The 252,074-nt window shown below is 47.7% G+C and overlaps 3 protein-coding genes across 7 annotated transcripts; 1 reads left to right on the top strand and 2 right to left on the bottom strand.

Moving 5' to 3' along the window:
• Positions 1-8,851: 8,851 nt before the first annotated feature.
• DSCAML1 (DS cell adhesion molecule like 1) lies at positions 8,852-180,822 on the top strand. Of its 2 annotated transcripts, XM_081171578.1 has the most exons (33): positions 8,856-9,055; positions 19,400-19,717; positions 22,600-22,746; positions 121,910-122,056; positions 123,697-123,975; positions 125,484-125,759; positions 127,489-127,785; positions 130,164-130,436; positions 134,513-134,791; positions 137,972-138,091; positions 138,411-138,587; positions 149,751-149,950; positions 150,255-150,351; positions 151,230-151,358; positions 152,802-152,969; positions 154,132-154,202; positions 157,207-157,447; positions 159,267-159,413; positions 160,450-160,605; positions 165,346-165,485; positions 167,087-167,240; positions 167,342-167,459; positions 167,547-167,710; positions 168,100-168,198; positions 170,825-171,013; positions 172,624-172,911; positions 173,012-173,167; positions 173,774-173,804; positions 174,153-174,271; positions 175,184-175,336; positions 178,698-178,892; positions 179,376-179,687; positions 180,258-180,822. In XM_081171578.1, exons 1-33 carry the CDS (start codon positions 9,004-9,006, stop codon positions 180,737-180,739), a joined length of 6,174 nt encoding a protein of 2,057 aa, XP_081027704.1. In that variant the 5' UTR covers positions 8,856-9,003; the 3' UTR covers positions 180,740-180,822. The 2 variants fall into 2 exon arrangements, with proteins under 2 accessions (XP_081027705.1, XP_081027704.1); XM_081171579.1 differs by lacking the exons at positions 134,513-134,791; positions 137,972-138,091; positions 138,411-138,587; ... (20 more) ...; positions 179,376-179,687; positions 180,258-180,822 and having other exon boundaries at positions 8,852-9,055; positions 127,489-127,778; positions 130,164-130,293.
• A 483-nt stretch (positions 180,823-181,305) lies between these two features.
• On the bottom strand, positions 181,306-187,094 carry LOC308574239 (uncharacterized protein). Its single transcript, XM_081171896.1, has 4 exons — positions 186,464-187,094; positions 185,556-185,666; positions 184,710-184,761; positions 181,306-182,477 (listed from the first exon to the last, which is right to left on the bottom strand). Exons 1-4 carry the CDS (start codon positions 186,515-186,517, stop codon positions 182,356-182,358), a joined length of 339 nt encoding a protein of 112 aa, XP_081028022.1. The 5' UTR covers positions 186,518-187,094; the 3' UTR covers positions 181,306-182,355.
• A 131-nt stretch (positions 187,095-187,225) lies between these two features.
• Positions 187,226-226,063, bottom strand: CEP164 (centrosomal protein 164). 4 transcript variants are annotated; one of them, XM_081171582.1, is made up of 31 exons: positions 225,933-226,063; positions 225,475-225,586; positions 225,169-225,280; positions 223,958-224,171; positions 220,936-222,495; positions 218,613-218,771; positions 218,371-218,478; positions 217,576-217,653; positions 216,475-216,549; positions 215,446-215,547; positions 213,330-213,409; positions 210,424-210,564; positions 208,916-209,131; positions 207,648-207,779; positions 206,341-206,557; positions 205,037-205,114; positions 204,343-204,474; positions 203,060-203,182; positions 202,711-202,854; positions 201,541-201,624; positions 199,712-199,780; positions 198,805-198,983; positions 197,662-197,791; positions 195,916-195,977; positions 195,481-195,688; positions 194,578-194,682; positions 193,286-193,400; positions 191,733-192,086; positions 190,571-190,637; positions 189,612-189,719; positions 187,226-188,682 (listed from the first exon to the last, which is right to left on the bottom strand). In XM_081171582.1, the coding sequence occupies exons 2-31, from the start codon at positions 225,560-225,562 to the stop codon at positions 188,583-188,585; spliced, it is 5,340 nt and encodes a 1,779-aa protein (XP_081027708.1). In that variant the 5' UTR covers positions 225,563-225,586; positions 225,933-226,063; the 3' UTR covers positions 187,226-188,582. The 4 variants fall into 4 exon arrangements, with proteins under 4 accessions (XP_081027708.1, XP_081027710.1, XP_081027711.1 ...); XM_081171584.1 differs by having other exon boundaries at positions 190,571-190,633; XM_081171585.1 differs by lacking the exon at positions 220,936-222,495.
• Between the last annotated feature and the right edge of the window lie 26,011 nt (positions 226,064-252,074).

Below are 252,074 nucleotides of genomic sequence, written 5' to 3'. Positions count from 1 at the left end.
GACTGTTGTCCACAAAAAGTTTTTGCCAATAAATCTGCTAGCTTAAATCCTGCTGCTGCTTTCACCTTGAGATGAAATGCAAGTTCTCAGTCTGTGATTTCTTTCAAGTTGCCATGGGCAACTTTAATATTTCACGGCAAATCTTTTCTGCTCCATAAGGGGGTTGGGGACAGGGGTGCCAACTTGAATAAAATATTGGGTGTGTGTGTGTCAGATAAGCCCTGCATAATCAATCACAAGACCCACCCACCCCATTTTAATGGCAATGCCTATCAACTTTGGGGGGGGCCCCGGGCCCCTCAAATATTTTGAGGGAGACCGAAGGGAGCTCGACCCCTAGGACCCCTCGACCTCTAGGTTCGCTCCTATGACTGGGGAAGTCAAGCCTCTTGGACATACAGAGTCTCCTCTATTGTACTATCTTTGGTACCAGAATTCAACACATTTGATACGCTGGGATTCATTGTTTTTGGCTGCCCCTGCGTCCCCACCCCCACAATCCCCAGAAGGCCTGGGCTGGGCAGAGTTTTATTCTGAGGTCATCACAGCTCTCTGCTTATAAACCCCCACTCCCAATGAATGTCTTATAAATGGTCACTACTAAATCTGTCCAATTCAGTATTGGATCAAAAGTTAAATTCAAATTTGGAAAATCGATTAGGGACCCCGTCTCCTTTGGTAGGAAAAGCCCTCTGATGAGTTATCAATGTCTGCACTTATTCATTCACTCTTAGATTCTATGAACCAATCCCTCAAGGTGATTTACAACAAAAATAACAACTACCGTCAACCAGGCAACCAGGCAAGTCCTTAAAAAACAGTTAATGAAAATAGTTTATAAACAATTATTAACATTTCAGGAATAGAAAAAGGATTCACACTCCCTCCTACTTTCCAGCAAAGCCTGAAAGACACCCAGGAATGAATCCAGCCTCTAAACTGAGAAAAGGAGGATGCCACAACCAAAAAGGCCATGATGATGAGAACATCAGAAGAGAATTCTTGCATCAGACCATCTACAGTACTTGGTCCTGCATCCTATTTCCCACAGTGGCATATGGGAAGATCACAAGCAAGACATGAGCATCACAGCGTTTTCTTGATTCTATTCCCAAAGCAACTGCAATGCAGATACATGCACCCTCTGATACTGGAGGTAGTATATAGCCATCCTGGACAGTAGACTTTGATAGCCCTGTCTTTCATAAATTTGTCTAATTCCCTTTTAAAGTGATGTTGGTGGCCATTACTATATACTGTATTGTGACAGTGAATTCCATAGTTTAACAATGCACTGAAAGAAGAACTACTTGCAGTGCATAGTTCTATCAATTTATCCAGTTTCCATTATGTTCTTCTTTGAAAACCAAGCTCTTCAAGTGCCTCATTTTGGCTCAGAAGCTTCTGGCATTAGTATATAAAACAACAATACAGGTCCCTTTTCCACTGTCTATAGCACCTTTGTTTCCCCCTTTGGCTTCTTTGACTGGCTATCATATCTGTTGGAAGTAGGGATGCAACACAGCTTGCAGTAAAGAGTTTGCATAGGGTTAAGACAGATAAGAGTAAACCACCTCCAGATCCCTCAACTGTCTCTATCCTTTGATCTTAAGACTGATATTCTCAAGTTGCATCCTCTCTAACTTCTGCTTCCCCTTCCTCACTTCTCTCGGACCTCAAGCTGCAAGGTCATCTTGGAATTATCTCTTCAGGGAACAAAGGGGAAAACATGGCCATCTTTGTTTTCTTCATCTTAGGTTAGTTTGGAACTAAAAATGTTATATTATCCAAGTTGCGTACTGCTTATAATAAACAATTTATTTTCCATCAACAGATTTCATGTGTTGATTGCAAAAGGAAATCCTACTTTCTAAGCAGATCCACAACTCTGCGCATCATTGTCAAAAATATCCTACTGCACCTTCACAGTCTAGAACTATCCTGCCCCCATTTTCATCTTCACCCCTTATGGATGGTTTCTTCCAAACTGGATACTCCCCAGCTCATTGGCTTTCCCCTAGGAGACAGTTTAAAAGCCTCCCTGTCACATTTTTGGTATTGAACACCAGCAGTCTGGTTCTATTTCAGTTCAAGTGGATCTTCTATTCAGTATGTCCCTAAACATTCTCCAGTGCCTAACCAATCAAACTCCTCCTCTTGACACTACCATTCTCATCTGCACATTAAGACCCTTCAGCTCCACCTGTTTAGCTGATCCAGATTGTGGAAGAGGTAGCTTTTCTGAAAAAAAACAGCTTGAACATGATGGATTCAAATTTCCTACCTAGCAACCTAAATTTTGTTTCCAAGGCTGCATAACTGCATTTCCCTATGTTGTTGGCACCAAAACTGCCAAGACTCCTCCCCAGCGCTACCCAGATGAAGTGTGAGATCTGCTTTCCTTGCACTAGACAGGCAACCTGCCACATACATCTTCCATCCTGGATTAGCAGTCTGATATCTGACAATAAAAATGGTTCCTTCCATCTCAGCTTCTGATAAATTCACTTTAGTTAAATAAACTAAAGGGCAATATCTCAAAAATGCATGACCCAACAAAGGTATTATGCTATTATTGATTTTGGGAAATGCATTTGAGTTAAACCACACAGTTGTGTGCAACTCTAAAGTTTTGACGAAAGGCTATTGGACCACTTTCACTGGATAGTTGCTAAACCTGTATGAAAATTGGTGAGAATTCTATCCAGCCCTGTAATCTTCTTACAGAGCGGACCTCTGATCTGGACAATATAATTCCCTAACACAACTGTGCTGCATGTAGTGAGATGCTCCTGTTCCTGTAGCAAAAGGGGAAAAAAGAAGGAGGGGGGGAGCTGAGAGGGCTGACAGCCCATACGGGCAGCCTAGGCATATAGTGAGGAAGGGCCAAGAAGGGCGCAGCTTCATTGGAGGCCAGTTTTACTGCATTTCACCAAGTCCCATTGTGAGAAGTCTGAGATGTTTGTGTGAATATAATCAAGGCAATTTGGTGGCCCAAATTCTGTTTTGCTTTTGTTTATTTTAAGGTTTAGGGAAGCTTTTTGATCAAAAGACTTCGACCAGGTTTTGACTTGTGAGGAGATATTTGGTGTGGACCCTTTGCAAGCTAGGTGGGTTCTAATCCATGCCCATGGACTGCAGTGTCCCTGTATCCACTGAGCTCCCAGGAACAATGCTGATGACTTGCCAAATGCCCTACATGTGGTATCTGTGGGCTCCATTACACAAATCATCTAATGACAGTGGAGCTCCCTATGTTTCACTTTCACACAGATCCTGAGGTCTTCTGTTCTGAAGAAACTTCCTGAGGAAGTGACCCACTCAGGTTTAGGATTGCTGGGGCAGCCACACTAAAGCTATTTGGTGAAGAGGGTGTGAAGAAGAAACAAGAAAGCAGAACTTGGGATATATTCTGATGACTTACCAATAGCAGGAGCACTGAATGCTAAATGTATCTGAAGAGACTCGCTTGGCAGGGACAACAAGGCTGAGCTGGAATGGAGCCACGCATGTGATTCTCCCTTCCTTTGTTTTGGTCCCTGAAAGGTTTATCCATCAATAGCAAAGTGTTCGCCAAAAAGCTGTACTCCTTGGTAATAAATTTTCCTTTCACCCTCCGTAAAAAATAGTGTTTCAGTCCTCCTTGTACCCCAAAATGTTCTTTTTTTATTGCAAACTGACAAGACCTGAGGTGGATGCTCTTCTTTTGGTTGGCTGAGGGGATCCCTGCAGTTCTTGAGCCACAAAGGAGTTTCACACATTGCCTGATAGATGATGGAACCCCTCCATGTTGCCTCCGTTTATAAAAGTTTGTGATTTATCCACATCAATAATATTGGGGTAGTTCCCCCTTGAGCAGAGGCAATGGAGAAGAGAAATCACAGATACTGAACACAGAGATCAACAGAGGGTAAGAATCTACAGGTTTTTTGAGGGAGCAACCTATAGGGGCAACCCAACTAGATGGGCAGGGTATAAATAATAAAATTATTATTATTATTATTATTATTATTATTATTATTATTATTATTAGTTAATAAGGTGTTCTGGGCAGCCATCAGGGGAAAGTTGTGCTGTTTATTACTTTGCAAGTTAAAAAGACTTTTCCATACTCCTTTTACCATCACTTCCCACATGGCAAAGAATACAACAACCTACATAGCACTGGGGAATTCTGATACCCCAAGAACAGAAGTGCAACCCTGAGCAGAATGCACAGGGTTATGCGCAACACAACAGCAAAACAGGCGATTTGTCCTGAGAGTGTTGTCTTGGCTTTATTTTGGACCAGGCTGGGTGTCCCTGGCATTGCAAGGTGTTCTAGGCTTTTCAGTCAAGGCAAGCAGAACTCAATAGCCAGCAGGTGCGCGGCTGTACAGCTGAGCCTCAACAACCGCTTCCTGTGCGTAGATATTTGTCCTGGTTACTCTGAAATGCTTGAAGGGGACCATTGAAAAGTATCAGATACATAAAAACGAACATGGTGTGTGCAAAGCAGGCCCTGCCTGGGGCTGAGAGGGAGCCTGCCAGGCCGAACTCTCCCGCCCTCGGAAGAGAGACTATAGACGGCGCCGCGGTGCTCGGAATGAAGCGCGGTCCTTTTCTTCGATGGGGCTTCCTCGCAAGGTAAACGAGCGAGCCGGCGCCCGATGGAGCCCCTTCGCCAGGCCCTCAGGACCCCGCTCCGGAAGCGCCACGAGGGAATGTTGCGGCGGCGGGAAACTGTGGCGGGACGGAGCCCAGGAAGCCGAAGGCAACTGAGCCGCAGGCCGAGGCTGCCGCTCGCCAAGAGGCCTGGCCTTGAGGGACGCTGAGGCGGCGGATAGACATACTTGGAATCTCCCACACCGGTAGGAGGAGCCCCGCCGGGCTGTGGAAGTGGGCACTGGGCCCCGGTGTGTGGGGCGACTCTTAGCCGGCGAGGCCTTCAGAGCCTAAGCCAAAAGCCAGGACAAAGGGGCCTCATCCGGCCTGCTCAGCGCCCTGTTCTCACAGTGGCCTGTCAGACGCCTCTGAGAAGCCCGTCACTCGTGGGTGGGGTGTAGTCCCAAACCCCACGGACCCCAGGTAGGGAGGAAGGGAAGCAGGAGTCTCGGACGGGAGCCACTCATTCATTCATTCCCCCCCCCCTTTAACCACAGGAGAGCGTGTCGCCGCCGCCGCCGCCCATCGGATGGGCGCGTGTGTGCACCAGGTAGCGATGAGAAACGTTGGGCAGGGAATTGCGCTGGGGGACTTCAGGTTTCCGGCTAGCGCCTTTCAGGTAAGGCTTTTAAAAAGGTAAGGCGGAGCTCTAAACTCTAGGGAAGGAGGCGCCTTCCTTTCTTGCCTGGGGCGATCGACAGCAACCCTTGAAACCGCGGTGACATTCGCGGGCCCCCTTGGCTGAACTGGCTAGGGTCGATGGCGTCGGGCGACATCCGGAATATAGGAAACTGCCTTGAACTGAGTCAGAATCATTGGGTCAGCTAGCTCAGTATTGTCTACACAGACTGGCAGCACCTCTGCGAGGTAATGGGGTGGACCAGGGTAATATAGCGCCCTGAGCAAGAACAAAATTTGGCACCTCCCCCTCCAAGTAGTTGTTATTTTCACAATACTGTAATTCATTTTGATACAGCTGCTTTTTAATAGATCTTCTCAGAAGATACCTATTATTATTATTATTATTATTATTATTATTATTATTATTATTATTATTATGTGCCCCTGGAGATGCTGCTGGGGCTTCCATGTACTAGCCAGATACTCCACCACTGAGCTACTTCTCTTCCTAAGGGCCACGAGCTCCCCTGCTCTGCCTTAAAAGGAGAGCAAGCATTGAGCAGCAAGGCAGAGTGAAACTGAGGAGGGAGGCAGGAAGGAGCCTTTTGGACTGCCTGGCTCTGTGTCTTTCTTATGGCATGATCTTTGGCATCACTCTGCCTCAGTTTCCTGCTGGGCAAGAGGAATAGTGATTCCTTGTCCTGGAGAATGTAATAGGCAGAAGAGAAAGCACTAGCCAAGGTCAAAGGATACTTTACAGCCCTCTGACCTCTGGGCCTTATTAAAGATCTAGATGACTTTTTGCTTTTAGAACAGGCTCTTTGCCTAGGCTGAAGTGAGGGCCACTGATGGGGAAATGCTGAATATAGGCAGACTCTGTTGTGGCTTGAAGATGGGGCTCAGCTCAGAGGCTGCTTTGCACACCAGATGCATAGGTTGCAGGGCTGAACCAGGAATTCTGGTGCTGCTGGGTGTTCTTGTGTCCTTGGAGCAAGTGTCTGCCCAGCCCTAAGAAAGAGCAAGCATTTGCAGAATATGTACTTTGGTCTTAGTCAGCGGACAGGCTTGTAAGGCTTGCTTGGACAGTCCCATCCTAGAACATTGTACTGTGGCTAGAAATGTTTGACCTGAAATACATCTCTAGGGCCAAGTGCCTTTGATTCACTAACTGGTAACACCCAATTAGTGAGTTTGAGGCAGCTCCGTGTGCAGCTTGCCAGGATGCAAGGCATGAAGGCTGGATGTGTCTCAATGGGTTGGTGGGCAGGGAGAAAAGAAACAGCCCATCCAAAGGTTAAGTCGATTTAGAGTGGCAAGACACTATTAGAAAAATTGTGATGATTGGTCAGGAAAGGATGTGTGGCCATCATGGTGCTGTGAAGAGTGTACTTAATGGCAGAGCAATTCTTGATGCACCAACACATCTCCAGTGTAAGATAAGCTATATTCTAGCTGTTCCTGGCCGGAGGGTGGGATGGAGACAGTATAAATCTTTATTTTTTGCCACTCCTATAGGGTGAATTTAAGATACATTTGCATTTTCAGGTGGTGTACACCAAGACTGTGTACACATTACCAGCTTAAAATGCAGCTAGGTTATTTTCCCCCCATTTTGGGTCGAAGCTGGTTTTGGAAAAAGCACTTCAAAGTGCCGCATGTCATAGAAAACTACAGGAAAAATGCAGGATGGACAGGGACCATGTCTAATGTGTGGACACCACTTCCAAAAGCAGTGGTTGGAGCACACCAGATGCAGAGTGAACAGGAATATGTACACAACCCTGGTTCTGTGGGTAAGACAAGTGAATGAAGAGAGTTAGGATGCAGGGCAACTTCCTCTCCCTGCCCTCTACATGTCCATTCTCTCCATCACCCTCTTGACATATCTCCTTTTTTGCCCTCTACATCAGAACAACAACAACCAGCAGGGGTTTCCCCTCAGTTGAGGTAAGCAGATATGGTGGGTTAAACCATTTATGCTGGCTCATGCCCAACTCACCAAGAGATGGGAATATATGCTACATCCTGACCTCTCCCAACTGGAATATCTGGGGGTTGGGATTGCACTGTTAACTCTTGGATGAGAGGTTCTGCTTCTGTGGCTGGTGCCAGGATACGCTTTAAGGATGTTAAGCTGCAGCTATGCATGTACAACAGCACATACAATGGGGGCCACTTCAAACATGGGGACCCATTTCTTTAGTTTTTGTAAAAGCATACAATAGTGGGGCTATTGTGATCATAGCTGTCAACCTTCCCTTTTTTTGCGGGAAATTCCCTTATTCCAGCGCCGTTTCCCACTGCTTCCCGCTGCTATCCTGGATTGTTAGATATCCTGTAGACTGTCCCCGGGACAGATGAGGCTGCTGATCCCTTATTTTCAAATCTGAAAGTTGACAGCTATGGTTGTGACCCACCTTAGATCAGGCAACATCCTAGCAGTGGCTCCTGACCCACCAGTTGAAGAAGTAGTGGCCTCCAAGGGCACTTTCAATTCTGTGATTCCAGAATTCATATATTTAAGAACAGGGGTAAGGCAGACTTCAGACTTGATTATATGTGTGTGTGCGTGCGCGTGCGTGCGTGCGTGCGTGCGCTGAAACAAAGAAAGCTTGGGGGAGAACCAGTATACTAGTGCATACATACATATACACACACTCTTACTAGTATACTGGTTCTCCCCCAAGCTTTCTTTGTTTCAGCAATATTATTATTGTGTTTTATAAAGCCTTTTTGTTGTTGCTTTTGTTAGCCAGTTGGTAGTCAGAAACCCCTTGGATCTAGATCTACCTTCAGCCCACCCCTGTGTTAGAATGTACACAGCATTGCAACAGATGTCTCTCACAACCATCCAGGCTCTGATCTAGCTCAGGTTTGGCACAGGGAGGTCTGCCTGATGAATCGGAGGTAGCTCCTCAGCCCTGTAGGCTTGTGAGCACTGCAGGAGCTGCAGAGTTGCTGGGGGAATCCTTGGGTGTAACTGAATTGCCCCTGTGGGGTGGGGAAGTGCCTTCCAGTGCCCCTCTCCTGGAGCAAAGAGAAGAGAGCTGAGGTGCACCCAGTAGGCAGCTCTTTGCCAGCGATGCAAACCCCTTTCCCCGTGCATATTCGCTTGGAGCAATTCCAAGCCCTAGGTCAGCCTGTCCACAGGATAGGAGCCTTTGAGCCAGTCCGGACAGAGGCTGGGCGCCGGGATGACCTCTTGCCACTGCCCGCTGGAAGCGGAAACTGCCTGGCGTGGTAGCGCCGACTTGGTGGCTTAGGAGAGTCCAGGTGAGAAGGACTGTTGGGTTCGCCTCGGCTCGGGCTGCCCTCCTCCGGGCATTCCTCGGGGTGGTCTCCGGAAGGGCGCGGGAGAGCGGGCGGGCAAGCAGCGCGCGCCCAGCCCCGGGAAGGCACCTGCCCGCGAGCGCACCTGCCCCTGCCTGGCCGGAGGTTAGCGCTCGAGGAGAGCGAGGGAGGCGTCCCCTTCCCTCTCGCCTCCCCCCGCGGCCTGTGTGGGCGGGGATGTGGGAGCCCGCCCCGCTCCTCCCTTCCTGCGCGCTCGCTCCTCGCTGGCTCGCCGGCTGACAGTAGCAGCAGCTGGGCGCAGCGCTAGGCGGGCAGGCGAGCGAGCAGGAGGGCAGGCGAGCGCGGAGCATCCGACGACGGGGGAAGCTGGCGAGGGCCGGCCAGGGACACGGGCAGCGGCAGAGGCAGGGCGCCCGCCCGCCCGCGGCACCGGCCCCCCTGGATGGCATGTGGCTGGTCACTTCTTGCCTCCTGCTGCTCAACTCCTGGACCAGCCCAGGTAGGCGAGGGCGGCGGCGCCCCGTCGGGTCGGGAACTTTTCTAGCCGAGCCGCTCCGGAATGCCCGGCGGCTCCCCAACGCCACTTGCGCCCGGCTCCAGGGAGCTCTTCCTCCCGGTCAGCCCCTCGCACTTTCTGACTCTTTCGCGGTGGAAGCGCCCTTCGGCTTCGGGGAAGAGGGTGCTTCCTGAACTGCCAGCGACGGAGGGGGCACCCTACACTGGCGCCCCCCCCTCCCGTCGCCGGTGCTTGGGCTAGTTCAGACTTGCACTTTGGTCTGCTTTTGACCAGTGTGTAGGTCGTCTTTCCCCAAAGGTGGTTGGTGGGCGTTGTGGAAAACGATCCTAATGTGATCCAGAACTCTAGGGTTTTTTGGTTTTTTTTGCACGGGGAGTTCTCAGATTTGTCAGGGCTGCTATGCTGCTAGCTGTGTCCCCCCCATCTTGAGGTGGGGATGGCCTATATTTCGCTTTGCTTTGTGTGTCTCCCCCCCCCACATTCCCCCAAATATATATGTGTGTGTGTAGGGCACCTCTTCTGCCAGGCTCTCCCAGAAGAAGCATCAACCCTGGGGAATGTTGGTGTTGTCTGCTTTTGGGTTTCTGTTCTGGTGAATGTGAATTTTGGGTTAGCAGGGGCTGTGCCCGGGAGCCTGGCACAGGCTGGGCAGGCAGAGAGCAAGTCTGGATCCCTGAGCTGGCAATTATTGCCATTAACTCTTTGTAGCCTCTGAAATTCATTCATCAGGGAAATTAAAAATAACGCACCCCCGCCTCTCCTCAGCCCATCTCTGCAGAAATGTATTTAATTACGTGAATGTTGAATAGATACCAAGGCAGCATCTCCCTGTGTGTTCGAGCAAGAATTCCAAAGCTTAAAGCTGCCAGCGATACTTTTAGAGCTTTGTTCTTCTGTCCCCAGTTGTCAAAGTCAACGTTGAGCCATATTCTAATCCCATAAGATAGTTCAAACCCTGATATGCCTTTAAAATAACAGCCTCCCCTCTAGGAGTGCTTTACTAAATCTAGCCCAGCAGTTGGAAAGGAATCAGATTTGGAAAAGGGGGGATATGAGCCAATTCAGTTGTCAGGGCAATGCAATTCTTTAAGAAGCAAGGTTCTGTTTGGAACTGGAAGCTGGGGTTTGGGGGTCTTCTGTACAGAAATTGGGCCCCGACTAATGAAGCCATTGTAACCAGAAGGCAATTGGATGTTGCATCGGATGAAATTACAACCCGGTTTAGTGTAATCGATCTGTGTTGCATAAAAGGATGGGCAATTTGCAGCTTCTGCCATCTGTTTGGTGCACAATCCACAAGAACAATCATGCAAGCGCTGCAATTTGGGGGGTGCCTGCCTGCCTGCCTTCCCTTTCACAGGTTCCACTGTGAGATTTTATCCTGTCATGCCTTGTGAGCAAAGCAAAGTGTCTCTCCTTCTTTTGGCTCCAATCAGACAGACTGTTAAGAGAGCAACATACAGAAATTGGGTGGTTGCTGTAGAATGAATACCTATTTGTTTGTTTTAGCACATTATAAATGTTTTGTTTGTTTTGGGCAGAATAGTTATGTGAATGCCAGTTATTAATCATAAAGTAACTTTTTAATTAAAGCTAGGGCTAGTCTGTTTTTGGGGGGAGCATCCCCCCAGATCTCTCTGTGTTGAGGTTCTGCTTGTCTCTGTCATCCATGCCAGCATCTAATTTGCCTGCATTTGCATTTTGACTGTGCAAAAGGAAGAGGGGGGAAAACACACACAATGTGTGCTATATTCCCTTTGATTTTTTCACAGGCAAAATAATAATTGTTTGTACTAGATTGATTGATTAGTTTCATTCCCAGTGGTTTGGGAAAGTGTCTTTGGTGGTAGCAGCTGTTCAGTCTTTGAGAAGACCAAATTGAGTCTTCCTCAACAGAATCTCGCACAGCCTCATCCCCTTTTGGGAAGCCATGATTTTTTTTTTTAATGGACCCCTAACTGCTTCTTTGTTAGAAAGTGTTAAAATGGAGCAGTTCCAGAAAGTGAATAACAATACAATAGGTTACATTATATTAGGGTGAGAAATGATATTGCTTAATGCATGAAAAGCCTTTTGGATACTTAATATATTTGGGCATCTAAGCACAACAGTTTAATGGGCTTCTGTTGTAGAAAAGGGCTCTGTTATAACAAAAAAGCAAATAAACATTTGATCCAAGGGAACACTAAAGTTTGAGGAAAAAACCGTCAATGGGTTGGAGCCCATTTCCCAGATTTATATACAGGCGGCTAACAAGTGTATGTGGGTATCTCACTGGGCAGAGAGCTCAGTGTCACTGCTTTTACGACTTGGGAGCAGAGGAGAGGGATGTGAGCAACTCTGCTTGCTTTGCAGACATGTCCAGTGTCATGGCTGGGTATCCATGGCTTGGCGCAGGGTGGTGGTGGTGGGAGGGGATGCTTGCAATTCTGTTTCCACCCCACCTCTGCCTGCTGCATCCTATTTATGTGGAGCTTTTCTCATATTAAAATCAGGCAGCTATTTAGTTCCCATTTGCACCACTTCTGTTCCCTCCCTTGTGCCTCCCCCTCATTGTGCTTTGTTTGTCTTAGAAATTAAACATGGGATCCTCATTAAGCTGTAGAGAAAGGGCTGGTTTGACATGTTCCAGGTTCTGCTAAATAGCAGCGGCATTGGAAGCTAACGGATGAGGGCAGGGGAAGTTGCCCACCCCTGCATGACTGCTAAGCCTTGAGGACCCATTGCCTGGGGTCCTCCAAACCCCAAGTTGGCTGCCAAGCAGCATACCTTTAAAATCTAGGGGGTGCTGCCCCCATTATCTATCTCGGCTGGAGCTTTTGGCGCTCTTGAGAGCAAGCTGGGCACAACTTGGCTCCAGGCTTGGTGATGGAATTTAGTGACACGTAGCCATCTCTCCCCCCCTCCGGTGTTAACTGCACCAGTGAGAGTGGGCAGAATTTCATATTTGTTTCGTAAGCACCCTCCATACCCTTCTCTTGTCATTATTTCCCCCCTGCTAGGCTGGCATTGGAGGGGCTGCCTGAGCCCCCCTGTCTCATTCCCAGCAGCGGAGGAGCTCTGTGAGAGAGGAAGAGCTGAGGCGTCTCTCACATTCTGTGGCTCAGATCCTCCCAACATGGCGGCCCACACGTTCTGCAATGTGCCAGGAGGTGTGATTTCTTCCCTTCTCCAAACAGCATGGACTAACCACCTGCCACTCTATACCAGAGAAGGAGGCAATTGGGAAGCCAGTTTTCCATATTAGGAAAAGCAGTTTGAAAGGCCTCTTCAATTTCAGTTCCTTGAGAAATCGGAAAGGAGCAAAATTATTTATTGTATCTGAATGGAAGTGGGGAAAAAATCTGCTGGATTTCAGCTTTTTCTTCCATCTGTGTTTGTTGTTTGTATTTCCTCATCCTCAGTAAGCCTTCAATTTGTGGCAAATCATGCAAAGAGGTTTTCCCTTAAAATGTAGCTAAATATTTTTCCTTTAAAAAAAATGATATGGTGGCCTTTGCCAATGTGCTGAATAGCATTGCTTGGCTGTAATGTCCCCACCAGCTCACTTTTAGCTTACCCTTGATGGAGGTGTGTGAGTGTGTGCATTTGAACCCTGTGTGCATTATCTTGAAGTGCCTGGTAGACATGTTGGTTGGGTGAGATGAACAGAACTCTGGAGAGAGGCTTCTGAAAGCTCCTGCCTTCTCTAGACTTGCAGAATAATAGAGCTGGGTCAGAGCTTCTCCCAGCAAGGGAAGTTGTGGTGGCAATTAGTAATTTGTGTATTCAAAATGGTGCAAACAGCTTATTGCCCATTGCCTAAAATGGAATGGAGCTGAGAGAAGCTGAAACAAAACTCACACTGGGTGCCAGAAATTGGTGCACTGCCCTCCTATGGCTGATCAGCCCAATTTCAAGCAGTGCATAGCCTCTCCTTGTATGTTTTATATTTTATTTTTTCAACTTGTATTTTAAAAAATTCCAGAGTCATTAACATAACAAATCTTTAAAACACAAAAACACCCACTCCACAGATTCACCACATTATCCTTGTAAATTTAATGTGGTGATTGGTGAGTTTTCCAATATATATATGTCTGTCTGTGTCTGTGTGTGTTTAGCAAGGGGTGTGGGATCTTAGCATGAGACATCGGTGGCAGGGAGGGGAGATCTCATTGGGGCGAGGCATGCATTGGATGTATGACTATGCAGATAGTGTTCTGGGTGTGGCAAAGGAGATGCTTGGGCTTCTGCATACTGTAATTGCTTCAATTGCACCACAGTCTCTTCCCTGCTGCCTCTTGATTTCCAGTGTTTAGCTGTCTCTGTCCCAGTCAAGACTTCCAGAAGGATGCCAGCTCCTCATTCCCACACAGGGAACTGTTAACCTGGATGCTCTTGATCAGGGGTCAGCAAAGTTTTTGTGGCTTGGGCTGGTTCATGGTCCTGCAGATGCTGTGGTGGGCCGGAGTGCAGGCGCACGCACAAATGCTCAAACGCTATTTCCGGCACTCCTTCCGGTGCGGAGGAGGCATGCACAGCTTCCCATTGGCTGCAGGAGCTTCCTGCAGCCAACGGGATGCCTGCCAGTGTCACGGAAGGCGTTCCCTGCTTTGCTGCACACTGGTTTAGTGTGGCACACGGGAGATGACTGAGCGGGTGACAGGGGCCCATGGGCCGGTTTTAAACGGCCCCCATGGGCCGCTTGTGGCCCATGGGCCTTAGGTTGCCAACCCTTGCTCTTGATGGATGTAGAGTCTTCAACACAGAGCGCTTTGACGCATGCTGTCCTCTGGAGCAAGAGGCAAGGAAGTACTCTGTCAAAAAGTGGGCCATGAGGCAATGCCCTCCAATATCTTAACCAAAGGGTTGAGGCAGTGGTTGGCTTGCGTGATTTTGGGTGAAATCCTTCCCTTCTCCTCACGGTTCAGATTCTGATAATGAGCCATTGGGAGTGATAGCTAAAAGGGGTAAGGGTTGAAGGCTCCCAGAGGGAGGTTGATCCCTTAGAATTGGTTGTTTGCCTTGTCATCTCGGCACTGGTGTCCCTGACACACTCACCTATTCTGACAGCTGCTAAGGTTGTTGTTTTTTTAAATTAAGAAGCAAGTTATTTAAATTCTTCCTAAGCTCTACGCTTACAGCAGATAGATTGCATCCAAGGAGAGAATAAGTCTCCTAACATAGTCCAAGGGTGGCTGGTGTAATAGCTGGTTGTGTTTGAAGCCATATAAGGGGGAGATAAGGTGGCCTTGGCCTTGCAGTATTCAGAAGTCCAGTTTACCCCCCCTTTATTTAAAAAAAGAGGGCATAAACAAGCTATGAGGAAGCAAAGGTTGCTGGCAGCTTCTTGCACCTCTTGTCAAAAAGCTGTTTGTGGCTCATTGTTAACTTAGCTTCTAGGTGGGAATGGCAAGGCAGGTTTGGGGGTTCTCCTGCTTCTTCTTGCTCTCCTTTTCCCACTGAACATGTTGTCCAAGTCCATCTTGTGCATTAACTCCACCATTCAGTCCCTTCACCATTCAGTGTGCTTTCAGAGAATGCTACTTGGGTGTGGGGGAGCAAGGCGCGATGGAGGAGGAATTGCTGCCTGGAAAAGACAGCTTACCCTAGAGATGCTCTGCACATTTTGCTGTTGACTTGTTACCCCCTACCCATGAACAGTACCTGTGCACAGTAAGAGCCTGTGATCAGTAGGGCGGGCAACAAGGATGGAGCAGCTTTCTAAGCTCATGGTGAGGTTGAAATTTCTGTACCTGCAAACCACTGCATCCTTTGAAGTCTGATGGAGTGGACATCTGCCCCACTTTTGCAGCCACCATTGCTGATTCCTACTCAACTCTTGGTGGCATCTGTATCTTTTACCTCTTGTTTTTGAGGATTGCAGCTCCATTTGGCAGAGACCTGTCAGGAGCCTGTGACTTAGGTGAGGCCCTATTGACTGCGGTATTCCCTGCTGAATTCATCTGACTGGTAAAATATAAAATCTCCACTAAAGGCTGCTAACTGGTGGGCTGTAAAAAAATAAAATAAAATAGCCCACTTCCCCTCACATCTCTTCAGTAGGTTTAAGCCATCGTAAATGTCTTTTGACCCTTGAAAAGAAGAGCAATGTTCTTGTCATGCAAGATCATTTTTCCTTGTGGTCTCACCTGTGGACCAAAGGCTGGGCCAGTGTAGCATCTCAGTCTATGATATTTAGAGGGTGTGGTAACATGTGGAAGGGTGAGAAGATGACTGCTTGGAAGGGGGTCAGAAACATCTCTGTGCTTTGCCTCCAAGACGTGTGCTGGAAGCAGACAACTTCTTTGACAGAAAGGGACCTTCACCTTTCTTTGCCAGGTTCCTTCTAGCAGTGCAGCACTTGAAGAAGTCCAGTGAGGAAGATGAGTAAATATTATGGTAGAATGATGACAAAATGAATCTCTTTCCCCGGACAAAGCCGAAGTATTAATATTTCAATACCTCTAGGTTGCAATTTCCTACAATTTAAGAAGATTGCTCTGTGAGAACTTGAAATGTGTTTTCTTCAGCGCTGGGAACACAGACTGTGCATCTTCGCTTTGGTGTTGCTGTTCTGTTGCCATCCCATCCTCCCTTCTGTACCAGTGCCGAAGGTTGGGTCTAAATTAATGCCTTTGATATGTAGGTTACGGCCAAGGATTGTGACCAGATGCCAGAAGTGATTTCTGTTTTAAAAATATTGCAAGGCTATTTCTATGTTTTTAATCTCTCCTGGTGATTTGGAGGCAGTTTTATGAAACATGGAATTAGGATGGTGCTCACCGTTAAATGGTAAAGGAGATTAGATGGATTTAACTCTATGCGTCTGTCTCATAACTACTACCAATCCCATAACTTCCATTTTCTATTAAAAATCCATTCCGCCCCTTTTGACCTGCAAAAGCTTTACTAGTAATTTGAATTCCTCTCCTTATTTATGAGGATTTCCTCCCCTCTTTTTCCCCACCCCCATATCTGTGCAACTAACCTTAACATGGTGAGTAGGGTGGTGGACTCACTGCAGAGAAAATGGTTATCTCCCAAGGGGTTGCTGCTCATGGGAGCACTGAATGCAGTGGCGAGAGAATGGGGGCCCTCCTACTGGACCTGAGTGGGCTTTGCTAGCAGCTGCATGAACATGGCTGCCTCCTCTAAGGGCCCCATTTTGACCCTTAAAGCCATGCTTGCAGTGAGCCCAGATTTCTGTAAGCCAGGACCAGGGCTGTGTCTGTTCTTCCCAGTTCTGTGACCCGAATACATTATGCAAATATTTGCTTGGCTGGCATAATTCTGTTTCTGGCAGGAGGTACGCAGAGCTTGTGTATTTATTTATTTGTTATGAAGATTTATATCCTGCCTTTCTATAATATATCCATAGTGGCTTATTAGCAGGGCTGAAATACAAACACAATAGTAAAACAACAAGATGAAATGCTGTATCAAGTAACAAAGCTTCAGAGCTTTGATTGCTGAAAGTCCAGCTCTTCCCGCCTCCTCTGTTCAAGCTTATCTGCTAGAAATGCCTCTCTACTCTCTTACCAAAAATCTGCAATTCTTAGGATGCTGAATTTTATGTCTTGCACCAAATCCCACTTTTGCACAACTGGGATTCTTTTTAACAAAAGAGAAATGCTGGACTAGGTGGATCGAGAAGAAGGTGCTTATTTTGGTCTTAGGAAAGAGGGCAAACATTGTTAGCCATTGAAAGGATAATGAGTATTCACTCTACCTGTGTAAAACTCACACATGTTGGCGGGCCAAGGAAATTCTTGTAAGGGAAAAAGCAAGAGAAAAGGGAAAAAGAAAGCAAACCAGGGATGGAGTTCCCTCAGGGTTGAAGCAGAGCTGGGGACACCCTGGAGTGGAGAGGGACTGCCAGACAGTGTTCACATAATGATGGACTGGATGGTTGTTTTCTGGCACTCACCTAATTAAATTTGCTGTTATGTAGTTGTGATGAACCTGAGTTGATGGTGATGAGAGACACAGGAACTCAATGTCTTAGGTATGGTGGTGGCAGTAACTGGGAGCTGGCTTGTGCCTCTTCCCTATTGGCAAGGGCCTATGATGAGTGTGTGTCGTCTGCCTGGAGTTTTAGAGAAGGGGATCCTTGTGTTTGGGTTTTGTCCTGGGGAGGCTTGGGATGATTCTAGCAGAAGCATTGTTTGGGCCATAACAAAGTGCCTCCTGTGGGCTGGTAAATAGCGGGAAATGGTGTGGCGCATCTTGTCCCCCCAGAAATCTTCTCTTGCAGCAGAGTGCCTCCCCACCCCAGCAATTTTGTCAGGCAGATGTTTGTATCCAGAGCAAGGAGCTTATTCTGAGAGAGGGGCGGGTGTGTGAAGAGCCTTTCCATCGCCTCCTGTGGCTCCATTCAGACAGTTTTTGCTGTCTTGCAGCTCTGTTAACTGCTTCCTTGTTTCTAAGAGATGCACATTAATGTGCCTGTACTGTGAAGTAATTAAAACATTCTAGATATTATTTTTCTAATGCCAGCCCAAGAAAGCTGCGTGGTATTTGGACCCATGGTATTAGAAGAGGAGACGGCTTCTGAATATTCACCATCATGATGAAAACAAAAATATTTTTTCCCATCTTGCTTAGTGTTTACGGTCTCATCCCTGCTTTGTGTTGAGATGTGAATTGCTGTGCCCAATAAGGCTTTAATAGCCTTTCCTCAAATGAGCAGTTGGGATGGAGGCATCCTCCCTGGAGGGGCTGGTGGTGGTAAAGTGGTCTGCTAAGAATATTAATAGATGAGCCATTTTTTGCCATTCGCTGCCCTTTGTCTCCCTCCTGCACCCCCCCCCCAAGCCAAAAAAAAAAAAAAAAAATACTGGGGAAAAATTGAGGTTGTGGAAGGTCCCTTGTGACTTTGTCCAAAACGATAGTGCTTTTTCCTTCTTTGCATGGTTGTAGGCGCAGCTGGGAAGGTGGCTGGGCTCTGAGCCCGAGGAGGAGCTGCTAATTCCCTGGCACAGATTGCTCCGTCCTCAATCTTTGTCCTTCCACCTACTTAAAAGTAGCACAGCTAAAAAAAGGAGTCAAATCTGAATGGCTTTGGGGACCTCCAGCTGATTCTCAGGAAATATCTGGCCCCATCCAAGCACATTGCAGCCTCCAGCATGTATATATGTGTTGGTGTAGGTGGGTGTGCTTGTGCCCCTTGCAGAGAAGACAAAAGTGCTTCTTTCCCCCAAGTAGGGTGCTCTTGCCCATATCTGAGATTTAGGCACATGGCCCCGTACCCCGTGAATGGAACAGTAAATGGTAGAAGTGACACCAGAGCAACTGACTAAGCCTTCCTTGTTGGGGTGGTGGTGGTTTCAAGAGGCTTCCTGCTGGACACTGGAGGGCAGCACAGAGGCCTGGCAGATCTTGAAAAAGACACTGGAGGGAGATGTGGGTGTAATTGGCTGAACTGGCTTAACCCAGATCCTTATTCCTGTGCATGATATTCCTGTGCAAGAGTGGGGTGGGGAGAGCCTTGTCCCTCAACTCCTTCCATTATCTCTTCCCAAGCTACCCTCCACCTGAGCAGCTGTAGATGTTTCCCTCCTTTGATAGCTATTGTACCCTTGAGCAGTGATTCTTCTGAAAATCTTCATCAGTCTTCTCTCTCCCCTCGCCCTGGTATATGTGCTAAGTTACACATGTTCTCAACCACATGACAAATTGGATAAATGGGAAGCTCAGTTCTACCACTCATGGTTATGTGAGATTCATTAAATTGTTTGCTGAAATGTTTAGGGTTTTTTTTTTTGTTTTTTTAATGGGTTTATTCATTCTGTAAGAGGGCTGATGGAAAACATATAAGCTCACAGGGATCTGGAGTATGTACTTCATGAAGTCCTGGCTGCCCAGTCAGTTCTTGAGTTTTGAACATTTGGCAGATACTTCCTCTGAAGGCATTTCAGAAGCTGCTGTCCTTGTGGTTTGAGGGATGCCTGCTGAAGCTTCTGATTCTGTGGTTCTTGTCAATAATTGGGGCTGTAAATCCTGCCCCCAGAGGGCAGACCTCCTGGCATAGCCAAACAGCCTCATTCTGATGTGGCCTTGAGGGTCTGTTTGGCACTTGTAAGCCAGGACCTTGTGAATTTGCACTGGGCTCTGAAACGGAAGTTTAGCAGGCCTCTGCTGGCCTTGCCTCTGGAGAAGGTGTCTCAGCAAGTATTCCTAGAAAAGAGCCACTGTCTCATTTCCTTGGTGCTGTGGGTGAGCTAAGGTAGTGGAAGTATCCAGTGGCAATGACTGGGCTGGCTTTTGGGATTTGCATGAGGGCTCTCCTGGCACCACTCCTGATAATGCTTGATCTCCCATTTTCTTTCTTCTCCTCTGCAGCGCATACAGAAGATGTTGGAACCAGCCTCTACTTTGTGAACGACTCCATTCAGCAGGTGACCTTCTCCAGCACTGTGGGGGTGGTAATCCCCTGTCCAGCAGCAGGGTCCCCCAGTGCCACCCTTCGCTGGTACCTCGCCACTGGGGATGACATCTATGATGTCCCACACATCCGTCACGTCCATGCCAATGGGACGCTGCAGCTCTACCCTTTCTCGCCATCTGCCTTCAATAGCTTTATCCACGACAACGACTATTTCTGTACTGCAGAGAATTCTGCGGGGAAAATCAGGAGCCCAAATATCCGGGTTAAAGCAGGTATTGGCTGACTGGCTGCTCTGGGTCTTGTCTTCAGTATGGTTGACTTCAATTGTAGCGGAGGGAGGATGGTGGCAGTCTTTGGGCCTGTGCCCAGTTACATTTTTAGCAGAGCATAGACAGGTGTGGCTGTGTTTGGTCCCAGACAATCAGGAATATTTTCTAGGAGAGGTCAATGAGTGTCTGTTGGATGAGTGTCTGAATGCTGACTTTTGAATTTCAGAGAACTCTTTGTTATGCTGGCTTCTTTAGACACTTTGAATGAAACCTTTTGGTGAGGTCTGAGCTGGGCCAAACTCCTGTCACCTGTATAGGAAATGTTCCTTTGCAGCCATCCTACTTGCTTTGTGAGCTGCAGCCTAAACAGGCTGATGGCTAATTAAGCAGAGGAAAATGATGAGCAAAGTAGCAGAGCTCTTCTGGTCAATGATTGTCAGAGACTGGGTGGGCTGAGTACCCCCAGTGGTTCCATTAGGTAACCTATTAAGCACTGGACTAGCAAAGTGCATACTACCCCAGGGACCAAAGGAGCTTTCTTCCTTCATTGCCTTGCAGCAGTGTAGACTGACATTAAATATCCAGAAGTGAATTATTTACCCGAATTACAGCATTGGTTATAATATTGGGGAGGTGCAGGGCGAGAAGAATGTAAGGACAGAACTTAAGGGCACGGGTTGCACTTGGCCAGAGGAGCATTCAGAATTCTCTTTATGCATTGGTTACCTCCCTGCTTGTGGCTCACACCTGTGAGTGCTGAAGGAGCAATGTGGGAGGGAGGATACAAGTTGGACCTTTTTATGGCAGATGCTTACTTCTTCCCTAAACCAGTAAGGACTCTCTTCTGGTTGACATTTTACCTTTGTGACTCTGAAGAAATGGGACTGGTAGTTTTTCCTTCCAAATCCACAGCTGGAAATAGGCCCTCCCAGGTGTGGAGGTGGGTGGGCAGGCTGTTGTTTCTGCTATGGGTACTTTCCCCCCAGAGTGCCCTTGTGGGCTGTTGCCGGGCCTGGGCAACACCACCTCTTTCTCCTGCAGTTGTCTGTGGTGCCCTTGGTTTAAACGGCATGTTTAGGACGACAAGCGTTGATCAGCAGTTTCTTTTTGGTGGCTTCAGCATTGTAATGTATGACTTTCTAAAAGACTGATTTGGATTCTGAATATCTTAAAGGGCCTTGTTGGGGAAATCCACCTGTTTCTGAATGCCAAATATCAATTTGCATTCCAACACATATTTCCCAATGGGAAGGGAAGGGTTGAATCCTTGAACCCTTAACTCCTCTAACATTTGTTACCAGTTACATCTTCTGGCTAACTTGAGGGTCAAATATCCCTCTTTCCCTGTGGCATATTATACAATTACGTGAGGTATGAAGAGAAAAGCTTTTCTCTCTTTCTCATATAGTACTGGAACCTGAGGGGATCCATTGAAGCTGAACAGAGGACAGGCGCAAGAGGAACCACTTCTTCACACAATGCGTCGTTAAAACTATGGTTTTTGCTGCCACAAGCTGTAGAGATGGCCACCAACTTTGGAACACATAAGTCTTCAAAAGGGGATTAGATATATTTGTACAGCATAAATCTCTCAAGTAACGGTATCTATATGCTACCTGCAGTATTGGAAGCCGTGTGCCTCTGAATGCCAGTTTCTGGGGCACAGCATCAGCAGGAGGCTGTGACGTTTATGGCCTCCTTGTAGCCTTCATTTCACCTGGGTCAAAGACCCAGTTTGGCACCCCCCCATGCACATTTGTGCAAACACATACACACAGGCTGGGAGCCTCAATGGTGACCCTCTGGAGGCTTCACCTGGGGCAAAACCCCCATCTAGCCCCCTCCTCCCAGGTACATCTCTGCTTTGGAGCATTTTCTGGCTGTAGTGAGAAGCAGGATGCTGGACTAGATAGGCCCCCTTTGGTCTGATCCAGCTTCTGCCGGACACTTCTTATGTTTTTCATACATTGTATGTAGGCTGCCTTTGAAGGTTGTCTAGAAACTTCAGAATACAGCTGCAAGATTGCCCACGAGCTGTAGTAGGAACAGGTCTCACACTAGTACTTCACTGGCTCTCAGCCTGTTTCTGGACCCTATTCAGAGTGTTGTTTTCCATCTTTTAAACCTCTTGATAACTTGGGACCAGGATCCCTGAAGGATCAACTGTTTCCCCATGTACCAGTCTGCACACCAAGGACTTTGCAGGAGGCCTTTTTCTGGTCCTCCTGCTGAGTGAGGTGCAGCAGGTGGTTCCTGAGGAAAGGAGACAGCAGCACAGAGAGTCTTGCCTTCACCTTACTTTGTTATCGTTTTGGCTCCTGGTCTTATTTCCCCAGGCCTTTTAATCTCTTCTAGATTCAAATTGTTGTTTTTTTTATCCCCCCCCCATTGTCTTATGCTGATTTAATATGTTTTGTGGCTGATAGTTATTATTTTATGTGTTTTGAATTTTTACTCCTGTTGCAACTTGGCTGTAGGGCATTATATACTTAAAATAAATTTTAACTGCTGGTGTTCGTTCTTCGACCAGCTGACAGGATAATTTATTTTCTGCACTGTGATACTTTGTGCCATTGTTTTACTGAGGTTCTTGTTTGTTTTCCTGGGTTTATTGTGTGTTGGGCTAGGTGGAGGTTTGTTGGCTCTGGAAAAACAGCTGGTAATACATCCTGCCCCAATGCACAATGCAGGCCAAAGTCTCTGGGCGCTTCTTGGAGGAGTGCTCCCAATTGAAAGCCACGTGCGAACCTGGTGTCATGTGCGCTGTAGGATGGATGACTGTGCAGGGTTGTGAACAAAGGGGATGAAATTCTGCTTGAAGTGCAGCAATGGCTTCTGGTTTCCACTCTGTCCCAATCACCACCTCCCTGTTTCTTTCTCCCCAGTTTTCAGGGAACCTTACACAGTCCGGGTGGAGGATCAAAGGTCAATGCGTGGAAACGTGGCTGTTTTCAAGTGCCTCATCCCTTCTTCGGTGCAAGAATATGTCAGTGTTGTGTCCTGGGAGAAAGACACGGTTTCTATCATCCCAGGTAAGACAGGAGGCATTGCTGCCCCTCACCTCCTGGTCCTGCTGCTTCCTTTCTTCTATCACATGATATCTGTTGTCATTCTATCTCTAGTGATCCCTGGCCAAGGGGCACAATGGATGCTGGCTGAGGATTGTCAGCCCTTTTGCCAAGTCCCAATGCCAATGGGGCCACAAGAGTGGTCCCCCCCATGTTTTTTAGGAATAGGGCCCCAGGGTGGATTCCCTCCTTCCCAGAGCTGGGCTGCCTCTGCATTTAGTCAGCTCTGTAAGGCCCCTTAGAGCTTGGATCTGGGGGCTATGGTGGTGGACTAGCTGGTGCCACGCTCATGCAGAGAGATGAGGGGAATGTGAGGAGGTGATAGTCTTGCTCAGACCACCAAGAAGAGAGTGGCTGCTTATCCAGGCCAGCATCCTGTTCTCAGAGTAGACAACCAGATGCCTCTGGGAGGAGGCCTGCAGGCAGGACCCAAATGCAGCAGCTTGAGCTCCTCTCCCTGCCTGAGCTTCCCAGCAACTGGTCTTATTATACTGAGACATGCATTGGCTGATGCCTTCCTCCCTTCAAGATAGTGCCCTTGAGCCAAACAGGAGCCACACAGAACCAAAGATTGTGTTTAGCCTGGAAGTGCCTTAGAATGAAATCCATCAAATGGTTGGGGATGTTACTTTGAATTGTTCTTGGAAGTAAACACTCAAATCAAAGAATCTGACTTGTGTCTTGCAAGACTTTAATTGGTCTTTAAAGGCTATCTGGAGAGAACATTTGACCAGCCTGCCTCAAAGCCCTACTTCTGCAGAGACTGCCAGGGTTTGGGCAGACCCAGAAGAAGGAGGGGGGGGGTGCACCAAGGATTGCGAAGGGAGATCCTCCTCCCCCTCTTTGACCTTTTCAGTGCACACTCTGTATTATTAGAAGGAAAAGAAAACTGATTTTATAAATTGCTCATTGATTTGAGAGCAGTGCTTGCCTGAGGCAGCGTCTGCTTTGGTCTGTTGGATAATTCTCCTGCGCAGCTTCTGTGTTGGCTCCCGAAAGCTGGGATGAGCTTTCTGGGGAGCACACACCATGTGGTGATATGCTGTTATTTTGGTTGCATTTCTGGAGTTGAGGTTCCATATTAGAAGACTAACCCAATCAGAGAACAGGCATAGAAACTGTGCCCTGATTTCCAGAGGGCAGAACATGTAATGACTACAAAAACTAACTGGGAGAGAGAGAAACTATTGATTTGTTCTCATGGAAGAACCACCTAGCCATAGTTCAAAGCCTTAGAAATGCAGTGAGATTCACCAGCAAGTTCTCATCTTATACCTTGTGTTGCATCTTCCCTTTGAGAAGGCTGCCATTTGAGTAGAGGGACTTAAGGACAGTGGGTAGGAGAGGGCAGCTGAAATGCTCTTCTCTGTTGCTGTGTTTCATGACTGCTTTGTGTCCATTTGTTCCCTTATTATATAAGGACTGTTCTTTCTGGATGATGTAGCTACAGACATTGAGGTGCTATCTGATGCTGCCTCTAAGTTTCTTTAGTGTGAAACCATCTTGTGAAGCTGCTTTCTCGACTCTCCTGCTAGATCTTCCTGAGCTGAAGTGGTTAAGGCTGCTGTTGTGAGCCTTGAGTACTGGTGACTCAGAGGAGCCTGAAAGACCTGGGGGAATGGGCTGCTGCACCCTAGCAGACCTGAGACTATGATAGGGCCATACAGGCTATCCAGAGAGCCCTGCCTTTGTAAGCCAGTAGTGTTTGGCCAACCCTGCAAAGACTTGGCAAGGGCTTTGCCCCAAGGCCTGTTCATTGCTGCTGGATGTTTGTCCTTGCAAGGGTCAAGAAATGCCTCTGGTCTCAAAGCTGCCTTGCAGAAGCCTACGGTGGAAGCTGGGAGTATTGGATGTGATGCCCGAGACCTCAACACTTTTTTGTTGTTGGAGACCTAAACTGTGGGTGTTTCCATGGGCAGGCAGTGTACTCAGGTTTTTCCTGTTCTTGGGGAGTGAACAGGCCTCCTTGCAGAGAGAGAAGCCTGTTTTCTTTCCTCTGCTCAGTAAACTTGAGCAGTTGCTAGCAATCTCCTTATCCCTGGGTGGGCTGTGCTTCTCACAGTTGTTGGGGTCCTCAATGTTCCAAGCAGCAGTGGGATTGCAAGAGGGGCTTGTGGTAGAAGGGGTGACATCATACTGTAGTGTCTGCTATTGGGTTGCTCTGAAACCTCTTTGGAAGCAGAAACATACAGTGGCTGCTCCCCTATGTATGTTTGCATTTTTCTGCATGAGAAACACCTAATTCAGGTTTATTTGAATGCTGTCTTTCCAATCCCTTACTCCTTCTTAAGACTTTTACAAGATGCAGGAGTAGTGGACTTCACCACACACACACACACACACACACACACACACACTCACACTCATCCCCATCCTTGTGTTTACCATCTAACTCGATGTAGAATTATGGAGAATTTGAAAGTTTGCACACAATTTTGTGACATTTTGTTTGGCCAAATAAAGGTATTGCCCTAATGTGTCTATTTGAAGATAAAACCACTCATATCCAGTAAGACCTGTAAACAGTTGGAGCAGTTAGTATGAAGTTTCCAGAACATGGAGTGTGAATGTACTCATTCCATGATAATATGCATTCATTGCTAGGTGCAGACACATTTTGGGGAAGCTGTACCCAAGACATTGTCTCCATGCCATCCTTGTTCCACACTATTAGCTGTCTTAAGCGCATTCTGCAGGATTGGTTTTAATCCATTTTGTGTTGAGAGCATTTGATGCACACTACTATGTAAACTCGGCCACACAATACAAATAGTAATTCCTGTTTTTAGCAACTTTATTACGTGAATGTATGCACAATTGCAAAGCCCTATGTATAAGACGGCTCTGTGAAAAAAAGAGCCTTGTGCATTCCTACATGTGTACATAGGCATGATCTAGTTTGGTTGTTTGGGATTCATTTCTGTTCTTGTGGCCAAAAGAAGTAGACTCGGTTGTTGCAGGAGGTTCAAATAAGTGTGCATTTGGTTCTTGCCTAATTACTTGTAGCTGGAGAAGACTATGTGAGTCCAGGAGGTGATTAATGCCTCCTTGTAAATAGCAGTCACTTCAGCCTTGAAGGAGGAAGTTGTTTGGTCTCGCCTTAAAAAACCCTCTCTGGACCCGGAAGACTGCAATGTTTATCACCTACTCACAAATATCCACTTTTGGGCAAAGTGCTTGAGTGGGTAGTAGAAGGCTTACTTGTATGCTGCTTGGATCACTTTTCGTTCCTAGTGGTTTACCAAACTTCTTAATGTATACAATGGATACACATCCATTTCAGTTTCGTTTCAGGATTGACGTCAATGCCAAAACCCTGATGGATGATCTTTGTAAGGAGAGAAACAGGGAAAGTGTGACCTTGTGAATTCTCCATGGTGTCTCAGCACCTTTTGATACCATGTGGAAGGCATGGTGATACAGTGTTTCTGCTCCTACCTGCACTGTAGGTTCTATAAATTAGTGATGGAGGATTCCTGCTTGAAACCATGACCCTTGTATCATGAGGGTTCTGCAGGGATCCACCTTATCCTACACACTCCTCAACATCTGTGTGAAGCCTCTGTGCTTCAAGTATTTGGAATGCAGTGCTTTCAGTATGTTGATGGCCCTCAACTCTGTTCCTTCTTGTTGGGTGAAGGCTATGAATATACCAAACCAGTGCCTAGGTACAGTAGTGAGCTGGATGAGGGGTAAGAAACTGAAGCCGGGATCTTTTGATAAAGGGCAGTATATAAATCAATTAAATAATCATCATAAGCTGGATGCTGATATGATAGAGGCACTGTGAATAGTTGGTTCTCAGGCTGGGGAGATCCATGGTTGCCTTCTTTTGAACAAAGTTACATTGGCCATGAAAAAACAAGTGCACAGTTTGAGGGTACTCATAGAATCAATGTTGTCATCACTAGAGACCTAGGTGGCCTTGGTGACACGGAGTGCTTTGGTTGGTCCACTAACTGTGAACACATCTGATCCATGCTCTGGAAACCTTCTGGAAGGAACACTGCAATTTGTTATATGGGGCTGCCATTGAAGATGACACAGCAGCTTCAACTGTTGCAGAATGTGGCTGAATGCAGAAGGTGGTACTATCTGACTTATATACATTACATTAATTTGAAAGAAGCTCCCTGGCTTCCTTTTAGCTTCCGAGCCTAATTCAAGGTGGTGTGCTTACTATTAAGGTCCTAAATGGCTTTCAATGCAAAGACGCGAAGCAGTGGTTCTTCCCCTATCAGCCTGTCTGTGTCTTGGGAACTTCCGCCAAAGCTCTCTTTTAGGGACCTCCTTGCTCTGAGATCTGGAACTCAGCAACAAAAGAAAAGGCCTTTCTTGCCGTGGGCTCCCAGCTGCAGAACATCCTCTCTAGAGAGGCTCACCTGGCACCAACATTGCTACCTTTTCAGTGCCAGTCAAAAATGTTTATTTCTTCCTGGGCATTTTAATCGGCTCTGAATTAATTTTATGGATTGTATTTATTGCTTTACGGTTGTACTGTTATATTTATTGATTGCACATTGCCCTTGTACATTCAATCAAAAAGAATGAAGGGCAGTATAAGTACGTTTAAAACAAATAAATGCTTGGCTCTGTTCCCAGGAACTTGTGTGATGAAACAGTGTTTAGGGCAACCTGGGACTGACAATGAGGGCCTCCAGAGGTTGTTGGACTCCAACTCCCTGGCCAACAGGGCCAATGGTCAGGGGTGGTGGGAGTTGCAGTCCAGCAACATCTGGAGGATCCCCACACCTACTATAGAGACTCCTGGTGGCCCAGGCTGTCCCTGGCCACTATGAAGACTGGTTCTTGCCTCTGGGTTTCTTGGTTGCACCTGCTCAAGTTTCCTTGGGTCACCTTTGGGCCTCTGTAAGGTTTTTGTAAGGAACCTATCACGGCATGAATGGAAACTAGAACAAACCTGCCAAATAGTGAATCATGCACCAGGTGTGATGTTCAGGTGTGGGTGGGAAGCAGGCTGTCTGTCAGAAGAGGAGCCCTTTGTCTTTCAAGGCAGTACATGGTCTGTTTTAATGAAGTTCAGTGGCCAAGTTCAGCTTTCCATTCCAAGTTCAGCTTTGGAATGTGATTTGCTGTGAGACAATGTGCTTCCCCAGTTGCCTCTGCAGGGAGTGTGGGTGGCTGTTGTTCTTTAGCTCCCCAGAAGTACGTATATTGTGGAGAACCCACCGAGGACCTGTCTTTAATAGCCCATCATTGCACAGTGGCAGCTGCCTGCTTTGCATTGGTTCCAGGCTGCTGCAGCTGCAACGGTCTCTCCCCCACCCCAGCATTTGTTAAATTGCTGGCTGCATTATTTGGTTAACTTGGTAACATTGAAATTTACCCTGAAATCAAATATAAATTCTCTTATAGAAGGTTATCCTATACATAAATCACCATTAGCCTGCCTCGTTTTTGTTTAATGCCTGCCTAACTGTGCTGCTGTCTAAAAATGTGTGTTTAGTCAAGTCAAGGGTTGCAGAGAAATTATAGGTTTTTCAAAAAGCCATTTGCTTTGTAGGTCCTCACATCAAAATCAATCTTGCCGTTAGTTCTCCCTCCCCCTACAAATATAAGGTCCCACTCCCTCAGTTCTGGCATTTAATGAAGGGTCATGTTAATTCTGAATTAAGCCAGTGGCACTTACAGAATGGTGGGCCTTTGGTGAGGCTGTCCTGCGCTTTAAGGTTATGGTATTGAACTTTGTGGCTGGCTATGGATCTTGATCTGTTGTGGTTTAAAAATCCGTTATTTATATTAGGGTCAGCTCTCCACCTTGAGTGGGATGTATTCAACTGAATTTTTTTATCTTCCTGTTTCAGAAGCCCCAAGGGAATGTGGTTCCGTTTCTGTGAAATATGCCATCTTCAGCTTGCAAAAAAGGGGGATCTTTTGAGCTGAGGCTCTGTCCCTTTGCCAGGCAGTGCTTTGGCTAAGTGTGGTTGAGTCAGGAGGTTCCTGATCCTCAGTTTTGAAAGGGAAGGCTGTGGATCTTTCATTGTCGTGGGCCTCAATATGCCCAGATGTCAGTGGACAGCTTGAAAAATACACTCTTTGTTCCAACCCCCTGTGAGAGTGTCAGAATTGGGCTTGCTTTGGTACTGAAGGTCAGGAGCGTGAAGTTTAGCCGCATGCTGGATTGTGCTCCCTGCCACCATTGATCACCAATTTGAGGACATCGCAGGGCAATGAGTTTGCAAAGGAGAAGAGCCTGCACACTGTTTCCCTCCATCGCTGCCATGAGAATGGTTAGGTAGAAAGCATAGAATAATGAAATAAGTAAATGGTCCGTCACTGACTTGTTATGAACAGAGAGCAGGTTGTTTGGGCCTGGAACAACAATGTGCTTTGGAGTCAGATATGGATAAAAGGTCAATTGTGTGACTCTGAAAACTTCTTCATGTGAGGAAAGCAGAATAAAAGCCTCAGCGAAAGTGAGGAGCTTTTATTGGAAATTGGTTGAGGTGGGCTTTTCCAGAATCCTTGCTCAGACATGGTTGGAGCATTTGACCTGTCAGAGCTTTTTTCTCCTTCTTGTACCCCAGTGTGGAGTTCCCCCCTCCCTCCCTCTTCTCTTTTAATTATAAACCTCACTATAATAAATAGTATAGGAGTGCCTGTCTGCTCTCCTCCTATGAGGTGAAAGATTGATCCAGTTAATTTGGCTCATCTTCGTGTGTTTGGTGGAGGGGTAAGGTTAACCCATAATTTCACAAAGAAAAATCCTTTTTCTGCATGAGCTCTTCTTGCACTCTCTTTTCTGTCTCTGCCATGTGCTAACATTTAGTCTTTAATAATCTGGAAGCAAATGAAATTGTATATTTTAAAAAATCATTTTATTTTCTCTGCAAATATAATGAGTGCCTGGAGACTCAGCGTGAGGCTACCCAAAATTAAAGCTACCAGGAATATTTATGGTTGTTGCGCTCCCATTCATATTCAGCTGCCTGCGCTGAGCCTTTGCATCGCGGCTTGGCTGCCAGCCCCAGCCAGGTGGTGTCAACAGGCCCCCAAACAATGCCTACGCACAGCCTAGCGGGCAGAGCTGAAAGCTGATCCAAGGCACGGCCTCGCCTGGGCACAGATAATTCTGCTTTGTCCTTCCTCAATGAGCATTCTCTTTAGAGGGCAGTGATCTCCTGCTACCACAAAAGGCTGGGGTGCTGACACCACAATGGGGGCTGAAAGATGATTCTTGTTTGCATGTCTTCAGGGAGGGGGCAGGCAGCAATCTGTGGCAGAACATTTCCAGCTGCTGGCTTTATAACTCTTTGCCTGCCTGCCTGCCTGCCGAACAGGACTAGTTGGGCTTAATGAAATCATTTTCTGTGGCGAGCTGCTGCCTGAGGTTTGCAATGTCAGGATGAGGAGCAGCAAATTTGCATGCCTTCCCAGGTTGCTCCCAAGAGTGCCTGTGATGTTTTGCATTTGCAAGAGAGGAGAGCAAGTGAGAACGGGCACCAGCCTTTTCATGCAGGAGAAGGCCATCAAGGGCTTCTAGCCATGATAATTCTGTTTTACCTCCACTGCCATTGCAGGGAATTGCAAGTATGGAGAATGCCATTTGTGTACTCAGGTCCCCATAGGAATCTCATTGTCCACCCTGAAAACAGGATACTGGACTACATAGGCCTTTAGTCTGATCCAGCTGCATAGCTTGTCTTAAGTTCTTAAGTTCAGTGTGATGCAGGCGTGGAGGTGGGCCGGGGTGAAGGAGGAGGAAACACCAACGAAGGTGTTTTCTCCTCTAGCTGTTGGGGATCCTGAGGTTTCAACTGCAGATTTTTGCTGCCCAGAGAGCTTTGGTTATGGTGTGGACAGAAATGCCATAAATATGTAAATTAACATTCTTAGGCAGTTTACAAAGGCTGTGTTGAAGGCAACTGCAGCTTCCTCTTGGGAGCTGCTAGCTGAAAGCAGGTGCATTGGGAAATGTAAACAGCTGAGAAAGTGAAAAGGGCTTCCAGCCTCACTTGCCAGCAGCAGGTAAACTGCCCACCCATCTCTGGGTGTCTTGCACAAGCAAAGAACCTATATTCATTGCTTGCTAGGTGGGGGAAAGTTTGCACATAAAGGCTTCCTTCTAGAATGTTCTCTTTGGTGACATTGGCACTAGTGGTGTCCCATTTCCACCTGGACAAACAGTGGTTGCCAATTGCAGCTGTCCTAGTGAGCATTTGCTGCAGGTTTGCCTGGCTTTTCTCCTCTGCCTCTTCACAAAGCGACTGTTGTGCTCTGGTGTAAAAGGGAGAGACCACTGCAGGGAACAATACCTGTGACTCTTTCCCAAAAACTTACAATATAACCATATTGCTTTTGAGAAGACATCAGATAGACTCCCTCCTGTGACTCAAGTATCACCATCAAGATCATCACATTATCCTTGACCATTGGCCATTTACATCTGAAGAGCCACAGGTTTCCCAGGCCTGGTCTAGGCCAAAGCTTATTCGCTTGGAGAAGAGGAAAGATCCTACCCAATAATGACTGGAAGCAGTTTTGGGGTGCCAGGACTTAAAGCCTCATGGAGAGCATGTTTATGGAATCAGAGACCTGTAGGATGCAGGACACAGCATGTCCTGCAAGGTGACCCAGACTAGTCTCCCTTCCTAGTTTTTGCTAGGATCTTCTGTGAGCTGGCCCAGGTTACTCTGCAGAAGGGACTTGTTTCAAATGTTTGCCACGAGCATGCAAGCTGCACTTTTTGAATGAGGTCAGTCTTTTGGAAGACTGGAGGCAACCTGCAGCTTTTGATTTAGCTTCCCTTCCCGCCAAACCTTGCAAGTCTTGACATGTATGTTAAAAAAAGCTCTTCTGGTCCTTGGTGTGAGAGCGTGGTGAATGTGATGTGCAATGTGAATGATCTGCTCCCTTTGTTTGAATATATTCAGCACATCTCTTTGGGAATTCCTGCTTGTGTTTGATGCATTAAAGGAATCTCTTTGGGGGTCTTGCATGGGAGCTGTTTCCGTACCAGGTAAATATTCCCTGGTATTGCGCTGATTGGTTGATTCGTCACTCCACCTGCTTCCTACAAAACCCACCCCTCCTGAGGCATCTTACCTCCTGCCAAGTTCCCTCCCAGCCCCCTGAGAAATTGTGCTCAGGCCAGTTACGGCAGCGGGAAGGAGCTGAAGGTGTTGTCGTCGTTCTCACCAAATGGGGTGAGATTCTGTCTGAAATAATCCCATCCTTCCCCGGAGTCTTGGTGTGAATTTTATCTAATCACCATGGCAACAGATAAAAAAAGGTGTGAGCACCACATCTCCCTCTCTCTCTGCTGTGATAATTCAGATTTAGATATTCAGATCAGATGGAAGATGGAGATTTCAAATGGAAGAGGAACAACAGAATGTTGACTGCTGTTCTGGGCCCTGGTGTGTGATGATCCTGCCCTTTTGGAGGATGGGATGCACACATACTTCCTGCTGGTGTGTTTGAAATATAATTAATTTGTCAAATGTGCCCTGATAATCCAGTTTCATTTTTGATGCAAACATGAAATGTAACCTAAAATAAAATGCATGTTAACATTCTCGGGGAGGGATTGCTTACTACTTCTAGATGCTAGACAGCAGCCAACCTTTCTTGAAAGGTCTGGAAGGGTTTAAGAGAACCTGTTTGGAGCAGGTGTTATGAAGTAAGAGGTGGTTGTTGCTGGCCAGTATCTTCTGCTCCTTCCTGCCGGCTAATCCATCTTGCTCCTTTTCCTTGGCCACCCATTCTTGTCCTTTGTAGAGAGAGCCGTCCCCCATTAGTACTTCCTGCTCCCAGAGTTTTAATTGGCAATTAACTCCTGTTAGCTTTCCTATGGCAGGGCCAGGCAATACAAGTCCACTCCACGTGTAAAGGGCTCCTTTTGCTTCTGGGATTTCTGTATTTATTAGTTTTAATGTTGATTCTCACTCTGGGCTCAACATGGTTCCCTGCAGATGCTACTATGTTGGCTATCACTGGTTTGGTGGTTAGAATGTTGGGCGTTAACCATGGAGGCCTGGCTCAAATCTTTGCTTGTCTACAAAGCTTACTGAGATACTCTGCTCTCTGCAAGGTTGTTGTGAGGAGAAAAGGGGAAGCGTGTTTGCTGCCATAAGCTGCTTGGTGGAAGTATGAAATAAGGAATAAAATGAATGTCTGGTAACAGTACATTGTTAGAACAGTAGCTTATTTTCCTGCATTTAAATAAAAGAAGAAGTAGTGCAGTACATATTTATATTCACAAAAGAATCATACATATTCATGATTGCAATGAAACAAAAGAAGTATAGGGTTGAATAGTATCCTGATGCTTGTTAACCCAAAACATCACAACTGAAACCCGTCTTTTACAAATACGTTTGAAAGCTGTTTGTTACTCATTCTTCTGTAGTATATTAATTTAGATAGTATTGCTGTATTTCAAGTTATTTTAATACCAGTACAAAACCCAAGGGTCAGTATTATTCTTATAATTTGGGGCTATAAGAAGGTTAGCTATAAGAAGGTTAACTACCAATTCCAAGTCCACATCAATAATTTATTTCTTTAGCTAGCCTAATAACAATATATTTGGATCTAATGGTAAAAAGATATCCAGTCATTACTCTGATTAGATTCTGAATTATACTCCAGAAAGTCCAGATCATAGAGTATTCTCAAAATATATGTTGAAAAATATGTCTGTACTATTGTGTAAATGTGGTTCAGTCTGTATGGTGTTAAATGCCATTGAGGGCTCGTCTATACTTCTGTTTGTGCCACGATTTCTAGGCACAGGTCATTGATTTGTAGCATGGATCCAAGCAGGTTTTTTTTTGTCCCATCACCTTCCTTGGGAAAACCTGCTGTTTACTGCTGAACTGGAAGAAATGTTAATCGAGTTTTCTGCGGATTGACGTGTTCGTTCTGATTCAGTGGTAAGCAAGCGGGTTTTCCTGGGGAACACAGCAGGACAAAACAACAACAACAACAACAACAACAACAACAACAACAACAACAACAACAACAACAACAACAACAACAACACAACCACTCAGACCCATGGCTACAAATCATGGACCTCTGCCTAGAAATTGCCACACAAACGAAAGTGTGGATGAGCCTTGATACTGAATTTTAAAGACTTTTTTTTGAGAAAAGTCTGCTGTTACTAAATTCAATAGAATTTTAGTTCAATTCCATTGCCTTGGTCTGATTCCTGTCTAAATGTTTTGTCATTTCCCCTATATACCCAACATACAGTATATACTGTTTCCCTATCAGAGTTTGGCTATCTTTAGACCTAAACAATTCGCTCACGTTTATTTCTTCCCTCAGCCCTTCCATAGTTCTTAAACAGTGTCAATATTGTCCCTCTGTCCTGGAAGTATTGGAATAACAGGGGTCTTACCCCTCCCCTAGCTTCTGTTGTTGCTTCCTCAGATGATGCTATATTTTGTCCATTCATTCTGTTAGCATTGGAGCTGTGGTTTCAAACTGCGTCTTGTGTAATCCCTGAAAGGCTACTCAATTTCTGCTGTTTGTTGTATTTATTTGCTAGGAGACTCCAGGCGACCTTCAGTATGATTTAAAACACATAGTTTAAAAGTTCAACAAAACATTATTCAAGAACAATAATGCTTGAAAAGCCAAGAAGCCTATCTTTGCCTAAAATGTGAGTGGTTCCACCATAGAAAAGACAATCTGGGGCTCCTGCCATCTCTCTCTCCTGGCATTTTAACCTGAATATCATCTGTTCTTTTGTGCCCAATGCTGCTGAGAGGCCCTGTCAGGTCAATTGGACATATTTCCTGTGGTGAGCTGCAGATGAAGAAGATGATGACAGTCCTCCAGAGGGACCACAGGAGGCCTCCTTCTCCAAGCCAGAAACCAGGCCAGTGTATGTAGAGAGGAGAGGAGATGGACTATCCTGGAATGATGGGAGTTGCCTTGTAGTCCATGTCCAAAAGAGTCCATGCTTACAAGGGTGAGGTATCTGAAGAAGTGTGCATGCACACGAAAGCTCATACCAAGAACTAACTTAGTTGGTCTTTAAGGTGCTACTGGAAGGAATTTTTTTATTTAAGGGTGAGGTGAGGCACTTGCTGGTAACTAGTGTGCAGCTTGGAATAAATGGTGCATGGATTCTCTTTTCATTCACCATTTGCTAGGAGTTTGTCCTCCTGTGGCAGTTACAGGGATCAGTGACTTTTCTTGAGAGGCTGAGGTTTTCAGCCAACGGATTATTGGCTGCTGAGAGAGTAGCTCCAAACTGGAGCATCTGCTTTGCATGCAGAAGGTCCCAGGTTCAATCCCTGGTAAGGCTAGGACTGGCCCCTGTCTAACATCCTGCAGAGCTGTAGACAATATGAGCTAGATGGACCTGAAGGTCTGACATAGGTATAAGGCAGCTTCCTGTGACTGAATGCCTTTGAACAAACTCCATGCTATATGTCAGCCAGAGAGAGGGGCTGGGTGTGTGCATGTGTGAAGCGTTGCCATTTGCGAGGGACAGCAGCCAACCAGATAAGCTTAGTGCTCTCTCCTGCCCTCACCAATCCGAGCATTTAAAGGCCAATTGCTGGGCTCCCTTAATTCCTGTGTGTGTAAATCTTTCAGGGGCTGGAGAGTGATGGCGAGGGAAGTGACATGCTGAGCCAGGAACAGGTGGCCATAGATTAGTGGAACTGTAGGGAGCTGAAGCAAAAGCCAAGCAGCCGGTAAATCTCCTGTCTGCCACCTTCTGCCTGTCTTGCAGGGGAGACGAAATGTTTCAAGCCCCCTTCAGGAGTAGTTCCTAAATCTGCCTAGCAGGCTTCAGCTGATGGCATCAACTCTCAGCGAAAGCCTGCCAGGTTCCATATGGGGTGGGGGGAAGGTCTGTGCCTTTAAAGGCTGTGCGGAAAGGCGGATTTGAGCATATGTATCCTCTTGGGATGACAGGAGAAACTGCAGCGGCCCAAATGCGCTATGTCTGTGCACTGTGTATAGACGCAGAGGAACGTTGCGCTCAGTGGCATTTGGCCACTCTCAGGTAGGAACTTTGGGGGACAACCAATGAGTGAGGTCCCATTTGTTCTTCCTTCCTTCCTTCCTTCCTTCCTTCCTTCCTTCCTTCCTTCCTTCCTTGCAGGGTAGTATGCAGCATATGTGGGCATGGGAGGTAAACAGGGGCCTTTGCTCTGGAGCCTCATGCCAGGCTCTTGCTGGAGGAGCTTTTCTACCTCCAACAGTAGCTGTATGGCTTCTGCTCTCTTCCTAAGTCTGCAATGCTAATTGCAACCATTCCTGACAGCAACCAAATAAACAGCAGCACATGCAGCAGCACATGCATTATACAGGGCGTTTCTGTGTCCAGGGATGCTTTCCCCCTGTGTTAGATGGACAAAGAAGACTTGAGCTTGTGATGGGACAAGGCAGGTGTTTCGGGACTTTGAGGCAGTTGCTGGATGGATGCTCATTCCTCCCCACCCTGGTTGTTAGTGAGCATGACATGGGTGGCAGCAGAAGCACAGTGATGCCAGCCTCCTTCCCTCCCCCCAGAACAGGCAGTGCTTTATTCCCAAGCCTCTGCTTTCAAATTCTCTTTCATTTTGCATGAGAGACAGATGTGAAAGGCTGCAGGCCTTTTAGTCCCCAAAGAGAGAGGCTGGTTGTTCACATCCTCATCTCTGCACATTTGGGGACAATGGTCGCCCTTTCTCTGTCTGTCTCATGAAATGCACCCTCTTCCTCGAGTAAGAAGGGACTCTCTCCTGGGCAGGAAGCTGACCCAGGATGCCTGTGTAGGTTTCTGTCCTGGTGTGAGGGTGCAGGAATCAGATGATGGGACTAAGGGATGCTTCCCACGGTAAGAGTTCAATGAGCCCTTGTTGCAGACCCATGTTAGGTACCTGCTAAAGCTGCAACATTCAAGGGCAGATGTCCTTTTGTGGATGCTACAGAAACATATTCCTTGCCACCTTGACACATTTGTAAAGGGCTTCTGAGGTGGGGTATGCGTGTGGCAGATGTATGCGAAAGCCCCTTCAGCATCACCACACAGTCAGCTGGCCCCAGGTTCCTACTTAAAAATCCAGTTTGTGGCTTTGACACCATAGCCAAAAGAACCTATTGTGCTCCAAGCCTTGATAGTTTAGTTTTCAAGTTTGCCCATCTTGAGAGACTCTCCACTTAATTTTCTTTCCCAGAGGGGATGGCTTCATTCTTGCTTTTCAATTGTAAGCTGAAATCATAGACTCAAAAGACTTGGAGAGAGAGGTGTAGTAAGCCACCTAGTCCAGGCACGTCCAACAGGTAGATCGTGATCTACCGGTAGATCACTGGATGTCTGTGGTAGATCACTGGTAGATCACAGGCTCCCCCCCCCAAGAAGCTCAACAACTTTGGCTCCCCTAAAAGAAGCTCAACATTTTTGCCCTGCACTCCTCAAAAACGGGGCTTTCCTCCTCCCTAAAAAAGCTGAACAACTTTGACCTGTACTCCAAAAAAGGGGGTAGATCACTGCCAGTTTTTAACTCCGTGAGTAGATTGCAGTCTCTTTGGAGTTGGCCACCCCTGATAGTCCAATATCCTGTCTCATGCAGGAAATGTAGGACTTCTTCAATTTCCACAGGTAGCTGTGCAGTAGCTTCTGCTTGAAGAACTCTAGGGAAGGAGCGCCTTCCCATCAGGGTGACTTGCTTCATTTCTGAACAACTTTTGGCAACAGTGCATTAAGTGTTCGACTGAGAAAGGACCCTCTTGTAATTTAAGCCCCTCAAATCTGGTCCCGCTCTCTGGAGCAGCAGAGAGCAGCTGTTTGATCTGGCTTGTAGTGAACTCATTGGAATTCTCAGCCCGTTGATGTTCTGGGGTGCCTGGTAATGTGTGGTGCTTCCACACTAGGCCTTGAGTGTGGAATTGTCATTCTTCGTCCACTCTTTATGGGGCACCCTCATGATACTGTCATTTTGAACTTTCCCATTGTTTTCTTCCATCTTTTCCCAGACTTCAGAAAGTCTGACATTTTTCTGAGAAAAGGACAAGTTGCACAAATCTCTACAGGTGTAGATGCCCTTAGTACTATTCTGCCAATATTTTAAACAGGTCGGGCTTTGATCTGGTCAGAGATGTATCAGGTGATAAACCTATCACAGCTCTGCCCGCTTCCCCAGTAACCTTTACAATGGGTTTTATTTTATCACCCCATTCAATTATTTTTTTTAGTCAATAAGCTGATTAGTGCTCAAATGCTTTTGCAGCTATAATGTGTTTCTGACCCAATTTAAAGTGCTGGTATTAACCTTTATTGCACTAAATGACTTGGGACCAGGCTACTAGATATATTGCCTTCTCCTGACACTTAAGATTTTACTCTTCCTCACAAGCCCTGTCCTGAGTGCCAAATGAAATGAGGCTGAAGTGGTTCCTAGAAGGCCTTTGGGCTGGTGGCACCCCAGTTTTATTGATTGTGTATATCTGCCAGAACCAAGTTTTATACTGCTTTTATGGTTTTGTATTGCATTTTTCACCTTTTCATTTTTGTGAACTGTCCAGACTATGTTCTCGGGCGGCCATACAACTATAGAAAATGAGTAAAGCTGAAGTCCTAAACCCACTTACTTGGGAGTGAGGCCCATTGAACTCAGTAGGACTTAATTAAATAACTTTTATTGGGTTTTATAAACCAGGAACATAGGAATAATAAATGCTATGAATAAATAGACCAAGTCTTCTCATGTCTTTTGTACATCACAATAATAGCATAAGAAATAGGCAGCAATATCTACAGCATATGGCTAATTGTTAATGGCCAGTGTACAAGTTCTTGGTTCATGGCGTGGTTTAAATAAAAACAGTAACAATAACGAAGGGGAAACAGGATAGAAAAGAGTTAGCAGATAACATTCAACATTGCATAGTTAAACGCCTAATCAGCAGCCCTTGTGGTTGTGTTTAGATTGAGTATGAATAATAGTCATTTTCCCTCTTATGTTACCCATGATGAATGTGGGAGGGGGGGTTCATAGTGAATATAATAATTTATGTTTAAATTTAAATTTAGATCAACCAGATTGAGCCAAATGATGGGGTTGTGGTTGTGCATTTTCAGGAATCTTGGCAATGTTATAAAATTAAACCACACCAGGGTAAAGCCATATTTCTTGATCTGTCTGCATGTCAACCATATAGTTTATTTGTTAATCTCTCAAGGAGAGCTGTTTCTGAAACTGTTTTGCACCAGTTGTCTATCTTTGTGCCAGAAAGGTATTTCCAGTATCTTAGGTTATGTTGCGTTTTGCTGCTTGTAATAAATGGCTTATTAATTCTTTATTATGTATTTTCAGATTTTTGCCTTGAAATATATTTAATAAAGCTAATTCTGGTTTGACTTCCTTCCAATTGTTATTATATTCATTTCTTGAAGTATCAAATTCCGGAAAGGCTGGATTTTTCTACATTCCGACCACATCGAATCATAGAATGGGAAGGGACTCCATGTGGAAATTTCAACTAGGTATGAGGGGGTCCCTCCAGCAATGTGGTGCAAGGATGGATCATTGTCAACTTTCTGGGGGTTAAGTACCACCTGTACAGTAGAGCTTACTGCTGAGTTGATACGGTTATGACTGTAAGTCAGTAACTCCCCCCCTGAAAAGTAATTAAAACAGCAGAATTCCACTTAAGTGAAAGAGTGTTAATAGTGTCATAAAACTAGGCCAATCAATTAAAAAAAAATATCTTTCCAGTCACTGCCATTAGCCACCTTGCTAAAATTATAGGGACCAGAAAGTTGTTTCCCCCAAGATTGTCATTTTAAAATTTATTTATTTATAGCATTTGTTCTCAGCTTTAGGCAACCAGTGTACAATAAATTAAAACAAGACAATTCCTGTCTGCAGGGTTACAGTCTAAAAAATGTGGCATGCAAAGGGAAAGGGACAGGAAGGGAAAGAAGGTAGGAGAATCAAACTCTGACGTTGATTCTTAAGCAGTTGTTGTCATAATGACCAGTTTGCAGTTTAGTGGCAGGCCTGATGGAGCAGTCGCACTGTTTCCTTTAAGTTCCATTTTGCTTTTTTAGTATCAAAGAAATACAGAATTGTTGAGTTAATAAATATATTTTAAAATACAATCAGAAAATGTTTTCTGCTTTATAAAAAGATTGTTATTTTATTATTTTATTTATTAAATTTATATACTGCCCTAAAAACGAATAAACAGGGTGATAAAATGGTGCCCACTGCAAAGGCTATAGCAGGCATAGGCAAACCTGGCCCTCCAGATGTTTTGGGACTATAACTCTCATCATCCCTGACCACTGGTCCTGTTAGCTAGGGATGATGGGAGTTGTAGTCCCAAAACATCTGGAGGGCTGACTTTGCCTATGCCTGGGCTATAGTGGATGTGTGCTTAGGTGGTTGCTCAGGTGAATTGGACAGCAGCTAGAGTGCACGGAGCATATTGAGGCACACCCCTAGGAAGAACTCAGTACTCTCAGTAGTGTGGACAGTCAATCGTAATACAGTAAGCTCTCAGCTTGTGTGTGGGTTGTGTTCTGTGGATTTTACCTATAGCCAAAACGACGTATAGCCAAAACACGTTGGGTTCCATGGCAGGTGGGATTGCCAAAGTCCTTTTCCCCAGACACATGTAAATCTGAATGTGCACAAATTAAATGTGCGTATGTTGCGGGCTTACTGGACTGCTTTGTAGCTTCCAGCTGAAGAGCACTGCTTGGGTAGCAGCCATGGAGAGCATCACTCTTCCTTTGGCAGACATTTTTCTTGAGGAGGAGTGTGAGGAAGGAAACTGAGGTCACAGGCAGGAAGTGCCTACTGTTCCCTGCTGGTCTTCAACTCTTGAGACAACTAGCATTGGGGGCCAATGGTTGGCAGGCTTTTGGAGGCCAATGCTGAATGTGTTCTTTCTCAGCTAGATTGAGGCTGAGAAGGGCTTTGTTTTGGGAGCTATGTTCTCTAGAAGTATGTTCTTTGTGCAGTAGACTTTGGTCAATAAAGGCCATGAAATTAAAATAACTGAGCTGTCCTGTGACTTCAGTTCCAAAACACTTGCCTGCTGATCTTGGATTGGGGCCTCTGCCTGTCCTTTGATATCCTTATGGGGAGCCTCTTCTGCCTGGGAAGCAACTGCTTGTTTGTGGAGCTCTCTCAAAACCTCCTCATTGCCCCTTACATTTCACTTCTGCTTTTGATACTCCCACTTCCAAACATAAAAATTCTCATCTTTTAATTGCAGCCTAAATAATAGCTTGTTTTGTGTGTGTTTTTTGAGCTCCGGCTCTATGAGGCCTGAAGAACAAGGCATCATCAGGCTGCAGGTTTTCTAACTTATAATTATTGCTTCTTTTGTCATTCTGATGAATCTGGGAGAAGGCCCTTCTTTTAGTGTAGGATTTCTTCTCTGCTGCTTTGTTTTGTAGACAACTGAGGACATAGGATGGACTGTTCAGATGCTGTGCTTGTGTGCATTTACAGAGGAGTGCTGTATGAAAGCAAAATCCAGAAAATCTTCCCAAGACCTTTTTACTTTTGGGAGCTGCGTCATCATGTGTTATGGAGGAGTGCTTGTGAAAGGTGTGAATTGCTGCCCATGGCGGTGCTCTACTTCTGCAAGCAGTACCATGCTGCCAAAGCTGAGTCGCAGAAGGCGCAGCAGCTTCCATGCACAGGGCTGACTTGTCCCTATGCTGCATCTTCTGTGAGTATGCCTTGCCGACATGGCACTGCTGGGACAAGTAGGGCACTGCTGTGAGCAGTGATTCTCAGGCTTCAAAGCTGCTTGTTACGTATGAATCAGCTGTGGGATGCAGCAGTTCCATGTAACAAGCTCCCAGTTTGAATGAAAGTCCAGCTCTGCTTTTGAAGAAGTAAATTATGCCCCATTATTAACCTTTCTATTCTTCAATCAAAAGTTTCAGGCAAGAACAAAGTTAGAGATTTGCACTGATATTTATTTTTGGGTAAAGACGTTAAAATCACCATTATTTGCACAAGTGCTGAATTGTCCATAATAGCTCATCTGTGCTCTTCTCCAAAGTGGAAAGGAAATACCTTCCTGTGTAAAGCTCACATTGTAAATCCACAGCAAAAATCAAACATATATGCCCATATATGAAATCTGAAATGTGGGTGTCTTTTGTCTACCTTTAATACTTTTTTCACAACTGCTCCCATCCCTACAACTGTGCTGCACAAGAGGGGCTTTGTGGCTTACAGAGGATTAAATCCTGGATTTGCCCGTGGCCTGGCTGCCCGAGGCCCCAGAGTAGAACCTCCAGGGTGTTGGAGGGTGCCTCTCCAAGACCCTATGTAGCACCCAGGTGGCAAGGCTGGGAGGGGAGACGACTGTTCCCTTCTTGTTTTGAAATGGCAGTGGCTCCCTTAAGAGGGAGCTCTTCATTTGAATCTCATCTGCATTTCATTTGAAGCAGCTCCATGCTGGGCTCCAGCCTTGTTATGTTTCCTCTTGAGCAATCCCTTCTCTCTGCAGCTGCCCTTCAGTACTCCGCTCTGGAAATGCAGTAGCTTCCTCGCCACTGAATCGTCTCTCTGTGTGGCAGAGAAACAAACAGCTGCATCCATCATAAACAGTGGAGCAGAACTTTCCTGGCTAAATCACTGTGCTCTTTAGCACTTGGGTTCTGGGCAAATTCAGGCGTCTCCCAGTCAACCTTGCCTCCATTGCCCAGCCCTCAAATGGCCGTTTGGCCTTGCAGATTAAATCTGGTCCCAACTGCTGTCCTTAAATGAACACAGCTTCAGGCACCATGCCCTTGACACCATTGCCAACAAGGTGCACAGTTCTGCTCATTCTGCCATGGCTGCACTGGCTAAATTTTCAGAACCAGGTATGAGCACCCACTGTGGGGTGAGCAATGCTGTTTGAAAAGCTGATCTGAAGGGGCTGTGCAGCTGCTGCTGCCCCTTGTCATCTCTCGACAAGTATCTCATTGGTTGGCCTTTGGGGCGAAAGAGTTAATCCTGCTGCTGCTGCTACTACAGCAGGGCTGTGGACTTCAGAGTTGTTAACACTTGTGCCTCTTATTCCCCTGTCCCTTCCATGAAAATGATCCTGACAACACTTTGAGTGTGTAGGAGGTGCAGCAGCAGTAGTAGCAGCAGCTGGGCTAATCCAAAGTGCTTGTGGCACAGTTCTTTTCTATGGGAGGGGGGAAGTGGATGACTTCGGGAAGTGCCAGCCAGGTCTGGTGGAATTTCCATCCATTCACGTAAGCTCCTGCCATTCTCATGTGTAGGAAGGTGAAATAAATTCAGGGGAAAGTTTGTTCATGGGGCAGCAGCACATTAAAAGGTGCTTAGCCAGCTGCTTGGTGCTTGACTCCTGGTGATCCTTGGTAGCTCTGCTTGTTTCATAATTTTCCTACTCTCTGTGGGCTTGGCTGGCAGTAGGGCTGGTAGTGCCACCTGCTATTAGATGCTGCTGCTGAAGAAGGAAAGGAGAGAACATGTGGACTGGCCTCATGGCTGAGGCATGGCAGCATCGCACCTAGGCTTCTGGGGTGCTTACGGTTCTGCTGAGAGTCCGTTTGCTGGGAGGCCTTGGCCAAACCTCCCCTTTATGAAATGGACTCTAGTCCCTGCAAGCTTTTATCTTAATTTGTTAACATTTTTAAGGTGCCACAAGACCCTTCGAACACAGTTTAGCCTCCAAACGAAAGTCTTGTTCGCCTGGACCATGAAAACCCTGCTGCCCCCTGAGCATAGGATTTTCACCAGGTGAAAGCCATAGATGGCAGCGCTTTTGTTTTGAGCTTTGGTAATACGCTGCAGAAATTGTGCTCTTGCTTCCTTGTGGAGAACTGCATTTTGTGTGCAAGGCATGAAACCTTTTGCAACACTTCCAAATGGATCGGCACCTTGAAATTCTGGGGTATTTGCTGTATGGCTTTATATAGCTTGTTTCCCTCCCTAGCTCTTTAAAGCTTTTCATGCAAAATCTGGTTGTTGTGAAGGTGTTTATCCTGAAAGCACAATGCAGTTTAGGGTTTGGGTTTTGTTGGCTGATAGCCTGCAGGTACAAGGTGACGTGGCGGGGTGACTGTTCTCTTTTTCTCTTACTGGCACCTAACACTTTGTGCTGGTGCTTGCGTTACATCCCAGCAGAGTGACCCTCTTTTCAGACTGGTGCTTATGCAGGGTGGGGGTGGGGAGAGCTTCTCTCTGAAATGTAGATTTCAGTTGCAGTTAGGAGGCATGTTCTGCTGCAGGCTTTGAAAATTGGTGACACCAGCAGAATCGCTGGCTGCGTGTTGTCATTGAATGTCCATTGGATGAGTGTGTTCTGCACTGTGTGTTTAGCCAGGGGTGTATGCCGGAGCCCAGAGGCATGTGTGACATCTGCCCCTTTCCCTTTTTGGCTCCTTCCGCCAATTGTTCTCTCTCTGCCTTTGTATTGCCAACCTAGTTTCAGCATCACTCCCTTAGCAGCTGTCCATTTTCTCCATGTATGAGAAAACTTTGGCGGCAAAGCCTCACCAAAGCTGATCTCATATTCTCCTGGTTCTTGGTGTGGGCTGGATCATGTGTGTGCATGTGTTTGTGATTTGAATGTGCTTCTAGGTGAAAACCTTAAAAGCGAGAAAGGGTATCTCCTTCTGAATTGGTGGTTCCAATTCAATTCTTATGTCTGAAGAAGAACCGAATGGGGGAATGAGACAGCTGCTCATATAAAATGGAGGGAGGAGCGTGTGATTGTGCTTCTGTGCTGCATCTAGGAGCTATCACTGTAAGTGAAGCAAGTCTTTAGTTCTCGGTGCTTCAGAGTAATATTTCATAAACATCAACTTCTGCCCCTTCCTTCTCTGGATGCAAATCTTCCATTTATCTCCTCTCGCTGCTAACCTAACTCCATGTGCTTTTTGAAGGAGGGGTTGAGTGGTTTGCTCAATCTCCAGTTCTGTCCTAGCTCTTTCAGATTCACTGAAAGCTAACAGAACTTGTAGACTTTGGTGCAAGTTGGACCCCACCTTCCTTGGAATATTGATCATTGCCCTCTCCTCCTCCTGATGCTTCCCCTCTCTAGCTCCACACAGGTGGAGCAGCAAGTGCTTTCTAACATCATCTGGGAGAGAATGCAGTACCAACATTCACTGCAGGCTTGTTTGCCTCTTTGTATGCCTAAGGAGGAGCTGTACAAATAAGCAAGGGGGGGGGTAATGGTGGCATCAGCAACATCCGCACCATATGGGTAGGCGGTGGTGCCCTTGGCCCGGCAGATCTGCGTGTCAGAGGCAGGAACCAGGATGTAGGGAGTGGAGATGGAAATACAGCTGTCATAGCTGGGTGTGTGTTAGTTTCTGTGCAGGAGCAGTTGGGTGTGGTTCCTTCCAGGGCTCAAAGCTTGCTTTGGATAACTGGGGCTTGTTCTTGTAGTCCTGTTGCTCCTTTGCTATGTTTCAGCCTCCTCAAACCCCATTCTCCCCTATGAGCCATCTCGTGCCTGTTCTTTAATGCAGTTTTTGTTGTCAGGTACCTCCTGCCTGGGTGAAGGGATGGCTCTTCTTCTTTAATTAATATTTTATTATAATAAATGGGTGGGGGGAATAGTTCTAATGGGAACCAGCTGGTTTTCTACTGGGATTGCATGGGGAAGTACCCTGATATTTGGCCTGTCTTCAGATTTAGATCATGGTAGATTCTGCAGGCCCAGTCCATGCTGGTGGTGGCTGTTGCAGCTAAGGCAGAGAGAGGAAGCTGCATTTAGCAGGGGTTACAGATGCATCCCCTTGGGCCTCCAAGCTTGAGTTGGAAGAAGGGGCTCAGTTCTCCAAGCCACGTCCTGTTCACTTAGGAAGCTGGTAGTTCAGTTCCTACTGTGCAGCTCATCTATTCTCTTACAATTTAATGTGAATTACTGTCTTTAGGATAGGGGTGTGTGGAGAAAAGAAGCTGGCTGTTCAGAAGGTTCCCCATCTGACATATTGCAGCCCTTTGCTAAGGAGGAGAGCGTTGAGTGCACTTTGCATATGACAGTCTGGAGTGTGTTTGACCTTTGTTTACCTTGTAAGACAGTTAGCCTCCCTTGGCAGAAATTAACTTCCTTCCTCTGGCCGAGTCTTGCAGTTTTGACTTTGTTCCAGCCTCCTCACAAGGCCTTGCGTGATAATGCGCTGCAACCACAGGTGATGCCAGAGAGAGAGAATGCTCACTGCCTTTGCTTCAGTGCACATTGAGGCCTCTGTGTCCCCCTCCCCTGCCCTGTAATGAGAGCAGTTCTAGTAATGAGCCTCAGAACAATCTCTGGGATCATTTTCTGCAAGGTGCTGGGCCTCTGCCTCTATCCCTTTGTTTGCTGACACTGGTGCCATTCCATAAGAGCAAGGTTTATTGCTGACTTCTCAGATAAAGCCACTCTCCCTCTCTAAGGTGCTCAGCTGTTGTCCTCCTAGGTCAAACTGGATGCTTCTTGCATGTTGTTCACCAGCATACCTGGAACATTCTTGAAAGAAATGGCCTTGGCATAGATGGATTCACAGCGTATTCCCTGGGTCAGACCCATGATGGCTGCAACATGGCCCACTCAGGAGCCTGGAGTGGCATTGACTGGTCTCCTGTGAAAATGTACAACCAACTCACTTGTGTTGGGCTAGTGGTGGATTTCCTTAAAGCTGCTTTCAGGTGGGGGAGGGAACTCAAGAGGTCTGTTCCAGAGTCTTTGGGCCTTGCACAGAGACCCACTCTTCCAGTCCAGGTGACAATGGATCACTTCTGAACCAATGTAAACAAGACACATTGGTTTCCCCATTAGATTCCAGTCTTCACACATTTGAGCTTGTTTTCTGATGCTTGGATCCAAACTGTCAAGCCCATTTTCTCTAGGAAAAGCCCTTTTCCCCTTAGTGTTGATAGAGTCCCACAGAATTTCATTGTAGTGCATGGATCTAGCCTAAATCTAGCAAAAACAACAAGCAGTCTTGCAGCACCTTAAAGACTAGAAAAATTATTATGGCATAAGATTTCATGAACTAGATTCTGTTTCACCAGATACATTTGATAGAGTAGCCCACAAAAGCTTCAGCTGAAATAAAACCATCAGACTTTAAAGTGCCACAAGACTCCTCCTTGTTTTTGCTGCAAGAGAGTGGGTGAGACGGCTGCCACCCCTTCAGAAATTGTTGTTGATCCTGCAGAGAAGGAATCATGACACTAATGCACTGATCTGCCCCACTGTGATGCAGGCAGCGAAATCCTCTGGCTGGGCCTTCATTATCCTATAATTAGCCAGCTTCTTCTCCTGAGTGAGGCCCTTGTGAACAGTGTCTGTGAGCAGTTGGGTGGGTGGGGGGCTTGACTTGCTCTGGGGTCCTTACTCACAGAGGGTGTAGCGGGAAGTCCATCCATAGCGCTTCTAGTTGGTATATCCCCCAAAACTTGGGGAGCTGCATCATTTGGATGCTACATGGCTGATTTCAGTGATTTGCAGCACTGGCTGGGTTTTTGGGTAGCAGTTGAAACCAAGAACCTGTGAAACCTAGTTTAAAACTTTTAAAAACAGTTTTATTTCTGATTTGCAACAGAATAAAAAAATAAAACAAAAGAATCAGGAACTCAATCAAGTACATCAAGCAGAGTCACTAAGGATAAATTATGACACATTACTGAATATGTTTTTCTTTTGTTGATGGCCACATATTTTTAAATCTAAGACTGTCTTTCTATAACTGACCATGGGTAAATGGCGAGTGACTCATTGGAAGAGATAACAACAGGCCTCTATTGACTGCTTGATTCTCTTAAGAACTGATATGAAAGATTGCTACTAAGCAAGACAAGGCATACACCAGAAGAGGAGAGAATTCTTAGGAAACCACTCATTTGGAATTGCCCCCACCATGTATGGTGAACTTATCTCTTGCACATGGTTCTGTCCAGGAGTCAATCTCTTCCTCTGCATATGATCCCAGTCTATCCTGACAGGGATCAGGGTTATGGCTTGGCTGTTTCAGCCACCATGCCAGGAGACTTGGGTGGAGCTTGGCCCAGTGACAGAAGACACAAACTTTTGTTTGTGCTTTGTTAACTGATGTATGAATCCCAGTGAGCTATTGACATCTTTAGTTCCTGCTGTTCTCTTCATAAGGGAAAGGGGCCTTCCTTCTTCCTGTAGGGAAGAGCCCCAGGGCCTATGTAGCTGAACAAATGACAGAGCATTCGTAATACTGAAGTCCAGAAATCTTGGGCTTAAAATGCTGTTGATTTTAATGGAATGTCTTGTTTCTGAACACTTTCACTTGGAAGTATATTCCACAAAAGGAATCCCACTTTCCTAGTACATGTTTTTTATTTTCTCACATTTTACAAGTTTATATGGTGATTTGTTAAACCCTGAGAAACATGAGGATAGTGTGAATTTACGAAGATGCTTCCTTCTCACCAGGATGGTCTCCAACTGGCACCTCTCTTCAGGATCCCTCCAGTTGCCTAAGATGTCAGAGGTTGACCTGGGGATATTAGGCATGTAACACAGGTGCCCTCCCACTGAACTCCAGGAGTTGCTGGTGCTCGTCTCTGTGGTTCACCCTGTTACTTCTATACTTTTAGTTTGTGGGCAGGTATAGAAGAAAAGCTGAATATGATGGTGAAGTTGTCATTGCCCAAGACCTTTTTATATTTTGAGTGTTCAACTTACACTTGTCACCCGGTGTGAGGAATGGCAACAGGTAATGAAATGATCTTTGCAACCTGCTTCTGGTGGCCTGTGACTTGGCTTTCACTCAGGAAAGCAGGTTTCTAAATGCATACTGTAATGCCTGAAGCTCCATGCACCTTGAGAATCTTCTCTTCTTGGCTTAAAGATAAAGATATTAACAAATGTAAGGGAGTAATGAGTGGAGATGCAAAACACAGCTTTTGTTTCAGTTTTCTGTGATGCAAATGGATAAAGGAATAAAGGAGGAGAGGAGAAAATAATCGGATTCCCATTAACCTTCATAGCCAACCAGCTGTGAGCTGGCTCAGAAAATAGGGGCTAGATTGCAATGTGTTTCCGAGCTCTGCTTGCCTTGTTGTGCTTATGACAAGGCCATAAGGGGATAAGGTGAGCATCCTGAAATGAATGCTTTGCTTCCTGCATGCATGCTAGCAATGGGATAGGGACGTGTCTCTTGTACAAAAAGGGACCTTGTCAGAACCTTCAGTGTAAGGGAAGGTGACTCTTTCTTAAACTGAGACTGAGAAATGCCCAGGCTTCACTCCACATTTGCATGAAGGCAGGGAAAAGGAGTAGAATTGGACAGTCTGGGAGATGTCCCTGATGGACCCCTGCCTAGGAGGAGGGGTTGTTAGTGCCAGCATCTGATTCCACTGAAGTTTTTGACTCATTCATTGGGGGAAAGAAGGCAGGTTTGGGAGACCCACCATCCCTACCATCACCCCTTTGAATGGAAGCTCTTCCCTCTCCACCCCTAGATCTAGAGCAGTGATGGCCAAACTTGGCCCTCCAGCTGTTTTGGGACTACAACTCCCATCACCCCTAGCTAACAGGACCAGTGGTCAGGGATGATGGAAATTGTAGTCCCAAAACAGCTGGAGGGCCAAGTGTGGCCATCACTGATCTAGCGGATAAGAGGACAAGAGGCACATGCCAATTAGGTGAGCTCCACAGCTGTGTGCATTGTGCTTTCTCAGAACTTGGTCTTTTTTTTTTTTTTTTAATGCTTTTTATTAAATTTTCTTCATCACACACATCCAAGAATAAACACAGCCAGTACACATTAAAAAGAGATTAATTAAGAATAAAGAGTTAGAAAAGTAAGAAAAAAGAAAAAAAAAAGGAAAAAGTGTACATACAAACAATTTGCTAAAAACGACTTCCTTCCCTCCTGATTTCGGATTTCTACCTTTAATGATTTCCTCAAACAGCTGGTGTAGATTTTTAGTTTATGACATTGGAAGATTTAGGTCAAACCTACTGTAGTTGGTAAGTTAGTAAGGTTACCTTCAATATATACCATAAATTTATTCCAGTCTTCTTTTAACTTTGTATTTTTTTGATTTCTAATTCTTTGTGTCATTTTTGCCATTTCTATAAAACCATAAAGTTTCAGTTGCCAGTCTTTCACCGTTGGTAACGTTGGACTTTTCCAATTTTGGGCAATTAGCATTCTAGCCGCGGCCGTTGCATATTGGAAGAGGGTTTTATCTTTTTCTGGTATTTCTTTTCCCACCATCCCTAGTAGAAAGGCCTCTGGTTTTTTGGGAAATGTGAATCTAAATATTTTCTTCAATTCATCATATATCTGATTCCAGAATTTTTTTATTCTCTCACACGTCCACCACATATGTATGAAGTTCCCTTCATTTGTTTTGCATTTCCAGCAGGCCTTGCTACCGGTCTTATACATCCTATTTAGTTTTTCTGGGGTTAAATACCATCTGTATATCATTTTTTCTAAGTTTTCTCTGATTGCCGCACTTGCTGTAAATTTTATACCCTCGTTCCATAATTTTAACCATTTCTCATGTTCTATATTGTGCCCCAAGTCTCTTGCCCACTTTACTGTAACTTCTTTAATTTCTACATCTTTTGTATCATGTTCTAGTAAAATATTATACAATTTAGATAGTAACTTAGATTTACTTTCAATTATTTCGATTTGGAATTTTGATTTCTTTTCGCTCATTCCTACTTTCTTGTCTTCCGTCCATCTTGCATTAATTTGATGGTAATGTAGCCAGCCCTTCAACTTTTCTTTTAACTCCTCGTATGGTCTTAATTTCCAGCCTTCCTGGGAACTTGTCAGTAAATCTTCATATGTTAAACTTTGTTCGTCCAAGTTAGTTTTCTTAATTGATAGAATATCTGTTGGGGACAGCCACCAGGGTGTTTTGGGTTCAAGCAGTTTTCTATTTTTTTCCCAAACTTCGTATATCGGACCTCTGATAATGTGGTTCGAAAAACTCTTATGTACCTTCCCTTTACTTGACCAAAGGTAGGCATGCCAGCCAAACCTGTTTTCCACCCCTTCGAGTTCCAGTAGATCCTTGTTTTCCAGAGTTATCCAATCTTTCACCCAGCATAAGCAGGCCGCTTCATAGTACAATCTTAGGTTGGGTATCGCCAGTCCTCCTCTCTCTTTTCGGTCCGTGAGTAGTTTGTATCTAATCCTTGGCCTCCTTCCCTGCCATATAAACCTTGAGAGGACTTTCTGCCAGTCTTTGAATATTTTAGTCCCTCTAATGACCGGGATATTTTGGAAAAGGAACAACATCTTAGGTAAGATATTCATTTTTATTGCCTCCATCCTGCCGAGCCACGAGAGGTTTACTCTATTCCAAACATCCAAATCTTTTTTAACTTTATTCCAAGTTGTTGTATAATTATCTTCAATTAAGTTTATATTTTTGGGCGTAAGCCAAATACCTAAATATTTTATTTTCTTGGTTATTTCAATTCCATGTTGTCTCTCTAGATTTTCTTTTATCTCATTTCTCAAGTTCTTTGTTAATATCTTGGTCTTTGATCTGTTCAATTTAAATCCTGCTAGTCTGCCGTACTCTTCTAATATTTCTAACGCCTTCTCGATGCTCCTTTCCGGTTCCTCTAAAGATAACATCAAGTCATCTGCGTAGGCTTTTAGTTTAAACTCCCTTGATCCTATTCTGATTCCTCGGATGTCAGATGTTGATCTTATTATATTTGCCAGGACTTCTAATACTATAATGAATAAAAGCGGGGAGAGGGGGCAGCCCTGCCTGGTTCCTTTTTCAATTTGGAATGTATCTGTGAGAGTGTTATTTATCACCAGTTTGGCCGTTTGTTTTGAGTATATTGCCTGTATTCCTTTCAGAAATTCTCCCTCTATTCCCGCTTCTTCCATGGTTTTTAGTAAAAACGTCCAAGAGACATTATCAAACGCTTTTTCTGCGTCTATAAAGATCAAAGCCGCTGGTATGTCATTGTTAATTTCCAGATATTCAATTAAGTTTATGGTGTGTCTCACATTGTCTCTCAGGAATCTATTCGGTAAGAAGCCTGCTTGGTCTTTGTTTATTAGATGTATCAGGCATTTTTTTAATCTGTTTGCCATAATGTCGGCATATATTTTATAGTCGTTGTTCAATAAAGATATTGGCCTGTAGTTTTTAATATGCGTTTTATCCGTATCGGGTTTTGGGATTAATGTTATAAAAGCTTCCCTCCACGTCCCAGGTATTTTTCCTCCCCTTAAGATATTGTTCAAGGTATCACATAAAGTCGGTGATAATTGACTTTCTAGGACTTTATAATATTTAGCCGAGAGACCATCCGGGCCAGGAGCTTTCCCTATTTTCATCTTTTTTATAGCGTTCTGGACCTCTTCTATACTTATGGGTTTATTTAGTTGGAGTCTTTCTTCCTCTGTAATCATCTTCCCTTTATGTCTCTTCAAATATCTATCTATCTGTGTTGTATCTTCTTCCCCTTTCTTATATAATTCCTCATAGAACTCGAGAAACTTCTTTCGTATTCTTATTGGGTCTACTATCATATCTTCCTCTACCTTTATTTTGTTTATCGTATTCTGCTTCTGTCTTTTTCTCAGTTGCCAGGCCAAAAATTTCCCTATTTTATTCGCTGACTCAAAGTATCTTTGCTTCATTTGCTTAATTTTCCATTCTATTTCTTGATTCGTCAGCATCGAAAATTGTGTTTGTAAGATTTTTATTGTTCGAATACTTTGTTCGTCCTTCGGGTGATCTATTAATTTTTTCTCATGCTCTCTTAGTTGCTTAAGTATTTCTTCCTTCTTCTGCTGTCTTATCTTCCTCTTATAGTTATTTTGCTGAATAAATAAGCCTCTTACTACCGCCTTACTGGCGTCCCATACAATTTCTATGTTTGTTCCTGTGTTCAGATTCAAATCAAAGTATTCTTTTAGGGTAGTTTTGGCCTTTTCGATGATCTCCTCATTTTCTAATAGATATTCGTTTAATCTCCATCTAAAGCTTCCCTGTATTGCACCTTTAATCTCTAAAGTTATCATATTATGATCTGATAGCGTTCTTGGGTGGATTTCACAACTTGTTGCTCTTAGGGTAAGTGTTCTCGAGGTCCAAATTTGATCTATTCTGCCCCAACTTTTATGCACTTCTGAAAAAAAGGTGAACTGTTTTTCTGTTGGGTGTAGATGTCTCCATATGTCTATTAGGTCTAGGTTTTCTTCCAGGTCTTGGAACGATTTCGGTAGCTTTCCTTGATTTCGTTTTCTATTTTCGGTTTGTCTGTCAATTTCTGGGGTCGGCACCGCGTTAAGGTCTCCTAGTAGTATCGTCTTATTGTCATCTAAATCTGTTAGGACTTGTTCCAATTTCTTAAAAAACTCAGGTCTGTTTGTATTTGGAGCATATATATTAATTACATTGATCCTTTCTCCCTGGAAGTTGATTTGAACCCCTAGTATCCTCCCCTCCTCATCTTTGTATATCAATTTTGGTTCCCATTTTTCCTTCACATATATTACTACTCCTTTTTTTTCCTCTTCCGTAGAGTTTATAAATTCCATACCCAGATACTTGTTTGCTAAGACATGTTTATGCTTTTTAGCTACATGAGTTTCTTGGATACAGATTACATCCATTTTTTCCTTTTTCAACACATTCGCAATTTTATTCCTTTTAGTTTTTTCGTTCAAACCATTTACATTCCAAGACACGATTTTTAGGTTCTTTGTCATTTTTATCTGTTAGTAAGTCAGTAAATTCCCAGTCGAGGTTTCACCGGTTTAGATTCGGTTGGGTTCTTCTTCTATTTGCTCTTCGATTTCTTCCTCCTCCCCTTCCTCCCCCTCCTCCCCCTCTTCCTCTTCCTCTCCACCCTCTGCTCCTCCTTCCCTCTCTGGTCCCCCCCTCAAACTCATCTCCCCTCTTTCCTCCCTCCCTCCCTCTCTCTCTCCACGTCGTTCTCCCACCCCTCCAAGATCTTTTTCGTATCTACGTAGGAATTTACTGACTTCTTGATTTTCAGTTATCTTAAATCTTTTCGCTTTGTAAAAAAAGGAGATCCCTTCTGGGAATTCCCATCTGTGTTGTATACCATTTTTCCTTAAGATACCAACTATTTGTTTATAGCCTTCTCTTTTTCGGAGAAGTCTAACTGGAATTTCTTTAAAAATAATAATTGGTTTTCCGTCAATTACCAATTTCCTCTGGTAACTTTCTCTCAGAATCATGTTTCTCATTTCTGTCGATTTGAAGACCACTAGACAGTCCCCTGGAGTTTTTCTCAATCTATTTTGTTTAGGTCTTATTTTTATTCTGAAAGCATTTTCTATCGTTTGCGCGACCTCTTCTTCTTTCATTGCAAGCCACTTCGCAAGTTCTTTAATTATTTTCCCCTTTACGTCTTCCTCCCTTTCTTCCCCTATTCCTCTAAATTTTAAATTTAACTGCTTTTGTTTCATTTCCATCAAGGCTAAATTATCTAGGACCTGGTCTTGAGTTTTACTCAGTTCCCCAAAGTTTTCTTTAGCTTTTTCAGCTTCTTTCCTCTGATCTCTCAAATCTTTCTGCACTTTTTTGTTTATCTCTTCTAGAGATTTTGTTCTGACTGTAAGATCTTTTATCTTATTTGAGAGTTCTCCTGTGACAGCTTCAATCTTTTTATCAAAGGATTCCTGCATTTCTTCTAACTTTTTTTCTATGCGTGTTTCATTTTGTCTGAATTCCTCTTTTATTTTCAACCATAATGCATCTAGGTCCTTTATTTCCTCTTGCCTTGAGATTCTCCTATCCATTGGTGTTCCCCCCGACTTCTTCCCGTCCCTCCCCGACATCTGCCTGTTTCTTTTCCCTCCTCTCACAATAAATTAACTTAAAGGTTTTTGTTATTTTCCCTACAAAATAATACACAATCTTAGATATTTTGGTTGTCACCAGGAGAGGGGGGTTTGAGACCTACCCCCTAATTCAATCAACGTGCTCTTCCTGTGTTCTCAAACTTATCTCTCCTCCCTCTCTATGTAATATCCCCGTTGTCTTTTAAGTCAATATGCCGCTATCCCTTCTGTCTTTACACTCAGAACACAATTGCCCCCTTACTCCGTATTGAGAACTCAGTATTGAAAACTTTCCCCTTTGATTTATGAGTCTCTACATTTATCTAATATCGGAACTGCACAGAAAATAAAAAAAGGGGAAAAAATGGTATAAGGACAGTAAGAGAGTAATAAAAAATAGTAGAGTCCAGTTGGAGCAGGTAGCACATAGGCTTCTCTTTGATTCTCCACTACTTATTTAGCTTAGTCCATTCCCGCATAGATGCAGGCTTCTGTCCTGTTAGTGACACCCCACGTGCGGCCAGAAATCAGTAGGCCAGTAACATCGATGAGGCAGAGGATGCAGGAATGTAGAGAAGAGAAAAAAGTGGGGGGGAAGGGCGGCGGGGAGGCAGCCAGGCAAACGCGGGGGCCACGATCCAAAGGGTTTCGGAGTTGTTCACCAAAGTCTAAACAGGCTCCTCTCGGGGGTCGGGAAGGCTCGGGCCTGAAGGGCTAAAGATCGGCCTCCAGTTTCAAAAGGAGAGCGCAAAAGTCTCAAAAGGAGGACGCAAGCATCGGGGGAGAAGCCGGCTCGCAAAATCAGTTCGGTAATGAAGACGAGACAGGGGAAATCCCTCAGAGTCGTCCCTCAAAGAAAACCAGTTACAAGCGGGTCCCGCCGAGCGCCAACCAGCCGTGTCTCTGCCCTCCAGAGCAGGCTGCCTCGTCCCACGCAGCCGGGCTTTCGCGCTATATCCTTTTTATTGTCCAAACAAAATGGCAACAGACCGAGAAAAATAAATTGACAGAAAGCTGGAAAGCCGAGCGAGGACCACAGGGAAGGTAGGTGCAGAGGGTCAGGGTCGTTCTTAGCCGTCGCGGGGGGGTTGGTGGAGGGGGGGTGGAAAATTTGCCTCACCGGCACTCTAGGCTGATTTGCTCTTTCTTCCCCTCACCGTTCGCCTTCTCCGCTTCTCCGCTTCCGATGTCCCTCCGCTTATTCCTCCCTTCTCTCCTCCGCTTTCAACTTCTTATTGAGGCTCTCCAGTAATCGCTTTTCTGGTACAAAGTTTCTAGTATTTCGTTTCGTTATAAACTTTTTCCGCTGGGTTGCTTTTGCCCCACGAAATCACCAGCGGGGACTTCCCTTCTCTTTGTTCTACAGCGGGGAAAGTTAGTTACTTTGTCTCACTCTTCCAATTAACAAACCAGCGCCATCTTGACTCCGAGACACAGTCAGGCACCTTAGAATTAATCCGTACACATCAGTCACACTTTGGAGCCTATTCTTCAATTTTTACATCCCAGCAGTTGTTTAACAGCCCCAAAGGTGGCAATTCTAAAAGATTTCGGAGATTTGTCGCCGCTTTTCAGCGGGAGCTCGAGACATCGCTGCGCGGGGTCGCAGGCTTACCAAGTTGCGTCTCTCGGTCCCTCTGCTCTTGAACCCTCCAAAAGTGGGGAAAATTCCAAGAAGCTTCAGACCTTTTCGACGCTGCAGGTAGCATTTCCCTCCAGGGGGCCCCCCTGGAGATTTTGGGGTCGCAGTGCCTTTGCGTTGCCCCTCAAATCCCCCGTGCAGTTCGGAGAAGTCAGTCAGCAACTTCTCCGCGCTCCCATACTGCTGGCGATCCAAACCGGAAGTCTGAAATATCCTTGATCGAGCATTGTCACTGGAGTCTCAAGTGCCTTCAGTGTCCAGGGGTGGTGTTTACTAGCTTTGGAGGGTTCACCAGCCACAGCTGTTCTTGACAGGGATAGTTTGGCGACTGTGGCCCATTGCATAGGTAACCTGTAGACTTGGTTACTGTAATGTGCTTTATGAGGGGCTGTCCTTGAATATGCTCTGTAAGCTGCAGCTAATGCAAAATGCTGCTGCATGGTTACTCTCTGGGGCAACCTACTGACAACATGTGACTCCTTTTTTGAAAGTGTTGTGCTGGGTGTCAATTTGCTACCCAATTAGTTTCAAGGTTTTACTACTACTTGTGTATAAAGTCCTGTAGGGTTCTGGACCCAGGGTATCTGAGAAGCTGCCTCTCCACCTATATCCACTTATATTTGTTAGTGAAGATCTGTTGATGGTGCAGTAAAGTACTTTATGACTCAAGCACATGTTTTTAGTTTTCCGGCACCAGTTTTGTGTACTTCAGAGTTTGGGACTCTCGTTGGAATACCTGCAAAACATGTTGTGATTCTGTGACCTCGGGCACACAATCTTTTTTTCCAGTAGGGCTCTCCCTTCTTTGCACCAGCCCAGAGCGTGGAGGGAGGCTTGGCAGGGGCTGAATGTGCTGTCTTGAAGGACATGTTAAGCCATAGTGCACAAATGTTTGTGGCCTTCCTTTCATCCTTTCTTTTGGAAGGTGCGGGTATGAGCTAACGCAGCTACCTTTTGAAATTTATAGCTTTTAATTAATTCAAAATTGCAACATAGCTTTTTATGATAAGTGGAGGCATTTCAGCAAGTCAGGGAATGAGCCTTCGCAGTGATCCACGCCAAATCTTGCAGGACTTAAGTATCAGTGCAATAAACAAATAAAGCTGGAAGGCATAAGAAGGAAGCAGCCCAAGACACCTAAGTATTGTCTAGAACTGAGGCAGAACTGATTTTTCCAGGACCCATTTCCCACTTCCAAAATCTGTAACTGTAAGACCCATTACTTCTGCACAAGCCCCACACATAACCTTCCATGGCTTTTTAGAAAATTCATTTCTGCTGTGCATATTGACAATAATTTCTTTTCTCTGCTTTAACTACCACAAGCACTAGTAAATTTCAGTGCTAGACTGTCTTGCTTCATTAAGGTCTTTCATTGCACTTCTGGCGTCCTCATACTTGTAAGCCTGGTGATCTTAACTTGGCTTTTGATGACTTCTGAGCCCAGCTTGTTTTTGAACCATTCAGAGGGCTCAGATGCTCATAGTGTGTGCCACTCCACAAGCTAAATACAATGAGATCTCTTGGGCCAAAATCCTGCTCAGTGTAGTGCAACCAGATCCTCACTGACCAGGGGCAGCCCATCCTATTTTGCTGCCTGAGGAGAAATGGGAAAGTGTTACCCCATGCCTTCCTGCCCCACCTTGCTGCCCCTGCTGAGGCCTCGCTTACTGGGGGCATGGCTGTGGCTTTCAGGTTCCAGAGATATGTTGCGAGAGCCCCACAATATCTTGTGGTGCTCTCTCACCATCTTGTGAAATGGTTCGAGGAAGAGAGGCTGCACATTGACAAATGAGACAGGAGCTGCCATGGAATGTGCTGTTGGTTTCCAGCTGCCACTCAACTCTCCCTGGCTGGCTTTGAGATGTACTGAACGTGTGGCAGAGGTGAACTTTGTGGCTCGCTTCCAGATCTGTAATACATGTTTATCTATGTTCCGCCACAAGGGTATTTCCTGGGTGATTTTAACCCACTGACCTGCTGCTCCCCCAAGGGGACAGCATAAACTAAGAGAAAGCAAGTGGATTATTTGATGTCTGCCATAAAGCAGCTGTAAATTGCTGTCAAGGGAGGGGAAATGAATATGGGGATTTATCGCTGATGGTTTTGAGGAGCAAAGAGCAAGTGCACCTTGTGGATTCCTTGCAGTCCTTAGAGTGCAGGCCTCTAGCCTCTATCCCTATAGATGTTGCTGAACTACAACTTTAATCAGTCCCAGCTAGCATGGCCAATGGTCAGGGATGGGTAGTTGTAGTACTGCAACATGAGAAAGTGTTATGTGAGCCTTCCCACTTCTCTATGGCTCCCTCTGTGTGAGTCTTGTAGGGTGAGCTTAGGACCACGCCAAATTTTCTGTTAAATGCATTTTCACATGTTTGTGTTTTAGTAGTACTGTAGCTGTGAAACCCTGATCTGGATTACACCATGGAGGAGGGGTAAAGACGTTTCCGTGCACTGAAATTCTGACAAGGGCAACTTTCCTCAACCTGCAGTTTTCTGCAGCAGACATTTTCAGGGAATTCTTGGGATTGTAGTGCAAGAGGAAAACATCCCCTCTACTTATGCAGTGATTTGGATCAGAGGCTAACCCTCCAGGGGCTGCATGCTGATTGGCTGGATGTTGCTGTTTTCGGAGGCCTGTTCCATTTGTACTTTGTGTGTCCTTCATGAACAGCTTTGCATGTCCTCCTTATGTTTCCTTCTGTTTGGAGAGACAGAACTCTTGGAACCCCTGAGTGTTAAAGGGCGACCATACCTACCCATCCAGCATGTTCCTTCTGATAGGCTTCCTTTATTCCTAAATAGTTTTCTGCTGGTGGTGAGTGAAACATGCTTTTGAAGATTCTTCTGCCATTGGAGGGAGGTGCCAGAGTCAGTGGGTGTTTCCTCTGGCCTATTAGCAGTGCTCTAGCGGTTTGCTGTCTTTGTCTAGGGGCCCCCAGTTAGCCTTGGGTGAGCAGCACTGGAGAGCAGGGGAAAGGCACTGGAGGTGCTGGGCACACTGGCTGCCTAAGTTACCTGAATGTAAAAATGGGTCAGTGGGGGAATACTAGACTGTGTGTGTACCCAGGATGAAAATATTGGAATCAGCCTGCCAGCGCTGTAAAGTAAAGTTTCTTAGCTTGCAACACGCTGTGCATTGGGTCTCTCCGGCTTGGACTGATTAAGCTTGCTTGATCTTTTAAGTGATTTGGGGAGGAGGGGGCAAAGGGGGCCGTTTCTTGTGTGTAATGGCTCCGTCCTGGCAAGAGCTTTGGACCCACATAGCTCCTCTGGAAAGGGGCTCCTTATGGCGTGAAAAGCCCATCTGAAGAGAAGCCGAGTGTGGGGTCGGTCTTGGAATGTGCTTTTAGCATCAATATTTAGAAACTGAATATGTAAATAATGGATCACCTGTGTTTGTTGGAGCTGCCGCCCAGTCACCAGTGGTGACACAGAGACCTTCTTTGGTTGGGATTTTGCCATCCTACTACTATAAGGAGGGAACGTGATGCTCTCCTGCTGCTCAAAGTCCTAGGTTTGCTGCCTTGCTTTAGAAATGGGGTAGGGATGCGGGAGATGTTTTGTGCAGCCCAGCATGAGCAGATGGAAAAAGGCTGAAGTCTCTTCAGCACAGACTTCAGCTGTGGTGCCAGTGGAGTGGAGGTCTATCTGCAAAGGCATAGCCAGGCTGGAATTGGCTAGCTGTTTATTCTCATAAACAAGTTCCTGCATTAACACTGAATATCCTTGTAGTGGCTGGGAGCACTGTGGTTTGTGGGAACTGACCTTTTCCCTTTCTTGGCCAGAAACAAATAATGCCCCCAGCCGATGTAAGGACTTGGTTTGGCCATGGAGTCCCTCTGGACCTTTTCCTAACATCCATGTGCAGGGAAAGACAAGATGGGGAAACCAACAAACCTTTCTGCAGAGCTGTACCTTTTATTATTAATTATTATTTTACGTGTCCTTCACCCTAAGGTCCCAGGGCAGGTCACAACAATTTAAAAAGAATGTTTAAAACAAATTAAAGTAACAAGAACGGGGGTGGTGGGTCCTAAATATTCATCTCAGGTGTAAAAGGTCAGGGAAAAGAGCCATGTTCTGCATTTTAGCCAAAATATAAAATGCATAGGTATAGGATAGGGGATACCTGGCTTAGCGGTAGGACGTGTGGAGAAGACTTTGGATTTGTAGTCGATCACAAACAAAATATTAGTCAGCAGGGATGTGGCTGCAAGATGCCATTTTAGGCTGCGTTAATAGAACCATAATTTCCAAGTCACGGGAATAGTTCTGCTTTATTATGCATTAGTCAGACCTCACCTGGAGTCCTGTGTCCAGTTCTGGGTATTGTACTTTAAGAAGAATGTATTGCAGACAAATTAGAAATGAGTTCAGAGGAGAGCAATGAAGATGGTAGGGAAAAGGAGTCCTGCAAAAGGAACTTGCTTTATTCATTTATTTATAGCCCCGCCCTTTACCAGATGGTTCCTGGGCAGGTTACTAAAACCTAAAAAATAAATTAAGTACAATGTACATTTAAAATCATAAAAAATAAAAACCTCAAAAACAGCCAATGCCAGAATGAGGAAGGTTGAAGGAACTGAGCATATTTAGCCTGGAGGAAAAAGACGGGGTGGGAAATGAGAAAATCCTTCATATCTCTGAAGGACAAAGACTTGATCAGAGGACTTAAATCTTAGGAGAATAGATTTCAGTTAAGAATGAAGCAGGAAATCTCTCTGGTAAGAGCAATTGGACAAAAGGACCAAATTAATGGTGATATTTATGATTGTCCCTCACTGGAGGCCTTCAACCATCTATTGAGGATGCTCTTGCTATGGAGTTGGATGAGGTGGCATATTGTATGATTCAGTGAATTTTGCTCTGCTTAACATCTTAGAATGGAAGTGACCCCCCCAAGGGTCATCTAGTCCAACTAGATGAGGTGGCATATTGTATGATTCAGTGAATTTTGCTCTGCTTAACATCTTAGAATGGAAGTGACCCCCCCAAGGGTCATCTAGTCCAACCCCCTGCAATTCAGGAATCTCAACTAAAGCATCCATGACATGTAGCCAGCCAACTTCTGCTTAAAAACCTTCAATGAAGGAGAGTCCATAATCTCCCGAGGGAGCCTGTTCCCTGTTGAACAGCTCTTAATCTTGACCTCTTCTAGTTTCAAAGGGATGGTGGTTTGTGGGATGGAGTGGATGGGAGGTAAAATGTAATGTAACCAGTGGGGTTTCTATGCCTATCTTGGAACATGGTAGGAAACGTTGCACGCCCACCACACTTGTGTGTGTGTGTGTGTGTGTGTGTGTGTGAGAGAGAGAGAGAGAGGGGGGGGGATGTGCCTAGCTTCTGTTTGCACTGTTTACAATCCCTGCTGTGCCTGGCAATCTCTTCTTGTTGCTGCTCCTGCTCCTGCATTTTCTTGGGCTATCTGGGATAGCAGGCAGGTTATTTAGAGGGATGATGGGTCTGCTGCAGGGTTTGCTTATCAGCACCATCTTTTTTGCATCTCTCCCCGCCATCCCCAAGAATTGAGCAATTGTGTGATCATGCATGGTAAGCAGCATCTGCTTTCCAGTGAGCGTTGTCTGCATTTTCTGTGGTTCACACGACAGAGGCTCCAGTCCATTGAATTTGCAGGCTTGTGCGGCTGTAAGCAAGACATGCTATCCCCAAAACCCACATGCTCAACCCCACATAATAGCAAATGGCAGAAGAGGCTCTATCCCAGTTGCAAGCAGAAGTTCAGGAAACTGCACCCTTTTAAATGGCACATTCTTTACGCTGCTGGCATTGGGCAAGTCAGGGTAGAGGATGGAAACTGAGTGGGCTGAAGCTTGTGTGGGCTTCAAATTGTCACAGGTTTAAAATAAAACTTGGCCTGTCTCCATATGGGTTCTCACAGCTGTTTGTGTGTGTCCCTTTAACCACACAGGACAAATTCTAATCCTGTGGTGGCAATGTAGCCTTCAAAATATTAGCTGCAAGCTTTTGGGTAACACTGACCTCTTCTGCAGGCTCTGGACTTCAGAGTAACAAGGATCATGAAATACCAAAGATGTTTCAGCTTCAGGCTGTGAGACCAATAGTGACCAGCGGTCCTGACAACTCTTTGTTGTGCAGCGCAAAGAGGAAAGGTTCTTGAGTTGCCAGTTATTTGGTCTTAGAATGCCTGACAGTAGGGCATTGCGGGGCTTCATCTTCATCATCTTCTAATGACCTGAAATCAGGCTGGAGGGTTGGATGAGTGATATTGGCTTGGATCCCTGCTGCTGGCCAGTTGGCTGGATAGCCTCATGCTGGATCTTTTGCACTCATTTCACTTCTAAGATTTCTCTCTAGGCTTGGCTGGCTGTCACAGGCAGGGATGAAGTCTAAGCCAGTCTCTGATCTGCAAGGCTCTCCCAGCCCTCTCTCGGTTCTCTGTGGCTCAGCTGCCCCTTCGCCAGCTCAGTCTGGCCTCCGCTTTCCCCCCTAAGCGAGTGGTTTCCTCTGCAGCTGCATCTTCAAAGCTTTGCACTTGTACTACATAAAGAACTTTCATGCTTTTTGCTGAGAAAAAAAGACGGAGAGACTGAGTGTGCATGTGTGGTGGGGAGCGCAAGCTGAAATCCTGAACGGAAAGGAGGGGGACACGAGTAGCTCCCGCAGTTTCATCTGAGTGGCTGTATAAAGCAGCCTCCCAGCTTGGCAAGTAAGATACAGTCAGAAGGTTTAAAGCGGTGACCTTAGCAAATGTATTAGACGGGAGGAGAGAGCCTTTTTGTTCCTCTCTGTTAGGGTGTCAGGGCAGTCGTGGCTTTTAAACCGCATTACATGGGCTTGTCAGCCAAGATGAAATGTTATTAAGATTAAATGCTACATGGAGAACAGTTGGGGACTTCCCGCTGTTGTATTTCAGCCTGGCGGAGGATTGCAGTCTGCTGCATGCTCCTGGGCAGAGCCTGTCAGTGCTGGAAAGATGGATGTCCATCACCTGGAGCAGCAGCAGCAGCAGTACCACCACCACCAGAGGCTTCCAGCTCCTCTGTGCATGCATGGGCTGCGTCGGGGGCTGGCTTGTTCCCCATAGCCTGATGATGTGCTGCTTCTTGACCCTTTTCTGGCTCTGAAAATTCACAGTTTCTTTTGTTCTTTCTGAAATGCCCTTTGTACATGTACCTGTTAGGGAACGAATCTGCTCCTCACAGGCTGCAGCAAATACGTCTGTTGGTTTATGGGTTCTTTATTTGAATTTGAATTCTTGGGTCTTTACTGACTGACTTGTGGCCCCCAACATTCTTGGAGGGTTTCATCAGCTCAGACTCTGGAGTTCAAGTGTCAAGGGACTAACGGTCTGCCCCTGGATGGCACAGGTGAGAAAGCAGAATTTTGCAGGTATTTGGCAGCAAGGAGTTCTTTGTCACTGTCAGCAGCCTGTCAGGCTTTCTGTGAGTTGTCATCCTCCCCCATGGGGTATGTTCTGAGGGGGGCTTTTCCTCTGTTGTTGTTGCATCATCAAAACACTTCTGTGCAAGTGTATGTGTGCACGCATGCACATTCACATTGTAACCTGATGGGGCCTCTGGCCCACCTGTAGAAGATTCACTATTGGTATGGAAATAGCACACGGGCAACCCTGGGGCCCTGTGTCCCTCATCATGGTCACAATTAGCCGCCACATTCTTAACTTTGTGAGTCTTGCTTGTGCTGCAGGTGTTACTTCTATCCACCCCACCCATCTCCTCCTCCCTTTGACTTGTCCCAGATTTTGGTTACCTATTCCTCCCTGTCTTGTCTTTGGACCAGAATGTTTTCAACAGAGCTGGACTGGCCAATAATGCCTCGGTCACTTGTTGTTGTTTTGCCCAGTATTGTGTTGGATTTCTCTGCAGGGAATCCAGTTCTTGGCTCTTTTACCTATTGTCACACCCTCCCTGTGTGTTTGAGAAGGGTGGGGGACCAAGACTAAGCTTCCCTTCACCCCACCTGTAGTGATGGGGGAGCTCTTCTTTTCCACAGATCATCTTGAGCATCAGTCCTTGGCTGTGAGACGGCACAGGAAGCATGTTACAGGAAGGCCCACAGACATGCTGGGAAGGGTAATTGAAAATGAGCAAATTGGCTGCACAGAACATTGAAGGAGCCTGCCGAGCGCCTGGCCCCCTGTTATTAGCAAGACGAAGCCCACATTTAGGGCCGCCAGCCACTCCTTAGTCTAACAGGCAGCACATCAATAAATATTAATAGGCTCCAGGCTGTGCCAAAGGCCCCCTTTCTAAATTGGGCTGGGGCTTCATTTGTTTTAGGTGTGTTTCGTTTCTCTGCTTTTCTGCCCGACTGTAGGGTTAGCTAACTGGGATCCTGCTGGCTGCATAGTGGCCAAAAGAGCCCTGAGCAGCTTGCATTCATGGAAGGAACATCAGCAAATGAATATCACTCCTGTCAGTGACCTAGTTGCTCCATGGGATGCAAAGATGATCCACAAAAGGGACACCATCACATGCTAGAACCCTCTCCTGCAATGCAGAGCTTATTCAGCCCCTTAGTTTCTAGTGGAGCTCTTGACAATGAAGCAGGTAGGGAGGCTGTTAGAACACAGGTGTTGGAAAACTCAGTGTGAATCTGAACAGGTACACATACAAGCTCATTACCAAGCCTACAGGGTGGAGGAGACAGCTACAAAAAAAGGAAGAAATTTTATCTGCTACCATTGCTTGTATGGAGTGCCGTCTAGTAGACCCCAAGTAGTTCAGGGCCTGATAGCAGCTTGGCTAACTGTATAATGTGGAGGTACCTGTGGAGGCAGCCTTGGAATCGCACAATGACATATTTGCTAAGCACTTCGAGGCTAAAGCTGTTTGTATCCACCTCGACTTGGACATTATGCTTTTTGCAGATCATTAACGTGTCCAGAGCAACATCTAGTCACATTTTCTGGGAAGATTTTCAGTTGCTGTGGTCTGAGTACATGGGCAAGGTGCTTAGGGGAGTGTGGCTTACAGTGTGGCTGCTCAAAGTTTGCCCATACCAGGTAGTCCACAAAATGTAGGGATGGCCTTCAACTTGAATGACTTTTAAATTGAGTTAGACAAATTAATGGAGGAAAATGCTATCAAAGGTTACTAGCTATGATAGTGGTTTATTGCCTTCACAGTTGGAGGCAGTAAGGCTCTGAATACAATTTGTTGGGAATCACAAGCAGAGAGATCACTGTTGTGCTCTCAGATCCTGGTTTCCTGGGAACATCTTGGTGGCCACTGTGAGAACAGGATGCTGGACTAGATAGGCCTTTGGTCTGATTCAGCATCCAGGTTCTTCTTATGTTCTTAGCCATGGCCTACATAACATGTAGCAAGATTGGGTTGACTGATTATCTCCAGAGATAGTACCTCATTATGAGAGATAGAAGAGGCCCTAGCCACTTTGGAGGAAGTGGTTGTGAAGCTACTCCCAAAGAAGACTTTCCTGGGCCTCAAGGATTTCAATAACTATTTGGCAGAAGGACAAGGTGCTTGACTGGGTGGTTGCTGCGCAGCGCCAGGCTCTCTGCTGAACCTGGTTATCTGGTTCTGACATAAAAATGGCTTTGACCACCCTTATGGAGACGAACTGGTGAAGTGGATAATTAATGAGCCCGTGACTGGCTAGATGGGTTTTGCAATAGATGGAAGTTTGTTATTTTTAACGATTTGCTGTGTTTTAGCTGCTCTTCTAATTGTCTTGGAATATTGTTGTGTTTGCTTTAATTGTGTTGTGGGATTGCCTCACCCGATATATGCCCACCCAACTGCTTCGATCTGTGGAACTGTCATTGTTACAGAAGTCCATAATACTTATTCTGCACTTGTAAAAAAACGATAATTTAGTTTGGCAGTACCTGCACTTTGAAACTCCTTGCCTATTGACATCAGGCATGTACCTTCACCGTACTCTTTCTGGTGCCTGCTTAGAACATTTTTGTTTAGGCCAGAGCAATCCAATATACTGCCTGGGCATGCAGCCCTCCAGGCCTTTTCTGGCACCCCTTGGCAACATTTGACACCTCCACACTTGCACAGCTCTTTTCAAAGCCTGGCACCTCACTTATCTGGATTTGGGAAGACAGAGCAAAGGGCATCAAATTTTGGCCTTGTGTTCTCCTCCCATTCAGGCGACAAGATGGTATGAAGCCCAAAAGTTCTGTGTCGAAGTACCACCAGCCATGCTATCCTTCTGGGATGGACTGCTTGGTGGTTTGGGGCACAGAGTTTCAGTAGTTTCTGGTCCTCCTTGAGATACTACTTGGAGGTTTAGGAGGGGGTGGTGTCATCAATATCCAGGGCCAGGGAAATTATAGCAATAGGCCCTCCATATAGGCTCGGGTAAGTGAATGAAGTGATAATGAGGCTTTTATATTTACTATTGTTTGTAATAAATAGCTCAATTTCAAAAAAGTACAGAGAGCAAGTCACTCTCTTAGGAGAGTACCTGTTTGCTTATCTTATCTAATCAGCTGAATCATGCCGGAATTCCAGCTTTATAATAAGGCTGGGCAAACCTCTCTTTTGATCTGTAACCTTTTTTCAGTTACTGAGGGTTCATCCACACTCAGCTTTGCTCCACATTTCTAGGCACACGTCCCAGCCTTCCAGGTCAGTGTGAGTGTCGTCCCCGGTCCCCCCCCCCTTTCCCAGTGAAAATCCACTCTTTACTGCTGTCTGGACAATCTGTAGAAAACTTGGGTTGCCATTTGTTCCGATTCAGCAGATCAGGTTTTCCTGGGGAAAGTGGTGGTGGTGGGGAAAAAGCACTCAGACACGGCATGGGAGAGTGAGGACTTGTGCCTACAAAGCATGGGGCAAAAAGTAAGTGTGGGTAAGCTCTCGGTTTTAATATTTCAAACTGCTGCCTTGAATTGCAAGGGACTAAATATCCAAAATCAATGCACACAGAGAGAGTGAGGAAAATAACCAAGTGCAAGCTGGATACACTTCCTTTGGTGGATTTTCTTACTTCAGACTAGAAGTTTAAATCAGCATAGGCAAACTCGACCCTCAAGATGTTTTTTGCCTACAACTCCCATGATCCCTAGCTAGCAGGACCAGTGGTCAGGGATGATGGGAATTGTAGTCCCGAAACATCTGGAGGGCCGAGTTTGCCTGTGCCTGGTTTAAATGCATCTCAGGGATCCAGCTACCTGAAGGAAGAATCTTCTTCCATATCAACCTGCTGCAGATGCCCTTCTGATCCTCTTCCAAGGGTCTCCTTTGGATGCTGCTCCCTGTCTAAATGGAGGTCTGTGGTGATGGGAGAGACAAAGGGTAGTCTTTTCTGTTTTGGCCTGTCTTTCATTCTTTCCCCAAAGAGGTCTACCTGACAGGTTATTTCATTTTGCAGCCAAAAGAAGAGCTTTCTATTTCCCCAGACTTTTACTATCTGAGTAGTTTTACTATCAGATCTCTTTTTACAGCTGATTTTAGTTCACTGTGCTTTGTTGGTTTGTGGTTTTGTAAACTACATTGACAATTCTAAATTGAAGAGCATTGTGCACAGTTGATTGATTGATAAATAGACAGAAACTGGCCCCTTCCTGCTCTATTCCTGTGGCATTATGGCCAGCAGAAGGGACTCCAAGGAGCCCCCTGCCAATCCAGTGGCCACAGAGCAAAGCAATTGCTATACCATTGCATACATGGCCCATTTCTTCTTTTTGGAGAGTTGACTCTGCTAATAGCCCTTGAGGTGTGCCTGGTAAGACCATTTGAAGCTCCCGGCCAGGTGATCTGCACCTTCTGCTTAAATGCAGAATTGCTGAGGTTGGCAAATTCTTGCTTTTGAATTCTTTGCAAAGGACCAGTGATGTGTGTGTGTGCGAAAGAGAGAGGGGAGGGGGCTGGATGCTGATGTGAGCCCTGAGAAGTCATGTTACTTTGATCTCCATGGCAAAACGCAAGAGAAAAGAGGGGGCAGAGCCAGGCTGACCTTGCACCAAGCAAGTGCCGTTCCCTGTAGTTACAAGGCCTGCTAATCCCCCCTGTTGAACTGGTGAGCTTGTAGCTGTAGCTTCAGCTTGTAAGGATGAATATAAAGGCATGGCTGTTAGCTGCCTTATTAAAGGCATGGCGGGCCTGAGTCAATAGGCATGCTTCCCCGGGGCTTAGTGCTGGGATTGTGAAAGCTTCTTCCGACACACTTCCTGCCTGGATTGAATGTAAATCCTCCTGCCCCTTCCCCCCCCCATGAAAAAAAGCTAGAGAATACTCTGCTTTGATGTGGAGACCCACCTAGTCTGGAGTTCTGGGAGGTTTGCCCCACCATGTTCTCTAAAGGAGCCTATAGAATGGCTTTGCAAGGGGGGACATGAGCAGAGGCTACATGATGTGCCCCATTTTGTCCTGGTCCTCCACATCACACGAAGAACTCAAACTTACAGCTCCAGTATTGCCAAAGTCTTTAATGTGTAGGTGATAGGGAAAGTTACAGGTTACAGAGCTGAGCATGTATATATGAGAGGTAAAATGCATGGCTAAGCACGAGCTAAGACCTGGATCCAACAAGTAATGCCCCCCTCCCCCACTTTTGAAGTGATGGTTGGGCACTGAAATCCCAGGACTGGACAAGTACCTGTAAATGGGCACTCTTCCTAGTGGGTTGGCTAGATAAAGTTTGTTTGCACCTGCCCTGGCATCTCTGTGTCTGTGGTGTCAGAGGATGAATCCACGCCAGATCAGCATCAAAATTACACTCAGAAGGGGGAAGCCTCCTGCATGACAAGGTAAGGCAGCGGATACAGCTCCTCCTTGGAATGCAGTGAACTAGGTGTCTTGGAGGGGAGAAGGATGAAGTGCTCTCTGGCTAGCCCACTTGAGCTTTCTCTGCAATCTAACTCCTCCCTGGGATAAGACACCTCCTGTGACTCAGAGGACCCTTAACCCTCTGGTGGCCTCACCAGGATCTTCAAGCACCAGCTCCCCAACATCTCCCAACACCTCCAGATCCAACCATGCCCTCCATGACATCTTCATGGGACTCATGACACACTCTGGTCTACTTTATAGTAGCCAGGACTTCCGTGGGTGCCCTGGTCTTGTAGATGCCACTCTGTTTGTGGGACTTGGCATGTCATTGTGGTCTCTAGTGTCCAGACTGGCTATAAACCAAACAACACAGTTCTGGAAGCCTGCCTTTTTTGACGAATTAGGGCCCAAATAAGAGTATAAATGCTGTCCTGGAAAGGAATCTGGGCTTTTTGGCCTTCAGGACCTTTCTTGGGACTTTTTGCTTTTACTGGGAAGTCCACAGTGACTTTTACTTTAGGAGAACTTCTCTTCCCAATCCTCAAATGATAGTGAGTCATCCATGGCAGGCTTATCTCCAGATTGGTCACGTGATGGCCAAAAGATAATAATTTGTCATGTGATTGCTTGCAGTGACCCTGGAAGTTGCAGATGCTTTTCTGCCTCCCCCAAACATTGACAATAATTTAATTCATCTCCAAGCCAAAGAGGGGGATTGGCTTAAGGTAGTCGTTGTCAGGCAGATCCAGGTGAGGTTTGACAGCTTGTTCCCTTCCCCACTCTACCCCAACAAGGTCAAAGCTTGTCATGATGTGGGGTGGGGAGGCAGAAAGGCAGTGCCTGACTAGCTGCATGAATGAATGAATGAATGGCAGATGCCACCATTTTAGCACATGTTCAGTACATTGCTTGTAACCAAACTGACATCTGGAATTATGTTTGTGCTTCCTTGAAATTAAATTACTGGCAGCAAGTGATTGATCAGTGTATTGATTGATTGGAATGGATTAGCTCGACGTGACGTGAAGATGGCTAGGAAGAATCTTGAGCATAATCTCTCTGTAATCACTTTGCGTTGCCACACGAGCCGTCTCCTCCAAGCGGTTTCCCTCCATCTGTGGAACTAGGAAGAGGAGACCTCATTGATTTTGTCCCTGCCAAAGACCTTGCAGCTTTTATGCACTTCCCTTCCAGGGACGCGGACTTATAAAAAATATTGGGGGGGCCCGGGAAAGCTCATGAATAATAAATAAGCTCATGAATATGCAAATAAAGTGGCACCGCCTCCTCGTGAGCGAATAGGGGAGAGTGTGCTGCGCCTATTATTCAGCTCCGAAGGAAATTGGGTGGAGCTTTTGCTCGGGAGGTAGGGAGGGCAGGAGGCATGCAGCCCGACCCTGTACATTTTGGGCTGGGGGAGCGGCGGTGATGGCGCTCTGCTGGAGGGGCGCCGGAGATTATTGGGGGGGGCGGAGTCCCCCCAAACGAATTTTTGAGGGGGCTCGGGCCCCCTCAAGCCCCATGGAGTCGGCGCCTATGTTCCCTTCTCTTCTCCCTGCATGCCCCATGCCACTTGGAAATTGAAACAGAGGTGTCTCTATTTCATTGCTTCACTTCCCATGTCAGAATCCGTTGGCCAGGATCTGTGTTTCTTTAAACCTCTCTTTGCTTCCTACAAGCATAGATGCTATTGCCGCTTGGCACTAGAGATAAGGTTCACTCATTAGGCATGGAGGAGTAGGGTAAGACCACAGCTATAGCAGCAACAGCAGCTGTTGGGGAGACCATATTCCTGGACCCTGTTCTTACTTGATTCGAGTGACCTTCAACAAAGGGAAATGAATTCCCAGAGGCACCTTTGCAGGCTTCTGTACATTGGTTCATTCAGCCAGCACTGTTGTCACAGCTGTTCTAATTGGCTGTATATGCATGTGTGTGCATGCTCCAACACAATGGTTGCGGGGCTGGGTGCTTCTGAACAGAGTCATCATGGAGGGCTGTGTGTGCTTCACACATGTTCTGCGCTTGCCTCCATGGCTCTCTGGGCAAAAGGAACACCACAGTAGCCCTTTCCTAATGCTTGCAGCTTTGCAGACTTTGTGAAATAGAGAAGTAGGTAGCTGAGATGCAGGCAACCTATTATTTGCTAAATTGGCTTTGTATGAGCTAACCCAGGGGTCAGCAAATTTACCGTTCCTCGGGCCGGTATCTCCAGCGCCGATCGCATGGCGGGCCGGAGGGCAGGGGAGCACGTTCCCATATGGGTACGCATATGCTATTTCTGGCGCACTTCTGGGTCGGAGGAGCACCGGAAATAGCTTGTGCACATGTGCACGGGCCTCCTCTGACCTGGATGTGCACTGGAAATAATGCATGTGCATGTGCACAAGCTATTTCCGGTGCTCCTCCGGCCTGGAAGTGTGCAGCTGCGCAGTGCAGCACTGGTAAGAGCGGGCGGTAGTGGTCGCCGTGGGCCAGATAAACGAGTCCCTTGGGCCTTATCTGGCCCGCGGGCCTTAGTTTGGCGACCCCTGAGCTAATCCTTCGTCAAGGCTACACTTGCTGTCATTTCATAAAGAGGTTTGTTTTTAGAGTGGTGATTCTAGAGAAGGTGTGCATGTGTGTTGTAGGGGAGTAGGGAAGAACCTAAGAATAGTTCTGCTGGATCAGGCCAGTGGCTCATCTAGTCCAGCTTCCTGTTCTCATGGTGGCCAACCAGATCCCCTTAAGAAACCTGCAAGCAGGAACTGAGTGCAACAGTGTTCTCCACTCCTGTGGTTTCCAGCAACTGGTGTTCAGAAGCATACTGCCTCCAACACTGGAGGAAGAATGTAGCCACCATGGTTTGTAGCTGTTGATAGTCTTATCCTCCATAAATTTGTCTTTTTTCAAACCATTCATTGGGGGCCACTGCTATCTGTTGTGTGAAGAAGGTCTTCTTTTATCTGCCCTGAATCTTCCAACATTTGCCTTCATTAGATACCCCCAGGTTCTAGTGTTGTGATAGAGGGAGGAAAACTGCAGCGTCAGACTAAAGGCCTACTAGTCCAGCAACCTCACTGGGCAACCATACATTTATGGGAAGTCCACAAGCAGGACCTAGTGCAGCAGCAGACTTCCCACTTGTGATTCCCAGCGATGCATAGTTAAACTTTGCGATTGGTGTTCAGTAGGGTTTTTCTTTATAGTAGGCCCACTGACTCAAGAATAAAATTGCCTCTGCTGGTGCTGAGGGCACCGGAGGAGAAAGCCTCCCCACCCAACTCCAGAGTAGGAAAGATCACTGCTGCGTGTGCAGGGAAATGCTGCTTTCCCCACCGCAGCATAAGTCACCCATATAAAAAGGACAAAATGGCGCCTAGACGTTCTGTTTTTGGGCCCATAACCTAGGTTTCAGGAGCTATGCGACAAATAGCTTTTAAATCCTAATTTCTAACACTGCTTGAATACCACCCTTTAATTTCCTCCCACAATACATAGGGGTGGCTACCAATTTGGATGGCTTTAAAAGAGGATTTGGCAAATTCATGATGGACCCTGTAGTAGTGAATTCCTCAGTTCAGCTATGCACTGTATGAAGTAGCTCTTTCTTTTGTTTGTCCTGAATCCTTCAATTTACCACTTCATTGCTTGTCACTGGGTTCTAGTGTTACACACTGTACATCATCTTATACACTTCTATCATGTGCACCCTGGCTCACCTTTTCCCTAAACTAAAAAGGCCCCCAGATGGTGTAACCTTTCCTCATAGGAGAGTTGCTTCAGCCCCTAGATCATTTTGGTTGCCCTTTTCTAAACATTTTCCAGCTCTACAATTTCCTTTTTGAGGTGAGGCAACCAGAACTGAATGCAGCATTCCAAGTGTGGTTGCATCAAAATGTATAATGACGTTTTGATATTGGCACTTTTATATTCTGTCCCGTTCTTAATAATCTCTAGCATGGAATTTGCCATTTTCTGACCTGTCACACACTGGGTTGCCATCTTCATCAAGCTATCTACTATGGCCTCAAGGTCTTGTTATTGGTCAGTCACTCCCAGTTCTGACCTCATGAGCATCTATGTGAAATTAGGATTTCTTCCCCAGTGTGTATTGCTTTATTTTTTGCTTATATTGAATTGCATTTGCCGTTTGACTGCCTAGTCGCCCATTCTGGAGAGATCCTTTCATAGAACCTTGTAATATCTTTTCGTTTTAACCAACCTGAAGGATTTGGTATTGTTGGGCAAACTTGGCTACCTCACTGTGCACCCCAACTCCTGAAGATTAATGAACAGGATAAAAAGCAACTGGAGGCGCTATTTCATATGACCCTCCATTATGAAAACTGTCCAGTCCATGGGTAGGCAAACTAAGGCCCGGGGGCCAGATCCGGCCCAATCGCCTTCTAAATTCAGCCCGCGGACGGTCTGGGAATCAGCATATTTCTACATGAATAGAATGTGTGCTTTTATTTAAAATGCATCTCTGGGTTATTTGTGGGGCATAGGAATTTGTTCACCCTCCGCCCAAAATATAGTCCAGCCCCCCACAAGGTCTGAGGGACAGTGGACCAGCCTCCTGTTGAAAAAGTTTGCTGACCCCTGGTCCAGTCCTACTCTCTGTGTCTGTTTCTTAACCAGTTCCTGATCCACAAGAGGACCTTTCCTCTTATTCCATGACTGCTAAGGAGTCTCAGGGACTAAAGCTTTTTGTAAGTTTAAGTGCAAAATGTAAGTTGGATCACCTCTGTATGCTTATTGACACTTTCAAATAAGTCCTCAAGGTTAGCGAGACAGGACTTGCCCTTTTAGAAACCAAACTGCATCTGGTTCAGCAAGGCTTCTTCGGTATGGTTGGTAATTATATCTTTAAAAATGGGTTTCAGCAGTTTTCCTTAGCAAACATTAAGCTAACCAGTCTGTAAGTTCCTGGATCTCCCCTGGATAACTTTTTTTAAAAAAATTGGTGTCACGTTGGCAACTTTCTAGTCCTCAGGTATGGAAAGCTGATCCTTGGGGACAGGCTGCAATACAGATCTTCCTATGGGAGAACTGAAAAATAAGTTTCTACAGGCTTATCACCTCTAAGAGTTTAGCTCCTGGCACACAATGCCTTTGCTCTGCCCTTGTCACAGTTTAAGTGGATGCCTTAATTAATTAAATTCCCACAGATGGGAGGAGACCTAGGAAGTGAGTGACCTGTCAGCTGCTTTCCTGTCAGCCTGTAAAATTTCTTCATAACAGTGGTCAGCATTTTATTTATTAAGAAGATTTATCTGCCACTTTTCAGCCCTAAAAAGGTGTACTGTAAAGCAATTAAAACATAACAGAATAATTTCTACACAATAAAAACCCTCTGGAGCAGAATAATATAAGAACAGGGTAAGCAAGAGGTGGGAGACACACACACAATTAAAAAACAAATAAGCCCCAAACAAAAAACTAGATAAAGTTAAAAGGTCAGAACAGCTCACTGAAAGATGGAAGGGCAAAGGCCAGCCAAACCTTCCTGGGGTGGAAGTACCACAACATGGGTGCCTCAGTAGAAAAGGCCATGTTTTATGCCTCACCTGAATGAGACTGTGGGGCACACTGCAAGGTCTTGGGTGCTGAGCACAGTGGGTGTGAGGAAGCAGCCCTTCAGATATCATAGCCCCAGATGGCTTACGGCTTTATAGGTAAGAACAAGCACTCGTACCTTGAAATGAACTGGTGGAGATGAAACAGAGCTGGAGTAATTGCTGAAAAGTCAGCTGAATTTTGCTCCAGCTGAAGGTTCAAAGCACCCAGTGAAGCATGTTGCAGTAAAAAACAAAACAAAACACCTTAAAATGCCCTCCCAAGTTTTCACTAAAAGGTGGCTTCACCAGTGTTGTATGCTGAGGCTCTGGAAAGGCTGACTTGTCTGGATTCTGTTAACATTTCAGACATTTATCCACTCTTCTTGAGTGCTTTTCACATTCATTCTTCTGCCCATACCATGTAGTCCACAAGATGTAGGGATGGCCACCAACTTCATTCTTCTGCCTGTCCATAGTCCCTGGTTCCTATATGATGATTTTTTGAGTTCCCAATAACCCTCAAAGCAGCAACCCTACAAAGTTTCCTCCAAGGCTCTGGAAATGTTATTTCTGTACTTTTATTTCATTATTCAGTTAGCAAACAACAATAGATATCTGAACTATGTACAAAAATGTTAGCTTGAGGAGGGTGAGTTCTTCCTGGCGGTTCTTCTGCTTAGGCCTTCCTGCAAAGGTCTGTGGGAGGCTTGTACTTGGCATCAAGTCTGCATAGCGATTCCCTTGTGTGAAGCATGGAATTAGTCTTATAATGTTTAGTACCTGTAGCTCAGCCTTGTCTGCATCAGGAGGTATGGCCTTCCAGATTTTGTTGGGACTTCCACCATCCCTGACCACTGGCCATGCTGGTGGGAGCTGAAATCAAGCAACATTTGGAGGGCCACAGATGTGAAAATGAAGGCAGGCCATTAGGCTTTGTACCCACCCTGTTGTGCTGTGGCAGTTGTGTGTGCCACCAGATTGCTCCTCTCCTTGCCCCTCCCCACAACCTCCCAGTGCTTCCACCATCATTTGTGTGGCGTTTTGGGTTAGGACGTCTAGCATTTTAGCAGCTCTCCATAGTACTTGTTCTGCCTCAACAGGAAAGCCGGGTGCTCAGTAGTTGCAGCAGAGAAATAAATGTTTCAGTTGTGCTATAAATAATGGAGTGGGTAAAGATGTTGTATAAGTGGTGCTCTGGGTTTTGCCAGAAGGTATGTTTTCTTGTGTTTTACCTTTTTCTCCCACCCGCCAGTCCAATACAGAAGGCTTCACACTGGGGACTGATGGGAAAGCAACACCTCGGTTGGGGAGGCAGCAAACTACTGCAGCAGTGCTGAAGTCAGTGGCCTGGCCTCTAAGGTCAGGGCTATCCGTTTTAGAGGCCATGGAAGCAGCTTTTCGTCCCTTCCTCTGCCCCTCCCTGCCTGATAGGAAAGAGGACAATTCTCAGGGTTGCTGTTGCTTTCTTAGCTGAGCAAGTAAGGGCATGGTGGGGACAGGCGAGGCTATAAGTCCAGCCATTCCCTTGAGGCCAGGAGGCCTGTTTGTTGGTAAAAGCAGTGCCTGCCTGTGGAGATCTTGAGGACCAGAGTTGTGTGACTCATGGACTGTTTTTCCTCAGCAGGTTCATATTATAGGGATCTGCAGTTTGCTGAGTATCTTCACATTTCCAAAAGTAGTAATAATAATGAAAGAATGGACTAGCCCCTTAAAGGTTACAATTTCCAGTGATCTGTGACATGGAGCTAACAGTTGAAGCAGCTCTATATGATCCACAACAGTCATGAAGAACTCCCCTGGCACCAGAGGGTATATCCATTTTGTGCATCAATCTGACAGAAAAGTGTCAAAGGTGTACAAGAGACCCAGTGTGGCTCTGTAGCTCCAGGGCTGGCCGAGAGCAAGGAGTTTTGACTTCTGCCTGGTGTGGTCCCCTCTCTTCTGGGGGGTAGCGACTGTTGTACTTAGAGGATCCCCAAATTTAGTTTGTGGCTGGGAGTTTCATCAAGAGCTGGGATGGGGAAATGTCCTTCTCTCCAGCCCTTCTACCCTGTGAAAGCTCCTCACCTATTGGCTGTCCTGAGTCACTTGCGTCAGCTTGTGAGTGAGAGGGATTACCCAGCCTCATTGCATCCTATGCATAGATTTTCTCCAGCTTTCTTGTGCTTCTACATAATGGTTGCCATCTTTCCCAGCATTCTCTCCTGACCAGCATCCTCAGGTACATATTCAGACAGCAGGTGAGCCCAAGCCCAACACGGAAGGGTGGGGGGGGAAGGAGGAGGTTCTTCTGGAGAGGTGGTCTCACAAAGAGCTTTTAATAGGACCTGTCTGTCAAAAAGACCTGGTTGCAGCTGCTGTGTGGTAGGGAAGAGAGCAGAACATCTGCCTAGTTTGGCAGCCGAGCAGATGCTGGGAAAGACCTGTAATTTGGTGTTAGAAGATATGGTTTCCAGAGAAGAAGTCCCAGGTTCAGTCTCTGGCATCTGCAGGTAGGTTAAGAAAGGCCTGAAACCATAGAGAGCCACTGCCAGTCAGGGCAATAGTAATTCCCATAATCTCTGACTCTGCAGTGCTGGCTGCTCTGGCTGATGGGAGAATAAGGCTGTTTTCTATGCTCTCTTTTATGCTGCCACCAATATAGCCTTTCAGTTCCAGAGGAGGAGGACCCTGACGATCTGAAGGCATAGGGGTGTTTAAACGCTGGCCTTCTACCAGCCTTGAACTGCAGCACCAAAAAAGTAGGCTGGTTCAGTCTTTGAAATGGGGACACTGATCCTGTTTAGCCAAGCTCACAGGAAGGGAGTCAGAAGCCTTTCATCAGGTAGTGTCTTGGTGAAACAAAGGGTCTCATCCTAGACAGGCAAAGTCACATCCAGAGAGATGACAGTGAATCGAGTCGTACCTGTTCAGGGAACCGTAGCACAGAACTCCGGGCGGGTCTCAGTGAACTTAGGCTGGCTGGAAAATAATGGGTCTCTGCTGCATTAGGCCCAGCTCTTGGAAGGAGCTAGCTGGGTGCCTTAAAGTGCCCTGTGCTAGTTTTGGATCCTTTGGCTTCTATAAGGGGAGGAGGGGAGCTGCTGCCGGGGATGGCTGGGAGGGCAGGGGACAGAGTACAAAAGGTTCTCTAGGGAAAGTTGCCTGAATCTTGTCCTTATCTAAATATTCCTCTGCCCGGTGTAGGACCCTGGGTTCAAGGGGCTGTGTACCAAGCATCTCTGCAGATTCATAGCGGATGGGGGAATGACACCCACTTTCTGCCATCTCCTGGTACAAAAATGCCAATTTGTGTGCCCCTTATCTGATTGCCTCAGCTCCAAAGTGCCATATTGGAAGGGTTTGTCACTCATTTGTTTATTTTCTTTTGCTTGCACAAAGTCTGGATGTTAGTTTGTTTTGTTTTGTTTTGTGGTGGTGAGGGGTGTGTGTGTGTAATTCATACTATTCTAAAAAAGAGGAAAGGATCCAAATGATCCTTTTGCTGGATATGGAACAGCTCAGAGGGTGTGGGTTAAGCTAGTTGGTGCTTCCTCCTTCCCACTGTGCAGACTGCCACTGAATCCTGGGATGACCTCGCTATCTGGGCAATGGGCTTTATGCTTCAAAAGGAGCTTGCTAGAATATGGTGCCCCCAAAGTGTGATACCCAGGCCCTTGCTGTGACAGGACGCCAAGCGTCTGCGGACTCTTGAGCAGGCTGGGACTGGGTTCCTTCCCCACAGCTGTTGCCTCCCTCTTGCTGCTGAGATGGGACGGGGGATGAGTGTGTAGCCCTGCTTGTTCTACCTCTTGTTGGCTGATGGGCTGAAGTGTACCCTTGTCCCAGAGGACCTGCCTCCCTCCCACCGTTTTACACTTTGTTCCTTTACTAATCACCAGAATCCATTTCTGCCCACTGTCCTGACCTGAAACTGCAAAGCCACTGCCTAACCTTGGAGCCCTGAATGTGCCAGAAGGTGCCACAGACAACCAGGCAGCCCTCATTCAGCGGCCTTGCCTGGGGACTTGGCTTCATACTGAGAAAGCAGGGAGGGGGTTGTGTGTGTTCTTTCTATTGCACCCATTGTTCTTTTTCTTTCTTTCTTGGGGTCTGCTCAGAGTCAGGATCAAACCTGCTCTGTTTGCTTCTCCTGGAAGCTCCTTTTTCTGGTTTGGTTTGAGGAGTGAATGTTCAGAGCAGGACTAGAAGTGAGAGGCTGTGATGGAACCTTTTAATGTGAAAGGCAGAGCACATTAATATTTAACCTCTGCCTCTGGGCTGTGGTGCAGATGGACGTGGCTGCAATTTTGCTTGACAGGTGCCACCCTTTCAGAGTCCTCCCCCCACTGCCTCATTTCCTAAGCCCAGATCTTTCTCAAGTTGTGTGGGTGTGTGCACGTGCACACCCACACATGCATATGCATAAGGGTGGGGTAGCTCAGCCTTTCCCATTCGGGCATAGCTTCCTCTGTGGGAGAACTGTACAAGGCTACCTATATCAGAATGCAGAACAGCAGTGGGAAGATTTTATAGGGAGACAGCCTTGGGAAAGGTCCACAGCTGAGTCGGAGGAAGCCGTGTGCAAGATCTCTGGGCACAGAGTAGTATCTTTTGGCCTTGTGCTGCTGAGATGTACAAAGAGCAGGTGTCTGCATTCAGTCTGAATGGTTTTCACTGGTTGGTTTTCCTCTCTCCTTCCTCCTGGCCTGAGGTGGCTTACCCCTGGCTTGAACCTCCCTCCACTGGCCTGCTAGTGACCCAGTGAGAGCCCTCCTGCCTTTGAGACTGGGGCCCTTCCCACCTACTCAGCTGGTCTCCGGTGGTTGGAGGCTGCTGGGACTGGTGGGACAATTCTCTAAAGGGAAGTGTCATCTTTTAAAGGTGTATTGAGGATGGGGCGCAAACCCCATGTGCCTGTTAGACACCTCTGTGCTCTGGCAAAGGCTTCTAGACCCTTTTGGGCTGGATTAGTTAGGCCTGCAAGTGGAGGATTATGCTTATTCCAGTGGGATCGGCTAAGCTTGTCTGTTAAATGCATGTGACCTGAATGGGGTCGTTAGATTGACTGGCCCATAATTATCTTTCTGCCTTTGGTACTGCCCTGGCCTGGTATCATTGCTGTATGCTTGACAATTTTCTCTCTTCCTAGCCTTGCTGTAGAGGGTTCTGTGGGGACATATTACTGATATTTGTAAGCTGCTCTGGGAGTCTTCTCCAGCTTGAAATAAATATAATAAATAAGAGATATAATAAATAAGTTGTCTGGTAGAAATCCATAGTAGTTGGTCCCTTTTGAGGGGAAGGGTTGGGGTTAAAAGAAACTGAGATTTCCCTTTGCTAGACTCTGTGCTCCTGGAGAGCTTGGTCAGCTTTCCATGGATAGATCTTCTGCTCCTATTTAATGCCAGGTCAGTTAAAATGCGTCCATTGTTTATAGACTCTGGTGTGTATCACAGAGGTGTAATAGTGCTGACCTGGTGTGTATTACAGGCTTGGAACCTGCAATAGTGGGCAGGAGTGGGTTGGGGGGGGGGTTGGATAACATTTTCTAGGAGGGGAGATGGAGTTCCAGGTGTTTGATTCAAGATACAAGCTCTTTTGACTGCAGCTGTTCTGTGATAAGAGGGAAGGACAGTTCCTGTAGCCTGACGGGTTCCTTGACTAAGCTGACTGAGGTGGCGTTCAAGACTCCTCCTCCAGCCCCATTACTATCAGCATGCCCATGGAGTCCTCCCTTTAATTTTTTATGGATTTATTTGTTATTAAAAATGTGAAAACACGATGGAATAACTAACATGTTAGAAGCAGCAAGTCTATAAAAGCAGCATCAAAATAAAACAGATCGACAAATCTAAACCACTAAAGTGGTAAAGAAGCCTGGGAAATAAAAATGGGGGTACTTGTCTGGAGCTGGAAAGGCATTGGAGTAGGTGGCAAGGTGGCAAATCTCTCTTTAGAGAGCATCCCAAAACTGTGATGCCACCACAGGAAAGGCTCTCCCTTCCCTTTCACCCCAAAAGCTGCCTCCCGCACCACAAAATATGGGGGAACTTAGCAAAGGACTCCTAACAGGTACGGCTCAGGTTTTTATATGGTTGTCATGGCAATTTTAGACTTGTCCCAGTGTTTGCTGCAGCTCATGAACTTGTTCTGGCTTCCTGCATTGGGCAAAGTGGGAGTGGTCCATGGGTGAGTCTTTTCTTACTCCTTTTATCTCGAAGGGATTTCCAGCTGGTGAAGGTGGTGGTGCTGTGGGGTGTCAGTTCATTTTAAGCTCCGTGTGGATGGCGGATGAGTTAGCATGGCCTGCTCTTGAAGTGCTGGGCTGACGCTGCCAGCTAGGACTCACTTAAGAAGTTGACAGAAACGCTTCTCTTAGTCAAGCATCTCCATGGCTCACTGAAGAGTTGTGGTTAATAAGTCTGCCGGAATAACATCTTGAGTACAAATAGAGCCCATTTTGAAGGGCTGCTCTGTCTGTGGTGGCAACAAGGATCTTTCCAACAAGATGCTTTTCAACATCTACATGCGGCCGCTAGGAGAGATCATCAGGAGGTTTGGGCTGGGTGTTCATCAGTATGCGGATGATACCCAGCTCTACCTCTCTTTTAAATCAGAACCAGTGAAGGCGGTGAAGGTCCTGTGTGAGTGTCTGGAGGCGGTTGGAGAATGGATGGCGGCTAACAGATTGAGGTTGAATCCTGACAAGACAGAAGTACTGTTTTTGGGGGACAGGAGGCGGGCAGGTGTGGAGGATTCCCTGGTCCTGAATGGGGTAACTGTGCCCCTGAAGGACCAGGTGCGCAGCCTGGGAGTCATTTTGGACTCACAGCTGTCCATGGAGGCACAGGTCAAATCTGTGTCCAGGGCAGCTGTTTACCAGCTCCATCTGGTACGTAGGCTGAGACCCTATCTGCCTGCGGACTGTCTCGCCAGAGTGGTGCATGCTCTGGTTATCTCCCGCTTGGACTACTGCAATGCACTCTACGTGGGGCTACCTTTGAAGGTGACTCGGAAACTACAACTAATCCAGAATGCGGCAGCTAGACTGGTGACTGGGAGCGGCCGCCGAGACCATATAACACCGGTCTTGAAAGACCTGCATTGGCTCCCAGTACGTTTCTGAGCACAATTCAAAGTGTTGGTGCTGACCTTTAAAGCCCTAAACGGCCTCGGTCCAGTATACCTGAAGGAGCGTCTCCACCCCCATCATTCTGCCCGGACGCTGAGGTCCAGCGCCGAGGGCCTTCTGGCGGTTCCCTCATTGCGAGAAGCAAAGCTACAGGGAACCAGGCAGAGGGCCTTCTCGGTAGTGGCGCCCGCCCTGTGGAACGCCCTTCCAGCAGATGTCAAAGCGATAAACAACTACCTGACATTCAGGAGACATCTTAAGGCAGCCCTGTTCAGGGAAGTTTTTAACGTGTGATATTTTATTGTATTTTTGGTTTTTATGGAAGCCGCCCAGAGTGGCTGGGGAGGCCCAGCCAGATGGGCGGGGTATAAATAATAAATTATTATTATTATTATTATTTCCCCCTCTGCCACCCTGGAGCTCCATGCAGTCTCATCTAGTCCATGCTTTTCTGTGGTGAAAGCAGCTGTTTCAGCCCAACTCATAGAGACAGTTTAGCAGAGATCTGTGTAGATAATGTTGCTCCAAAGGGCAGACACCTCTTATGGTTTTATGTGGCGATGTTTAATTCTGAATGCATGAGGATGTTTTTTATTTTGATTGTAGGGGGGGAAACATCAAAGTGGTTTACAAAAGGAAAAAAACAATGAAATTATCGGTAAAAACAGGTGTTTGAAACTTTTTTTAAAAAAAAATCCCAATGATTAGGTAAAAGTGGGAAAGTCAGAGGTGATCACTACTCTTGCCAACTCTGAGCTCAGCAGGAGGGTGGGCTGGAACTTGTCCAAGGTGCTCTGAGCACCACCTAGGTGCTCCCTAGCTCTCTTCCATGCTCTGAGCTGGGGAGGGGTACTGTGGTTGCTGTCACGCAAAGTGCAGCACTGCTGCAAGGAAGATTCTCCCCTCCTCTCCCCCTTCCGCAGCTCAGAGCTGGGGAGGAGGGCTGGGGCTTGGCATGCATACTAGAGGGGGAGGGATGCTCAGTGTGGCAAGCTAATGTGTGGACCTCTGCCCTGAAGGGAGAGGCAGCTGTTGCTCTCCACAGAGCTGAATATGGCAGCCCTTCTTCACTCCTCAAAGCTGATGAGTGATGTTCTTCTCCCAGGTGTTGAGATGGACTTCTGTTTGCTTTCTGGGACTCCATATGAACACTTTTTGGGCAGTAAAGGAAGAATTCCATCCCTTGATGGAGCCAACTGCAACACATTTACCTGACTTATTTTAAGACTAGAGCTGAGGGCCATCTAGCAAAACTGAAGATTTAAGGCAGACAAAGTTGTGTGGAGGCACATTGGAATTTCTCTCTCACAAAATGTAGAGATGGCCAACTTGGATGGCTTAAAAAGAGGATTAGAACATTAGTGGAGGATAAGGGAATTGATGACTACTAACCAGGACTGCTGGGATGTGGGTGGCGTTGTGGGTTAAACCACAGAGCCTAGGACTTGCCGATCAGAAGGTTGGCGATTCGAATCCCCGTGACGGGGTGAGCTCCCGTTGCTCATTCCCTGCTCCTGCCAACCTAGCAATTCGAAAGCACGTCAAAGTGCAAGTAGATAAATAGGTACCGCTCCGGCGGGAAGATAAACGGTGTTTCCGTTCGCTGCTCTGGTTCGCCAGAAGCGGGTTAGTCATGCTGACCACATGACCCGGAAGCTGTACGCCGGCTCCCTCGGCCAGTAAAGCAAGATGAGCACCGCAACCCCAGAGTCGGCCATGACTGGACCTAATGGTCAGTGGTCCCTTTACCTTTACCAACCAGGATTGCTATGCCCTGTCCTCAATGCTGGAGGAAGTATGTTTCTGAATACCAGGTTCTGGCAGTCACAAGTGGGGAGAATGCTGTTGAACTCAGGTCCTACTTGTGTACCTTCCAGAAGAGGCATCTGGTTGGCCACTGTTAGAGTAGGACACTGGGCTTGATGGGCCCCCTTTGGTCTGATCCAGCAGCCAGGCTCCTCTTATGGCTTGGCATGCCTTGTCTTAGGCTTTGCAGCTTGGTGTTTGCCTACACCCAGTGGGTGTGTCTCAGCATCTGCTGATTTGCCAATTTGGGCTCAGTGAACAGAATCCCGAGAGCTCGTTTCTGACTGTCAGGTCGGATCCTTGTTGAGGCAGCTGGCGGACAAAGGAAACAAGGCTGAGGGGTTCGTCAGCTAGAGACGGCAGTGGAGGAGGCATCGGTCTGTTGGCCATCACTTCGTGTAGCCGATCACTTCACTTAGCCAGATCCAAGCGTACAGACAGGCCGCCTTCGGGCTGCCCTCCGCTCTCCCTGGGAAGACAGAGTCTCTGACGCAAATAGCTTTTCACGCTCCCTTAATTGAAACTGTCAGATGGGCTTTACCTATTCCTCCCCCCCACTCCTTGGAGATGCCAACATATTAATCCCAGCACAGATATCCCAGCCGCTGTGCAGGATCGATACAGCCAGGTTATAGCTGTGACATTTATATTATTGCAACAGCACCAGCAAAGTGTGGCTGAAGACGGCTGCAATGTGGCACAACTATTTCTTCTCTGGACTGTGTCTTTTGCGGACAATAAAGGAAAATGTGCTGCCACCACTTCTTGTATTTAGTGATGAGATTTATTGGGCATTTCCCCAAGGATCAAGGCGGCATACAACAATCTTAAGAAAACATAGCTGCAATTAACCTACCACTTTTAAAAACAAAATTTCCAGCACCATGTCAGTATTGTGCAGTGCGCTGCTTATTTGGCTATGCGGCATCACTTCTTGTATCGGATCAGGACTATTGGTGTGTAGCACTAACTATGAAATTGCAATTATCTTTAAATTAGCATTCAAGTATCAGAAAGTTTCAGGAACTAGCAAGGAGGTTGTGTGTCTGTGTCTATGCAAACCTCAGATTTGCTGGATCAGCTTGTGTAGATCCTGTGAGATGCCTATATAAAAAGCAGGCACAGCTGGAAAAAGAGAATGTCATCTTCCAGAACTCCCAATGTAATAGTAAATAATAATAATAGAAAAAATTATTTATACCCCGCCCTCCCCAGCCTGAGATGGGCTGAGGGCGGCTAACACCAGTAAAAATTACAGTAAAAACATAATTGGGGGCGGGGGACGGGGACAAAAAATCCAATTTAAAATACAGATTAAAATGCAATTTAAAATGCAGCCTCATTTTAAAAGTAGCCCACAGATCACATAAAGGGAGGGAAACATAAGGCTCAGACTGAGTCCAAACCAAAGGTCAGGCGAAACAGCTTTGTCTTGCAGGCCCTGCAGAAAGAAATCAGAAATCAGAGTGTTCCACCAGGCTGGAGCCAGTATTGAAGAGGCCCTGGCCCTGGTTGAGGCTAATCTGACTTCCTTAGGGACTGGGACTTCTAGAGTGTTGCTATTGATGGACCTTAAGGTCCTCCACATGGCATACCAGGAGAGACGGTTCTGTAGGTACGTGGGTCCTAGGCTGCATAGGGCTTTAAAGGTCAAAACCAATGTTGTCTTAAAGGTGGTGGTGGAGGGAAAATGGAGCCAGGTAGTTTCTCCAGGATGAAGTTACTTTAGAGATTGGCTTACCCCTTGTAGACCTGCCTATTCACTTCAGTTAGCTATGCTGCCACTTCCAGGGGGTTCACTGTGGCTCCATGTCCTTTCCGAAGAAGTTGAACATGGCATCTTATTGCCTTCCTGTTTTTGTTGGCTCCTTTATGGGGGTCTTCACTGAGTGATGACAAACTGAATTACAGGAGCAAGGCTTGGGACAAGGATTGATGTTGGCGTGACAGACTTGCGTGCTGCAAAGTGCTCTACTGCAACTAATTCATGCTTATTCGTTAGCAGTAGAGGGAGTGATTCAGGGTGGATTTTCACATTTCTTTCTCTGCTCTGTGCATCTGAATAATATTTGTGATGGTGTTGCTGCTTCAAACTAGCCAGATGTACTCAGCTTGGTGGCTTCCAGAGAGTTTGCTGGGGCATCATCAAGCCAGTCAATTCACTATTATCTGTTTTTTTGCACCTGTTTCTCTGTATGCGTCTTTAGAATGCCTGTAAGGAATTGGGTTTTTGGAAAAGTGGGAGGCCTTCAGAACAGTAAATCTCCCTCCACCCTGCCTCAGAGATGATAGTGTTGAAGTGCAAAAGTAGCTGGTTGAGGGACACATAATGGGATTTCCTTGCCAAGTGTTATGGGGACTGGACTACTTCTCTGCTGCAAGGAGGTGATGAGAGCAGAGCCCCTCTAAGGGCTCCAGTTCTTCCTCTCTCCATAGGTGCCAACTCCCTGGGGCCCTGGGTGCCTGAGCACTCACAAAATTCCCTATGAAGGGGCTGGGAACCCACAAATTTCAGTGCCCGGGGCATGCACACTGCATGGCACCCATGGCCCCAGGCACCCACAGTCATAGGGCCAAGCTGGCACTTTCGCCTCTCTCTCTTAAGGGACTTCACTCTCTTTAGCTCTTTTTCATAGGTTTGTCCTACCCTTCTTTCTTGCTTTGCTGCCCTGGCATATGTGCAAAACCTGGATTTGACACTGTCTAGCTACACTATTTTTCCTCCTTGCTTTCTAGGCACAGGTCTGCACTTTTCCCATTCATGTTCAAGTGTTTTTTACCTTCCTGGGGAAAGTGGCAGGGCAAGTAAGAAGTGCTCGGACACGGTCTGGGAAAGCCTGTGCCTAGAAAGCATGGGGCAAAAGGTAAGTGTGGATGAGGCCAAAGAGGCATTTCCCATCCCGTTATCTCAAAAATAACATCCCAAATAGTGCTGTAGTGACCTTGGAAAGTGGGGAAGAGTTGGTTTTACTTTTCCCTGTCTGTTTGGTCTCTCCAGCTGCTTTGGACCCCCACCTGCTGCAAAGCCCTGGGCCCAGAGTCTGTCCTTAGTCTGCCTCTGCTGATTGTGATGGATCCGGGTTACAGCTGGGTTCCATAGCTGTTGCACAAACATATGTTGGCAAGGTGCATGTGTGTGTACTTGGAAACTGAGTGACTGCGTGCCCAGCCTTGCTTACTCTCTGAGGTAAGCACAGGGGCAGTACTCAAGTGTCCCACTCTGGGCATGGTGTGTGTCTGTGTCTGAGCAGAATTGGGGTCAGGGGCTGTTTGGAGCTTGGCTTTGCCAGCGATGGTGAGTCTCTGCTCCGCTGACTCCTTCCTTTTCACTCTAGGGCTGTGGAGTGGTGCTTTGATTGTTTTTAAATATCGCTTTCTGTAAAATTTGATTTGAGGAAATGTTTCTCTCTCTCATGCTGTAGGATTGAGGCCGCGTAATCCCTCTTAAATCACATGGAAAAGGTTTGTAGTGCAGTGCGGGTATCAGACCTCACACAAGGGGATTAGCCACGGAAAGTCTCTGGGAAAACCTGCCACACTCAAGGGCTTTTAGCGCAAAGCAGATAAGAGGTAGGACAGAGCCATTTTAACCCAGTTTCTAAGGCTGACAACTGAGCCGAGGGGCCGACTTTAACCCCATGAAGGCTACCGGCTGCTTGCTGCCCTTCTGTATCTCCATTGCTTTGGCACCAAACTGTTTGCTGCTTCATTGTTGGGGCTCACCCAACCAAGGCTCTTAGCTGGCGAGAGTCACTGTCTTTTGGGGGTGATGACAAAAGTAAGGAATATACTAATTTATATGAATAGATAAAAATTCAAGGCAACTTTAAGAGGGGGGAAAGCTCTGGCTCTTGCTGTCAGGATTTACTGTAAAGTATGGGGTGACAGCTGGATTGTCTAGGCCCAGTATCCTGTGGATTGGACCCTCTGCATTTCCCTATGGTAATCTATTGTCGAGAACTGCTGCTTAAGTACATATTTAACCAAAAAATGTGTACATACTTGCACGCATAAAATCTTCTTCCCCATCCAGCTATTGCGTGTATTTAAAAATGGCAGTGTGCCTCTGGGCAAATTAAGATGGTGGCTGGCTGATGGGGTGTCTCAGGTGTTGCAGTCAGCAATTCTATGAGCACAATAAAAATGAATTAGAATGAAAAAGAATGGGAAATGGCTGTAGGTCTGAGTCCTGGGACTCAGTCGCCCTGGCCTATTGCTGTCCATGGGAGGAGGGTGCCCACCAATGCATCATGCTTTTGTCCTGAACACTGGTCTCACCTGGGCCCTGTGAAAGGGCTGTGGTCTCTTTGAGGTGCCACGAGTGCCTGCTGATCTGGGAACAGGCTGCAAGCTTGTTTTGTTCCTTGTGTGTCTGGGCTTGGAACTGTTCCATAGTAGAGCAGAGATCTAGCACAAGTGGTGCTGTAGTGGTGGAAATTATCCTGTAAAACCTCCCACACTCTGTGGGCTTGGTACTTGAATGAAGGCTGACTCTCTACTTGGAGCCTTCTCAGTGAGCGTTTGAGACAAGACAGGTCAAGGATGCCAGCGTCTGCTTTCTCTGGGCCTGCCTGTTCTGTCTCCTGGGAAAGAGTCTCTCTAATATTCTTCCATTATCTGCCCCTCCCCCCGTTGCTTGCCTCCTGTGGTGGGGGCAATAGAGTGGGGGCAGGAGTGTATTTAAGCTGTAGCATTAACTATTTGCTGACGCATGTCACTATGACGCCAGAACTTCCAGGGATGCATTAAGGACCCCTTTTCCATCTGCTGTTCCTTAAAAGATCACCCATCCTTGTATGCTGTTAAGATCAATTACTGCTAAAACCTGTCTGATACTGAGATTTGCCAGATTGCTCCATTGTCAGCCAGCCTCCTCTCTCTTTAACAGTGGGGTGGGTTCCAGCTTGCACAGGGATCAACCTTCATATCCCATGAGTTTGATGTTGCTGCTGGAGGTGTTGAAGGGTTCAGAGGTGAAGCAAGCAGTACTGTGTAGGTAGCAGGTGGGCTTGAACCAGGACTTGGCATGGAGATTTTCTTGCCTTCTCTCATTTTGTTAGCTGGTTTCAACTTTCCTGAAAGAAAGAAAAGGGGGTATATAAATACGTAAATAAAAATAGAACGTGAATATAAAATAAAGGAAGACTTGTGAGACAGCAAAGATGGGTGTCTTTCTGGAGAAGATAAATACAACAGCAAAATACAAAGCACAGTTATCCAGGTATCCTGGATTGTAAATCTCTCCTTTGGTCTTGTTACTTGCCAGGGATGCCCTCTGGGTGGTGTGGGTTGTCCTTTCCTAACCAGGGTGGGCATGCAGGGCAGCCGGAAGCAGCCGGTGCTGGATTTGGGATTGAAACACTCCTCTGCCTGTTCTTCCTTCCTTCTGCTTTGACAGAAACAAAGCCTGGCTGCCTGGCTTATTTGTTTGTGTCAAGAATATTTTGTCCTGCCTTTCTCAAGGCGACTTACAACAAATAGATCACAATTTCACAGTGAGACTCCAATAACAAGAGAAAATAAAGTCAAATACAATAAAACAGAGCCAGGCAGCACTGGTTTGTGTTATTTTAAAAAAATATATGCCAATAAAACATCAACTACTCAGCAAGGCAAAAAACCTGCTGAAATAAAAATGCACTCACTAATCATTGGAAGAGAACAAGCGAAGGGGCAAGCCAGGGTTGCTAAGGCAAGGTGATTTACAGTGTTGGTGTGGCAACCTAGGGGGCTTTGACTCTCCTGTCAGTCAAAGGAGCCTCTTCCCTAGATGGTACACAGGGAAGGACATCTCTCCCAGATCCTAGACAGCAGGCATGTATGGGAGAAGGTGGTCCCTGAGATATGCTGGACCCAAGCCCTGTAGGGCTTCAAAACCGACAATCAATACATTGAATTGAACCAGGAAACAAACTGTTAACTACTGTTTCCGTTGCACGATCCCAGGAGTGAGCACCCACTAGCCACTTTGTTGGTGAACTCTGGAACCACTGATCTTTCCAAAGGCTCTTTAAAGGTAGAGCCTGCATGTAGAGTGTGTTACATTAATCCATGGGCTCATCCAGACTTCCTTTTGCACCATGCTTTCCAGGCACAGATCCGCCCTGTAAAGCTCTGCTGAGCATGGTGGGCTGGTGGGGATCCAGCTACGGCTGCTTGGCCAGACTGCATAAAGCATGAAGTCAGTGGGAGATGCTAACAGCGGTAAGTTCCAGTGATGATATACAGAAGAATCAAGGGGAGAGAGAAGATGCTGGTGTGGAAGATGTGGAGGAAGATGGACGTTGAAATTGAAGGCACTTTTTAAAGATCACACTAGGACGTAGATTGTGGGATACATTGCCCTGTGACTTTTTGTATAAAGCAATTAATAAGGAAATTAATATAGATTATTATTATTATTAATAATAATAATATGAATAAGATTACAGGGGAGAGGGAGAAGATAAGTAGTTTTAGTGTATGATGCTTGGGAAGGCCCCCTTGGGAGTTAGGTCAAGAATGCGCAAGGATGTTCAAGAATGAGTTATAAATGTCTTAGGCTTTTAGTCATGCCGGGAAGTTTTTCTCCTGCCCCTGTGCAGGGTACCCTGACCCCACTGTAGCACAACAACTCCTTAGGTTCTAAGTGGCAAGGCAAAGTGATCAAAAACAAATTTGTTCTGTGAGAGGGGATGCCCAGCATTGCAAATAAGTACTGGGGCTAAGCCCCGGAGGCATACCTGAGAGCTCTCCAGAGCAGTTGAATCAGAAAGGTGGGTCTGGAATATGGGAAAGCAGGTGAAAGTTGCCCAGAAACATAATGAATTGTGTACTCCAAATGATATGTAGTGGGCTAACAAGAATTAGGAAATCAATTATCTCCTGTAATTAGTGTAATGACCTATGCTATTAGAGGTTATTTACACTGGGAATAAAACTCTTGACTATAAATGTCGGCGTGCCCTATCAGGCAGGAAAGTCTGGTGGCTGGCAGGCCTGGGCAGGATTTGGAGGATGGGCTTTGAGCCCCCATAATGCACCAGACACAAAACTCTGGGGACTAATTTGTGGCTCTAGTGTCTGTCTGGTCACTGCCTGGAGGAGGGAGAAAGGGAAGTAGCAACCCCTTTCCAGATTCCTCTTTTTGACTGGAAAAGCCGGAAACTTTGTCTCATGGTGGACTGAGTAGTTTTAGAAGAGGGGAAGACACACGTGTGTGTTGCTGGGCTTGTGGTGGCGGTGCTTGCAGCATTTGGTATTTTCAGAACAGGATCTGGAGCTGGCCTTGTACAGTTTGGCATAGAGCACACTCTTGCGATTATTGAGATATTGAAGCAGCCAGAAGTGGGAGGTCTGCCATTGCCCAGAGGGCAGTTCTATAACCATGGCTCAAACATCACTTTGCATGACACCTTGCAGGGTTATGTAGGCAAAATGGATGGGTCCCTCTCTGCTCATAAGGCAGTTACTATGGAAGCAATGGAGGGAGGTGTTGTTGTTTAGTTGTTTAGTTGTGTCTGACTCTTCGTGACCCCATGGACCAGAGCACGCCAGGCACTTCTGTCTTCCACTGCCTCCCGCAGTTTGGTCAAACTCATGCTGGTAGCTTCAAGAACACTATCCAACCATCTCATACGCTGTCGTCCCCTTCTCCTTGTGCCCTCCATCTTTCCCAACATCAGGGTCTTTTCCAGGGAGTCTTCTCTTCTCATGAGGTGGCCAAAGTATTGGAGCCTCAGCTTCAGGATCTGTCCTTCCAGTGAGCACTCAGGGCTGATTTCCTTCAGAATGGAGAGGTTTGATCTTCTTGCAGTCCATGGGACTATCAAGAGTCTCCTCCAGCACCATAATTCAAAAGCGTCAATTCTTCGGCGATCAACCTTCTTTATGGCCCAGCTCTCACTTCCATACATCACGACTGGAATGGAGGGAGATACAGAAGGACAAAATGCCACAACACGTAATTTGCGTTCACTGCTCCAGGAGAACTTTGCCCTCAGAGTCTTCATACTCTGGTTCTTTCTGAAGATAGGCAAGGGAGGGATGACAGAAAGGTATGAGCCTCCACCTGTCAACCAAAAGGGCCCCCAGGAGCCATTGAAGGCATACATAGTGCAGCTGGAGTGGTTTCATCTGATGGGAGAAGAAGTAGGAGGCTGTTCCAAAATATGTCAACAAACATTGTCTGATCCTGTTCTGGTTCATGTGAATCAGGAATGTCTGCTTGAGCATCTACCACCATCACTATTTCCCTTTGCGCAAAGGCCTCTGGATAATAAAGTCCTAGGTGGGGCTGGGTGACGTACGGTATCGATACATCGTCCAAAATCAGTTTGAAGTCCACATCGTGATAAAAGTTTCATAATATTTGACATGGCGATATAATGCGAATCACAGTGTGGGAATATGGGGGAAACCATGAAGCCAGTAATCACTTCTCTCATGATCACTGCTGTCCTTGTTGCTCTGAACTACAGTGGTACCTCAGGTTAAGTACTTAATTCATTCTGGAGGTCCGTACTTAACCTGAAACTGAGCTTAACCTGAAGCACCACTTTAGCTAATGGGGCCTCCTGCTGCCACTGCGCCGCCGGAGCACGATTTCTGTTCTCATCCTGAAGCAAAATTCTTAACCTGAAGCACTATTTCTGGGTTAGCAGAGTCTGTAACCTGAAGCGTATGTAACCCGAGGTACCACTGTATAAAATAACAGTTGTAACAATATGTTAAAGGTGAGTAAAAATGTATCAGTTTTTAGACCCCTAAGTAGAAGCAGTTGCCAGGACAATACCCCGTTCGCCCCTACGTAGTTACATCCTTATTTCAGAAATTGTGATATATCAGTATATTGTGATGTTTAGCTGGTGATATATCACGTCGTTGAAAGCCAGACATCACTCAGTCCTTCTGGGGACTGAACCTGGGACATTGTCCATGCAAAATATGTGCTGTTCCACTCAACTCTGGCCCCTCTCTGGAACATAGGAAACTGCCCTTTTAGTCCAATATTACCTGCACGGACTGGCAAAATCTGCCCATGGTCTTGAACAGACAAGGGTTTTCCTAATGCTGTTAACTTGAGATGCCTGGGATTGAACCCAGCACATGTAAAGCATGTACTCTGCCACTGAATCGTGACTCTTTCCCCAGTGTTACAAGCCACTTAAGGACAGCCTAAAAACGATTTTCAGTGCAGCAGTACTGCTGCCTGAGTCTGGTGGATACTTTCCAGCTGGAAGTGCATGCTGTGACCTCCAGTGGGGTTACAAGGAGGAATGTTTGGCTGAGGCACTGGGATGTGTAGCCAGACTTCAGCCATACTGGGAGACCGCCTCCCAGTCTTGGTTAGAGTAGGATAGGCTTTAGAATTTGCCAGACTTCCAAGGACACTTGAGAAATAGCATTTATTTCCTCTTCACACGGTCTACTCATTTATTTTTATAGCAGCAACAAAGAATGGGGATGTGGGTACGAAAGAGTTAGCAGGTGTCTTAAGTAATGACACTCTTATATGACATTTCATGGCAACCATTCGGCAGGAAGATTCTTTAGCTCCCATGGATCATTGTTCTCTTGTGATCACAGTGAGCCACAAAAACATTTTCCATTTCAAGCTGTTCCTCCAGTCGCCTCTTGTCTGCTTCTAGGGGTATGACAATAGGATTCATAACATAAACACCCTTTATTTGGGAAAGATCTGGATATTTGGTCCCATCTTTGTAGAAAGCCAGAATATGTCCTGGCACCATCCGTTGCCTGAAGAAGCCTGCCTAATTTTTGTTCCTGAATGCATCCCATGAGAAGCTGGTTGGTATAAGTCAGATGAGCAAAAGGGCCTTGGCAGTTTGATTGGTGCAGCTGCTAGATGCTGAGAAGGTGGGAACCATGTAGGTCTACTTTAAATAGGAAAGAGTTGTACAGAGGACTCTCATTTTCTGAAGGGTCCCACCATGAGTGTGTTCCAGATGTAAAAATTGCCTTCTGGGCGAGAGAATATAATTTTTATCAGCCGACAATTCTGTCCTTTTAGATATGTCGTTCTTGACTCCAGAGGTTATATGTTTCTCTTTAAGTTGGTTAGTATGTTTTTTCTTTTAATGACACATTCTGGTTGGTAAGGCTGAACAAATCCCTTTTCTAGTTCTGTTGAGGGAGGATGGAAGCCTCCCCCCACAACCTCCAGACATATTGTCAGGTGATAGTCCATGACTTCTGACCAGGAGGTGGCGCCATTCAAGATGCTTGGGCACCTAGCATCATTAAATAGCAAGACCCTGTTTTGCTTTCCATGCCCGCCCCATCCATACCACTGGCCATCTTCACAATGCTATATTTGATGTGGCCTGCGAGAGTTATGAGCTTCTGTATGCTTTTGCTAGCTTTTAAAATAAAGATTTATTTATTTATTGCTGATTTTCAACATATTATAAGCACGACAAACAAAGTCCTCTTTTACTCTCCCCCGCTTCCTTCCTCTCGGAACAGACGGTCAATTTATCAAATCCTGTCACATCCTTGTTTGTAAGCTCAGTGGATGCCAATCATTAGAATGTTCATTACAGAATCTTATAAAAGGACACCACATTTCAATGTGCTTTTGGTATTTGAAGTGCCAATCCATTCTAAAGTCCTGCTTAGAAATCTTTGTGGGAGTTATGAGAAAGCTTGATGTTTTTGCTTATGTCCCTCTTTCCCTTGTGAAATAATGGAGTAGCCTTGCACTACAATGGGCAAATATTTTTTTAGAAGTGATATAAGAAAAAATTGGGGTTGGCTTTTGCAGCCCAGCTCCCTATCGAGGGACCCAGTATCCCCATTTTTCTTATATCAGAAGGAATAGTGTCTTTCAGAAAAGTAAATAGTGATGAGGTTCTCCCATTAATTGATCTATTCAAAGTAACTGTATAATGAGACTTGGATCTCATAGCCAACTGTCCCCATTCTCCTGGATTGGTGAAAATAAATGAGCTTAGTATTTGGCTGTTCTTGCGAGCTAAACTTAACAGGTGCTAAAAATGTACAAGGCAGCAGCTGCCTAAACTTGCAGAGTCGTTGCTGACACAGCTAACATTTGTGTGAATGACTTTTTAAAAAAGCCAATAGCAGACTTGGAAACCCTGAGCTTGACCAGGACCCTAGGGTGAGTGGGCATGGTGGCTTTGACACTTGCTGCAGTCCTGATTTGGATCAGGTCCTCAGATGCACTATTTGCATTGTAAGAATCCTTCCCTTGGCACGAATGTGAGCTTTTCCTACAAGCAAACAACAGACTTGGAGCTCCCAATCAAGATTGGAGCACAAGGGCTGAAAAAGTCGTTGACACAATTGCTAACTGTGAGAACAGCATCTTGTCTAGTCTGGCCTCATGTGTTTGGGGATGGCAGCGGGGGAGGCGGAGGTGATAAATTGTGCACTGGTTGCATTGAAGTTTTTGGAACAATCCACCAAGGGACGGCTTGAGGGTATTCCTTCCTGGCAGAGCAGAAGAGCAGCTGCATTCTTGAGCAGCGTCAGCGTCCACTTCTGCTAACTAAGCACACTTGGATGGGTTGTAGGCATTGATGCTTACACAAAAAGAAGCAGGTTCCCTCCTCCAGTGTCTGCAAGCTGAAGGTTTACAGCAGCCTGAGTTTCATGGAGCATCCCAGGGCTGACAGTGGACAGCTCTGAACTTCTCTCTGCTGGTACATAAGCTGTGTTTATGTCTGTATGAATGGACCTCTGCAAATTAAGCACCCCTCTTTCTTTCCTTTGGTTTTGGATGTTACATATTTTTGTTGTAAGACCAGCATTTTCACAACTGAATTCTTTAAGATGCCACCTGAACCTACAGATTTGTTCATTGTTAATCTGTCAGTAAGGCCTAGAACTCCATCTCTTGTCACTATTATTTTCCTCAGTTCTAAATACTCCCTTCCTAAGAAAGTTAGTTCAGGCACAGAGATCTGCCATATATTTTCTGCTGTAAGACAGATGCAGATAATTCCTTCAGCTTCTCTGCAATCTTCTTATCTTCATTTAGCATACCTTTGACTCTCTTGCCATCCAAAGGTCCACCTCCCCAGGCGGTCTTTTGCTGCTAATGCATTTTTGTTGTCGTTGGCCTTTATGTTTTTAGCAATTCACTCATATTCTTTTTTTGTGTCCCTGATTGTCTGCATGCATTCCTTTTACTAAAGTAGACGCTCCTTTTTCTTCTCATTTGGACAAGATTTGTGTTTTCTGAAGGAAGCTACATTGTCTCTAACAGCTTCTTTGACTATGCTCATTAAGCATATTGGCATCTTCTTGGCCCTGGTGGTACTTTTCCTGATCTTCAATACTTTGCCTTACCTCATCCTCTTTTGGATGCCTCCTTGACCATATGGGCTTCTCCCACTTGTCCCATGCATAGAAAGCTCCAGTGTGCCTTTCCCTGTGCCCTGTAGAGCTCTTGCTCATGACTGAGGCTGCCTGGGTTGCACTGCATTTTTAGCGGGGGGCCTTCTTGCAGATATTTTGGACTACAGCTTATGTCAGCCTCAGTCTTCATGGCCAATGATCTTCTTCTTGTTCGAATCATGTGTGTTGCTCCAGGTTGGGGAAGATTGAGCAAGAGCAACAAAGGTGGGAGTGGAAGTGGCTGGGTTTGGTGGTAAATGAAGATTGCTATGAGTTTGAGCACAATGTAGCAAAACCTTCTGATCTTGGAGTTGGCACCCGTGCCTCAAACTGGTGTCTGGGTGGCCTTTGGGCATGGCTGCCCAAGGATTTGTTATCCTTGGCATTTTGGCTGAAGGGATGAACTGGAGCACCCATTGCAGAATCTCAGCTTGGCACAGGGCTGGCTCTAGCAGTGGGGAGTTGCTCCATTTTAGAGTTCTGAATTTTTTCCATAGCCATCCTGGTGTGAGGCTACAAACTCTGTGTCAGTTTTCACCTTTGAAAGAGGGAGAGAACTGAGTTTGTAGCTGCTAGTTCTGTCTACTTGAGTTCATCCTGTATATGTTTCATGCGATCTGTTTGTAAGCAAGTTTGCTTTGATTAGAAAATTACCATTTGTTTCAGCTGAACAGACCATGGGCTAGAAGACTGGCTGGCAAGTGGGGGGAATGTATCATGTGCATTTGGAGTCTGCATTGTGAAGTTTGCATCCAAGTCTGTCCCTAAGTTGCAGCTGACCTACCAGGACTTGACATGATTGTGCCCCTCTGAGCATATGCATAGTGCCATTCTTTACCTCTGAACATCCACAGCTGTCCCCAAGCAAATCTTCCAGGTAGATTTGACTCTGTTTGGAAGATTATTATTTCCTGCAAGGCAGAGAGGAAAGCCACTCATGTTTTATTTAATCAATTTATAGACTGCTTAATATATACTGTATAAAAAATATCCCAGTGGTTTGCGAAGCAAAAATAATAAAACCACAAGGCTAGAATACAAATACAATAAAAAAATACACACTGTCCATAAACATACAGAATCAAAATACTAAATCAAAATACTGATCAGTGCAATCTAAATATTAACAGTCAGGAATGCTTGAGCAAATAACGTTTTTAATAGGTGTGTAAATTATGTCCTGGGGTTGCAAGGCGGGGCGGGGGTGTTCCACTGCGGAAAGGAGTTCTGATGCTACGTTGCCATTCAGCAGCAATCCACTAGCTGTGGTATGAGCAGCAGGGTACCTCCTCCAATTAACATAATGGTCAGCTGGGTCTGTACAGGGAAAGCTGGTCTGCCTCCCGGTATCCTGTTCTTAAGTTGTTCAGAACTGTGCGCCTCAAGGTGTCCTCATCATTGGAGATGGAATGGGGCTAGTTACTGAAAGACTTGTACCCTTGGGAGGGGAGATCTCTTTGCAAGCAGAAACCCTCTGGCAGCCTCCGAAACCCCGCATTCCCTGTTCCCCATAGAGCAGGGCTTGGCACCCTGCTAGCCCTCTTCAGATTGGCATTTCTCAAAGATTTTAAGGACCTCTGCTTTACTGCAGAAATTCTGCATTTAGGTAGGAAGAATCAGATGCAGATTCTGATACACAAATACAGGATGGAGGGTACCTGGCTTGACAGTTGCACATGTGAGAAGGACCTAGGGGTTTAAGTAAAGCACAAGCAAGATTTGAGCCACCATACTTAGGGACTGTGATGTGAAGAAGACTGTCATGTCCCAAACAGTAGCTTCAACTTGGGGACAAGCTTCTGGCTTAAGTCTAATGCAGTTTTGCATCTCATCTGCTGAAGTATAATGTCCAGATTTTACAAAGTAATGGTGTCACTCTGTTCTGCTCTGGTCTCTCTTCACCTGGAGTCCTTGTCCAATTTTGGGCAGTTAAAGAAGAATACTGAGGGTGGCAAAGGGGTGATATGGCTGCAGACTGATTTCTATGAGGTAAGGCAGAAGCAGATCAATATATTAGCCTGGAGAAAAGATGGTTCATAGGATGGCCATCTTCAAATATTTGAAGAGCTGACGATGAAGCAGATTGAACCAGTGGGTTCAAATTACAAGATAAAGAATTGATAAAACATTAGGATGAACCCCCTAATGTAAATATGAACTGTTTGGCATTGGGATGGACAGACAGCTGTCGGGAGGTGGGGGTAGACTCTCCTTTGGACAAAGCTAGGGTGGATTTCATGCATCAGCAGAGGGTTGGACTTGACTTTTGAGGTCTGTTGCAACTGTGACTCTATGACATTTTCCAGCCTACGCAGCAGAAAGGATTCTGCTTGGTAATTGAGCAATTGTCTGCATTTTGGTCAGCTGATTGCAATGCTTCAAGGATGCAGAAGCTGCATGCCCATGCTCAGGGAAGAAAGATGTACTTTTGACCCCGAGGCCCAGAGCTCTTCCTTCCACGTTCCACTTCCAAATGGCATCAGATTTGGGTATCAGGTGGACCAGATGTCTATCAATCCGCAGCCTTTTTCTGTGTGTCTGTGATAAAGGAAGATGAGAATTATGGTCTGGGAACCACAGTATTGTGTGCCATTTCCACCATTACACTAGATTTGATTTTTTTTTCTTCCTCCAGGAGACAATAGAAGGCAGCTGAAAAGGCAGGGCCTAGCCACTAATCAGCTAATTTCCCTGTGCCCAGGTTTGATACTTGCCTGCTTGACGAACACCCCCACCCCCCGCTATGCTTCCTCTTCAGCCCCTGACAAGCCAAAGCTTTGGATCATGGAGTCCATTGCTACAGCATCCTGCTCATTAGGCAACCTTGAGTCGGCCTCAGATGTGGTAGTTTGTTGTCATTTTAGCAGAGATGAAAGCAAATAGGGTGGTGGCAGCATGGTGTGCGCCTGCGCCAACTGTTCTCACCTCCTGGTGCGCCGCCGCTGATGCCAAATGATAATGACAGGTTCAAGCTTCTCAGCATCACAGATGAATAACATGCAAATGACTCATCTCGGTTGGCAAATAATTGTCACCATTCAGCCCCCTGTCATCATAGAGGTCTGGAAGAGCCCTGAAATGGTTAATGGGAAGCACAGCCCCTGGACAGCAGGGAGCTGCCTTTCCGCTCTGCTAGAGAGAGAGCCTGGCCGGTTAGTGCAGCGCTGGGTGAAGAATGTCAGGGATTTGTTCCAAGCACTATCGAGATGTGGCTTTACATCTGTAAATCCTTTTACGCATCAGAGCCCAGCCGCGAGGCTCGGCCCACGTGACAGGCAGATCGTGGGGCTCGGGCTGCCTGGCCAGCTGCGGCCGTTGCCCAGCCTGGGTGCCGTGGGGGCAGGAGGGGGAAGGAGCAGGCAGCGCTAATGAGTTGTATTCACTTCTCAGGGTGCGTCTGCCTTGTTTGGGAGGAGAGTGAGTCGTGGGGAAAAGCTGACACTCAGCTCCGGTATAGGGCTTCTGCCACCACTGGCTGTCATTGCTTTGCCCATCTTCTGCCCTCCTATGACAAACAGGCTGGGCTGTAATCCACAGAAGCCACAACATGTTCTCATCGGAGGTGGGGGAGGCGGGTTTAGGTGAAGAGATGGGCTGGGCTGAGCTTTCGCTGTAGGAACTGATTGCCCCCTGAGAGCCAGTGTGGTGTAGTGGTTAAAAGCAGTGGACTCGTAATTTGGGGAACCGGGTTCGCGTCTCCGCTCCTCCACATGCAGCTGCTGGGTGACCTTGGGCTAGTCACACTTCTCTGAAGTCTCTCAGCCCCACTCACCTCACAGAGTGTTTGTTGTGGGGGAGGAAGGGAAAGGAGATTGTGAGCCGCTTTGAGACTCCTTAGGGTAGTGATAAAGCGGGATATCAAATCCACAATGGCAGGTGATAGATTTATTCCTCAAACTTGAAGAAAGGCTTTCTGCACTTTTATCAAGGCCAGCCTGCCTTTGATCCTAGAGCTAGAATGAGGTACAGTGGTACCCCTGGTTATGAACTTAATTCGTTCAGGAGGTCTGTTCTTAACCTGAAACCATTCTTAATCTGAGGTACCACTTTAGCTAATGGGGCCTCCTGCTGCCACCGCACGATTTCTGTTCTCATCCTGGGGCAAAGTTCTTAACCTGAGGTACTACTTCTGGGTTAGTGGAGTCTGTAACCCAAAGTGTTTGTAATCTGAGGTGTTTGTAACCTGAGGTACCACTGTACACTGCCTAGCGGCAAAGTAATGTGGCAGTAATACATTTGGGTGGTGGTGTTGGCTGGAGGGTTTTGCTCCACCGTAGGAGCTGGTTTGTGTTGCTACTTCAGGTTCACTGGCACCATCAGAGAGCCAATAACTTCCCTTCTGAAGGCCAGTAAGCTTCTAGATGTTGGATTGTCATGAAGGTCTTGTGGAGAGAGGATGGGTTTCATTCACAAATGGATTCCAGTTTTAAAAACTAAATTGGGGGAAATGTGAAAACAGTGGGAGCGAGTGCCCAAAATTATGTGCTGCATGAAGAAGTACTTTCATTTATCTGTCCTGAATCGTCCAACGTTCAGCTTCATGGTTGTCCATGGGTTCTAGTGTCCTCAGAATCTTCAGTTGGCATAAGACATGGTAGCCACAGGAAACCTCTCAGCTCAATTGGCTCCTGCTCTGGTTCCACACTCTCCACACCCAGTTCCAGGTGTAGCAGATTTGTTGAGTTTCCCAGGGAGTCCAAAGGATGGGGAAATTCCTTCCCCCCTCTAGTCCCATCTCTTTCTTCACCCTCTGTCTCCTCCTCCTCCTCCAACATCTTAGTGCCACTCTTGTGCTAAAATTTGCAGGATTATTGCTTTGATGTGTATTGCCACACATTCACACATGTGGACATCTCTTCACACTAGTCAGTGGCCCTTAGCCACCATGTGAGACATCTGCATCTGCTTGGCACCAGTGAAGGTGGCTCAAGTCAGCATCTCTGTTAGTGATCCTAGCAGATGACAGAATGAACATATAAAAATGTATTATACTTAAACAAGACATTGGCTCATCTAGCCATAGTGCACCTGCTGTGATTGGCAGCAAAGAAAAGCCTTTCCTGAGCTTTTGACATTCAGTGCCTTTGCTTAGCCATTGAACTTGGGTCCCTCTTGAACTGTAGCAGCAGCAGGAGCAGGAGCAGCAGCAGCAGCAGCAGCAGCAGCAGCAGCAGCAGCAGAGATTTCCATGCTACCCCTGCAGAGGAAGGAGGGAGGGACAGATGGCTGCAGGGATAATGCCTGCACCCCACCGTTGGCTTGTGTGCTCTGACCTGGCTTTATCTGTGCCCAAGCCCTGGCAGGTAGACAGTGACAATCAAGGGGCGAGAATATGGCTTGAGAGTGAAGCCGCTGTTTTGTGTTAGGGTGCTCCCCCTTTCCATCAAATCCTTGTTCTCCCTTCAAAATGGCCTTCTGTCCCTTGCCAAAGGTTAAGCCATGTGCCCCTCCCCCCAATCTTAGGGCTCATCCAGACTTGCCCTTGTCATGTTGTTTTTCCCTGAGGAAACCTGATCTTTACCACTGAATCAGGGCAAATCTCAATTGGGTTTTCTCTGGATTGACGTTTGCTCAGATTTATCACTAAAGACTGGGTTTTCTGGGGCAAAACCGCTCAGACCATTTTTTTCTAGGTGCAAGTCTGGATGAGCCCTTAGTGCTGTCCATCGTCCTCAGTAGCATCTGGTTGCTGCCCATATGATTAAATTCATTCCCTAGCTATACTTTCCAGACTGCCATTTGTGCGGAGACTAATTTCCATATAATAACATTTTGTTATTTGCAATAAATCATCCCTACCGTAAGGTGACTGGGTTATGTCATTATTTGCAAACCTACCGAATGTAATTACCCTCCGCCTGAAAAACCTCCATGCAGAACTGTTGGCAATGCCAACCAGTAATGATGATGATGATGATGAAAATCTATATTGAGCTTGATGTAGTGGCCCCTCCCAGGTGCAATTAAACAGCAAGGAGTGGGTGAGTGTGGGCAGGGAAAGATCAAAATGTGTCTTTCCTCATCCCTGCTCCCCCCAAGAAACCATCCCTAAGAACATATGCCTGCACACACACACTCTTTCAAGTCTTGACAAGGGTCGTTATTTGTTCTCACTGGGCCCCTTTCCAGCCTTGACCAGCTTCCCCAAGTTGCAGTGCTACTTCTTAGAAGGAAGCAAGAGGCCTCCTCTGTCTATAGGCAGGATCTTGGGAAGCCAGAGTTGCAGAGAGAACTATCAGTGCACTGTGCTTTTCCCTTACCTGTCCCCCAACCCCGAATGAAGGATGGAGCGTTGAATAGCTCTTGGGTCTACTGATCTGTGAGAAGAGCTTCTCTTGGGAGTTTGCCAGTAGTAGCCTGAGTGGGCTGTTGCTGCTGTTCTTCCAGCTCCGTACAACTCGCCTGAGTGCCATAACTGCCAATTTATCAAGTTCAGGGCAGTAGCAGCCCCTCTCAGGTGATTTTCTTTAATGTGTTAAAAATGACATTGAACCAGTCTGTCCCTTTTCTGTTGCAAGATAGGCCCAAATGGGCGCATCTTTTCAAAAGGTGCTTGCTGCTGCTGCTGAGTACAAGTCACAAACCGTATGGCGTAGAAAGCTATTCATTAATAAGTCATAGGAACATAGGAAGGTGCTTTCTTTCGAATCAGACCTTTGGTCCATCTAGCTCAGTATCGTTTATACTGATTGGCAGTGATTCTCCAGGTTCCCAGGGAATGAACCTGGGAACATTTGCATGTAAAACTTATGCCCTCTCGCTGAGCAGATTTCTTTTTTTATATATATAAGATATTTATTAAAGTTTCCAATTTTATACAAACAAAAAAGAAAAAACAAACATAAAAATATGAAAAACACATAAATTTCACAGCCTATTTTCTTATAGTTTATTTCCCCGACCTCCTCGTACCTCCCCTTCTTGTATCCCCAGATTAAGTTGTTTATACTGCAAATCCTTATCTCAACATCTTAAATTATTATAGCTTCAAATTCTTACTTAAAGAAAAAGAAAACCATTTTATCATAGTTACAGCTTGAAACCACTTAATTCCAATCCAACATCATTCAACATTCCTTAATTTTGCAATATTTTTGTTAAAAGTCCTTGAATCTTTTCCAGTCTTCTTCTGCCGACTCTTCTCCCTGGTCACGGATTCTGCCAGTCATTTCTGCCAGTCCCATGCAGTCAATCAGCTTCATCTGCCTCGCTGAGCAGATTTTTTTAGTTGCCTAAAATGTGGCCGTTTCTTCCTAGCCTATATTTGTGTTGTGTGGTTTTGGAATTTTTAGGTTGGCTCGGCTGTGTACAGGCTAAAAATAACCCATAAAGAACACCTGTTGAACAGGTGCAGCTTCAGCATTCAGCACAGATGTCTGCTGTTGGGAAAATGCATCTGAAGGGCTAGCTCAGTTGCCCCATGTAGGTGAGCAGCCCCAGAGGCAAGTGGTATCTATTTCTCATTGCACTCGCATTGGAAGTGGGGCAGCTGCAGGCGAAGATTCTGGTGCATTAGACTCATTTTTCCTCTCCCTCTTTGGATGGCCTCTTTGTGGGGCCTGTATTTCGCCATTGGCTTGGATGGCTTCACCAATGCAATAGTTTTGAGAATTTGCTTTGTCCTGTCCTAATCTGTTACCAGTTCTGGTATCCTTGCAGGGAAGCCTCACACACATGGTAATAATAATAATAATAATAATAATAATAATAATAATAATAATAATAATAATTTCATTGTTCATTTCAAAGTAGTAGTACTATTCCTCTGCCCAATGCTTTTCACTCCCTCCCCCCCAAAGATGGAAGCCAGAAAAAAAAAAACCAAAGGCTTTTGACCCAAATGAAATCATAGCAATGGTTTGATGTTGGCTGACATTTTCTGGCATTTCAATTAAAAAAAAACCCAGTCAACCCAGTGGTGATGAGACCAGACTTGATTCAGAGGATTGCACTTTCTCCATAAACTCTCAGACCCAAGAGGTGTGGATGGTTGCATGCTACAGGTTTTTGCTTTGTTTTTAAAGAAAGGACTGGGAAAAAGGTAACTTGATCCTCTACTCACTGCCACCATGAGGAGACCTGGAGTTGCAAGCTGGACCATGTCACTGGTAACAGAATTCCCTGCTTGTCTTTAGGGAAAGGGTCATGGCTCAGCAGTTGATCAGCTGCTTTATTTGTGAAAGGTCCTGGATTCAAACCCTGTTAGCATCTTCCAGCAGGGCTAGAGACATCCCTTGGCCCCAGTTCTTGAGCCTTAAGCCTCCTTTCTTTACAACCACTCCCACCACCATCTTTTTCTTTGTTTGATGCTTTTAGCGCTGCATTCTGCTGTCATTCAGATTTGCCATGGTGCCCCAGAGCAATGCTAGGTCACAGTATGCTGCTGCCACCACAGTTGCCCACTAGAGGGAAGGGAAGAACGCACTAGACTAGAGGCATGGCGCTCAGGGCCCCATCAAACCTGGAAGCCAGTCCAACCTCTGGGTAGGTCTGGCAAAAACTCCTGCCTGAGTCCTGGGGAGCTGCTGCCAGTCGGTGAAGATGAACCTTCCCTAACCTTGCACCCTTCAGATGCTTTGGACTACAACTCTAATCAGATCCAGCCTCCATGCTAGTGCAGATACTAGGTTTGATGAACCAATGCCCAGCTTGGGTGTAAAGTACCTACCTATCTTTTGCTTCTTGTGCATTGAGCTCATCCACTGTTTTTCAGCTACTCCCTGGGGTGTACAGTGGTACCTCGGGTTAAGAACTTAATTTGCTCTGGAGGTCCATTCTTAACCTGAGGTACCACTTTAGCTAATGGGGCCTCCCGCTGCACTGCCACCGCGTGATTTCTGTTCTCATCCTGAAGCAAAGTTCTTAACCCGAGGTACTATTTCTGGGTTAGTGGAGTCTGTAACCTGAAGCATTTGTAACCCGAGGTACCACTGTATTTTAAAGCATTATCTCACCAGAGGGTGTGTTGTGGTGCTATCCCTGGCTTTTGTTGCATTTCCAAGTAGATTTAGGCGGCCTAAAGGAAGCATCTGTCTGGGGCAGCAGATATTCACCTCCTCTCTTGTGTTTATCATTTTAAAGCTGGACGGGAGGGGGGTGTCTTTCATGCCCACCCAGCACTGCCTCATCTCTGCTGAAAGAGTCATTTGCTCTGCATGGAAACCATTCCCAGAATTAATTTACCAACTGCAAACAATTTATATTAATGAAAATGCATTTTTCATGGGCGGTGTTCTCGCGAAGGGAGGTGGCTGCTGTTGCTGTTCATCATACAAAGGAGATGGTTGCAAATTAATAAACAAGCGCCTCCCCCTCTAATGCTGCCTGGCCAATCTGCAGTCTCTGCAGCAGTGAGCCCCGTCCATCCACATCGTTTTTAATATGCAAGCTTGTCTCTTTTAATATCACCCCTTCCTCGGGCTCAGTTGCGTTTTTCTGCTTGAAATTAACTGAAGCTGAGATGGATTCCACTCCTGCACCCCTTCCCCCACATTAGCATATATATCCCAGAATAATTGATACTGAATTCATTTTGCAACCTCCTGGCTTTTTTTTAAAGTTTTTTTTTATATATATTAAGGATCTTGTCATCTGTCCAGATAGCAGCTGGGGCTCTTGACTGCATCACTGTCACCAAAGCTCTCTTAGGCTGTCTGCTTTCTGGCAGGGAAGAGAGGTTGGTGCCACTGTGGGCTGCAGAGCTAGAACCAGCCTCAGCTTTTAGCAGCAGCTCCTCCATAGCGCTGCCCTAGCTTTGAAGAAACTGGGTTCCTATCTAGCTGGGCTGTCTTTGTGGGCTATACCAACTGAGCACCGTCCCAAGCCCCACAGTAACACAATGGCATCTTGTGAACAAACTGCCACATATGAAATGAGAAGGAATCACCCCCAAGGCCTGTGGATGCTAAGTAATAAATAATAATAACAAGTCACCCTATACTTTACCTCCATTCAGCAGCTCTTTAAACCTACAATGCACAGTGGTGTAGGAAGGGGGGGTGCAGTGGGTGCAGTGGCCCTGGGTGTCATCACTGAGGGGGGTGACAAAATGGCAAAAATATGTTTTTGAAAAAATAACTCCCACACCCACCACGCACCCCTTTCTACGCCACTGCAGGAGCACTCTCCTCTCGAGTGATTTTCAGAAGCCTGAAGCATCGCTTCCTCCAACTTTGCAGACAGAGCACAGCCTTTATGGCTAGTAGCCTTCGACAGCCCTCTCCTCCATGAATCTGCCTGATCCAGAGGTGTAGCTAGGTGAGGTGGAGGGCACTGGGTGTCACACCACGGGGTCTGCAGTGTGTCTGAGCCACGCCTCTCTTTTGAGCAGCATGGGGCTTGCTTCTGCCCACCGCCTCAGCCGTCCTACAGCTGAGGGGGAGGCGGCGGAGAGGCTCCACATGGCGTGCCCTGCCTTGGCTCGCCCCACCCCCATGAGCAGCTTGCCCCGCCCCCATGGGCGACTTGCTCCGCCCTCTGCTGCAGGGTGCGCACGCTGCCCCGGGCACCCAAACAGGTAGGTACGCCACTGACAACACAGGCACTGTATTCTAGGAAGCAGGATAGTTTGTTAGGGGATGGTACAATGCTTTGGCTCTTAGGATAAACAGAGGCAAGCAAGAAATGCCATTACACAACGCAAGAACCCAGGCGTGACACCTCCTAGCTCCAGATTCAGATCTATCTAGTGGCTGCCTGCTTGCTTGATCTCCAAATTCTGATATCTTTGCTCTTTCCCTTCTTTTATTTAGTCACCCCTGGCAACATCCCATCTCTCAGCTCTTTTAGTCCACTTGCCCTCATCTTATAACTAGGGTTGTTGTTGTTGTTGTTGTTGTTGTTGTTGTTTTGCTTTCTGTTTTTACTTCTCTGAATTTGATTAATTTCAGACGACTATGCCTATTTCCAAAAACTCCACAAAGGTGCTTGAACATGTGAGGAAACTTGCAGCTTAATTTAAAGGACCCTAGGTTTTGTGAATTTATTTAAACAAACACACCCTTGGGCCTTAATTATGTATCTGTTCATGTTAGATCCTTTAATATCTGTGAGGTACAGCCCTATCCTAATTTCGGATTATTCCTAATAAATCACTAGTCATTTTTAGAAGGAAAGCCCCCCTGATTACTCAAACAAGTTAAATTGGTTATAGGTTTTAGCCTTTCATGAAATCAAGGCATTTTCTGGGGCGCAGAAACAAGGGTTTTTCCCCCTCCTAGAAGGGGTCTGAATACTGTAGCTTGCATTGTGTTTCTGTGCAAATTTGGGACAGGTAGCAGTGTGTGTATGGAGGGGCACTTCACCTTGTATCCTTGAGTGAGGGGTAGAGAAGACTTTTTATTACCAGCTACTGTTGTGCTTGCCTGCTAAAAGCTGGGGAGTTGTATTGAAAGAGATGCCTTTAATAAAAGGAAACTTTTCTAGTTGAGGCTATTGGGCTGTACTGGTGGCTGCTCTGCGTCCAGAGCCTTTGAGCGCTTCCAGCAGCCGCCTTTTTCTCTAAGAAACAGGTCAAAATGACAAGAGCCTCTTTCTGGTCTCTCAATGCTCTTTGTGGCTTTGTGGGAAGCCCTTTGTGGCTTGTTGCCAGCCGGAGCTTTACTATACTGTTCGGATTAGCTCTTGAGAATGATTGAAAATGTGGAATTACTCGCACACGCTCATACATCCCCTCCCTGGTCTTAGCTTTGTGCTCTTTTTCCCCGGAGGGAAGTGCAGGCGCCTTCATGATTCCTACCTTTTAGACATGCTGGGAAAATTCAGCCTTACTTTCTGTGGAAGCATGTGCTGGTCTGATGTAAAATTCATTCACTCTGAGTAGGAAAATGCCTGTTGCATCTACCCTTGCTGTTTACGTCCCCACGCCTCTGGGCAGGTGTAACAGAGCAGGAGAGAGAGAGAGAGAGAGAGAAAGTTGTTGTGGTGTTGTTGTGGGTGGGTGGGTGTTTTTGCAAAAACCTACGTGAATACATTTTTGCAGCAAAATTTTTCAGAGACTGCCTCATGCAGCTTTTTTTGCTTAGGTGGAGTGTTGCTGAAGAAATTCTTTTGTGTTCTGGGGCAACTGCCCTGGGAGCTGGGAGCCCATAGGGACATCCTGCACTCTGCTGCTCCACTTTGCCAGCCAGCCGGCCAACTTGCCTTGTCATCACCACCCATCTCCCGCTCCCAACCTCTGTCCCCTCTACTCTACACTCCCCTGCAAGCTTATAGTGGTGACACGAAGGGGTTCCTCTTTCCTTTTCTGGTCGTTTTGGAAAACAGCTGCATGACAGCAGGCATGCTGCTGAGCCAAGCAATAGGTGTGCATGGCTGGTGGAGCTGGCTTGACAGGTGCTTTGCTGAGCAGGATGCCTGCTGCTGCGGCACTCTTCTTAAAAAAGGAAAACAGAACAAGGAACCCTTTCCTGGTATGGTGGGGATAGATGCTGGGGTTGTTCTTCTCTCCCACCCGATTGAAAAGGGCTTCCTTTCTCTTCTAAGTTCTTCAGCAGCAGGCACGCTGCTCAGTGAAGCACCTGTGAGCCAGTCCCAGCCACGTGTGGCTACCTTCGTCTTCATTTCTGTAGTCAAAATAAAAAAATTCCTTCCAGTAGCACCTTAAAGACCAACTAAGTTAGTTCTTGGTATGAGCTTTCATGTGCATGCACACTTCTTCATTTCTGTAGAGAGCCTTTGGGCTCCACATGGAGCTCCAAGGTCCGCTTGGAAACAAAGCCAGAGATCAGGTGTGGTGGTGGCAGCTGGTTCTGCAGGAACTTTGCTGAGCAGCTCACCTGTTGCATATGGGTCACAGTGTGAGCACCAATAACAGCTGATGGCACTTGTTTAATAATAATAATAATAATAATAATAATAATAATAATAATAATAATGCTTTGGTCATGAAAATGTCTCACAGTAACTTACAAGCACAATAGAAATACTAAAGCCAGCTACAATAAGCACAATAAAAACCAACCCCCCCCCCAAATAAAGCACAGGTATAGCAGCTCCTGCCCCACCAAAAGAAGCCACAAAACTACCACCACCCCCTCCCAAAAACCCCATCAGCCCATCAAATTAAGGGCCAAAAATCCAGGTAAAAAGAAAAGTCTTTGCCTGGTGCCTAAAACTAGACAAAGATGGCACCAGGTGAGCCTCCCTGGAGAGAGCATTCCACATGCTGGGAGCTACCACTGAAAAGGCCTGTTTTTGTGTTGCCACCTTTTGGACCTCCCATGGAGGGAGCACATGGAGAAGAGCCTGTGATTATGATTGTGGGGTCTGGGTCAGTTCATGGGGCACCTTCAGATATTGGGGTGCTGATCTGTATAACACTTTATATGTCAAAACCAGAACTTTGACTTGAGCCTGGACACGTAATTGCCAGCCAGTGCAATTGGGCCAGGATTGGTGTTTTGTGTTCAGTCTTGCCCCAGTGAGCAACCTGGCTGCAGAAACCTGAACTTCCTTCCGTTTCTGGACCATCTTCAAAGGCAGGCCTACATATAGTTCATTGCAGTAATCTAACCCAGAGGTTACCAGAGCATAGGCAACAGAAGTGAAGACCTTGAGCTTCTTCAGATCCTGGAGCAAAATGCCAGGAACAATGTTTGTCAGACATCTCTTACCTCTAAAGAGAATTTGTGTTCCATGAAAGGAAGGAAGCATTTGATTTGCACAGAACTCTTGATCACAATGAGAAGGTAGATTTTGTTCAGTTGGCTCCCAAGAAGGTGCATCATGCAGACCCATCAAGCCCTACATGAAGACTTCTTGGCATGGACGATAGCTGAATCTGTCCAAAGATCTGTTGCAAAGGAAGTGTTTGCTGGCGTGTGTCTGTGTTATTTCTAAGAGGTAAAGCATTCTTGGTGTCTCTGCAAAAATGGATAAGTATATCCAACTAGTCCTTTCCTCTTGAGGTGGGGAGGGTCATTCCCCCCACATTTGAGAGCCTGGCCAGGGAGATGAACTGCTTCAGTGCTTGGAAGCATGTGTTGGTCTCTACACAATGATCCAGAGTTTACTGCTGTAGCAGCAGCAACAGAGAAATGACACTTCTCCTGCAGACAAGGTTGGACCAGCAAATTTTGGCATGGTCTCAGGGGCTGTTGCTTTGGGGAGCTGACTATCCTGGAAGGATAGTTGATTGCTGAATGGCGCCAGCCCAGCTATGTATCAGGGTGAAACTGACCTGCTTTGGGCAGCAACAATAAATTGGGGTGAGGGAGATTGGAGGAAAGAATGTATTCTGGAATTGGTGTCTGAATACCGTAGAAAGACTGGGGCAGAGCAAGACTGCTATTTGGGTTCCACTTCAGGCAGCAAAATGTCTTGTGGACCTACAAGGTAGCAAGGTTGAAGTAGAAAAAACACCCCAGGGAGGGGCAAGGGAAAAATTGTGCTTTCTTAATCTTCACCTAGGGACGCGGGTGGCACTGTGGGTTAAACCACATAGCCTAGGACTTGCCGATCAGAAGGTCGGCGGTTCGAATCCCCGCGACAGAGTGAGCTCCCGTTGTTTGGTCCCTGTTCCTGCCAACCTAGCAGTTCCAAAGCACATCAAAGTGCAAGTAGATAAATAGGTACTGCTCCAGCGGGAAGGTAAACGACGTTTCCATGTGCTGCTCTGGTTCGCCAGAAGCGGCTTAGTCATGCTGGCCACATGACCTGGAAGCTGTACGCTGGCTCGCTTGGCCAATAAAGCGAGATGAGCGCCGCAACCCCAGAGTCGGTCACGACTGGACCTAATGGTCAGGGGTCCCTTTACCTTTAATCTTCACCTATGGCCTATTTCATACTGTGGGTGCCCTCCATCGGCCAAGTACTGGCAAGCCTTTGAGAACCCTCCTGAGAGAGGGAGGTTAGGCTCCTGCCCATCTATTTAGTTTCTCTGTAGGACCTCCCATTCTTTGGTTGGACTTCTTCTGGGCTTTGGATGGCGACCTGACTGCTCCAGAGTTTTCATTTCCCTGTGATTTCCTGACCATAAAGGGATAATTTAATGAGTATCTGGCTTTCCAGCTAGCTAATTCAAAAGAACTCCCCCCCCCCCCAATATCCCAGTTAAGCCATGGCTTCTGATGCCAGGGTCTAGGGGAGGTAGGGGTCTTGCTACTGTTGGCAAAGCTCTTGGCTAAATTTAGAACTAAGCGAGAAGGCGCGTTTGTGACTGGGCACCCTTTCTGCCTTGTTAGATGGATTTCCTGGCGTGAAATAATGAGCAGACGTGCACCCCAGTGCTTGCACAAAACCCCCGGGTAGGAAGTTAACCCTGGCATGGAGTGGAGATTTACATAGCAAGCAGCAAAAATCATTAGCCATGCTGCTAGTGTCCTGCTTAATTAAGACATACATCCCTTCATGTGCAAGGGGGGTGGGAGGGAGGGTGGGGAACACAACCTATATTTATTGTAGGTAGGGAGGCATCTGTCACTGAGAGGGAGGAGGAAAGGGGCTTGTTAGCGCCAGAGCAGCTTTGTCCTGGATTTCAGCAAGCTCATATTGCAGTCCATTTCCCCCAAGCATGCAGAGTGGATTTAAAGAAGACAATTTTTTATTTTAAAGCTATTTTAGACTCTTGATATCTTCATTCTTGAGGACGGAACAATCCTGGAATGCTTCTAATAATTCCCCTTCCTGTGCCCCAACATTTCACAGCAACAAGGAATCCTGCTTATTTTCTGTAGGAGAATATGTTCCAGGGCTGTTGTGAAGTAGATTATTTTTAAATCTGCAGATGGTTTTCACATATTCTGTCCTCAGCTCTTGCTGCAGCTTTCCACCTCAGTAAACTGCTTTATAATTTAGCCAGGGGCTCTGGAGCAACTGTGCTGTCATATTGGGTTGTTCTTTCTAATTTCCTTTGCGTGTTCTTCCTTTCCTTTCCTTTCCTTTCCTTTCCTTTTTCCTTTCCTTTCCTTTCCTTTCCTTTCCTTTCCTTTCCTTTCCTTTCCTTTCCTTTCCTTTCCTTCACTCTTTCTCTTTCTCTAATAATGAGCTGCCATAGTTAAAATCTGTGCCAAGCTGCCACTTAGGTTGCTCACTTTGTAATTCTCCTGCTTGCTGGACTTAAGAGCCTAAAATCAGCCTTGCACGACACACGTTGACAATCTCTGATGGAGCTGCAGCTTTTGGCTCCTCCCAGGCTTCCTGAAAATATTATGATGAGGACAATGGCAACACTACAGACTGTTGGGGACATTAACTGTCAGCTCTGGGGTGCACTCTCTCTCTCTCTCTCTGTGTAGAGGACTCATCATGTGTCCTTTGTCTTTTCACAAACTTGGCCGGTCTGAGTTGAGTTTATTGATTTGCCTTACTAACAATACTTAAATGCCACCGAAAAACAAAATCTCTAGGTGGCTCACCAGTTTTGCAACAGCAGGAACAGCAGTTGTTCCTGGGTTTCTTGTCTGAACCCCACAACACCAAAGGCTGCATTCCAATGCCCTGCCCGCACATACATCCCCCCTCCAAGTGTTGCATGCTTCCTCCCTTGGGCGCTGCTTGCGCCCTCAATACCTGGCTGTGAAGGGGTGTGTGTCTCCTGCCAGCCACACCTTACCTCAGTGGTAGGGACTGGAGCTGCCAACTTTTTGGCAGGCAACAGCACCGTGTGTTTCTGCGCGCACTTGGCTTTTCTGGAAAGGAGTTCCTTAACCGTTTTTCATTCATTTTTAATTCTCTTCCTTTCCAGTGACTGACTTTCACTTTTTTGACGGGGAGAGAGGGAGAAGATTTGCTTTTGGTGGTGCGTTTGCAAGAAGGGCTGCTGCCTAAGCGGGAAGTCAGGCAGGGCTAGTTTGAACATTTTCCCGGCCTTGCTTAAGTGAGCGATCGAAGAGCCCGAAGCGACCGCCGAGGGAGACCCCCTGCCCAGCAGTTCCTTGAGCAGAGACCGCTTCGGGGAGGGAATAGCCTGGAGGTTCGGCCTGTGGCTTGACTGCCTCTTGGTGGAGGTCCCGGGGACCCTCCTTGGAGCAGATTCCGCTGCAAATCGGCTCTCTTAATGGCCGAAGGGGATGGGTCGCCCAGTGCAACTGGGTCCTCGAAACGGGTCGGCCTGCCGTCTCTAGGATCAGCCTGCGCCCAGTGTGAACAGAGTAGGGCCTTCAGCCTGACGCCCTGGCTCCATAGTGCGAAGGGTGGGGAGGTCGCCGCGTCTTGCTGCGTCGCTCTGCCCCCTTCCTGTCCCAGCGAGTGCCGGAGAGGCCAGCCGTGCATCGCGGTCCCGGCAGCCCGTGGCTGGACTGGGATCGCCATGCCCCCATGCCCCCTGCTGCCCCGGGCGTCCGTGGCGCACCGAGGAGCCCGGAGCTCAGGCGCGTCGAAGTAGGAGAAGGAGCGCGGTCGGAGGAGCGCTGGCCCGTTCTCCTCCCCCGTCGCGGCCGCTGCTGACCGAGCTGACCGGCGTCCCGGAGACCCCGAGAGCTGCTCGCCGGCTCAGCAGCAGCAGCAGCAGCAGCCGCCGCCGCCGGCGCGGGAGGTGCCTTCTTCCTTCGGTAGCTGGCGCCCTGTTTTCTGCTTTGAGATGCAAATTTCTGCACAAGCCCGATCAGATTTTCGCTTCATTAGCATGAAATCTGACTCGTTCCACATTTCAGCTTAAAAAGGGGTGAGTGGGGAGGAGCGCCGCGGGGGGAGCGTTTGCTGAAAACAGCAGGCTCAGCCGTGGTGAGGGGAGAAGGGGGGTTACCCCAGTGCCTCCGTGTACTACACCCCCCTATGTATAGCTGAACAACGAGCTGAGGGGTGGGGGCGGTCTCTTAACCAAGGACTTTTGAGGATGGGAGGCAGACAGGCATTTAGTTGCGCTGCTATCCTGGTGGACGGACGGTTCACCCCCTTTCCTCCTTAGTGAAAAACACACCCCATATATAAAGTGGGCAAGCTTCCCCCCCCCCCGCTCCCGACGGCTTCGTTTAGGGCTTTCCTCTGTGTTTCTGCGTGGACTTTTGGCAGCGGCCAGCCGCGGAGGGGCAGCTCTAGTGAGGAAAACCCCAGCCTGAAATTTGTATCCTCCCAGGCAATTGAAATAGGTGGCTTTAGGAAAGAAAGAAAGAAAGAAAGAAAGAAAGAAAGAAAGAAAGAAAGAAAGAAAGAAAGAAAGAAAGACAAATTTGCAGGTGACTTGAGGTATTTTGACTTGTGCAAGAATAGTGGAGGACAATGGATTCAGATTTTGAGCCACCTCTCTGATCTTTGCACTAAGACTTATCCCTCTCACATAGCAGGGAGGCATCTCAACACCCCCTTCCTCATCAAGGCAGTGCCCCCCCATAAGACACTGACTGTCCTTTTCTTCTGCGCGGCTCCTTTGGCTTCTCTTGGAAACATAAGAAGACCCTTGAAGCTGCTTCTGATCCTGAAGGTCAGACGCGGCTATCAGGATGAATAGACATTTGTGCAAAGATGCAAACCATTAGAATTTTGGACTTCCATTGAAAAGAATCTGTTGGGTTTTGTAGGAGAAATGCTTAAGTCTCTCCCCCAACCCCCAGCATCTCCTCTGCTCCCAAGGTGCAGGCCTGAGGCTCAGGACCTGGGCTCCATAAGCAGAATGCATATTTATGCACCCATAAGTAGGTGCATAATTATGGCAAGCAGCTGACAGGAAACTCTTGTCACCATTGGCCTAAGCTGCTTAGCAATGCAGGAGGGCAAAGGGCATCTCCTTTCATAAGGGCATCTGGGTGAAGCTGTGATACAACAGTGTCAACGGGGAGGATGTGCATGACCAAGAGCAGCTCAAATTTGTGGAACCCGCCCTTGACGTTGACTCCCCATTGGTTTTCCTCTAGCCTCCCTTAGCAAACAGGCATCCCAGAGTCTTTTCATGTCCATCAATTGTATTTAGGATTTGGGGGCTCCATAGGGCTTTACTTAGTTCATCTCAGTTCAGACCTGACCATGGTCATCCATTCCTTAGCTACAGCCACACTTGATTATCATAGTAGGTGGGTCTGAAAACTTCAGCTGGGATATTAACTGGAGTGCTCTCCATTTGGTGCATAACACTCCAGTTTCTATTGTTGTCTGCTGTTTCTGGACCCAACATCTGAGGCCCTACTCTGTCCCCTACCCTCCAGCAGCACAAAGGGCGTGCTATGCCTTACTGGCTCCCTCACGTTTTATAATTTGGTGAGTAGTGCAGTCTTTCTTGCTCCAGTAGGTGTTTGGCTCTGCATAAGCTGGAATTATGTCTTCTTGTTCTGCATTTTAATTGTTATTTTAAACTCTCATTTTTTGGGGTCTGTTTTAGTTTTGTTGTAAGCCACCTTGAATGGTTCTTCACCAAAAAGCAATGGGGTTCAAAGAGCTTATAAAAGAGAAATAATACTTGAATGCATAAATAACTCACCATCAGTGTATACTTTCCAGACAGGTCTCTGTCCCCAAGGGTCTTACAATCTGGATGTTGCAGCTGAAAACAAATGAGAAGACAGAGAGAGAGTAGAAAGATTCTGGGGCTCTTTGACACAACCTCATTCAATCCATGGCCACACTATGGATTCCCCCCCCCCCCCCGTAGCAGGGAACCTCCATCCATGCTCAAGGCACAATTACCCCACTTTACAAAGACATTGGCAATCCCCCCCATCCGCCTGCCTCACCCCCTCTCATCATCCCCTCTCACTCTCTGACACATAATGAGTTTGATAAGAAATTGTCTCACTAACAAGATTAGCCACGGGAATCTCGAGTCCCCTCCTCTTCATTTCGTAACATTCCTCATCCTGTTCTGTAATTTTCTGCTGGTATTTGGCGCCTCTGGACCACCTCTGGGAGCTTAAGTTCTCCTTGTGTTTTGACAGTGTGCAGGCTAGGACTTGGCTGCAGGTGCTGAGTGAGAGCGGGGAGCCAGTGTGCATCGCTGTTCTGCATGCCCACCTGGGTCCTTGCTGCTGTGAGCCTCATCCCCTCTGAGGAGCTGGACTACCTGCGTATGTGCCTGCTTCCCTGGAGTTCCTGGGAGTTGGCAGCCATTAGCTGCTCCCTCTCTCCCTCCCTCTCTCTGGCTTTTCAAAGCAAGAGGCAGCCTTTATTCTGACACAGGTGTCACCTCAGGCAGGCAAAGCAGCAGAAACATTCAACAATCTGCTTGCTAAATAACATTAACTCAAAGAGGGAGGGAGGGTCTGGTGGAAACCTGCAGAATTTCCTTTGTTTCTCATCTCCCTTGCCTGGGAACTCTGTCTGCTGTGGACTCCTGCCTGTATTTGGGGTTTCTTCCTGTATAAGGTAAAGGGACCCCTGACCATTAGGTCCAGTCGTGGCCGACTCTGGGGTTGTGGCACTCATCTCGCTTTATTGGCCGAGGGAGCTGGCGTACAGCTTCCGGGTCATGTGGCCAGCATGACTAAGCTGCTTCTGGCGAAACCAGAGTAGCGCACGGAAACACCGTTTACCTTCCCGCCGGAGCGGTACCTATTTATCTACTTGCACTGGTGTGCTTTCGAACTGCTAGGTTGGCAGGAGCTGGGACCGAGCAATGGGAGCTCACCCCGTCGCGGGGATTCGAACCTCCGACCTTCTGATCGGCAAGTCCTAGGCTCTGTGGTTTAACCCACAGTGCCACCCGCGTTCCTTCTTCCTGTATAGGGCCTGCCTTATTGGTTTCCACAGCCAGTTCTGCGGCATTTTGGAAGATCTCTAGGCTCAGCTTGGCCCGGATGGCGGGCTTCGGACACTCACATGCCTCTTCCTCTTGGCGAGATTTTGTTTTATTTGTTCATGTTATTTCCTTGGTTGAATTAAAAGTCCTAGGTGTTTTGAGACTCCAGATGTGTTGGAGGTGTCCACTCTTGCATCCTGTTGGCTTCTCAGTCGTTTTTTGGGTGGGCTCAGTGGCAGGGATGGCACTGAGGGCACCCACAGGCCTGTCAGGATTGCGAAGGGGGAAGGTGCAGGAGAGGAGCAGGGAGCAGCAGCAAAGCACTTCAGAGCCCCAGAGTGTGTGCTTGAGGACCCTGTAGCACCCTTGAGACTAACCCGTGTCATTCTAATGGAAGATTTTGTGGGCAAGAGTCCATTTCATCATCAAATGCATGGCGTGTCATCCTAAGTTGGCAGGAGGTGTCTGTATACACACACATATGATTGCAGAGGAAAACAGGAAGTAAACAATGCAGTTGGGTGCCGTGGATGCAGAAAGCGCAGCCTGTGACGATTCAGTCTAAATTTAAATGCATGCAAAATAAACAGTGTCCATTTGCAACAGCAGTATTTGGAAATAATACAGCCATCTTCATGTTCTAGGGAACATCAGCCTCCCACCCCCTTCCCTTCACCATCAGGGGCTGACTGCCAGTTTTGTCTGCGGAGCGCCTCCCCCTCTCCCCTCCCCCCTCCTCCCCAGGGATCCCAAGCAGCACCCAAGAGGCAGCAGCGCCTTCATGGTTTGCTGTCCCTGCACATGCTTGGTTGTGGGGTGGGGGTGGGAGGGACCAGGCTTTATTTCAATTCCCTCTGATTATTACATCCTGTGTTCAGCCCTTTCCTCCTCCTCCTTTCCCCTTTTTTCTTCATGCCCGTTTTCATCTCCCTCTCTCAGAAAATCCATTTAAATGCAATTCCATTCTTCAAACCTCTCCTTCATGCATGTCTAATGAATGTCAGGGAAATGCTATTACAATGCAGCCGAGTAGGATCCAATCTTGCAGAGTGTCTACAAGTCATTTGGAGAAAACCCTGGGAGCGCTCCCAGTTTTATTACGGCGTAATTAGAAATAAAATCTCATTGCAATAGTTGAATGAGAGATGGGTGTTAATCCTTTAACGGGGGAAGATAGAGCTGTACTTAGAGAAGAGATTAAGGGCAGGAGGAAAGAGAGCCGGCCAGGCGAGGAGGCACCACCACGGAGAAGGGAAAGCCCAGGGGTGGGGGTGGCGCTGTGGCGGCAGTGGAGGAGGGGAATACATCTTTTCCTTCTGAATTGTGGCTCCGTGTTTCACCTCACCTCGCTGGGGGTGGGGAGCTGATGCTGCGCTTCGGCTGGATGGAGGAAGCGACGCTTGCTTTGCCCCTCCACACAGCCATCTTACGGGGCAGACCCTTTCTCCTCAGGTGGATCGCTCCTTTGCGGTTTCATTTTATGTGCATTTAAAAATAATTGCCTCTTGGAGACAAAACTGAGGATGTGAAGCGCAGAACCAAAATGATGCGTGCTATTTACTTTCATGTATTTATTTATTATTTTAAAAAACATAATCATGCTTACTGCTGTTCCTATTTTTCTTGGGGGTGGGGTTATTGCTTTATTGCTTCACTTGATGGCTTTTTTAAAAAAAATGTACGTAAGTGGACGGGAGACATTCTGTTTTATGGAGCAAATAAATCAAATAAATAAATACTAGGTTTTAAAAAGATTCCTGCAGCTGGATCAGACCAAAGGTTTGCCTAATCCCGCATCTTGTTTCCTTGCACTGGGCAGCCAGTGAAGGCAATAGGCCTTTCCTGCTTAGTGACTTTTGGAGCCTGGAGGCAAAATAGAGCAGAGGTTCTTAACCTTTTTTGGGTCTCAGACCCCTTTGAGAATATGACGAAAGACCCCTTCCCCAACACAAGGCACATAAACACACACAAGGCTTTGCATACAATTTTGCATGGGGGGGCGGGGGAATTGTGCCTAGATTATGGACCCTGCCCTGAAGCCCATCCATGACCCACAGGTTAAGAACCCTGGTATAGAGCCATCATGAGTAGTTGCCATCAAGAGCCCTACCACAGATTTGTCAAATCCTCTTCTAAAGCCATCTGAGTTGGGTGGTTAGCATTGGGGGCCCTTGTAACCTTCTGCTCTCCCTTCGTTCTCTCTTCCTCCCTCCACCCCCCAATCAGTTTATCTCAACAAGACCTGGAGGCTCTATAAACAGTGCCGTGTTTATCCTCGGTGACGGGATATGCAGAAGCTCCTCTGGCGGCTAATTCATAAACGGCGGCGGCTTTGTATCGATCCCCCCCACCCCGCAAGCCATTGAAGCCGTGCTGCGTGTAAGGAAACCTGGCCCTGGAGGATGAGGGGGAACTTACCTCATTAGTCTTACGAACTATAAAACATGCTTCCTCTGGCTGCCACGGAGGCTGCGACTCGGATGCCATTGTTTTTATAAATCTATATCGGAGAGCGCAGTAACTGGCAACCCTCATCGATCCTCGTTTCCCCTCCTCTGTATTAGAAGTGGTTGTTGTATCCAGGAAGGGCTCAGCCCTTTCGGGGTTTGCAATTCCTCCTCTCTTTGAAGGGGTGGCTGTGTGCTGCACCTCTCTGGCTCCAGCACAAGTCTGCACTGGATCTGGGGTCACAACCTAGGGTGGTTGTCCAGCGTGGGAGGCTGAAGGCCGGTCGGTGGTGGAGCACGTTTTATTTTAGTTACTTGTTTGAGAAATCGCGCTCCTGCTCTTCTCCTGTAAGAGCATGCTAGCTGGATCACAGATATAATTAAAAACAAAACCACAGGTCTCCAACCGCAATCAGATTATAGGATACATAAGGCAAAGATGCTGAGAGTAATGATGATAAACGCTACTGGTTTTCTAAAAGCAGCTGCTTTATGCTGAGTCAGACTATTGCCCCATCTAGCTCAGTATTGTCTGCACTGACTGGCAGTGGCTCTCCAGGCAGGGGACATTCCCAGCAGTAGCTTGAGATGTCACTGGGGCTTGAACCTGGAACTTACTGCATGCCAAACTGATGCTCAGAGAGAGAGAGAGAGAGATCTCCACCATACTACCTGCCTACATGGGTGTAGCCAGAATTTATTTTTTTTGGGGGGGGCAGGGGATTTTATGTTGGCGGGGGGGGGGGAGAACCGAGTTATCTGCAACCAGTTGGTCAGTTACTTAAGTATTTTTATTGGGGGGGAGCAGCTGCCCCCCCTGCACCCCACCAGCTACATCCATGCCTGCCTAACCTCTGAAGGAAGGCATCCAGAAAATGACAGGCAGGTTTCTATGGGGGAAAGTGGTCCTTTCCATTACATCTGAGGCCCTGCAGGTCATGAGGTAGAAGCACCAGAGGGGCAGGGAGATCCACACAGCAGGGAAACTGATTCCTACACCCATTTTACAAATGGGGAAACTGAGGCACAGTGTACATCCGTTGGAAAGGAATAACAGCAGGTGAACTAGCTCCTTGTCAGATTTATTTATTATTTATGATTTTATTCAACAAAATGCATGTATTTCTTACTAGAACAAAATAATATGATTGCATTTTATCTCTTGAGGGTAGCTCAGAGTCAGTCAGCCAGCCAGCCAGCCTTTAATGCAGTCTTCTAGGGGCGGTAGGCTAAGGTGGGGTTATGAGACAACCTTGTTTCCCCAGATTCAAGGGTGACTGATCAGCAAAAGGTTTTCATTTTCTCTCTCTCCTCCCCCCCATCCCTTTTGGTAGAGGGAGTTTGGGCTGATGTTCCTTTTGTAGCAGTGATACTCGGCTGCCAATCCTTTCGGTTCCTTCTCCCATCACTCTAGAGCAGGTCTCTGCTTGATTCCTGTTGAGCGTGGAGCATTGAGCTAGCTGGTGCTGCCAAAGATCTCTCTTGGGTCTTCTCCCTTGAGCTGCTTTTGCTTGCAAAACCCTTCGTGCCTAGAAGAGAGACCTGATGCTGCTGAAAAAGCACCATCAATTAAATGTGCACAAAAATGGGAAAAGGGGGGGGGGAGAAGCAGCAATTTGCAAAGCAGCAGTTGCTCATTGCCATAGCAACTACATCCCTCACCTCCACCCTTTCCTTAAAATTCCAGGGCAGCCAAGCTCCCGTGCCCATTGGTTGATAAGAGGTTCTGGGCCGGCTTCTCTCCTGTGTGTGCTGCTGGATGTCCCTCCCAACCACAATATTTGCCTTCCCTTTGCAATAAAAAGACAGAAGGAGGCATGCAGACCCACTCTGCCCCTCTCCTCTTTTGGTTTCCTGCTACTCCCTCCTGGCATGATTTGCACCTCTGGCTTAAACTCTTGAGGCTGCCTAAGTATTTGGGGAGTTCCAAATGTGTTGCTTGCAGGCTAGACCAAGATGCAGCAGGGCATGTGTGAGTGAGAGGAGATCTCCCTTCCTGGTCTCATTTCTCTCCACACTCTTCTCTACAGGCTGTTTCCAGCACTTCCTTTCCTCCTTGTATGCCAGAGCTGGGTCCTGTACCAGTTTTGTGTTTGGGACCAGTCTCAATCTCTGAGTGACAGATGGGCTCAAAGCAGATGAGGACCACTGGGGTGGCTGCATCTCTTGCCTGCACATGATTACGCGAGAGCCCTGCCTTCTGGCAGTGCTGGGGACTAGATAGTATCTGGCCGGGTCAGCCATGGAGCTGCTGCTGCCGCCTGCAAGCCACAGATGAGCCTGTCTTTGTTTGCCTCCTTTAGGCTCCCTCAGGGTCTATTTGTTTTCACAGGCTCCTCAGTAATTTGAGCAAATTATTAACGCAGCAGGATGGATTTCCTTTTAATTGTAATGTGGTTGTTTCAGCGGAGGGCTGGGGTAGTGTGCAGGAGATGTCAGCAAACTTTAGGTTGCTGCTTCCTCTGTTCAGGCTCGTTCTTTGTGCATGATCTGGGGCTCCAAGACCAGAAGTGGCTCTCCTGAATGGTCTCCAGTTGCCATTCATAGAAGGAGGGTGGAAACCAAACTGACTCTGAGGCTGCTGTCATAAGAGGAGAGGGTGGGTGGATGGATGGTGAAGCAAGCCCTACAGCCGGTATCTCACCAATGGCAAAACAGTCCATTGGATGGGAGAGAAGGAGCGAGGGGTGTATATGTGAATTTGTGTGTGCGCGCACACAAAGTAGTTCTTGCTGTCCTCTTTGTGTATATATCAAGGGAGGATCCTGCCACCATAAATTTGTTAATCATTTATTGGTATAGAAGTGGTTGGTAAAAAATTCCAGCCTGGCAAGGATGTGCTGTTGCAATATAAGCAGACCTCCAGCCAGCAAGAAAGGAAAATGTGGGTGCCTCCTCCTGGCAGCTGCCTGCCCTCCAAGCAAGAGCTCTGCTTCCTTGCCTTCAGACCACCCTGTGGAAGTTCCAGACCTGCCTAGCTTAGCAGTACTGTGCTGTCTCCCTGTTTTTCTTCCCTACCCGTAGCCAGGCGGGGGGGGGGGGGTGTTGGTTTCTCAGCACATGAGCAAGAACACTAATGTATTTTCATTCATTTTCTCTATTTATCTCTTTCAGAAAATAGGTTTTTCATTACTTTCTATGGTGGGTTGTACATATCAGACGTCCAGAAGGAAGATGCCTTGTCCACCTATAGGTGTATCACGAAGCACAAGTACAGTGGCGAGACGCGGCAGAGCAATGGAGCCCGACTGTCCGTCTCAGGTATGTTTTGCTGGGCTGTTTCCCAGGTCACTTAAGCTGGATCTGAACCTCTGTGTCCCTCCCAAGAGAAGAGGGGCATGTGTGATTGTGGCATGTTGGATGGCTTAGGAGTGCTCTTGGGATTTGATGGGCCTTGCCTTGTTTGTTGAAACAGCTGGTTGTCTGTGGTTGGGCTTTCCACAAGGATGCACTGTAAGGCTCACAGCTTCTCCTGTGAAGGCTGCTCCGCTTCTTAATTCCCTTACTCAGGTAAAGATGAGAGCCCATGATATAATAAAGAGGAGGCATTGGATTTGTGGAATGTGTAGCACAGCACTGGCTTCCCCAGTGTCTACTCTGGACTACCAATGCCCTCATGGCTCTCAGAACCACTCTGGGGTGAACATGAGCAGCAGTAAGCAAGTCTGATTGTAGGACAGCCCCTGACCAAACTCTGGTGCTTCCTGACCATTCCACTGTGTTGGGCATAGAACTCCTTCCCCCTGCCCAACTAGGCAAGAATTGCTTCTGGAAGCCTTAATCTAATCTTGAGTTTCCTTAGTCTAAAATAAAATCCAGGGATGTAAATTCAGGCACCTAAAAGAAAATGCCACAACCATGGGCATAGACAGGATTTTTTTTGGGGGGGGCAGGCTTTTGTTAGGGGGGCAGAACCTCATATTTGTATTGATTTAGGGGGAGTAGCTGCCCCTCTGCCCCGCGCCCCCCCCCCGCTATACCCATGGCCATAACAACATGCCTGGGTAAAATTCTCTTAGTGTTCCTTAGATTCTGAAAAACCCCCTAAAGGGCTCTCCTTCAGCTGAGCAGACAGGCAGGCCTTTGCCCAAATGAAGGCTAGAGGAAGCCTGGGAGAAAAGAAGCCTTGAGTGTTTTTTGTGTATATGTGGTTGCATTTTCCTAGGGTTGTGGAAGAGCTTGGCATTTGGCATCCAGGCCCTTGGATGGGTCTCCTACCTTGCCCCAGGCAAGGAGCAGTGCCCTCCCCAGAGCTTGACCTCTTCCTAAGCAGCTCCTCCCCTGTGTGTGGCCCTTAGTTACCTTCTTCTCCTCCCTTCTCCATACCTGGAGCAACTTGAGAGGTTTCTTACTGCCCACCCCAAACCCCACCAAGCTGTATTTCATGTGTGAGTTTTGATCATTCATCTTCCACTCTCGATGGTAGCCTGATGAGTAGCTTGTGGATTACAGAATGTATTGAGAAAGTTGTGAATGTCACACCAGTTGGGATGCTCTTGAGGAACTCTTAATAAGTTGTGTGTCCATTTGTCACCAGCTCCTACTGAAGGTGGCCTTTTAGGTAAGAGAGGGTGCAGACATCCTGTCCCTCTTATTTGGAACAATTTCCCAGTATTGGGCTTCCTTCCCCTTTGTTCTCCCAGTGAGAAAACTCAAAAGATCATGTTTGGAGTTCTGTCTGGAGCACCACAGTTCAGAAAGGATACGAACTTGCAAATGGATGCAAATCCATTGAGGAGAGAGGAAAAGACGATTAAGGGGAGGGGAGACTAAGTACTTAAAAGGATTTGAGATTTCCAAGCTTGTATAATGTGCTCCATTCACAGAATTTCAGGGCTTGAGTGCTTGATGGTGAAAGTTCTCCCCCCACCTTTTCCCTTTTTTCCCTTTTTTGCTCTCAGACCCTGCAGAATCCATCCCAACCATCCTAGATGGCTTCCAGTCCCGGGAAGCAAAGGCAGGTCAGCTGGTGGAACTTCCATGCATAGCCTCTGGCTACCCTAACCCAGCCATCCGATGGATCAAGGGTGGTCGGCCACTGCCTGCTGACAGTCGATGGACCAAACGTGTCACTGGGCTGACGATCAGTGACCTGCGAGTAGAGGACAGTGGGACGTACATCTGTGAAGTCACAAATACCTTTGGGTCTGCTGAGGTCACCGGGACCCTCACAGTGATAGGTAGGTGGAGGAAGAGCCGGATCTGCAGGCTTCCCATTGAGGCATCAGGTTGTTGGCCCCTGTGAGAACAGAGCGCTGGATGAGATGTGCCCTCCTCTGGTTTGATCTACCTTAAAAGATATTCTTATGTACTCCTGTCTGAACAATGACACACCTTATATTTCATAAGATGGGAAGCATGTGGGAGCTGTGTTCATGTAGTTCAGTTTCACTCTACTCCAGGGTACAAGGTCAGTGGTGTGGTGCCTCCTTCTCTTGCAGGCATTGCCAAGCTGGCAGGAGGCAGCCCTAGCCTAGGAAAGAAGGTTGCAGGCATCATCCATGGGATCTCAGTGCACGGAAGCTCCTTGCATGGATAAGAGTGACACAGCCCAGGACTGGGTTCTGGAGCCCAGTGCCTCGTTCCTTCCTACTCAAAGCCTGGGTGGTGGGAAGTTGTTCCCAGCAAACATTTGCTGCCACCCTCAGATTTCCCACTTTACTTATCTTGGGGGTGAGGGAAGGACTGGTCCTGCTTTGTGCTGGGCTGCTTTTCTTTGTGCTTCCCCTTTCTCCCTCCCGCCGTACGCTTCTCTGGGCTGTGCTAGCCAGCGTTTTGCCCAGAAGAAGGGTTCTTTTCACTCTCTCTCTTTTTGCAAGAGAGGTTGCCATGTTCTTGAGCCCTCAACAGTTGCAAATGGAGTGGAGACAGGCAATCCTCTGAAGACCCACTCCCTCCCCTAGATTGGCTCCATGCCTGAGGAGATGAAGGGTCAGAGTTGAGGTGCAGCATGGTGATGTGCCGTGCAAAGAAGTGGTGTTTGCTCCAAGCAGGTCTGTCACACCTTGTATGTCAGCCCTGGTGTAACAGCTCCTTCGTTCTCTAAGTTGACAACTCCTTCATAGCCTGGGAGGGAAACTGATACACCGAGAAGAAACTGCTGGCAGGAGGCGGGGCAGGGGGAGCACTGTGTGCACCTGCCTTATTACTCAGTGACATTTCTCTGCAGATGGGTGTGTGTGAGAGAGGAGCCTCTGTTTCTCAAGGGCACCCTCAACTTGCCATCTCCTTGCCTGCACTCCCCAATGGAAGGCCTTGGTTGCTCGGGGGCGAAAAATGAAGGCCACTCTGCCTTTCCATTGCTCAGGCAAATGGATGACAGGAAGAAGAGACTGTGGCTGGATGTGGGTCAGAGACAGGCATTGGGATTTCATGGGGGCATTGCAATGAATCTCTCTCTGTCTTATGGGCTCTGAGCAGCATCTGCTCCCCTCCCCCTGGCCCTGCACCAAGGCAGCCCAGCGCCTTGCACCGCACCCAGTGATCCCTAGCACCTAGTACCAATAAACGGCTGGTACTTGCCTTGAGGACTGCTGTCTTTTCAATCCTACCCTGTGTTGGTGTCTCTGTGAGCCTTTCATTGTGGTAAATGTTGGAGGGGTGGTGCTGTGGGCCATTAGTGGGTTGGCCGCTTACTCTGCATGGTGTCGGCTAGCTGCTCTGAGCATGGACCCTGCTTTTCCCGCAGACCCTCTGCACGTCACCCTCACACCAAAGAAGCTGAAGACCGGCATCGGGAGCACCGTCATCCTCTCGTGCACGCTCTTGGGCTCACCAGAATATACTCTCCGCTGGTATCGCAACACAGAGCTGGTGGCACCAGATGACTTCATCTCCATCCGGGGAATCAACAATGAAACGCTGCTCATCACAGCTGCCCAGAAGAGCCATTCAGGAGCCTATCAATGCTTTGCCAGCAGGAAGGCTCAAACTGCTCAGGACTTTGCCATCATTGTGCTGGAGGGTGAGTTTGGCTCCTTGGTGGTTTCAGTATCCTTGACATACTGGGGTGTGTGTGTGTGTGTGAGAGAGAGAATGAAAGCGGGCAAGCGGGCAAGGAGATTCTCTCCTGGCAGGTTGGCTGCCTGATTCCATGTTTTGCTGTGGATGAACATAGCAAAGTAGCTCCTAGGTAGGAAGTAGGAAGTGTTCTCGAAGCTACCAGCATGAGTTTGACCAAACTGCGGAAAGCAGTGGAAGACAGGAGTGCCTGGCGTGCTCTGGTCCATGGGGTCACGAAGAGTCGGACACGACTAAACGACTAAACAACAACAAGGAAGTTAAACTCCAACATATTCAAGTTAGCTTTCTTAGAAGTATTTAAGTCTCTTTCCTCCTCAGATTTCTATTTAGATATATTGATTTAACCATGCTAATTTTATGTCTCCTACTGAAATTCTCTAAGGGTTTATAAGTATTTGGGGGGCATCATAGGGGTGTGCAACAAATACAGAAGGTGTGTAGAGAGTGGGCAGAGAGGAAGTTTTCTGCAGCTGCCACAACTAGGTCCAGCCAGTGAAGTGGAATGTCCAGAGATTTTGGGAAGAATCAAAAGGGAGGACTTATTCACACAGCAGGAGCATATAGCTAAACTTTGGCATTCATTGTCATGAGATGTGGTGGGGGCCACAGGCTTAGATGATTATAAAGGGGCTGTTAGGCATAGAAGAAACTTGGAGGTCTGTCACTTGCTACTACAGTCATACCTTGGGATAAATACGCTTCAGGTTGAGCGCTTTCAGGTTGCGCTCCGCAGCGACCCGGAAGTAATGGAGCACGTTACTTCCGGGTTTCGCCGCTCGCGCATGCACAGTCAAAATGACATCACGCGCATGCGCGGAAACAGTGAAATGCGACCCGGGCACGTGCAGACACGCTGTCACATCTTACGTTCTGTTCGGGATGCGAACGGGGCTGTGGAACGGATCCCGTTCACATCCCGAGGTACCACTGTAGTCCTCAAGTTGATAGGCACCCTCTTTCAGAGGTTGTGTTTGATGGTGGTTGACCTGGAGCAACAGTTAGAGAGGTCTATTGCATTCAAACTCTGCTTGCAAGCTTCCTGATGGCCACTGGACTAGGTGGTCCCCCTTAGGTCCAATCCATCAGTACAGCTGCTTGTATGTTCTTATAGCTATGGAGTGCAAGAAGAAGGCAGCCATTCTGCAAGCAGGGCCTGTGCATTTCTGCAGTTGGCAGGTGATGTATAGGACATCGCTCCAGGAACTCCATAGCACGCTTAGGAACATAGGAAGATGTCCCATCTAACTCAGTATTGTCTACACTGCACTGACTTGTCAGTGTTTCTCCAGGGTTCCAGGCATGGGTCCCCCCCAGCCCTACCTCGAGATGCTGCCAGGGCTTAAATGTGGGCCCTTCCGCATGCAAAGCAGTAGCTCTAGCACTGAACTGCAATGCTTCCCCACTTCTCTTACTTGAGGCTCAAATTTAGGGAGAGGAAGAGAGGAAGAATACCCTGAGAAGGTATATCCACTGCAAAATGTGGTGGCTGGAGCTCCCCCACAGGCCTTGGACAAGGTTGCGGGAGTTGACCTACTCAACTTGGCTAGAAGGTTCAGAATTCTCCAGCTTTTCTGTCGCTGAAGATATGTGGGTGGGAGGGGAAATGGGTGCTCAGACTTGCCCTCACCCCTTCATCTAAACTCCCTCCCCCTGTTGTGGGCCTCTCTTAGATGGGACCCCCCGGATCATCTCATCCTTCAGTGAAAAGGTGGTGAACCCAGGCGAACAGTTCTCCTTGATGTGCGCTGCCAAGGGGGCCCCTCCGCCCACGGTCACTTGGGCACTGGATGACGAGCCCATTCAGAGGGACAGCAGCCACCGCACCAACCAGTACACCATGTCAGATGGCACCACCGTCAGCCACATGAACGTGACAAGCCCGCAGATCAAGGATGGAGGGGTGTACCGTTGTGCCGCGCGGAACTCGGTGGGCAGCGCCGAATACCAAGCGCGAATAAACGTAAGAGGTGCCTGTCTACTTTTAAATATCAGAATAGGTTCTTCTTGCATTGGGTTTTGGTTCTGGTTTGGTAGAATGTCCCCTTTGTTCTTTCTGGCTCCCCACCCCCACCCCCACCCCCTTTTATTTTCTCTGCAGTGTTGTTTGGCAACAAGACAATCCAGCAGTTTACAGAGTAAAGTGTTGCTAGAGGACGGTGGAACTCCTGGCCACCAGGACAGTTTTGCAGGGATCCCAGCATATATATTGGTGATTTTATATTTTGACATGTTACAAGTTATGGAAGCTCCAGGAAGGCAAAGGGATTTAGAGAGATGGCAGGGAAAGCCCTAGATAGCTTAGGACAGGCTTCCTCAACCTTGGCCCTCCAGATGTTTTGAGACTACAGTTGCCATCATCCCTGACCACTGGTCCTACTAGCTAGGGATCATGGGAGTTGTAGGCCAAAAACATCTGGAGTACTGAGGTTGAGGAAGCCTGGCTTAGGACCAGACTACACAAAATGTTTCTGCCTCTGGCAAACACTTACCCAAACCTTAACAGCCTCTTTGGAGGCCCTGATCCTGACCAGATGAAATGGAGCAGGTGACCAAGGAAAAGGCCTTTTTCACTTCTGATATGGATTAGCCTCCCCAGAGAGGCTTGCCTGGCACCTTCTCCATGGTCTTTTTAGTGTCAAGTGAAGACCTTTTTATTCATCAAGTATGTTTTAAATCCAAGCTTTAAGTTGCTTTCTGCTACCTCTGTTGTAAGGAAGCTTTTTTGCTGACTTTTATTATTGATTTTAATTATTATTCAAAGTTTATTTAATATTACTTTGAAGGCAGCTAGAGAATATTTATTGATTGGCAGCTATATTAATTAAACAAAGTATCCTAAAAACATATTTAAAGGGCTCTGTAAGCACAGTGGCAGATTTCTTGGTCATTAAAGAACTCAACAGACACTGGTAATAAAAAAAAGAACTAATCAAAACCCAACTTTTCCTAACCAAGGCATTGCCTTGAGGGCATATCCTGGCATCCTCCACTGTGAGTTTTCCATATTCTACATAGAACTCAAGGTCACTTTGGGCAGATACGGTGGGTGGAAAGGGCAGATTATACCCTTTCCAGCAACAAGTAAGTTTCTATATGCTGGGAAAATAGGAGATCACTGTAAGAGAACATGTCCATATCATGCTGTGCATCCTGTTCTGTGGGCACTTGAGTCTCACAAGGGAAGCTGGCAGCAACTGATGAAGTCAAGTAATAATATGCCAGGAGAAACCAAGTCAATAAAGTCTAGTCACGATAGGGAGTCCAGGCATGGGATACAAGGGCAGATCAAGGCAGGAAAAGTCCACTTAGAAGCTTTCCTGTGCAGAGGGCAGAGGAAAACAAGACCTCTATTAGCTTCAGTTGAACCCTGCTGGTTGAAGGTCTCTCCTACTGAAATAGCGGTAGGAAGGTATCCCACCAGGGAACCAAACCCTTGTGTTTGCTGAGAAGACGTGTAGTGTGGGTAGCTCCACCTGCCGAAAGTTGTTCCCCTATGAAGAAAGTTTGCAGCTTTCAGGACTTATTAGTTTAGAGAAAAGGTGAGTGAGAAGTAACATGATAGAAACTTATGCAATTATGCATGCCATGGACAAAGTGGATAAAGTTTGTACCCCTCTCTCTTAATGCTAGTACTCGTGATTCATCAAGAGAATCTGAATGTTGGAAGATTCAGTTCCTAGTTAAACTATAGAACTTGCTTCCTCAACAGGCTGTGATGGCCACCAATTTGGATGGCTTTGAAAGAGGATTAGACAAATTCATGGAAGAAAGCTCTATCTCCACGATCTGCCTCCACAGTCAAATACAATATGCTTCTAAATACCAGTTGCCAGACACTGCAGGAAGCGAGAGTTCTCTTGGGCTCAGGTTCTGCTTGCAGGTTTCCTACAGGCATCTGGCTGACCACTTTGAGGACAGGATGCTGGACCAGATGGGCCCTTGGCCTGATCCAGCGGCAGGCTCTTCTTATGCCCTTATGCAGTCTTGACTTCTGTAAGCCTGGAGGTATTGCTGTGGACTCATCCTCTGAGTCTGAGGATGGTGAAAGGGCCGAGTCCTTTGGCTGAAGGGGCCCTCAAGACGGAACTGAACGTTGCAAGGTATTAGGGTTGGGACTGTGGCACTGTGTGGGTCTTTTTGCCCCATGGATAGCAGGGCCCTCAGAAGATGTGTACAGGTTTAATGGAAAGCCATTTTATGATGGTCTCCACTCAGCCACCCAGGCTCCACCTTCTGCCAATTACTGAGCAACCTTGCCTCCAGTTCTGTCTTCTACGTGCAAAAGCCTTTTGCCTTTGGAATTCACCTAGCTTGCTCCTTTCCTCTCCCTCCTCCCTCTCTTTAGGCCCCCCCAGCATCCGCGCAATGAAGAACATTACAGCCGTGGCAGGAAGGGACACTTTCATCAACTGCAGGGTGATTGGCTACCCATATTATTCCATCAAATGGTACAAGGACTCACTGCTCCTGCCTGACAACCATCGGCAAGTGGTCTTTGAAAATGGCACTCTCAAGCTTATGGATGTCCAGAAGGGGATGGATGAAGGGGAGTACCTATGCAGTGTCCTCATTCAGCCACAGCTTTCAATCAGCCAGAGTGTCCATGTCACTGTGAAAGGTGAGTGGCTGGAGGCAGGAGCCACAGCAGGGCTGGTGGATCTCCAGCCCCCTCCCAGTGCTGTCCACATCCCTCTAGTCCAAGCAATGGCTCAGCCAGCTCCTGGAGAGTTGGACATGCTGCGGCTATGGTTGTGCCTTCTCTGATGGTAGGCAGTCACAGCTGAAAGGATGGGATTCAAAACTAGGATCAGGTGTTGCTGTGCAGTTGCCTGGTCTAAGGGGAGCCTGAAGACAGCAGGACCTTGGCCAAGCCAAGTAGGATCTCAGGCTCAGATGTTGGCTGTGGGATGTTGGTCTTTTGAACCAGCTACCAAACCCTTCTCTGGCACTGGAGGGCTTTGAGAGGGAACTGCCTCCTCTCAGATGTAAGCAAGTGAAGACAGAGGCTTCTTCCAGGCTTTGCTGTTGGGTGTGTTCCAGGAGCTCAGCTGAATTGGAAACCGCAAACTATACAGCCCTGTTGAAAGGGCCTCACTCTTTAAGAGGGTTGGACTAGCACCTGGGAGAGCCAGATTCGGTCCCCCCGCAGCTGTGAAGCTTCCTGGGTGACTGTGATGGACCAGCCCATGTGTCTCAGGCCAGCGTAGTGATGGAAGAGATCCATGTTTGCCACACTGAGCTCCTTGGAAGGAGGGGTCAAAATCTGATAATAGATAAATAGCAATGCCCAGGGCAATTTGATTGGGCAACCTGGGCACACTTGGCTACACTGTTGATTCTGTTGCCCTCCTTTGCAACCCAGCCTGCTGAAGAGTCATCCCATCAGTCTCTACTCCAGTAGTCTTTGTGTTTGGCATGCCAGAGGCGTCTGTGTTGACCCATCCTCCCTGTGTGCAGTGTGACCTTGTGGTTCACTTCCTGCCACCAATATCTCCTCTGAGCTGCCCCAGGTTGGTGGAATGGGGATGGGAATGCAAGGATCATCTTTGTCTCCCAGGGAAGAGGGACCCCCCCCCCCCTCTCTGATAAAGGCAAGTGAGCTGGGCAGAGAGAACCATGTGGGGTTTGTGTTCCTGCCCTGCCCACACATTAGTTCGGTTACTGGCCTAGGTGTCCCCCCCCCCCAGGCTGTCGCCAGCCCTGGAGTATCCATTTCCCCTGACAAGCAGCGGAGCAGAATGTACAGTGTAAACATACCAGATTAAAACATCTAACCTTTGCTCAGAGCACCTTTGTTGGTGGTTTTCAGTGTGTAGCTCTTAAAAAAATAATCCTCTCTGTCTTCCAAGCACGCAGAACATCTTAAAAGCTTCTCCAGCCCATCAATTATTCAGCCCCATTCAGGGAGCCATCAGCCCTAATGAATTGCAGTAGTGGAGAATCCCGTCCTTTCCATCCCAGTGACTTGCTGAGATTGAGCTCCATCTCAGGCGCTGCCCTCTTTAAAGGTTCGCAAACAGGGTAGCTTGAGCAAGGTGGTCTGCTCTGTGTGGATGTTGCCTCCCTTTCCCACGTGCTGCTGCCCTGCTCAGGGTGCAAAGTATCCTGGAGACAGGCAGGAGGCTGCATGGGCTGGGGAGGTCACTGGTTGTTGTGAGAACTTGCTGCTGCTGCAGCAGCATGGTTTATCTCTTACAAGCCCTCTCTTGCTTAGGATGGTGCTTCCGCTGGACCCAGAGATGGCTCTGACAGCTCCTTCAGCTTGTCTGGATGTGTGTGTGTGTCTTGATGCCAGCAGACCTCGATGCCTGTGCTTACACACTGGAAAACCAGCCAAGATGTTCTTGGGTTTTCTTATTAAAAAATAAATAAAATCCCCCCAGCGCTCCCCCTCTAGTTTTCCTCCAAGGAGCTTAGATTAGCTTACAAATGATTCTTCAGAGCCCGCCTCCCTTCACTACAGCAACTGAAGCCTCTTTTTTCAGGGTGAGCTTTGTTGTCAGCAGGGTGGCACTCGGCAGTTTTGTTCTCAGAATCTTTGGGGTTTCTTCCCTGGTTGCAGAAGGCAGTTAAGGCGTTGTCTTTTTTCTCTCTTTTTTTTAATAAAAAAATTAATATTTATTAATTTTAAAGAGTTACAAAAAGAAAAAATTTAAAAAACAGCATATTAAAAAGATACAAAACATCACATCGCAATAATAAAAAAGAAAAAAGAGAAAGAAGAAAAAAACAAAAAAACAAAAAAGAAATACAAAGAATCTTCCCATAACTTATCTTTCATTTGCTTAATTCCTTGACCTCCTCACACCTCCCTTTTTTGTATTCTAGTTCAGTTAACTATTTCAGCAAGTCCTTTCCATCTTTTCCAATTTTTGTCCTCTATTTTATCTTAATATAATGTAAATTTACTTTCCCTCCTTCACCATTTAGCAATCTATTTTTTCTTAATCCTTTATAGCATTTCTGCTAAAACCACATTATTTCATTCCAACATCCTTCTAACATTCCTTAATTTTACAATGTTTCTGTAAATAAGCTTTAAATTTCTTCCAATCTTCTTCCACCAACTCTTCTCCCTGGTCTCGGATTCTGCCAGTCATTTCTGCCAGTTCCATGTAGTCCATCACCTTCATCTGCCATTCTTCCCGGGTGGGTAGATCTTGTGTCTTCCGAGGCGTTGTCTTTTCTCGGACACTTGCTCCTGCCCTTCTTTCCCCATTGTAGGAACCTTTTCGGGCTGAAGTGAGGATGGTGCTGAGCAGAGGCTTTGCTTGGAAGCCCAGGAGCCCCTTGCTCTGTGCGAACTGCTGCAAGGGTGCAAGGCTGTTCTGCAGGGAAGAGGGTTTTGTGGGAGGGGCAAAAGGACAAAGCACCCGGCTGCCTTCCTCTCTCCCAGATGGGAGAGCAGTGGAGGAAGTCCCTGCCTTTGGAACTAGCAGAGGCAAGGGAGCGACCAGTATTCATTACTGGAGTAGCACAGGGATGAAAGAACCTCAGTTGGCAGGGGAGGCAGGACTGGTGAGAACGCCCACGCCCAAAGCTGGGAGGCTAACACAGCAGACATCTCTGTTTGTTTGGGCCCCTTAAAGATCAAGGGTGATTTACTGGCTGGCAGGGCTGAGTTGTAAATGTGGCATCTGCTGCCGACGCTGCACTCAGGTCAGTAGCTGATCCTCAGCTCCTTCAATTCGCTTGCTTTGCTGCTTGTTCAGGATGTCCCCCCCCCCATTGCACTTAAGAGCAGCGAGAACTGTCCTTTGCTACTTTAGGAGATGGCTCACCTCACCCCCCCTTTTGCCACCCCAGTCAGTGGCATGGGGATTCTGCCTATTTTTCTGAGGTAGGGCTTCAAATCTTTCTTGGTCCAATGACCATGAGGGCAGTGTCCCCAGCTTACTTTGAAGCTTTGGGCAGAACCACCAGTGGTCTCTGCTTGTTAGGAGTTGCCTTCCTACTTTGCTTGAGTGCCTGCCATCAGTGTTTCTTTGAGGGAATCTAGTGCATCTAGTATTCCTAGGTGGCTCCTGGGGCTCCCAACTGAGAGCCATTCTGGTTACTGGAGGAACCAGTTCCAAGTCCTTTTGCAATGGCATTAGTGGGAGTATTAAGGCTGCTGCAGAAGAGAATGAATTCTTTTCCTGATGGGGTGTGAGGAAAGCCGACTGTTGCTTCGCAGATCTGATCTCTTTGCATGCCTGCTGCTCACCTGGCAAGAGTGTTCAAAGTGCTCCACATTCTTTTATCTTGTTGAACCCCTTTCAAGTGGGTGAGTACTGCAGGCTGAAAGAGAAAAAAGAGTTTGAGAGGAGTGATGAAGAGTTAGTGGAGTGCAAGAAACTAAGAGGACACTCTGTGAACCAGGAGACACCTTCACCCAGCCGTCCAAATATCTGTCCTGAGCTCACTGGGATGGTGGCCAAAAAAAGGCACTACTCACCACTACAGCCTTGTCACACTCCTCACCCCCCACTTTTTAAAAAAAAAAAACACAGAAAGGAAATACGGCCAGTTGACTTATAAATTCATCCTTTCTTCACATGGGGAGCTGAGGGTAAGGAATTCCTCAGGGCTTTGCAGAGTCTCCTGGGCCTAAGTTCTGTTCTCCTTGGAGGCTGAGCTGGATGAAATCTCCTTTTTCTTGGCTTCCCAGTCGTTTGGGAACAGGTGTGATCAATGCGCTCCTCTCATTGGCAGTCCCGCCTCTCATCCAGCCCTTCGAATTCCCTCCGGCCTCCATCGGCCAGCTCCTGTACATCCCATGCGTGGTCTCCTCGGGTGACATGCCCATCCGCATCACGTGGAGGAAAGACGGGCAGGTGATCCTTTCCGGCTCCGGCGTCACCATCGAGAGCAAGGAGTTCATGAGCTCCCTGCAGATCTCCAGCGTCTCCCTCAAGCACAACGGCAACTACACTTGCATTGCCACCAACGATGCTGCCACCGTCAGCCGTGAGCGGCAGCTCATTGTTCGAGGTGAGTAGCTGGCCCCTGGGCTTTGATGTGCTGAGGTTCAGGAACCACTGGCAGAATTGCCCAGTGCGGGGTGATCGTCACTCTTTGGCTGTGCTCCCCATCTGATCTCAAAAGAGAGTGGAGAAAATGTCCTGTGGAAAGCTGTGAGGGCCATATAAAATGCCACTTGGGGTGGGAAAACTGGCTTCGTGAACTGAGTGGAAGGTGGTGGTTTAAGTCCCCTAGTGAAGGAAAGAAAAGTCCAGTTCTGTAGTGCAGGAGAGGAGCAAAGGTGCATCACGAGGCTTCTCTGCCCACAAAGGCAGACAGAACTATCAGGCAGCTGGAGCACCTGCCCTGTATGGAAGAGCTTCAGCATTTGGGGCTTTGAAGTTTAGGAAAAGGTGACCCAATGGAGCTTTATGGAAAGTGGGAGGAGTTTTCCTTCAGTCTGGCCCATCCAGTGAAATCAGTTGGAGTAGAGGGGGCAGAAGTGGGAGATAAGCTCAGGAAGTTTCCCTTGCCTTATTCCAGGCCAGGCTCTTTGTCCATCTAGCTCAGCTTGTTCCGCTCTGGCTGGCAGCAGTGGCTCTCCAGGATGGTCTCAGGCAGTGAGAGCTGTCTTCCTCAGAACCTGCTGCTAATGTGAACCTTTTAATTGGGAATAAGTACTTCCTCACAATTGATCTATGCAGCTCGCTGCCCCAGAGGTGATGGCCACTAGCCACTCGTTTAGACAGTTTTAAAAGGGGATTAGACAACTCATGGAGGAGAAGGAAGGAAGGCGGGCGGGTGGGTCTGTCAGCAGCTGTTAGTCATGATGGCTGCATGGAACCTGCTGGGCCAGAGGCAGCAGGCCCCTGAATGCCACTTGCTGGGGTCTGAACTGTGCTTGTGTGCGCACATGTGAGCCTCTGCTTCCTCCAAGTCCTGCTTGAGGGTTTTCTGTCAGTGTCTGGTTGGCCACTGTGGGGAACAGGATATGCTCTCTTTACATTCTTCTGAGGGCAAACGACTCCCAAAGGGCACAGAAGCACAACCCTTGGTGCCCCAGACATGCACTGCCTTCATAAGCCAGGCCATTCCCTGCCACTGCCTGAAGAGCTGGGAGTGTCGATTTCTCAAGGGGGAACCATCATAGTCATCTTTTGGTAGCTCCTTAGTGAATAACAGATGGCCGAAGCAGAAAGAGAGGGGGCATTTAGCAGAGGGGGGAAGCTAGGAGAGCCATCTTGCACCCTTGCTTGCACAACTGCTGCACAAGAGCCCTGCAGTGTTGACCAGTGGCATCTTAAATACCTGGTAATTGCTGCCATCACTCCCTGTCAAGTTTACAGCACCCAAACGGGAGGGAAACCTGCTCAAGGGTGTGTGGGATCCTGAGACAACAGACTCAATGTTTCCCAGCCAGATCCTGTCAGTTTACTCAGGGAGCAAAGCTAGCAGTCAGAGCATGTTCTCTGTCTGTCTGTCTCTCTCTCCACCTTCACCTCCCCACCCTGCAAGAGACCAGAGCAGCCTGTTGTTCTTTAACAACTCCAACGTTACACTCCCGTAGCATTAATCAAATGACACAGGCACATGAGGGAGAACCAGAATCCTAGAGGCTGGGAAAACACACTTCAGACCCCAACAGCCCACCTATATGAGAAAGGAAGAAGACAAGTGGACAAAGCAGAATGAAAATAAAATGTGCTCTTTTAGTTTGAATCTAGTTACTTGCAAAAAGGCTTCTTGTCTCCTCATGCATCACACAGCATAGTTGGTCAGTTTCAGGTTTTCTGATGGTCAGTGATGGAGGATGGAACGTGAGGGACAAAAAGCTACATAACACAGCTCGTTTTTAAAGTTTGAGTGGCACCTGACTCTTTTCAATCAATCAGAGTGCATGTCATATTAATCAGATAAAGGGGATTAACACATTTGGGGATAGGGGACATGGCTGACACCCCCACAACTAGCAGGTATGGCTATTGCTGGTGTAAATCATCATCAGGATTTCTCAAACTTTCTGCCAGATGAACTTTTTTCTGGGCTTGTAAATTCAGGATCTGGGTTGGGATGCCTGCTTGCTTTGCTCAGCATTAATGGAGGGCAGGAGAACAGATCCTTTTCTCCACAGGGGGCATTGCAAATGGAAGCCTGGTGACCCAGAGAGAAGCATTCCCCTATTACTGTGCAGGGTCAAATGTCAACCAAGTTCAGGGAAAGGGGTAAAATATCCATTCAGAGTGCAGGTGATGCACTCCCAACTAACAAGCAGGGTGATTGGTGTATGTGTACTCTGAATGGGGGAATTTATGCCAGACCCAAGATAGAACCCCAAATCTCCAGTAGTATTAAGCTCACATTTAACCAGTTTGCTAGCCAGAATACTGTATGAATATTGTTTGGCTGAAATCAAGATAAATTATGTCCACGGCGTTCCTACCATCCACTAAGCTAGTATCCCAGTCAAAAACAGGTTAGAGTAGCTTGGCAAACCATGCTGGCTTTTCTGTACTTCATTTTTAAAGGCAAGCCACCTACACCTTGCTAGAGGAATAAATATGCCAAATTATCAGAACTCTGGTATGTTAGAAGGCAACAACAGCAGTAGCCCCAATTCATCCAGCAATATTGTTATTCTCTAGTAACCTTCTGAGTCAAGAAGAAGCTTCAGGTTGGCCACTGTGAGAGCAGAGCATTGGACTAGATTGGCTCCTCTTGGACCAGTCGAGCTACAGCCAGGCTCTTCTGATGTTCTTACCTATCGTGCTTCGGAAACTCTGGTTCTACCCTCCCATATCCAAGCACATGACAACAGTTTTGTGGTGACTCTGTGGCTTATTCCTCCACACTTCTGTAGAGGTGCCTCTTGCTGTACATGCACACATATATGTGCCAACTAAAGAGGAGAGTGGAGTATTGCGTGATGTCTTCTTCACATAACTTTCTAACCTCTTAGATGCTTTTGGATTCTTCTGGTGTTTTTCAAAAATGAAAGCTTTAGGTCACCCAGGTGTTGAGTTCTGCAAAAGCAGAAAAGGCATTGCCCAAGAGGTGGTTACATCTTGTCTTTCAGACCAGTTAGGAGCTTTGAGGGCATGGGACTAGGGTGTGTGTGCATGTGGAAAGGAAAAGAAAAGAAAGACATGTCAGCAGTGGGTGGTGAGCTTGCTGTTCCTGGTGGTACTTATCTTTGGCACTCCTTCTCCACAGTCCCTCCTCGCTTTGTTGTCCAACCCAACAATCAGGATGGAATCTATGGCAAAGCAGGGGTGTTGAACTGCTCTGTGGATGGATACCCCCCTCCCAAAGTCATGTGGAAACATGCTAAAGGTATGTTGCTGGATATTTCCTTGCGATATTGCCCCCATGCATTCTCCCTTCCGGTTTGCTAATGGGAAGCCTGTACTGGTGGGGATTGAAACCATCCAACACATCTTCTCTAGGGGGCATGCTCAGGTATAGCAGCTGCTATGTGCAAGGGACAGACAGGTGTTCAACTCTGCCCAGTGTTGGACGTGTTTAAGGGCCAGTGAGAGAGATTGTGCAGGCTCTGCTAGGCACAGCACAGAGGATCTCCAGAGGACCCCATGGCATCTCTGGGTCAACCAAAAGCACTTACAGCATCTCTCACCCTTCTCTTTCCTCCCAGGCAGTGGGAACCCCCAGCAATACCACCCAGTCCCCCTCACCGGCCGCATCCAGATCCTGCCCAACAGCTCACTGCTCATTCGGCATGTTTTAGAAGAGGACATCGGCTATTACCTGTGCCAGGCCAGCAATGGAGTCGGTACAGACATCAGCAAGTCCATGTTCCTTACGGTGAAAAGTGAGTATGCCGGCTGGGCCTGTTCACCTGTCAGGGGTCTCAGTCCAAATAGATGCAGGTCTTCCGCAGGCCTTCTGCCTGGCCTTGGGCAGGACAGCCTGAGATCGCCTTCTCCCTCCATTGAAAATGGGTGCCAGTACTCTACCTTGGTGCCCATCAAGGGGCGAGGGCTGCTCCTGCCCCTGAGGTGCTGTGGAGGCATCTGATTAACGTAGGGCTCTGAAACTCCATCCCTGGTCTCCTGAGGGTCAGGCTGGCATTGGGCACTTCCTACACTGTCTGGCAGTCCTGACTTCTTGAACCCAGGAAGCTCCTTGTACCCAGCCCTGTCCCTCCCACTGGCTCTTTGCTAAGTTTACCTGCTTCCCTCCATGTGAACCCTGCACTGCTGCCTCTGCCAATGTGCTCCGTCTGCTGGCAGCTGCCTCTGCCTCTCTGGCTGCGAGCCAAGGGCTTGTCGCGGTGGGCCCCGCGTGTCTTGGCAGATTGGCGGCCTCTATATCCTCTGATTGCCGCCTGTGTTTGCACTGTGAGCTCCTTTATCATCACTTGCGGAGCTTGAGCTCTCCTCTGTGGGCTCCCGGCAGTCGATGTGCAAGGAATGGAGCGCTGGATTGATTCCTGTTCCCTTGGGGACCTGATTCCCTCACACGATCAAAAAACACTTTGTCCTTAATAAAAGCAGGCAATCAATCTACATCGTGGTGGCGCAGAGAGGAGGCAGGGCAGCCGTCTTGCTAATTCCCCACACGGTGGCCTGGAAGTGTTGTTAAGCAACATCGTTCGTGATCGGATTCTGCCTGGGCCACCCTCGGCAGAGTCAGCAGTTTCCAGCTTCTCTCAGAGCTGCTGTAGTGAAGATAGGAGGACCCAAAGGCTGGGGGAGGCCTCTTAGGTGCAGAAAGGGGTGTTGGGTTCAGGAATTGGCCCTTCAGCAGCAGTGGGGAAAATGCCATCCTGTGACAACAAGCTTCAGCTGCTTAATGGGGCTCTCTGGATAGCGGGCAGAGGGAGGTGAAGGCTGGTATGCATGAAAAGCAGGGGCCGCAGCTCAGACAGGTCCCTAAACAGGTGACCTTTTGCATCTTTTACTTGGTAAAAGATCCAGGTAGGAAGTCAAGGAAGGGGAAGGAGTGGCCCTTGGCTTCTTAACCCCTTTCAGGGTCACTTACCAGGCAGAGGGGAAACATGGATGGGATTGCTGTAAATGAGAGGGCCAGGCCTTTGAGTGACCCTGTTGCTGGATTTCATTTGTTACATGTTCTCTGTCCTTTTTGCTGTTGCTTTTATCATTTAGGCACTGTGTGGTTTTATTGTACTGTTTTATTTTTTTCTCTGGACACTGCCTTGGGAGGGCTTTCCCTGAGAGCCATTGGATCTGCAGGCACCCAGGGCCATTTTGACTGGCCTTCCAGGTCTCTGGTCCGTAGGGCTGCTGCCGCCCAGTTCACACTTCCCTTGTGAGCAGTGCCCTGCAGACTCTTCTCTCTTGGGCAAAGGCCCAGGCCCACCACTCCCTTGCTCAGGAGCGCCCCCTAGTCAGCAGGTGCACAAGGCAGGGTGTGCCTGGAGAGGTGCCCTCACTACTCTGTAAGCATAACTGATTGCTTCCATGCAATTTGAATTAATCTCATGCTTCAGGTGAAATGCAGCTAATCAGTGTAGACAAGAAGCTGAAATGGGTGCAATCAAATTAACATCACAGAGCTGGCACTTCAGAAAGCCCACCCTCTTCCCCTCCTTCCCCTTCCTCTGTTGCTGTTTCCATTTTCTTGCCGTTCCAGCCTGGGCTCAGGATGGAAGAACACCCAGAGCTGTGACAATTCCCTTTGTAGCCGCCTTATCTCAGCCCACCAAATGGGATCAGCCTCTTGTCTGCATCATGTTAACAAGGCACAGAAAGGAAGAGCTTGAAAGGAGAACAACGTTTTGCTTGGCGGGTGTGAAGGGAAGTGCTCTGGCGAGTGCCCTTTGCGGAGAGAGCTTTTACGGTGGGAATGGCCTGGTCCATTTCGGCCCGTGTTGCCTCATAATTGTTGGCATGGTTTCAAAATGGTAACCTCGCTGAGTGTGCTGCAAAACCCAACTCTCCTGGAAAGCAGACAAGTGAAGGGCTCCTTTCTGGGTGTTCATCCCTCTGTCCATTAACATGTGCAGCTCCCTACTGTAATAGTTGACCATAGTCTAGGGAAATAATAATAATAATAATAATAATAATAATAATAATAATAATAATAATAATAATAATAATAATTTATTTATACCCCACCCATCTGACATGGTTTCCTCAGCCACTCTGGGCGGCTTCCAACAGAATATTAAAATACAATAGTCTATTAAACATTAAAAGCTTCTCTAAACAGGCCTGCCTTCCAATGTCTTCTAAAAGTCTGATACAGTCGTACCTCGGGTTACATACGCTTCAGGTTACATACGCTTCAGATTACAGACTCCACTAACCCAGAAATAGTACCTCGGGTTAAGAACTTTGCTTCAGGATGAGAACAGAAATTGTGCTCCGGCAGCGCAGTGGCAGCAGGAGGCCCCATTAGCTAAAGTGGTACCTCAGGTTAAGAACAGTTTCAGGTTAAGAACGGACCTCCAGAACGAATTAAGTACTTAACCCGAGGCACCACTGTAGTTTGTTTGTTTTATATATATATATATTTTATTCAGGATTTTCTTGTTTTACAGAAGTGTAGTGCCTCGTAGTATTTTTCTTCATGTAACATTTTTACAAATCCGTTTCATTTGTTGAGGCATTAGGGGGAGAAGAAAAGAAAAAAGAAAAAAGAAAGGGGGGTGGAGAGAGGGAAGATGGATAGGGGTGGGGTCGGGTGGCGGTGTTTCTATTATGTTTAATGTATGTAGAGTTTGGTGTCAGCGTTGCTTGTGTTGCTCACTTGTGTTCCTTTGGTGGTGAGAGAGGTTGGGGTTGGCCTAGGCTGTGATTGTTTGCTTGTGATTGGCTGTGGTGGTCTTTGTTTTCGTGTGTGAGTGAGGTGGGTGGGTGTTTTGGATCAGGTTAGCCATATTGATTTGTATGCTGTTGGTGGATTATTGTCATTGTCCTGTTGGGCTGTGTATGTGATAAAGGGGAGCCATACCGAGGTGAAGGCGTCTTCTTCTGTTTGTCCCCGTGTCAGTTTCAGTTTATTAGTTAATTTTTCTAGTAGGTCTGTTTCCCATACTATTTGGTACCATTGGTCCATGCTTACTCCTGACAGGTCTCTCCAGTGTCTGGTTATGGTGTTTCTGGCTGCTGAGAGCAGGTGGGTTATGAGTTCTTTGTGGTGTAAATGGGTACCACTGTAGTTGTTTTTTCCTTTGACATCTGGTGGGAGGGTGTTCCACAGGGCAGGTGCCACTACTGAGAAGGCACCCTGCCTGGTTCCCTGTAACTTCGCTTCTTGCAGTGAGGGAACCACCAGAAGGTCCTTAGTGCTGGACCTCAGTGTCCGGTCAGAACCGTTTAGGGCTTTAAAGGTCAGCACCAACACTTTGAATTGTGCTCGGAAACGTACTGGGAGTCAATGTAGGTCTTTCAAGACCAGTGTTATGTGGGATGTTCAGCAGCACCAAGGCCAGCCTTCTCAATTTCCTCGGTGCCCAAAGGCATTCCTGCTTTGTTGTCTGCGCAGTGCCTTGCTTGCCCTCCTCGTGCAAGTCACTAACTCAGAGACAGCTGTCTGTCACACAGTCTGTCTCTCTCTCTCTCTGGCGGCAGCTGCTGCTGCTGGTAGAACTACTGGAGATCTTACAAATTCAAAGTGTAACGTGAGTGGTAGACTTTAAGGCGTCCTATAGGGAAGGGAAGGAGCTATAGCTGTGCCATTTGGAACTTGATGTTTGGGCAGCATGTCTGGCCAGGGAAGAAGAGACGGCTGTGGTGGATGTACTCTATAGTGAGCTCCTCTGCACCAGTCAGGCTGAAAGGAGTTATGTGTGTGGATTGCAGATGAGTCGGTTATTTGGGAGCATCGTAAGCACCCCACCCAAAGTAGTGGCTGATATGTGGTCCCCTTTGCTGCTCCACTGTTAAAAGACTGGAGCCAACCCATCATGCTACCGTCTGCTTACCAAGCCAATTGGGTTTGGGAGGTAGGACATCCACCGAAGAGACAAGGCCAGGCGTATTTCCCAAGGGAGGCTGCTGCTTTGGACCACTTGAAGTGTTGAACTGTTGTGAGGCCTAGCTCCAAGGGGGAGTGGCTGTGGCCCTCAGGCAGATCCAAGCGGGGAGAGAGGTTTCTGCAAAAGGCTGGCCTGCCCCCTCCAGGTATGTCTGCCCACACAGGAGGGCAGCTGGCTGGCTGCTTGCCATGCTCCTCTCTCCTCCTCTGGCAGTGCTGAGGTGGCACTGTGGGCATTGACCTGGAGCCTCAGAGCTTCACAAGACCAGGAGGGATGAAGGGTGGCTTTGTCCTCTTCATGCCTCCATCCATCCAAATCAAGATGGGGGGGGGCAAGTAGAATTGGTTTCCAGCCCCAACTTCCTGGACCCTGCCCAATCCATGCCAGCTCTTGCCTGCTTCTTAAATCACATCTCATTCTTCTCAGCAGGCAGTGCCTCTCTTGCTGTTACAAGCCTGGTGGGGGGCAGGAATGCCAGAGTCGTTCATGCTCCTGGGTGGTTGCATGTGCTGTGGGTTAAGTTGCTTTTGTTGACCTTTTCCCTCTCTGCCTTTTTTCTTAACAATATTTAGAATATTTACATCTTGCCATTTTCTAAAGCTCTACCTGGATGCTACCCAGAGAAAGGGCAAAATGCAGACATTGTACAATGGGCAGCTAGCTTCTTTCAGGCTGAGGGCAACATTGATCCATGATCAACCTTCCCGGGGCCACTTGCCCAAAATGGCACTGCCAAAGTGTAAAAGTGAGTGTGGTTACTTATTTATAAAAGGGGTAAAAACACATTTTGATATAACAGAATCAGAGCAGAGGGCCAGCAGGAATAGCGACTTTTAAAAGGGGGAGGCGGGTTTGGGAGAGTTCTGGGGGACAAGAAAAAAGTAGTATTCCAGTGAAAGTACCTCTTGCACCAGTGAGTAATATATATTTAAATAAATAAATAAATAAATAAATAAATAAATAAAATGGGCTGATTTGGAGGTACTGGTGTGGGTGGGCACAAAATCCTGTTGGCATCACAATATTGCAGTGGAGACCTATGAGATCAGTCAGAGATGATAGATAGATATAGATAGATAGATAGATGATAGATGATAGATAGATAGATAGATAGATAGATAGATAGATAGATAGATAGATAGATGATAGATATTTTTGATAAATAAAAAACCAAAATGGGAGACACTAAGCTTGTTTTGTCTTCATGGCCACAAAACTCGTTTTGTCTTCATGGCATCACTGCAGGTAACCCATAGAAGCAGTAAAGATTTAAAGAACCACAAAGAACCTGCTAGGGGACCACACGCACCCTGCAGTTAGCTACTCCAGCTGTGGAAGCCAGCTAACCAAAAATTGTTTGTTAACATTTTGATTTTAAAATCCCCAGCAAACATCATCAAAGCAGGAGCAAAGGAGTAATTACTTATCAGTAAAAGAACCAGGAGTCAGAGTAAAAGTGAAATGAATCATCCTATTAAAAGTGTGGGAAAACTGAAACCATTTGGTGCCTCCAAGTCACCCAGGTCTGTGGTCCAGGGTGGCGGTGGCCCCAAAGCAATAGCTGTATGGAGGCTGCCCACCGTCCAGAGGACATTCTCCAGGCACCTGTCAGGAGCATTCTCCTCTGCCCATCAGTCCCAAAGGAATCCCTCCATTTCCCACCTTGTGACTTTCGCGGAGCCATTTTTATTTCCCCTTGTGTTCCTTGTGACCCCCAGAGGCTGCTGCTTGTTTCTGTTCTCATAAACTAGCTGGTGGCTTTTCCCCACTGCGAGAGGCTTCCTCGCCAACCAACCCCTTCTGGCTCCTCTACACAGTCTGCGGCTGCATGCAGCATCTCCCTCTGCAGGCCCAGTTTTGTGTGGGGAGTTTCTGAGGCTGGGAGTCCACGCAGCTCCCCGATACGCCCTCCGCGGTGTCCACACGTCACAAACGGGAGTCGCCTGCAAGCCAAGCTTTCCCCGGCTGCTAATTGAATTCCATTGCTAGGGAAAGCAGAGGAGCCGTAGCTCATTAAACCCTCTTGTGCCCCATTAGAACAGTGTGTGTTGCCTTTGCGGATTGTCATTACCATATATTATGGCACTGTTTGTGTATGCCGTGCATTTTTAAATCTCTGCTCCCTGAGCCTGCTTGGCTGTGTGCTCGGCTCCCCACCCCAGTGCTCTTCGGCAAAGCAAGAGCCAGGAGCAAAAGCCACAATGGGGGCATTCGTGCGTGGCTGTGGCGCCTAGTGGGTAACTGCAAGTACATGGAGAAGCATCAGGGCAGCTCCAGCTGTGATGCTCCAGGCACTGGAAGGGCTGAAGCGGCCTTGTGGGCAGAGGAAGCCCCCCTGATGCTGATGCTGCAGGAGCCGAGGGGGTGGGCAGCAGGGAGCCAATAGATGCAGCCCTCCCGAAAGCAGGCAGGAAAGAAGTGGGGCTGTGGGACAGGAGGAGGAGGAGGTGCTGCCTCACCCCCCACACCCCTCACAGTAGCAGACTTTGGCCTGGCTTTCCATTCTCCTTGGATCTCCACTTTGCCTCTTTGCAGGTCAGGCCACTGAGGAGGAGGGCAGGAGGCTAGCCTGGGACGTATTCATTGATTTCGTGATCACTTGCCGCCTTTTGGGGGGCATAGCCCACCCAGCTCACAACATTAGCTATACAGTGGTACCTCGGGTTAAGTACCTAATTTGTTCCGGAGGTCTGTTCTTAACCTGAAACTGTTCTTAACCTGAAGCACCACTTTAACTAATGGGGCCTCCTGCTGCTGCCGCGCTGCCAGAGCACAATTTCTGTTCTCATCCTGAAGCAAAGTTCTTAACCTGAAGCACTATTTCTGGGTTAGTGGAGTCTGTAACCTGAAGTGTATGTAACCTGAAGCGTATGTAACCCGAGGTACCACTGTACAGTCATACCTCGGGTTGAAGTAGCTTCAGGGTGAGCATTTTCGGGTTGCACTCCACGGCGACCCGGAAGTAACGGAGCGTGTTACTTCCGGGTTTCGCCGCTCGCGCATGCGCAGATGGTCAAAATGACGTCATGCGCGGAAGTGGCAAATCACGACCCACGGACGCGGGTTGTGTTCGCTTCAGGATGCGAATGGGGCTCCGGAATGGATCCTGTTCGTATCCAGAGGTACCACTGTACTAACACCCATGGAAATTAAATGTCAAGAGCAGCAATACTTGGTTTATTTGTCAGTTTATACCCCACCTTTCTTCAGAGCAGCTCAAGGCGGAGTACATTGTTCTCCATCTATTCATTTCACTATCGCAATCCCTTTGAGGAAGGATTGTCTTAGGGGACAAATTCGCCCCCAAGTCTAGCACTCTGAACTACTACACTGCGCTGTCTATCTGACACCATGCCGTTACAGCAATCCATTGCAACTCTTTTAAAATGAAGCAAATGAAAAGCTGCACTTGCGGAGGCTCTCTCTGCTCTTGGGCTGCAGCCACCTCTCTTTGAACTCTCCTTTCCTCTTGGGCAGAAAGTTTCTGTAGCTGGCAGGCAGCATCCAGGTGGGTGCGCCTGGGAACCCCGGCATCGATTGGGTTGCCCGCCAGAGTGTGGCGTCCAGCCGAGCTCCGACTTGATTAACTGGAGCAGGAGGGTCATTAAAGGCTCGTTACTCCAGGAGGCCTGCCAGGAACGCTGCTCCTCAGCAGAACCTTTCCAAGAGCGGGTGTGCTTGTTGACGTGCCGGCTGCAAGGAGCAGCTCCTTGGCAGCAGGGAAAGGATTCTGGAGGGAGGAAGGGAGGCAAGCTGGGCTAGAGAGGACCACCTCTCCTTTCTGCTCCTGCACAGGTGGTGGTGACCCCTGTGGAAGAAGAAGAAGAGCATAAGGTGCTTCCTTCTGCTGAGTCAGACCATAGTGCCACCTAGCTCAGAAATGTCTGCACCAGGGGTGGGGAGCCACCTGTGGCCAGTCTTGGTCTGGGTGATGTCAGCTGGTGGGCAAAAGAGGGCGGGGGGATTTGGTCCTGCTGGGTCCATCTCCTATGGCAGCGGTTTTCAACCTGCGGGTCCCCAGATGTTGTTGGACTACAACTCCCATCATCCCTGAGTTCTGGCCTTAAACACTCCTTTAAGTGGCTTTGCAATGTTTCCATGGTGGGGCATGGGCGAGTGGAGTCTGCTGGCCCAGGCTAGTCCTCACCACTAAAGCAATATCAGCCCCGGGCGGTGTCATGCTTGTGGCTGGTGGTGCTTGGGTAGCCAGGGCTAGCCTGGTGTAGTGGGCTCTGTTCGCCTCCGCGCTCCACCCCCAGTGAGGGTACGTACCCCAGGCACTGGTGGGACCTGCTCTGTCCTGTAGCCCTGCTTGATCAGAATGGCAGAGGAGGGGGCCCAGCAGATGCCAGAGTTAGCATTGCCAAGGTTGCAGGTTCGACCCCTGTAAGGGACAGCTGCCTATTCCTGCACTGGACTAGATGATCCTCAGGCTCCCCTCCAACTCTTCAGTTCTATGATTCTTTAGGGGCTGCTTGGTTCCTGCTCCTTTCCTCCCCTCCCCAACACCCCAGCATCTTCGTCATCCTCCTCCTTGCTTATCAGGTGTTGGAGGGGGTGGAACAGATTTGGAAGCGTCCCTCCTTTGGCTTTTATTTAAATCATGGCCCTGCACATTAAATCTCCAGCATCTGCAATGCAAAGTCAGGCTGGCTTGTTGCTGTGAAAATCTCCCTCTGTATTCTGGCCAGGTTCCTCTGAGTGAATTATGCAAATCTCTGATGGAAAAATATTCCAGGGCACATCCTTGAGAGTGTAAAACCTTAGTCAATAATTCATACTCGCCTGTCTCTGGCTGCGGCTTTTTCTTCATTATAACTTGCGCCTGGTTATTTGTCTTTCACATTTTATTGTATATCTGGGTGTAATACTATGCATTATAAAATTTATCTGCTTCATTATTTTATGATCCCTAGTTGTATAATGCCAGGCAACGTCTCCACTTCTGGCTGCAGTGTTCAGCACTGAAAGTCTCTGGTTGTTGGGGAGGCGCTTGGCCGCCTTGACAAAGCTGGTGATATTGTATCATGGAGACCGAGGAGCAGGAACCCCCTACGTGTAGCACCCCCCCCAACTGGGAATTAGAAAGAAGTCTTAGTTGTTTACTTGTGCATATCCAAAGGCATCTGCAGAGACTCCCAGGTCCCTGTGCTCAGCCAAATGGATGCAGTTCATGCTTTTTCTTTTTAAATATTTTTATTAGGAATTTAAACAAAACATATTAGCTTACAACATATCATCCTTGATTTCCCCCCCATTTCCCCCCTTCCCCCCAACCCACCCTCCCCTCCCCTCCCCCGACTTCCCTCAGTTCCAATCTCTGGTTTCTCTATAGATGCTATTCTCTGCATGTTACAAAATTGTATAAATCCTTAATTTATCTGACTGGTTATTATCAATAAAAAGTTTGTGGATGTTTATTCAAAGCCTGCCAAGGAGTCCAGTTCGCTCTATTTCTTCTTTAAATACTTTGTAAAAGGTTCCCATTCGTCTTTAAAGTCAGAGTTATCCTTGTCCCGTAGTTTATGTGTCAATTTTGCCAGTTCTGCATAGTCTATCAGTTTCTCTTGCCATAGTTCTTTAGTCGGGTTTTCCTCGTTCTTCCATCCTTGTGTTATTAAAACTCTTGCCGCCGTTCTCACATACATGAAAATATTTTTCAACTTCCTTGTCAGGTCTTTTCCTACAATCCCTAACAGAAATGCTTCAGGTTTCTTAACAAATGTTAGATGGAACATTTTCTTCAATTCATTGTATATCATTTCCCAAATTTTTAAAATTTCATTTCAATCCCACCACATATGGTAAAATGTCCCCTCCTTCCAACACATAGGATGCAGTTAATGCTTGTGCTGGGAGTGGGGGTGGAGGGAGAGTCCACAGCTGGACTCCGGCCCCTCCCCATTTGTTTGCTGGGCTCTTGCCCCAGGACTCCCCCCCCCCACACACCTTGGGCCATGTTAGGGCCTGAGTGCCTCTCCAGTCTTGCCTTGGCTAGCCTGTGGAAGCAGAATGGTGACATAGCAGAGGTTAAAGCTTGGATGTGGGTAGCGCTGTGGTCTAAGCCACTGAGCCTCTTGGGCAGGGGTCGGCAACCTAAGGCCCATGGGCCACAAGCAGCCCATGGGGGTCATTTAACCGGTCCATGGACCCCTGCCACCCGCTCGGTCGGCTCCTGTGCGCCGTGGTAACCCGGCACGGATAACAGCGGGGACTGCTTTCCGCGACACTGGCCAGCTTCCCATTGGCTGCAGGAAATGGCGTTTGCGCATGTATGCACACACACACACTGGGGCCCACCACGGCTTCTGCGGGACCATGAACTGGCCCAAGCCACAAAAACTTTGCCAACCCCTGCTCTTGGGCTTGCCGATCAGAAGGTTGGTGGTTCGAATCCATACGATGGGGTGAGCTCCCATTGCTCTGTCCCAGCTCCTGCCAACCTAGCAGATCGAAAACACACCAGTGTAAGTAGATAAATAGGTCCCGCTGTGGTGGGAAGGTAATTGGTGTTTCTGTGCGTTCTGGTTTCCGTCATGGTGTTCTGCTGCATCAGAAGTGGTTTAGTCATGCTAGCCACATAACCCGGGAAGCTGTCTGTGGATAAACACCGGCTCCCTCGGCCTGAAAGCGAGATGAGCGCCGCAACCCCATAGTCACCTTTGACTCGACTTAACCTTTTCTTTTTTAAAAAAGCTTGGAGCATGCTGGGAGTGTGGTGGTGTTGCTAGAGGTTGAGCTAGACTACGGGTTGTGGGTGTGGAGCAGCTGAGTATAGTCAATGGGTTTCTGGTCTGCCTAAAACCCTGGAGAGCAGTTCTGGACAAAGCTAGTCTTGCTGGTTAGCAGGCCAATCTGGGATCAATCCTTCTTTCCTGGTTTGTTGGAACTGGATTTTGCCTTCCTCCCCTGGCTTCCCCCTCCCCCCACCTTGACAGAGCACCCCTTTGCTCCACCTTCCTCAAGCCCCTCTCTAGTTGTACAACACACACCAGTGCCCTGCTCTTCTGTTTCTTCCTCTTCTCACAGTCCCTGCCATGATCACCTCTCACCCCAACACCACCATCGCCATCAAGGGGCAGGCCAAAGAGCTGAACTGCACGGCCCGCGGAGAGCGGCCCATCATCATCCGCTGGGAGAAAGGGGACACCGTCATCGACCCAGATCGCAACGTCCGATATGCCATCGCCACCAAGGACAATGGCGACGAGGTCATCTCCACACTTAAAGTGAGCAATGGGTTGTGGGGTGGGTCGTGCTGGGTATCTTGTCATTGCCTGTAGGGCCTGATGATCCTGGCTGATTCCCATGGCAGACTGGGAGTGGCTGCTGTGAGCATCCCGCCACCTCCGATCCTATGCAAGGTGCTGCCATTGCCTGGCCAATGTGAAAGAGTTCCTTTCTGATCCAGTTGGAAGGAAAAGGGAGGACAAGTGTACCTATGAGTTGGGGCATGGGAAGGAGATTGCAGCCTTTTCAGGCCTGCCCTGGACAGACAGGGGCTCGTTCTGAGAGAGGGTGTCTTGTCCGCAGCTCAAACCAGCTGATCGCGGGGACTCCGTTTTCTTCTCCTGCCATGCAATCAACTCGTATGGTGAAGACAGAGGTCTCATTCAGCTCACCGTCCAAGGTATTGTGTTTCCAGTGGAGCTACTCTAGTGGGTATTTGTGTGAGAGGGAGGAGGGAGGGATGAATCTGTCGCCTCCAGTTTTGCATGTTTCCAGTCCTGACTTGACTTTCTGCATCTCTTTATGATTCATTTTTTAATGTCCTCATGAAAATTCATGAGCATTTTGATGCAAGTCATTTACCCTAATACATTGCATTTTTGTACGTTATTTTCACTAATTATGCATGTTTATGCATGCTGTCCATTAATAGACAATTTTTTTTTGGTTTGAGAACTGTTCTGCAAAACATATATTGTTTTGGGAAGTGTGAATTTATTCTATGTATGTCTGCGTTCGCGTGAGAGGGAGAGAGAGAGAGTACATAAAAAAAATAAGACTTTCAGAAGAGCACCAGTGAGAAAATGGCACGTTCTTCTTTGCGCAGGCCATCAAGATTGCAACCACCCATTGCAGTCCTTTACTGATAGTAGTTTTGTAGTGCTACTGTTGCCTATTCAACAGAATGAGAAACATCAAGGAATACCAATTTCTAATTTCCTGCTCACGTTCTTTTTCCTCTGTGACCTGTGGAAAGAAGAACTTGAGCACAGCTTCTGTGTGTATGTGTTTGTGTGCCCAGCCTTTTACGTAGACCCAGAGCCAGCCCAAAGCAAGATGTGAATGAGTAGTTTACAAGTCAAGGGGCGGAGAGAACCTCTTAATTAACGTGGTGGACGTGGTGCTATTCTATGGAGGCTAATATTGCTTGATCAGCCCCTGCTTCTTTTCAGGAGGCGGATGGGCAGGCAAGCCTAGCAAGCAGGCAGAACTGTTCTGGGATTGGGTGACCAAATGGGTTGTATTTCTCTTTCTGACCCCATGTTTCCCCCCTCGCAGAGCCACCAGACCCTCCCGAGTTGGAGATCCGGGAGGTGAAGGCTCGGAGCATGAATTTGCGCTGGACGCAGAGGTTCGACGGCAACAGTATAATCACCGGCTTTGATATTGAGTACAAGAACAAGTCTGGTAAGCTGCTCTGCTTCTTGCAGAGCCATGAGTGTGCTTGGGTGCAAAGCGCTGAATGATGAGCTTTGCTTTTGCTTTGAAGAAGTAGTCTAGCACACAACTTGTGTGCGTGTCAGGAAGCTTCGCAAACCACATCTCAATCATATTTGCAAGAAATGCTGTTGTTACATTTATTAGCAGCAGCGGCTTGGTAATGTGCTGCGGAGGGAGGGGTGAAGTTCGGAGAGAGAGGCTTGCCTTGAGACCAAAGTTCAATTCGAACTGGGGCCTTCTTGCCTTGCATTGGTGTTGTAGGATTCTGTGTTAAGATGAGGACAACTAAATAATGTTGACAATAAAAAAGTGTTGTTGGAAAACTGCATAGCAAGTTCCACCACCCTCTCATCCCATAGAACAGCGGTTCTCAACCTGTGGGTCCCCAGATGTTGTTGGACTACAACTCCCATCATCCCTGAGCTCTGGCCTTGCTAGCTAGGGGTGATGGGAGTTGTAGTTCAACAACATCCACAGGTTGAGAAAGTCTGCCATAGGACATAAATTGGATCAAACCAAATGGTGCCATTTGGTCCAGAATCCTGTTCTTACCTCTTCTGGGAAACCCCCTAGCAGGACCTGAATGCAACAGTAGCGCTCTCCTCCCTTGCGATCCCCAGCAAAGTGTACTGACAAAACTGTTGTGACATGTTGTGAAAAGTAGCTTCTATTTTCCAAAGAATACCTCCAGCTGAGGCAGCCACTTGGCCTTGCAACCCAAGCCCTTGCTGCTCAGGAACCATCAGAAACAGGCTCCTGTGTCTTAAAAGCAGCATCTCTGTTTCACCAAAGCTGCTGGTTCCTGTATAAGCAGTGGTGAAAATCTGCTCTGGCACCACACCCTCCTTAACAACAATAACCAGCGTCTACCTCCCCCACTCCCCAATGCCATTAGCAACAGCTGCATTGGGGCAGCTGGAGAAATTGGGGGCAAATAATGAGTGGGTGGCAAGGCCACGGAGGGTGTTGAAAGTAAGGATGAGTAGCTGTGTTGGATCTAGGACAATCGGGGTTTAAAATTACATGGCTGTGAGTGGATCAGACACCCCACTTCACACCTTTGCCCTCAAATAAGCAGAATTAATAACATCAGCAACAAAAAGAATGTGTACAGTACTTTCAAATGTTCAAAGAAACCCCTACAACGTCCTTGTTCTAACCTTTGCAACAAACCTGTAAGGCATTTGTCCATTACCATATCATAGTTTTGGATCTCCTCGTATGCAAACACAAGGAGAAGCAGGGGCCACTGCCAAGTCTCCCCCTCTCCCCCCCCCCCCAAGTGCATCACCTCAAACTGCCAGTTCTGGTCATAGGAGAAGGCAAGGAGCTCAGCACATACAACTCTGCTATACATCTGGGTGTGAATGGTGGGCTGCACGTCCCTCACTAGCTCCCTCTTCCTTCCAGATTCTTGGGATTTTAAGCAATCGACTCGCAACATTTCCCCAACTATTAACCAAGCCAACATTGTGGACCTCCACCCGGCTTCCGTTTACAGCATCCGCATGTACTCCTTCAACAAGATTGGCCGCAGCGAACCCAGCAAGGAGCTGACCATTAGCACCGAGGAAGCAGGTACTTTTCCTCATGCCTCCTTGGCAGGCCTCAACCTGCCTCTCTTCAGCTTGCAGTTCACTCTCTAGCCCCCCACCCCACCCTGCACAGCTCGATGTAAACTCAAACAGGTAATAAATACGGTGACCCTGGTGATGGGGGAAAGGTGGGAAAGAGGGAGGATGAACCCAAGATTAACAACAACAACAACAACAACAACAACAACAATAATAATTTATTATTTATACCCTGCCCATTTGGCTGGGTTTCCCTAGCCATGCTGGGCGGCTCCCAACAGAATATTAAAAACACAATACAACATCAAACGTTAAAAACTTCCCTAAACAGGGCTGACTTCAGATGTCTTCTAAAAGTCAGATAGTTGTTTATTTCCTTGACATCTGATGGGAGGGCGTTCCACAGGGCAGGCGGCACTACCGAGAAGGCCCTCTGCCTGGTTCCCTGTAACCTCACTTCTCACAGTGAGGGAGCCGCCAGAAGACCCTCAGAGCTGGACCTCAGCAGGATTCTTGCTTTAGCGAGAGAACTCTTCTTCCTGCTCTGTAGAAGGATCAGCATTTGGAGAGCACATTTCCTGGCCCTGTGGGACGCTGACCATGGTCCTACATATGCTGAAAGGAGGCATTCTCCTTTTGAACAGAGTTAGCACCATTGCTTTTCTGATCAAGAATCCTGGGACACGATGTCACCCTGAGAAGTCTTAGCTGCATCACAAGACTACAGCAGTAGGGTTCTATGTAGGAATGTTCAATCTACTTTTTGGGTGTGTACACACCACCCGCCACTTTCTGGTGCTCATTGGTCATGCTTGCAAATTATGAGGCAAAAACACCAATGCCTAAATGTCCAGTGGCAGTTGTTGCCTGTGCAAATAATATTTAGGAGGACATTCTGCTTCTCAGCCATACAGAGTAAAGCCTGCAGAAAAACAATAACAGAGACTCTTGTGGCGCCTTGTTATGGCAGAGGCTTTTGTGGATGAAGCAGATTCTAGTTCACTGAAGTTCATTGTGCCTCAATAAAAGTACTTCTCAGCTGCTTAGTGTTTTTTCTTCTTCCAAATTTCTAAGTGGTGTACCAACAATACAAAGCACCATAAAAAGTAAAGCCATGTTGATGTTAAAAGCAAGGCTTCTTTGTGACCCCACCTCTACTTTCACAGCTCCAGATGGTCCCCCCATGGATGTCACCTTGCAGCCCATGACATCCCAGAGCATCCAGGTCACTTGGAAGGTATGTGCATGTTCAGATGCTAGTTACTTATTCAAATCATTTACCATGTGGATGTCAGGGCTGGTTCAGCTGCATGTCAGCACGGAAACTCAGAGACGAGCAGTAAAGTTGACTCTTTATTCAAGGAAACAGAGAAACCTAAAGTGAGACTGGGCCCCGGTAAAGAAGTTGCCAGAGCTGGGGATCTGGGCCTCCCACTTTGCCCTCCCCATCCGGCTGTTCCCCTGCAGTCTTAAACTCCTTTGGGGAGGCCCTCCCCGCACCCTCTGTGTTCATTCTTCTGCTACATGCAAAAGTCTCTGAGACCTTGGAGTCAAGGGGAGAGGCGAGCAGAATACAGTAGGACCGGCAGGCTCCGGTCAATCTGTTACAGCCTCAATCCCCACCTCCTCCTCAGCTGTCTGTCCTGTACCTGCCGTGCTTTCTGCCTCTTCTTCCTCTCTCTCACCCAAGCCTGTTGCTTGTTCAGTATCCAACCATTTCTCATGGTATAGCCACTCCCTGACAAAGTCTGGCTGCTATAGTGGTGGTGGTGGAGTTGTTTGTGTGTTTGTGTGAATTGTATGTGCTCATATGAGAATGATCATGATTTCTATGAAATGTTAATGATGCATTTATGTTTGTGTTTTTAAATGTAAGGGAGACCTTGGTAACAAGCAACTAGTAAATATGTAAGATGCTCCCTTTATTTGAACTCCCATTGCCTGTTGCAGAGCAGAAAGGGAGGCTCTCTGCTGTGCCATCTTCCTAGGCTTATGCTGACGAAAAGGAAGCCAGGCTAGGGGTGTATGTGAGGGTTTCATAAAGAGCCTCCAGCCCCATTTCTGTCTGCATTGTGGCCAGGACTGGGGCAAAAGTCCCCCCCAAGCACTAAGGCTTACGCGAGGGTGACCCACTGAGCTCATGGCTGAGTGGAGATTTGGACTCAGGGCCTCTTTGGACCATAGCCCTGCACTCTGCCTTCATGGCAGGCTTGGCCTGGATAACCTCGCTGTGGAGGTAAGCCACCAGGCAGGTATCTCACCTTTGCCAGATTCTCATTCTTCCACAGATTTTATTCCCCCCCCCCCCATGTGGAATCAGGGCAAGGTTGGAGCAGAAGGCGAGGACAGAAATGTTAAGCTTTGAGTTGCCTGCCTACAACATGCTCAGGCAAAGGTCGATAAAATTTAGGCTCTGATTTATTTTCCAGAAGCTGTATAATGAAAAATAAAATTGATTAGCGAGTTAGGAATCAAAATGAAGCGGCCAGTCGGTAAATTTAGGGTCCCAGCATCTCTTGCTTGCTTCCGCCTCTCCAGTGATGAAAAACAGATTAATGAAAAATAAGATTCACTTGAAGCATAAGTCACTCTGCTTTAAGGTTGTTTCAACAAGATGGATCACTCCAGCTTTGTAACATAAATTTGCAATCAGCCCTATTGATTTGTTAATGCTTCAAAGAAATATTGTTAAGATCGATTTAGACCTGGTCTTCTGCATTTTTAAGGCCGGCAGACTTGGTTGTGTTTGGGATTTTGTGTGGGGTTTTCCCACCTCCAATCCAAATCATCCAGTTTTGGAACAACTTCTGACGAAATGGAGCCTTTAGCTTCATCAGCCCAGTCTTATGAAATATTCTGCCAATAGGGATTCTGTTTCAATTTTTAAACACCTTCTGAAAACTCATCTATTCCTTCAACTTTCCATGATAGTTAGCCAATGATACCTGACTTTAATTTTTTAAGTGTTTTTATTTTATCTAGATACTATTGTAAAAGGGACGCAGGTGGCGCTGTGGTCTAAACCACAGAGCCTAGGGCTTGCAGATTGGAATGTTGGCAGTTGGAATCCCCGCGCACGGGGTGAGCTCCTGTTGCTCAGTCCCAGCTCCTGCCCACCTTGCAGTTCAAAAGCATGTCAAGTGCAAGTAGATAGGTACCACTCTGGCAGGAAGGTAAATGGTGTTTCTGTGTGCTGCTCTGGTTCGCTAGAAGCAGCTTAGTCATGCTGGCCACATGACCTGGAAGCTGTCTGCGGACAAACGCTGGCTCCCTCAGCCTATAAAGAGAGATGAGCGTGCAACCTCAGAGTTGTCGCGACTGGACCTTACCTTAATATTGTAAACCACTTAGGATATAGAAGTATATAAATATTTTAATAAATAACATAAATGAAATTTCCTATGAAGTGCACCCTCTTTACAAGCTAATTAAAGACAGTTTTCATCCTGTATGTCTTTAACATTAGTATTATTAAGACTGTTTATGATTACTGTGTGAGTGTAGCTCACTGAGAATCTAAAGCATAAACAGTTGTTGTTTTTCTAAAATACGAAGCTGACTAAGGGTAACCCTAGCAAACGATTTAGAAAAAGCCAGATGCTGGAGAGTTGTGGCTCAACTAAAGACTCTGGCCATTATTCAGAGTGGGCCACTTCAGAGGGCTGAATCCCCCACAAAGGCAGCCTGGCACTTAGGGCCTTTCTTCCTCAGTCACCAATGGGACCGTATTTGCAGGATGTAGCCACTGCTAATGAAAAACAATTCTAAATTCGCAGAATGCATTTATTATGGGTGCTTCATACCAGAGGCTGGGTTATTTTCCAACTTTTTAAGCCCAGACTGGGTTCTGGAAAGAGAAGCTCCTACCCACCCAAAACCTAAAGGCTTGCAGGTTGTCCTGGAACACTCTTCTGCCCTCTGCCCTCCCACCCCACCCACTACTGCCCCACAGTATCTCTATGCCAGGGGTCAGCAAACTTTTTCAACAGGGGGCCAGTCCACTGTCCCTCAGACCTTGTGGGGGGCCGGACTATATTTTGGAGAAAAAGAAGAAGAACGAATTCCTATGCCCCACAAATAACCCAGAGGTGCATTTTAAATAAAAGCACACATTCTGCTCATGTAAAAACACACTGATTCCTGGACCATCCGTGGGCCGGATTTAGAAGGTGATTGGGCCGGATCCGGCCCACAGGCCTTAGGTTGCCTACCCATGCTCTATGCCCTCTCTGCCTCTGCAGGCCCCTAAGAAGGAACTCCAGAACGGGGTGATCCGTGGCTACCAAATTGGCTACCGGGAGAACAGCCCTGGGAGCAACGGGCAGTACAGCATTGTTGAGATGAAGGCCACAGGGGACAGCGAGGTCTACACCCTTGACAACCTGAAGAAGTTTGCCCAGTATGGTGTGGTGGTGCAGGCCTTCAACCGTGCAGGCACTGGCCCCTCGTCCAGCGAGATCAACGCCACGACGCTGGAGGATGGTGAGTGCCCAGAAGTCCCCGGGCTGTTCTGAGGACCTTTTTCTCCTTGTCTTGGGAAAGGCCAGGGTTTGTATGAGGTGCCACAGCACTTTCCCACTTGCACCAGAGGTTGCAGTATCCCCGAAGGTTTCCGCAGTCTGTCGCGCACCTTCATCCAAGCCGCGTGATACATCAAAGCGCTGACTCTCGGATTTCAGTTCAACTCCAGTCTCCCGGCTCCAGCATGTGCAACCCTCCTCATTGTTCCATTTTTTGAAGAAGGTGGGACTTGGGGGAGCACTGCACCTGGTCTTCTCAACCCACTCAGGGGGCTTCCAGATGCTTGCAAATGTATGGCACCCCTTCTACCTTGTGGGGGTGAAAAATGAACCAGGAGGGCAAGCCAAGCCACACAGTTGGTCTCACTAGCTGCAAAAGCCATCTAGTCATGCGGCTCTTTGCTCTGCCAATGCTGATCTAAATCCACGGGCAGTGAGGTTAATAATAATAATAATAATAATAATAATAATAATAATAATAATAATAATAATAATAATAATAATAATTTATTATTTATACCCCGCCCATCTGGCTGGGCTTCCAACAAAATATTAAAATACCGTAATACATCAAACATTAAAAGCTTCCCTTTTGCTGGGGATGGCTGAGGGTGCAGGGAGGCACTTAATAGCAGGTAGTAGCTCTCCTGCCTGTTTCCATCACATTATAAACTATCCTGTGTCTTCACTGTGGTCAGATGACTCCTTTCTCATATGGTTGTCAGTTTTGAGCATAGAAGGGACGGTGTGCGCAGAGGCAGGTGTGTCTCCAGCACTGTGGCTGGTTTTCTGTGGCTCCTGGTCCCCAGAAGGCATCTCTGGCTGTCATGTGTGTGTACTTCTTTCTGATTGGCTGGCGGCTGGGCTTCCTGAGCCAAATGGCTCCTCCTTTCTCTTGGGCATGCTGATCAGTGGCGCAGCCTTTGGGAAAGGCGGCTCTTGCAGCTGGTCGAGTCATGGCAGCTGCTGCCTCTGCTGCTCCTCCTCCTCCTCCTCTTCTTCTTCCCAGGATTCTTCCATGAAGCACCTCCTCCGGGGTTTCGCCAGGGAGAGATCGGCACTGGCCTTGGAGTCATTTTAAAAGCAACATAAAAGTTTCTTCCTCCATTTGCTCAGCAGTTTTTCATACTTAATTAAGGCCCTCATTAGCCTGTCAGAGCACGATCATTTCCTGGCTAGATTAGCACTCCTCCTGGGGTATTCAAGGGTCCCTGTTTTAGCAATAGTGTCTTTCCATAATTATATTACCTTCATTTTGTTCAAACGGACTCTCTATTAGTTTATAGCACCCGGCCCCTAATTACACGGTGCTTACAGTTTTACACCTAAGTAATATGAAACAATAATCATTTTCAAAGCAGATCATTAGGATGATGTATCATCATTTAAATGCTCATAAAAATTAGAGTTCTGTCTTTGGGGGCAGTGGGATCTCATTACCTTCATCCCGCTTGCTTGCCTTCCTTGCTCCGTCTTTCGTTCTTTTCTTCCTTCTCAAGGTTTCTCTCTCAATTTGGGGTGGGGTGGGGTTTGTAAAAATATATATGCCAGTGGATGAGCTGTGACATTGGCACAAGCACCCAGCGGACTTCTGGAACTCTTGGGGGGCTGTTGTTGCAAATGAATGAGTTGCTGAGGAGTGAGAAGGAGGAGCCCCGCAGGCGCAACCCTCTCCTCTGTATGGCGGGTGCCAAGGAGGAGGAGCTGCCGGAGCAGTGTTGGCAGCAGCAATGGGGACCTAGGGTTGCACTCCCTTCCCTGACCCACCTTTCTCTTCTCAGTGCCCAGCCAACCGCCTGAAAACGTGAGGGCCTTGTCCATCACCTCCGACGTGGCTGTGATCTCCTGGTCGGAGCCGCCAAGGAGCACCCTCAACGGTGTCCTAAAGGGATACCGTGTCATCTTCTGGTCTCTCTACATGGATGGAGGTGAGTTGGCAATGCCACCCTCTCAGAGCCTTTCAGAGGTCTCTGTCTGCTCTCACCTCTATTCCTTCTAGGCTCTGCAGTCTTTGTGCCGGTAGAACTGGCTACAAGGGGAGGTGGGGAGGGAATAGGGGACCTACCTGCCTTCTCCTTCCTCTGTACCTCCAGCACCTGAACCTGATGCGCACACCTCCAGGCACAGCAAGCGCAGGGTAGCTTGGAACTCACTGCACAAAAGGCTCAGAGGCTGTGCTTGAGTTGGAGCTTTTCAGGTGGCAACATGGCATGGCCTGGCATTGTGGGTTAAACCACAGAGCCTTGGGCTTGCCGATCAGAAGGTTGGCGGTTCGAATCCCTGTGATGGGGTGAGCTCCCGTTGCTTGGTCCCTGCTCCTTCCAACCTAGCCATTCGAAAGCACGTCAAAGTGCAAGTGGATAAATAGGTACTGCTCCGGCAGGAAGGTAAACGGCATTTCCATGCGCTGCTCTGGTTCGCCAGAAGTGGCTTAGTCATGCTGGCCACATGACCCGGAAGCTGTACGCCGGCTCCCTCCACCAGTAAAGCGAGATGAGCACCGCAACCTCAGAGTTGTCCGCGACTGGACCTAATGGTCAGGGGTCCCTTTACCTTTACCTTTACCTTTAGGAGTGCTCTCATTTCCCTTGAAAGTGTGGCTGTCTGTTGGCCCTGCCCCCTGCAAGGCCTGCCAGCCTTGAACTTAATCTACACACCTATAAACTTCCCAGTCAAAGTGATCAGAGCCACCTTTCACAGAAGATAAAAGAAAGACCAATCCAAAAGATGCTCACTGTTTTTATTATTATATATCCAATTGGATGTAGGGGTGCGCTTCATTCTGTGCCTGCTGTGGCAAGGCTGTGCAGGAGTTCATGTTGGCATGCTCTGCCAGAGGATCACTGTTCTTCTCTGCGGTGCCCATCCGCCCGGCTGCGTGGTGCTTGACTTCAAGCTGGACACTCGTGTGCTCCCAGCCCCTGAAACGTCTGTATGCCTGACTTCTTTCTACTTCCCATACAGAGTGGGGGGAGATGCAGAATATCACCACCGTCCGGGAGCGAGCAGAGCTGCGCGGCATGGAGAAGTTCACCAACTACAGCGTGCAGGTCCTGGCTTACACCCAGGCTGGTGACGGTGTCCGCAGCAACGTGCTCCACATCCAGACCAAGGAAGACAGTGAGTGCTGGACTCTGAGCATGTGTGTGTGAGAGAGTGAGTGAGTGTGAGAGAGAGATTGAGAGATTGGAGAGATTCCTGGATGTGGCCATAGCTTCTCTTCATTAGCCTCCATAGAAAAGTTGTGGCAGCCTGCTGCCCTCTGCTGGCTGCTGCCTGTCCATGCAGCTTCTTGTTTATCAGAAGTGGACAATGGTGCCTTGCTCTGTATGTGTCTTGTGTCATACCCTCCAACATTGCTCCGGTGAAAATAGGGACATCCCATTCCATAATGATAATTTCACTATTTATACCCCACACATCTTACTGAGTTGCCCCAGCCTCTCTGGGCGGCTTGCAACATATATAAAAACAATGCCCCAATAAAAATAGGGACATTCTATTCAATACCCTCCAACATTTCTCTGCTGAAAATATGAGTGTCCTAAGGAACAGCGGGACATTTTGGGATCAAATCAAAAACTGGGATGGCTTCTTTAAATCAGGAACATCCCTAGAAAATAGGGACTCTTAGAGGGCATGGTGTGTGTCAAATTGACTTGTTGCTCAGTTCTGCCTCCCTCCTGCCCCAACATGTCCTCTGCTGAAGAGATGCTGCTTCTTATTATTGCTACTACTACGATTATTATTAATTTTCTGCAGGCCAGGAAAGAATGGGAAATTTCAGGTAGCTTTCAGAGTCCACTTCTTTGAGAAAACCTCAAAGCAGCTGGACAAAGCTTTTTGCCATCCTTGGCTAGTATGTGCTCTCCACCCCCCACTTCCCTCCTCCCCAGCAACTTTATGCTAATAGTGTGTGTTAATTAGAAGTAAGAGGGTTGAGCCTGGAGTGTGAATGGAAGTGCCAGAAGCCTGGTGCAGGTTGAATCCAGGAAAGGAGGGAAGTGTGATTGCCATTTCCCTCACCTTTGCTGCCAGGCATGGAGGATGGATCTCCTTCTGGCGAGAGAGAGCACTGCCAGGTCAGTTGCCTCTGCTGGCTGCAGGTGACACCCTGCGGGGAAGCAGAGGGCACACACCTTTGCTTTCTTCAGGACAGCTGAGACTCTGGCCTGCAGGGCAGCATGAAGAAGGCCTTGAGGGGAGGGTGGGATAGCCAAGGGGAAAAAGTGGTTAGAATTCATCGCTGGCAAGATGGGTGGGGATGGGTCACCATGGTTTTCGTGATTTTGAATTTGGCAAGATCAACCCATTGTGTGTCGCAGAGGGATTGGCTGTATCTGAGAAGGGCTAAGCAGAGTTTTTCTTCACCCTGGCATGGCTCAGGGTTTTTGCTCTTTTCCTGTTCAAGTGGGGATGATCCACCTTGTGGAGAAGTCACAGGGACCTTCCTTGGGGCTTCAGCCAAAGGGCAGGATCCTGGGAGCCCTTGCCTGGGAGCAGCAGCCTGAAATGAGCCGGGTTCCTGGTCTGAGCCACTATAGTGGAGAAGATGCTAAATGGAGGAGGGCTTTTTCCTGCTTCTGCCAGGTGCTTCCTTTTGTCCTGCTTGGCGTCTCTTGTCAAGTGGGCTTCAACGAGTGCCCTGCCCTGAAGTCTTGGCTTCCTTCTGCTGCTCTCTGGCCCCTTGCTCCACCCAAATGGCAGGCGAGACTGGAGTTGTAGGTTTTGTCTTGGGCCTGCGCCAGCCTCACTCCCTTCCACCGTCACCCCCTCCCCTCCGCCCGCATCTCCATATCATGGAGTGGTTGAGTGGCTTAAGTACCACCCCTTCCTCCCCAGCTGGATCATCCCAGTCAGCTCGGGTCTCAGTGCCCTCATTTAAAATTAAAATCTGTCTCATTCAGCCTCAGCCATGAGACTGAAGTGCCTGCTTCTGCCAGAACAAATTGTGTCACTGTTTTCTCTCTGCACCCCCTCTTCTGCCCTTGGTCCTCCTGGGCTTCTGCTTCTGCCTGAGCTTAGGTGCGTGAGCTGAGCTGGAAGTCAGACTTGGTGGCGGGGCTACATGAACCAGATGCTTTGCATCTTCACAGTCTCTTCCTCCATCCAAAGAGGGACCGTGAGGCAGCAATGGGGAGAGAACAGCAGCAGAGGAGGGCAGGGGATGCACCATTGAGAGCAACTCCTAGTCCATGGGTAGGCAAACTAAGGCCCAATCACCTTCTAAATCCGGCCCACGGACGGTCTGGGAATCAGCATGTTTTTACATGAGTAGAATATGTCCTTTTATTTAAAATCCATCTCTGGGTTATTTGTGGGGCATAGGAATTCGTTCTCCCCCCCAAAAAAATATAGGATGGCCCCCCACAAAGTCTGAGGGACAGTGGACCGGCCCCCTGCTGAAGAAGTTTGTTGACCCCTGTCAACAAATAGGGATGCTAGGACTGTCTGGGTTCACAGGAACACATTACCCAAATTAGACAATACAGGCATGTCTGCTATATGTACCTCTGGGGATGCCTGTAATGTTTCCCCCCCCCAAAAAAAAGAAAACAAAGTTCATGGGCAGTAGAGCTCTTGCATGTTGCAGGGACCATTGCAGGTATATCTGCAGGAGCAACCAGGTGTGGCCCTCCTTTGCCTGCCAGGCATCCCTTTGTAGTCCTCCTGCCGGAGCTCAGACAGAGGGTTTTGTCCTTGCCGCAATCTTCTCTTGGTCCTCTCTTTAGTGGAGCTGCTGGGGAGTCAAAGCAGACCCCGTCCCGGGCATGCGGTGCTTCCCAGGCCTTCCCCCGGTTGGCTGCTTTAAACACCTGGCATCCTCCTTAACAACCAAGAACCTCAGCAGGAAAAACTAGCAGGATCCACCATTTGAGGTCCAAGCAAATGGTCAGGGGTTTGTTGTAGACCAAAGGAGATAACCACCAACTTCAGCTAAGGACATCTCTAAAGAGGGGTGGGATGTTGGCACCAGGGCCAAATTCCTAGAACACATTAAGGGTGTGCCTTGCAAGAAGCCTGGGCATGTGGCATGTGGCATGGGGTGGGAGCCAGGAATAAAATCTTTATGGAACGGCCTGGGAATGAGTCCTGCAGCCCATGTGGATGACTCTGGGGGTGCAGCCACTATTATCTTGTGTCCTTGAGGTGAGGATGAATTCCTGTCCTGTCATTTGTTTCGGCTGGATGCTGCCAAGGGTCCTTCTGCTAGAGAAGCAGCTAGGAAGGGCATTTGTTGATCATTCTGTCCTCCCACTTGGAAAGGCACTGCTGTTTTCCCATTCCCAGTCCCCCGTTTACTTAGCCAGTCCCAACAGAGACTCAGGAATGTCCCGCCAGAGTTCCAGCCTTCCTGTATCCTTTGCCAGAGCAACCACATCTGTACTGTTTTCCCACAAATGGGTCTCTGCTGGGCTGCTGGGGCAAAGGCTGTTTGGACAAGCAGATGGTCTGTGGCTGATTGGCATGAAGAGATCCAAGAGGACGGCTGTTCCCTCGCTTGACCATTCCCTGCCTCCTCTCCTTGCCCAGGTCAGCTGGTGCCCAGATGCATTTTTTGAAGTGGGGAGCTCTGGTGTGCTCGTACGCTGCACATCCGTGACGCATCATGTGGGAGCGGATTGTGCAGTCAGAATTCAGCATCCTGAGCATCTTGTGGCACTGCTTGGTGGAGCTCCACATTCTGGCACTTGAATCTGTCCTTTTAAATGTGTTCGTAGGAGGGAGTGGTGGTTTTGAGTTCGTTTTGCTTTCGTTCTTGCTTTTATTATGCATTTTTGGTTTTGTTTTTTTTATCTTGTGTTTTTGTCTTGAGATCCGCCCTGAGATCTTTGGATGAAGGGTGGTATAATAATTAAATAATATAAAAACTTCCCCTCCATGCCTCCCCATTTTTAATAATTATACAGCATAAAATAGTTAGATATAAGCTGAAAATTCTGAATATCCAGTACATAAATCACTTCCCCAACCTGCTTATTGACCTATTGTTCATTTATTACATCTTTAAAGCTGCACCATTCCCCCCATCTGCCCTGCTCCATGCATTTTTCCCGGGGCTGTGGGCTTAGGAGCCCTTCCTTCACCCTGCCTGGACATGCCAGGCTTCCTCAGCTGCCTCTGCCACCATCAGCGAGCAGCAGCACAAGAAGCCCTTGTTGGAGCCCCTCGTTGCTTAAATATTTACACCGCCTGCCTGGCCTACTTTGGAGTCCATTAAGCTGCTCCCAGGTGCCCCTCAGCCTGCCTAGTCCTGTGGCAGGGAACAGCCTTGTGGCTTTGAAGTCCCAGACCTGCCATCCTCATGGAGGCACCAGGTGCAAGGAAGAGCCTTCCGGCTGCCTGCAAGGATGGTGTGGGGGTGTGGGGAGCAAGGATCCAGGGCACAGGGATTAAAAGCTCACAATGCTAGGGTGTGTGTCTGTGTGTGTTATTCCTTGGCTTCCAGTGCAGAACTACCTGTGGAGTGTGAAAACCCAAACAGGGGCAACTGCTAGAGCAGCCTTGTTCAATGGGGTGCCCCCTAGATGTTACAGCTCTGATCAGCCTCAGCTATCAAGGCTGCACGATGATGGGACTGATGGGAGTTGTAGCACCAGGTTGGCAATGGCTGTCCTAGAGGAACCGGTAAGCTCTCCTGCCCTCTACCTGCCCAGGTACTGCAGGTGTGCTACCCCCCACAGGGCCACCTTTGCAGGATTTTTCCGAAGATGCAGACTTCTCTGGGAGTGACCTGTTCAGAACCTCCCTTTTCCACCTGTCGGCTCTTGCACCGCTTGGTTGGGAAGGAAGGACCTGCTGTGCTCCATCTCTGCTCCTCAAGAGTCACTCTCCCCTCTCTCGTTCTTTCTCACCCAGTTCCCGGTCCTCCTGCTGGGATCAAAGCGGTCCCTTCTTCCTCCAGCAGCGTGGTGGTCTCTTGGCTTCCCCCCACCAAACCCAATGGAATCATCCGGAAATACACCATCTTCTGCTCCAGCCCAGGTTCTGGGCAGCCGGTGAGTTGGGCACAATGAGCTTTTGGGAGGGAGGTGTGACTAGGACCATGCGATGCCATGTTCCTCTGAGTGAGAGATGAAAAGATAGCACACCTACTCAAGAGGATGTTCTCAGTCAGTCCTGGGATGAGGAAGAGGCACAATGTTGTGATGTACAACATCCCTCCTCCCTAGGCTTGCTTGGGGGGAGGGGAAAACCACTGCTGACCCTTGCAGGTTGCACCCTCCCCAGCTCTGACAAATAGTGGCAGCATCTTCAGGGCCACCTCCCATCAGGCCGAGGGCTGCAATGGGCTGGGGTTGCCTTGGGTAACCAGGCCCATACATGCCACAGTTATGTGGTGGTGCAATCCTGGCAGCGAGCAAAGCCGTGGGCTCCTTTGCTAGAACCTTGCACAGATTTAGAGGCAGCAGCTGCAACAGGAACTGCTTGGGGGGCATGAGGGCACTGGCTAACCTGTTTTGGATGGGAATGAGAGGGAGAGGCCAGTTGCCCGTCCTGGCCTCTGACCTGGCACCATTTCTGCCTTGCGGGGTGTCACTGCACTGCTGCCCCCATGCAGTGGGGAAGAATGGCAGGGGGCAGCAAGGAGAAATGCTGCACCCACACACCAGGGGGATAAATCTTAATTCCCCCCCCCCAGGCTTGCAGGGGGCAGGGGCATCCATGTGTGGCGCTCGCAGTCTCCTTTGCTGTCCCCACCCATTGTGCTCCGGAGTCCCCCAAGGGAAGTCCTGCAAGGGAGGCAGGCTGGGCAGAAGGGTCTGCTTATCAAAACCTCCAACTCAGGTTCATTTCAATATCTGAACTGCTGGTTTCCAGGGCAACATAATCTTTTCATCAAAGCAACTGGTAAAACCGCTGGGACCCAATATTGTTTCCTTGGCATCTTGTCAAGACTGTCATTTGGCTTAAAAATTATGTATGCAATGTAATATTTATGTTTGCATATTTAAATATTGGTTAGGTTTTAAATATACTCACAATGTACATGCGTGTGTGTGAAGTGCAAGTCTCCTGATGAGCGCATGAATAAAATGCATGCACGCCAGTCAGGGATGATGTCTGGAGTAACTGCAGAGAGTCAGCTCTGTCTTCTGAAGCCCAGAAAACAAGCTGCTCCTCGCAGCCTTGCAGTGTCTTGTTGGAAGGCCAGCAGCAGCCTTAGACTAAGCCCGCCTGACTGGCCTCTCCCAGATTGCTTTGCTGAAGGTGCTGGCATTGAAGCCGGGGCTGTCTGCTTCTTACCTGCAGTGGGCTTCATAAAGCAGGGTGGGTTTTTTGCTCATAATCTCCCTTCTTACTGATGCATGGCCTGGCTGCAGATGAAGCACACAAACACACCTACGTAGAACCTTTCTCCAAAACACTCAGTAGAGCAGGTTAGATATGAACTGAGTTGCATTAATTGATGTGCACTTGGGCTCGAAATGCCACATGTAAAAGCTCAGAAGAGCGTTTTTCAAATTATATCCACCCGCGATTCCTCGCACATGTGTGCGCGCACATGAAGAACCGTTTCCCTTAAAATGCAACGCAAGGTTGCTGGCTGGCTGGGCAGGACCCCAATGAGAGGTTGCTCTCTGGTCTTCTTTCCCAGGCTCCCAGCGAGTACGAAACCAGCCCCGAGCAGTTGTTCTATCGCATCGCGCACCTGAACCGTGGGCAGCAGTACATGCTTTGGGTTGCAGCCGTAACCTCGGCGGGACGTGGCAACATGAGCGAAAAGGTCACCATTGAGCCTGCTGGAAAAGGTTTGGCCCAGGAGGTGGGGGACACCCCAGGGGTGGGGCTGGGGGAAGTCCGTTTCAAGGGGGACGGCACCTTCCTCACCTCCCGCTCCTCCCGCTTGCAGCCCCAGCCAAGATCATTTCGTTTGGTGGCACTGTCACCACCCCGTGGATGAAGGATGTGCGCCTGCCCTGCCATTCAGTCGGGGAGCCTGCCCCAGCAGTGAAATGGACCAAGGACAGGTAAGGGGAAGAGGGAGTCCCTGGCCCCTGGCAGCTGATCCCTCTCTGTGCTGGAACTGTTTCCCACACGACTCTCCTCTTTTGCAGTGACGACTCTGCTATTCCAGTGGCCGTGGATGGGCACCGCCAGATCCAGACCAACGGCACGCTGATTCTGCGCTCTGTGAAAGCAGAGGACTCTGGATACTACACCTGCACAGCTACCAACACATGGGGGTTTGACACCATCATTGTCAACTTGCTGGTGCAAGGTGAGCCAGAGGGAGGAAGGGTGATGTCGCTAGATCAGGAAGGGGCTACTGGCCCATCCAGCAGAGATCATGCAAAGAATGGGCCCTCCTCCTTCTCAGAGACCCTGGGCTGCCTCTACACCTCTGTGTGCCTGTGTTTGGGCCAGAGGCAGAGTGGCAAGCCTGTTTTCGGCCCTGTCACCATCTCCTGCAGGGGAAGTCTCTCCTTGAAACATCCCCCTTAGGGCTTTCCACAGAGGTGCCATCTGCCCACACCACCATTTTCCAGGCTTTCCTGCCAGTTTTTTGTGGGTCCACCTTCACAGCCCTCCTCGCAAGCTCCACAGAGCACGTGCTGAACAGAGTACTAGAACTGGATTTGGCCAACATGCTGCTTGTCTTTTTTCCAGTTCCCCCTGACCAGCCCCGGCTGACGGTATCAAAGACCTCGGCCTCCTCCATCACCTTGGCCTGGATCCCTGGTGATAATGGTGGCAGCTCCATCCGAGGTAAGCACAGGGGCTGTATAGATCAGCAAGGGGCTACTGGCCCATCCAGCAGAGATCATGCAAAGAATGGGCCCTCCTCCTTCTCAGAGACCCTGGGCTGCCTCTACACATCGGTCTGTCGGTCTGTGAGGCAGTTCTTTCCCCCCAAGCATCAGGAGGGTTTGAGTGGTGAAGGAAATAACTTGGGCTCCTCAGCTGCAGGAGAAGCTGTTTTATCAGGCTTGCCAGACTCTCTCAAAAAGCTTTTAGGGGTGTGGGAGAGAATATTTTTATTCCTAAACTCCTAACTGAGAGCCCCATAGAGCATTCACTTGGAGAAGAGTTGTGTGAGCGGGAGAGAGATGGGTAAATAGAAGTTTTGAATTATATTTGATTTTTGGAGGGCAAGAGGGGCTTAGCAAGGGGCCCAAGGACCTCAGAAGAACTCCTTTCCCACCACTGTCCTTGTTTGTGCAGATGCGCTGGAGCAGAAGGGCTTCCGTGTTGAGTCTGGTTTGTTTTATTTTATTGATACAAGTATTTATATACTGCCCTCTCATAAATATCAGGGTGGTTTACAGCCGCGTAAAGCAGAAAACCATTAAAAGCAGTGCAGAACACTCAGTGACTACTCAGGAAAATGTTAAAACAACTGCATAGCTTGTCAGGCTAAAGAAGAGACGGCAGAAAGGAAAAAGTGAGGCTGCCTCTGCTGGAATAGTGTTCCACTGCAGGAGGCCAGCGACACTAAATACCAAGCTTCTGACTGAGGTCAGATGGGCCTCCATAATACAGGGGGTGACTAACATTCTCCTCTGGTTGATCTGAGTGATCAGGCTGAGATACAAGGTCACAGGCTTTCCCGAAGGCATCCTGGACCCAAGTTGTTCAGGGCTTTTCTGTATCAGGACAAGAGCCTGGAAGCTGGCCAGGAGCATATGGTGGGCAGCCAGACCCGATATCTTAGCAGGAGATGTCACATGCTGTCGGCCATCTGACCCCATTAGCAGTCTAGCTGGTGCATTCTGCACTGCAAGGCAGCCCCACCAAGAGTGCATTGAAGTAGTCCAGTCTCGAGGTTCCGAATGCGTGGACTACAGCAGCCATGTTTTCCCCGATCTAGATATAGCCATAACCAAGACCGATCCAGGGCAACTAAGCCTGATTCAGTCCTGACACCAGGCCTGAACCCAGACCAAAGTGGGTACAAAATAATTAATGCCACCCAGGAACTTGAAGTTGCTCTGCATCCACCCTCTCTGCCGCCTTCCCCCAAACTGGGTATTGGTGACTGGCCAGTAATGACTACTGACCGTTGTCTGTGTTTATGATGATTACTAATTTGCTTCCAATCCTCCTTCCACCCACCTCCAACCCATTTTAGGCTCCCAGGCTGAGAGAGCCTGGCCCAACGAGCCTTTTGGCTAGGTGGGGATTTGAAGCTGGGCCTCCCTGCTCTGTGCCCAATGCCCTGCTTAGGAGATCAACCTTCCTCTTAACCATTTCCAGCAGACTCCTTCATGGAGGAGGATACTTCATGCCTTCATGCAAAACAGCAGCCTCTGCTCTTTTCTAAGCTGGTGCGAGTCTGTGTCCCCTGCCCCCTCCCTCAGCTCTGGAGTGCTCCCAGGGCAACAGCTGCAACCCCAGAAAGGGGGTGGGGAGGGTAGAGGATGCAGCCTTCCTGCTGCAATTAATTAAAAGCATGGAAGTAATTACAAGCCCGCCTCCCTAGCCAGCAGTTCTCACTCCAGTGGCTTGATACATTTCCTTTAATTGGATTGGAACTACTGAAAACAGCCAGGTCGTGCAACGGAAACCAGCAATGCACTCGGAAAGAGGCTGGTTGTGGTCGCCCCGCCTGCTCCCCCAGGGAGGCAGGCAGGCTGTGTGGGGCAGGCGAAGGGAGGAGGCTTTCAGGGCCAAGCAGGAGAAGACCAAGTGATGCCACCTGCTGGAGTGGCGAGAGGCTTGCTCATTGCTTTTTTGCCCACTTTTGCTTCTGGCCTTGCCCACCAACAGCATGTGTCCCTCAGAAGGCCCTCAGGCAGGAAGCGGTTCCCTGCATGAGAAAACTAGCAGCTGATCCAGCTCTGCTGTGTCTCTTGGCATATTTTTTACTGATCCTGGACCTTCTACCCATCTGCTGCCTCCCCCCGTGTCACATGATATAAAGTGGGGGCAGGGGCTTTTTCAGGTGGCCCCCTTCTCCTGCTGCTCTTAGTTGGGACTCTTGGGTTGGGGTTGTCCTGAAACAGCCCTGACACATTCTGGCTTGCTTGGGTGGCTGAGCCCGGCCTTTTCACAAGGCAGCAATGGCAGAGTATTTGAGGGGCCTTTACCCTGAAATGAAGAAATACCTGCAAGCACCGCCCTTTTCCCTTCCTGGACAAGTTGGTGGGATCATCAGGGGTAGCCTGAAACTCAGTGCCTTGGAGGTGTGGGGCAGAGGGAATGGCAGTTTAGGGTCTGCTTTGGGTTTCATGATGGAAGAAAAAGCACAATATAAACGTTAAGATAATAAATAATAAACCTAGTGTTCTGGGGGTTTCCATTTAGTAGGGTTTTCTGGCTAGTGCTACCTCCAACTCTTCCTTTGAACACGGCCCCCGCCATGCCCATTAACCCTTCTCTGCCGCCCCTGCAGGGTTTGTGCTGCAGTACTCTGTTGACAACAGCGAGGAGTGGAAAGACGTCTTCATCACTTCCACGGAGCGTTCCTTCAAGCTGGAGAGCCTGAAATGCGGGACTTGGTACAAGGTGAAGCTGGCGGCCAAGAACAGCGTTGGCGCTGGGCGCATCAGTGAGATCATCGAGGCCAAGACCCATGGCAGAGGTGATGAGGGAGGTGACAGGGAGGTTGGGGGGTGGGCATCTAGCGCACCAGAAGCCAGGCTAGGCAGGGAGGTCAGCCCTGAAGTCGAGATGAAGCAAAGCTTCCATGAAAGCCCTGGAAGTGCCCAATAAGACACTTGGATGTGAAGATTTTAAGAAATTGGGTTTATTTATTTTTAAGGAAGGTTGGAGGGTTTGAGCCTAGATGGGGATTGTTGGTTTGGGCCAGCGGGTGGATGGGAGGAGAGAAAGAAATGTTTGCTCCTGGATGTGGCTCCCTCCTTCATTCCTTAATGTGGCTGCAGTCAAGGCTGGGGTGTTTGTACTGAAAAAGAGAAACAGCTAAGAGAATGTGCCTGATGAGCCCTTCCCATCTGGCTAGCGTTGGTGGAAGCCCACTCCCCTAAATGAGCAAGTGCCCACAACCCTCCTCCAAGACTTGGTGCTGCCCCACCCACACCTGCACCAGCAACATGTTGAATTATTTTAGACATTTATACCCCACCTATATCTTCAGAGGCAGATAACAGTAATCAAAAAACAGGAAAAAACCTCAATGCAATGCCCTACCTGTAGTAACCTAACAGTGCACATTGACAAATTCCAGCAGCACAAAAATAACACACAGCTGAGCCAGCAATTAACCAAAGGTGTGTTTTTAAAAGTCAGGTTAACTACCTGAAGTGGTATAGTGACAGGGGCCAACAGACATTGCTCAGCACAGAATAAGTGCTGCTGCTGCTGCTACTACTACTACTACTGCAGCAGCAGCAACAACAACAACAGGAAAACAACACCAGCCGCCTCTCCCAAGGGTAACAGATTTGGGACCAGGCCTCAGATGATGATCTAAGTGTGTAGGGAGGAACATGTGGGGGAAAGGTGGTTCCTAAAGTACCCATAGGGACGCGGGTGGCACTGTGGGTAAAACCTCAGCGCCTAGGACTTGCCGATCGCATGGTCGGCGGTTTGAATCCCCGTGGCAGGGTGCGCTCCTGCCGTTCGGTCCCAGCGCCTGCCAACCTAGCAGTTCGAAAGCACCCCCGGGTGCAAGTAGATAAATAGGGACCGCTTACCAGCGGGAAGGTAAACGCCATTCCGTGTGCTGCGCTGGTTCGCCAGATGCAGCTTGTCATGCTGGCCACTTGACCCAGAAGTGTCTGCGGACAGCGCTGGCTCCCAGCCTATAGAGTGAGATGAGCGCACAACCCTAGAGTCTGTCAAGACTGGCCTGTATGGACAGGGGTACCTTTACCTTTACCTTAAAGTACCCATATCCCAATCTGTTAAGGGCTATAAAGGTTGTGGCCAGCGCTTTGATCAATGTGAGTGAATGAAAAGAGATGACTGAAAACTGTGATTGCAAAGCTGCCAGAGGTTCAAGAGCAAGAAAAGTAAAGGGGAGTCCCATTATAGGTTGTGTCTTTCACTTCTAATTGGTTCCAAGTCAGCTGCATAGTTTTCAAGGCAATTTTAAGAATACCGTAAAACGAATGCGGGGTGTGAAGCGTGAATGAAAATGTGACCTGTGTTAAGTTTTGTTGCAACTGATGCTTGGCTCTTGGATTCTGTCTCCTTTGACTCTGAAAACCCTCATCATTTCCCTTCCAGAGCCCTCCTTTAACAAGGACCAGCACCTGTTCACCCACATTAACTCCACACATGCCAGGCTGAACCTGCAAGGCTGGAACAGTGGCGGCTGCCCCATCCTGGCCGTCGTCCTAGAATACCGGCCCAAGGGCACCTGGGTCTGGCAGAGCCTGCGGGCCAATTACTCCAACGAGGTCTTTCTGACGGAGCTGCGCGAAGCCACGTGGTACGAGCTGCGCATGAAGGCATGCAACAGCGCCGGCTGCGGCAATGAGACCATGCAGTTTGCCACCTTGGACTACGATGGCAGTGAGTGGGGGCAGGGCGGGGGGAATTGGGAGGGGCTGGGGGCAGGGCGGGGGAGGCCTCCCTCTGAGCCAGGGCTTGAATGCCTGTCCTGCCCTAACAGGTACCATCCCACCCATCAAGTCTGCCCAGGGGGAGGGTGACGACGTGAAGAAGCTTTTCACCATTGCGTGCCCCGTCATCTTGGCCACGCTCGGTGTGGCGTTGCTCTTTGTCGTCCGCAAGAAGCGGAAGGAGAAGCGCCTGAAACGCTTGCGAGGTGAGGCCTGGCCTCTCGTGGGGTCCCCACAGAGACACTCCAGAGAGAGGGACTGAGTAGCAGCAGCAGAGAGACCCTGGGAGGGAGATGGGTGCACACACGGTAGCCAGAAGTGTCTGCGGCTTGTCTGCTTAGTTGCTGCAGGTGGCGGCACATGGAGTGGAGCCCAAGCCCCTGGGGAGGTTCTGTGGACTGTTAGCAGCCCTGGGCAGGAAGCTACAGGGGTTTGCGCTGGGCTTTCCATCAGACAACTCCATGCAAGGCTAAGCCAAACAAGGCTGAGCAGGGCTGGAACTTGGCTGCCCAGCTGGGGGAAGTGTGATATCACTTGCTCCCACAGGACTGGAAAGCACTAAGGGATCTCAGCGCTCCTCCCACAAATGACTGTAAAGTGTTTTTGGGATTATTTTAGGCAGAATATGGCCACTATTGCCTTTGGAATCCTTTGGGGGGGGGCTTAGTTTTGCCAAGTTGCAAAGGATTCAAGCCCTAGAGGAGCAGCTGGGGTTTGGGGTGGAGTGGGTTTGGGGTGGGAGAAGAGACATGACTCTGCCTTTTTACCAGTGTCTCGACTCATAAACAGCTACTCTTTCCCCCTTCTTGCAGATGCCAAAAGTTTGGCTGAAATGCTTATCAGGTAGGTATTGCCAGGAATCTGTTTAGCACGACACTCTTGTAAGACACATAGATTGATAGCATCTGGACTTGATACTCTCTCAAACTATTCTGCATGGGGCGAGGGTGCAGTCCCACTTCACTTAGGTCCTCTTACCTGCATGGGCCCAAGTTTTCCCCACCGTTGAATCAGGCCTTCTTCCTGGTCTGAAGAACACCATATGAGCAGCATATCAGGGACTGTTGCAGCCTCTTGCCTCAGTCAGGAAGCTGGCCACCTCCTGTTCACATGAGATGTTTCAAGGCAAGGCTGCAGGAAAGGTTCACCCAGCCCCACCTCATGGTTGCTCTTTGCCTTTCTTCTTTGCAGTAAGAATAACCGGAGCTTTGACACGCCAGTGAAGGGGCCCCCGCAGGGCCCTCGGCTGCACATTGACATTCCCCGTGTTCAACTCCTCATTGAGGACAAGGAAGGAATCAAGCAGATAGGTGAGCTCCCAGATCTCAGCAGCCATTTGTGGCAGGTTTTCCCTGGTGAGGTCTTGAAAGGTTACATGCTGGACTGTGAGCCCCTTTTTTGCATCTTGCTCTGGTCAGTGTCTGTCCCTGGTCCAGAGTATGGCTTCCTCTGGCCAAGCCTGTCTGAGGCCGATTGCCTTTGACCCGTGTGCAGGCTCCGCCCCAACAAAGCAAGGGCTGTTTGAAACTAGCACTGCAGTTTCTCCTCCAGCCAAACCTATAGGATGGGACTAGATTCAGGTAGGTAGCCATGTTGGTCTGATGCAGTAGAAATTTATAAAAAAAACAAAAAAAACGTGTCCAGTAGCACCTCAGAGACCAACTAAGTTTGTTCTTGGTATGAGCTTTTGTGTGCATAAAGCTCATACCAAGAACAAACTTGTTGTTTAGTCGTTTAGTCGTGTCTGACTCTTCGTGACCCCATGGACCAGAGCACGCCAGGCACTTCTGTCTTCCACTGCCTCCCACAGTTTGGTCAAACTCATGCTGGTAGCTTTGAGAACACTGTCCAACCATCTCGTCCTCTGTCGTCCCCTTCTCCTTGTGCCCTCGATCTTTCCCAACATCAGGGTCTTTTCCAGGGAGTCTTCTCTTCTCATGAGGTGGCCAAAGTATTGGAGCCTCAGCTTCAGAATCTGTCCTTCCAGTGAGCACTCAGGGCTGATTTCCTTAAAGTTTTTTTATATATTTCTATAGGATGGGAGTGGGCAAAGCCTCACACTGCACCCTGGGCAATGGGAAGAGACAAGGCTCAGCAATTTGCAGTGGATCTTTGCATGTGGCTGAGGCATACACAGGATAAGGCCAACTAAGTCTCAAAAAGTGGGCTTTCTAACACTGATTTTAAAATGCAAGCTTAGTTTCCGAACTCCTTTTCCATAGGAGATGACAAGGCAACCATCCCAGTGACGGACACAGAATTCAACCAGGCTGTGAACCCACAGAGCTTCTGCACTGGCGTTTCCCTGCACCATCCAGCACTCATCCAGAACACAGGACCTCTGATAGACATGTCTGATATTCGCCCTGGCACCAGTAAGTACTGGAGGACAGCTTCAAAGGCCAACTACTTCTGCCTCTGCTGGCCCAAACATGAGAAAGGCGCACGATGACCTATCAAGTAGCAAATGTGTGCCACAGTTCAGATCAAGTGTTTCCAAGATCAGGCACCACTAAGGCCTTGTTGGGACTTTTGGCAATGTCAGCAGCAGGGAAGCAAGTGCCTCTGACCTATGTTAAGTCTGTATATTGCACCTTGGGTTTCTAACATGGTTCCTCTAGGGTGGAATCACTGGAGTGGCACTTCACTAATGCTGCTGCAGGAAGCCAGCCAGGTAGGTGGAAGTTTCAGGTAGCAAACAGGCTAAGGAATGTTGCCAATCCCTAACACAACTTCTGCACAAATGGCTTTTTACAAGATGGGAGCAGGCATGTCAGATGTCAATGGCAAACTAGTCCAAAAAACATATTAACCAGAACTCTAGGCTGAAGGGGCTATCTAGAAGGTAGGCATGCATGCATTAGCCACATTCCTCGTGATCCACCCTGGGACTTTGCATTTGATTTCTTACCACAGTCAACTTGGTGCAAAAAAAGCTTTTAAGCTGTCTGCCTTGCCAGGCTCTGGAAGGCTCTTGTGAGATCTCAGATGGCTCCAGTTCTTTGCCTTGCATAGGAGACTTCCGGGATAGCGCGAACGGGTAATGGCGGATTTCCTCCGAGCTCCGGAGGGAATCGGCTCCGTCGAGGACGGGTCTTGCCGTGCCGGCGACACGGGGACCCTTAAAAACCGCAGGCGCGGAAGCCTGCGGACTTCGTGACTCGGTGGGCACCTTAAGCGCCCTCCCCGACCCGCGAAGAGCCTTTTTAAAGGCTGCGGAGTGGACTGGGGGGTGGCGTGGTGCTGAGAGTCCATCGCTACCTCAGCGGAGCGAAGCCGCGAGCCAGGACCGAAGAGCGCTATCTTTCTTCCTGAAATTGGACTGGAAAATGAAACCCGTGAGTAGAAGGAAATTTCGGCACTAAAAGACTTTATTTTTGAATTTAAGTACGATCGGGGGGACGTGTTAAAAAGGAAGTCCACACTCCCCCCCCCCCCCACTAAAAGATCTAAAGCAAAGAGAGATCACTAGGTCGGAAAAGACGCTGGTGTTTAAATAGATAACTTTCATAAATTGGACTAAGAAGTATTTGCGCTGGAGAGGAAGAGAGAGGAATTTCAGAGGTCTTCTTTTTGGGTCGACCCCCCCCCCAGACCCGGGAAGTGCCCTGTGTGTGAGCCCGAGAAAAAGAACAAGGAGTTTGACAGCTGTCAAAAGAGCTATCAAACGGGAGACTAAAGATTGGAACTGTGTTAACAATATCTTTTTGGATTAAAAGTGCTACATTAAAAGTGAACTGATTGGAAACAAGGTGACTGTGAACAACAAAGTAACGGACTGTTGGAAAGGAATTGATGGAAATCCCCCTGGAGGGAACTAAAGACATTGCAATGGCTGCAGAAGGAAAAGTATGGGCGGAGATAGAAAGAATGCTTTGCCTTGTGGGAATTCTACAAGAGCACAGTACTCTTATGAGTGAACAATTGATGACCTTCAATCTTGAACTAAACAACTCTGTCGATGACACAAAGGGGATGGAAAAAAACTCTGCAGCTGCAGAAGAAAAGATAACCTTGGAGCTGGGGGAAAAAGAAGAAGAGAGAGGAGAGGAAAAGCAAGTGGAAAAAACCAACCAAGAGCCTGCAACCTTTGGAAACAAGGGAAGCAAAGAAGATGACCAGTGGATTACAAATCTGCAGAAGGAGAGAAAGATAAAGGAAGAAGCCCCTGGAATAATTCGAATATTGGATTATAAAAAAACAGACATTTATGATCGGGACTTCTTCTTTAGGTTGGAGTTTGGGAGATTGATTGATCCTGGCCAGAAATTGCTCTTGGTTGACCTGGAAAGAGGGAAATATGAGGGGTGGATGGTAGAACCCCCTCGAGAAGAGAAGGTCAACAAAATGGACTGCCAACAAAACTGGTGGAGAGAGACCAACTGGGGCTTAAGGGCCTCGGATGTGAGAAATCCGGGCTAAAATGGTTTCTTTTCTTTAAGGACATTGGTTTGGGAAGGGACGGAAACCGGGGAAGGGGGGAGGGGAGAGTAGAGCAGTGAAAATCTGAGATTTAGAATGGGAATATATGATTTTTGGTTTAACATTTTAAGGAGGGAATTTGTGGGAGAGAATTTAGGCCGACTCTAGAGAAAGTACTTAATGTATAAAGCTGGATAAGCAAAATTGGGCCAAGAAAAAGTAATAAACTTTAAGAAAAGACAAGAATAACATTTAAGAGACGGGAGAAAATAATTTGCTGAGACAATTAAGGAAATTGGAAGGTGGAAAGGGGGGTGTGGGGAAGTCAAGGAAAGAAGGGAATGAAAGTAAATTTATGAAATTATACGTGTTTTATTGTGTCTTTCTATGTTTGTATGTCTATTAAAATGTGAAAACCCAATAAAAATTTTATAAAAAAAAAAAAAGTTCTTTGCCTTGCATAGGGCGCAAGGCAGGGACGGTTGCACAGCGGCAGCTCCAGGTTTGCTCTATCCATGATTGTGGCTTTGCACACAACCTCCTGGAACGTAAACCACCCCCCAAGTTGTAAGCCTGCTGTACATGAAACCTTAAGAGTACAGGAAAAATGGGATGGCTGTGGTATTGCTGTAGTTAAGTCTTTTGAAAATGATGCAAGATCAGGAGTGGGGGATCTGTGGGGAGCCTCAAACTCTTGCGAGGCTACAACTCCCATTACCCCTAACCATTGGCCATGTTGGCTGCCAGGGCTGATGGGAGTATGTGGCATCAGGAGGGCTGCAGGCTTCCCACCCCAGTGTAGGAAATACCTTTTAAATATATTGTTTAGTCGTTTAGTCGTGTCTGACTCTTCGTGACCGCATGGACCAGAGCACGCCAGGCACTCCTGTCTTCAACTGCCTCCCGCAGTTTGGGCAAACTCATGCTGGTAGCTTCGAGAACACTGTCCAACCATCTCATCCTCTGTCATCCCCTTCTCCTTGTGCCCAACATCTTTCCCAACATCAGGGTCTTTTCCAGGGAGTCTTCTCTTCTCATGAGGTGGCCAAAGTACTGGAGTCTCAGCTTCACGATCTGTCCTTCCAGTGAGCACCCAGGGCTGATTTCCTTAAAGATAGTGCAGCACAAATTATTGGGCCTGATGAAAAGCTAGTTAAATTGAACATCACCTACCGCAGACTTGCATAAATAGGATCTCACTGCAGTGGCAGACTATGGAAGCAACAGCAGCGCGGTGGCAGAATCAAGTTATACATTGGGAGTACCTGTCTGTGTTTGCAGAGCCTAAGTGGTGCTCATTCTCTCCTCTTCCAGATCCGGTTTCCAGGAAAAGTGTGAAGTCTGCACATAGTACCAGGAACAGATACTCCAGTCAATGGACCCTCACCAAGTGTCAGGCCTCCACCCCAGCACGGACCCTCACCTCTGACTGGAGGACAGTTGGCTCCCAGCATGGCATCACGGTGACAGAAAGCGACAGTTACAGTGCCAGCTTATCCCAGGATACAGGTGAGTCAAGACAAGCGCATGGACTACAGAGCATGCTTCTTCTGGGGAATAAATACAGGCCCTCCTCTCTTGCTCTGGAGCCAAACCCCACTATCTCAGCACCTTCACAGGGAGTGGGGCTGGGTGATAACTGGTTTTCAACATTGTGATATATCATCATATCTGAAATAAGGATGGAGCTAGGTAGAGGCATTGGCTGGCTTCACGGTTTTTCCCTCATTGTGATTTTTGCACATACAAAATCATGTTTTGCAGTATATTGTCAGGTGAATATATTGGTTTTGGATATACCACACAGCCCTGAAGAAACACAGGCTTTTTTGCCCCAACCTCTGAGGGATGCATTCCTCAGTTTCCAAATAATCTTACCACACCCAGGAAGAGGTGACTAGAGTGCCACAGAACTTCTCCCATGGGTGCACCGAAAGGGCCTCCCATTTTCACACTGGTTCTTTAAGTCCCAGTTTCTCCTTGCTTCCTTAGACAAAGGGCGGAACAGCATGGTGTCCACAGAGAGCGCCTCGTCCACTTACGAGGAGCTGGCACGCGCCTACGAACATGCCAAGCTGGAGGAGCAGCTGCAGCATGCCAAGTTTGAGATCACCGAGTGCTTCATCTCCGACAGCTCCTCTGACCAGATGACCACGGGCACCAACGAGAACGCCGACAGCATGACCTCCATGAGCACCCCATCGGAGCCCGGCATCTGCCGCTTCACGGCCTCCCCGCCCAAGCCGCAGGACAGTGACCGTGGCAAGGGGGTAGCTGTGCCCATCCCTCACCGAGCAAATAAAAGTAAGTACTAGGCAACAGCAGTCTTGGGTACTGCCCCTGTCCTGAAATGGAGAGCATCATAGAGACAGCTGCACTGAATGAGAGAAAGGTGTGGGCAGCTGCATAGCCCAGGCATCCCCAGCCTGCGCCCCTCCAGATGTTTTGGCCTACAACTCCCATGATCCCTAGCTAACAGGACCAGTGGTCAGGGATGATGGGAACTGTAGTCCAAAACATCTGGAGGGCCAGAGGTTGGGGGTGCCTGGTGTAGCCCATAATCCTCAGAGCTGTAGGCAGAGAATGCCCTTCTCACATAGACTGTTTTCTGGCCTAACATTTCTTTTGGGTAGCATTTCCTGTTTCAGCAACATCCCTGCCCCCAGTTGCTACCATGGCCCTTGCACTAAAGTGAGGGGCTTCTTGGCAGCCACTGTTCCTTCACTCACAGCCGGTCTTGACGGACTGGGCTGCTTGTCACCCTTCCGCTTGTGTTCTCCCCTGAATGTGGTCTGGCTTTGCAGGCTTCCAAGCGCTTGGCAGAGCACGTTCCGGCTGAAAGCTGCCTTTCCTTTCACCCTCTTCTTTCTGCAGGCGACTACTGCAACCTGCCTTTGTACATGAAATCCGAAACTTTCTTCCGCAAGCCAGACCTTCATGACCCATGCCCAGTAGTGCCGCCCCGCGAGGCCTCCATCCGGAACCTGGCCCGGGCCTACCACACGCAGGCCAGGCACCTAACGTTAGACCCCAGCAGCAAAGCCTTGGCTGTGCCCCACGTGAGTGCAACCACGACTACCTTACCTCAGCGGACTCTGGCCATGCCTGGCTCAGCAAGTGCTGCTCCTCCTCCTCCTGCCGCCGCCGCTGCCGCCACCACCACGGCTACTGCGCCCGTAGCTGCCCCTGCCTCAAGCACTGAACCTGCTGCTGCTCCCAGTGCTGAGCCACGTTTGCCTCCCCACACCAAAATGGGGGGGTCTAGAGACTCGCTACTAGAAATGAGCACCTCTGGTATAGGGAGGTCCCAGAAACAGGGAGCTGGCGCCTACTCAAAATCCTATACACTGGTGTAGCAATGGACACAAGACAACACAGACTTTTACTCTTTTCCTGAGTTATTTATATTGAAATAAAAGAAGCTCTTGTACAGAATGGACTTTTTTTTGTATAAATGAAACTATTTTCTTCTTCTCCAAACCTGAGGGGGGAAATCAGCCAAGGGTGCAAAGCATTTGGTAATCTTTTTCACTGAAGGTTTTGCTGTTTCACATTGTCTTTGAAGAGAGCACAGAAGTAGACTGTGTGGCTCTCTTCTCTCTCCCTATCAAGCAACCCTGTTGGTTTTGAAGAGACTCCTTTGAGACACTGCATGTTGTTTTACTGTTTGGAAAACCATAGGATTTGCTTCAAGTTGCATCTGCCTCTGTGTTAATACATTTTTATATAAAAACAAAAAGCCAGCAGTGTGCAATAAAAGTTATGTTTCTATAACATCAGAGCCCTTTGTTTGCGGTGGGGCCAGATCCATAATGGCATGTAATGCAGGGCAGTCAAGAACTCTGCTGAATGTGGAAAAAGATCACACAAAGTGGGGTATCCACAGAGTTACACGGGAAAAATAACGTCCCTTTTATGACAGCAGTAACGTCTGCAGAAGAGAAGGAAACTGTCAGAAGGGACACTATAGCATAAGCGCTCTTGCTGTTCTAGAGTTTACTTGACCCAGAGGTACGCCCTGTAGTTCTTTACCTGCACAGTTATTAAAAGGCAGTGCATGTCACTGCGTGAAGCTAGCATGTGAACTCGCACACATGAAGCAGTTCGTAGTTTTATACAAACACCTCTTAAACATTACCAGCTATTCAAAAGCTCAGATTAAATTCCACCTGCCTTAGAAATGCCGTTTCCCTTTCAAAGCAAGTAAAACCCAGCTTGTCTAAAGGGGCTAGCTATACAGCACAAAGAGGCAACATGCCGCCATTTGCTTCCTGGAAATAGAGCCAGCTCTTCTGACGGGCAGGTGCCAATAAAGGGCAAATGACCATCAGTCTTGGTTTTTTGTTTCTACAGGTGGGGGAAATAGCTGGGCATTTATACATCAGGCACCTAAACTGTATTCTGCTAGCCCTGCTTACTAGCAACCAAGTTTCATAGGGCATGAAGGTTTGCACACAAGAAGATGGCAGTGGTGCAAGACAGTGTCAAATTGAACAGGGCTATGTTCCAAAAACCAATTTTAGAAGCGTTTCCCTTAGTTCCATAGCAGAGGGCCAACCTCCTGCCCCAGATATGGCACTCTGCCACCCTCCACTCAAGGAGGGTAAACATTTAGCCTCTTCTATCACTGTGCTGTAGCTCATCCTTAACCAAAGCTCTGCACCTAAGCACCAATTTGCAATAAAACCTCACCTAGAAAGCCATCAGCAAATGTGGCACAAGGCCATCCCCATCCAGCAGTTGTCTTACTCACAAAGCGGTCAGGGCCCCTCATGTGTGATTTAGAGACTGCAACGCATTTTTAGAGGACGGCAGAAAACTTCAAGACACTCGGCTATACACAAAAGCTGTCCAAAAGTTGAGTAAAGACAGGCTTTACTAGCACACAAGGGTCTTTCCCCCTTTCGTCCCACCCACCCCTTTCTCCAAAACCCATGCTTCTCTTGCTCCCAAATATGGCGGAAGCTGGCTTCTACTTTCCATGCTTGTGTTGGTGATATTTACGATAGTGAGTCTGGATGGTCACAGCTGCCCTCTCGGTTGGATCACTCACTTCCTCGCTCCTGCTGCTGCTGGATACAGGGCTGGAGTCACCTAGGGATACAAGGGAAGGACAGCTCACTAGGAGAAAGGGCATTGCCGGCAAAATCAGAGCAGCCAACACCACCTGGGCCAGGATGGAGAAGGCAGAAAACAAGCCAGAACTGAAGAGGTGAAGTGCAGCTGGGAGTAGAGATGCAGTGTGGGCCCCTTGCCGTATTTGGATGTTCATGGTAATGATTACTTGAGCTTCCCACCCACAGGATCCATGCGCTTGGGAGCATGTCTGCAGTGAGAGCTTGCCAAGGAACATGGACCGCCCTTGCTCCTGCGAGACAACACCTGGAGCATTTAGGCTGTCCTTGTAAACTGAAATGCTGAGGGCATGCAGTGGGTTGTCCCTGCTGCTGAGATGTCCCTGAAAGTCCAAGGCACTACTCTTGCCTCACACAATGACCAGTGTGCATCATCTCCCAGCCAGCTGCCCTACAGGAAAGCTGCTCTCTGCCTAAAACTGTCTGGCTCGGGAGATGTTGGCTGAACACCCTCACCCTGCAAGCGACACAATGGAGGTAGCAAAGCAACGAGATGGCAGACAGAGCAGAGCATTTTAGTGTAACGCTTACGTCGGTCACTGTCCTTGCAAAGAATGGGTGCTTATCCAAGTCCCCCTTCAACGTCATGGTTGAAGGTGTTTTTCTAGGCTATAGCTAGGCCCCAGAGACAGCTCTAGAAAAGGTGGTGTGCTCATGTGTGATCTGTGGGGCTGGGAGGCCTCCAACTTTAGCACCTGAGGTGAGGAGGGCTCTAATACCAGCAGGCGACTGGGGACAACCCCCGCCAGACTGCAGATCTGCAGCATGAACTGCACAGCCACGCCTATTAGGAGCAGATGGTGCTGCCGAGAAAAGCAAAAACACAAAGCAGGTGCTCTTTGTGCTTTCCCCCCAAAAGGGGGGAGGGGAAGCCTGGAATGCAATACCTTAAGCATCTTCCCACCTCCAGCTGTACAGAATATATTAATGTTGTTGTTGTTATTATTATTAAGCATCTGTTTGTCGCTTTTCACAAAAGAATCTCAAAGCAACTTAATAACCAGACAAAATACAAACAGGTAAAATCAATTAAAAGACAACACTCTGCAAAAAATTTGTAAACTCCCGGTGTCTGAAGGTAGGCTTGTTTTGGGAAGGAGACATTCTGGCAAAGCCCTTCAGTAGTATAGCTGCTTCCACCTAGTGCAGAGACTACGCTGCAATTGGCCAAGCAAAGAAGCTCCTCTCGCCTTTTCCTATTCCGAGCTCAAGTCTACTATGGTGCAGGCAGCCTAGTTCATGGCATAGGGCTGCCTCCTTGGCTTCTTGTACAAGGTAGCTGTGCGATGCGGGATGCCAAAGTAGAATAGACTCCTCTATAGACCACACTCCAATTTGGAGTGATCACTCAAAGCCAGGTCTATATCATTCTTCTGGGGACAAAGGTTGTTTCCTGCAAAGTGTTTGACTCCAGGCCCTGCCTTGTTGCACCCATGTTGCACTCAGTCTCCCTGCGCCCATGCAGTTATCAGTGTAGCAAGGCCAAGCTCTCCCCTTCCCTTAAAAAAATATGCAACTTCACAAAAAGCCCATCACACCAAAGCATGGCAGGAGCAGAAGTAATCACCCACTATCAAGGGGTAAGGGGGAGTAAAAATATGGAATTTAGTGACATCAACTCAAGAGACCTGACTAGCTTGTTCACCAGTGTTTGTTAAAACAACAACAACCCTACTCTTTAATTTTCTCTGTGGACATTACAAATTTAATCTCATTTGGTCACTTGCAGAAAAAGAGTGCATTCTCTGCACCCGCCATTCCAGCTCACCACCTCTAATCCGATTATCATGCAAGAGGCACTGAGAATAGCAACATGAAAAGCCTATTTGCTCAGGACATGACTTTGAACCATGGCTGCAAATTGTCCAGCTATACCAAAGGGGGTGTGAGGTGTGGCCATGGGCATTGGAGGGCAGGCAGGGAGATGTCTCATGGAGGAGGGAAGCATCTGAATGCACAAAGTGTGTGTGTGTGTGTGTGTGTTTCGGGGCGGGAGAAGAATCCAGCACGGTCTGAATAGATCCACTGATTAAGATAAATGCTGGAGGAAAGCAGTGTGTGTGTTGCCTGCTTTTTTATTTTTTATTTAAAGAGAGGTTCCTTCATACACCAAAAACAGTGGCAGGCTAGTTAGAAATCCCTGTCCTCCCCCACTCAGTGCCTGTTGACCTTGAGTTTGCGGTACTCTCACCTCTTCGTCCTGCGACCCCGTAGATATTGTTCTGCCGAGAACACCCACCTTTCTGGAAAGAAGAAGCAAAGTCTAAACAGACAGACAAGGGGGACTGTGGTGCTCAGCCAAAGGGCCAGCATGATCACTGCTGGCCAGTCATGCTCCAGAGAAGTTCACAAGCAGAGCAAGATGAAAAGAGCCACCCCATTGTATGACCCCACAGCATTTAGCAACCGGAAAGCTGCATGTCACCAACCTGGGTAGTAGCTGCTGATAACAGATGTTCCTGAGCATGAATTAGTTTGACCCCGTTACAAAGGGACCCCGGGGAGAGGCCTCTGGTGGCACTTCCCTTTATTAAGTCTGGTTATTGAAGCAATCCCAGCATCAACTGCTGAGTACAAGTTTCAAGCAAGCTGGAAACAAGACCCAAGTGGGTTTGGTCTGGTTTTCGCTCAGGGTTAAAAATCACTGTTGCTGCAGCAACATGGGCCAAGAGAGTCTTCATGCATATTCATGCATGAACAGTTCCATATTCTGCCTTAAGAACTGCCTTAAGGGGGGAGGGAGCCACAATAACTACTGTGCTGCAGCTAGCAGCATCCTCTTCTGTACTTCTTCCTCTTCTGTAGCCCCCTCCCCCTCAAGAGGGCCTATTCCTCCTCCTCCTCCTCTTGGCTTTCATTTGCAGCATTTCCCTCCAAATATCCCGACACCTTTCCAGGAACTGAGCCTTTGTCTCCCTTGCCCTACTCTTTGCATCCATCTCCATCAGACAGAGGAGCCAACCCAAGTTTGAAAGGGAACAGCCATGCTCATTTCCAAAGCCTCCAGTGGCCGTCACTAGTTGGAAAAGAGACATACCCCACTGTCTCTGCTGGCACGGCGACCCGGAGTCACACACTGGACCTGCCATGGCAAGGGCTGGTGAACAAGGTAGGGCAGCAGCTCCTCCTGGAACAGGCTGTTGCCAAGCTGGGCAGAAAGCAGAAGAGTACAGGTTCATATTAAGCAAAACCAGGGCTCCACCTTGTCCCTTCCCCTCCAACATACCCCCTACTTTTACCCATTTACAGGTGTCACTATCACGAGGGACCCCCATGTTTCAGAAGACAAAGCAACCACAATGCCCACTCCAGAATCTCCTGGTGCAGCAGAAAATAGAAGCAGCCCTATCATCTATGGGACTGCAATTTCAGCATTGATTCCTGACAACAAAGGGTCCCTTTGCCCAGCACCTCGAGGCCTCTCTGGCAGAGCCTCCTCTTGGGCCACAGAGGCAAGCCCACCTGCACGGGATTTAGGAAGAGCCAGACAAGAGGGAAGTTGGGCCCCAAGGCAGCGCCAGGACCCTCAAGCAAGTCATCCAGATGGGAAACAGCAAACTCTGCTTCCTGCAACTTGGAAGGTGCTGCTTGGGCCAGCCAGAGGCTTGCAGTTTGTGCAAAAGCTCCAGTATGGAGGTGGCATGGCCCTGCAGCTGCTGGAACCCCCCACCTCAGCAGCCCAAATCAAGCTGCCCCACTTGCTCCTCTACTGGTATCACACATGGTACCGCTTGCAATAGGTAAAATTCCTAGAAAGAAGCCTCAAGCTCCAGCTTTCGGGAATGCCATGTTGGGTGAAACCGGCACCCTCCTTTCTAGTAACATCACAGCAAAACGACACCCCCCTCCCATGCCCAAATAAACCACAGGGAAGGGAGCCATCTTCTGCTTTGCTTTCTGTCATTACTTCCTAAGGCCTTGCTCTAGAATGAAAGAAGTACTGACCTGACCCAATGCTTTCACCATGAAATAGAGTGCCGTCATCAGTGTCCCCAGCATGGTGAGAGAAGTCAAGAAGCCCCCCACAGACCAGCGTGCCTCAGGTCAGTCCGTGACGAGCCACACTCCTGGTGCGTCAACAGGGCCAGCTGCTGCCAAATGTCCTAATGAGCTTAGAGAGAAGGCCTGTCCTATTTGAAAAACCTGCTGCCCTTGGGAGCCTCTAATCTCCAAACACTTAGGCCCAAAGAGCGTCACGTTTCCATTCACTCTCTGTCTCGCACACACATGGAGAGCACTGGGCAGGAGTAGATGCGCAGATCAGGGATTAGGAGTCAAGAGGGAGGCTTGTGGTTTTATTTGCTTTCCCGGGGATTGCACTCCGAGCAAGGGGCTGCATTGCCACTGAAAACAGAGGAAGCGTACAAAAAAATCTGCCAATAAAGGGATTCTCTATTTACGGCTTATCAGAAGGCAGAATTCCGCAGCCAGCAAAAGGGCAGTGTGGTTTGTCTATTGAGTGCATTTCACATTTTTCAAGCGTTTGTGGATGTAGCTATCGGTAACAGCAACTTTCTCCTCCATCACTATCCTCCTCCATGAGGGCTTCTGCATTGACTGCAGAACAGAAATCTGGCAGCTGGAAAAGTGGAAGGCTCAAGAAACAGTGAGTGGATGGGGGATACCAGGTGAAAGGGCAGAAGGGGGAGCAAGTACCCACTAGATCTAATGCAGTGGAGAAAAAAAGGGGCAAAACCAACACAGATGTACAAGCGTCCATTTAATTGGTATACAAAATACAGCCAGTAGCTGACGGCCTACACCAGTTCTCTTGCCATAACACACACTTTGACACAAGACAAGGATGTAAGCCCTTTCTATTGCCTGGGGACACTCCAGAAGGGGACCCTCATAAAGCTATAAGGTGCTGTGAAGGAACCATAGGAGAGCAGCAGGACAACTCGCAGCAGAGATCTGCATGGAGAAATGTCAGGAACGGAGGGAAGAGAATGGAGAGAAGCCCCTGGGCATGCTGAGCGTGGGTGTTGCTGAAGCACCCGCTCTAGGGGCATGCTGCCCTCTTTGTGCCATAAAAGCCAGAGCCAGCTGGAACCTCAAAAGTAAGACAGCAGCCAGACATCTGGCCTAAAAAAAATGAGGGACACACACAAGATTAAATTTTCCGGAGGAAGCTTCGGCAAAGAGCTTCCACTACTTTCAGTAGGTACACTGGAGTTCACATGTGGCCGCTGCCCACCTGATTTTGTGGCTCCAGCACAAGCACATGCGGCTCTGGCACCAGCTGGGAATACAGGAGAGCCCCTGCTGTAGCCCTCAGGAGCATTTGCCCAGCTAGCTCTGCTGCTTGGAAAGCTAGATAACCTGAGCAGGGAAGGGAGCCTGCGAGACCCAATGAAAACTGGAAGATTCGGCAAACTAGGAAATTCAAGTGCAACCAGCTCTTCTTGCCTGCTTCAGCATCCGCTGCTCTCCACCCTCATAAGAGTCGCAAACTGCTCACCCAAGCCCGAAGTAGGATATCTGGGCTGGCTGGCTGGCTGGCTGGCTGTGTGTGTGTGTGTGTGTGTGTGTGTGTGTGTGTGTGTGTTGCAGCTTTGGAAGACAAGACTTGCTTCAGATAAAAATCTTTTGGAATAGAAGCCAATAGCCAGAAGACACTGTTGCATTCAGGACTGGGAGAGGCGGCAGCAGCAGCAGCACAGGCAAAGCAGCTCAAGGCTTCAAGGTATTGCCATTTTGCTGTTCATGCTCTCAGGCACTGTCCTCCTCTGAGAAATTATCACCTCCTTCCCTCAAGGAAAGTGATTTCACCTCCCGGCCACTTCCTCGGGTTAACAGAAGACCAACCAGAAAGCTACTGGTTAATAATGCTTTGATTGTTTCCCCCACTGAATTCATGGCCTGTCTTGTGCATTTGGACCAGGCAAATCTCCTGCAGCTGCCCTTCTCTTCAAAGAGCCAGGCTCGATGGCCCGGACACGGCTCAAGAAAGCAGGCAAGGAGGCTGCCAGGTACAGGGGAAATGCCATGTATTGTCAAGCAGGGAGAACTCCCAAGTCTTTGCTGCTGGGAACTGCCTCTCGGTTGGACTTTGCCCAGTGGTTCAGAAGTTGTAGACCTCGAGTCGGTTGCTCTTGTCCAGTCTGAGCTGAAGCAAACCAGTGCTGCTGGTCAAGGGCTTTGAGGGACTTGGCAGGAGAGGGCTGACGGTCTGGGTGAAGGAAAAGCCCAAGAACATAGCAGAGGGGATCAGAGGCTGAGGATGCATTCCACTCATGACAAAGGTGATGTAGCTCAACAATCCTTACAGCAGTGGTCGACTGCACAGGAGCCAGAAACTGCTGCAGGAAGCCACCATGAGAGAAGCCAGAAACTGCTGCAGGAAGCCACCACGAGAGGCAGCTCAGACTGCGCCCTCTGCTGTCAAGCAATTAAATCCCTGCTTACCCCCCCCCCCCACAGTAGCTTTAGAAGGCACAAGGTGATGTGCACAATGCAAAAATGCTTTTTAAAACAGTACCAAGTAGGCACCCAGCTGGGAAAGACAAAAATGTCTACATTTGCTTTTCAAAAAGTGCAGATCATTCCACAGAACAGGGCCACACTAAAAGACCTCCTGAAAGTTACTGTGGAGCAGGCTGCTGATCTCTTGGGAACCTTTAAGAAAAACTCTCCTGCAGTGACAGCAGTGACCTACTGGGTATTGTAAGAGATAAGGCAGCTTCTCAGGTAGCCTAGTCCTGAGTTGTATAGGGCCTTACATGCTAGCACCAACATGTTGAACTTGGCCCAGTAGCAGGCTGGGAGCCAATGCAAGTCCCGCAAGCAAGGCGCTATATGCTGGAGGTAGCTTGTTCTGCAGCAGTTGCAGCCTCCAAACCAAGCTCAAGGGTAGCCTCACAGAGTTCACTGTAGTAATCCAACCTTGAGGTTACCAACACAGGGAAAACTGTGGTCAAGTACAGACTGAACGTATTGCTGGGTTGTTAAACACCCACCCATATAGATGGGTTCAAACATCATTTCTGCAGGCTATCTGTTTCTTTGGGGAGGTTGCTAAAGTTTGAGCAGGCAACTAAGTGCTTTGAGGTTCTGGTCCTAAGAGAGAGGCCAGGCAAGAACAAAAGGATACACTCTGGAATCCTGCTTGAAGCTTTCCAGCCATTTCTTGTTGGCTTCAATCATGCTCTGGATGTTCGGCTTCTCCGCCCCACGGCGCTGGAGCAGGCGGACTTGCTCGCTGTCAAGAAGCAGAAGGGTGGAGGGGATGAATAATGAACAGAAGAATGGTCCTTCTGGATCAGGCCAGTGGCCCACCTAGTCTAGCATCCTGTTCTCAAAGTAGCCAACAAGAATCAATCAAGTGCCCTAAAAGTGCAGGTATCAAGGAGCACGCTAATAATGAGGTAGTGCAGCAGTCAAGCAAGGTGGTGTTGGAGGTGTTTAGGGAGAATGAGACATCCTAGTGGACTATTCAGGCCACTGCCCTCTCCAAAAAATGTGCTGCTGACCCTTTCAGATACAAGGTGTTCCCACTTCCCCTAATGTGAAGGCAAGGGGGAAGAAGGGTATTTCACAAGACAAAATGATTCTTCTAGAACAGGGTGTAGTGCCTTAGAACAGGGATGTCCAACAGGTCGATTCACAATCAACTGGTAGAACCCCGCGAGGTTTTGGTAGATCACGGTCGATCTCTGGCTCCCTTTCCTCAGCGCCGCTAAAACTGACTCCTGCCACGCCCCCTCGACCCGCCCTCCATTGTTGTATGATTTCTGGAAGGGAAGACGGAGCTTCCTCTGTGCTGTTTTGATCCATAGCGATCTTTTTGTGAGTGACTTTACCCCTTTTGTCCCTTGCCTTTAACCTCCCAAAAACAGAAATCCCCCCCAAAATCTTTTTTAAAAACCTCTAAAAAGGGGAGCTTTTCTCCTCCCAACAACCTCAAGCTGAACCCCCCAAAATGGGGGTAGATCACTGCTAGTTTTAATTCTGAAAGTAGATCCTAGTCTCTTGAGAGTTGGCCACCCCTGCTTAGAATATCCAACTATTTAGCCTGACTGGCCAGTTGTCAGCAGTATAAAGATGCCTTACCCAGGTGACACATAGCCCAGCGTGCCATCCAGAGGTCCAGGACTTCCAGAGGACAGAGGGAACCTGCCTGGAACAGAAAAGAGTATCAGTTTTTAGTCCAGCATGGGACTGCCAGGCTACCACTGCCCTGCCACTTGCCGTGCATGCGCATGGGTCAGAAGCAACTCCTGCTTTCCCTCTTAAGGAGAGATGAAGCAGGGCATTCAAGGACCTCCAAAGGTCCCTGCAGGGTGCAGGGCTGGCTTGTCCCGCGACTCTTCTGTTTGGGAGGAGCTCTCAAACTCCCAGGCTGAACAGAAAAGAGCAAAAACTTCTCTTGTAAACAAGTTGCTCACCCAATGAAACAAAAACCATAAAAAATGGCGAATGCAGTTCAGTGTAAGCTAATGTAAAGTGATGAATACCGGGTCAAAAATTCCTAATTTCATATATATGTTTCTGGAATCTGAACTAGCAGTAACTAACCAGGAATGGGGACGCGGGTGGCGCTGTGGGTTAAACCACAGGGCCTAGGACTTGCCGATCAGAAGGTCAGCGGTTCGAATCCCCGTGACAGGGTGAGCTCCCGTTGCTCGGTCCCTGCTCCTGCCAACCTAGCAGTTCAAAAGCACCTCAAAGTGCAAGTAGATAAATAGGTACCACTCCATCGGGAAGGTAAACGGCATTTCCGTGCGCTGCTCTGGTTTGCCAGAAGCGGCTTAGTCATGCTGGCCCCATGACCCGGAAGCTGTACGCCGGCTCCCTCGGCCAATAAAGCGAGATGAGCGCCGCAACTCCAGAGTCGGCCACGACTGGACCTAATGGTCAGGGGTCCCTTTACCTTTAACCAGGAATGAGACCTTGGGGCCATAGTGGATAGCTCAATGAAGATGTCAATCTGGTGTGCAGGAGCCGTGTAAAAGGCAAATTCTATATTAGGCCCCATTAGCAAAGGGACTGAAAATGGAACAGCCAGTATCACACTTCCCCTTTGGAAACTAAGATCTCAGGCCGTTAGGTGTTGTTGCTGCATTCAAAAACCAAAGAAAGAGACCTCTCTCTCCCTGCACCTCTGCCCTAAGCCCTCTCCACTCCATGTATATTTGCAATTTCCCATTGGCTCATAACTGCCATTAGGACCCTCTGAATACTCCAAAAGAACAAAACGCTGACACATTCTCACCTGGGAAATACTTGCGCCACTTTTCCATCAGCATGGCGTCCACTGACTGGCCTGCCGGAGCAGAGGGGCTGGGACCTGAGCCAGCCCAGACCCACTGGGGGATAGTGTTGGGTACAGAAGGTGTGGCAGAATGGGAATCTGACAGAGGGCTACAGGTAGCTATGGGAACTCTATCTCTAGGCAATGTGGAGGTGGGAGCCTGGGTGGAAGTGAAGAGGGGAAGCGGCTGGTTGCAGAAGGAACTCAGGTGCTGGAGGACAACCATCAGGTCACTGGTGAGGCGCTGCAGCGAGTTGGCCAGGTACTGGATCTCATCAAAGGGAAGGAACTGGTGGTCCGGTTTCATGTCAGCGACTATGGGGAGAGAGGAAGAGAGAGAGAGTGACGTAGCCAGAGACTATGCAGTAGAGAACATTTTCACCTGCAAGTCTGAAACCAACCCACAGCTCACACACGACAGGCAGAGTCCAAGTAGTTCACCCCATCCCTGGACAAAAGAGGCAAGGTTAGACTTTATCGTGGCTTCCTAGGATAGGAAGTGTGCAAAGCTCAGCAGCCAAGGGAGAATGTGCTTAGTGATGTTAAATTCTCAAGAATATTCTCGAGAATATTCTTGATTAAAGAGAATATTACAGAATTTTCATTTAAAATAGAATACAATGCCCAGCAATGTAACTGGATCAAAAAAATCATTACTCATTGCTTACACTGGCAATATCACAACTTGACTTATTATTTACTAGATTTTTAAAATGTGGGTTGTAAAACTGGTTCTTACGTTAGAATTTACAGTTTGTGGAGAATATTCTGCAGAGAATTTTCTAGCAGAGAGTATTCTTATTCTTGATTCTCTGGAGAATATTCTCACCTCACATCACGAAATGTGCTGACCCCAAAATGCCACACAGCATTTCTGGTCACCCCAGGAGGGCAGAAGGGAGGGAGTGCTGACAAAATGGAAGGCAACATCTCCCAGTTGAGAGGCCAAGAACTGGGGCAGGGCAAGAGAAAGGGAAAGTGCCAGAACCATTTCACCGCCAAAGGAACTTCTAACATAAAAGGTAAAGGTACCCCTGCCCGTACGGGCCAGTCGTGTCCGACTCTAGGGTTGTGCGCCCATCTCACTTAAGAGGCTGGGGGCCAGCGCTGTCTGGAGACACTTCCTGGTCACGTGGCCAGCGTGACGAAGTTGCTCTGGCGAGCCAGCACCAGCGCAGCACACGGAAACGCTGTTTACCTTCCCGCTAGAAAGCGGTCCCTATTTATCTACTTGCACTCTGACGTGCTTTCGAACTGCTAGGTGGGCAGGAGCTGGGACCGAAAGACGGGAGCTCACCCCGCTGCGGGGATTCGAACCGCCGACCATGCGATCGGCAAGCCCTAGGCACTGAGGTTTTACCCACAGCGCCCCTAACTTCTAACATGTTTCCCTCTAAAACACAGCTAGCTAGGGGGCACCTTACAGATGGCAGGTTGGTGTAAAATGGGCAAAAAGGCACTGAATGCTGGTACTGTGATGCCGCTCAGAGCATTTTAAAAAAGCGAACTCTTACCTTTGCGGAGAGGTTCATCCGTGTTCATCACACCGCTGGTGTCTTCCGAGTCAGTGACATCAAAGGTCACCACCTTCTTGCAGGCCATTCCCTTCAGTGTATCTTCATCAGAGAGCTGGGAGAAGGAAAGAGGACTTCCTTACTACTCTAGTGAGCACTTCCTGCCAGCTAGAAGGCAAAGCAGAGGCTCCAGGGCCAACTTTTCCAGGCAGTGAGGAAAAAGGATGCCAACCCAGGTTCTCACAACTAACGTGTCTCTTCCCCTGCTCCTTATTATTTAAATATTCGCTTTATATTTCCATTTTGTTTTGCTCCATTGAAATGTTTTCCATAAAAACCATTGTAAAATAACCAGCTTAACTTGTCCCTTACTCACAAATTCTACTTTTCCTTATGAGAAGTTTATGGGGTCCCCGTTCCAGGTGACTGGCAGAAGTAGGGATGGAAGCTCCCTCCCTACCCCCAGAGGATAGATCCTAAAAGCTGCTCCCCATTTTGGCCTTTCCCAGGACACACTCACAACGTAGGAGTGCTCTGGAGCTCCTGTCCTGCTTCTGGGTTTCCCAGAGGCATCTGGTCATACATCTGGTCATACACTGTTAGAACAGGATGTTGGACTAGATGGGCCACTGGCCTCTTCCAGTTCCTGTACAAGCTGAACTCCATGCTATTCCAGGCAGGTTGGAAGACAAAGATGGCCACTCCGGTTGGTCCAAAGATAGCAGGCACCCCTATTAGGTAAAGGTAAAGGACCCCTGACAGTGAAGTCCAGTTGTGAATGAGTCTGGGGTTGCAGCGCTCATCTCGCTTTACTGGCCGAGGGAGCCGACGTTTGCTTGTCTGCAGAAAGTTTTTCTGGGCCATGTGGCCAGCATGACTAAGTTTCTTCTGGCAAAACCAGAGCAGCGCACGGAAACGCCGTTTACCTTCCTGCCGGAGCGGTACCTACTACTTACACTGACGTGCTTTCGAACTGCTAGGTTGGCATGAGCTGGGCCCGAACAGCGGGAGCTCACCCAGGATTTGAACCGTCAACCTTCCGATCAGCAAGCCCTAGGCTCAGTGGTTTAGACCACAGGGCCACCCACGTCGGAAGGCACAAATGGAAGCAGAGTGGCTCAAGCACCCCCAGGGGATTTACACCCTGGAAAGCAGCTAAGGCAGTATACAGTTCCTTCCCAAGACAATCCTGGCAAGATCTTGGACCAGTTGCTTCAGTGGGCTCTACTCCTGACGCCTCTTCTCCACTCTGGCTTGCAAGAACAGGCATGGCTCAAGCAATGTGGAGATACCTCTTCCAGCGAGGACATCAGCTGGCTCAGCACTTCCTCGGTCTGCTTCACCAGCCCTTTCCCCTTCTGCATGGTGGTGTTCATCTCATCCAGCGTCTTCTCTTCCTGGGGAGGAGGAAGCATCTCGTTATTTTTCAGCATCATTCTGACTACTGCTGACAATGGCAGTGAAAGAACCAACAAATGCTCTTTGATTTCCCCCAGGACTTTAAAAGTGTGTTTTGAGCTAGTTTTAACTCTGTCGCGATTTTAATTTTTTGCTGCTTTTTTATTTCACTTAGTATTGTTTGCACTGTGCCTTGGGAGTGGACAAACAAACAAACAAACAAACAAGAATGGTGAAATACTAAGGCCAAAATGAAACACAGTGTTTTCTCAGGATGGGGATAAAATGGAGAGAGAAGCCAGGTTTCTGCAACACACAGTGAGGATTTGTGAATGTTATACAACAGTATTTTAATTGTCAGATTTTGCTGGGTGATTTTCTTGTACTGAACCTTTCAGATTTTTGTCTATATGCCAATAAATGAAACACACAAGGTTTATGGGAACCCTATGGGTGCAAACACCCACACAGCCCCTGCTCTACGGCTTGCTTCCACCTGCTGCTGTTGTTCCATTCCTCCCTGACTTGCAGCAGAATGGCCACTGCCAAAGAGCTGCTTTAATTCCTCCAAGAGGCAAATGCCAAAATGGGCACAGGTGTGCACATCCACCACACTGTAAGACAGTCTTCCCTTCCAACCAATTCTCATTGGAGAATAGCACAAAACCAGCTTGTCTACCATGCTGGAGTCCAGGAGGGAGGGTCAGTCTGTGTCTCCCCACCCACCCTGTGAGGTTGGCCACTATCCAGCAGGCTTGATCAGAATCAGCCCAATTTTTTTCAGGGCTGCAACTCACCGTTTCCAGGCTCTTGCGTACGCCATCCAGCCGCTGGAAGCGTCCAAAGTCTTGAGCGGTCCCTGGTGCCTTCTGCGGGTCGAAAGGCCAATGTTGCTTTGCTGCTCTCAAGGCAGTTTGCCTTCTGTGCATGGAGCGAGTATTGCGCACCAAGAACTCCTTGGCTGTCTTCAAGGTAGCTCCTTCGGCAAAAACGGTGCGCTGCACCCTGCAGGGAGGGAAGATTTGAGCAAGGCTTCTTGACGGGTCCCAAAAAACACCAAGCCACGTTCCTTCAACTCTGAAGTAGCCCATGCTATGTGGGGCTCTCAGAGAACAGCACCATCAGCCTCCCATGGGGAGGCCAACCAGCCAAACCCCACTGCTTTGCCCTCAACAACTGCCCAAGCAGCACCTTCGGCTCGGCATGGAGCATCACAGGTTTCCTTCACTTACTGTTCCAGAAGGACACTCTTTTCTTCATGGCCCTTTGAAGTCGACATCTCTCCAGGGGAGGGCTGGAGGGTTTAATGATTATTAAAATCTGTTAATTAACAGGCAAATAAATGCTGAACCCCATTCTGCCCACAGAAAATGATGGCACCTGGGACTAAAATTATGCAATCATCAACAACAAGGTGGACCTAGATTTCAAATTGGGCCAACAATTATTTGAGAACACAGCCCATTCCCAAAGTTCACCCTCTTCTATCCATCATTGCAGTTGTAAATCACCTTTGAGCCCCAACTCTCTGGAGCCTGCGAAGCATTGGATGAAATTGCCTCCTTTCAGGGATGGAGAAAAGACCCTCTCTTCCTTAGTGTTACTTTACACATTTACATGGAATCTTCCTTGGGGACTTCTAAAAATCCATGCATAACGATGGCACATAAATAATGATCTCACTACTAAAACCCTTGGATAGGACATTCTGCCACTATAAATTTCATTTTCAGAGAGTTCACAAGTCTGCTGTCACTGATAAGTGAAACCGACACATTTTAAGAATACTGGCATTAGTGGGCAATTATTGCTATTTATTTATTAAAATCTGCATTTGTTTAGATCTCTTTATGTATGTTACTATGTAACATTATGCCACTCGCTCAGTGTATTAGCTACAACCATTTCATCAGTTCTATACTGATACCAAATCAAAATAGTATCGAGTTCTGCTGAAAACTCTGAACTGGCCTCCCATAACTGTTCATTCTAATGAATAAAATAACTATTTAAAATATCTCAAATCTTCCTCAGCTAATGATGAACTGTTGAAACAGTACCACTTCCCTAAAGCCTGGCAATTGTGATCCGCATATGTGATACCAAAACAACCAACTTTTCTTATCCAGTACTTTATGTTTTTAAAGTCCGATCCTGTTATTTATCTGATGGTACCATTACTTTCCTCCCAAAATTCCTTTATCAAACTGCTGTCCCACCCAAATGTGGGCAGAACTACCTTTTATTGATTCAGACGTTATAGGAAACATTACTGAGAATCTTACTGGCATATAATATACCACCTATGTATGGTTTTATAAAAAGCTACCTTTAATGTTGCACCTATCGAATGCTCTGGCCCATATTCACACATCCAATTCCACTTTCCCTCTGGTATGGTATGATTAAACAATTCCCCCCCCCCATTTGTGTGTGATTGAAGATGCAACAATATTGTCTATTATATAACCTGACAATGATGTCTCAATCCCAGATTGCTCTGCTATCCAAGAGCAAATGTCCCTAAGTACCTGAAACCTCTGTGTTAATGCAACTAATATTACTGCCTAATAACAGTTCAATATTAGAAACCAAAATTCAACTTCTCCTACTACCTAAATACATTAAATTGAAATTTGAGTCTCGGCACCATAAAATCCCAAAACTATTTATTTCAGATTAGATATTGGGATTGGGTCCCTAACCAACTATGTTAAAAAATGAAACATTAGATATATATATTTGGGATAGTTATTTCATCTTCACAACTCCCATCCTCCCAACCCAATAACTGGTGATTATTTATACACTGGTTTGCATCATATGGACAAAAATTATGTCACTTTCTGAAGAGGATGGATCTGCACATCATTCATTCCCACTACAAATCCAAGTCCAAGTTTTGGACCTGAAAATTGGGTCAGTGGTAAGGACTGGCTCCACTTCCCCACACAACACACCAGCAATACTCCACTGACCGCTTGGGCACTCTCTTTCAGGTCCTCAACCCGGAGGGCTTCCTCCTTTTTCTCTGGAGACGTCTTGTTGCTTTCCACCTCCACCTTATTCAGCAGCTCTTGCCTGCTCTCGATGGCTGTCTCCAGCTCACTATAAAAAGCACAGGGAGAGAGATAAATCACAAGCACACAGAAGCTAGAACTGCCTGCGGTTCCACCTGGCATCGAGCTCTGGTAGATCCTCACTCAAAACCTGTGGGCTAAAGGTTGGGGACATGACACTAACACAAAGGAGATGCCTTGGAGCAGCTCTATCCAGGAAGGCAGGAAGGGGAATGAATACCTTTTGGATAGCGCCTTCTATGAGTGTGCATGATGCAACTGCATTATGGACACTCTTAGCACTTTTGCAAGGAATAATAATAATAATAATAATTTTATTATTTATACCCCATCCATCTGGCTGGGTTTCGTCAGCCACTCTGGGCGGCTTCCAACAAAATATTAAAAATACAATAAAACATCACGTTTACCTTTCTCCAGAGACATTTCTCCCTCTGATCTGCCTGCCACAGATCTTGCAGAGGAAGGAGTTAGAAAGGCACACTGTGAATATTAAGACCATCTTCTCCCTCAGCTGATTCCCACCTGTCTCAACAGCAGATGGGCATGAGAGGATTCAGAGGGTCAGATGAAATCCAGCTATAGGCTACAGCTGGCCTATGGGTTTCCCATTCAGTCAATATTATTGCATTTATTTATCATCAATAAACTGTCTAATCTACTTCAGTTAGTCTTGAGTCTTGTCATTGTAACTAGCCAGGTTTATCAATGACTGGTTGCCAAAGTGTAAACTCAAACTCCAGATTAAGTTTCTCCAAGAAAGTTTTTTCCACTTACTTTATCTGTACCTTTGTAGTTTTTTTAAAAAAATATTTATTTACACTAGCTTTCTAGATCTTATTGTACTATTAAAAACTTTAATAAAAATCTTACTTTTTTTTTTTTTTTTTACAAAAAGAAAGGTCTTTTGGGGGGAAGAGGAGCTCATCACCACTCCCAGATATTTCCCAAGACCTGGTAGTAACTGTGGCTCATAAGGTAATCTCTCAAAACCAGTTTGGTCTCACCAAGAACAAACTCATTTGGTGCCAGCACACACACCTGACCCTCTTCTGCAGCTGCTGACTCTGTAGCTGTAGCATCTCCACCTGGGATTCCAGCTCCGATTTCTGGTCCTGAAGCTCCACCAGATCCCTACGCAGCTGCCGTGTTGTCTCCGCAAGATCCTCCTGCTCTTTTTGGGATTCCTCGAGGCGGCGCTGAGCTGCCAAAGCTGCTTCCTGAGAAAGTTCCAAGCATTTGTTGTTTTTCCTCTCACATGCATGAAGGCTATTATAAACCCGAAGTGCCACTATATAATCCTCAAAGGTGCTGAAATGCAGCTCTTACTGCACATGTCACAGCAAAGGAAAGACCACTGGGGAGGTGAAAACCCAGCAGAGGCCATTCTCTGCTTCTACAATGGCCACAACTGTTTTATCAGGGAAGGAAACAAACCCAACCCTCCCTCCCTCTACCTCTAAATCAATGATGAGAGGAAGGGGAGGTGAGGAAGAGTGGCCTTGGTGGTTTGGCCAACACAGCAGCTAACTCCAAGTGTCTGGCTAGCCCAAGTTTCTAGCTCAGGGCTCGCTTACCCCTGCCAGGAACTAAAGTCTTGGTCTTATCTATGGAAGAGGCGATCCACCATGTTGATGAACAAGGGAAACTCTGTGTATACACAGCTCGGCTAGAAGGATCCATGGCCTTACTTAAAACAGGCAGCATCTCACCACTGTACACGCCAGGCCAGTCAGGGAACCTTGCCTACCTCTGCCCTATGTGAAGTGGCTTAGAACAGGAAACCAAACTCCAGCTTCAGTCTTGGATTGACAGAAGCAGGCATTCGGAACCTTGGTCTCCTCCCTGATGTCTCTCTTACTCTGACTAATGGTGAGAAAACGACAAGCACACCCCTGGCACAGGAGAAAAGGGGCTCTCAGTCCTTGTCAGAGCTGGCAACACCTACATTTCTTTCTTGCTCCAGCTCCTTTTCTTGCTCCAGCACCTGCTGCCTTTTCTTCCTCAGGATCTCCTCCTGCATGGGAACAAAGAACAAGAAAATGAAGAAGGCAAATTGGTCACTTGAGGAAGGCCCAGCAGCTGGCACAATTGACAAGTCCTTTCTGGAGTCGAACACACATACTTGCAAAATTGGTGGCTGCCTGCCACAATGACAATGGAGCAGACAGACCCACCCAGGAATTCTCTGGGCTCCTGGTGGTGTGCGCATGTGTGTTCCATGTGTTTGTGTGGTGCCCCCCAAACTCGACTACTTGGGGACAACACTGAACTCCTAGTGGGTCTGTCTGTTCCGGTCCAAGCTAACCAGAGCACGGTAAATTCAGTTTCCCATTCTCAGTTAGCAGGGAGTGGAGTGGACAGAAGAGAGACGTCCAAATGCAGTAACTCCAGATGTTGGCAGATGTAAGTCCTTACAGCACCTTTGGCAGAAGCCTCCTTCCAAACAAGGCATTGTCTGTAGCTGCCCAAGTTACCCCCTGGCTGTATGCCTCCAAAATGAACCCCTTCTCCTTCTTAAAGCAATTCAGAAATTTGAGGCCCCAAATTTTCCTCCAGGCCCTGTTCTTTTTGTGGAACATGGAGATGGAGAAGACCCAGAGAATCTTTCCAAGCATGACACCTATGTTCAGAAGGTATCAAACAGCTGTGATAAATCTTTGGTGTTGGATTCTTGGGAGATTTGAAAAGCAACGAATCTGTCCAGAGGAATGGAACTCAAACACATACTCATGCAGTATAATCTACAGCAGTGGCTTTCAACCAGTGTGCCGTGGCACCCTGGGGTGCCTTGAATGATGGTCATGGGTGCCATGGGCAACACTGGCTTCTGTCCCTCTTTCCTTCCCTCCATCCTCTGACGCCCTCTCACGTCTCTGCCTCCCAAAGGCTTGCACAGCTGTTTGTTGCAGCAGCCCTGGCTACAAGCTCCCCAGGTGAATGGTGCCCCTGGGGCTGGCCAGGGGGTGCTTCTCAGTGTGAACAGACACCTCTCTTTGGGTTGGGGGGGCAGCTCAGATACCAGGGGTGGCAGCTGCAGCTCCCCAGAGGACTCCCAAGGAGAGGGGAGAGGAGGCTGAGGGAATATTCCAAAAGGGAGCGTGTTTGAAAAAGGGTAAGAGGCTGCCAGCTCTGCAGGCAAGGGGTGACATAACTGGGCTTCTGAGCCCCACAGGGGTGCTCCAAAAGAATGTAGTTTGTCAAGGGAACCGTGGACTAAACAAGGTTGAAAACCTCTGGTCTACAGGATGCATCTGCCTGAAGACAGATGCTGAAGCTTCCCTCCATGGGAGAAAGCCTTGGGTCATGTTGAGGATGTCTTGACCTATTTTGTTGGCTTCCTCAACTGGAGTGCTAGATAGTCAGTTGGTTCTGAAAACTGTTGGGTGAAGACCAGATTGAGGAGGGCCAAGTACTTCAAAAAGGTCTAGGATGTATAGAAATGTTGGCTGAAACCTCTTCTGGCATGAGAGGGCTGGTGGTCTTTCATCTAATTCTGGAGAAGCCCAGGAGCAAACAATTAGATCTCCTGTAGAAGGATGAGTCAATAATGGGAGGTGGCTCCTCTACCAGGAGTGTGTTACAGACTTTCCTATCTTCTCCCATCCTCTGCTAAGAACAGAAGGACAAATGTACATAGATGCAGGAGCTGGTGGCAAGGCTAGAATCCAGAGTAGGGAGATTTCCCACAAAGTCCAGGACCTTTCCTGTTCCAATCTTCAAGGACGTCAGTCTCACAACCATCAATGCTGCAATTAGCAGCACATCTGTGCTCACCTGGGCATGGAGCTGAGAGAGTCTTGCCTCCATTTCCTTGGCTTGGAGCTCCAGTTCTGATTTCATGCTCTGGACCTTTTGCTCCTGGTACAAAGAGAGTGATCGGACATGCAGGTAGGTACTGAAGTCTTCCACAATATTCAGCAACAGTCAGTCAATAATGTCACACAGAACATGGCAATCACATGTCAAATAAGATGGAATGAAGAGGAAGACTTCTAGCAGTATGACAAAACAACTTGCAATATATAAGAGGGGGAAGAAGTACCCACAACCCTTCCTGCACCATATCATGGGCTAGCAGATTGAGGTTGAATCCTGACAAGACAGGAGCACTGTTTTGGGGGGACAGGAGGCGGGCAGGTGTGGAGAACTCCCTGGTACTGAATGGGGTAACAGTGCCCCTGAAGGACCAGGTGCGCAGCCTGAGAGTCATTCTGGACTCACAGCTGTCCATGGAGGCACAGGTCAATTCTGCGTCCAGGGCAGCTGTTTATCAGCTCCATCTGGTACGCAGGCTGAGACCCTACCTGCCCGCAGACTGTCTCGCCAGAGTGGTGCATGCTCTAGTTATCTCTCGCTTGGACTACTGCAATGCGCTCTATGTGGGGCTACCTTTGAAGGTGACCTGGAAACTACAACTAATCCAGAATCTGGGAGCTAGACTGGTGACTGGGAGCGGCCGCTGAGACCACATGTTTTAAAGCTTTTAATTTTTAATAGACTATTGTCTTTTAATATTCTGTTGGAAGCCGCCCAGAGTGACTGGGGAAACCCAGCCAGATGGGCAGGGTATAAATAAATTATTAATTGTTGTTGTTGTTGTTGTTGTTGTTGTTGTTTCCACTTCAGAGATACAACTTGGGAACTGCTCTCTAATGAGCAGCTTCCACACAGTTGGTGCAATTTTTAAAGACCTAATTCCAGGAGTGCTTTCCATGGAGTTAGTAGTCTTGTGTCCCAGCAGGGTGCAGATTCTGTGGCTGGGACCTGTGGGCATGCAAGTCATTTAAACTACTGGCGGGGAAGCGCCTCCAATGGGTCTAGTTATGTTTCTGCCCCCCAGCCACAACACTACAGTGGGGGAATAAGATCCACGTGCCCCTCTGAAGGGACTCTCATGCTGTCCATTTCCCCCCGCCCATTTCCACCAGCACCTCCCTTCCCTACCTGGTCCGAATGTCTCTTGTGCAAGTCCTCCAACTGTTCAGCCTGCTTTTTCTGCAAGGCATCGAGCTCTGCTTTATGGTGCAGCTCCAAACGCTCCTGCTCACTTTGCAGGATTGCCAGCAGCTCAGTCCTCTGCTTCCTCTCCTGCCACACATCAAGCACAAGAGTTAGCTCTAGCCATACAGTGGTACCTTGGGTTACAGAGGAAGGGAGGCCACACTCACAAGCGGAGCTCTTTCCCCAATCCTCAAATGCCTTCACCCACACATCTAGGTTACCGGTGTGCAAAAAGGACATAGCCACACGCAGCGCTCACTTTCCCCACCAAATGGTTTGGCTGCAGGCTTACCTCATCCTCGTTTTGTGCCTGGATCTCGGCTATGGTTTCCCTGTGTGCCTCTTGCATCTTTTCCAGCTGCCTCGCATGGTTGCGCTCAACTTCCTGGCGCTTCTCCTTCAGGAGGTCACTAAGCTGTAGGGATGTCAAAGGAACCCTGGCTAAGCCAACATTCCCAGTGGTTAAGCTGCCACTCCAGCAGTGGTTCACTTTTCAGCGGACATGGGCTGCTGGGAGTCTCTTGCCTGTGGTGCTTCTGAGCTTGAGTGGGTAGCCAGAGTGCTGCTTCTAGACACAATCTAAGATCCTACTTGCTACCTATAAAGTTCTGAATGGCTGGCTCTGTGCATGTGGACAAGCTGCCACCATCCAACTTTCTCAACTGCATATTGTGAAGCACAGAGATCTCCAAGTTGCCATGCCTCCTCCATGAGGATCTGGGGGTACCAGCACAGAGACTGATTCCCGCCTTTCTGGTCTTAGTTGAGGTCAGTAAAGGGCAAGGCCCAGTAGCTGGAGAAAGGAAGCTTGTGAGTCTAAAACCTCAATTGCCTCTCCTGATTCAAATGGAACAGAGAGATTAAAGCTGGGATGGCATCTGCATACTTCACTGAAAATCTGCTAATGACAGCTCCCAGAGGCTTCATATAGCATGGGGAGTACAGTACAATTCCCATGGCACCAAACAGTAGCCTCCTATAACTTTCTGTAAATGGGCCCCAAGGTAGGTGTGGAAGCACAGTGCCCCTTACCACCAGAGATGCTCTAGAAGGACACAATGTTCAACAGTATTCAAAAGTGGCTGAGAGATTGAGGAGAATGGGCAGAGTCACACTCCCCACCATTGCCTCTCTTATAAACCAGGATAGCCAAGGCAGTTTCAATGCCCAGCGTTCCTGGCTGCTTTTCTTCACTGGATGAGAAGCTCAAGGGAAACCCTCCTGAAGGTACTCTCTGCACCCCGAGGTAAAAGTGAGGATATGCAAAGAACTATTCCTAGTGCTTGGCAACTTCTAGGCTAGGAATGCTCAGCTCTTCCTCTTGGATGCCTAATTGAGCATTCATGGCAGGACTCTGTGTCCACCAGCAGACAGAAAGCTGGCTCTGGGTGCTGCTGCTCTTAATCATGAACTGGATTTTTGGTTTTTTGGGAGTTACTTCATGCAATGGCTCCTCCACACCATTCAGCATGCCCCACCCTTGCAAGCAGATAGCACAGACTGGCTCAGAGTAATTTGGACTCTGCATACATGTGGGATGCTCAGCAAATCCAAGCTCTGTTTCTCCCTCATTACCTCTCGCTCATACTCGGCCACCTGATTCCTCTTCTGCTGAACATTTTGCTCTGCACTCTCCAATTGCTTCTGTAATTCTGCCTCCTCCCTTTTATGGGCTTCTGCTATCTGCATCTGGAGAGCTGAGACAACCTGCCAGAAAAGGATGGAAATTTTTATTGAACTGTCACCAAATATGTAAAGCAGGCAGCTTGCTGTTTCCTACCAACGTGCTCTAAGCCGGTAAAGCTAGAAGTTTCCTTCAAGTGAGAGACCGGAATGTTGGTTGCTGACTATGTTGGCTGTTGTAATTCTTACAACAATTAATCTTCTTTTACTGGAAAATGACTGAGTGCCAGTTTGTTCTGCAATCAAGTTGTCTGAAATGCTGCTTTGAAATTCAGATGTGGTGAAAAACAGGATATAATTTTTAAAAATAAAATAAAACTGAAATAATAAATATAATAATTTTTTGGCCCACATCATCTGAATGAGTGCAGGCCCCGTCATGGTAGAAAGGGGAGCAAAGTGGGAAAGAAAAACAGAAAAGTGTCAGGGTTTTATAAAATAGAGGGCTAAAAGGAAGAAAGAGGTTTCTTGTCTAGGTTACTAGACTGACTTGAACTCAGCAGCGGTTGTGCGGCTTGTCGGTCATGAAAATGTTGCAGGTACAGAAAAAGGCATGCAGGCAGCACCTTCCATCCCAATAATTTACCTTTTCGTGTTCTTCTTTTGCTGCAGATTTCTGCAGCTGAATCTCTTCTGCAAACTGTTCCTTTAGTTCCTGCATAGCCTGGAAAAGCATGAAGTAGTCAGTCAGTGTCTATGGGCAGTATCCAAGGCACGCATTCAGTCAGTGTCTATGGGGAGTATTTCACCTTGCACATTCAACCCCCACCCCTAACCTGGAACCCTCTCCTAATCTGCTCCAGAGGGTTGGGAGCAAAACCCAGAACATCTTTAGGGGATGTGTGTGTTGGCTATTTGCAGTATAGTAGCGCTGCAGAGAGCTTGCTGGAGAGACCATGCATTTAAAAGGGACTCAAAAAGTACTTAAAGAAGGTTTTAATAAGAAAAAGAAAAACTCCATTTACACTAAATACATCAATAAACCAGAGCCAACCACCAACCCATCCCCCAGGGTAATGGGAGAGCTAGGTGCTGCTCCTCATATACTACACCCAATTGCTGACACAGCTTAATCAATACAACTCAGCAGCACCTGCTATGTTTCACAGCTGTAAAGCTGGGTCTCGTTACTTTGCTCTGGCCCTTGCTCCGGCCCCTTAAAGACATACACATCAAGTGGAACAATGATGAACCTTTACATTTAAAGAAACCATTCAACAGTGTGGGGAGAAGAGAGGTAGGAAAGTTCCACTGTGCAGCCAGTGTGGTTCTGGTCCCCATTTTATCTTCTCAAAAACCGTGAAACAGGTCAGAGTGAAAAACCATGACTGGCCCACAGCCCTGACTGGCTTCAGGGCTGAGTGGGAATCTGGATCCGTATTTCCCCATCTTTGTCAAACTTTAGCCACTATGACACACTGCTTTTTTGCCACTGCCCGAGGGGGCTTGAACCTCATTAATTTCAGTACTCTCAGCTAATCATTTACCCCTTACTTTGGTCCCATTCACAATAAACTACAGCTTGTTTCAGACTATGGCTTGACAATGTGTAAACCAGGCGTTTGTGGGTGTGACAGCTACTCCCAAGCAGGTCAACAACATCTGCACCAGATACAGTCAATGCTGACTACCCAAGATCTCATGCTGACCAACACTTACCCTGCAAGCCACCCTTTTGAGAGAGAGAGAACAGACAACCCCTGATACCCGTCTCCATATACTGTAGACACGGGCTGACAACAGCACAAAGCCGGAATTAAGAGCTAATACAAGCGCTTGCAGCTACAGGATCCTACTGCCGCCCTCGCCCTCCTCTCCTTAGTTTGCCAACCTGGGTTCTTCCAGAGGCAAATGCTGTGGCTTCTCCACAGCCTCAACGCAGAAGCTCACCACTTCATTTTCTTTGACCAGCCTCTGCTTCAGGTCGTTGAAGGTTCTTTTGATCTCCTGCTCCAGTTCCATTTGTTCTGCCTGCTCAACAGCTTCTGCTTCCTTCTTCACCCTTTCCAGAGAAAGCTGCTTCTGTGCCTTCAGTTCATCCTCTTCAGACTGCTGAAAGGATTCCAGCTCCTCTCTGAGCTTCTGCAGAGCAGCCTCCTGGGCCAGCCTGAAAAGCAGCCAGTGAGACTAAGACAGAAGCAGACCCTTTCTCCCTTCCCCTCTTGCCAAACCATGAATCAAACCAAGGAGAGGTGGCAAACCTCAGGCCCTTGAGTTTGCCAATTTGCTGACTGGGGAAACGCAGCCGGGATGCCAGATGGAATGTGGCACCCCTTCATAATTTATGTGACCCGACAACAGGGTCAAATTCTTCCACCTGCTGCTAAAGAAAAATCTATGGAGCTGGATATGATCCCCAAGCATTACTGCTCAATTGCTTGAAAACTATAGACTAAAACAAACAGACCACAGAAGTTTTCCATCATAAAAGCACTCATGGAACCTACTGTGGCCTCTAATTGCAGTGGCAGCCAAATAACCCCTAATGCTTGCAAATACATAGATAGGATCGGGGCCAGCTGGACTCATGAGGAAGGAAATTCCACAAATGGGGCACCACCAGAGAGAAGGCCTTATCCCACGTCACCACTGAAAGTACACCCCTTTCTGCGCCTTCTTGTATTTTAAGAGCACAAACATAGCACCAAGGTAGAAGGGTGCTAAAGGATGACCACCCCAACCCGCCCCCCCCAGCAACAGCTGGAGAGATGGCAAAGGCCTGCACCTGGGCCCTAGATTTCTCAGTTGTGAAAACCTCCCTGGCACTGACTGCTAGAAGGTTATGGTGTCGCAAGGGATAGGCAGCCCACAACTATAATGGCAGGGAGACACTGGAGTGCTCAGCAGCACACGGTATCACTATCCTTCATTCAACCCCAACCATTTTCACCCGAGACTTTTATGGAGTCTTGAGAAATGTTGAAGCTGCAGAATCAGCACCATCTTGCCTTAACACCAAAGTCACTGGTCTGGAACGTAGGCTACCTTGGTAGTGACTTTTCCTCCAGTGATTTTTACAACGAATTGTAAACAGTGTACATTCTCAATAGTCTCCTAGGCTGGAAAGGGTACACTCCACTCATTGCACAAAGCTGATTTAAACACAAGGCTAATCACTGCACTGCCAAGGCCACCAGCTTCCACCTCCACAGCAAAGGATGATATTTGCAGAAAACCCTGCCTATTCAAACCAGCACCTGATCCTCGCCTTCTCGGCCTCTGCTTCAGAATGGATCTGGGTTTGGAGTTTCAGAAGTTCGTCTTGCAGCTCCTTCCTCAAGCGCTCCTCCTCCTTCTGCCTAGCAGCCTCCAACTCAGCTTTTAATGATCTAAGAAACAAGCAGAAAGTGATTTTTTTGGAGGGGGGGGTACATCTCCTTGCAGCAATGGGAGCACTGCTGAAGTCTAGTAGACAACTTCAGTAGTGTGCAGCAAAAGCGAAGACAACTAGCTCACAATTTCCCAAGCAATCCAAGTGTGAGACTGATCCAAGCAACTGGGATTTGTAGAAGATTCTACAAAAGAAACCTTCCATCAGTTTAGGATTCAGACTTCTCCACATTCTCACTTCCCACTATGGCCCTGCCCTTCAGATGTCAGCCAGGTGCTCAAGCTTCACCTGTAACAATATGCTGCTTTAAGACTGCTACAAATGAAGATGTTGCTCCATGCAGGCTTGGGACAGATGAGGAGAATGCAGGAAGCCCTTTCACTAGAACCTAAGCCATGAAAACTGAACCACCAGCTGTATTCATGCCTCACTCAGTGGCTCAGATTAGGATTAGGATCTCCCTCTACACCTTTGCCACAGAGGATCCTGTTCAAAATTACACACACACACAAACACACACACAGCACCATTTTCTGTATTTTTGTCCTACTACTCCCAGCCTCTTTCTCTTCCTGACTAAAGTCATTGTTTAAGTGGACTGCCCTTGATTATTCAAGAATGTTTTATCCAGTAGCCTTCTGCTGTATGTGGCAGAAAATGTTTTTATGCCTAGCTTGACTGTTGACCCTGTCCCCAAAGGTCAAGCAATGCAAGAGAGGCCATTGCAGGTGTGTCACAGTCCTATACAGAGCACAAGTGAGTAGGGAATCAAATGAGATTATCGCTCCAAAGTAGCAGCTGTTGACGAACAGGCATAGCAAGACTAGCTGCACAGATTAGCACCAAGAAAGCAATATGTAACTTTCTCTAGTGAGGAGCAAATGAACTTCCTAATGAACTCCAAATAGGAAGCTTCTGTTGAACTTTTTTGTTGGGAATCTGGAGTCCAGAAGTGGCAGAGACTTCTTTCTACCCTTGCACGGTGGGGGTGCCTAAAAACACTGAATACTTGCAAGCTGTAAGACACACCACTCCCATGGACTAGCATCTCTTCAAAAGGCCTTCCACCCTCTATTAGCGGATTCACTGCAGGGAGGAAAAGAAGCAAAACAGCTGTATGTGGATGGAACTCACTGGAGGGCATCCTTTTTCTGCTGATGGAGCATCTGGATCTCCTGCTCCTCTTCCTGCTGTAGTTCTTCCTGCAGCTGCTGCATTCGCGCCTCTTTTTCTTGCAGCAAATGTATTTTTGCTTGTTCCAGCAAAGTGTGATGCGCTTTGGTTATTTCCTCAAGGGAATCCCCAGCATGCTTTTCCCAGGACATTTGCTTACCCTCAGCCTCAAAATTCCTGCCATTAAGAGAAACTTTCCACATTTAACACTCAGATTAGCAGGGAACAATATGGCAACAAGCACACTTCACAAAGCTGTCTTCTTCTTCCACAAGAGAAGTCAGCCTTCCCAATACACTACTATCTCCACCTACTGTCCCAGCTTCACGTGTGGCATGAAGAACTTACAGCTGTACCATAGGCTGCCTGCCTGCCACAGGTAGAATAAATCTCATCTACCATGCACAGCAAGGCACAGATTTCAAGATCATATTTTCTTAGAATCTCAGGAGACTACTAGGCATCACAGCCATAGAAGAGCATTCAAGAGAATCTAGAATTCCAAATCCATGGCAGCTGCTTACAGTTCAGAACTTACTTTGAAAACGTAATGGTGCCATACAACTACATTTCCTAGTCCAGAGCTTTGATAATTCTGCTGCATATCCATGAAAGCTGCTTTGATGGTACTGACTGTCAGGCACTAGATGGAGCAGGCACCAGGCTCAGAAAGGGCAGGCAACTGTCCACATGGTACACAGCCTGGAACCCTGCCATGTTACCAGGCTTTTAGAGGACTGCTACATTTTCAGCACAAAACTCAAGGCCATGACTAGTTATGTTTATTTTACTAGTGACACTGCTTTTACTTGGGTTTCTGAGTTAGGAACCAAGAGGAGAGACTATGTTGCAAAGGGCCACTTGGACTGTGTGCAGCTGTAAAACTTTCCTCTCTTCCTAAAATTCATGGAAAGCCAAAAAGAGATGCTTTTAGGCAAAACACACTTAACTTGCTTTGCATCAAATGCATGTTGTTTTATGAAACAAAACCTGTGATAACCGTCATAAATTGCTTTGGTGGGACCTTGAAGAGGAGAGCAAAGAAGGGGCTCAGCTGAGCCATTCGGGCTGAAGAGCACACTGCCCAGTTATTCCAATGAACCATTTCATAGTGAAGAAATACACTAGAACATTACACAGCACACCTCCATCTTGCCACCATTAAGTATCAAGTAGGAAATGGATTAGGACACAAGTTTGTAAAATACACATTCTCTTCTAGAAACCCTGCCCCCCTCCCTGTATTTATAAGTAGTTGTTTTTGGAGAAGGGCCACAGGGCAGTGACTGAGCGTCTGCTTTGCCATGTTCAATCCTCGGCATCAGTATGAGCAGCTTCCTATGAATCCAGTGCAGACACTTTACTGGGAGGATGACAGAACTCAAATGAGGTGTGCACCTCAATGTCCCTCCCTCCTCTTGCAGAAAAGGGCCCCCTAGACAGAAGCATATGCCATTGCATCCGCTTACTCTTTGCAGGATGGGTCTCGCTCATTCAGGTTCACTAGCTGGTGCTCAATTCTCATCTTCATTTCCAAGGTGCCAGAACCTACCGAGACTGCCTTCTTTTCAGACCCTTCAGAACCACTCGGGCAGCTTTTGCTCCTCTCCCTTGGTGGCAATAAAAATGAAAAAGAACAAGGATTTACAGCTTGCCTAATTACGGAGGGCAGAGCCTCTAGAAACAGGGTGCAGTTCTGGCATGCAGCTCTGCAGCCAAAGAGGCAAGAAAGGTCCTCCTCTACACAAGAGAGATGTAGGGGGCCGGTCACTACTGGGTGCCTGGAAACCATGGGGAGGTATTTGACATCTAAAAATTTGAACTTGTATAAGGACAACTATGAAAAATGCTGGTCAGAAATTAAAAAAGACCTAGAAATATGGTCAAATTTGAAATTGTCAATGTTAGGCCGAATTGCAGTGATTAAGATGAATGTATTGCCTAGAATGTTGTTTTTGTTTCAAACTTTGCAGATTCTTGACAAGATGGACTGTTTCAAGAGGTGGCAAAAAGATATTGCGAAATTTGTCTGGCAGGGAAAAAAGCCCAGAATAAAATTTAAAGTACTTACAGATGCAAAAGAAAGAGGGGGATTTGCCCTGCCGGACTTAAAACTGTACTATGAAGCAGCAGCGTTTTGCTGGCTGAAAGAGTGGATGCTCCTCGAGAACACAGATATCTTGGATTTAGAAGGTTTCAATAATGCATTTGGTTGGCATGCTTATCTATGGTATGATAAAATCAAAGTGCATAGGGCCTTTAAAAATCACATTGTCAGAAAAGCGTTGTTTAATGTATGGATAAGATATAAAGACTTGTTGGAAAACAAAACCCCTAGATGGCTGTCACCTTTGGAGGCTAAGGCAGTGAAGAAACTCAATATGGAGGCCGGATGGCCAAAGTATTGGGAAATTTTGGAACAAGATGGAGATAAATTGAAATTACAGAGTCATGAGAAATTGAAACCAAAAGTACAAGATTGGCTCCATTATTATCAAATAATGGAGGTTTATAAACAAGATAGAAAAATTGGCTTCCAGGTGGAAAAATCAAAATTAGAGACTGAACTGTTAGAACCCAATACTAAGAACTTGTCAAGAATGTATAATTTGCTGCTGAAATGGAATACACAAGATGAAACAGTTAAATCGGCTATGATTAAGTGGGCACAGGACATTGGCCATAACATTATGTTTGCTGACTGGGAATGGTTGTGGAACACCGGTATTAAATTCACGGCATGTAATGCCTTAAAGGAAAATATTATGAAAATGATTTACAGGTGGTACATGACCCCAGTCAAGCTAGCAAAAATTTACCATTTGCCTGATAATAAGTGTTGGAAATGTAAAGAAACTGAAGGTACTTTCTATCACCTTTGGTGGACGTGCCCGAAGATTAAGGCTTTCTGGGAAATGATATATAATGAAATGAAAAAGGTACTTAAATGTACATTCCCTAAGAAACCAGAGGCTGTTCTCTTGGGCATTGTCGGCCAATTGGTGTCAAAGAAAGACAGAACTTCCCACCCTGGAAGAATGGCAGATGAAAGTGATGGACTACATGACATTGGCTGAGATGACTGGCAGAATCCGCGATCAGGGAAAGGAGACGGCGGAAGAAGAATGGAAGAAATTTAAAATCTATCTTAAGGACTATTATAAACTTGATGAATGTTAGAATGTCGAGGTTTTGAGAAAGAAAGGGTTACAGCGATATAAGATTAGACTGAAGGAAAGATTAAGAGGACAGAGGCTTGACAGAAATATTTAGAAGCTGCTAAAAAACTTTGGACATTGGGATGCAGAAAGGGGAGGTATGGGGGAGTCTGAGAAACAAGGTTCATGAAAAAAAGGTTATGAAACTATACGTGTTTGTATGTCTTCTTATATGTTTGTATTGTTTTAAAAATTTTGTAAAACCAAATAAAAAAATTTCATAAAAAAAAGGAAACCACGGGGAGGGAGCCCCAAGAGGGGAGCCATTGCCATGCAGCACTAATTATGCATATCACCATTTTTTTTAACTTAGTTGGAGACAACCCAATGTATATTATCCAGATGCTGGGATTTAATGTATTTCTTTCAAGTATCTGGATATCATGTGGAATTTATCATTTTTTAAAATAATTTAGAATAGTTTGTTTTCCTCCAGTAATTGTTGTAGCTGGCAATTTATAATGTACTGTAAATGTATATTCTTCAAAAGAAAATTTTGAACATTTACTCAGTTCCTTCTAAGAAGTTTACAGCTTGCAGGCAGGTAATTAAGAATTGTACCTCAACTCTGCATCAATACTTTAAATCTGTAATGCCTTTTCTATTTTGCTATGTTCCCTTTTTGGAATATTTTATTAGTTGAATATAAGAACAACGTATAACCATATACAAGTAATCAAATTTGCTACGTTCTTATGCTACTGACAAACCTCATTTATCCTCTTCTGTAATGTTCAACTAATTTTATTAAGTAAAGGAATCATGGGGTTGCACTCAAGAGTAGAACCACTGAAATTAAAGGCCATTACTAACAGATCCAACTAAATTTATGCATGGGGCTGATCCCTGGATCCTAAATGTTTGTGTGCAGATATGGAGGGGAGGTTATTTCTCTGCCTCCTTAATGTGGCATCTGTAACAGAGGGAAGGAGGGTGCTGCTTAACTGACAAACCTAGGGCCTTGCTATATAAAAAGAACATCCCACCCTGAACAGAGCAAAACCTGCTGTCAAGACAAAAAAGGGATTCTGAAGAGGGAGAGGATGAATGAGGAAATAAAGCAAGAATGTGCCCCTGAGAACCAGGGATTTTGACAGCTGACTGCTTTGTGACAATACTGTGTGGAATGGATGAAAAGCATTGCAAAAGAGCTGTACCTCTTAGCTGATCCTTGGCTTTTCTCCTCTGCTAGGCTGCCTTTGCTTTGGTCCTTCTCCTGTCCTGACCAGTCATTAGTCTACCAGGAAGATAAAAACAGAAAGAAGGGTTTGCCACAATACTGCCATTTCAATGGAAGGTGGAGACAGCCAGTCATGAATAGAATTGATCTTTCTGAGCTGTGCCTACAATAAGTGCTGCTGAAAGACAGTTCCAGAGTACAGACAAGATGGTGAAGCCTACAGTTCTGTCTTCCATGATCCAGGATTACTTCACTGGATCAGGCTATCTGTGTCTAGAGAGAATGACTGACTGTGTGTGAGAAAGAATAAATGAACTACCCCACAAGAGACCTAACACACCACTTGGATGGCTGATTCAATAGTGGGTGCTTTCACACACACAAACAATTGCTGTGATGCAACAGATTCCATTAAATGTGCAATAAGACCATGCAGAGACTGCAGAAGCAAGGATGAGAAGCCAGAAACACAAGGCTAAGGGTCTGCAGATGTGCCCCCAGCTTATGTATGGGTATCCCATGCAATCTCTTTTCCCAGCCATAACACACTGCCTGCACTTCAAATAGCCCCCAACCTACATGGTCCTCTCTACTCCAAATCACCAGGGAAAAGGATACAGCAACATTAAGATGCAGAAAGGAAGGATACTAGTTTTTATTTTTCGGATACAGCGATGGGGAACCTCCAGCCCACTGGTAAAAATCAGGCTTAATGGGGTTTCTAATCTGGCCTACAAGCAGCGGCGTAGCGTGGGTTATCAGCACCCGGGGCAAGGCAAGTAATTTGCGCCCCCTAACCCGGGGCAAGGCAATTAATTTGCGCCCCCTAACCCGGGGCAAGGCAAGTACAGTAATTTACTCTCCCAAGCAGCAGCAGCGAGGCTTCTCTTTCCCCCGCGCTCTCCTGGAGATGCCTCTTTTCTTTCCTTTTTTTCCCTTTCTCCAAGGCTTTTCGCTTTCTCTCCTTAATTGATTCCTCCTCCACACCGCAGCGTTTCCTGGCTGCTTCCCCCCCCTTCCCCTCTCTCTCCTCCTCGCTCTGCTTGCCCTGCCCTGCCTGAGGGCGCCCTGAGGAGACTCCGCTCTCCTTTTTGACCAGGCGAGGTGGAAAAGTCTCTTCCCGCCCCCTCGCCAGACTCCCTGCTCGGCTCGGCTCACTAGCCAGGCGGCCAGTGGAGAGAGAGCCGCAATTACCATAAAGCTCCTCTCCCTCCGCTTCGCCAAGCTGTCAAAGCCCGGCAGCAGCAGGCGCAGCCAGACCCCCGCCAGTCAGCCAGCCCACCCGCCCGCCCGGCTTCCTCTCCTTTTTTTGCCCGTGGCAGAAGGCTTCGCTCTCCCCCTTCTGCGACCTCCTCGCCAAGCCGAGCGAGCGCGGGCTCCCTAACCCGTGGATTTTAGTAGGGGCAGAGAGCTGCTAGTGCGAGCGCGCCCCCCGCCCATGTTGCGCCCGGTGCGGCCGGCACCCCTGGCACCCCCCACGCTACGCCACTGCCTACAAGGCCATTTCTCCCAAAGTCACACCCACCTGCTGCCATATATGGGGAGCTAAAAATGTGGCTGCAAAGGCAACAGCAGAAGTACTCTTCTGGTGACTCTTGGCAAGCAAGGTTTGCGGCAAGCCACCGCTAGTATTGGTTGTGCATGATCAGCAACTCCACGGCACAGCCAATCCCTGTGGGGCATGCTCTAAATGCTGTGCAGCTGAGTGGCATGTATAGGACACCTCAATCCTTCACTCCTGTTCTATCCTAGAACCATGAGCTTCTGCAATCCAAGTTTCAACCACCAGCTTATGGGAATAGGCACATCTTATGTCTGTGTGGCCTCCTCACCAGCAGTTCTCTGCATACCTGGAAATGACCTGCTGGATGAGCAGAGGTATATAGCAGGACTTCTGAGACAGGTTCACAACTGTGGGGTGGCTGGGAGCACTGCCAGTTAAAAGTGGACATTTGTTCCAGCTTAAACCTCTATGAGACCTGCCCCTTTGCTTCATACATTACTTTGCACTCTCCTAGCAAGTCAGCTGTAGGAGCAAACTCCAAGACAACATGTTCAAAGAGGAGCCCATGCAGCTCCACAATGCCACTTACCTGTTCCTTCCAAGTGCTTTCAACCATGGCTCTGCTCACTGCAAACTTTGGAGTTCCCAGGACTGGAGGCAACACATCCATGATGTTTTCAAAGCTTGGGCTCTGGGAACCAAAGCCCCCAAGAAACAAAGGGGTAAGGAGAGATTAGCATTCCAAGAGGATTCATTGCTTCAGCTCTCAAAGGTAGTTTTGAATATGGTGCTGAGGACCCTCAGGCTGATAGCCTTGGGGGTCCCGAGCACTCAGGCTGAGGCTACCTTCTCTGGGGCAGCTCATGACCAAGGCCTCTGTGACAACCATGACACCTTGTCTCAAATGAGCACTGGACCAATACACAGCGCAGGACTTGAGACCTGATCCTCTGAATTGAACAGGGTGGTGCGCAAGGGGGCTGATCTGTGACTGGGGGAGCAGATAGTGACTCATCTTAATCTACTTAAATATGTCAGAACAGAGCTGGGCATAGGGACCTTGGAGGTTACCAATGTCTCCTTGAGGAATGGGGTGGTTCTGACTGCTCTGAAGATGGCAGCAGTCAGGCTTCTGTTGAAGAAATCTGGTTTAGATATCTTAGCCTGAGATGAGCTATCAGCCAGTCTTGAATGTGCCATTCTTGGGGGGAAATGGCATGAAGCAGTGCTGTTGATATTCACTGTCTGGATCAGACCTAGTTTGGGGGTGGAGATGGTAGAAGTCATTTACCCAGACAACCAAGGCCAACGAACTTGGGGTGTGGGTGGGGTGGGAGAGTGTGTGGCCCCATTAGTTATTCTAGACCCTCTTCTAGGCCAAGAGACCGGGGCTTTGGACCTGAAGCCAGCAATGATATTGATACTGGGTACAAAGCAAGGTGCAATGGTACTTGGAATTTCATCCACACAAAAACAGACCAGGAGAGTTGGTAAGAAAGTCCTTAAAAGGGCCAGCCCAAGAGTTATGCGCTCACCAAGAACTCCCTTCTTATTTTTTCAAAGAAGTTTCTATTTCTTCTTCCTACTCTCTTACTACCCATGTTACTGGCAGACTCACCACAACGCTATGCAGCTCAGGGTCCAAGTGGTCAGAAACCTGCCATTCCTTCATTGGATTGCTGCCTTCAGAAACCTTCAAAAGCAAAGGGACGCACACCCATCATCAGCTTTGCACACTCTGACTGACTGGAAAGCAAACTAAAAAAAGTGAGGAGTGACTGACCCACAGCATTCTAAGGTGAATGCCTTGAATATTTTAACCCACAAAAATACACAAACCACCAATGCAGCAGCGAAAGTATCTGAGATATCAAATTGCTCCTCAAACCCTGCCAGATTTCTCCTAGGGGAATTTCTCTCTTGGTCACCCAACATCACATCCATGGCATTTGGGGCTGATGTGTTTACTATACCCCAAATGCCGCTCCTCTTTTAAAGATGATCTGAGGATTGGCTTTTATTGGAAAGCAGGCACTTTAAGCCCCCAATACCAGGAAACTATCCAAAAAGCAGGGTGGATAAAAATCAATGATTTTTTTTAAAAAAATAAAAAAATAGGATTTTAAAAATTTAAATCAGATTTATAAAATAAAATGCTTTTGAAGGAAAAATCTTTCTACAGATAGTTTTCTATTTAAGTTACATTAAAGTCCAAAGGCTATTCATCAAGAAATAAGGATTTGTTTTAAGTTTTTCATGTGTGCTAAAACTCAGTCTAAGGTTTTTTTTAAAAAAATCATTTAATCACATCAGTTAACAAACATGGATGAATATGCTATAATGTTATTGATTTAGTTAAATAAATTGTTTAAATTGTTATTAAGGAAATGCTTATTTTTCTCCTTTCAATAAAGTACAGCAGAAAAGTTGTCCAAATATAAACAGTTAACTTATTAAACCTCACAATAATTTCATAATTATCTGTCAAAGCATTTCTAATAGTATAACCAAATCAGTAAGTTTTGATATAACTGTAAAAACTACTCTGAAAATTTATTATTCAAAAATGAAATCTTCAGCTGGTTGTAAATATTAATATTATACCAGCAAAAATGAGTCTTTCTGTACAAAAAATGATTTAAATCAAGTCTTAATGACTAGTGATTTAAATCGTGATTTAAATCAAATTGATCCACCCTGCCAAATAGTAAGTACATACCTCATTGTCAAAGCTGGCACCAAGGGCACTAACATCCATATGCAGGTTCTTGAGAAGCCCACCTGTCCCACGAGGACTCTGGACATGCAACAAGGAGCAGAGAAATGTTCAGCTGTGCATCCAAAGCCATACTTGAAGAACTGACACTGGGGACAAAGAAGGCAACAAGAGAGGGTCCCAATCTGCTCCCTCACCCTAACCACAAGCAATGTAGTGTAGGGATCTTTGGGGGAACCAGGGCTAGAAGAACTAGAGTGTGGATTTGGATTTATGAGCAAACTGGCCCCTTCTCAAGGCTGGTGAGCCTACAGGTACATGGGCATAATGAAGCCAGAGTCTGATTACTGCATCAAGAGTTGGGCCCTTCTGGGAAGGAAAGAATTTAAAACTGCAAGAATCGCCACTTATACAAAGATCTATCTGTCCTGCTGCACGTTCCACTTAGAAGCATGCAGTAAAATAGGCATTGCACCAACTCTTGTTTCTTTCTGTGCAGGAAAGCCAAGAGACTTGAAATGGACAAGCATCATAGTTGAGTGGCAGATAATCTTCTTTGCATGAGGACTTGGGTTCAATCCCCAATGGCATTTCCAGTGGGGTACAGAACAATCCCCATTTGAAACCCTGGAGAGCTGCAAGTGATCAGTGCAGGCAGTACTGAGATAGATGATCTGACTTGGTATAAAGGCAGCTTTCTATGTTCCAGTGTGTCCACCATTTATCAGATCAGAAAGGAATACGCACAGCCCTCCATCCCTATCTCATACAGCAACTCTATTTATCAAGCACTACTACCTCATTGCTGCAATCTTCCTTTTCTGCCCCATTAGGAGACAGCTGGTTTAAGGATGCTTCCTCTTCTTCATCCACAGATTGAAACAGACTTTTCTTGCAACTGCCAAGCTTTAAGAGACGAAAACATGCATACATCAGAAGGACATTAAGTAGATAATGCAAAGCAACAGAGGCAAAAAGCCACACAAACAACTTTGCATGTTCATAAGCACACCAACACAAGCCAGATTTTAGTTGTTTACCATTGTGATAGTATGTGCTGGTGCCTTTGGTTCCACGGCACTTCTCCCATTTGTATTGTGTAAGTTGCAGGGTGCACTGACTGGAGCATCCACAAACCCACGTAATGGAGCAAGGCTCCCCAGGGGAGACTGGACAGGAGCTAGTATAGGTCCTGGAGACTGGAAGATTTCAGGGAGGGGGAAGACACAGTAACAAGGTAAGCAGAAGCTGTCTATGACTATGCTAGAAGTTCAACAGCAGTCTGACATGGCTTCTTACATGCTCTTTCTCTACCTCACACCTCAATAACAGAACTGCTTTCCTGGATCACAACAGACTGAAGTTTGAAGTGTCAGCGTGAGCTGATCTCATTTTGGAGAGGGGACAACAACGCAAGCGCACAAGTGTGTGGCTTGCATTAGCAGTGTTTCTCAAACCTGGGTCTCCAGCTGTTGTTGGACTACAATTCCCATCATCCCTGGCTAGCAGGACCAGTGACCATGGACGATAGGAGCTGCAGTCCGACAACAACTGGAGACCTAGGTTCTGTGTTAAGGTTTAAAAAACAAAACAAAAACCCACACCTGTCTGAAAAAACTGCAGTAAAGTTGTCCCTTGAAATAAGCTGATAATGAAACCTAACGGTCAAATCAGGTTGATTCACTCCAACGTCAAAAGCTCTTTCAGGAACTAATAAGCAATGCAACAGGGAGGCATCTATCTTCATTTCCACATTAAAATGACTTATGCCCACGCAACACAGCCAGACTGTGCAGCATCTATTTATTTGCAGCATGTAAAGGGTTTGTCTACAAGCTTAGAGGAACCAGCAGTTGGCAAATGCTACAGATACCTTAAAAGGCTACATCTACCACCAGAGCCACTGGTTACGCCACCTGCAGAAGATGGCACCCTTGGCCACCACAAGATATTCAGTTCACTTCTGAAAGAACTGAAACAAAACGGCTAACCCTTCCACTTATTTATTCTGTAAGTTTATACCAGCCAGACAACTAAAAACACAGGAACATTTTTTTATTGAGGAGATTTATAATTCATCCTGTATTATGGGCCATCCCAGAGTAGAGTGCAACGTTAAGATACATGACACAAAACAAAGCAGAACAATCTGAAAAAAATCAAACCACAACAACAGTAAATCAAATTTACATCACAGCACTGTGAGAGTGACAAAAAACCAAACAAACTTCTGAGCAAGATGCATAAAGTCCACCAATCAACTGTGAGGGGAGAAAGCTGCAGACCAGCCTGTGCTGCCTACCAATGCCATGCATGTGATGGGAAACTATAGGCACATGACTTCTTTCTGCCTATATGGCCAATGGGACTCGACTGGAGGAAGTCCCACTACAAAAAGGGCCTGTCTTTATCAGTACAGGTTGGCTCCCCAAGAGGTGTTCAAATAAACACACTAGATAACACACTGGCCTTGTGGTGCATGAATGCAACTGGGTAGCCACAAGATTATTTTCATGTGCTCCTCAGACACAATGACTAGGAATTATGTGGGAAACCCAAGGATGGGAAAAGGTGCAACCTGAAGACACCAGAGGAGATCTGGGTAAGCAGATTCCTTGCAATTCTACTCAACAACTGTCACACAAAAGCCATTAACCATTCCTTTCCCCATCCTAAACTTCCCATCAGATTTTATGAGAGACTATTATTGAGGATTGTACTCAATGAAGTAGCACTAATGAGAATGTTCTGCCAGCAAAATGATTTCTCCTTGAGCAACAAAACCTTTGCAGGCTCTCTCCCTTCTGCTGTTCTCCAAAGCTGTTTTGGGGGTTCCCCACAACACTTCACAGCAGATTTGGGGATGGTGCAGGGGGAGGAGAGGAATGACCCCCCTCCCTGACAATTAAGTGAATTTATGTTGTTGAAAACTGCCCTAAATAAACTGTCTGCCTCCCTGGGCTCCTTTGAGAGGAACAGCAGGATAATATAAATGAATATTAATTTACTCAACTATTTCAGTTATTCTTCTTTTATAAATGGGATAGGTTTATCTCTTTATCCACAGTCTCCCACGGACTGGCAAGATGAGCAACAATTGAGTGTCAGTATTGGATCAATACCAGGGAATGATGTCTGATCATCTTTCCTTTCACCTTGCAGCGGCCTTAGAGAGACCAGGATCCAGATCTCCACACAGCCACAAAACCTATTGGATTACTTCTGATCACTCTGTCTCAGCCTAACAACCTTGCAGTGTTGATGGAAAGACTAAAGGGAGTGGGGGCTCCATATGCAGCATCCTCACCTCCGCAGAAGAGCAGAGATACTATAAAATAAACATGTATAATCTAAACTGCCTACCTCTTCACCTCCATTTCCTCCTGGTGGAAGCTCACGCCAGCTGTCTTTCTTTGCCTGTGTTCTGCTCTGCACTTGCTCTCCTTCTGCCTGCCTATTTTGAATGAAGAACACCTGACCCTCGACTGGACTCTGGAGTACCCCTGCCTTAAAGACTGCAGCTCCTGGCCTAGGCCTCGTCTCTGCTTCCGCAGCCCCTTCCTGAGGGATGTAAAGCTCCATGTTCAGGCCAGTGACAAACTCTTCAGAGCCACTTTGCTGTTGCTTGAGCGGTTCAGGTACAGCCAGCTCTGCTCCTCTGGACCTCTTCACCATATGGACCATATGCCGATAAAACTTCTGATCCTCTGTGTAGCACTCGCTTTCCGAATGGTCATTAGGGATGCTCTGTGGTTGGGTATGGGAAGCTTCCAGGAAAGTTCTTTTGGTAACAGCCAGAAGGCCCATGGGGCGGTCAGATCCATGAGTGCTCTGTAGGTCCCAGGAGAAGTTGTCAACTTCTCCCAAGATCTCAGAATCAAGATGGTCAGCCAAGCTGCTTGTCACGCTGCCGCCAGCGCTGCCGCCACCACCACCAGAGTGCAGCCGCTCACCATGTCTCCTTTCACCCCTGAGCTGAACTGACAAACCTGCAGCAGCCAGCAGAGGACTAGCTTCCCCACCTGTTCCAGTCCCTACTCCCAGCCCAAAGGTAGAAGTCTGCTGCTGGGTGCCCCCTCTTCCACTCATGCTGAGCTCTGTGGCATGGCACTGCTCTTGGAATTTCCTTCCCTTTCTGCTCTCCTTCACTTTAGAGAAAGGCCTCGGGTCGTTCTGCAAAGAATGGATGTCACCTTCTTCCATGATGTTGGGCTCGTATGTCTCACCAGTCAACACAAGGGAAACAGCAGGAGGAGGAAACCGCTGAATTTCCCTTTCAATTGTATGCAATAATCCTCTATCCCGTCCTATGCAGCTGAAAGGCCCCATCACCCGCTCTCCGGGTGAAGAATCAGGTGACTGGCAGAGGCAACCTTCCTCCATGTAACTATTCTCTTGGTCCTTGCCTAGCTCTTCACCGTCGAAGAACAGGGTTCTCACCTTCGGTGTCTCCAGGGCCAGCACAGTCCCATCATCAGTGGGTTCCTTCAGTGCTTGGAAAAGTGGCACAGCAATCTTGGAGCCATCTAAATCAGGTTCTGAATCTGAAAAAACACAAGCAGCTGTACTTCTGATTTCTGCTGTCACATCTTGGCATGACTGATCTGGTTTGCTAGAAGATGAAGCTCTTCCAAGAATCTTCTCCACGTCTGCCAGGATCTGGCGAGTCCGTGGGGTTGACTTGGCTGGCAGAATAGGTTGCAGCTTACTAGGGACAGGACCCGAGTGCAGCCGGGGTGGGTCACTTGGATCAGGAGACATCCCTGAAGCCTTTCCTTTGCGGTTCTTCAGGAAGAGTTCATTCCTTGTCATGAAGCTGCCCTGCTGCTCCAGCTCAGGACTTGCGTGGCCTGATGACAGGGCAGGGGATGACACTCTATAAAAGGATGTTGAAGGAAGAATCCCCGGCTCTGACTGCGTCTCCTAAGCAGATAAAGGCCATTAAGCAGACTTACAGATTGGTATAATTTGTACAGGTGCCGGTCTTTCTCCCTAGGACAGAGTCTCCCAAGGAAGACAAGTTACATGTAGGAATACCCATGGCAGAATTCCCAATAATATGACTCTTCCTGCATATCCTCCCCCTGCACTTCTGCTACCCCAAATGTGGTTGGTCTTCAGAGATCTTCACAGAAACCAGCTGTTCTTACTGACAGCCTAGCTGTTTCCAGCCTGGGCTCCCCAATCAGCTGCAATGGCAAACCAGGATGGGGTGGAGATCACCACATGCAACTGCTACAGTGTGGATTATGGGAGAAAACATACTGTAGTCAAATGTGACTTAACCCCTGAATTTTTGGCAGAAAACACAAAAAAATATGGATAGGATCCTAAGTAAGTCTTGGCTAGCAGCTTTCTGATAGCCATATTCACTGAGCTGCACAAGGACAGAAACTTAAGAAAAAAGGGCCCTGTTGAGCCCTGAGCTCAAAAACAATTTATTTGCTCAGCTATGTTTGAAAAGATGCAGGCAAAACAAGCCATATTTTGATTAGGGTGGATGGCAGTGCTACCTTAGCAGCTGCCTTACAGCTGGCCTTGACTACTGACCCACACCTCCTGTGCTGAACTAGTGCCAGAAGTCTAGATGAAACTCAGCTTGCAGAGAGGGGGTTGCATAGGGCTAAAACAGATAGATTAAAAGACCTCCAGATTCCCAAACTATCCCTGTACCTTTGATCTCTATGCTGACCTCTCTATCAGTTAAGACTGATATGTCTTAGGCTGCATCCTCCTCCCAACTTCCATCTCTTTCTCACAACCTCAAGATGAGAGGGTCATCTTGGAAATGTCCTCTGAAAACAAAGGAGCAAGCATAGCTACCTTTGCCTTCTCTAGATTAGATAGTTAGCTTAGAACAAGAAGCATTTTGATCTAAGTTATGTACCTCCTATAAGACACAGCTTTGTTATTTTCTTACTTTAGAAGTAACTCGCTGTGTGTGATTGCAACAGGTAAAGTCTACTCTCTAGCCAAATTCACAAGCCACACTCGGTACAGCAATAGTCCAAGCAACTAGTACCCGGGTTCAAATCCTCATTCAGCCAAGAAGCTCACTGTGTGACCTTGGGACAGTTAATTTATCTCAGCCTAATCTACCATGTGGGGCTGTAGTGAGGGTAAAGGGGAGGCAGAGGTTGTGTCTACACCATCTTGAGCTCCTTTAAGGAAGAGTGGAAAAAAATTAATAATAATGACACCTAAAGACTAAATCCCTCTTCTTGTGCTGAAATAAGGTGGCCCTCTTTTAACTTGGACAGGCACCAATTACAGAGAAAAGATACAGGGGTGGGAGAGAAGCAGGAACAGCAGGAAACATGCAAGAAGTCTGCATTTCCTCTAGCACCCAGTTCCATCCGGCCCTGTATCCAACTAAGGTACTCACAACTGGATGTTTCAGCAGGTCTTTCTCTTTTTTCTCTTTCTTCTCTTTCTTCTCCTTTTTCTTCTTCTTCTCTTTCTTCTTGAGACCTCCCTGATCCAGGAGCTTCTCCCTCTCCTGGATCACAAGCTGTCGGTAGCGCTCATCACATGGATGTTCCCACGTTGACTGACCATTGGCAAAGTTGAAGTAATAGATGTCCCCTGTGATATCTTGGCTGAAGATGGACATGGAATCTAAGCAGCCGCATATACATGCATACATGTGTGTGCACGCATACATATACACAGGCTCAAGAATATCCTTGCCTTCCTAATCTGAAGGGACTTCCAAGGTCCCCCAAACCCACTAATAGTTTCGAAGCATCCCTTCCTATGTGAGAGGCAAGTGAAATGGTAAGAAAAGCTAGATGTGAACAGTTGCCTTTGAGCCTCCCAGTGTAATGGTTATTCTTCCCAAGGAAGAATATGTGATGTGATTACACTTTCCCCCACAGTTATCAGGAAGGTATAAAGCAGCTAGTACAGTGTTTGGAAGGATTATGCTCTAGAAATGTAGCCAGAAAACAGCTCATGGCTCAGGGTAATCAGTACAGCCCATATTGGAGAAATTTGAGCATCATCCCTTCCCAACACCTACCTGAGCCACCACCCAGATGACATTATATAAACATATCACAACTGTAGAAACTCAGCTTTGATTCCCAGTTAGCCTGTGTGTGGTCTGTGAGTGAAATCGGGTCTACACAAAGCAGAACAACTAAACAGAATGGTACTCTGTACTTCAAACAGCAGGGAGGGGTGATTGTTGTTGTTTTTTTATTTAAAAAAAGACATACCAAAGGAAGGAAACAAGCTAAGTTTTAACCTTGCGCTGTGGTGCACACACACTATCTGCACATACACTATTTTTTTACACTCACAGATTGTGGGCTTTGGGGGGTTTTTATGCCACAGAGATACAGATGAACATGAACAAAAATGACAACCTCCTCCCATGTTCTGCCACCTCATTCTGCAACATATACAGGCTGGGCCTTAATTCCACTGCTGAAATAAATATTGCTCCTCACCATTCCAAGCCTAACATTAGCTTGGATCAAGTCACAACTGCTTTAGCAGGCTCTGTGGAGTGTGAGATGAGTGGAGTGTGGGGGGTGGGTGGGGGAGAGAGCAGCATAGGGATGGATGGCCCAACGGGCAGCTCTGCCTTACCAAGGTTTCCATTCAGCGGGCAAAGGGGCCACAATGCCTTCTCGGGCCAGCCACATCAGCTCTGGCTCGACCTCCGGGTCGATCCCAATCACTCGAGCAAACTCATTGATTTCTGCGGAAGAGAAAAGAAGCATCAGGCCGGCCAGGCTGACAGCCGTCCTCAGGAGCTACCTCGGGCCACCCTCCTCCATCACCACCTGGAGAGGCGTCATCCTGCTCCTGTCTGGAGCCACAGGCCCCTCTCCAGGTGCTCTGCTCTCCTTCATGGGCCCCCCTGAGGGTAAAACTGCTGGTGCTCTCGCTCACCTTGCTCGCTGGGGATGTAGGTTTCATCGTAGTCCTCTTCCAGAATGAGCTGGTCGCCGATCCGTATTGCAGGCCCAGCCATGGCCATCCCCGGAGCGGAGTCTGCTCACACCTGCAAGGCACCACCCGGGAAGGAAGGAAGACACCGTCTGCCAGCGCAAGGAACGCGGGCAAGCGAGCCCACTAGTCAGGGAGCGGCCCTGCTTCCCGCCATAGCGAGGCACCGGGCCGCCCCCTCCTGCCCACCCTCAGCCTCATCCTCGCTGCCTGCTTGGGGGCCCTCATGGCCGGGCTGCCCAGGAACGAAAAGCGGGCAGAGGCGAGCTCCTTCGCTCGCGCCGCGGACGGAGAAGAGCCGCCCACGGGAGCGGCCCTGCAGCGCCTTCCCCGCCCCACGAAGCGCCCTCCGCCCGCCCGCCCGCCTGCCGGCCGACCCACGCCGCGTCCCCCCTCCTCACCCCGCTCCGGTGCGGGGCCTCAGCGCGAACGCCGGGCCCAGGCAACCAGGCGCGCGGCTCTGCAGTTGCCATGGCTACCCAAGGCAGTTGCACCGCGCCGGCCCGGCCGGATTCACTTCCGGCATCCAACCTTGGCAACAAGGCGGCCCGGCGCTCCATTGGCCGAAAAGGAGCATGGGAAGGGCCGCCGATCCCTGCAGGGCCTTGTGGGAGTTGTAGTCTTTGGGACCAGCAAAGCAACGCCGCGAGACGTCAGAGAGAGAGATGGAGTAAAGCTGTTCCTCCACCACGGAGGGAAATCTGATTCAGGGCTAATTAGGTGCCTCCGTTCTTCCGAGCTGATTCAAGGTTTGTAGTAATTGCAGCTGCGGCCTACCCGGCTAATTAGCGTCAGCCGAGAGATCACAAGAGGCACCTATTACTTCTGCTTGGTACAGAGACTTGTGGCACAGCAGCAGCAGCAGCAGCAGCAGCAGCAGCAGCGCCGGGTCGTAATTAAAAACAAACCCTAAGGCTAATTAGGCTCATTAGCCCGCCCCCTCATTAGAGTGCCTAATGAGACCCGCCCCGTTTCTATTTTAAGCACCTGCAGTCTGGTTCCATCCCGATTCAAAGTGGTACATGCCCGGTTTGTCGCAAAATATTTCACGCTCCTAATAATAATAATAATAATAATAATAATAATATATTTATACCCTGACCATCCGGCTGGGGTTTTCCCAGCCACTCTGGGCGGCTTCCAATTAAAGATTAAAAATACATTAAAACACCAGTCATTAGAAACTTCCCTAAACAGTGGCTCTCAAAGGGTGTGGCAGGAGAAGACGGCCCTCTCTTTCTTCTCTTATTCCTTGTTTCTCTCCTCACCCCTGCCTACTCTCTACTTCCCAGAGGTGCCAACTGGAATAAAATATTGCGGGGACCCAGGTAAGCCCCTGCATAATTGATCACATGGCACTGTGCACACACTCCACTTGAATGGCAGTGCCCATCAACTTGGAGGGGGTGGTCCAGCTTCTTTAAATATTTTATTGGGGAGCCGAAGCCCCCTTGGCCGCTAGGAATTGGCTCCTATGCTACTTCCCTTCTGTTCCCCCTGGATCTTCTCTTCCCTCACCCTCCGAGCCCCTATAACTTAGGTCCAGGGCTGGGCAGTCAGTAGCCCTCAAGATGTGATGGGTCTCTGACTTCCAGCATGGGTGATGGTGATGGCAGCTGTGGTTCAACAACACTTGGACAAGGGTCACAGGCTACCCCCATCACCGTAGTGAAGGCAAAGCCTGTGCAGTTGGGTTGACTGCAAATTCTTCCCCTGCCTACCACATGCTGCTTTCATTTCTCCCTTCCTCTGCTGTCTCACGGTATGTTGCTGGCCTCTCATAACTTCTCTTTGCAAAATGCCCTACACAGAGATGGTGCTACATAAAGAAAAAGAGGAGGGTTGGATGGAGTTAGGCTAAGGTGAACATTCAGAGTCACTCTGCATACACCTTGGGGTTTAAATGTTGGGTGTCTTGGGCTCTGCCGCACACTCTGGCAGTGGAGCCGCTGGTGAACAAATGCTCTGCCTGAGTGCAGAAGGCAGCTGCTACTCTCTTCTCCACAGATGGCTTCTTTTTACCTCCTTCTCTCATTCCTTCAATCTTTCTGAGGGCCTTCTGGCGGTTCCCTCATTGTGAGAAGCAAAGCTACAGAGAACCAGGCAGAAGGCCTTCTCGGTAGTGGCGCCCGCCCTGTGGAACGCCCTTCCATGAGATGTCAAAGAGATAAACAACTACCTGACATTTAGAAGACATCTGAAGGCAGCCCTGTTTAGGGAAGCTTTTAATGTGTGACATTTTACTGTATTTTTAATCTTTGTTGGAAGCCGCCCAGAGTGGCTGGGGAAACACAGACAGATGGGTGGGGTACAAATAAATTATTATTATTATTATTATTATTATTATTATTATTATTATTATTATTATTATTATTATTTCTCTCTGACCTTCAACCCTCAGAATCCTCTCCATTGCTCTCAGACTTACAACAGTCCCTGAGGGCCAAAGAGAGCATCCCACAAAGAGATACAGTGCACAAGGTTGCAGAAGCTTATATATTATGAGTCACAAACATGCAGGCTATGGATTTGGCAAAGGGGGGCATGGTTTCAATATAAGAGGACAATGAACACCTTAGAATCACTTATTTCTTATTATTTAGTTATTTAAAAATTGGATACCGTCCTATACCAACAGGTCTCAGGGCAGTTCACAGGATAAAATCACAATATAAAACCACACAATACACAATCAAAACGAAAACAAGAACATCTGGCATCTGTCACGTGGCTTGAACTTATCAAATGCACCTGTGCAAAAGAAGCTTTCAGCTGAAATACAGGCAATTTGTGGAACCAGGTATTTGCCTGTGCTATTTTGGGTTGTAACATCTCATCGGTTGCTCTAAACCTGTTGGTAAGAGGCTGCAGTTATACTATTATGCCACCAAATGGCAGCAGTGAGTAAACAGAAGCTGTAGTTATACTTGATTTCTCACTCTTATTTTCCCAGTCTTAAGTTTTCGCCACCTATCCCCAACAATTTGCATTTCATTAAAGAGTCCTCATGAATTCTCACCAGCATTTTAGTGCATATATATTCTAATATACACATTTTATATGCAGTTTTCCCAGGGCTGTTTTGTAAGAACCTTCACCCTAATATAATGCAATTTAGTATGTTATTTTCACTGATGAATACATTTTAATGCATACTTCCCCTTAATATACACACTTTCGTCTGTCTGTTTTGGTTAGAGAGAACTGCAGATTTCAGAGGGTGGCTGGGTTTCAGTTCCCATATAGTTTCTGCAGTGCTTCTTTTCTAGAAAAATAGGTGCCAGTACTCACCGTGAAGTTGTTACAGTAAATGCCACACTTTTTAACAACAAAAAGAGGTGCTGGTACTGTGTACCCTTGAGTACCCCCTGAAAAAAGCACTGAGTTTCCAGAAGTGCAAATGAGATAGGTTCACATTAAAATGGGAACTAAACCAAATTTCTCCGCCATCCTTACCACTGAGAAGTCATGTGCTGCAGAGTCATGGCTTCTTGACATCTGTTGAAATACTCATGCCAGAAGAATTCCATCTGGAGGATATAGTTTTGCTGGTACCAAGGAGAATTTGAGAAAGGGATGCAATCACCTATATATGTGTTTGAATTTCTGGTGAGTGGAATGGTGACGGCCACATCAAGCTGATTGCTCCCATCTTCACCCAGCATAACCTCTGCCATTTCCCCATGCTTGCCCCCCCCAACCAGCAGCAGAGCAAGCCGATCGGGTTCCTGGGGTGGCGCGTGTGCCCTGCGCCCAGCGGCAGGGCAAACCACCTGTGGGACGGGGCCAGGCGGGGCAGGACGCTCTGTGAGGCCTCTGAAGAATCTGCCTGTCTCCTTCCGGCTGCCCTACAGCTGAGGGGGAGGCGGTGGGCGGACCTGCGGGCACCCAAGCCACCATGTCACTCCCAGGAGAGACATGTGGCTCAGGCACGCTGCATGCCCCCCGGTGAGTGCTGCCCGGCATTTTGTCACACCCCAGTGGTGACACCTGGGGCTGCCCGTCCCCACTACACACCCCTTCCTCTGCCCCTGCCCCCAACCACTTTAATTGTGCTCGCACCCCTCATCTACCATCTCTCTCTGCTCCAAAAAACATAACTTGGCATTGATGGCAGAGGTAACGAAGGCAGCAGCAGGGTGGAAACTATATGGGAACGCGGAAACAATATGGGAACTGAAACCCAGCCACCATTTGAAATCAGCAGTACTCTCTAACCAAAACAGACAGACGAAAGTGTGTATATTAGGGCAAAATGTGCATTAAAAAGCATTCATCGGTGAAAATAACATACTGAATTACAGGTGGGCATTCCCAGTCCCCAGCAGAATCCCTAATGTGAATCTGACACTCCCAGCACCCTCTATGGCCTCTTTCCTCTCAATGAATCAGTAATTATGCAGTTGGAAGCAGCAGAGGGCAGGGGCAAGGTAGTGAGGAAGCAGTGATGATGGATGCACCTGGTAACAGGTGCATGAATATTCAACAGGAGAGTATTCAACAGAGAAGCATTCGAGTGGTTGACAGTAGAGGCTGCTCCATTAGGGCAAACGGGGCATTGGCCCAACAAGCTCAGGCAGCTCCCACTTTCCTGGTTTTGTTCTTACAACCAACCAAGGGGCTGGCACTGCCTATCAGCTTCCCCGTTCTTATTGTGAGTGTTGCCCTTGTAGACTTCAGCAGAAAGGAGGATGGGGATAAAACTAGAATTAGTTGTCTTTGCCTCTCACCATGCACAAACAATGGGCACCAGCTGGCACTGGTGTTTGATTGCTCAAATGAGCACCCATTCCCCGCTGTCATTTATGCATTGCTCATCACCACCCTAGGCTGCCAAGGGCTTCTTCCTAGAGTGCATGTGCTTTAAAGCTATACACCTAATCATTTTTTATTTGAAGTTTACACCTACAAGTGTGAATGTGACAAAAGAGGTGTTTGAAAACATGTTTCTCAAAATAAAATGCGATGCCATTCATGCAATCAACACTTAAAAAAAAAAGTTAATTGCAGCCAAAGTGGTGGGAGATAGGCAGGCTTGTGGTTCTGATCCAGATTCCCCACCCCTTCACTTTTGAAAGCAATTCACACAGTGCAGTGGTGGCATCACACCTAATTTGGCCCATGCTCCCGACACACAAGCTCTCCAGAGGGATATTCATATGGTTTCTTGACTCTCATTCAACATAACAACTTCCAAAGTGCAATGAGTGCTGAGTAGTCATTAAAATATTTCACTGATGGGAAGTAAGTTTATTGATGAAACCAACTGGATCCAGGGGGCCATTGTAGCAAATGTTTTCCCTGCCTAAGTCTACTGCCGTTTCCTCTTTCTGTAGGGTTGGCTTTCCAGAAGTTATTGGTCAACTCTCCTCATCCCCAGCCAGCAAAATCAATAGACAAGGATGATGGGTGTTGTCGTCCAGCAATATCTAGAGGGCCGCAGTGGATCAACCGCACTGGTTCTATTGAATCATCTGTGATTCATTAAAAAGAAAGAGTCCAGCATGGCAGGGTGGGGAGAGATACTGGACTGAGCGTATAAGGATTGGAGATGTCTTTTAAAGGAGCCTAAACAAAAAGATTTTAAGGAGACTGGTCATCACTCACAAGGCTACAGTAGAAAGAAAGTTCTTTCCTCCAAAAACACAGTGAATATTGATGTCAAATATTGGCTGGATAGTTTATGAATAACTTGAATATACAAAACTGCATTTGATATTCAGTTATATTTAATTTAAATATTGGCTATTTGGCAGTGCTTGACATGCAACAGGTATTGGGTATTGGACAGTATTTGAAACTAACTAGGCAACAACATTCAAGATTTGACCATAGTTGTCTGTTGACATGCAATGGTGTTTAGTATCTGATATATTCAGTGACTTGAGTTGGCATTCAATTTCTGATATATTTGACGGCATGCAATATATTTAATAACTAATGGTGGAAAATTTGTGGAGAGTTCTTATATGGGTGATTTTATAAGCTTGCTTGGAAGAGGAAGAACAATTTAGACGATGATGACGATGATATTGACCTCCAATATAATAGTAGTAGTAGTAGTAGTATTTATACCCTGTCCATCTGGCTGGGTTTCCCCAGCCACTCTGGATGGCTTACAGCATATATAAAACATAGTAAAATGTCAAATGTTAAAAACTTCCTGTTACAGGGCTGCCTTCAGATGTCTTCTAAAAGTTATGTAGTCATTTATCTCCTTGGCATCTGAAGGGAGGGCATTCCACAGCGAAGGTACCATTACCGAGAAGGCCTTCTGCCTGGTTCCCTGTAACTTTGCTTCTTGCAGTGAGGGAACCAGCAGAAGACCCTTGGAGGAGGACCTCAGTGATGGGGGTGAAGACGCTTCTTCAGGTATACTGGGCCGAGGCCATTTGGGGCTTTAAAGGTCTGCACCAACACTTTGAATTGTGCTTGAAAACGTACTGGGAGCCAGTGAAGATCCTTTAGGACTGGTGTTAAATGGTCCTGGCGGCCGCTCCCAGTCACCTGTCTAGCTGCCGCATTCTGGATTAGTTGAATTTTCCGAGTCACCTTCAAAGGTAGCCCCACGTAGAATGCATTGCAGTAGTCCAAGCGGGAGATAACTAGAGCATGCACCACTCTGGCGAGTCGGTCTGCAGACAGGTAGGGTCTCAGCCAGTGTACTAGATGGAGCTGGTAGACAGCTGCCCTAGACACAATGTAGCATTGAGTTAAATTAACTAAGTGGTATATTTGTTCCACTGCTGAAATATTTTGCACCAGTGGAATATACCGTATTGGCCTGAATATAAGCCTCACTCTTTCTCCAAATTCTGACTGTGAAAAGTTAAAGTGTGGCTTAAATTTGCAACTTTACAAAAATTGGCTTTTACGATATTGCTGCTGAAACAGTAAAACGGAATGGGTGTGAGTGCCTGCGGAATTTTAAGGGAGCGGCTTATATTTGGGTATTGTCTTTTTTTCTCCCTCCCCTCCCTTGAATTTTAAAGGTGTGGCTTATACTCGGGTGCGGCTTATATTCAGGCCAGTACGGTAGTTGTACAAGAGAACGCATAAGCAAATTGCTGGTAACTTTGTTCATGAGTTTCAACTACTAGGGCAACTGTTGCATTGGATTTCTGTGTTGCTCATCATTAAATAATAATAATAATAACAACGATAATGATAATAATAATAATAATTTTTATTTATATCCCGCCCTCCCCAGCCGAAGCCGGGCTCAGAGTGGCTAACAACAGTAAAATGATAAAACATTCTAAAATCATTTCATTATAAAATTAATTCAAATCAGATTAATGGCAACCATTGGGCTAGAGTTCTGTGAGGATTGCCAAAGGAGGGAGTCAGGCTTTGCCCTGGCCAAAGGCCTGGTGGAACAGCTCTGTCTTGCAGGCCCTGCGGAAAGATGTCAAGTCCCGCAGGGCGCTAGTCTCTTGTGGCAGAGCATTCCACCAGATTGGAGCCACAGCCGAAAAAGCCCTGGCTCTGGTTGAGGCCAGCCTAAACTCTCTGTGGCCTGGGACCTTCAAGATGTTTTTGTTTGAAGACCGTAAGTTCCTCTGTGGGACATACCAGGAGAGGCAGTCCTGTAGGACTCTCATATAACTCCCCCAAGCATGAGATCCCTTGCTAGCGGACAGAGAATGCTGAATACAATCCAGTGATGATGTTGGTTGGTGCGAACGAGGGAGCATTTCCACTACAAAAAGGATAATCATGAGTCAACTCTTTAAGTATTTTGTTTAAATGTTTTCCTCCTAGTTCCAGAGGGTTAAAGGTTCCATCTCTAAGTGCAGAGAATCCAAAACCTAATGTAGCAGCTGCATTTACTGCTCTGACAGTTAATACTTTTGACAGGAAAAAGGCCATCTGGGTTTAAATACACGCAGAACGTTTTCAGGCGGAATTGAAGAGAAAGATTTCATGTAGTGGCCTACGTTTGTGTAAAACCACACGGAAAAATACAAGAAAGCCAGGGCTTCAGTCCACCAGGGGACGCCGTTATGAATGAACTTTGCTATTAAAACAACACAATTTAAAATAACCCAAGCATTCTGTTCGGAGAACTCAGTTGATCCAACCGGCAAAATGGTTATTAACAATGATAAGCACTGGTCAGGAGAACTGGATGGGGGGACTGAAGCAGGCTATCCCCAAGGAAAACATAGAGGATGTTACTCCTATCCTGGCAAAGGAAGAAAAAGAAAAGAACTGTTTTTAAAAAGACTAAATGGAATCAACTCTTGTTGAAAACTATAGTGGATTGTAGCATTTTCTCAAAGCATATTCTAGGCTTAAAACAAGCAGAAAACCAATAAATTGTAAGCCCAGTAGCAGATGGTATTGGGGGGTGGCGGCGGCACTTACCTGACCTCCCAACACCTGACTCTCTGCTGTACCATGACATAAAAGCATGGGAAATATGTCGCTTGATGAGTTTTCCCTGCACTCGAAGCCCACCTAGTTGCTTCAGCAAAGGTTAAGAGGCCAAGTGACCTTCAATTTTTTGGCTGCTTTTCTTGCCCCTATGCTGTCCATATGCAATCACCTTTCCTCCCCCTTCATCTTCAAAGTGAACTTAGAATGGTATGTGCCAACTCATCAGTCGACCTCTGTTCAAAGGTGTCTCCTTTACAAGCCTTTGTGGTCAGCCCTTCAGATACCAGGGCTCTTTGCCTTTCCTTTTATTGTGAGGCCAGCTCCAGATAAGATTACATCCCCCCCTTCAGATATACGTATCCATGTGCATTATAAATATATATTGTGCTTTATTGTTCTTCAAAGAGATTTGGAAGACAAGATCTAAGCTCTTGCACAGGAAAAATCATGAACTGCAGGAACAAAGGAGCCCTGTGCCTCATAAATGAAAGGCATTAAAAGAGAAAGGTTTGATCTCCTTTCAGCTTGCAGTCCTCTCATAAACTCCCATGCTGAAGGTTGATGTTGAATCCTAGAGGTTACAACATGTTGGGTTTCCGAAGGGAAAAGCATGCTTGAATCTGGAGAACATATATTTCCAAAAGTATGATGGAGACTCTTTGAGTTTTCAGTACAATATTACTATTGTTTATTCAATTATTGTCCTGGCATTCCTCCCAAAGGAGCCCAGCGAAACAAACACATCAATACAAATACATTTTTTAAAAATTAAAAGCTGTTAAAAACATTCGTCCAGTGATTGCCTGTTGTCAGGATCTGTCTGCTCTGCCAGTGGAACAGTCCAACCCAAATTAAGTTGTTTTAAGTGCCATTGATGTCTTTTAATTGGTAAAGAAGCATTAATATGCACACTTGTGTATTTCCCTTTTTATTTTGTTGGTGGATGGACACTTCTGAGTATTAGTGACAGCATTTAGCATTGTTGCTGAAGCTGTGACAAATCCCCAATAGCGAATGATGAGTGACAAAGGGCTAAGCAGAGGTCTTCAAGTACCCAGCATGCAAGGGGACCACTGTGATGTATTTTAGTATTTCACTTGCAGTTTTGAAATGCAAGGAAGTCACAGATCGGCAAGTAACAAAATCCAATTCCTTACAACCATATGAAGCCATTTCCATCTCTGCTTGCCATCCCTTTGTTGCTCAGCCAACCTATAATGTCCCACAGAGTGTGCCCCAAGCGTGATAGCCTTCAGTGGGCTAATTTTTCTAAGTGGTAAGCTGATATTTCTGTATAAAAAGAACATCTGCAGGGGAACCGCCATTAAGTGTTGCTGAATTATGGTTCCAGCTTATGCATCACTTGAGTGCTACAATCACCTTAATGTTTTCCCCCCTTTCCTTTCTTAATGAAGTTTTGACTAATTGCTTCCGTATGATTGGCACCCCAGGAGACTGACAGCAAAGCAGTAAACCTTTTGGCATCATATTTTACTTTTAAAAAACAAACAAATTAGAGAGTGGCAGCTGCTCGTGGAGAGGGTGGGAGGAATAGGTGAAAAGGGTTAGTGGATGAGAAAACTACTTCTTTTTTCTTTAGTAGATTTACAAAAAAGCAAAACACACACCAATATATAAATTTTAGAAAGCGGCAAGATTGGATGTGGGTGCACAAAGCAGGGTTCCCCCTTTCTGCTCCTCCTTTCTTTCCGCCCAGGGTGGCTCTGTGCTCAGAGCCAGTGTGACACACAGGGCTGGACCTTGGCGCCACAGCCTCTCCTCCTCCTTGCTTGCTCTCCAGCAGCTGCTGCGAGCTACGCAAGGAGGAGGCCAGCAGCGGAGGCCATGGGATGCTCTCTCGCAGCCACCACTGATGCTCCGAACAAGCGCCTGCTCTTCCTCCTCCCTGAGCTCAGCATTGGCAGGGGAAATGGGGACATTCCAAGATCAAATCAGAAACCAGGATGGCTTTCGTAATTCTGGGGCTGTCTCTGGAAAAGTGGGACATTTGGAGGGGATGCTTACCTGGACCAAGCTTTCTGCCTGCAATCCAAACATCTCTCCTGTTGATTGTGGCCATGTGCAAGGAAACACTGCAGCTTTTAGGTCACCGGCAGCCTGATATCCGCACACAGTCCCATTGGTACAAGGTGCCAGATTAATGGACCTGTAACCTGTGGCATCGTGCTGTCATTGGTACAACCAGCCCACCAGGTACTATAATTGCTGAAGTAGGGAAAGCAGGCCTTGAAACTGTATAAGATCTGGGACATAATTAATGTCATAACAGTCACTGGGATAAAGGAACCAGCAAGTAGAAAAGGGAGGCTTTTTTCCCACCACAAAAAACTTGATTAAAAAAAAACCTTTTCTGGGGAAGGGGGATATTATTCAGAAGAGCTTTGCTGCCATCTAGTGGAATATCTATGCAATATAATGATGTTCAATGTAGGATATTTTAACAGACATTAAATGAACAAAACTCTAACCATGCTGGCCAGGATCTCTCCTCCTCTTCTTCTTCTTTTGAATTTTATTTATAAATTTCAAAAAATCACAAATTTAGTACCAAACACATACTTCCAATTAATATTCAATTACCATTTGACTTCTCCTCTATGGTTTCCCCATTTCTAATATTGCTGCATATTAGGGCATATTCTATGCCTTGTCCTTTCTGTTTATTTCCAAATATATACTTTACCGCTGTTTTTCATTCAAACCCTACTTGTGTTTTTACATGTTTACAATGACTCTTTAAATATTCTACAAAAAGTTTCCAGTCCTCCTTAAAACCTGCCTCTTCTTGGTCTCTAATTTTCAGTTAGATTTGCCAATTCGGCATATTCTGTCAATTTAACTGCCACTCCTCTTTTGTAGGTATAGCCTCGTCTCCCTATTCTTGTGCATATAATACCCTCACTGCCATCATTCATGCTGGCCAGGATCTCATCTTGATGCCGATCATAGCGGAACCTTCAGAGTTTAACTGTTGTGATGGCTGTGGGTGTTTGATGGTTTTTCCTTGTCAAAACTTACAGGTTGAGGCCAGATAGCCAGTTTCACCAGCTGCCTTGACTCAAAGGAGAGAAATTCTGAAACCATAGTAAATAATGATTTAGAGGACATACATAAAGGTAAAGGGACCCCTGACCATTAGGTCCAGTCATGACCGACTCTGGGGTTGCGGCGCTCATCTCGCTTTATTGGCCGAGGGAGCCAGCGTACAGCTTCCAGGTCATGTGGCCAGCATGACTAAGCCACTTCTGGCGAACCAGAGCAGCGCACGGAAACACCGTTTACCTTCCCGCTGGAGCGGCACCTATTTATCTACTTGCACTATGACTTGCTTTCGAACTGCTAGGTTGGCAGGAGCAGGGACAGAGCAACAGGAGCTCACCCCGTCGTGGGGGTTCGAACCGCGACCTTCTGATCGGCAAGTCCTAACCTCTGTGGTTTAACCCACAGCGCCACCCGCAGCCCAGAGGACATACATAGTGACATGCTAATTATGGTAATCTCATTAAACTCATCCCTAGTTGCTGCATGCTAGGTCCTGCTGAAAAAACAAGCCTCACCTAGGATTCTTCATGGTGTCTTGAAATTCCTTTGATGTGTGTTATATGATTCTTTTAACTGTCTGCCGATGGAGCTACTTAAATAAAGCAATATTGTCATCTGGTGGCAGTTAGAGAAATAGATACTACTGTATAGATAATGCCAGTAAAGCAGACATAGGAAACCCGTGGCCCTTCAGATGAGGTCAATAGTCAGGGATGATTATACCCAGGAACAGCTTTGACCGGACCAGGTAAGGGTAGCTGATAGGTTTGAAATCCTCGGGGAGTTAGGGATTTCCCCTGCATGCAAAGACAGGATCCAGTGGATTGAGCGGATGGAACCAATAGTGATTCCAGTGGTAAAGAAGCCTGTTTCTGCACATGCTGTAGAGCAGACATGTTCAACCGGTTGACCGCAATCAACAAGTAGATCCCCAGGTGATTCTGATTGATCGCGGGATGCTTATCGATCGCGGGATGAAAAGAACTGGGAAATGAATGTCTCTGTCCCCCCTCCCCCCTCTCTCTGTCCCTCTGTCGCATCCAGTGGGCGGTGTTTGGCAATTTCTGTTGGCGATTGGGAATATGAGTAGATCAGTTTTTTTATACTGGGAGTAGATTGTAGTCTCTTGGGAGTTGGACGTGCCTGCTGTAGAGGAAAGTGTGGCTTGTCAACCTGGGAAGGTAGCCCATCTAGATTCCAGAAGAAGGAAAACCCTGATCCTAAACCACTGCCTTGTGGGACATCTTCGGGAGAAGAAAAGGCTAAGGAGTAAACCCTACACAAATTCAGAGTGGAGGCCCTAAGGCAGTTGAACGATGCCTTGTACACCCCCTTGCAGCAACTCCTGCAGCTAAGCTGGTGTCAAAAGCATTGCTCTGCTTTCCTTCGGACCACATCAGTGAGGCTGAGAGATGGGTCTTGTGCTCTGGGCAGTCCAGGACCTCCAGACGCACTGCCCAGGCTTGCATCCTGGGGAGGCCACTTTGGTGCTGCTAATGCAGCAGTTTGACTTCACCCGCACTCTCGAGCTGCGCTCCATTGTCTTTCGAGACAGGCAGATGTGCACAACAGCAACTCACCATTATTGCTTTATACTTGAACGACTCTAATATATGTGTACACAACTTTAAATGGAAAAGGACCAGCGCATCACACAGACATCACCTGCTGCTCTTTTGCCAAAGGCACCTGCACATAAAAGGCTGTTTGCAGCGAGTTGAGGGTTAAGGTGAGTGTCACACCTGCAAACTAGCAGGCAGTTGGATGACAACATGTCTGCTCAGTCAACATTTTCCTTCTCCTGCAGTTCTGGAAATGCCTGTTACTTATCTACTTACTTATTTAAGAGATTTCTATCCCACCTTTCAACCCCTTCAGGACCCTCAATATCCCAACACAATTCTAAAATGTTACAAATACATCACAGACTGAATAAATAAAAGAGTAGCACAGATGGCAGTTCAGAAAGTTATTGCAGGGCTTCAACTTGAGCTTGAAAGGAAAATTAGCTCAGTGGTAGAACATCTGCTTTGCTGGGGGGGGGTGTGTCACAGCTCCTACCCCAGGCATCTCTAACTTGGGCTAGGATAGATGCCTCCCTAAAACCCTGCTGTGATGGCCTGGGAATCCGATTCAGAGGCCGAACCGGAGGAATCCCAGCCTGCACAGGAGTTCCCGCCTCCAGGGCCGGCTGAGCTGGGGCAGGGCCTTGACTCTGAGGCACCTGCACCTGTGCCGGATCTCAGGAGCAGGCACCAGGTGAATCTACTCTGGCTCCAGAGGTGGTTGAGGACTCAGTGCCTACAGATTAGTCTCCCCCTGGGTCCAGTAACCCTTCAGCCTCTCCTGAACTGCAGAGGCTCAGGGCAGAGAGGCGGAGGGAACTGGTTTCTCCCAGGAGGAGTGCTTGCCTTAAGGCCAGGAGAGGCGGGTCTCCTGGGGGCCGGGACCACCCCTGGCCTCAGAGAAGATAAAGGCCAGTGAGCCCGGTCCCAGGTTGCGGGAGCAACATCGTTGAAGAGCTGTTTCGGCCAGCACCCAGTCCGGTTCCCCCAGAGTTCCTGTCCTTGCCCGGCTCCTCGCTCTGGACCCTGCTTCGCCCGTGGAGGATTGTCTGCCGACCCTCGACTCAGGTCCTGGACCTCGCCCCACGGTAACCTCCCCTCCCTGGACCAGCACAGTTTGCTCCCGCCACCCCCGCACTCCCCCTTTGTTGGGGTGCGTTCGGGAAAAGCCAAAGGCCATGGCCGACCAGGCAGCTGCGCTGGTGGCATTGGCCCAGGAGAACCAGGCCTTGACTCACACCGTGCAGCAGCTCAGCGATGCTGTTACGGCACTTCAGCAGTGGTTGGACGCCCTACCGGCTCCTGTGGCCGACGCCCCAGCTCCAGGCAAGTACCCAGTGGCCTTGCCAGAGAAATTTGATGGGGCCCCGGCCAGCTTTCCCATGTTCCTTGCCCAGGCCAAGTTGTATATTAAGGGACGAGCCCAGAACTTCCCTGACGACCGCACCAAGGTGCACTTTTTGATCAGTTTGTTAAGGGACCAGGCGGCCAAGTGGGCATTGCCGCTGCTCAGGCAAGACTCCCCCTTGCTGACAGACTATATGGGGTTTTGCAACCATTTGGAGGCCGTGTTCTGCAACCCCCAGAAGGAGAGTCAAGCCAACCGGGCAATTAGGCGTTTGAAACAGGGCAAGTCCACTGCAGCCGCCTACACCATGGAATTTCGGCTGCTGGCACAGGACTTGCCCTGGAATGACTCTGCTCTTCAGGACCAGTATCTCGAGGGGCTTTCGGATGAGATACTGGACCAGCTGGCAACGATGGAACGCTGTGCTGGTCCCGGAGGGAAGGTTACCGTTGGCGTAGTCAAAGTCTGGTCCTGGGTCACTGGGCTGGAAACACTTCACAAGGAGCGAGGTGAGGTCTGAAGCAGGAAGCTGGGCGGGGACAGGAACACTGGGGGAAACAGGACTGCGTGCTGGCCGAAACAGCTCATCAACGATGTTGCTCCCGCAACCTGGGACCGGGCTGACTGGCCTTTATCTTCTCTGAGGCCAGGGGCGGTCCTGGCCCCCAGGAGACCCGTCTCTCCTGGCCTTAAGGTGAGCACTACTCCTGGGAGAAACCAGTTCCCTCCGCCTCTCTGCCCTGAGCCTCTGCAGTTTAGGAGAGGCTGAAGGGTTACTGGACCCAGGGGGAGACTCACCTGTAGGCACTGAGTCCTCAACCACCTCCGGAGCCAGAGTGGATTCACCTGGTGCCTGCTCCTGAGGATCCGGCACAGGTGCAGGCGCTTCAGAATCAAGGCCCTGCCCCAGTTCAGCCGGCCCTGGAGGCGGGAACTCCTGTGCAGGCTGGGATTCCTCTGGTTCAGCCTCTGAATTGGTTTCCCAGGCCATCACAAACGCCCTGCCACGCTAGACGCCCTCATTAAGCGGAGCCTGCAGATAGACGATAGGCTGGAGGATCGTCGCCAGGCCCGGGACCGCTCGCACTCCTGGCTCCAGTCTTTCCCAGCAGGTCCACGGCCACAGCCGAGTCATCAGAGGAGCCTATGCAGCTCAGGGCTGTGCGACCTCGTCTCTCCCCCGCGGAGAAGACTCGGCATCGGGAGGGGAACCTATGTCTCTACTGTGGCGGAAGCGGACACTACGCCCGGTCCTGTCCCAAGAAGTTGCCAGTCACAGGGAAACCGCCAATCCCAGCAGCCGAGGGCCCTGGCAACCTGAGGTCCCAGACCATGCTAGAGGGGCCCTCACAAGTGGAATTGCAACACCTCATGGTCCCGGTGCGTCTATACCCTCTAGGTGGGCCCTGGATTCTTACCCACACCCTGGTAGATATGGACGCTGCCTTTGCTGCCCATCATCAGGTGCCACTTCAGAACAAGCCAGAACCGGTACAGGTGGAGGCAATTGACGGACGGCTCCTGCGTTTGGGTGCCGTTACTCGGGAGACCCAGCCCTTGGTCCTGTGTCTCCAGCAGCACCGGGAGGTGCAAACTTTGGACATTGCCTCCATGCCCCGGTTCCCCCTGGTGCTCGTGATGGACTGGCTGGAGGCTCACAATGTTCAGATTGACTGGGTCAATCGGACTGTGCACTTCCCAGACCCATGCCCCCATGCTAGCAGCCGCGCCCACTGAGGAGGCTGCATCAATGCTCCCCGCTGAGTACCGGGACTACCAAGACGTGTTCGAGGAACGGGGGGGCAGACCAGCTGCCACCGCATCGGTCTTTTGACTGCGGCATAGACCTCCAGCCCGGAGCGCCCCTGCCGGTGAGTCGCTTATGCTCTCTTACAGAGCTGGAGCGCGAAGCTTTGCAGGACTTCCTGCGCAAGAACCTGGAGCGTGGGTTCATTCGGCCTTCTACCTCACCCACCACTGCGCCAGTGCTCTTTGTTAAGAAGAAATGTGGGGAGCTTCGCCTTTGCCATGATTACCAGGCCCTGAACAAAATTACCATCCCAGACCGGTACCCCTTGACCCTTATTTCGGAGTTGCTGGAGCGGGTGCAAGGGGCGCAGGTGTTCACCAAACTAGACCTCCGGGGGGCCTACAATTTAATTCAGATCCGAGCCGGGGATGAGTGGAAGACAGCATTCGGGACCCGGTATGGGCAGTTTGAATACCTGGTAATACCCTTAGGATTGTGCAACATGCCTGCTATGTTCCAACGGTACATCAACCACGTGTTCCAGGACTTGTTAGACAAGTACGTGGCGGTGTAATTGGATGACATTCTGGTTTTCTCCCGTGACCCGGCTCGCCACGAGGGTCATGTCCGGACCGTGCTGCAGCGTTTGTGGGAGCACCGCCTGTATGCGAAGCTCAGCAAGTGCGAGTTCCATCAGCGGTCAGTGGACTTCCTTGGTTACCGACTCTCTCCAGATGGGGTGCAGATGGATCCTGGGAAGGTGGCAGTGGTTCGGGAATGGGCAGCACCTTGGAACCGCAAGGACCTACAGCGATTCCTGGGGTTCGCCAACTATTACCGGACCTTCATTGCAGACTATGCTCATTGCACCACCCCGTTGACCCGGCTACTGCGCCCCAAGACACTATTTTCCTGGGACAAGGAGGCAGAGGAGGCGTTTCAGGGGTTGAAAACCTGTTTCCCGAGAGCGCCGATCTTGCAACATCCTGATCCCTCTCGACCCTTTGTGGTAGAGACCGACGCCTCCAGCATGGCTCTCGGTGCTGTCTTGTCTCAGCAGCACGGACCTGATGCGCCACTCTTACCCTGTGCCTGCTATTCCCGCCAGCTCCTTCCGGCGGAGCGTAACTATACCGTTTGGGAGCGGGAACTACTGGCCATCAAGGTGGCCTTTGAGGTCTGGCGCCACCATCTTGAGGGGGCACGACACCCGGTGGAGGTGAGAACCGACCACCGGAACCTGGAGTACGTCCAGACCACCCGCAAGCTGAACCAAAGGCAGATCCGGTGGGCATTGTTCTTTTTCCGGTTCCAGTTCCGGATCTGCTACATCCCTAGCTCCCAAAACCAGAAGGCGGATGCCCTGTCCTGGAAACCTGAAGACAACGCAGACACGGTACAGCAAGCAGTACCCACCACAATCCTACCACCGGCTGCATTCCTGGCCACCCAGGAGGCTGAGCCACTGCAGGCTCGGGTGCGGGAACAGCAGCGGGTCGATGCTTCGGCCCAGGAACGACTCCGGGAACTGGCCAAAGGGTCAGGCCCTCAATATCCGGGGCTGGTCTTGCACCAGGGCCTTCTGCTGCCTGTACATCCCACCAGGGCCACTGCGGGCTGAGGTTCTCCGGATGACCCATGATGCCCCAGCAGCAGGACACTTTGGGCGGTATCGGACCACCCATTTGGTAAGCCGCGAGTTTTGGTGGCCCCGCCTGAAGGCTGACGTGGCTCACTACGTCGCTGGTTGTGATGTCTGCCGGCGGGCCAAGGGCCCTACTGGGCGACCCCCCGGCCTACTTCAGCCATTGCCAGTCCCACCACGTCCTTGGCACACGGTTTTGCTGGACTTTGTAGTGGACTTACCCCCGCCTCGTGGCTGTACCTGCCTCCTACTTTTCTCCGACCATTTCACTAAGATGGTGCACTGTGCCCCCTGCCCATCCGTACCCACAGCTAAGGAAACCGCTCAGCTATACCTTCAGCATGTCTTCTGCCTGCACGGCCTACCTGAGAGTGTGGTGTCCGACCGGGGTGTGCAGGCGCACTGGCCCACAAAGGGTTGGCGCTACAAGGCTGAGGAGTCATGGAGATGCACCAGGAGTAAGCAGCCAGGGACTCATTGCTCTTACCAGTGCTTTTTTTCTGGGGGGATGCAGGGGTACGCATACCCCTAAACATTTTGTGAATCTAAGTTTGGCCTCATTGCGGGGCAGTATTTCAATATGTGTAGGAAAATGAGAGTACCCCTAAACATTTTTTTTAAAAGAAAAAAAGCACTGTCTCTTACAGAGCACCAGTGGCATAGCGTGGGTTGCCAGGGTCAGGGGCAAGGCAAACATTATGCCCCACAAAGCATTAAAAAGTGTACAGTATTGCGGGCGGCCCTTCAGGGTCCTGACTTGTGTTCAGGGCCAGTATAGCTTCCTCACCCCCCACCCTCACAAAGTTTTGGCAAATCCTGACATGATGATGATGATGCAGTTTTGCAACCTAAAAAATAATAATCTTTGTGAATTTTGGAGATAAGGTGAAATAATTTCCATATATATAATATTTGCTCTGACATGTCATCACATTACTGCTCTTGTGTGCATGTGTGACTGGCAGCTGGTGCTCCCTGTCAGTCCCCCCCCCCCCACGGAGGGAAGAGCTCAGGCAGGCCTTCTTACCAAGATGCTTGGTACATATTGTGCGCAGCTCCACGGGAAAGCCCTGTAAAAGAGGGCAACGACACCCCTCCCCATTTCACTGGCACCAAACAGTCTGGATAAAGGGGAAGGGTCCCCACAATTACTTCTGAGCAGCCTCTCCCTGCGTGACTCACTCAAAAGCCCACCCGGGTTTAGCAGCTGAGCTGGGGGCTGGACACCATTTCACCTCTGTCTGGAATGCAGATGTGGATGACCAGCTCTGGGGCTCAATGACAGGGCCTGGGCTGGCGGCAGTGTTGCCCACATCCAGCAGTAACATGCCCAGAACAGCTGCCAGGGCTGAGGAGAGGGTGACAGTTTCCTCAACTGTCTCCTTTGATTAGGCCGAGAGGAAGCGAGAGAGGGGAGAACAAAACACAGCTGCATTGGGAAGGCCTGAAAGACTGAGGGGAGGCGTCTGTGGTATGGCTACCGCTGCCAGGCAGGCGGCAATTCACTTGAACAGAAATGTTCTCTTCTCCACACAGAGACTTCATCACAAGCCGCTTCTCTCCTCTCCCCACAACCCCCACATTTTCCCTTCAAGAGCAGGATTTTACACCCCACATGATTTCTCTTTCTCCCCTCCCCACCACTCTTGCCTGCCCCATTGAGGCTCCATAGCTTGTCACCAAGCCCCCTTAAACACACCCAACATTCCCCCTACCCTGCACACAGAAATGCATTTTTTATTTAATTTCTGCAACTCATTTCCTGCCTTTCGGCATCCTATGCATTCAAGAAGTGTTTCAGCGTGTGCAATAATTCATGGTAAATGCTACATTTACAATATATTGTGTGTTTGAAACATACAGTCTATTCTCTACAGAAAACGGGTAAACTGAGCAGGGGGGCAGAGCCCCCTAGCAAAGATAAGAGTGCACCTGCCTTTTTAAAAAACAAACAAATGTAAGGCATCTGATACATGAGGGGGTGGGCAAGATCACAAAGCTTTCTAGTATGTCTCCCTCCAATGCACACTGCAAATCTGGGATCACACCACAAGCGAAAAATCTGTTCCGGTTGCATTTAACAACCTCACATTCTCTGCTTTTGCCCTGAAAGAGCAGCATCCCCTGTCAACATGCTACCGCCAGGTGGCAGTAGAACCACATATAAACCCACGATTGTTGCACAGATTTAGATCTTTTTGTTTGTCCAGCCTGCTACCGAAGGAAGTTCTTGCAGACAGTTGACTGGCCCTGCCAAGAATTTCAGGTTAACAGGCTAAGTCAGTTTAATTTTCTTGGGGAAACAGTTGCTGATCAGATAAGGGGCCAGCTGGGCTGGGGGCTGTGAGGTTGGAGCAAAAAGGAACACAGTCTGATAAAGTCCGAGGAAAGATACGAACCCGCGCTCAGAAGCCCTTAAGACACCGTCACGCCGTGTCCTCCGAGTTACATGAAATCAGCTTGTCTCAAAAGGGGCAGAGGCCCTCTTCTGCTTCTCTTGCCCCAGATGTATAGTAAAAGCACACATACGAGTCTCCAGAAGGCTAGTTCTGAAATAAAAGTCCAGGATACTGGCAGCATTGTGTAAGTATCCCTTGTTTACTTATTGCCGAGTGCAAAATTTTACGGATCAGATGCACCATAATGTATGTAAATCTTATGTTTGTAAGCATAGCTTGGTGGTAGAACACCTGCTTTGCTTGCATGCAGAAGGTCCTAGATTCACTCTCTAGCTTCCTCAGATGTGGCTGGGAGAGACCCAGTCACAGCTGCCAGTCAGTGAAGACAGTACTGAGCCAAATGGCCCAATACTCTCAGTATAAGGCAGCTTCCTGTGTCCCTAAAGGAACTGCGAGGGAACCTGCAGGCTGCTTCAGAGAACACAGTACCTCTAATTAGCATTGCTCTGCTTTCCTTTGGTCTACATCAATGGGATCTTCTTGTTTGGGCAGCCCAAGATCTGCATTCACACTGCCCTGGGGAGGTCACTTCGGTGCTGCTAATGCAGTGGTTTGACTTCATCTCCAGAGGCACACTCCATTGTATTTGGAGATGGATAGGTGCCCACAAGGTACTCTGAGACACTTGCCTGATGATATGATACAGGGAAAAGAGCTTGGTGGGGTTTCTCCTGGCCCAGAGGCTTTCAATGGTTTGCAGACCACAGTTCTCCATGAAAGGTCAAGGACATCTGTACTTGGCTCTGCACTGACTCCCCCCATAGCAGAGATTGAGGTCATTGTGACTGGGCCTGGATTTAACACGTACCTGGCTTAGGGCCATGATTCTCCGGAAACTGCTAGTTTTTATGCTGGCGGTGGTTCACCATGACCCCCAGCAATTTTCAAGTTGTCCACAAAAGACAACTTTCTGGATGATAACTCTTCATTTGCCTTCTGATGCCTTCCCATCCCTTCTGCCTGAAAAAGGTTCCTTCTCAAGGACAGGGAAAGCAGGATAGATATCTGCCTGCTTCGCCATTGCCTCCTTCTGTGGAGCATCCAGGAGAATAGGGCACACCTGGATTTCCCCGTTCCAGCCACTGTCTTGACTTTCTCTCTGCCTCCCTGCATTATTAAAAAGAGACCTTCATCCTTCACTGGCACCCATGGCATTGGGGCGCTTCTGGTCTAGCCATTTAAATTGGCTGGGCAAGTCAGACCACCAGCCCATGAGACAGGAGGCTTCTAGGCTGAAGAGGATGAGTCCTCTCCCCTTGTGTTTCAGAGATTATTTGCTTATTTGGTGTACATTTAGGTTCTCCCATTCACCTATCATGCAAGGTCCCAGGTGGTCTCCCATCCAGGCACTGACCAGATGCAGAGCTATGCAAGGTGGCTGCATCAGCTACCCTCACACCATGCTTCAAAAGCACATGCGTCTCTCTCTTGCCAGACCAGTGGTTCAATGGGTGACTATTGATCTAAACCAGGGGTAGCCAGGACCTTCAGGAATTGGACACCAACCCCCACCATCCCTGGCCATTGGCTGTGCTGGCTGGGGCTGGTGGGAGTTTGGATTCCAATAACATCAGAAGGGCACCAGCCTGGCTATTCTTGGTCCAAACAATGAAACTGTACTGGTTACAGGGAACCAGGCAGAGGGCCTTCTCGGTAGTGGCACCCGCCCTGTGGAACACCCTCCCACCAGATGTCAAAGGGAAAAACAACTACCAGACTTTTAGAAGACATCTGAAGGCAGCCCTGTTTAGGGAAGCTTTTTAATATTTAATAGACTATTGTATTTTAATATTCTGTTGGAAGCCGCCCAGAGTGGCTGGGGAAACCCAGATGGGCGGGGTATAAATAATAAATTATTATGGTATTATTATTATTATAGTAGATAATGCATGCAAACAATGCATATCCTTTTAGGTTTTTTAAATATATTCTCTCTCTCTCTCTGTGTGTGTATATATATATAAGATAAGAAATAGAGTATGGAAGAGGATTGATCTGTGTTGATAACACTGCAATTGTTTCCATGAGAAAAAGCAATCACAATAAATGCTTTTGCAATTGTTCCTTATTTTTCTGCAGCTAAATTTCAAAGAGGATGCCTTTCTATACATTGCTGAGCACCAGGCCCTTCCCTTGCTGAAACCTGCAATTCCCATGTTAATATTAGTTTCCCATGATCAGTTTCTGTGTGGCAGGGTTCTGTTAAAGGCACAGCAGCAGCGCTAGTAAAAAATAAAATAAATAAAAATGGGAAAGGTGACAATCTGAACAGCACATTAACGGTGGTTCCTTCCGTCCCCTGGTGCTGGCCTGTATATTATGGACTGACTAAATCACAGACCATATTTGCAGCTCATGGGTGTTGACAGGAATGCATGGCTGTATAGGGTTCTAAAAACCAATCATGCCCAGAATAAAGAGTCAGCGCCTGGCAGGATTGAAGGCAGCAGTGTGGGAAGGGATTAGAGAGTGACAGACATTATGGGCTGCTCAGCAGAAGCGATAATAATAAGTGTTTACATGCTGGAGAGGTTTGCAATGCAGCTGCAGCCGGGGCTGGAGCACAAGATGGTATCAGCAGCAGGAAAGCGTGTCTGGTGTCAGAATGATGGCTCAATGGACCTTTTATTCCTGGCCTGGATAGGAACTCTTTCATTCGGTTTGCCCGCTGAGGTGCTGACGCAGGATGCAGAAAATGTCCGATGCTTACTGTCACTGTAGAATGGATGGAAAACCTCCTCCTTCCCCTCTCTCTCTCTCTCTCTCTCTCTCTCTTTCTCTCTCTCTCTCTCTCTCTCTCTCTCTCTCTCTCTCTCACACACACACACACACAGAGAGAGAGAGAGAGAGAGATCACACAAAGATTATTAATTCCTCTCCTTCGATGCCTTGTCTAAACAAGAATGTCCAGATTTTCCACCAAAGTTTGTTTCCCAAGAGACTGGGCAGCAGAAATATATGGCCCACTTGATGTTATGTTCTGATGCTGAAGCAATAGAAGTTAATGGGGGGAAACTCCTCAGAGCTTCACCTACACATGAAGCAGCAACCTCCCAATTTGCAGCATGCTTTTTCTGACAGCAAAATTCAGTGGCAAGTCTGTTCAGAAAAACACACAGTCTTGATGAGAAAAAGTGGGCTGCATTTGAGAGAAGGAAGAGGAACGGGGGGGGGGGGGGAGGAACTGAGGGGAGCCTGTTCCTTGAACCCAACCTGCTTGCTGGAACGTTTCTGACGCTTACAGATTTGTTGTTGATCCAGCAGCACAAGCTGTGAGTGGTGCAGCTGTTGCAGAAGGGTGATCAGGGGTTCTTTGTTTTTTTAGCAGGGGATGGGAACTTGTGGCTCTCTAAATGCTGTTGGACTACAATTCCCATCAGCCCCAGCCAGCTCGGCCAATTGTCAAGGATGATGGGAGTCGTGATCCAACAGTAGCTGGAGGTTCCCCAGTCCCCCACCCCTGCCTTTTAATTTAATTGTGCTTTTTAGCATCAACGGCTGTACAGTGGTACCTCGGGTTAAGTACTTAATTCGTTCCGGAGGTCCGTTCTTATCCTGAAACTGTTCTTAACCTGAAGCACCATTTTAGCTAATGGGGCCTCCTGCTGCCACCACGCCACTGGAGCACGAGTTCTGTTCTCATCCTGAAGCAAAGTTCTTAACCCGAGGTAATATTTCTGGGCTAGTGGAGTCTATAACCTGAAGCGTGTGTAACCTGAAACGTATGTAACGCGAGCTACCACTGTAATGTGTTTTACAGAACCTCCACCAAGAGCAAAACCCACTGGGACCTTTATTCTAGGATTACCAACCTTTGATTCCAATAAAGACTGTTTCCAACACCACTACCATCCTGGATGGAGTATGGCAGAGAGGAAGGGTAAATCTCACTGTGCTTAGAGGAACATGGCAGGTCCAGCAGCAGGGTCAATAGCCAACATCTATCTCAGGCCAGCTTTGAAGATTACTGATGTTGCAGAACTCAGCACTAGTTCCTCAGTATTTGGCTTTGCTAGTTGGGCATCCTTAGTAGTTCACAACAGGGATGGGTCACATGCAGCACAATATGTATGTGAGACAGCACTTGCTATGCTGGTGCCCCGTTGCCTTCCAGGCTCAGTTCAAGGCATGGTCTATGACCTCCAAAGTCATAAAAATCTTGGCACCAGCATAGTGCACAGGCCTTCTTCACCTCCTGTGGCAAGTTAAATATATGTCCTGCTCTGCTGGGGTCAGACAAAAGGGCCATTAAGTCCAAAGTTCTGAATCTAGCAGCAGACCACCTAGAAGCCCCTGGAAAGCTTACCAACAGGGCATGCATGAATCTTTTATTGCCCAGCTCCTGCACCATACAGTCCTTGGAGCCATAGCACTTTTCAATACGTTGGTCTGTGCTAAGACTGCAAAAATATGAAGAGGAATTAATTCCCCTCAACTCTGGCATGTCCTTCCTTTGGAATCTTGCTTCCCACCCTGGAGGTCTTGTGTTGTGATGTGAATAGATGCTAGGAGACAATATATTTATTAGATATTATCATTCCTTCTTCATGTTTGTGAGTTCAGCAGAGTGCCACCCCTTTGCAGCTTAAAGGGAGACTCAGGCTAGCTCTAGCCTTTTAGTTTAAGTAATCCAGGATGCTTTAAGGCAGACTGAATTCTCATGGTATTTCCCTCTTTTCTGCCCCTTAAAACAATAACAACACAAACCTTCTTGTAAAAAGTAAAAATTAACATTTACTCACCAGGAATACTTGTTGAAGAGTAACAGATACAGCAGCTTTGTTCAGGCAGGCTTTAAATGATAATTCGGTTACAAAGATGTACTTAAGTCTAGCTTAAAATGTAGTCTCAGACTTTGCAGATGCTTCCACATTGCTGGCAATGTGGAAAGAGATGGAAAGAAGAAGAGAGGAAGAGCATGCCCAGACAGGTAGGGGAATATCAGGGCACAGGAATGTCTCTCACAGAGTCTTCTCTAGGAAACCTATAGGAAAACTCTGTGAGCTTCAACACTTATCATGTGCCTATCTAGCAAAACATGAATTGTTGGTTTTGGCTGTATTTTAAATACAGTAGTACCTCAGGTTACAGACACTTCAGGTTACAGACGCTACAGGTTACAGACTCCACTAACCCAGAAATAGTACCTCAGGTTAAGAACTTTGCTTCAGGATGAGAACAGAAATTGTGCTCTGGCAGCGCGGTGGCAGCGGGAGGCCCCATTAGCTAAAGTGGTGCTTCAGGTTAAGAACAGTTTCAAGTTAAGAACAGACCTCCAGAACGAATTAAGTTCTTAACCCGAGGTACCACTGTATCCCACATCCTGGAGCAAAGGCTGGACATGGTGATTTTTGCATAACACACACACACATCATGATTCGCAATATATTGCCAGATAAAAAATTATGAAACCGATATCACGATATGGACTTCAAACCGGTTTTGGATGATATATCGCTATATCGCACAGCCCTAAGTTTCTACATCATATCAGGTTTACTGCCTCCCAGATTTGATATTCTGTGCAACACATGCACATACTGTATCTGCATTGATCCTATCCCATCACTCCTTTGGTTAGAGCTAATGAACACCCTTGATGCGTCTCTCCCCACCGCCCCCCAATTTACTGATTGAAGCAAACGTTCCATATTACTTCAAACTAAAGTTGGTCTTGATTGATGGAGTTATCAACCTCAACTCCATTTGCATTCATTGCTCCAAGGCATAGCACTGCTTTCCTGGAAAACTATAAACGCATTGAAGGCTGGCTTCCATCTGGTAAGCATCAGACAATACAAGGTGTTCATATGCGCAACATCCTGATCAGCTATTCTGATCCTTCTTTCCCACTATGTCTCCTAAGTTTTCTCATCATGTAATTACCACTTCAATTTCAGTGCCTGAGAATGCAACCTGAGAACCCTTGGCCAGGGTATCGTGGTCTGTCTGTGTGACTTTAGCACTGAAATTTCCCTGGTTTGCTAGAATTCACTTTTTCTGTCTGGAACTCCCATGTAAAATGAAAGTCTGGTGTCCTCCTCACCCTGCATCACCACCCACATTCAAATATGACAGCATAAAATAAGATCTATGAGCCCAGAGGCAGAAATTCACCATTTAGCACTTTAGGTAATGGGTCATTCCAGCAATCTGCTCCCTAACAAATTACAGTGGAGGCCTCTTCACCTCCTGATGTGCTTCTGAGAACTTGGACAGGATAGCCACCGCTCAGCTGGCCAAGCCTGAAGTCTCACCTTGGCCTGCTGAGCAACTCCATTAAGACCTGGAAGCCTCTGGGTCATTGGGGCTGGCTGTTGATTTATCTCCT

The sequence above is a fragment of the Podarcis bocagei genome, assembly GCF_964188305.1.
Source record: "Podarcis bocagei genome assembly, chromosome: 15".
In the NCBI taxonomy this organism is placed as follows: Eukaryota; Metazoa; Chordata; class Lepidosauria; order Squamata; family Lacertidae; genus Podarcis; species Podarcis bocagei.
The sequence above is the reverse complement of the archived record's forward strand: the minus strand, read 5'-3'. Positions and strand labels throughout refer to the sequence as shown.

Bases quoted from the DNA above. Each gene is read 5' to 3' on its own strand.
- DSCAML1 (XM_081171578.1), top strand. From the start codon at position 9,004: ATGTGGCTGGTCACTTCTTGCCTCCTGCTGCTCAACTCCTGGACCAGC. The intron at 138,588-149,750 runs GTGAGTATGCCG...CTCTTCTCACAG, and splicing joins CATGTTCCTTACGGTGAAAA to TCCCTGCCATGATCACCTCT. The intron at 165,486-167,086 runs GTGAGTTGGGCA...CTTCTTTCCCAG, and splicing joins GCCCAGGTTCTGGGCAGCCG to GCTCCCAGCGAGTACGAAAC.
- LOC308574239 (XM_081171896.1), bottom strand. From the start codon at position 186,517: ATGCTGGGGACACTGATGACGGCACTCTATTTCATGGTGAAAGCATTG. The intron at 184,762-185,555 runs GTATGTCTCTTT...TCTTCTTTCCAG, and splicing joins GTGCCAGCAGAGACAGTGGG to AAAGGTGGGTGTTCTCGGCA. The intron at 182,478-184,709 runs GTGAGAGTACCG...TTGTATCCCTAG, and splicing joins CGGGGTCGCAGGACGAAGAG to GTGACTCCAGCCCTGTATCC.
- CEP164 (XM_081171582.1), bottom strand. From the start codon at position 225,562: ATGGCCATGGCTGGGCCTGCAATACGGATCGGCGACCAGCTCATTCTG. The intron at 225,281-225,474 runs GTGAGCGAGAGC...TCTCTTCCGCAG, and splicing joins CTACATCCCCAGCGAGCAAG to AAATCAATGAGTTTGCTCGA. The intron at 198,984-199,711 runs GTAGGTGTTGCC...GAACTTTCTCAG, and splicing joins AGCTGGAGCAAGAAAGAAAT to GAAGCAGCTTTGGCAGCTCA.